Here is a 286,808-nt window from a genome sequence, read left to right on the forward strand (position 1 = left end):
CACTCCATGGCTACATCCCCTCTCCTTGGGGGCTCACCCTGTTGAGATAAAAATGGGGAACTGTATTATATTGATGTCAATCCTGCATCTTGTTTTGCATCAGAGGAGCTTTGCTAGCCCCAGTCAATTATCCATTTTAAGTCTCAACCAGAATTACTTTTAGGGGTGGGAAGGAGGGGCCTGTATCACATTCATGGTTAAACCTGGTCCTGCCTGCTGTGGGTGTTGGTGTCTCACTATGGCCCTTCAAACAGGGAAATAAAGTGGTGCCAAACCTGGAAGAGAATCCTGAGTGTCCACAGGTCTGGTTCCTCCCTGCCCAGGCCGCCACAGTCTGATTTGGGATGGAAGAAAAGTATGAATCTACACTGGGTGATAGAAAAGATGAGATTTCTCCTAAAATGAGCCTTCCCAGCTCTATGAGGTGTGGAAAAACTCGCTCTGAAGAGGAGAAAATGAAACTATCATCATTGTGAACGCTGCTCAGAGACATCTGCAAGAGCTCTGCTGAAATGTCACAGAAAACACACACAGTGATGGGATATTGATAAATGAACATGATAATGGGATATTGCTGTGCACATCGTGGGAGCAGAGACAAAGCATTTAAATGAGCAATCACTCCTGGATGTAAAACACTGCACGAGGTAGGTTTGTAGTGCCTCAGGACCCTGTGTCATCCCAGGTCACATTTCCAGGTGGGCTGGGACAGATAAATGTGTCCTCCTTGACTTGCCATGTGGTTCTGGAGACTGTTTTGGCATTTAAATAGGATGTGGGAAGCAAAATGCCCAGGGAAGGATCCCAAATGGCACCCACTCTCCCACTCCTCTTCCTCCAGCCCCACACCGAGTTCATCCAAGGTTTCCCTCCCAGCTAAACCCAACTCTGCCACCTGAGCTATGAGCATTGGGGTTTTTTCTCCCAGTCCCCCCTTTCCCACTGCTGCATATTCTCAGGAACATCAAATCCTACAAATCTTTCATAGCTAGGTTAACACACTTTTATAAAGAGAAAATCCTGCACTCACCGTATAAAGTTATTTGTGCTGAGGGGCAAATAAAAGGAATGCAGTGGGCTTCCATTACAGGGGAGTAAGGGAGAGCACAGGAATTAGTACATTGAGGGAAATTGCATCCTTTTACCCCAGAATAGCTCAGACTTTCCACAGTGTCCAAGCAGGAAAATGAAGAAACAACCCCACATCCACAACTGAGTGTCTGCAACAGCCAAATTCTGGCTGGTTTGGGCAGAAACAGTTAATTTTCCAGTTATGGTACCTGCAGGTGGCAGCCTGGATGAGGCACTGGAAACAGGAGCTGGCAGGGGGCATGTGATGACCCCAGATCACCTCTGCCAGACAAGAATAATTTGGGGTCTATTTCATCACTTGAGGGGTATTTGCTGTTTCTCCCATCCTTTAATTCCCCCTGAAAACAGTTTCCTTGCCCAGGTTTTGGGGGCTGTGACTGCTCAGAGAATTTAGAGGTTTTCATCCTATGGAGAAGGAGCATTTCTGCTCATTTAGAGCTGAAACTGGATTTTTACCCACACCTGGAACACAGAGGAGTTTTTGTTACCCCAGGTGGGATGGGGTTCCAGGGGCTTTCTTCCCACAGCCTCACCCCCCTGGCTGGTAATCAGGGACAAGCCTTGAGAACTCCCAGCTCTTTTAAAGTATCACAGCTTTTTACAGACTGCTTGGTTTATTTCTCAGGGAGACAGAAACACCAGAGTTATATTTGCTCAAATAAAAGAATGCCAGTGAAAAATAGAAAAGGACATTTACCTGCAGAGCCAGCCAGGAGACAACATTGCACCCAGGAGACAAACAAGAAAACTTTAACAAAATAATTATGATTTACATAAAATTGAAGGCAAAGAACAACCAGAGACCCTTATAAGAGTTCACCTTTCCAGGGCTGGGAGAAAGGGGAGGACTAGCTCTGTCTCTCCTTTTATTTACTCAGAACACCTGGTAGCAATTTCTTGCAGGACATAATTAGCTTTTAATTAACAGGCAGGTCATTTGTCACCTGAATCTGTTGAGCAACACCCTGGGTGCTCCAGCTATCCTGTCCTCCCTTGGTGAGGGACCTTTACTCACAGGAGCTGAGGTTATGTTTGAGGCAGTACCTACCACTAAAAAACCAGTTTATTTCTGTTATTACTGACTGTGGCATTGATAAGGCTGTGGTGGTTTTTTATCTGCTGTAATGAGCTGTATCCCGGGGGCTGCTGGTGGTGGGGAAACTCTGGAGATAATGAGTGGAGAAAGGGGCAGGGCTGCTCCGGGAGGGTTGCTCAGGAGCAGGGAGAGGGAACGTTTGGAGAGCTGTGCAGCAGCACTGTTACCTGCTTGGATGTTTTGTCACCTTATTCCAGCTGGGCCCACATGGTTTGAGCTGTGCTTTGGGGCTTGGACCAGTAATTAAAGGGATTTCTGCCCCAAACGAGTGTCAGCAGAGTGGGGGATGCTCAGATTGGCTTGTGAAAGGTTCCCGAGTGTGTCACAGGTGTGCAGGAGGCTCTTTACCTGCCCCTGCCCTACCCTGCTGCTCTGGGGGATTAGATGGAAAACCACAGCGTGGAGAGGAGCTCTGGGGAGGGATGAGGCTATTTTAAGGAAAGCCATTTGTTTATCAGGGTGGAAATCTACTGAGGAGAGGGGACCTGGGCACCAATGGCTGTGCTTTCCCAGGCACCTGCTCAGAAAATATCCTCAGAATGTGGCTTAAAAATCCTGGATTTTAACACACCTGCTCATCCATCTGATTCACCCAAACACTTGAAAGCTTTTCTCTTGACTTTCTGTGGGAGAAAAAGCTGAGTAAATATTTTATAGAATGGTTTGGAAGGGTAAATTGGATTAGGGTGAATCATATTAGGGGATTATTGCCTTTCTCTGGGGTGGCTCTGTAACAAACTGCTCCTTCCCTGCTCTCCCTGCCCCGGGCACGGGCCCCTTCACAGGTGCAGAGAGTGCAGGAGAAAAGAAAATACTAAACTTACGGGAATGCCATGGAGAACTTTCTTTGTTGATAGCTTGGGGCAGCAAATGCTTCCTGACATGTATTGATTCAGCAGAAAGTCTGTGATATATAATAATGCCACTTTGTCATTTGATATCCAATTATTTCTGCTCCACATCCTTGGGATTTCCCAGCTGAGCATTATGAAGTGGGCAGAGAGCAGCCTGCACTTTTTAGCTTGCTTAAAAACACAGAGGCTGCTGATCCTGGAGGAGCAGCTGAAATTCAGCCCCCAGAGTGGGCTGGGTAAGAAGCCTCCTCTCATGGCCAAAATGCCCTTTGCTCACATCTGGGATTCCCCTAAAAGTGTCTGCTCCCCTGATTTTCCTGGTCTTTGCTGCTTTCTCCGTGCAGGAAGCTAAGCTGTGATGTTCCCTAAATCCCTCTGTGCAGTGGTGGCACAGCAGCCCCTGTGTGAGGGCTGAGGGCTCAACCCCTCACTGAGGTCGGGAGGAGTCTGATTTTCTGCACAGATCATCACTCACCTGGAATTCAGCTGCTCTCTCCTGGAAGAGCTGCAGTGACTCCAAACACTGCCTGTGCTTGTTACACAGATAACCCATGTAATGAGCTTCAGAAATTAATTGTTATTGATGCTAAAAATCACTGCAGGAAGACCCTGTGCTCGTGACCATTGTTCTAATTAAAATTTTCTGCTCTGAAAATCTGAAACGTGAATTAAATTTAAAAAGAAAACGGCAGTGGAGAAGATTCCTGTGTGCCACTCACAGTGCCCAATGAGTTGTTCCTCATGCAGCTGGGCAGATGTGATCTGAAAATAACTTTTGGCTGAAGGAGGGCAGGTTTAGATCACATATTAGGAGGAAATTCCCTCCCTGTGAGAGTGGGGTGCCCAGAGAAGCTGTGGCTGCCCCTGGATCCCTGGAAGTGTCCAAGGCCAGGCTGGACAGGGCTTGGAGCAACTTGGGACAGTGGAAGGTGTCCTGCCCATGGCAGGGGGTGGAACTGGTGATTTCTAAGGTCCCTTCCAACCCAAACCATCCTAGGATTCTACGGAATGGCTGGAGAAGGTGTGGGGTAAGAACACCTGGAGCCACCAGGGGAAGTAGTGTGGCCCATCTGATGTTTTGCTTTGTGCCACCTTCCAAGGAAAAACCATTTCAAATACCAACAGCCAAACACCCAGAACACTGATCCTTGCAGGTGACAGACCTCCTGCACTTCCATGTCTCCCTCTCATCCCACCTTTGTCCACTTCCCAGACAAAGACCAAAGCCCTGCCGCGCAGATGAGGTGCATTTCCCGGGAGCTGATCCATTTATTTTCCCTCCGATATCACAATTATTATTTTCCATCGCACACCCGCCCCTCGCTGCCTCGGGCCCCTCATTAACATGCAGAGCACGGGCTCTTTAGGAGCTGTTAGCAATCATTAGCACGCCAGGTCCTCCCGCAGAGCCAAGCTTTCCTGCCTCATTGGCATTCTCTCCGTGCCACCGGTGGCACCGGGAGCCGCCGAATTCCGACGGTGGCTTCGTTGGGTGACATCAGAGCCTGCGTCACCCTGGTCCTTCACAGTCGTCCCCGGAGACACAGGGAGTCTGGGGTGGTATTTATTTCGATTCCTCTTGAGATCCAGAGGTTTCCGAAGGGTTTCTCGCTCGCTGTCCTGTGCAGTCCCGTTGTCATGGTGACCGGGCGGGATGCTGGGACCAGCCTGGCTCCCCTTCTCAGAGGATGGGCTGGCTCGGGACGGAGCTGGTGGTTGCCAGTGGATTTTTGCCACACCTGAGGAGAAGTGTTTTAAAAAGCCAGGGAAATCTGCTCTAAAAAAGACTTGGAATTTCTTGCTGAAGCCTGATGAGCAGGGATTCACGATTTTCATTATTTTCATAGAATCACAGAGCGGTTTGGGTTGGAAGGGACCTCAAAATCATCCAGTTCCAAGCCATGGGCAGGGACATCTTTCACTTTGTAGATTAAGTACGAGGATTAGAAGCCTAATCCTGGGACTGGGCTAAACTTCCCATGGTGAGCAGCTGTGGAGCAAACCTGAGCTGGGGCTCCTTTGTGGTGCTCTCTCACACAAATTTACCTCCCTACATAGGCGATCATCACTCCTGTGACTACACATCATCCCAGCAGGATTGAGGCTCCATAACTCAGCGCTCCATCCCCTGAGGGTGCGTGGAAAGGTCCAGAGGGGCGGAATCACCCTTCCCCCACCCGGCTCTGCCATGCGGATCCCTCTCCTTTTCAGCAGGGAAACACAATTTACCTTCCAAACAACTGCAGAACTTCCTGCTGCAATGTCAAGCCTCTCACAGGACCACGTGGTGCATGGAGAAGTGTCTTTGCAGTTTTGAGCAGGTCACCCTTTGTCACCTGGTTTTTGTCAGAGCAGCTCAGCTGACGTGTTCTCCTGGACACTGTGTCTGACACAACCTGTTTGTGGAGTCACTGCCTTCGTTGAATACAAAGAAACTGAAAGAACATAAATTTTGCATTATCTATTTACTCACATCTCCTGGAACAATTGTTTATTTTGGTGGATTCCCAATACCCTGGGCAGACAGGTCATTGGAGCCACTAATAACATTTCTTTCTCCTCTGCTCAGCCTGTAATTGTTATCTTTCTCTCCCTTTTATCTCTTCTTCTCTGTAGTAATAAAGTTCTGATTCTTCAGTAGTACCTCAGGATGTCTGGGCTACAAGAGAGATGCCCAAAGGGATGTGCTGCCACCAAAGCAGGAGACAACTCTAGCTGAATTTTAATGGGATGTTGTCAATTCAACAATAAATCTGCTTTTTCTTGCTGGTCAGATGAAAACTTCCAGGCATGGGGAAGTTGGTGACAGAGGAAAGCAGGACTGCTGCTGCCCAGGGCAGTCCTCTGTGGGCACCAGTTGCTCATGGGCGGGATGAAGTGAGAGAGATGGATCCTGCTTACAGAATTTCCCTGGATCACCCTTGCTGCAGGGTCCACGTGGCCACGGGTAGAGTGTGGTGATTATGGAAAATATCTTTATATTGTCACATTTCACTTCATGAACTGTGGAGTGTGGGACACCTGGAGAACCCTTCCCGGTGGGCAGGTTTTATCTCACTTTCACTGGGTCACCCTGGCACCAGATCACCATCATCTCCAAGCCCCTTTCCCTCTCCTCCAAGAGCTCTCCAGCTCTTGGATCTCTGTGTTGGTGCAGGATCACCCTTGGCCGAGGCACCACTCCTGGTTTGCTCCTGGTCTGTTCCACGCTCTTTGGGAACTTGCCTTGTTTCTGGGCTGTATTTGATTACCCTGAGCTTTCTGGGGAATGGTAAAAGCTCCTGCTGAGGTGATTTCAGCCCAGAAATACCCTAGGAAGAGGTCACCTTCCTTTTCTGGATCCTGGACTACCTCAGGCTGTCAATTTTAGCAGTGCCAGAGCCAAGGGTTTGTGCTTTATCACCTTTCAACCCCTGATGCTCTGCAAACACCCAGGGCTTGACCTTAGAACATCCCAATCAATATCTCATTGCATCTGTATTGCACAGAAAACAGATAAAATATCCCAAAACCCTAAAGGATGTTGATCTTAGGAAAATTAGTGAAGGCCAAGTAGCTCCTTTGTGTTTTTGTACTACCAGACAGATGTTAATCCTTAATGAATTACGTTTGCCTGAATCCAGGAGCACCATTTACCCCTTGTGACCTTCGCTGAGTTATTACGTGTTATAAATAACTACTCTTAATATGCAGGCAGTGTCCGAGTGCTTTTTATACTGATTCAGGAACAATCACAAACTAATTCCCCACAAATAATTCCTCAGATATTTGAATAAAAAGAAGAATTTATTTGCATATCTGCCCGGAAGGAACTCATCTCCCTGAAAAATATTCTGGTTTGCAAACTGCATTTGTCAATGGCTTTAGCACAGTCACTCTCACACGAAATTATGCTAATCCATGTGGGAGATTTCATTTTCCTCCAAAAAGAATGGAAGCTCAGTAAGACACAGAACAGCCCAAACGACTGCAGGGAGAGGCGCTGCCCTGAGAAATGGATTGCAGGATCTACTCAAATAAATCATGGTTTGTTAGGGGGAAATATTAGACAGGTTTGAATCAGATATAGCTCTGGACAAGTATTCAATAAACAAATGGAATTCAGGATTTAATTAGAATAGGCAGGTGTTGTGTTATACGTGTGGGACTCGCTGGCCTTGGCTACTGAAAATCAACCACTTGGAAATATCCAAGAGAGAATCACAGAATCCCAGGATGGTTTGGGTGGGAAGGGACCTTAAAGCTCATCTCATCCCACCCCCTGCCATGGGCAGGGACACCTTCCACCATGCCAGGTTGTTCCAAGCTGCATCCAACCAAAATAGCTGGAATTCAACTCTAAATCTCACAGGCCATTTGGCTGATTCATCCCACACGTCCCCAAAACCGACGGGGTGGAAAATAATGCAAAAATCTACAGACCACCCATCCCAAAGCAGTGATTTTTAAAAATTTATTTGTAAATATTTCCACATATGGGGTCCAGCTCTGGAGCCCCAACAGCAGGAGGATGTGGAGCTGCTGGACAGAGTCCAGAGGAGGCCACGGAGCTGCTCCAGGGCTGGAGCCCCTCTGGAGCCAGGCTGGGAGAGCTGGGGGTGTTCACCTGGAGAAGAGAAGGCTCCAGGGAGACCTTAGAGCCCTTTCCAGTGCCTAAAAGGGATCCAGGAGAGCTGGAGAGGGACAAGGACAAGGGGGAATGCCTTCCCACTGCCAGAGGGCAGAGTCAGATGGGATTTTGGGAAGAAATTCCCTCCCTGTGAGGGTGGGGAGGCCCTGGCACAGGCTGCCCAGAGAAGCTGTGGCTGCCCCTGGATCCCTGGCAGTGTCCAAGGCCAGGTTGGATGGGGCTTGGAGCACCCTGGGATAGTGGAAGGTGTCCTTGCCCATGGACTGGATGGGCTTTTATGTCCCTTCCCACCCAAACCATCCTGGGATTCTGTGATTTCTGGGCTGTTTAATTTTGAATTCAATGAGGAGGACATGGAGAAGCTCAGTGTGGCCCTGTCACAAGGCACCTGAGGTGACCTGCAGAGCTCAAACCCAGAGTTTCCTCCTCACCAAGTGAGACAAACCCAGTGCCAGCACCAAGCTCTGAATATTTCAGCAGTGGGGGTGTGATACCTTGGCCAAAACCCTGAGTCTTTAATTGCCAGCTTTGAATGTCATCTCTGTTTGAATAAGACCATCAAGCTGTGCTTTAAAGCAGCTTTTTAGTCAAAGGAAGATACAAATATTCTCATGTCTGTGAAGGATCCCATTAACTGAAAAAATCATGAGAAAGCCTCTCCTGAATGAAGCCTGGGCCGGGTTGTGAATCTTTAATGTGCCTTTCTGCAGGTCCTTTCAACACTCAGCAAATTCACATTCTCTTTGACAGAATAGTCATTTTCATGAAGTATTTATAGCAGCCAAGCAAAATAACCAGGTTTCCTTTTTAACAGAGGTTTTTGGGAGGCAGCTCCCAAATCCCAGTCTTCCTTATTTACACTATAAACAGCAAAGAGATCAAATAATAAAATGGAACTGCAATTACACTGGTTTTTCCACTGGAGAATACCTTCTTTTGTAAGAAGATCTGGGTAAATTCTGGCTGTTCTGTACAGCTCAATTATTTATGAGTCAGGAGGAGAAGGGAGAACTGGGAAGAGCTGAGGGAGGAGGAAAGAGCAAACCCAAACACGCTCCTGTGTCATCAAAACAGAGCCCATCCCCTGGGCACGTCCCCAGCGTGGGGAGAATGGTTTGTTCTCCCGGGAAAATGGAGATCCATCAGGTGATAAAATTCACTGCATGGCACAGCTGACAGACTTCTACTCAGAAAAGCAGGGGAGACAAAGATTCTGCATCCTATGGGTGAGTTCCTTTCACTTGCTGGAAAAAGTCCTGATGGCTGGAGACCCTTGGAGGGCAGCTCCTCAACCTTCCTTCTCCAGCGTGGTGGCTGAATCCTGAAGCTGTCCCTCCTAACACCACAAATATTCCAGGCATTGGACTGATTTTCTCTGTTTCCTACAGGCTTATGACTCACAGGGCTACGATCTGCTGCCATTAAAGTGGCTGGGTTTAACCAGTGGCAGAAAGATGAGATTCTACAAATGTGAATCCTCTGCTCCAGCTTCTGCACTTTATAACTCACTTGATATTTCCCAGTTTAAATGATTCCAATAAATGTGGCTTGCTGGTCAATTTAGCAAGATGAGTGTTTCTGGTGAGGTCAGTGCAAGACGAATAAGCAGGTTTCAGTAAAATGACTTGTAACATTTCATAGAAATTATTAAAAAATCATAAACAAGCATTGCTTCCCACTAATTGCCCGCTTACAGCCGTATTCCCATTGCTTCCTTCAGGAGTTTCACCAGTCAGACCTTTGAAAAATATACAAGGAGCTTAGAGAAGACGTTTGTTACGATTGATTGGATGCAGATGTCTATGAAAAATGGAAAATGGGAAAAGGAGAGCAATATCTCTGAGTTTTTCTGGCTTTTATGGGCAGCAGAAGACCCGGCTGCTGTCGTTCCTCTGCCTGAAGGCAAAGATTTCCATTACCAGTGAATCAGTCACATGGGCAGGCAAAGAGATAAAAATTGGTTCTTTGTACAATGTTCAGCTGAGGTAATTAATTGGGGATTGATTCAGGAGAAATCCAACTCATTTGAAGTCTGCGGCGATAAAATCACGACAGCTGGGATGGAGCAGGAGGGACTCCAGCCTGGCAGGACACGGAATGAGCTCCGGGTGTGGGAGCAGCCAGCCTGCCCCAAGGCTTTCCAAAGCTGGGAATTTTCAGTTTAACTCTCAGGAGTGGCACTTCTGTCCCCTTTTCAGCTCCATGTGGCTGCTCCCACCTGGTTCTGCTGGGATGTGATGTTTTAAAGCATGGAAACTGTAATTATTCATAAACCACTTTCACAAGCCACGTCTTTCTTTCCATCTGCACAGTTTGCCCTGCTCTGAAATATGATCCTGTTAGTGCTCTGCTGTCACTGGGCCGTGCTGTCCCCACCCTTATGGAAAAACTGGTGCCATCCACTCCTGGTTTTCCAGCCCAGCATCCCTGACTGCTGGGTTACCAGAGCATTACTGCTGAGTGCCTGCTCTGCAGTCTCAGCCTCCTCCCTCTCCTTGCCCTTCTCCACGCAGCTCTGCTGACCCTCTAATTGGGAATTCCTCAATTAACACTGTTCTTCCAAGCCACCCGGGGCCGTGGCTTCACCAGCCTGAAATATTCCCTTTAATACCCACTTTGGATCCAATTATGGATCAAGAAATCTGGCAGGCAGAGCAGCATCGCTGCTGATGGTGATGAATGGAGCAGACACCAGCAGGACCCACCCCACTCATCTCCAGGACCAGGATGGATGCTGGGATCTGCACACTCGTCTGGAACCTGGAGCTGGAAAAGAGATAAAACCCAGGCAGTAAAGTTCTGCTGCAGAATTTGATATTCCCACTGGCAGTTTTTAAGGTTTTGGTACAGAACAAGGGTTCTTAAACCTGTTATTCCATAATGAAGGGGGGTTTAAGCCTGTTGTTCTGTGTTCCACTATTTTACCAGGCACACGGAGAACTGGACTGCAGCACCAGTTTTTTGTATTTTATGTACAGCAGAGCTTGCTTGTTGTGTTTTATGTACAGCCTTGGCTGCTCAAAGCAATTTTCAGTATTTCTTGTGAGTTAAATTAAAAAAATAATGAAGCTTCATGTCGGCTCCTGGGGGAAATAGAGGTGGAAATAATGAATCCACGAATATTCCGTGTGCTCCATAAAATGGTGACACAGCACCAGAGCAGAGGAGGTGGCCAGAGAAAAACCTGGCACAAAATTTCCTGTGGAATTTCCTCCTGAATTCCCTGAGCCCTCTGGATACCCAGGAGAACACCAGCCAGAGAAATCCTGACTCTCTTATTTTATCTGTCTGTTCTTCATTCTTCACACTCAGGTGTTTGGTGCCTCTTGGTGCAACCTCAGCTCCTGGAGTTGAATGGCTCCGAGCAGGTTTTACCAGGATGCAGGAATGTGATGTGTGGATAAAGGAAAACCTTTTAAAAATTCAGTTTTTGCCAAATCTTGGGAAAACGAGGGGAGAGCTCCTGCATGCAGCAGCACTGGGGGTGATTCAGGCTGTTTCTGTGTAAGCAAAAAGAGCCTTTTTCAGGTTTGAATTTAATTTGGATGCAATTTGAATCTGTATTTTCTGCATTTTTAATTGTACAGAACATGTAAAAAATCGACCTCTCAGTTGATCACAGCCTTCCCCCAAATGCTACCAAACTAAAGTGTGGCTGTTTTTGCAAGCAAAGGAGTGGTTTTGCAGCTCTTGGTAATAAAATACCTCAGACAAAGCCAACGGCCTCTCTCCAGAGGCAACGGAGCCACTTTCCCCCTCCAACGTTATAGACCCTTATTTTCATTAGGCTTTTATTTAATGAAAGAATAAAACCCACACACTCACACAGAGTCAGCATGGAGACAAAACCCCAGGAAAGTCTATTTTAAATAAGAAATCAATGTAGTTTTGCAGCACAACCCTTCTTCCCAGTCTTCCCAAAAATCTGCTTAGAAGGGTAAGTTTCAGGTGGGCCATTGTGGCTGTGAGAAATGTGGGGTAGAAGATATTTTTATATATGAAATATTGTATTTTATTATAGATTCATGGGTGCCATGCCACTGACTCCCACAAATCTCATGTCCCATCTGAGCTCTTGTGGACACGAATCCCTGGAAGTGCTACAGCCCTGCATCCCTTGCCAGGCTCAGTTAACACCTTATCTCCTTCCATGCCAGGCAGAACACTCATTTTAATTTTAATTTTAATTTTAATTCTAATTTTAATTTTAATATTTTGTTTTCTTAGTGAGGTCCCAGGTGCTGCCAGGAGATGGGATTGTCCTGGGCATCCTGGCATTGTCCATGCATAATGTAGTTGAATATTTCCTGAATATTTGCCTGACACAGATTTGCCTGACACAGATGACCCCAGGACCTGGAATTGCTTGACAAGGGATGAATAAAATTATTTTCTCTTATTTTCCAGGCTCTCAGCAGCAAGAAGAATCATTTGTGCACTTTGAGTGGGCCTCTAATCTCCTTTAATGGGCTCCCCTAATGGGAAATAAATGGATCAGGGTCAAACCCCTTGTCTGATGCCCATGAGGAGATAACACTGATAACACTCCAACAGGAAAGAATTCCAAATCCAACAGGTTCCAGGGAGCTCCTCCCTCCCGGATACCACAGCACAAAGGTGGTTTGGGAGCTAAAAATAAGCTTTATTTGACCCACAGGTACAAAGTGATGAGGAAGCTTTAACGTACTGATCCAGGACACGGCATCATGCATGGCAATGATCCCTCTGGGAGCTCCGGGGTGGAATGTGGAATTAAAGGAGGATTTGCCACGCTCACATGGAGCCTCTGGAGCTCTCTCTGCCTTCAGACATGTTTTCCTTGGTGTCTGCATGAATTGTGCCCATTGTTTTCCCGCTAGAAAAGAGCAAAATGCATTCCAGCATGGAAATCATTTGCTGTTTTATGAATAAAATTATCCCATTGTACCAGCAAAAGGGCATTTGCTCCGGTTCTCATCACTCCCAGTTTTCCCTCTTTCAGTGCAATTTCACAGCACTATATCCAGGCTTTTTTTCCATTGTTAATGGAGAGGGAAAAACATCACACCCAGGGTAAATCCCAGCTCTGCCCTACTGCAGGAGCACAAGCACAAACCCCATCCCAGAAACAGACCTACCACCAAAAAAAATCCCATTTTTGCCCCATTTTGCTCCTGATACAAAGCTATTTTCCAAGAAAACAAGCAAATAGGAAGGAGCAGCGTCCACTACAGCTGGCCTTCCATGTTATGAAGGGTGAAAAAAACATCTACCATGAGCAAAATCAACTTTTTATTTTCCTTTTGCCCTCCTTAATGGTTCCTAAGTCACTCAAAGTTTTGAGGGTAAACATTTTTTCCTGAGCAAAGCCTTGGACCATCCCAGTTCTGAGAGATGTTTATGGCCAAGTTATGAAGTGATGGTGATGGAAATGTTCATAATCTTTAGCCACAGTGATCCCAGCTGGCCCCTCTGATAATAAATTATATAAAATGAGGATTCAAAAGGACTTGGATTCACCAGGGCTATCTGCAACCGAGTGCTGAAAGCAAGCTGGATTTTCAGCCCTGCCGCGTGTTTTGGGCTTTTTTTCCCAGTTTTTCTTTTGACCCAGTGGCTGGAATGTTTTAGACTAGTGTTGGGGATGTGTTAAGATTTTATATTGTGAATATTTCAGTGGATATGAGTCTTTAATACTCTGCTCTTCAAACCTTTTCCCTGCTTAGCTCAGGGAATTGAGAATTATGGTGCAGAAATGACACAGAAAACATTGTTCTGTGGTGCACCAGCAAAACAATCAGCTGAAATTTGTCACAGTGCTGGTTGCACTCTTGTAATCAATTAGCTTTGTACACATGCAAAAATGTTCCCTTCGGGAATGTGCTCGATATCAGATTTTCCCCGTGCCTCTGGAACGCTGAAGGGATCAATAGTGACCCAAACCAGCAAGCAGATGGATGTTTCCCTCCACAGCCTGTTAAAATGTTCCCAATTTTAAATTCTTTTGGCTAAACGAGTTAAAATGCTTCAATATGCTGGGAAAACCATGGATCATCCAGTTTTGGAGCAGGGAACTCCCAGGTTTCCTGGGCAGAGCCAGGCAGTGGAGCTCAGCCACGAGCGTCTCACTGCACAGTCTATGCTAATGAGCCTCATTATTTAATGATAAACAGCAACATTTAATTAGTGCAACCATTACTACACATCAAACCCTTTAATTAGGCCGAGGGCTGGTGGGAACGAGCCAGTCCGGGATGAGCTGAGTGGGAGGCTCCGCTCTGGAATGTGGCCACGGGCAGAGGCAGAGCCGGGGTTTGCCCGCGGTGCCCTCGCCCGCGGGTTAATTACCCACTGCCCTCCCTCTGCCTTGGGCTTCCTCGGCACAGGGGGTCGCTGCTGCTGGCTCAGGGATGGCTCCAGCCCCCTGGACACTGCCCGGGGCGGCCGTGACAGCGCTGGATGAGACAGGGATGGTGCAGCCGAATTCCAGGATTTCAGCCCGTCATTCCCTGCAAGCGGAGCCTGCAGCCTCCCTGCGAACCACCCACGGGGCCTCGGTTCCTTCCTCTCCCTGGCACTTTTCCTCCTCTAAAATGCACCGTCAGACCTGCCCAGGTCTTTCCCACCTGCAGGAGTGTCCACGGGCTCAGGGCCATGGACATCCCCGCGGCCACAGGGAACCGGGAGGAGGCTTGGCTCCAGCATCCGCCTCCCGCAGCATCCCCCGCCCGAGCAGTCGCTCCCCATCCCTCCGCTCAGGAGGTGTCTAAGCGAGGGATTTGTGGCTTTCCGGAGGGATCCATCTGCCGGGGCTGCTCCAGGAGGAGCCCGTGTGAACCCACACATAAATAATTCCTTGTGTCCTCCCCGCTGGAGACACAAATCCCTGGAACCCGCGTGGCAGATGGGCTGCTGGAGCCTCAGCAGCGTCCCTGGAGCTGCCAAGAGGCTGCTTGTGTTGCCACTACCCGGGAGAGGAGCCGGGACACGGCTGTGGCTGGCTGGAAAAACGATGAAACGATGGAAAACGATGCAAAGTGATGAAACTGCCGACCTGGAGTGGAATTACAACTCAGAGTTTATCCCTGGAAGCACAAACGGAGGCAGGATGTGAACCCTGAGGTGGAGCTCACCTGAAATCACCACTCGGGTTTTCTTTCACTCCAAAGCCTGTGCTTGTACATCTGCCTGCCCCAAAACTGGCTGTCCCCAAAGCCAGGAGGATTCACTGTCCAACAGCGAAAAGTATCTTGCAGGTTTGCCAGTGTTTAAAAAACAAATTTAATCAGTGAATCGAATGTTTCATAGTTAATTTTATTTATTACCTCACTTTTCTCAAGGTAGAGCTTTGACACTGCTGAAGACTTTTGTGGTAGCCTTTTCTAACTGAGAAATAACCCTTTTAAGAGTAAAAACAACAGGCCCAAATCACCCCAAACCACATTTAGTAATGATATAAGTGTGAAAAACAGATTGCAAAGAATTGGTGGGAAATGTCTGTGGTGGCCAGGACCCAGCAGGCCGGGTCCAAGGTGCTGGGCAGGGTCTGCACTGAGGTCTGTACCTGTTGTAACACCTCCCACCTACCTAGGCCCAGGATGTGCTGGGCTGGGTGACTTCATCCACCTTCTGCTCCTCCAGCTGGGTTATTTCCAACCTAAATGATTCCACAATAAGTTTCAAACTCACTAAAACAAATGATGAATATCTGGCTTTATAATAAATCCGTATTTTGCAAGTTTGAAAACTTCAGATTTTTTGTGGAGCACATTTTTTTCTGGAACTTTGTGCTTCTGCCTTTATTCATCAGAAATGTTTTAGTCTTAATTTACCATTATTCTGTGGCTGCTTTATGGAGGAGATCCACATTGCTTTCCCCCCTCCTTGCATCTGCCAGGAAAACAAAAAGCTGATCCTCTGCACCTGTCCCCAATTCACCACCAGCTGAAACGAAATTCAGTCACTCAACAAAGTGCCAGCAATGACTCAGTATGGAAATAAGACTTATTTCTTTTAAACTCTATTCTGAGGCAGCACAAGACAGCGGGCCTGTGTTCCACAGCAGAGCAGATCTGCTGGGTCATGTCCACAATCTTCTCCCAGAGCTTCCTTAACAGCTCAGAGACAAAAGGACAAAATACTGATTTTCTCTCTGAGACTGGGGCGCATCTGCTCCAGTATCTATTTACATTTCTGAACGTTGACAAGGCACGGTTAAAAAGCAAGAAAATGGAGCAAAATTAGAGGAAATATTGCAGGTCCCAAGTTACAGCCAACCTGCACTTCAGTTATCCCAATATCCACCAAATTTAATAGAAATTGGTTTAACAGACCCCCCCGAGGGGTGATGTCCCAGAGATTGAGGCCTCCATCCCTGAAGGTTGTTAAGACTTGGCTGAGCAAAGCCCCGGCTGACCTGGGCTTGTGGGATGCTGGACTGGATGAGCCCCATGGTCCCTCCAGTCACTCCGGCTGGGATTTGGATTTCCCACAGCTGTGATGGATAGGGCTGAATCCAAACCATTCCTACAGGTGTGGGTTAGGAATTCCATGCTCTTCCTGGATGCTGATGGTTTTCAGCTACCAAATCTTCCCTGTGAGGGTGGGGAGGCCCTGGCACAGGGTGCCCAGAGAAGCTGTGGCTGCCCCTGGATCCCTGGAAGTGTCCAAGGCCGGGTTGGGTGGGGTTTGGAGCACCCTGGGATAGTGGGAGGTGTCCCTGCCCATGGCAGGGGGTGGAATGGGATGGGCTTTAAGGTCCCTTCCAGCCCAAACCATCCTGGGACTCTATATTGAAATAGTACACCTGGAAACATTTCAACTCTGAGGATGCTGGGGTAAGAACTATGGCAACTTAAAAAAATTCCTGTAGCAAACCTGTGGATATCTGCTGTCCACCTTAACCAACCCGGCTCCCTTCCCCACTTGGATTGTACAGCCACTAACTTCCAACAAAAGTTTGGGTTTCAGGTCTTCTATCTGTTCTCTGTTTTCAGTAAAATCTGTTTTGTTATGGTGAATAAAACTCATCCATTCCTCATGGCACTGAACACGGGGAGTGTTTGCAGCCGCATAATACAGCTATTTAAAAAGTGCTAATTGCTTCTTTTGGAAGAAGTGCCTGAATGTTCCCGTTCCAGCAGGGAATGAGCTGCATTTGTACGCTGCTCTCAAGATTGTTTATCTTCCCTGCTCCTCTATTCCTAATATTCTCCACTTATTCTGAAGCCTGGCAGGCTCCATATGAAAAGAAAATGAGTAAATGATTTTAAAAGGAGCTGGTTTAGAGTTGAGCTGAGTGTAAAGTAGTGAGTAAAAGAGAGTCTTATTGCAGTTATGGCATCCTGGTGTGGAAAGCCTTTGTACCTCACCTCTGAGAGGCACTGACACGATTTTTTCTCTTCCCATTTGCATAACATCAGATTAAATGCAGAAATATTCACCCTCTGAAGGATATGGCCTGGGGACAAAAGGGCAGCAAAGGTTTCCACCATGTCACCCAGAGAGCAGGAAGGAGGATTGCTCTTGAAAACCACTCTTGGAAACCACTCTTCCAGTTTTCCCACTTCATGTTTGATTCACATTTCTGTTAAAAAATTCAAGACAAGTAAAAACTGTTCTTTGTGGCTCAAAGAATGATGTCAGTTATTAATTGTGATTTATGACATTGGCTGCTCCTGTTTGGTGCTTTCTGCCCACGATTCCATCTGGAAGTCACCACCAGAAGTTCGCTCACTGTCAGCCGATGGCTCCAAAGCTTTCTACAGGTCTCAGGTTTATTGCTGTGCTAATATTTGGGGAGTAGGATTCACTGTTGAGGAATATGAGGGAAATGATGTCACTCAGCCACCGTAATTTTGTGAAGAATAAAAAACACCAGGCTTTTCCTGGAGGACAGAGAGGCCACATCCTTTTCCCATAAAACCAAGCGCCGCAGGATCTGTCTTGGAGACAGACTCCTGCAAGCCAGACAGAACACTGGAGCTGTAAAACAGCTCCTCATCACAAATGGCTCTGTGACATTACAAACAGGAGGTAAAACCCTCTTTAAGGTGTATTTGATACAACAAAGTTCAGCTTGACCCATATGCTGGGCTTGAACAGTCAATTTTTTGCCTCTCAGCGTTAATCCAGCCTGAAAAGCTTTGTATTCCCAGTGAAAGGATTTATCTAAACCTCCACAGAAATGTTGTAGTGCACATGGATTGACAAAATCATTCAAGCAAAGCCCGTTTTTAGAGAAGGGTGGATGTGTTGTGTGAAGCCAAATTAAACACTTCCTGTGAAGTGAGGATTGCACCAGAACTCGAATTTGGGGTTATTTAAAGCCTTGGTGATCACCGTGGGTGCAAAGGTGACTCTGACCCCATTTCCAGGCAAAGCCAGGTCACTGATCCCGTGGACATCACCGCTGTCCTGTCCCGGGCGTGACTCATTCGAGAGCTTCAGCAATGCAGATTGCCAGGGACAACATGCAGCTGTCCCCTGGATCTCACTTGGAGCTTTGCAAACAGCAGTCAGGCACCAAATCATCGCTGGAGAAGCTGTTGTCTCCTTGACTCATCATCCAGTGCCAATGTGGGGTCCTGGCAGACGGTGACGTATCTGTCATTCCCACGGCGTGATGGGAACATGGTGAGGGTAAAAAATTGCCACAAATCCCTCTCCTTTCTCTCCCATCATGAGAGCTCTGCCCTCCCAGCCAGGCACAGCCCCTAAATCTGAGTCTCTGCTTGGAAAAACAAAGATCTGTGCACTCAGGGCTTCAGGTTCTGGGAAACAGGAATTTCCAGTCTGAGCTGCCTGGGAGTGCCAGGACAAGGGGAATGGCTTCCCACTGCCAGAGGGCAGGATCAGATGGAATTTTGGGAAGGAATTCCTGCCTGAGAGGGTGGGGAGGCCCTGGCACAGGGTGCCCAGAGAAGCTGTGGCTGCCCCTGGATCCCTGGAAGTGTCCAAGGCCGGGTTGGATGGGGCTTGGAGCACCCTGGGATAGGGGAAGGTGTCCCTGCCCATGGTGGGGGGTGGCTCTGGATGGGCTTTAAGGTCTTTTCCAACCCAAACCATTCTGGGATTCTGTGATCCTAAATTATTACTGGTAGGTTTTGTATGAGTTGACTGCAGGAAGAGACATGGACATAAAATTTCATCCCTGACAGGGAAATCCAACCACAATATTTTATCCCTGGAAAACACAATTTAGTTCATGCCTGTAGTGAAACACCCTTAAAAATGATCTCAAACTGAGATGTGACCTGCTCCAGGCACACAGATCAGGGACACCAAAGACATGCAGTTGAAGTAAACACCACAAATGAACTCAATTTGTTGATAAAACCCAAGGATGGGGTTTCCAAGACAAGCAGTGTCTCCCCTGAATTTCTTGGCAGGGATCCCTACTCCTGCAGAAAGGCTTGTGAGCCAGATCTCCGTATTTTCTGGAGAGGCAGCAGCAGATATTTGATGAGCTCTATGAATAGAGTTGTTGATTCACTGGAAGATACAGGAAAAACCGCGGAGAAAACAAATCAAATCAATTTAAACTGCTGACACATTCTTGGATTGGGGAGGGAAATGTAAAAAGTGTTTTGAAGCAAGGCAATCACTTGGTAGCCCCCACAGAAGAATGAATTTCTGATTTGACACTAAGTATATTCGCAATAAAATTACCAAGTGTGATTTGAGAACTAAAAACCCCCTTCTTGAAAAATTTCTGGAAAGGGAAATATTGGGTGATGGTTTTCAATGAAGAAAATGCAAACATAATCCATTCAATATCTCCTATTGAATTAAAATATCTAAATATTTTGAATGAAGAATTCATCCTTCCTCTCGTGCTGGGGAACTGGAGAACAACAAAATGAAATCACAGCTCAACTTCCCCCTCCAGTTTTGCTGATAGATGTGGATGTCCAGAGGTTTGGCCAAAGAGATGCTTCAGACACGAGAGAATTCAGGGAGCTGGGTTCCTTTTCCGTGTTCAGGAGGCTTTTAAAATGCTGCATTTACAAGAAATTATTCTGTTTGTGGGGGTTTGTTGTGACATCAAAAATCAGCAGCATCGAAGGGACCAAAGCTCAGTGTTTGAGCTGAAATTCACAACCCCCCCGGGGTCCCTGAGCAGGAGCTGGTGAGCTGTGGTAACCCACCTCACCTTAGAAACGAGTTCTGCAGGGTGATTCATTTGCTCTGGAATTATTTACTTGTCTAAACGTCAGCAAAAGATTTTGTGTTCTTAAAATAAAAATTATTTTCAGTGACACTTCTTCAACTGAAAGGCTTTGCAAGTGCTGCCAGCACAGTTACAAAAGCTTTGGGTTTTTCATCCAGCTCCTTTTTACACATTTTACCAAAAATTCCTCTTGCGGTGCCTTCCATGTGTGTGAGCACAGAGCAGAGCTGAGGGGCTTGAAATTTTAACTTTGGCTTTCTCTTATTTTTCCCCTTAAATGTGAACTTTTTACATTTCTGATGCTCACTTGGGACATCATTAAAACAGCTCTCTCATGTCTATTCTCGGAATTGTTACAGCGGGTGCTCCACCTCGGTGTCACCATCTCCAGGAACACTCCTAAATGTGCTCCAGATGACACCCCAGCCTTTCCTTGGAAGAGAAAGGAATCTTCCCCATCCTGTTGGGTGTTCATGCCCACATTACAACATCACTAATTATTTTGCTCTGCAGTAATTAGATCCTATCTGAGGCCAGTATTTAATGAATGGCCACCAGGCAGCAGGAAAAAAAATAAATTCATAAATACATAAAGTCTCATTAACCACTGAATCCATTGGTGGGAAGATCCACTCTGAGGTGTAAAGTTTCTCCTCTTTTCCTCCTCCTTTAACTCCTCACGGGTCCTTGAACACAAATCAGGGTTATTTTCCTGCTAATCCCACACACAGGAGAGCTCGTGGCTGCTGAAGGCCCACGAGCACAGGGCCATCCCCTCTGTGCCAGGCTCCGGGGGAGTTGTGCTCCATGAAATCCCCTGGGAACACGTCCTGGCTGAAAGCACTGCTGGGAACACAGCTTTTTTGCCTGTCTTTTATGGATAATGATCTCCTGAGCAGCAAAACCAGTCAGGCCAGACACTGCCCAGCCACCCGAGAGGGCTCCGGGGAGGTTATTTGCACGGAGCTGTGACAGTGGGGCGTGAAAGGAGGTTAAATATGTTTTATTTAGCTTAGATTTGCCACCTCCCAACCTCAGCAGGTTTAATTCCCTTCTCTCTGTATACTGGGAGTCTGTAAATAACTCCAGTGCTTCCCAGGTGGCTGCTCTTGCAGCCACACAGTAAATGTGGGGGTGGATGTGAGATGCAAGAGGTGTTTCCAATGGGCTGGAAGTGGTGGATTTTTTTTTTTTTTTTTAAGAAAATCAAATAAACGTGAACTTCCATTCATCAAAGTTTGAATGAAAAAGGAATATTCATTTAGAGCTCCCCAATGGAAAATAAAGAAGGAGGAAGAGGGCAGGAACAGAGACCACTCAACTTGGTTCCCAGAGCTCTCATAGGGATGGACATTCCTGGTGTGGGGGTCTTGCAGATCAACAGAAAATATGAATTTATTAGCCTGAAAATTAAGTTTTCTACATTCCTAAGAATTTAACTCAATCAACACACTGAGAAGTCATTCCATTTCTGCTCTTCCTTAGCTTTGGGCTCCCTGCTGCAAAGAAATAACTCTCCACACTCTAGAGGTTATTGAGAAATAGTTTTATTAAAGCCCAGCCAGAAGATGAAAATAAATGTAAGGGTGGCTGAGAGCACTGGGATGAGCTGCCAGGAACTGCCAGGACACAGAGGGACCTTCCACAAAGGGCCCCAAAAAGCTTAACCAAGCCCCAGGCTCTAATTTGAGAGGTTTTGGGAAATTCAGGTGGTGATATGAGGACCAGAAAAAAGGGCCACTCCAAGTTTCCAGCATTTCCAGCACATGTGGTATATTGGCTGGTTTGGCAATTTGCAGGTTGAAGTAAAAGCCTGCAGATTCCCCCAAATAATTGTGCAAACCTTCTCCTGGTGTCAGAGCATGGGATGAGCCATGTGGGACACCCAGCCCAAACCTGACCCACTGCCTGACAAACCAGCAATGGCCAAAATGCAACATGAATGCACCAAAAACCCCAAGGGAGTAGAAATTGGAGAGTGTGGGGAGAATCAGGACTGGGATGCGGTGGAGGAGCCTTCACCACATCACGCTGCTCCTTGGTGGCACCGAGCCATTGAGCCCCCTCACATGTAACCACAGACCTGCCAAAAACTTCAACAGGCTTTTTTTTTCCTCCTTGAAACAATAACAGAAAGAAGAAATGTTACAGTTCTGAGGTCAGGTTTTGGAGTGTTCAAAGTGCTTTTCTTCGCTGGGTGCTGCAATGCAGATTCACAGTCCCCACGATGCCATCAAGGCGGGCAGGGTCCCTGTGCCACCAGGAGAGGTGTGTGTGGTCCCTGTGCCATCGAGCAAGGTGTGCATGGTCCTTTCAGCATGATACAACCTGTGCATTGTCCTTACATCACCACACAAGGTGTGCCTGGTCCCCGTGCTCCGTGCAATGTGTGCAGGGTCCCTGTGCCATCAGGAAAGGTGCTGGTGGTCCTTGTCCCACCGTGCAAGAAGCTCCTGGTCCTTGTGCTGCCTGGCGAGGTCTGAATGGTCCCTGCATCACTGTCCAATCCACCTCCCTGCACCACCATGCAGCTGGTCCCTGTGCATCCAGGCGTGCATGGTCCCAGGGCCATCAGGAAAGGTGTGTGTGGTCCCCCTGCTGCCATGTGAGATGTGCATGGACCCTGCATCGCTGAGTAAGTTGTGCATGGTCTCTGTGCCATCAAGGAAGGTGTCATGGCCCTTACACCATTGTACAAGGTGTGCATGGTCCTTGCACCATCATACAAGGCGCCGCGCTGTTCAAGGAGCACAGGACAGCAGCAGCCTCCCGACACCGTTTCTTGCCCAGCACAGGGTGAATCCCCGAGCGCTGCTGGAATCCCCCTGCGCTGCCCCGGCTCAGCGCAGACCCCGGCCGGGGCACGGCAGGCAGGGGCAGCAGGAGCAGAGGCCGAGAGCCGCAGTCAGCAGGGCCGAGAGCCGCGACGGCCGCTGGTATTTGCCGGCTCTCTTCACCTCGCCGCCCGTCTGGGCCGCGTAGTCGAGGGTGCGCAGGACGTGCTGCTCCACGCTGTCGGCAGCGCCGTGCTGCTGGGCCAGCAGCCCCTCCAGCTGCAGGAACAGCCCGCGCAGCTCCAGCATCTGCGCCTCCAGCTCCAGCAGCTGCCGCTGGCGCGCCTGGGCCAGGCCGAGGTGATGCTTGGCCTTGAGCTCCTCCAGGTCGCGGCCGACGATGCGAGGCCCCTGGGGGCTCTCGGCCAGCAGATCCACGTCCTGGGCGCCCAGGTTGATGCCTGCCAGCTCCGCCTGCCTCTGGATCTGCTCCTTCAGCCGGTGTCGATAGCGGCTCTCCCGGGCGTAGTGGCGGGCGAGGACGGCACCGTAGCGGCGCAGCAGCAGCCACAGCTGGGTCTGGCGGACGCGGGGCCCCGCTCGGCCCGAGCCCCCGGCCGGGGCCGCCGGCAGCGCTCCGAGCTGGGGCTGCAGGGCTGCGGCCTGGCGGGCGAAGGCGGCCCGGGCCATGCCGAGGCCGCTCTTCTCGCGGGCGATGCTCTCCTCCGAGGTGCAGCACAGCACCGACTGCTGCGTCCTGTCGATGCTCTCCGAGAGCTGCTCCAGCCGCTCCAGCGCCCGCCACAGCTCGGCCGCCTCCCGCAGCGCCCGGCCCACGGGGCTGGCGTCGTCCCCGACGAACGCGGGGTTCTCGAAGCGCCCGGAGTCGTCGTGCGGGTCCCCCTCGGCCGCCACTCGCTGCTGCAGCTCCGCCAGCCGGTCCCTCATGCTCCGCGGGGCTCCAGCACCGTCTGCGGGGACGTGTGAGGCTGGAGCTCCTGCGGGAGCGCTGCGAGCCTTCCCTCCTGGCACCAGAGCAAATATTGGTGCAGGAGGGCAGGTCCTGCGTCAGCCCCAGGCCGGACACCGCCGGCGGAGGGAAGGGACTGTCCCGGGGCAGAGCGGGAGGAAGGCCCGGGCCGGGAGCGCTGCCAGCACCGCCCGCACCTGCGTCACCGCACGGGCTCCAGCTCCACACCTGATCCACCGAGGCTCGGCACAAAGACGCTTTTATTCACCCAGAAACAAGGACACCCAAAAGTCCCGTCAGGCGGGGCAAGGAGGGGGTCGCTCACCCGGCACCCCCCGGCCTTCGAAACGGCTCCACACAGCTCCAAAGGTGCACAAACCCAGCCAGGCACCGGCCTCACCGTGTGCCCCAAACCCGGCTCCTGGGTGTACCTAAGGAAGGGCAAATCACACAGAGTCACTGATTCTGCCGAGTGAGAAAGGACCCACAGAGATCACCGAGTCCAGCACAGCACCATCCCCCCGAATCCCCCCCTGAGCCTGAGGGCGCTGTCCAAACACTCCTGGAACCCAGATCATCCCATTCCAGCGCCTGATGTGAACTGGAAAGGTGGGATGGAGGCAAAGCTTGGCCTCTCCCTGCTGTGCAGGTCGAGAAAGCTCCAGGGGCCACCTGGTGCCCGCGACCACCGATATCACCGGCAGCACCCTGAATGCCTGGATTCAAAAAGGTGCTCTTGGGGTTTTCCAGGCTGGAAATGAGCGTTGGGATGAACAACGGGCCTGCACATCACTGCAAGGCAGTGTTGAGTCCACACGCTGCTGAAGTGCATAAAAATCACAGTTGAATTCTAAGACATCTATAAAAATTACCATTAAAAAGGTACTTCTACAAAACGCATTTCCAAAGGACAGGGGAAAAAGAATTGTTCTCTACCACTCTGGTATTTTATATCATGTATTTTATAACTTGTATTTTATATTATGTATTTTATAACATGTATTATCACATATGACCTAAACATGATGATATAAAATATTTAACAGCTATGATATAATATCAATATAATATCGATATAATATCAACACAGGGACAGCCAAAGGGGGTTTAAGAAAGGTCAAGCAGCTCTGAAGGGAGTGGAATTCCTTCCCTCCAATGCCATCTGATGGATGTACATAAAGGGGGGCTCCAGCATCTCTGCAAAACAAGTTTAATTTTGTTCTCTGTAACCATTGAGGCCAAGAAAAAAAAAAGTCCTTTTGTCCCTGGGGTTTGGAGGATGAGTGTTGTGTTAAAAAGGAGATATTCATTCCCACTGGAGAGGAAATGCCACTGGAATCAGCGCAATAAAGTGAAATGTCAAGTAAGTCAGCAGATTAATGAGGGGAAAAGTCAAAATAGAATGACAGAATCCCAGAATCATTAATGTTGGAAAGGGCCTCCCAGACCATCAAATCCAACCTGTGACCGATCCCCACCTTGTCACCAGCCCAGAGCACCGAGTGCCACCTCCAGCCCTTCCTTGGACGCCCCCAGGGATGGGCACTCCAAACCTCCCTGGGCAGCCCCTGCCAAGGCCTGACTGCCCTTTCCATGGAGAAACTCCTCCTGAGTTTATTCCATGTATTTGTCAGCACCTCCCTCCAGCTGAGCCCGAAGCCCCCCTGGCAGCTCTACACAAACCCATCCACCCCCAAAAATCCATGTTTAAACAATGTTATCTCTGCTATTTAACTAGAGGGCACAAACAGAAGTGGGAAAAGAGTAATTCCTTGTTTTCCATGAAATATCCCTTAGACAACAGGTACAACCTTCTCCTCAAGCCAAGCCACCCCCTGAACCCACCCCATGTCCCACAACGGCTGAGGGACCTCACCCAGGAGCCTCCTCCTCCTCCCCTGCTATTTCATGGCATTTTTAACCATTTCACTGCACTTTCAGGCATTTTCCCCTTCTTTTCCCAAGAAATCATTAGCTGCTCCTATCCTTTTTTCCCAGAAAAATGGTACTTCGGAGCCAGATCGAATGGTGATTGGGGTGAGGGTCTTCATCCCATCCTGCTTGAGATCTTCAGTTTATAAAGCTTTTCTGCCCACTTCATAAATAAAGTTTCTATATCCAGTTTATAAACCTTTCCATTAAAATATAAAATCATCCAGTTGAACTAAAAAACAATTTTCTTTTTACATTAAAACCTCCATTTTACCTACTTTTAAAAAATGTTTTGATGTCTCAGCTACTCAGTAAGCAACGCAAAACCAAAGTAAGAGTTTCTCTTTTTATTTTTTTTTTTTTTATTAAGACAATCCCACAGCTGGAAAATGAAACATCCTAGATTACATCAGTGACTTCAAAAAAACTCTAGAAAAAAATCTTTACAAATTTACATTTGTACAATACAAAAAACTAACAGCTCATTGCATATAAATATTACATTTGGTCTGCCAACACGTGGCATCAAAATCCCTGAAGTATTCATTAAAGGGACCTGAGATAGCAGATGTGAAGATATGGGCATAAATATCACCTGAAAAAAAATTAATATAGAAAGTAGACATAATTCTAAATAGTTTTGTGCATTTTTGGAGTATTTTAAACCCAGAACACGACCTGGAGAGCCTAAATCACGTGAATTTTGCTCCAACATCAAGTGGTATTTCTACATGAAATCTGCTCTAATGACTCATGGAGGAATGAAGAGCCTGAATTAATATTTCTACAGAAAAATAATCCTCAGACGTTGAGTTCTGAACACACCCAAGCAGCCACCACTCTGAGGAGGAATTTTAGGAAGAGAAACGGCAGATTTGGATTTTACCTGCAAATATTCCGGCAGGATTTCACCCCCCACCCCCCCAAATGGCTCCTCACAGACCCAAAACCCAGGAAGATCCACACTGCTTGCCAATGAAAACCCCCAAACCGAGGAACTGCTCCGAACTGCCCACTGGTGGAATTAGCTCCCAACTATTTACACATTTGCCAGCTCTCCAGCGCGGGTGCAGTTACTACCAGGAGTAGTAATTCCAAGTGCTTGGTTTGCCTTGGAAGTCTCACAGACTCGGATCAGGTACCCACATCCACGCACAGAAATGTATTTCAGCACCATTTTTAGAACACTAGAGTTAAGGCTGTGACAGCAATTCCCACTGGAAATAGAAATTTTTCAGGGATTCGTAGCACAGTTGTGTGAGTTCGCTGTGGGCCAAACAGGACGTAGTAAAAATGTACAAGCTTCCAACAGGTCTTTGCATTTCTAAGACTAAAAAAAGACAAGTTTTTAGGCTAAATTTTGCAGGCTGTTACTTACTGTACATAAAGGAGTTTTTTTATCATGTGTAAACCTCGGATATACTAAAGAGTTGAAAAGTCTCTGTCGCTCATGCGCAGGGATTTGCTATAATACACATTGTAAGAACACAACAACAGCTCCCTACCTACTAAATATAGAGTTAGCCTTGGAGGGTTAACTGCTCCTTCAGGAAAACATCAGCATTTTATAAAACTCTGCAGGATGGTTTTTAAATAACATAAAATTAAGACATGTAAACACACAAAGACATTTTTAACCCATGAGATCCATGACGGGACGCTCCAGATCAGGACACAACATCCTTAAACCTACAGCTGTTCACTTTTCCCTGGTGTTCACCACTCAAAGATGGAATTAATCAAGTTCTTATCAAAAATTTGTGATTCAAACTGATTTTCTCATGTTAATATTCTGTGATTTGGAGCACAGGAACATTCCCGAGATACCCAGGAGCAGCTTTTCCAAATGCTTGGCAAGGGTCATCTTGCTTTTGGGAGTCAAGAGAACCTCCATGTATTTTAATTTTTTAAATTAATTAAAAACTCTCTGCCACACCCCCAGTGCCAGCTCTTTTCCATGCTCTCTGAACTACTCAGTTCTTCTGCTTCCCCACAGGAGGAGCAGCTGATGGGCATTAAGGAAAACATTCCAGGAAAATGAAACTACGCAAACAGGACGCAGAATTTGAAGCAGCCAAAAATCCTCCATGAATTATTTCTCCACAATTCTTTATAGTTTTTTTGTCTGCAGGGTGGGGGTGGTTGGGATTAGGGGGTGGCCTCTGCTTGGCTGATGGAGAAAGGAGTGATGGAAAGGAGGAGGAGGAATAAAACTGCCCAAATCCATCCAAGTTCAAGCACCAACACAAAGGTTTGGATTTAACCTTACAGCCTGGCAGGCCAGCTGAAATAAAATTCATCATGCGATCTGAAGTTTCCAAGAGAATAAATAAATAGCCTATAAAAGGAAACTACAGGAGAAAGGTGGGGCATGGCAAAGAGAAAAATAAAAAGTGATGAAGAAAATAAAAAGCAGGTGAAGTTTGGGCTGAATCACGGAATCACTAAGGTCTGAAAAGCCTCCATGATCATCAAGTCCAACCTTCAACCAAATCCCACCATGGCCACTGAACCACCAAGGGCTACATGTTCTCAGTTCTTGGATGGTGACTCTGCCACCTCCCTGGGCAGCCTCTCCCAATGCCTGACCACTCTTTCCATGAAAAAGTTTTCCCTAGTATCCAAGTATCCAACAGCACATCACTACTGCCAAATAAGCCTTGTCATCCATGCCCTGGTCTGGAGAGAGAGGGGAGCACTACAGGGACAGTGGTTTGGGGCTGGGAGAAGCTGAGAGCAAAGACACAAGATTTCAGCCCTGTCTCTGTGGAGGATGGAGTGTGTGGGCCTGAGGCCTTTTCCAAGGTGTCCCCCAGTGCCCCGAAGTGCCCCAGCAGCTCGGGATCGGGATCCTGCCAGCAGGACATCTCGAGGGAACAGAGGCACCAATGCCCAAGTATCTACAGGAACAGAAGAGCCCCTGGCCTGCCTGCTCACCCCCAGGAATCCCACTCAAAATCAGACTTTAAATCCCATTCCTTAGGCAGAGTCTGGAGTTTTTTGTTGTGAGTGCAAGGAAATACAGCACATTCCTGATGCTGCAGCCTGCCTGGAGCTCAGCAGGGTCTGGAGCAGGGAGACTTTTGGATGGTTTAACTCACTTTAAATCCTGCTTCTGCTGCAGCTGGTGGGCTCATCCTAAGTTTACCACACTCGTAAGTGGCCCCTGATAGGATTTGGGATTCGAGAGCATCCAAGTTCCTACAAAAGTGTCATTATTCCACAGAACTATGAGAAATCAACTGCCCAACTCAGAGAAAGAATCCAGACACAAGCAAAAAGAACATCTCTAAACCCAAGTTATTTGTCATGCTTATAAAAGGTTCTCATGCACAAAAAAAAAGCTTTTTTTTTTTCAATTTTTACACTAAATTCTGCTGTCCCGGTACCCCCTGCTCTAGCTCGTAGTCATGGGACACAGTAATACTTACGCCACAGCAAAGTGATGCTTCACTGGTATCTTCACAGTACAGAGAAAAGATACAGTTAAGAACATATTTAATCTTACTCTAATTGCTGTTAAAATACACCAACTTATAAAATGATTTCTCTGGAATCCCTGTGGTTTCTCTCTCCCCGACCCCTATACAAAATAAATAAGGAATAAGTGGATTTTCGGCCAGTCAGAAATAGAGGGAAAAGCATTTCTTTTGCATTTCAAGCTTTTCAGGCTTTAGGACAGAACCCATAGTGTTTACATTAGCTCACAGGACTGATCTAAGGGATATGACTCCAACTATGGACTGATGCATACATGCTATTCCTGGTTACCATATGTAAAAAGACCAATCAGTCAAACAAATAATACGTCTCTTATAAATATAAATGTGTGTATATATATACAGATATATGAGAGAGATGATAGGACAGGATTTTATACTTTAAAGCCCGACACAGAACTAGGAGAGCCTCTGCACTTGGTTCCCCCGCCCCCCCATCAAAAACCAAATCAAGTCTAGCAATGGATTACGGCAGATTCCAAACATTCCTTACAAAATTAAAAGTGTGGGTTTTGTACTGTACCATAAACTCATATTAATGAGCAATTTAGGATATACTCTCCTCCATCACAAAACTAAACCTCTGCTTTTTTTATTTTCAAGTCATTTTTGCATCTAACTAGGATTTTTTTGGAAAGCAAGATAAAATAGCTAGTGCTTAATATAGAAAGTCAAAAATCAAATTCCTTCTGCATCTGAGAAAGTACATGGGTCACTCTTTGCTGCCTGAGGTTTTCCAGAATTATTGACCAAGCTGTGCACAGAAGAACTTCAGAATATTGGATGAAAACTTAAAAAAAACCTAAAAACCTTGAAAAACTCCACTGGAACTTTGTAGTTTGACTTGTTCTCTCTGTGACCTGACTCTGCACTGTCAGACAACGGGAGGAAATCAGAATCCCACATATATTCCAGCCAGAGCCCAGGAAGGAAGGAAGAGGCCGCTCACCTCCAGCTCAGCCCACGCCAATGCCGAGGTCACCGAGGAGCGTGAGCAGGGATCTCCTCACCAACTGCACTACCACTGCCAGAGGATTTCAAGTCAGCATTTCCCAGGACAACAAGAGCACAGTGCAACAGGAATTCTCTTCTGGAAGCTTGAGACACAAGAGTCAGTCTGGAGAGCAACAGCTCCCTCGGCACCTCCAAGGGGCTGAAGGGCCCAAACCACATTTCCACGGAGCACAGGGCAGTGGGAGCCAGCCAGCCCCTCTGCACAACCAAATCCCCACCTGCCCCAAACATCTGCTGCTGAGAACTCTCAGAACCACTGCATTTGATTTCATGGTGGCAATACAAGGAAGATACAGCTACTCACAACTTCCACCCCTCTACGCTCCTTCTCGCCTCTTCTTCACCACGCTCTGAATAACAGCATCTATTTTCTTTTCAGTTTCCAGTAGTTGTAAATAAGAGGTAGCTGAGCTACAATTAAAAATCATGCTTTGAAGAGGAGGAACCTTTCAAATGTTGAAGTCACCCCTTTAGCTGCACAATCTCAATTAATACTATAAAAATATGAGAGGACAAAAAGAAAATAGATGCAAGTAACTTTTGCATTTGGCACCTTTTGTCTAGATATTCATACTTCTCAAGTATTCTCTTTTTAATAAAGTTAATGCACACATAGGACACACCACATCAAAGGTTTGCTACATATTTACAAGGCACCAACCCTTTGTCACTTTTTTACACGAATAAAGAACCGATAGAAAGCACATCAGGACCCCCAAAACTGTAGTATGGACATACTTCAGTTCAGCACAATTCCATCAACGTTTGGCCTGGGAAGATTAAAATAATCCAGATCCTTCTTACGATATAGAAACTGTAAACATTTTATAGCTGCCTTTAGGATTGGTGTATTGTGCAAAAGTTATAATTATTACTGTGTCTAAGGATTTATGGCAGAAACCACATAAAAACTCTGTAAGAAGGTGCTATTTCTATAATACAAAAACAAAACGAGGGAGGGAAGTCATAAGCGTGACTCGAAAATGTCATGTTCTTACTGAGAAGCTGGAAGCCTCTGTAATGTGATGAACTCGTAGTGTGTGGGGAAGAATTTCTGTAATTTAAGGCCTAATGACTAAGGCTTGTTTTGACCAATGAAGTGTGGAGATCTGAAGCTTTAAAACAAACACAAACTGACAGGATGGAAAAGCACCACTGTGAAACGTGAGTGGAGTCCCCGCACAACTTGCTTGGTAGAATTTCTGGTAAAATCCCTGCAGTAGAAGGCCATTGAAGTTCTTTTAAAATTGTTCCAAAGTTTTCCATCTGTCAATAATTCCATCCCATGAGATGGCTGACCCTGGCTTTTTCTGTCATTTTCCGCACCCTGCCTGACCTGGAAGTACCAAGGTTCAAAGGATCCTCGGTGTGCACAAAATTGTCATTGTCGGAGTCGTCGTTGTACAGGACAGTTCTCCTGCCCTCGTTCCTGGTTTTGATCCGAGGGGGGCGGCTGAATCTCCCTCCGAACACGCTCTCCCCAAACTGTCCCCCAAAGAGGTTTTCAAACTCATCGTCAGCGAGCCGGGCGCGTTTCGCTCTGGTGGCTCCTCGCGAGGCCCCTCGGCCTCCTCGGCCTCTCCTTCCTCCCCGGCCGCCGCCCCTTCTCTCTGCCGCAGGCCTCTTCCACCTCTGCCCCTCTTCCCCCTCTGCTCCACCTGCCCCACCTGCCCCATCTGCCCCTCCTCCCTGTCCCTCGGCCTGCCAATTCCGTTTGCCCCCGGTGAGTTTCCGTTTGATTTTCCGTTTGGGTTTTTTGGATTGCACAACTTTGCTGTAGTCGTGGTCGCCATCGATGTAATCCTGGTCTGTTCTGGAGGTTGATTCCGAGTCAGAATCAGAGCCACTTCTGCTTTCAGAGCTGGAGCTGGATCCCGATTCCCCACTTTCTGATGAAGACAAACCAGACTTTTCCTTTACTTCTCTCTTCTTCTTTTCCTCTTCCTCCGCCTCCTCCAAGTGCTCATCCTCTTCTGAGGCGCTCAGCAGCTTCCTCTTCACTCCTGCCCGGGGTTCTCTGCCATCCCCGTTGGTGAGTGGCCCATCAGGAGAGTGATCTAGGCAAGCACAGAATAAACCCATCAGCATCACACCAGAGCCAAACAGGACACAGAAAGTGGGGTTTGCCTCAGTTGCCTTTGGGATTCTCCTCAGCTGCCTCTGAGGTGTGCTCAGGGTTGATCCAGCTTGGAGGTACTCCCCCTTTACATGCTGTGGACACAAGCAGGTGCTCTAAGGGGAAATTTTATCTAGTAAACAGTTTTTCTCTGGAAACAATGACTGCAAACTCTTCTGAGTAAGAGTTCAGTGAAGATCGAGGCAGTAACAGAAGCCCAGAGTGACCCGGTGGGACACAAACATCTAAAACTCAGTCAGGTGAATCCTACCTGAGGTGCCAAGGCAGGAGAAACTCTAAAATCCATTTCAAACCTATATATACACAAAAATAACATTCTGCAAGCAGCATTTATTCCCTATCAAATGCACGTTCTCCAAAGGCTTAGTCCAGGGAGTATTAATGGAAAGCCTAACTCAACAGAGTAAATGACCCAAGAAAGCTCACTGGGATTGCTGAACACCTTAAGTGAAAATTAAATTAAGTATCTTGCAGGCTTGGGACCCAAAATCCTCCATATTTTCGGGGTTATGAATCTGACAAGGAAGATTAAATATCTTCTTTAACATAGGACAGGAAAAGCTCACCTACAGCATCCAGCACTGCTACAGCACAGGAGTGTGGACTTGGGAAAGGCTGCAGCGTTCAGGAAATGCCCACTCAGTGCTCACCTTGGGGGAAACTGAGTAACTTGTCCCAGAGATTACCACACCTGCAGTGTTTCCCTTCTAATCACACCTACTTTGTCTTGTGTGTGAGAAAAATATTTAAATGGTTTTGTAAACTTTTTTTCATCTTTGGTTTAAGGCGAAGGTTTTGGGGTGGGGATTCTCTTGGTTTGTTTGCTTTTTGTAACTCCTGACAGAACTGTAGGAGCTTAAGAGCAATTAAGTTTTCCATCTGGAGAGATTTTAAAGGACTTCACTAAACTGCACATGGAATCATCTGCGTTCCACACCTCAGACAAGACACCACAGAACTGTAGGGTGTAAATTAAATTCAATTTTTGGGTATGGTTTGGGGATACATATAAGGCTACACTCAGGCAATAATTCCATAAACATCAGACACAAGCAAAATCTTTCATCTCTAGTGAAACCAGTCAGTCAAAGAACAGAATGTTATTATTTCTCACCTTGTTTCACTGGTGTAGATTTGCTCCTGACTGGTCTGCTTTTCCCTGGATCTATGGCATTTCCACTCCGGCTCTGTGCATTTGAGCCTGATGAAGATGGTTGACCCTCCAGCTCTTCACCAGTGGCTGAACCCAGAGGTTCTTCTGCTGTATCTGAAACTGCAGACAGGACACAAAAGGGGACAGGCTGATTTTAATGTTCTATTTACAGGGCTGTGTCTGGGGAGGTTTTGTACCCCCTGAATTAACAGCCCAAATCAGGGTAATCTCACCAAGCTGCTCTGAGCCATGGAAAGACAAATTCCTCCTGAATGTAATCCCAAGTAGGATTAATTTATCCATAACTGCTGTAGGAAAGAAGCCCATACACAGGAAGTCTGGGCTTTTGTCACTGGACTGATTCTTAACATGGCCAGACCCAGTTCCCAATTCCCTGATCCTTACCCAGAACTTTCCAACAGCCAAACTCAGCTAAAACAACCTACAAACACCACATTTCCAGGACCTTGCTCCTTCAACGGGTGGGTGTCTCATGAGGATCAGACTCAACCTGCACAGACAAGTTGCTGTAAGAGAAAGGCTGGATTTCTCCTCACCATGAGATGAGACTGAAGAGTTAGTCCTGGTCAGGGGCAGTGAGGTATTTTGGTTGGGTTTAGGTTGAATCTTCATTTGCTTCTGTTTCCCTTTTGGGCTGCAAACACAGAATACCCCGAAGAGATAAATCTGTTAGCACCAAAGACTCAAATACAAAACTGATTTCTCCTGCGAAGTGCCTTGATTTTTGCATCACACAAATGATCTCTTTTTCCCATGTGTGAGAACACTAAAAACAGTTACACCATGCTGCTGTTTGCTACAGGTACAGGAGTTTGCAGGGACAAGATTTTATCTCCCTTTTTAAAACCAACAGTCAGTTTACTTAATGTATCAGACGAACATAGGGAAGTGTTACACAACTTCTTTCAACAGTTAAAAGGTAAAGAGACAGCTGATCTTTCATTTCCTCCAGAGGGAACACTTGTAACCACATCATCTTTCACTTACCAGAATTACAAACTACAAACTGAGCATGATTTTATCTCCCAAAAGAGCAACTTCATGTGGAAATGAGCAACACTGTTGCTGGTTATTCCCAAAAGCACATCTCCCACTGTCTTCTGGAATGGCACTGCCAGCCAGGCTCACCATCCCTGTTTTACCTGGATGCTCTGCTGGTTGAAGGGGAACTGCTGCTGCTCCTCAGCCGCTTTCGGTACCGAGGCCTTTTCCTCTTCTGACATTGCACTGCTGACTTGTACTCAGAGATGATGTTTTTCATGTGATTCTCAAATAAGGCAGAGAGTCGAAGGGTCATGCTGTAAATCTGCAGTGAGGAAAAATGGTCAGGCTTATTGGAGTTGAGTAACTTGAAGAGCAACCAAAAAACCATCACAAAGATGTCCAGACTTTGTAGCACAAAGAAAAAATTCACGGTGATGTTCCACTATGAGGCTCCTTACAGATTATTTCCTTGCATGGGCTATGTGTATTCTTGCAACAGAAAGTGTTTTCATAAAAGGATTTAATAACAGTACAAAATATTTCCAGAGTTGAAGGAAAATGGCTATCTGGATTACTGGAATACTTTGTCAATCCCCATAAAGCATGGAAGCAGGCCTTAAGATAACTTGAATACCAAGGGAAAAACAACTGGATTTTATGCCTCCTCACCTTTGTTTTTGCACTAAATCCCTGGTGAACTGTCCTTACACCACCCCTACAGAGCTGTACAGAGAAGCAACCCAAAATGTCCTCGTTCCGAATTTCTGTAAACCAGATGCCAAAATCTTTAAACCACTTTCCTATCCTCTTTCTAGGCCTTGCCTCTGTGTACCCTCATCCACAATATGTGTAGTTATCAAGTTATATTCCTTGTTTCCAGGGACAAATTATTGAAAAAAGTAAAAGCAACTGGTGCCCAGTTTTCTGTTACAAACATTGCAAAGAACAGCTACAACAGTGACCATCATCCCATATGAAAATGGATGTTACAAGTGATCTGGGACAGCAGAACAAAGCAAGTTTATAACCACAGAGTTGGTGCACCCTGGTTATTTTTATTACACCAAGCAGCGCTTTGCTCTTCAGACCTCATTTCATGTGTTTTATTCATGTAGGGCCAAGGTCTTTCTAAAAAAAAGGCTTTAAAATTTATTACTTACACGAGACTTTTTATTAGGAGTGTAAGCTTTAGAGTTGCAGAATATTAAGCGAATATCTTTGTAGAATTCCAAAGGACTGGTGTAGTTTCCTGCTTCCAAGGTTTCTTTCACAGTGCTGAAGTCCATGGGAGTGTCTACAATATCTCGATAATCCTGTGAGAACACACAAGAAAAAAATCAAAGCTCTCAAATCCTACAGCACTAAAATCACCTCAGTGTTCATCCAGTGGCTCAAGTCATTATTTTACTTTGAGAGTTGTTGCAATAATTCCCTGAAAACATCAGCTCATAAAGGGATGAGGAGGAACAATTCTGGATGTGGAAGCTGCACTTACAGGGTAAGAGAAGAGATCAACAGGCTGCCTGAAAGGCTCTGAGTCCTCTCGTTCATAAATCAGGTTTAAGAGCTGCTGGCACTGCTCCTTCCAAGCATCAGCACTGGCTTTCATGGGCTGCCTCTTCACTCTTCGTCTCACCTGCAGGGAAACAGGTATTGCAGATTTTATCAGAATATTCACACTGTTCACTTGAAGTTCCTATTAATTTCCCAGTGCTCTGATTCAAAGCATTCCCCAATTAAAAACAGAAATCCAGGAAGATGAAAGCAGAGCTGATGGCACAGCAATGTGCAAATTAGACAAATTTGCCTTTTTTGGTCATATATAACACTCAGACACATGAGAAGCTGCCATATTTCAGCTCCAGCCTTGCTATTTTGATTAGCTGCATTGAAACCTGACTGCTGGAGATATTTTTTTAAAATAAGGTTTTTAAAAAAATGACCAAAGCAGAAAGTTGACTCACTCGTCTTTTCCCAGAGGAAGTGCCTGGAGCGTCTGAATCCACATCTACTTCTGCCACCTAAAGGCAAAGGGAATGATCACACACAGGCAGGTCTGGATGCACCCTCAGCCACGGAAAAAAGGGTTAAAACCCAGCCAACAACAACCACAGGGCACTTGGCAACAGGAACTACAGCACATTTCAAACTGCACTGAAGGGGAGAAGGTGTAAGGAGAGAGAAACGGCTCAAGGCAGTGATATCTAACCTGGATTCTACCTGACATTTCACTCCAGGGATCAACTGATGGGAAATGACACAGAATTACATAAGGAAACAGCTCTGCTGCCTGGCTGACAATGGAGAGCTGTTGTCCTTCCGATTGAGTAACAGCTCCACTTCCCAGTTCCCCTCATTACTCATCCTTCCAACAAAACATCATGTGCTGAGAGAAGACTAAAGACAGGCAGTTCCAAGAAGCATTTTTACTTCAGGGAGCTTATTGTCCCAGGTGAGCCTAAACAGCCTCATCTCCAAAACTCCGTGCAATTACCCATTAAATAAAGACTCGACAAAAAGCAAAATTTCTTTCATGTGCTGAATTTTAAAAGGAAAGGAAATGATCTTACCTCCTCTTCCTCATCAGTACTGCTCAGGTCTTCTGCTTTCACCTTGTTGTAGATTTCTAATATATCAGTACAGCTCTGATCTCTGCAGGACAGTGACAAAAACCAAGGTACACAATGAAGGATCTCAGGAATTGGAGCTGTGGGGTCTGTGAGGTCCAAACTCACCCAATGAAGCGGAGCAGGACGTCTGTCACAATTTTGGCTGCTTTGACTATGGGGCTGTCTGGCTCATTGAAAGTCCTGGCATTGTGTTCAATGTATCTTACCTCCCACATCAGGGCAGAGATTCTCCTGAAAAATACACAAAATGAAAGGAGTGGCATGGAGAGGAAGGTGTATGTTATTTTTCTTCCACATTCAGTAGGATTCTTTGGTAAAAAAAAGGAATTAGGAATTCAGATCAAGGAGAAACAGGTGGTCCTCAGAGGGGAAAAGAAGAGCAGGACATAATTTATTCCCAAATTAACTGGAAAAACTGAGATTTCCAGTTTTCCAGCATTATTCTGGCAACTGCAACACAAGCAAAGCCCCTGTTCAAAGGCAGGAGGGATGGAAACAAAGCAAACATGCTCTGCCTCCAACACAGAGCAAGGCTCAGGGTGTTAAACCAATACTCCAGATCCAGCTATGGCAGCTTTTGCCTTAACAACGTGGCCAGAAGAATTCATTGCTCAGGAAGACTCACTTTGCCCAAGGCCAATCTGATGTTATGCAGTTTACACAGCATTCAGCTCCACACTGTCCTCCATGAGGCTGTAATAAGTATCAGCTACAAACCCAAACTCACCTATAAAACCGGTTTTCAAGCCTCCTCCTGATCGTGGTGAGGTCAGTTGGATAAGCAACGACAGTGCAATACATGGGATAGGCACTAAGGTCCACTGGAACAGCAAAGGGATTAGAAATGTCTGCAAGACAAAAGACCACAGTAATTTAGATGCCTCCAAGGGATGTTATACCAATATTCCTTTTAATGGTTTCTGGGGTTTCTAAGAATTCAGCAAAAGCAACACAGACCTACAGCTGAGAATGTCATTACCCACAGGGCAGGGTTCTTCCTCTTGTGTCATCTATTCCTACTCTCGAAAAAGCACTTTTGGTTTAAGTATCATATCTGAGACTTGTGAGCCAGCAGCCAAATCTGACTGAAAGGAACGTGGCATATGCACTTACAACAGGAATACTACAACAGGAACCATAAAGTAAGAACACAGACATGTCCTGGGTGTGAACAGAGGCAGAATTTAAATTACAGTGTGCTCTTAAATGGCTTCAAACCAGTTACAAGGAATTTGGAGGTGAGGGTATTTAGTGAAGATTCGTTTGCTGGTTTTGAGGGGTTTAGTTCAATGTTTTGTTCTTTAACACTTAGATATGACCCACTAGGAAGCCCCATTGGAAGAAATCAGGTGAAGCTCCAGAAAAAAAGGGAATATAGCTTGGAAACTGAAATACAAAATTTAAAAGGCTCTTTTCAGTAATTTAGTTGAGCACACTTCAAATACTCCCCACCAAATCCCAGCACTCCATCCCATCTACTTTTCAATCCTGTGCTACCACCCTGATATTCTTAATCCTTCTCCCTTTTCTCTCCAGACATACCAAGGGAAAGAAGCTGCTCAATCCCTCGGATTACTCGTTCACATTCTTCATCTCTGGAATGGGCCCCCCATTCTCCTTCCTGGGGTTTGTAGAGAAGAGCTGTCAGCTCCTCTGGGGTCACAGGAACTCCAGCCCCGACCTCCTCCGGATACGCAGCTGGAGAGGAACAATTCCAGAGAGTAAATCCAGGGCCCCAAAGCTGTTTGCTTTGTACAGGGACAGGAATCCCACACACACTTACTTCCTTCTGGGATCGGTTCCATGTCCCATGGACTCATCCTCTCTCTTTCATTGTTGTCCCAGCTATTAAAAAAATACATGCAAATACACAAGTTAGAGCTGAATATAAAGATACACCTTTTCTTTACCAGATTTGACCCAAAAGGTCACTCCTGTTAGGAATAAGCCATTCCAACTCCCTATTATTCTCTTGTATCTCCTATAGAGTCACTGCACTATTGTTTACACCAGAAGTGTTGCTTTAGGAATAAATTCAAAAATTAAATAAGTAAATATTAAAATTAAGTAAATATTCTAAATATTCTAAAATAAATAGAAAGTAAGTAACAAATAAAAAGTACAATAAGTGAATATTAAATTAAATAAGTAAATAAAGTGTCTGGGTATGTATTTAAATGGAAAAAGGGATTCTAGTTCTTGAGGTTCTTGATCCTATTTTTCAAGTTCTCTGAGTTGTGTAGGAGCTCCAGGACATGGAAATACTCACTGGACACTGTAGCACTGGAAGGAACTATCAGGATATTCTGCCTGGAAAGGCTGCTGACTCTCCACAGTCCCAAACCACCAGGCATCATCAATTATACTGCGAAATCTATCCCCTGGAAGGGCAGACATTGCATTCAGCAAAAGAACAACATCAAAAATTGCTAAATATTTCCTTTTGGAGAATCAACTCCATCTTTTGTGAATGCCCTGATTCCATCCTTACATTTTGCACTACAGGAGTTGAGCCCTTCCCCTCAGGGCAGGACTTGCACATCTCTGGGAATTACTCACAGCTGCCTCATGCCTCAGATCCCAACAGATCAGGAGATTCTCCTGCTATCATAGCCCTTGCAACAGTTTCTCTCATTTCTCTTTTTGTTTTTTGCTACAGGAATTGCAGCAAACATCAAACTAAGGTTTCCAATAATCTTTACAATATCACGTGTGTATAGTCCTTTCTGTCGTGTAATAAAGACACTGTATCCCATTAAACAGCTGCAGAACTGGCGCAAAACACATGGAAATGGGGAAAAATACTCACCTATTTGCCAGTTCCTCTCTTTGGCTTCATTATAAAACTGATGCAGCACAAGGAAATCAATAACATCTGGCATATCGTGGTACCTTCAGGAAATAAGACCAAAAAAATTATTATTACCCAGAAATACAGTTCTAGATGAACTACACAGTCCTCAGATTCCAAGCATTTGGGATAATCATTACTGCCATCATCATGCCTTGCACAGGAAATAAGAAAGGAGGAGGGGGAAGCTTCTACACAGCACGGAAAGCTCTTGAAGAATGTCATCAGCATTCCAGTGACTTACTTTATGGAAAAGGATTCTCCTGTCATTTTGCCTGTGATTGGATCCAGGAATGCAAGCTTCAAGCAGCAGAGTGTGGGAGGCCCAACTTCATATTTAATTCCTACAGTCTTCACAAATTCTTGTTCCTAGTTAGCAAGAAGCATGGAACAGCATTATTTTAACTTGCCAACAACAAAAATATCCATTTTAAAGTGAAACATATTAATAAACTCCAAATATGTTTCCACTCGACAGCACAGGTAATTTCACCCATTAATTTTTCTTTTTCAAATACTAAAATCAACCACTGTCACCTCAAAAAGAAAAATGAAGAAGCTCATTCCCTTGGTAGGTATGTGAACATGATTCCCACAAATTATTTAAGAAAATTCTAAGGGAACAAACCCAGTTCTAAGCACACCAAAGGTTCTCCCTGACCTACCCCAAGACCCCTCACTCTTGCACAGGGGGAAAAAAGGAAATTCTTCCTCTGAAAACAGAAATTCCACAATAGCCTTTATGTTCATGTCCTGTCAAAGCCCATCCTCAGTGAAGAGCTATTTCCTTTTCCTCACAAACTGATGATGCCTTGGAAAATTGCAGCTGGAATCACTGAATCCCTGGGACTGGTAACTGGGTGTTTTCCCAGTAAAGTAATTATTTTCATTAATAGAACCACTGGCATGGTTCAGTGAATATGAGGACATATATGGCCTCTTCTCTTGATATGAAATCCGAGGAAAGCAGGAAAAAAATCTGTCAACCCTGTGGATTAAGTATCGGGAACTCATGCAAAGCAAGATCCAGCATTTAAGAGAACTCCTGCACACATTTAGGTGTTTACACCATGATTTCTTACTTCTTACCACAACATTAAAAACAAGAAACAGAACCCAAATGCTCAGGTCACTGTAGAGTGCTGAGAGAACCACAACCAGCTCGGCAGTGCTGGCTTCTGAATGAATTCAGTGTTTAAGAAAATAATTTGTGTTGAAAGAGACCCCTGAGAATCAAGTCCAAAACCAGGAAGTGAACAGATGTAAAGACTTTGTGCTAATAAAAACTAACTTTAATATTTAAAATTAAAACTTTGATATTAACATTTTGAAGTAATGCTTTCTTTACATTTTTCATGCTGGTTTTTCACGTCAGTTTAACATTACAGAGACATTCAGCTCTTTGAAGTATTTCTTGAACTTACCCTGAGTTCCATTTTGTTCCATGGTTGTTTTTGCATGTTAATGCTGTAAATTTTGGCTTTCCTCACTGCCCTCACATAAGCTTCATGGCCTTGCCTAAAGTAAATGATCTTAAAAGAGAAAAAAAAGAGAAAATTAAGAGAGAAGAAAAGAGAAAATGAAAAGAGAAAAATAGAGAAAACTATTTTACTGATAGTGCTCTTCCTGTTCATTCTATACCAGGTTTTATCCCTTTCAGAACACATTGCACACTGATTCATTTCATCATAAACCACTATTCCAGTTAAAAATATTTATATCAGCCCCCAAACTGGCACCTGCTCTGTGCTTTAAAACTGAGATCATTAAGATATGTGCAGGTGAAGATGCACAACCAATTCTTCCTGCTAATCCCAAGTTACCCGAGCAGAAAAAGGGACACAGGACGTGGATCTGTTAACAACAAACTGTCTGGGAATTACCAAAGTTATCAAAATTCGGCCTGTCTTGAGCACAATTCCCTGCAAATATTGCTGGGTAGAACAGTCCTAAGCAAGCTGAGCTGAGGATTCCCTGGGAACGTGGGAATTGCGGAGGGCATTACCTCATCTCCCATCTGGGGGACGAAGGGCGAGCGGCGGGGAATGGTGTCCAGGATCCACTGTGGAGCCAGCCACTCCTCACTGGGCTCCCCTTCCAGGGACAGCAGCCCACTGGCTTTCTAAACACAGCACATCAGGAGTTAATACAGGTAAGTTACATACAGAAGTTAAATATATTGCATTATATTTAGAATGCAATCAAAATCCAATATTCAGAATACAGTTAATTACTACGGCAGAACACATGGAAAACTCATCATGCAGCAGGTACTGCAGATAAGATACAAGGAAAAGCAAATTGTGGAGTGTCATCCTTCCCAAAATCTCCACTAAATAGTAAAGAATAAGACAGGTTTGTTATAAATATAATTGAAAATTAAAACCTTCATAAATCATTAAAATGCCTTAAAACATTCATAAATCATTAAAATGCCCGTGGCAGGAGGGTGGGATGAGATGATCTTTAAGAGCCCTCCAACCCAGTCCGTGGTTCTATGATAATAAAGAAATAAATTGTATTTTTATAAATATTCTAAATATCTTTAAAAAAAAAACAAACAGGAAAAAGAAATCTGACCATGCCAATAAAATGCAACAAAACCACCCTGGAGTAAACCTGACTGTAGCGAAGAACATAAATCTGGGAGGAAAAAATGGCATTTGTAATGGAGAATCACCTGTGGGAAGCATGGAAGCACAATTAAACAAACAATAAAATTTCTTGGTACCACTGGTACCACATTTACTGTGCTCCCTATAATTTTTTTTTTTTTTACTCTATACCCATTTATGAAAAATTTTACTTTGAAAACAACCACTAAATCCTAAATTCATATTCATAAAGTAAAAAAGACACTAGGAATTACACTTGCTGACCTTTTTCCTTGGCTGTTTAAGTTTCCTTCGCTTTGGCTCCAGCCCTTTTGTTCCCTTCGTATTTTCATCTTCAGAACTACTACAGATTTTCCGAGCTGCCTGCCTGGTTTGTCTCTTTGGAGGCTGCAGATTAATCCCAGCATCTGCTGTCCAGTCTGAATATTCACTTGATGAATCACTGTAGATAATAAAAATGTTGTAAGAAAGAGAACAGAAAACTTCAGTTTTCTCACAGTGGATTGGAAAATCCAAACATTCAACTTGCTCTCCTGGTTCTGCTCAGGATTAGCACAAAATTTTGTTATCGTGTGAATTTAAAGGAAACCAAGTGCTCTCTGATTGGTGATTTCAGTAAATTATTTTATCAAGTTGAAACTCACAGTAAAACTACACCTATGGCTGGTATCAATTCTCATTATCTCACTGATTCACAGACTGACTCCATAAGAACTGGCAGCAAAAAATGCATAAAACATTTGAAGAACTAGAGCACTTCCCTAGAAATCCAGTTCTGACTTCTTTAATACCAAATAACATATGTACAGGATTTATATGGCAAACTGGCATTGATTTTTTAAAGTAGCTCTTAATTAAAGACATTTTTTTATAAATGTCTTTCAAAATTGTTTTTGACTTTGAAAATAAAAAGAACAGAAAAAAAATCACAATATAAAATGGCTCATGAAGAACTGGCTAAAAATCAGTCTTCAAAATGAAGTCTGAGTATCTCAATATCAACTGTCTTACTTCAATCCCACAATAAAGCAGTGTTACCAATTCAGAGCCCAGTGGAGGTACCTGGAACTGCTTTCACTCTGCCAGGCTGCCACAGGATCATCCATGGATGCATCACTTGTGCCAACAGTCTCATCTTCCTGTAGTGAAAACACCAGGATTCACTTTGGGGCCAAGGGTAAAATGTATCAGCTTTGTTTGCAAGGGAGTTGTGTCACCTGAGGAAAGCTCTGTATTTAAGGGCTGGTTTAGCTTTAAATAAATAAGTCCACAGTTTCTTCCTTAACTAATATTATAATATATCCTCATATAGCTCCTATAGAAACAAATGTGAATTTTAATTATATCAGAACTATAGAATGAATTCTTATTTAAATGTTTGATTAGTAAGTTTAATGCTCAGGGCCCAGCTTTTTGAGCTGTTCTGTACTTCCAATGCATTTACAAAGCAACAGTGTTCAGTCTCCTCCTTAAGGAGAACAAGTTATATTTAATCTGGTATATTTTAAGTTCTTCCCTTGCCAAAATCAATGATTAATACCAATACTCAATCTCTTTCAACAGCAGTCTACAGATGTAGATGAAATCAAAGCACTGCAAAATGAAATCAAAGTGCTGACCTAGAATCCATGTGCTGTATGAAAGCCCAAAATAGCAAGTGGTTTAACACAACCCAGTTAAATTTACTTGAGAACGTTTCAGGTTTCCAAAAATACAGGAGCTGTTTTAAGCTACTTTTGAACACTGTCCTGGCATTCAGGTAAATGATCCTTCACTCTCCAAGACCAACATGCCACAGGAACACCACAAATCCCAGATCTGGACTCAATGACCTGAGTGTTTCTTCCCACATGGAGAATCACAGAATATCCTGAGTTGGAAGGGACCCACAAGGATCCGAGTCCAGCTCCTGGCCCTGCACGGACACCCCAACAACCCCACCCTGTGCACCCCTGGGAGCGGTGTCCAAGCACTCCTGGAGCTCTGGCAGCCTCGGGGCCGTGTCCATTCCCTGGGGAGCCTGGGCAGTGCCCGACATCCTCTGGGGGAAAAGAACCCTTTCCTGATCTCCAGCCTGACCCTCCCCTGGCACAGCTCCAGCTGTTCCCTGGGTCCTGTCACTGCCATGACCTCTCTGGATACCCAAGACTGATCAAAAATCATCAAGAGAGACTTCGTGATGACATCAGAAGCAATTTGAGGATTCTTGGATGAATTCTCTCAGGCCCATCAATTTGCAGGGATCCAGCTGGAGCAGCAGATCCCACACAAGTTCAGGGTTGACTGGGAGTTTATCGTTGTCAGTCACGGCCCTCCAGCTTAGAGCACTGGGACCCCCTTGCTCCATCATCTGTGTTGAAGACAGAGGCAAAGGATGAGTTAAATCCCTCTGCCCTGTCACTGTCCCTGTTTGTGAGGTGACCATCCCCATCCTGGAACTGGCCAATGTTATTTTTACCCTGCCTTTTGCCATGAATACATTTGAAAAACCTCATTTTACTGTCCCCTCCAGTCCCGGCAGCTCCAGCTCCAGCTGAGCTTCGGCTGCACGAATTTCCTCCCTACAGTGGATGCTTTGGGAACAGGGGAGCTGTTGGAGGCTGCTGGGAGCTCAGACCTCAGAGGAGCTGTCGGACTCATGGCGTGCACAGGGGTTCTGGCTGGCTCCCTGCTGGCTGTGCTCGATGGTGGAGCGGGTCTGGTACGCGTGCTGCCGCTTCCGCTGGTTCCTGCGCAGGGAGCGGCCGCCTCCCGCCTGGAATTCGCTCTGCCATGGGGACAGGAGCACAAACAGGGACAGAGCAGGGAGTTACTCATGAGTTACACAGTTAAAAGGTGCCTGGTTACAGTGACTGAGTGTGGCACCTCCGGTACAACTGAGCAGTAGGAAATCATTGTAGAATTAGATAATATCTCTGACACATTGTGGATGTTCAGGTGTGGATTTTAGGTTCAATAGAAATTCTACTTTATAAAGTAGCAGTCTTTGAAAAGGAAATGACTGAAAACACCTTTTTTTTTCTATAAAATTCCTGCAGACTCTGCATAAGATAAATCCAGCCCCTTGTAAAAGTTTGGCACCTCTACTTTCCACAAGTCAAACTGAAAACCCACTGTGGCTCTGCTCTTTTCCTTTCCCAGCATCTTCCCACCACTGAAGCCTCAAGGATAGAGATTTACCAATATTTGGATGTTATAGACAGCGAAATCACAATTACAGAAGGAAGACAGTGAGCCAGAGAAACAATTAGGACTACTGATCTTCTAAATAATTCAATAAAATTGGTTTGGGGTTTTCTGTTGGTCTTATTTTTGTTGCTCCGTGCTCAGAACTGCTTCCCACCCAGGTTTTCTCTTCCAGGGCATTAACTCACCCGTTGTAAGGTGTAAGATGGCTTTCTCTTCTTGTCAGCAGTGTATAAACTGATTTCTATTTCACCTTTGGCAGCTCGACATTCTTCCTGGACCCTAATTATACATAACAAACACACATTATGTTCATTAAATCATCATGTAACTCAACAGCCTCATTAATATAAACATTAAAATACTTGTCTTGCTCTAAGAAATCCATGCACAAATCCCCCTAGCAGCATCCATCCATTCACTCCTGGAATCACAAGCTAAGGAAGCAAACTTGTCAGCTGAGCATCCACAATTATTTTCCAATGTATTAAAATTATCGTCAAGCCTTTTTTAGACAAAGCTGGAGGGAAATGCAGTATTTGAACTACTGAAGAAAGACTGAATTGTGAAAAGAAGGAATTACCATTCTGAACGCTCCATTCTGATCCTAATATTCCAAACAACCCGACCAACCAAGCCCCAAAGCTGATGCATCACTGAAAAACCATTCCAGAAGCACGGAAGGATCAGACACATTACACTACTCAATCCCTTGTCCCACTTAGCCTCTTACTTGCTGATGCCTGGAGGAAGCTCGTTGACCACCACCCTCCTGCTCCAGGCCATGAGGTCCCTCTCGGTGGCCATCTGGCTGCGGGGCGCGTTGTGGTGCATCTGGCGCACGCCCTCGATCTGCCCGCTCCTGCGCAGCCCCACGTTGGGCGGGGAGGCAACGTCCAAGCCCGGGCTGCGCAGAGCTGGGGGAGGAAGAAAGAGAGAGAGAAAGAGCTCTTCACTTCCATGAACTATCAATAAAACCATGGAGTCACAGGATGGTTGGGTTAGGAGGGACCTTAGAGATCAAACAGTTCCACCCCCTGCCATGGGACACCTTCCACTATCCCAGGTTGCTCCAAGCCCCGTCCAACCTGGTCTTGGACACTTCCAGGGATCCAGGGGCAGCCACAGCTTCTCTGGGCACCCTGTGCCAGGGCCTCCCCACCCTCAAAGGGAACAATTCCTTTCCTGTATCCCATCCACAATTTAAAGCTTAAGGACGGCACAAAGATCGATAAACAAAGGTTGGTAATAATGGAATCACTGCAATCATTGTCCTTACTTATCGACACAATTCCCATAGGCTTAAATACAGTAAATCACATGAAAATATTGCATTTATGGTTGTGCAAAGCTATATAAAAATATCTGGCTATTTAAATACTTTATACATAGTCTAATTAACTCACTCAAATGGGCAGTTCATGCGGCAAAGTCATTGATCAATGCAAGATCTAGAAGGCAACTGCTTTAATTTCCACACTAGTCATATCTGGAAATTCCTTTACACAGCTACAGGGACACACAAATAAAACTGGGAACTGGGGCTGTACAAAACATCAACGTATCCTAAGCGGCAGGAAAGACTTTGTGTGACCTGAAGCTGCCTTTTAGGCAACCTTTTTGACATATCAACTTAGATCAAAGCAAAAATGCATTTTCCTGTACTTCCCTGATATTTTTCTTACTCCTTCTTGAATTGAAACACAAGCAATTCCAAATCCAAATCCTAATGGGCTTTGCCAGGAAATCTACTTCAAACACATGTAATCAGTCACTTAACCTACAAGTGATTTATTAGCAGCTGTGAATTCTCCCAAGGCTCCGGCTGACTTGCAGCACAGTCCTGGGCATCTGCTCCCTCCCATCAGCTGCACTCACTCAGCTGCTCACATCTGATTGAGCGTGGTTTCAATTTTTAATCACTTTGTGTATTAAATATAAAATCACAGTAGCAGAACACTTACCAGGAGAATAATCTCAAGCTTTCTAAGGAAACACTAAGACAGAGCAACATGTTTATTTTATTAGCACTGATGCTCAGCCTTGTGCTGCAGCAGGAAACCATTAGTCTGTCACAACACTGTATTCCACTGACAACCCTTAATTACACGCTTTCATTTTGGCATTTTGCAGTTATGAAGTTTCATCTCTGCATCGATATCAAGACAATACAGTGAATTTCATGCTTATTTTTCAGAAAACTGGTTTAGAACAGGAATAATTCCAGTCTAACAACTCCAGGCAATCAGAAACAGTCTGGTTAGACCATTGGGTGCCCTCAGCTGCCCCTTAAATTTGTAGTTCCTCTGTTGGAATCTACAGAACATCTCACTGCTCCACAGGGGTTAACAAGGTATACAAGAAGAGGAGAGGAAAGCATCCTCAAAGACACCGTTTTATACCTGACTTTAACACTTTGATCAGTCCTTCCTGTGATAAGGAAGAAACTGATGAAGACAAGGCTGGGACACTAACCTCCATTAACAGAGTGGGATCTATTGAGTGGAGGGTTTGGAGGAGTTTCTCCTTCATTAATTAGTCTCAGATCTTGTTCCCTCTGGAGCTCTCTGATCATTCCATCAAGGATACTCTCATCCTGGTCATTCGTTTGCTGCCCGATGACTTGTTCAACCACCTCACCATCACCTTGACAAGAACAAAGCCAAAAATACTGATAAAATGATGGATTTCTGTATTATCAAACACCATAGAAATAATCCCATTTAGAACTCTGCACCACTATTTGTCTGCTCTGCAAAACATCTGACTACCAGCTGGCTTTCTGCTCTCATGTAAGAAATGGAGGCAAAGTTTAAAAGAGAAGTTACAATAACATCCTAAAACTCCAGACCACATGTAGAACATAAACACAAACCCTTAGAAAAAGCAGAAAGAAATTATGCTTCAGTAGGTAAGAATGGAAGGTCTTTTTGGGGGATCAGCATTTTGCAGAAGTTTGTGTCTATGAGAAAAAAGAACTGTTTTAAAAAACAAAAGATGTTTTTTCCATGTCTTCCTCACCCTCCTGCTTTCTTCCTCACATCCACAGTTACAGAGGTTAATAGACAATGCTTTAAACATCTGGCATATACCAGGGAAAAATCCCCAGACTTTGGAATACTCTTGCCTCCAGTCAATCTGATTCCACACACTTCCTTTTTGCCATAACCCCACCCCATCTCCTATCTGTATACTGAATTTAAACCATTAATTTATACATCCCCACAGCACCATCCCAGGAGCTGGTGCTCAATACTGTGCCACACTTGTGTTATTCATGATGTTCAGACAGAATACCATTAGCCACATATCCCAGCTGAGGAATAAGTTGTTCATCCTTGCAATTTTCCCTCCCTGGCACCAGCCGCTGGAATCTCGTGGGATGAGGATTTCCATCAACATCCACCAGGAATGGAGGAGGCATAAGGTGTGGAGCCTGTTGAGTCTGTTCATCCAGCACATAATTATTGGCATCCCGGATCAGGGGCCGGTAATCCGTGTGGAAGAACATCTGATCAGGAATCTGAAAGAAAAGCAATTTAGGAAATAAATCAATGGCCATTTGCAGCTGTCTTGCTGCTCTGGAATGGCTCCCATAAACCACAACTCCTACACTTGGGATCAGCACAAGGAATGTTATGACAAAGAACAGATTCCTGCCACAAATGTGGTTTATTACCAAGGCCTGATGCAAAAATTCAACAGTAAAACAGGCCAAGAGAGGTGGACAGAGAAATTAATGCTTTTCTCCTCTATCTATAGAGTCTATTGCCTAAATCTTTTTGATTTAGATAAACAGATAATTTGATTTAGCTCCATGACCTAATTACTATTTTGTCTGGGGCAGGGTGAGGGAATAAATTGTAGCACAATACTTCTAAGACAAAATCAGGTCAAGACAGGGAAGAGTTTAAAATTCATTCAACCCACCTTTTCATAATATTTATTGCATCCAAAACCAAATAGTAGCAGATGTCCATGAGAGTCTGTGCAGGCAAAATGCTGCCCATCTGGTGAGAACTTGCAATCAAAAACAGCTCCATGGCCTTGGCCCTCAATCTGTACCAAGCACAGAGAATTCCTTTCACAATCATATATTCTCTATAACAGCATTTTCACAAACATTTCCCCTGTGCTCCAACACGTACTGAATCCTCATTCTGTGATTTCTCATCTCACTCAAGACTGATTTACACTTCTATTTATTGAAGTTAAACTGAAAAACGAAGTAAAACTTCACATTTTCTCCCTCTCCTGAAATTTCAGCCCAACTTTTAATGTATGTTCTGGAACAACCACCTGGAAGTCTACATTTTATGTTAATTGTAAACATAGGGCAAGATCACCAAAGATCTCAGAGCCGTACTGGCTCTAGAGGTATTTAATGAAATTTGCTTTTGTCCCAAGACCAGTTTTGTGAAAAAAGAATAAACCAAACCTTCTGTGATCCTTCTTACCATGTTAAAGTAATTGCGAATTTTTGTTCCTTTGTCTATATCCCAAACAAAAATATTCCCATCGTGTCCTGCCGAAAGCACAATCCTTTGGTCAAAGGGATGAGCCTCCAGAACAAAAACTTCGTCATCGTGACCCTGCAACGACAGCAGGGGGTAAAAAAAGAAGCTGCATTTCTCCTTGTGGTATCTCCAGATGTGCTGGGAGTTACTGAGAGGACATCCCGGAGCAGGGAGTCACCCAGGACACCTCAATTTACTGGAACTGTGCTTGGTCACCATTCCTGCCACAGGTTTGGCATTGTCACTGCTTGGCACCGCTGAGATGGGGAGGGATGGGAGGAAGGAGAAATCAGGGCATGAATGGAGCCTCCAAAGGGTTCCCTGGCAGCCAGCAATCACCAGGGTTCTGCAATCAGCTCCTTTCCCCACAGGACACCCTCCTCCTGGCAGGCAGGGGACAGCTGGATACTTCAACACCAAATCCTTGACAGGGGAATGATGCAGTTGATGCAGGTGATGCAGTTTAGCCTCAAATCAATCTCAGAGTGAACTACATCCATTTGGGATTCCCCCCTGGAATTGTACTCACGGATAAGCTATGGAGAAGCTGCCCTGTGGACGAGTTCCACACTTTGAGGAGGAAATTGTTGACTGCAGTGATGACAGTGGCATCATATCGATCCCAAGCCACCATGGTAACCTTCAGCTTGGTCACCTTGTCCTCCCCAGATGCCACATTGTTTCTAAGGAAATCAGTAATTTTAAAAGGAATAAATCAGTAATGACATATGGGAACATTTAGGAGAACTAATTCAGTATCAATTTTGGGGAAGGATGGTTCACAGCCACCTCTGTGACTCTGGCTAAGGCGGAAGAAGGAAGGATGGTTCTGCAGTGGTAAAAACCAGATACGGGAAATATTCAGTGCCACTGAGATTTATAGAGCTCTCTTTCCTTAAAAAGGACATTTCCTCCTCTATTCCACTGTCATCATCCTCCTCTACCCCAATTCTTACTTTCAGACCTATTAAGCTTTTTTCTACAAGGCATTTTTCTTATCCATCATCAGTATCAGTAAACTCCACGACGAGCAGGAACCTGCTAAATAAACCCAACTCACATTCTGACTGCAAACACTGCAAGTGTAGCCACTGAAATATGGAGAATTCTGCAAAGCAAGAACCTATGGATTTCTCCATTTCTGCTCTTTGTTGTTGGGAATATTAAATTACAATTCAATTACAGGGCACTTAAAGTAGTCACTTGAGGATCTCAGAAAAACATGAAACCCTAACTGAACCTGAGAACTAAACACTAATTTCACCTCTTACTTGGAAATCTAAGGTAGAAATACAATTTTAAGAACCATGTTGGATATATATATTAGCATATGATCACTGGGGCTCCACCAAAACCTCCTTCTGTGAGATAAACTATTTGACATTCTTATTTCATGTGTAAAATACTAAATATTCCTCAACCATTAGGATAGGGAAGTACCAACAGATTATTATTTATTTGGGGGTGAATTAACTGTGTAAGTTGACAGTGCCATGACATTTTCAATACATGCACTGAAATTAACTCAAAATGGAAGCAAATAACCAGTTTTCAACATGATGGAGGATTTAGCTTGCAGGTAAATGTGCCCATGAGGTGTGTTCTGCTTGCTTTGCTTTACCCTGTCATTTTTGTAGCCATATCCAGGATCAGACTCTTCCAGTCATGTTGATGGTAGTGCCAGATTCTTGCTGTTCCATCCCTGCTTCCACTGACAAACCTTAAGCTATGGGGCAAAGGGAAAAAAACCCCATGAAATTCTGAATAAAGATGGTTTCATCCCCACATGGACACCAATAAATGATATATATATACACTTGGAAGTGTGTACTTGTGTACCTCTACCTCTCCTGCTCACGAGGTTACAATTTTCCTATCAGATATTGTGGGGTACAAGAGAGTTTCTAGCCCACAACATTAATTACATTTGGCTCCAGCAGCAGATGGCCTTGGAATGACTTCAGTGTCGTAATTCATATGAGCTGCACATTCCCTTTTTAATGACATCAGCAAATCCCTGGAGCAGCTCAGAGTGGCAGCAAAGAAAGGGAAACTGCATGCCAGGAGTCTGGCATAAATTATAATACATTAACTTAGGGACAGGGTGAAGACAGGCAAGGGAAAGAGCCAAATGGAGCACAAGGAGGTTGTCCTGCCTGTGGAGCTGAACAGGAATATTCTAATTTTTAAACCCCTTCTTATTTAAAAATTTTAAGCATCCAGGAAATGTATTTTACCACATCATAATGCTTTGGCCATCAACGTCACAGATATCACTTTTGTTGAGAAACTGGGAAAAAAGCTCCTCAAGTAATATATTTTCACAGGATGGCCAACACCTTTGGAAGTATATTCCATTTGTATACAAAATTACACTTAAAAGGCAAATCTATTCAATTTTATGAAGTGATTGTTTCACCTTTTCAGCTTCCTTGGTCTGATTTTTTTCACTGTGATGAAAAAGAGCTTGAAAATGCTTGTGACAAATTAATTTTCTTCTTAATTTTACTTCTTTATATTAAAATAAAAAGGAAGGTGCCCCTTTTTTCCATTCAAAGCATCATTACAGAATATAGTTTTCAGTGAGTATGTGACCTCATTGCCTCTCACATGGCTTGGAAAGAACTGGTGATACAATTACACCAGCACATTCTCACATAACTTCACATGACAAAGCTCTCCAAGTACAGGTGCACAGCTACAGCTTGGCTTGGAAGGCTCATCTCTTAAAGGCACATCCCTTAAATCTCCTACCCCGCAAAATAAGGAATAGGAGCAAAAGCTGGGCTAACAACATCTCTACTAACTTTTGCTTTAGACTACATTGATTACAATGCTCTGACTCCACAAGCAACGCCTCTGTGGGGGCTACCTGGGAAGGAAGGCTGTTCTTACACAGAAAGGCTATAAAATTTGGGTTCCAATTTGCTGTTTGAAAGAAAAAACAAATTAAAAGCACAGTTACAGAACATTTGTGTTGTTACAGCAGAGGACAACGAGTTCAAGCCTGTGGACATGACACACATCTTGCAACACACTGCAATAATTTGCCCAGGATTAAGCCAAGCCCGTGGGCAATCTTCCTGTTGCGCCAAATTTTCCATGAAATGTTGTTTGGAAAACTAAATACCATCATTGTCAGGTCCAAAGCCCAGCACTCACCTGTCACCGTTGTTACAGAACTGCACTGCAACCACTTTGTCCTAAACAGGAAGGAAGGAAACACCAGAAGTGAAAAACTCAGCCTAAAAGATCTTCATGACAAGCTTTTTATTTAGCAAATAAAAAGACTGTCAAAAAAAATTTCAAGTACGGAACAGTTGTATTTGAAGTTAAAACTTCCCCAGACACATTGTGTAAAACACTGAAATAGAAAACTTCAGAGAGGTGATGGTTTCCTGCCATTTTTAGACCTAACATGAAAGTGCATAGAAAAATGTAATCCCAAAAATGCAAACCTTGGCTTTATTAACACTTACAAATCGTTGAGAAACAAATGTTACGTTTCAGACATAGCTCTGCCCTTTTTTAATTTGCCAAATACTTGTGCTGGCTCCATGCTTTGCTCTCCTTACTCCCACTGATGTCTCTAACTCCTGGTAACTGGGATTTGTTTTAGGGAGGGCTGACAGCTGTCTGCAGGATTAAGAGTGGATTTAAAGAAATTAAAGGAATTACAGCTTCTTCCAGACCTGTTCAATACAGAAAATATTCTTTTCTTTTGTGAACAAAATACTTATTTGATGTGTTGGCTTTGAGACTTAAACGTGAGAGCCATGACTCCCACTGAAGCTCAGGGAATCAATTCAGACCTTGGGCTTAATCCATAAAATGTTCCTGAGGTGGTAAGTTTGTAGTTTGAATTTTTATGGGAACCCTTCTGCATTACCTGAAAAAAAGATGCTTTAAGCTTTATTTTCGAAATGAAATTACCATCATGATCCAAACTTTGACAGCACAGACCAAAATATGAATTACTTTGTCTTGTTATGTGGATTTAACTAAACATTCAACAGCAAGTTTAATAGGGAAAAAATGACACTGTGATATGACATTGTGCATTAAAACTGTTTTAATTCCTCATTCTAACACAAACTTTTTTCAAGAATGAGGGAAAATCACCTGCTCCCTCAGTTTTCCAGGGGAATGAAATGCATTTTGCACAAACCTCTTGCCTCAGAGCGATTTAAAAATAAACATCCCACAATTTTCCAGGCATTTAAATACCACAGTGTTGAAAGCCAAACAAATTCTAGACAGTTAATAAAAAAAAATAGGATGTACAGAAACCAAGTTCCTGAAATGAGATAAAGGGGTAGCAAAATAGATTTTCTTTTGGATTTGCCTCTTACCGTGTGAGATTCCAGCTCAGCCATTTTCTCTGGAGATTCTGAGCCCAAATAATAAATTCTTATCACGTGGTCAGTACTCCCTGTTGCAATGAACATGCCACCTAAAACAGAGAATTCTCTGTGAGAAGAAGTCATCCAAGGAACAACTTAACTTCATTTATTTTAATTTGCTGCTTTCTTGTCAAAGCAGCAAACTAGTTTTAAACAGAAAATTTCAATGTCAACAGGTAAATGACAAATAAAACATTTAAGTGCAACTTCAATTATCTACTTGACACACAGCAGAGAAATTATTGCTGAATTGGGATGCAGTGATTAAGGTATTTTATTGTAATTTCTTTACAATATTGCCCAGAAATGGCACTATTGTGTGGTTTGCTGCACTGGAATGGGTTTAGTTAATTCAGGATTTCTAGCTTTAAAAAAGCAATGTGGCTCTACAAGGGCTCTCAATTTCAAAAAGCAAATTTAATGAGTAATTACATCATTTTCTTTGTAAAAATCATTTTATTTTGCTCATTCAAAGCTGCAAAGGAGGTCTGTTACGCTGAGATTTTCCAATACATTGAATTGATCCTCTTAGAATTCAGCCAGATTTGGAAGATTAGCAAAAGTGGAATCTTCGACAGAGGATTTCCAGAACTTTTCACTCAAAACCTTCACGAGGTAAAGTCTTAAAAGGATGTTACAGAGGAATATCTCTGATGCGCAAAACAAGAGATTGAAAGCCTTGGAAGTGGTCAAGATATTTTAGCTTCAATTATAGGAAAAAAGAGAAAGAGCAGCTTGAAGCAGACACTTTTCAGGGAAAATTTCCAACAATCCCAATTTGACAGTGGTAAAAATAACTGGGAAAGGGTTTAACACTCTTTGTATTTAAAGAGAAATAACAGAACTGTCACCCAAGGCCCCAAATTCATGAAACGGCTGATGCTGAACACATACCAGAACTGAAAGATGAACAGGAGATCTGAACACCAGGCCTGGACCTCTCTGCAAACTTCACAGGACGATCCCTACATGCAAAAAACAACCTTTTTATTTTTCCTTCTTTATTCAACACAAACAGTTCCCTGCAGTTCAGCAGGCTGAGGTCAACATGCTCATCTTAAATCTCTTAATTTTATAATTCTCACCTAAGTCTGCTAGAACTTATTTTTCATTTTAGGAATTTTCTTCCTCAGTTTAATAAGAAAGCCATAATTCTCTAAATTGAAGATTATTTAATTGATTTATCATGATACCAATTCAAATCTATTTAAAACAGACCCTGCCAAACCATTAATCCAATAGCATTTCCTCCCAATTAAATATGGGTTTGATGACATCTACATATGTACATTCTTCTTATTATGAGCAAATTAATTCTTCTGCCTGTACATTTTGGACAAGGATTTAATCCTGAATATAAAAGCTGGAATTTCTTCCACAATTTTGTCTTGCAAAGCACAAACCCCAGAAATAACAACCCCAATCTCTCCCTCCCCTTTGGGTTCAAATGCCACAGAATCCCAAATTGCTCCAGCCCCACACACCAGTTTATTAAGCAAGAAAACGCCCTTATTTCATTATCTCAGCATTCCTCTCTATGCCAAAATTAAAAATAAATTCATCCTTGAGTTAAAATAATTATAATTATCTAAACAGTCTTACTTGAACTTCATGGTGTTTGCATGCCACTGCCAGAAACAGATTGTTCCATCGGCACCGGTGGAAGTGAGGTATCGAGTTGTTCCTTTCCTTGCAGGAGAGAACTAAAAATAAAAGTTGTAACAATTAAACCAGCTCCTATCCTCTCTTCTATCATGCTGGAAACTTGTTGACAAGAATGTTTTTCACTAACACGAGTTTCTCCCCAAGAGTACAGAGAGCAGGGGTAAGCACAGACCTGAGTTTCCATAAAAATAAAGCTGAGGAAATGGAAAACACCTACGTTTTGGTTAGGAATTCTTTGTTTTTATCACACAAAGGAAATTGGAGAAATGAAACAAGCCCAGACCCCGTAAATGGGGCAAAAACATGAGGAAACAGTTCTTTTTAGGATAGAACTGGATCAAACATGGCAAATACAATGATTCCTGCATCCAAGCCCAATGAAGAACAGCTGCACAGCAGGATCCCCTCTCCTCTATCTTCCTAAATCTCTCCAAGGAGTGGGAAAGCTTTTTATTCTTAATTTCGTAACTGCAGCAATACCTTTAATCCTCAGGCTACCTGGTAATTTGATAAAGGAATCCAGCACTGCTTCCTCAAAAAGCCATGACTGATAATACTCTAAATTATCAGCTTTATAAAGAGCTTGAGAGAAACACATACACACACACATATATATACACATATATATGTCAACAAATAATACACCAGTTATAAAGCCAGGTGTAAAATATGTTTCCAAAACAATCACCTTAACATGGTTGAAATCAGACAAAAAGTCTAGGGAAGATGGGGAGAAATGAGACTCCTGGGGAATACTGGCATGATGGAGAAGCCTGTGCTGAATCCAAGGCAGCACCACTCCAGGAGAGAGGGATTCTGAGCCAAACAGCCCCACTCACTCTCCCCTCTATGTGCATCACCTGCCAAATTGCAGGGATTGTCTTTTTTGTCCTGGAATTTTGTTTTTTGGAGGTTTCTGCCTGGCAGTTGTGAGGATTTTTTAAAGAAAACCTGCATTTGCTACAACATCCAGAGCAGCTCCTTATGCTACAAGCTAAGATAACAAGGAAACAAGAAATGGCGAGTAAGGAATTTTAACTGATCCTTCTGAAAAACAAATGTTCACTGTAAATCTGTAAATACAAGAGCACTGGGTCAGGTGCTGTGCCAGGAGCACCACCAAAGATGCCAAACACGTCAGCGAGTTGAGCCAAGGAGAGGCTGCTGCTCTCTGAGTTACTCTAAAAGAGCATCAGATCTCCCATTTTCTAGACCTAAGGAAGCAGCAGTGGGATCACACAGCTAAGAGCATGTGGAAGCAGGAGGATGATCCCCTGGGCACTGCACGATTGATTTAACCAGGAAAAACACCCTTGAGCTGGGACAAAGCAGAGACAAAAAGATCAATTTTATCCTTGACCACCACAGCTCTTATTACCATTCCAATTCAAGGGGTTAGGAAAAACCCCATCAGTCCTTACCTGTATGGAAGTGATGGAAGCTGAGTGGCCCTGCAGGACCGCGAGGGGGGCACAGGTCCGGAGGCACCACACCCTGACCACCTTGTCACAGCTGCCCGCGGCCAGCAGCGTGTTCTCGTAGTTGACAGCCATGTCCGAGATCTCGGCCGAGTGGCCCCGCAGCGTGGACAGCAGGCGCCCATCGTCCGTGGCCCAGATCTTCACCAAACAATCATCTGACCCCTGAAATTCCCAAAGGTTACAGAAAATACGGGACACGTTCCATGCACATCACACATGGGTCACCGTGGAGGGACAGGGATCCCAAGCCCCATGAACTGACAGAACAACTTCGGTGGGATTCCACAGAGGCAGAGTTTTATGAAGGAATTCTTCCCTGTGAAGGTGGATATATGGAAGAAATTCCTCCCTGTGAGGGTGGGGAGGCCCTGGCACAGGGTGCCCAGAGAAGCTGTGGCTGCCCCTGGACCCCTGGCAGTGTCCAAGGCCAGGTTGGACGGGGCTTGGAGCAGCCTGGGATAGTGGAAGGTGTCCCTGCCTATGGCAGGGGGTGGAACCAGATGACCTTGAAATATTCCATCCCATTCAAACCACTCTTTGATTCTATGGTTCTATGAACTGCAGAGTCTGGGGATCATCTTACGGAGTCAAGGATTTCAATTTGATAAAAGAGAATCACAGAATCACAGGATGGTTTATGCTGGAAGGGATCTATTTGGAAGGCAGTGACACACATCTTCCACTATCCCAGGTTGCTCCAAGCCCTGTCCAACCTGGCTCCAGGGATGGGGCAGCCACAGCTTCTTTGGGCAACCTGTGCCAGGGCCTCACTGCCCTCACAGAGAAGGATTCCTTCCCAGCATCCCACCTAACCCTGCCCCTTGTCAGTGGGAAGTCATCCCCCCTTGCCCTGGCACTCCATGCACAGTGACAAACATTGACAGCTAAAACTGCAACGCTCATTTGAAAAATCTGTTGATTTTTAAATATGCTCAACAAAAAGCAAGGGCATCAGCACAGAAATGGATGTCACTGTATTCTGGAGAAAAACTTACAATAATTATCATGTATTCACTGACACACTACAAATCCTGGAAGGTAAATTTAGTAGAAAAACAACTTGCAGCTGAACAAAGTCATGTCTGCATCTCAATCCGTGACTAAGAGGGTGTTGAGGGACTCAAGAAAGAAAGAAATCAAACCAAACAAAGCAATCTTCCAAAAAAATGTCCAAAATTTAAACTTACTGTAAAAATTCTCCTCCCACTGCGATCAAAGGCTATGCAATAGACAGAGGAGAGGTGCCCCAAAATCCTCTTGTGCATCTTCATGTGTTGGTAGGTGGATGTTGGGAACAAGTGGCTGAAACGGCCACATCCAGTTAATTGCCTGGCAGAAAGGATATGAACTGGGAGAGAAAAACAAAGCAAAAGGAAGACTGAGACATGAATTCTGTCCAGAACGCAGAGTAAATAAATATTAAATACAATACAGTATTTATTAACAACTTTAGTATTAGAAACAGTAATAAATCTGAACCTCTTCCACCTTATCAGAACATTCTGTCCAGTGTTATAAAAAGAAATCCCACTCCTGATGGAGCCTTTCAATTCCCTCCACAGACTGCACCTGCTTCCTTACTAAAAATGAAAGCAGAATGCAAAGTTCCCACCACAACTGGGAGTTATTCCAATGCTCAGTTCATGAACAGGTAACAGATACATTTATCCTACATGGATGAGGAAAATCTTTAAGGAAAATCTTTGAAGGAAGAAAGGAAATTTAAGAAATTAAGGAAATTACATGTTACTAATATCAATTACAAGAAGAGTATAATAATAGTTTCTTTTAAGTGCTTCTTTGGTGATGAAAATCTTTCTTTGGAATGGCTTCCAGATCGTATGTGAGGGCCAAAGGACTTCCACATCCACATCACTGCATTCCTATGGCAGTGGAATCCAAGAACAAGAAATAGGTGCCCACTAACGGAAAAGTCCCAGTGGCAGAATGGCAGGTAAGAGAAAACTGCAGCAGCAACAACGAATTCCCTCCTGTTTCCATAGCCAGCAGCCCTTCCAGAAACAGCCTAAAACCTAAATGCACAAAACCATCCCGTAAAAAAGCCTTTGATTGGATGCACAATTTTGAGACCATTTGGGGGTACTTAATTTCACCAATCCTATCCTATTACTGTTTTCCCTAACCTATCCTCATTCACAGCACTTGAACTTTGGATTTGAAAGTTCTGAGAGGGTTTTTCAGTGGCACTTGAGGATCTGACGGAGCTGTGCTGGTGGGTTTGTGGAGACTCTGTGATAGCAGATTCCCTGGAGCAACTCCTTATCTTCTCCTGCACCTTGATGTGGGCTGGGCTTCACAGGAGCCCCACGAAGCTCTTTAGTGCCTTTCGCTCCTTTAGTTTAAAAGTCTAGTGAAAAACTCGAGCCATTTCTTAATTGTCTCATGATATCACTGCCAATCTACACAAAAAAAGATCATGGAATACGTTAAAAAATTAATCTACAAAGTCAAGAAGTGCCATTTCAAAGGGTTCCTAACCTGTAACTCCTTGTGTAAATTGATACCATTGAAGTATTTACACACAAGCAAGGGAAAGAAATTGTTTCCAGCTTTAAAGAAAGTATTTTTGTGTCTCAGTTTTAAGTTCCGAAATGTGGCTTATTTTTAATCCCTCAATGCAATTGAAACATGAAACATGACACATGAGGGAAAAAAGCTGCATAGAAGATCCTTGCAAAAGCCATCAGGCTCCAGCATAACCTCACCTTCAGTCAATATTTGCTTTGCAAGTAAAAACACATATTCAGCAATACTAAAAAGCAAAACACACTAAAGCAAATTAATTTACTACCTACCTACTATTCAATTGATACCTGATCTTATAGAGGGCTGTTAAACAAAACTGTCTCCCCAAGCAAAGTAAAACTGAAATTTTAAACTCTTTTTCCTACCTCTAATGCAGAGATCCTGTAGTGATAAATGCTCTACAAAGGTACCTCAGCTTTGCCTACACATTATTTTATTTACTCTTCAAGTATGACAGCTTAAAAGCTGAATTCTTAAAAATATTACACCTCCCTTTCCCCCACCCTGTGTGCCAACAGAGACATGGAGTCATTCAGCAACATGGTGATTCTGCTGTGCCTTTCAAGGCTTCAAGCATTTCAATACATCTATATTTATATATTTAAATACATAATAACAGTGTATCTGCCTGTAAGCAATTTCAAACGGCTTTGAATATTTTTTTAACCACACAAACAACTGTGTGAATCAAAAAGATACACTCTCATGTCAAAATATTCCTAATAATCACAGTATTTTCTGTGTCCCCCTGCAAACCTTCTGAACATTTACCACTGCTGTTTGCTGTAAATCCCATGAAGGAAGCACCAAAAGGCACCTAAATCCCACAGTTTTGGCACCCCACTTTTCCGGTCGATTCCCAGCCTTGCGATCAGTTCAGCTTCAGCGGATATGAAAGTCATTTGGGTTTTTTTTTTTTCTGTGTTTATTTCCCTATTTGCACAATGAGGACAAAACTCCTCCATCTCCCATGGATAATTACAAAATAAAAAGCCCTGTTTATGAAATGCTTCCATCAGAGACATCCAGAACTATTGTTGAGCCATGAGGAGCAACAACTTTATCAAGGCAACAGCATCTTTGGAAAAAAAAACCTATCACTGCTTCAAAGGAACAAACCAAATATTCTCCATTCCTGTATTTTTAGGAAGATTAATACACAATATCTAAATAGGGAATTACCCCCACATGACAAAAATCCCTGTGAAGTTTCCTTTCTACAGCACAATGAAGTTATTGTCCTCCTAAGGCCCCAAAGCATTAAAACCTAACAATTCCCACATGGAGAAATAGCAACTTAGTAACCCTAAAAAATTTTACTAACCTATCTCATTAACTGATGTATTTCATGCCACACTGGGTGTAAGAGCTGCCAAGTCCACCCCCTCACTATTCCCTGCCAGGAAAAACTTTCAAGACAGTTATTTCCCATAAAAAGGGAGGAGATCCAGCCTTCTTGATAAGAAAAGTTAATTTTGTCCCAACACTGAAGGGCCATCTCAGCTCCTCCAACTACCAACCTGTAAAATACAGGCATTTTACTCTTTCTTTCCCACAGCCCTTGGTCCTGGAAGACCACACCTTGAGGAAAATTGCAGTCCTTAATGCAAGTCACATAGGCTGACAACAGCAATTCCTAAATAACAATTTACCCCCCATTCTACTGCAGGTGACAGCACAAATGTAAAAACCCTTGCAAGAAAGCTCACCTAGGAAGGATAAACTTCAAACCCTGCAACAACAACCCACCAGTGAAAGCCAGATTTAAAAAACAATCATCAGACAGCCTCAACTTCAAAGTTTAATCACAACCTCAGAAGGAATTAAAGCATTTCAGTGAGGCAAAGTCACTGGGCAGCACCAGCTTGAATTCCTGCTCTCCCTAAAAACCCTTGTCTCGCTCCACTTTTTGCAAGGAAAACTAGAAAAGGGGAAACTGGTGCAAATGTTTGCGTTAAAATCAGTTTCTCAGGGGTGATGAGCTCTTATCAGACTGTTTTACCCTCTGCAAGAAGCACTGTAACTTTGTAACGAGGACCCAGATTTTGCCCTCATCACAAATCCAAGCAGGGATCAGGTACCACTCATGGGAGAGACACAAGTCAGGATTCATAGGAATGCCAGGAAGCAAACACAGTTGGCTTCCACATGGAAAACACCTTCTCTGAGAATGGCTGTGTGGCCACAAAGAGTCTGGGCGCAGGAGAAGCAGCAAAAGCACAGCGTGTTCCAGCTCTGGGAGCTGCTGACCTCATGGAACTCATTTCCAGCACGAACCCTCATCGATTCCTGACCTCATCCCGGCGCTGCTCTTTGGCAGGCCCAAGGTAGCTGGATCACCTTGACTGTGAATTTCCACCCAGATGAAATGCTTGTTCACTGAGACTGTGCTGAAAACTCTCTGCTTCCAAATTTTGTGTTGTTTTCACTGACAACAGCTGCCCACAGAAATATTTCCATCCTCAGGTTAGAGCAGTTCTTAAAGACTGAAAACAACCTTCTTTCTGACCTGCTTTGAGTTGCCTGCAAAAAAAAAAGCCCTGACAAAATCGAAGTAGCATCAAAGGCAGGTTTATCAAAGGGGAATCACTCCCAGTGCTGAGGCACTGCATGACCAGTCTTTCCACTTTCTGTCTGGAAGAGCACAAGCGAATTCTAGAAGTTCCACTACAGCAAAAGCTGCCCAGAAAGGCTCAACCAGACTCTCCTCCTCTGTGCTGTCCTGTTGGCAGCAGGAAGCCCAGCCAGCATTTTCCCTCCCTGTCCCCCTCCAGCAGATCACCACAGCCCCAGCACACAAACACCACATCTCTGGGAATGACTTCCACAGCTCAGCACTTTCCCAGAGATTCCCCCCCCCAGAAGATTCCCAGCTCTGCACAAACACACAAGGAAAAGGCAACACGAATTTCCCACTCCAGTTCCACAGTGCAGGACCTTTCATTTTGGAGTACAGACACAAGGTCCCATCCCAACCCAACCACATGGAAAGGCAACCGCTGCAGCTCCTGACTCTTCCAGCTGGGCCTTCCCAGTTGATCCCATTTGGACCATCACTGACCCCATTCTCACAGCATTTATGGTGGGAAGCTTAAATCCTTATCACTGGAAGGGAAACGATGTGAGAATACTCCTGGCTGCTCATTCTATACCTCGATTTACCACTTTGCACAGGTAATTACACAATCATCACACACATTAATGGGTGTCTTTTACTTCAGCCCAACTCCTTCAGCAAGTAATTCCAGAAAAGTCCATCTGCCTGAGCCAGCACAGTGTGGGAATTCACAGTTATGCCAAAACACCAAAGAGGTCGGGCACACTTCTTCATCTTGCACTTAAAACAAGACACACACACTGCAGCATCTCTGGCTGGCACCACTCACCAGGAAAAAAACACCCATTTTGCACAAACAGACGCAGAATTTTCTGACTTCCCCTTCAGGATTAACAAGGAAAATCAAATTCCTGTCTGAAGTCGAATCCTTATTTTAATATTTATACACATTTTCCTCTCTTAGTAGTAGTTTATGTAGCTACACTAAGGACTGCATTCTTCCAGGAATCAATACTTAAAAAAATTAATTCCTGGCTGTGAAAGACCCTTTTCTGTATAATACCTTTGCCTTTCTTAAAAAAAATAAACCAGTTAGGAAAACACCCAAACCAAACAGTTATCGTGTTCTTTAAGTCACTAAAGAGTTACCAAACAAGCAGCACAGCCCTTTGCCATGAAAGCATGACAAATGCTGAAGTCCAATCTGCCAGGATGCCTCATTAATAATACCACATATTCCAAAAACACCCAGTCTGATGAAAGAATTGATCCAAGAATCCGTGCAGAAATACAACCAGAGGAGTTGTGTGCAATAAATCTACAATGCAGACTATTAGTAATCCATCAGCACAACTGCTCACAGCAAAGTAACTGCAGAACCAGCCTAAAATAATAAATACACAGATAGGGTAGAAACAGAAAACTGCCAGCACCATCCCTTCTTCTGCAAAGGGAGGGAAGATCCATACGTGAAAGGACTCCCTGACAAACCAGGCAAATGTATCCACTTGCACAAACAGAGATAAAATACCCTAAAGAAGAAACAAACCAGGATTTACTTTTATGCCTGCAAGAATCAATTTTTTTGCTATAAAAACAGTTAATGAAAGTTCAAACCATACAAGGCAAACACTTGAGTTTATATAAAACAGAGCAGCTCTGTGATGAGATGTAAGCTGAGAGCCCACATATATCTGAGTTTTATACAAGTTCTTTATCTAATTGTGTGGACAACTGAGGCTGAAGGAACACAAATGTTGCTTTGGTGATTATTTCCTTTTTGGAGAGGGATGTTGCAAGCAGTCTGTTTTCTGTCATAATCCAACTAAAAGGAATTCTTGAGTCAAAAAAGTTCCCTGGGAGCCAGACACTGTTCTGGCTAAGATACCATGATGATTCCAGGATTCCATGCTCCTGTGACCATGCCCATCCAATCTTACAAGCACATGTACATATTATGGAGGCATATCACAAAAAAATACTCAAGCCTGTGGCCCTCCAAACAACCAAGCAAAGCTTTGCAAAACATGGCTACACACAATGTGGAAAATCCAAGCCTGAATAACACAAAGATTATCCTATTGTCAGGGAGAGACCTATTTTAGACTAATTCATCATGAAATGTTAAAGAAAATACTAATGCAAACTCATACTAGTGGTTTAGTCAGTGAGAGGAACTTTCTGTGGGACAGGAATAAATATAGACAGGAGAAAAAACCATTTTATGGACTTCCAAACTCACCCACGTTTGGTGGTTTCCCGTAGTTCACCGGGAGTTCGGGGGGTCGGCCCCTGTGCAGAGCTGCAAATGCAGATCCTTTCCATAGCGTGTGTCTGAAGTCTGCACCAGCAAGAGTGACAAGGGACAAAAAATAATCAATACATTAAATAACCAATGGATCAAGCACCACTCCCAGCAGCCCAGAACGAGATTTGTCTCGTTAAATAGTTTGTCAGACATTCCTCATTTAAAGATTGTGACTCTGATTTCCAGTTCCTCGCTAGCGTCACCATAAATGGTTTCAGCTTATTTTTGCCTAATTTGGGTGATTATTGACTCTAAATCCATGGAGAGAAGAAGTGAATTTAAAAAGTGGGTGCACTTTGTATGGAGGCAGGACTGAATCCTGCCATGTTTACCTTCTGCAATCTCAACAACTCTGCTTAGGAACTGCACATTTGAGAATACACATTTTGCTGCCTAAAAGTAGGAGAAGTGAGGGTTTTTTCCAATAAATCTGTTTTCCTGCAATTTGTGGCAACATGCCCTCCTTTCAGATTGTCCTCTGCACCCTCCCACCCCCCCCCCAAAAAAAAAAAAATTGTTTTAAAGTCAAGACTGTTCTCTTTAAAGACTCTCCAGCCCTCTGCTGCCAACTGGCCTCGGAGAGGCTCCTCTCTAGAACAATAGTGATTTTTCTGAGACTGTTCAAAGTGCCTCAGAAATTAGACCTGGATTTCTTCCATTTCTGGCCATCTGGAGGGAGAGAAATGAGCTTCCATGGTGAGTAAGTACTGAAACAGAAGGACAGTGCCGCAGGTTGGTGGATCTGTGTAGCACCATGTAGATCTCTGAACATAAAGTGCACAAGCTGAGGTGACTCAGAGACTCCTGAGAGCACCTTCTGATTGAACCCCAAACTGCTGCACAGAGTATTAAATGATACTCATTAAAAACAGCACTCACACTTCCTAAAATAGATCCATCCACCTAAACCCTTCTGTTCCCCTGCAGAAAAATGTTTATTTTCTCTTTACATTTTGCTGCTGTTTGCTTCTAAGCTGCAAACTGAGTATGAAATGAAGGAATGTTTCTCTGCAAACCTGAATTTCTGCACCTAATTACAGCAAAGCACAGGCAAAACAAGACTCAGCCCCAAAAGTGTGTAGGGCAACATGTTTGGGAACGGCACATCCCTCCAGGAGATATCCAATGGATCAGCAGATGCTCGTCAGCATCACAGTGTGACTTCACAGGATGCAGGGCATTAAGGGCTCAACTGCCACCAAAACAGGAAGGTCCTGCTCTGCCATCCCTCCTCCTCTCCCAGGATGATGCTCCTCCTCCTGTGTCACCTCCAGCCCTGTGATCCTTTTCCACCAGCTCATTTAACTCACTACAACAAATTTTGCAACATTTCAGCTCTCTGAATCAGCACATCACAGGATCAAGGAAGTTCTGCCTCCTACAGGGAGGAAGTGGCAGGGGCATGGAGTGAGGAGGGAAGCAGGAATCACTTCAATAGCAGATGGCTCTCAGATCTCTTTCGTTCTAACACAAAACTGCTCTCAGGATCATTCTCTCAAGCAGAGAATTTTTCAAAGGGAATAGGACTGGTGCTCTCTTCATGAAAGGATTGGGGGCTTTCAAATTAACTTGACGCAAGGACAAGCAGGAATTGTCAATGAAGAATCAGCCTGGCCTTCTTCTACTCCCTAAATGCTGCCCCAAATGCCACCACCCCATCCTGTGTCTGCACAGCTAGGGAGACAAAGAATGGAAGAAATCAGGCTGAAAAACAGCCCAGCTCAGTGATTTTAGACACAAGTGTGTGTAAATGGATATGGAAAAAATGGCCTTTTTCAACTGGATCAAACCCTTAATCCCATTCACATCATTTACACCAACACCAACACACTGGGGAAGGAGGCAGAGGAAGTAACAAGATCAGGCAACTGTAGGCAAGAATTGCTTAAAATGGCATTTCCAACCCGAGAAAACATATCCAACAGGGCCAGCAACAATTGCATTTTAGGAAGAAAAAAGCCGGGAAGCACAGGAGACAAACCAGGGCTCATGCAAACACACAGATATCCCAAAAGGAATGGAAACAAAAGGGGGGTTAATCGTTAAAATAGAATTCAAGCCAGGTAAATTGAGAAAATCTTACCTTTTGCTGCCCTCAGGAGAGACTGGCGCCCAACACCCAGCAAAGTCTGCACCCCCAGCACACTCTGGGGGATTTCCTTGTCTAAGAGGGGTCCAAGTCTCTCACAGATCCTAAGAAGATAATCTGGAGGGATGTGTGCATTGACAGCCACCTAAACACACAAACAACACAGACATTAGAAAACTGGTTTATTCTTCCTTCTACTGGTAGTACTTTGCTTCATATTCAAGTGTAAAGTTACTGCAACCAAGCCTAAACCCCCTGAAAACCCCCTCAAAATTAATTATACTGCATTTTAAAGTGATGTAGAGTGTTGCAAAAGCCACACCAGAAATTTCAGGTCATAACAGCTTAATTGTAAATTCAGGATTTCCCTCAGTAAGAAACAAAAATCCCCTGAAACTTGGAGCTCCCAGTGCAGTGCTCTGCTCAAACAGCTTTTTTTAAGCCTTTTTACCTTTCAGTTCATTCTCTTCCCATTTTTTGCTTAACTGAAACAGCCTTGCATTTACATTACTGTATGAAGCATGTGTGCAAAAGAATAAAAACCTTAAAAATTACCTAAAACCCCTAAACATTACCCTAAAATCAATACTCAGTCTCCAGTTTCCACCTCCTGGGAGTAGGTATCTTTAAGACCCACATGTGTAGGTCCAATTTTGTCATGTTGGGAAAACAGCCTTTATTTCTCCCTTTGGACAGAGACTGTTTTCTATGGAGTGACAACAGTTTTTTCTGACACTCTGTTCGAACAACAAATAAATTGTGCTGCATTATCCAGAATGTCCTGCACTGCCTGACTCCTATATTTACAAACTGGCAAGAAAAGCTGCCCATCAGAGCTCCTTTGACACAGGACACCCAGCTCCATCCACCTCTTTTCATGGATCAACAGCCTCCTGCCTACCAAGACCCCAGGGATGTGCCCAGCTCCCGCCCCAGCACACCAGAGGGAGTGCCAGGCATCAGGAAGGAGGAGAAGGTTTGTAATTCCCTCAGCCCTGCTGCCAAAACATTGTTCACTCAACTGTGTCATCAAACAGATTATTAGGACATGGCGTTGGGAATTTTTTCATTCCAGTTGGGCAACAGCAGTGGAGCTACAGGACCCAGCATAGCCAGGCAGGGCTGGATAATGTCACCACCTGCACCATGAGCAGGATCAACACTGTCCCATAATTAAGATTTTAATCCAAAGAAAAGGGAAATATATCTAATTAAATATACAACTTAACAGTTAACTAAATCTGACTAAAAACTCTTCCAATGTGAATGAAACCCTTGGAAAAGAGACAGGTTTCTCCCTCTACTCATCCCTCAGTCACTGCTTGTTAAAGAATCATCTCATCAATCATGGTAATTCTGAAGATCCAAAATCATCATTTTTTCAGTGCAGGAATGAGAAACCTGACGAGTGCATTAACATGGTCTCATTCCAAGACTTTTCATCCTGTGAGCGAGCATCAAGGAATGACCCTGGGAATGCTCTCCTGCACTGACAGGTTTCTCCAGTCATTTTAGCTTTTTTTCCCCAAAATCAGAGTTCCAAAATTATATTGACACCTTCCCAGTGACACAAGCAGTGAAGTTCAGTGTATGAGCATGAATTGTCTTTCACTGTAAATGATGGGATGTAACAGAAGTTGAAATGAGAGAAAAGGATTATCCAAACTTTGGTATTTGCCTCTGACTCATTCCTGAAACACTGTAAATGTGTTCATGCTATAAAATATTTTATGATGCTGCACCAGCCTCCCTTCAGGGTGTAAGATTTCTGAAAGTGTCTGAAAGGGAAATTCTAGAGAGAGAATCTGCAATTAAGTAAAATCTGAGTATGAAATTCTTATTTCCATCTCTGATAACCAGCAACAAGCCCCTCAGTCACCAACTGCCAACAAACAGCAATGTATCAGGCTTAAGATTAAAAGATCAAAAAGACCAACCTAAAAGCTCTGGAATTTTACTTCCAGAGTACCAAAACAATCCAAACCACACCATTCTTTCTGGAAATGTAAAAAATCCAAACCATTTTCCCAGTATAGCACAGCAAACACTCCCCTCTTCACCCCGGAGCTGGTTTGGGAGTTTCACCATATTCCATGCCTAGGAAGGTGCTGAATTAAGCCTGGCAGCAAATATCCCACTGGAAAGGCAGAGCCCAAGTTGTTCCACAAGCAGTCCTGACTGACTCCAGAATGGAAAAGGACTTGGTTGCTTGAAGATGAAGACACAATTTTATAGGGAATAGCAAAGAGCAAACACTGACACACGTGGGGCCCGACAGCATTCCCTGATCACACTTCTTTCCCTGACATTTCCATGTTTCTACAACCCACAACAGCCCCAAATAAGCAGCCCTTAATCTGAATATTATCACTGCTGTTACTAACAAACAGCTCCATAGGCAGGCAGCAAGAGCAGAAAATTCTCCTGGTGATTTTTTTCCATAATAACTTCTAGAAAAAATGCTTAAATCACAGCCCAGAGCTAAACAAGCAATTCTATTTTCAGGTTCCCAAAAGAACTTGAATCAAAAATCCTTCCTTTCACCTCTGTATGAGAGAGTTGTAAATGGATTTTAATTATTTTTCTAGAACATGAAGCTGCAAACATCCAGCTGAAAAGAACAAAGTCTCCCAGATCAGATTTTCCTTAAAAGAAGGATGGAAAAAGGCATAAGTGCAGCTACACCTCTTAGTGTGTGCTCGTCCAAATCCCACATGGCAAAATGAAACAGCAGCAAGGATATTATCAGCTCCTCAAATATATTAGAAAATATTTTAGAAGATAATTAGAAAGTACATTAGAATATAATGAGAAAATATTTTAGAAAATAATCAGAAAACTGGAAAAAAATTAGAGATGAGTAGTACGGGCCCAAACCACGCATGTTAAAATAATGCAGAGCTGAAAACATGCTAAGTGAGAACAAATGCTGCATCTTGGGATAAATCATAAAGAAAATATGTTTTGTTGCCTTAGATTGTGAAAAAAACCTATAAAAGTTAAAATATGAGAGCACAAGAATGCAATTGTATCACAGATGAGTCCTCTGACACAGTAACCACACAGGTACAACAGATCTAAAAAGTGATGGATTAAGTGAAGCGAATCCATTCTTTTTAAAAAATTCTCTTTTGAAAATACTCTCCCAGTCCTGACTGCTTGAGCCAGGCTGAGATAAGCTGTTCCAGTGATAAGCACAAGGAAAGAACTATTAGTGAAGTCACATCAGGGCTCAGAGAAATTCAACCCCTGAACCTGTCCATGGTCCCGTGGTTGGAAGCATCACCTCAGAGACCATGAGCACAGAGTCCTCCCTGGAGCTGGGAGAAGCAGCTTCTTGATCCCTGAAACAAAATCCCCTGGTGTGACTCTGATCCCTGCCTGGACAATGTTCTCAGGCACAGGGTGGGATTCTTGGGGTGCCTGTGCAGGGACAGGAGTTGGATTTGATGATCTTTGTGGGTCCCTTCCAAGTCAGGAGTCTGTGATTCTACAGCTGCTGACAACTCCTCCTCCAAGGAAGGTTTCAATAAACAGGGAACAAACAACCCAAAAAAGACTCTTTGTGATTACTACTTAAAATAAGATGTCTGTCTTCCCAGAGATGGGAACAAGGGAGCTCTGGGAACAACCTCTTTTGGGAAGCCCAGTGGAACATCTCTTCAAAGCACAGATTTGAGGCAAGAGCTGCAGACTGAAAGAGGCAGCGACACGGCCCTTCGGAGGCTGCTCCGTCCCCATTCCTGGTGGGCAGGCCCTGCTGGGCCTCAGCAGTGGATTTCTATCCTCCAGGTAGTCTTCCAACACTTCCCTCATTTGCCAAAGTAACCATCAATTAAGAATCAATTGACAACTGTATCAAAAAGTAGTGGAGGAGGCCAAGAGGCTGAGGCAGCTGAGCAAGCAGGAAATTACTCATGACCTCAAACAGGGAATCTCAGCACAAGGAAGCTCAGACACTGGACCTGCACAAGATGCAACAATATGCAAATAGACAGGAATTAAAAAAGCCTTTACCCACTGGGGTCCCCAGAAAGAACAGGTTGGAACGACCATGCTATCAGATGACATTTTCCTGAGGTGACAAAACCGTAACATCTCTGCTCTGCTAATGCTGGGATTGGCAGGATCTATAAATACCAGCACCTCGGACACAGGGCTAGTTTTAAATCAATGCAGATGGGCAAGTCAGGAACTCAGAGCCAAATCCCATAAGCTGTTCCATACCAGCACAGCCGCTCATGGATGCAAATTCCCCACTGTCCAACAACAGCTGATTTTCTGTTTTGCCTGGAATTACACGTTTTGCAACACAAAGACTAAACCAGGCCAAGCCAGAAGACTCAGCCCATCAGAAAGTTCTTAAAACCAGAGCAGAGCCAGTCACCTTTATCAGGAATAAACAAAGATAATGTGGAACAGCAGGTCACTGGAGACTGTGCTGATAATCGGAGTCATTCAGCTTGACTCATCTGTACAGCAGCTGACTCCACACCGAGCTGCTGCAGCTCATTTAAAACCAGAGCACTAATTGCCTGCAAGTTGGACACACTTCAGACCTTCATAAGGCCAGGCTGGATGGGGCTTGGAGCAACCTGATCTGGTGGAAAGTGTCCCTGCCGATAGCAGAGGGTGGAATGGGATGGGCTTGAAGATCCCTCCCAACCCAAACCAGTCTGGGATTCTGTGATTCACTGACCCTCCCCTTTACAAACACATCCCATGTCTCGAGACCACCAGCAGCCAATGACAAAGTAAAACCACTGTGGAGTACACCTGGAGAATTCAGCCTGGAGAAGAGGGGACTGAGGGGAGAGTCATGGGGGGCTGCAGCGCCTTTTGAAGGGCAGCTCCAAGCTCTGCTCTCTGTGACAGGGACAGGACCCGAGGGAACAGCTGGAGCTGTGCCAGGGGAGGGTCAGGCTGGAGATCAGGAAAGGTTCTTTTCCCCCAGAACTTGTCGCACACTGGAAGGGCTCCCCAGGGAATGGACATGGCCCTGAGGCTGCCAGAGCTCCAGGAGTGTTTGGACACCGCTCCCAGGGACAGGGTGGGATTGTTGGGGTGTCTGTGCAGGGCCAGGAGTCAGACTGATGATCCTGTGTGTCCCTTCCAACTCAGGATATTCTGTGATTCTGTGATTACCTAGACAGGCAGCCACACGCTGCACAAAAACATGGAAATAGACAGGAAAAACAAAGGGAACACAAATGCACATAAACTTGCATTCTGTGTGGTTTTGCTCCATTAGGTACAATTCTTATTAGCGTGTCTTAAACTACTCATCTGCCCTGTGATACCTGACACTTAAAGATTAAGTTTAAAAAAAAAGGAACAAAGAAATCTCACAGAGAGCTTTCAGATCTTGCCTAAAAACTCGAGTGAAGTGGGAGTAGACATTCCCTAGATAAAAACCACCCAGTAGCCACTGGGCTGTTCCATCTCTATCACTCTCAAAAGCCCAGGAGCAATAACAACGTACTGAGTGGTCACAGTATTGGCATATTTTCTGAAAAACACCACTCCGAACCTAAATAGCCACACTGAGGATGGAAAACAAAGCTGAAACACCAGAACGAGAAATACTCTGTCAGAATATTGGGCAAACAAACAAATCAGACTTCTCCAGATTGTAAACTGTCATCAGTTCAATTACCTGCCTGACCAGAGTAGCTGCACCATCCAGCTGAGATTGTAAACAATTCTGGGTTTCTGTCTGTAAAAAGCTACCAGAAATGGGTAGGTAAAAACCCCTTACCTCCAACTGCTGGCATCTCCAATTTAATTTGGGTTCATTATGTGCCTGAGATAATTAAAATGAAGGTTGGAGTGCTTTGTGTCCTTCACAACCCTGGCTCTGTTCTGAACATGGCATTCAGACATCCAGCCAGCCCTGAAGTCGAGGAGCTCAGGTTAATAAACAATCATATGCAGCCAAAAGTCCAAATTCCAAACACAGCAAACCCTAAGCAATGAGGGTAGAAAAAGCCTTCCTTCAACATTCTCAACACTCTGAGGATTCACAGAGAGAAACTCAGCTCATCCCACCTGGCATCTACCTGTCTCACTGTAAAGATTCATTTATAATCCTGGTCCTTACTGTAAACCATGAGAAACAGTTAAATAATACCAGATAAGAAGGCAAACTAAAAGCATTAGTTAGTGCTGATTAGTTTAACATACAGGAAAAAAAACCCCCTGAAATTTAATTATTATGAGTTTATACAGAAAAAAGAAATTTCTCATTAACTCCGTAACTCACTTCAAAATTGATTTCTCTCATTTCTGAAATGCTAAGAAAAGTACATGTTTCAACATGTTCACACACACATTTAAAAAAAAGGTTTTAAGGCTTTTCTGTGCCACACAGAATGAGAGGAAAAAAATTAGATGTTAATCTAAGTGATAGGCAAAACCACTTTGTCTGACACCAGACTTCACAGTGGCACTGCTAATATTCCTCTTGGATACTGGGTGCAGTCCCAAGCTAAACCTGAGACAGCACACAATTAGATTTCACCTTCTCTAGGAAGACCATAGAGCACCAAAACTTACTGAATGCAGAACTTACTCTATGTCTGTTCACTCAATTTACAGTCCCAGAATTATCCACAAGAGGTGTGAGGAAGCCCAACTTCCACCTGAAATTCTGAACAGGCTTTGGAAAGAGAAAGGCAGCGGGGTCCAAAGGTCTGCTCTGCACACAAAGAGTTCTGTCCAGACCTGAGCTTCTACACAGTCGCTAAAGTGGAAAACCACCTCCTAAGCCAGATGCAGAGGAGTCTGAGCAACAGTCATGGCAAAATCCCACGTCACCATTGCTCTCCCTGGGAGCCGGGAGAGGCCAGGACGTGCCTTCCATTCCTTCCAGGTGAGGTGCCAGTGCTGGTCACAGGTATCAATGCTATAAACGCTATTGGGAAGTTTACAGCGTTCCAGCTGCAAAGTGCTACATCAGCGCCACACGTCATTGCCCAGAGCTCCCAGAAATGAAATCAAGGCCGTCTGAACTCTTTGGGAAAGGGCTGGAAGGACTTCAGTTTTGTCGCTTTCACACAGACACATCTCGGGGGTGCGGGGCCAAGGGCCACCCCCCACTCCCGGCCCTGCAGAGGGACTGACCTTCCTCAATGACACACATTCATAAGGTTTATACCTCAGCAAAAGCAGCCACTCCGTTTATTTCACCGGCATTTAACACCCACAACATTACACTTCCTAACCCCTCCTTTCCTGCCTGACAGCAGGCCCAGACGCCGCGGTGAGGAGCGGGTTTCGCGCAGGCCGCCGCAGGCCGGGAATCCCTGACCCAGCCCGGCAGCGCCGGGCCCGGCGGCACGTCCGGCACGTCCCCCCCGCAAGGCCGCGGGAGCGCGGCCGAGCCCGGCCCGGAGCGGGGCAGCCCCGGGGCCGCGGGGGCAGCGGGCGAGGCGGCGGCGATGACGCGGGGGACCGGGGGGACCCGCGCCCCGCGCCCCCCCGGCTCCGCCGCGGCGCCGCCGCAGCCAATCAGCTGCCGCCTCACATCGCCGCGCACCGCTCTCCGCGTTGCAAGGCGCGGCGCCATTGGCCGCGGCGGGCCCCGGTGCGTGCCCTCGGATAACCCCCGGCCCCACAATAGCGCGGCGCGGCCGCTCCGCCGGTGCTACCGGGCGGCCCACGGGGGTCTCACCGGCAGCCCCCGGCCCCGCCGCGGGTCCGCTCCCTGCCCTGCCCTCCGCTCCGCACCCCGGGGCCCGCCGCGGCCTCGGCGGGGAGCAGCCCGCAGCCCTGGTGGGGGGGGGGGAACAGACAAACGGGGCGAGGTGGGGACGCGGCGGCCGGTGCGGCAGCGGCGGCGCGGGGGGCGGAGGGAAGTTGTCGGAAAAGTCAGGAGTGAAACTTGTCTTACCAGGTCCTCGAAGCTCCGGCGGTGCTCCTTGCCCTGCCAGTCCAGGCGTCGCGGGATCAGCTGCGGAAGGGACACGGGGACGGGGGCGGCCGTCAGAGCCCGAGCGACCCCTCCCCGGGAACCCCCCCCGGTGCCCGCCCGCGCCCCCCGGGATGGAGCCCCCCTGGTCGCAGCCCCCGGCCCCGCCGCGGGTCAGCCGCGCTCCTGCCCGGTGTCCCGGGCGGAGATGGGCTGGGTTAGACGGGGCAGGGCAAACGCCGACCCCGCCGTCCCGAGGGCTTCCCCCGTCCCGCCGGGGCAGGCGCCTCACCTGGTGCTCCTCCAGCTCCTCCACCAGTACCTGGGGACAGAGGGACACACAGACATACACAAAGGACGTGAGTCCGGCGCCCGCAGCGCAGCGGCTCCGCCGCCCTGTCCCGTCCAGTCCCGTCCCGTCCCGTCGCCGCCCGCCCGGCCCGGCCGGAGCGCCGGCTCCGCGCTCACCTGGGCGGATTTCTTGCAGGGTCCGGACTGCAGGAACCGTGCGATCAGGTAGTAGAGCTCTGCGGAGGGGCGGGGGAGAGCGGGTTAGACACGGTTAGAACGGGGGAGATGCGGAGCGCAGCCCCCGCCGCCAGCGATACCCACCGGCTTCCAGCTGGGTCGGGGCGGCCGCCGCCGCCATCCTCCTCAGGAGGGGGAGGGGAGGTGGCGGATGGCGCCCCGGGGGGACTCGGCTCCTAGTGCGGGCGCCGCCCCATGCCGGAGCGGTGGTGCCGGTGCGGGGCGCGGGTCCCGGTGCGGGTGCGGGCGCGGGTCCCGCCCGGGCTCATCGCGGCTCCGCGGACCGAGCGCCGCCGGCACCGCCCGCACCGCCGCCGCCCGCCGCCGGGGGGCGCGCGCGGCAGCGCCGGGCGGGCGGGCGGGGGCAGGAAGGGCGGGGCGGTGACGCGCCGCGGGGGGGCGCCCGGCACTTCCGGGCGGTGGCTGAGGGAGGAGGAGGAGGAGGAGGAAGGGGAGGAAGAGGAAGGGCAGGGCTGGGCTGGGCCGGGCCGGGCGAGCCGGGATGTGCCTGAGGGGTCTGGCTGCCGTCACGGGGCAGCGCTGAGCCGGGCTGTGCTTCAGAGGGCCCGGTAGTCGTCACAGGAGGAGCGCTAGCGGCCTCCGTCCTCTCGGCTTCGGCCCTCCGGGCCTCAGTGCTCCCGATTCTCCTCGCTTTAGCCCTCACAGCTGCGGCTCTCGCGACTCCAGCCCTTCCCAGCACTCACGGCCACAGTGTTCCCGGCCTCAGTGGCCTCCTACCTGGCAGCGCCTGGGAAATGGAGCCCCATGTGTGCCTCAAATTAAGCCGTTTTTAAGCGACTTAAGGCGTTCAGGAACCTTAGGCATCCTGTCATGGGTAGGGGGATGGATCCCACGCATATGCCGTGGAGGGGACACAGGACTGCGAGGTGGGGAAGTGTCAGCCCTCCCTGGCTCCAGGTAAACACGGCCTGGCTGCAGGGAAGGGTCTCAGATTCGGGTGGCTTTAGGAGTTAAATAAAAGTGTTTTCTCCCAGTGATCAGGAAATTAAAATATGATGGATACAGCACCTCTTCTGAAGGAACTAAGGGGTCAGGGTCAGTGTAGATAGTTTTAATGGAAATAAATATTTTTCCGTGGGAAGCATCCTGTGAGAGCTCCTGAAATCAGTGTCACTTTGGCAATAGGTTGCTAAAACACATCAAGTGAATTGTTATTTTATCACAAGTACCTGACATTGGGTGTTAGAACTCCAGAGCCTTGGCAGTGTAAAAACCACTGTCATCATGGAATAATAAAGGACAACCTCTCCTCGCACCTGGAATACTGAGAGCTGAATCATTGTGAGTCGATGTTCTGGAAATATTAAGAATAAATTCAGTTTGAGCATATATTTATAGCAGCTGCTCAGGACTGGGTTTGCTGTGAACCACTGGCTCAGAGTTTTCCTGCTGTGCAGTCAGGATGCAGTCCTTCCTGCTGGCAGCTCTATGGGGTGCCTCCAGGCACCCAGCCAATCTGGGGAGAAGGATTTGGCGATTTGGCATTAAGCTGCTCCACATAATTCACCTGTACTCACCTGCTCCTTTATCCAGCTGTGGAAGTTGTTTTGTGCCAGGAGCTTGGATTAACTGGGTGATGTGTAGACCCTGTTTCCTCTTCATCATCCTCTAAAGTTCTTGAGTTGTCAGTGACAGTTCATAGGATCATGGAATGGTTTGGTGGAAGGGACCTTAAAGCTCATCCTGTTCCACTCCCTGCTTTGGGCAGGGACACCTTTCACTCTCCCAGGGTGCTCCAAGCCCCATCCAGCCTGGCCTTGGACACTTCCAGGGATCCAGGGGCAGCCACAGCTTCTCTGAGCAACCTGTGCCAGGGCCTCAGCACCTTCACAATAAAGATTTCTTCCCAATATCCCAGTTAGCCCTGCCCTCTGGCAGTGGGAAGCCATTTCCCCTTCTCCTTGTCCCAAGTCCCTTTCCATCTTTTTTGTAGGCTCCAAACAATTACTCCCGGAATGTTTTCAGGGCAGGTTCATTGCTTAGTTCCTCAGTGGCAGAGATGCGAGGTGCCACCTCACCAAGGTGCAAATTCCAGTGGCTTCCCAATAGTAACAGCTCTCCCAGCTTCCCAGCTGGACCCTGGGGCCTTCAAAGCTGCAGAGCAGAGCTTCCTGTGAGAGACAGTGTGAAACTGCTGTTCTCAGAATAAGTTCCCAGCCAGGAAAAGCGCACACTGATCCCACTCCCCGGAGAGGTAATGTTTCTCCCACCTGTCTTCAGAGCCCAGAACTGCAAGCTCATCTTTTCATGCATGATGGGAAGGCAAAGGAGAAAACACAGATGATGTTTTATAATATGCCCTGAAAGTACAAATCCATCTTCCTGAGCTGAATAGAATTCCATGTCAGGGGAAAAACAGCCCCATAAATATTGCCCAGCGCCATGTCCTGGTGCATTCCGGTGCCAACAGCTCCTTGATATATCCGTGCTTGGGTGAGACCCCCACCTGCAGAGCTGCCTCCAGCCCTGGGATCCCCAGCACAGGAAGGACATGGAGCTGTTGGAACAATCCAGCGGAGGCACCAAGATGATCAGAGGAATAGTGCAGCTCTGCTGTGAGGAAAGGCTGGGAAAATTGGGATTATTCAGCCTGGAGAAGAGAAGCTCCAGGGTGACCTAATTGTGGCCTTGCAGTACCTGAGGGGAGCCCACAGAGAAGATGGAGAGAGACTATATGGGCCTGGAGTGCCAGGACAAGGGGGGATGGCTTCCCACTGATAGGGGGCAGGGTTAGGTGGGATTTTGGGAAGGAATTCTTCCCTGTGAGGGTGGTGAGGCCCTGGCACAGGGTGCCCAGAGAAGCTGTGGCTGCCCCTGGATCCCCGGAAGTGTCCAAGGCCAGGTTGGACGGGGCTTGGAGCAACCTGGGATAGTGGGAGGTGTCCCTGCCCATGGCAGGGAGTGGCACTGGATGGGCTTTAAGGTCCCTTTGAACCCAAACCATTCTGGGATTCCATGATTTTGTATTTCTTTAGGAATGTGACATTTCCTTGGCACCTTTTGGTGCCTTGCTGAATCTCTCCAGTCATGATTTGCTTTTATTTGAGCTTGGGGGTGCACCAGGCAGGATTGTTCTGTTTGGGCCTGTCTAGAGCCCGTGGGAATTTCTGCCATAACTACAAGGGGCTTTCAAAAGCCTGGGATAGAAAATGCTCCCAAAGTAAGCTTATCCATGCCTTGGCTGTGTCCTTCCTGCAGCATTCCAGCTGGGAGCCTGGCCACATGCTCCTTGCTTAGTGCTCAATCCATGACCTTGTGTCAGTGCTTGGCTCTGTGCAGTGTTGCTCCACATCGTAGCTTGGATGGATTCCTGCATCAGCAGGAGAGGAGAGCATTAGGAATGCCCCAGGTGTGTCCTGTGTGTGCTGCAGGGCACAGCTGTGCAGGAACTTGCACCAGGGGCAGGTACAACCAGCATTCCTCATTCCCAAACAGCTCCTGGGGAACTTCCCTCAGCCTGGCTGTGGCTGAACTGTGCTGCTGTGCAGTCACTCCCGAGCCTCTTCCCAACATTCCTGACTCCCTGGCACCTCAGCTTCCTCTCCCTAATGCTCTCCCAGTTGCTTCCTTATTCCCCAAGCCTGCTACAAGGGCTGTGATCGATACCTCTTCCCACCTCTCTCAGGTTTTCCCCTCCAGGAGTCATGTCTGGTGAGTAATGCCCATCCTCTCTTTCCCCAGGAGCTCCATTTCCACACCACACGCGGATCCTGCAGCTCCGTGACTCATCTTTTTCCAGATCCTCTGCATCCAAGCAGCAGCATGCTGGGGGTGATAGTAAATCTCGGAGTGAAAGCAGGATTTTATGGATGTGCTGATTCATCTTTCCTCAGAGCAGAGCTCTGTTATGTAAATGCCAGCAGCAGCTGGTGGCAGGAGGGAGAACAGACTAATGGGCCATAGAAGGATTCAGGAGCAGAGATGCTTTAAGGAAGAAGCTGGATTGTAGCTGTTTCTTTCCATATTGCTTTATAAATAAATAAAAACGGAAGTTTTTGAGGGATTTTAGGAGTAGGAACTGATGACATTCAAATACCCATTGCATCTCCCCGTTGGGTATTGTAGGGAGTTTTACTCTCAGTTGTAGTTGAGAGTAAAACTCAAACCCCTGTTTAATTTGTCTACAAAATTAAATGCACTTCCCCACAGTCAGCTTGTAACACCAGGTAAAGGTGTCTCTCTCATATTTTATTTATGATTATTCTGTCCTCATGAGTCAAATCCTGCTTTAGCTGTGTGTGAAAACAGGATTGTGGTTTGGCACAGCCAGAAATGTACAGTTAAAAATCAAAAAAAAAAGTTTAGAGAGGAATTGTGCAGGTGTGGTGGGTTTACCTGCATTGTACCTTTCCAGTAAATGTAGATGGGAGTGCACATGCCTGAATCCAGCTGGATTTAAACACTGGAACAAATTAAGCATTTTTAGGGTTTTTTGTTTGTTTGGTTGGTTGGTTGGTTTGGTTTGGGGTTTTTTTTGTGTATTTTCTGTGCACATTTCATAGAATACCCTGAGTTGGAAGCAACCCACAAGGATTTCTATGAACATCCTGCTCATCTTGGGCCTTTCATATGGAGCTAAATGGCAAATAAGGATAGTAGTTAAATTAAATCCAAATTTTTGTTTAACTGATTAAAAAAAAAAAAAAAGCTGTTCAGAAGGAATTTAGGAGTTGATGCCTTGTGCTACACAGTTGTGAGTAAGGGAATATTGAAAAGTCCAAGCTTATTTTAAGATCTTTAAATACAGAAACCTCAAATTTTGGTATCGTAGTTTATTTTAAAAAAATAAATGAGATGCAAAATAATTAGCATTAATTACAGTTGCTGGAATGTAGGGCTCGTGTGTGCAAACCAACATCCTGTTTTTGCAGGACAAATCTCCAAGTTCCCACTCGTTCCTGTGGTTTTCTGCCTCGACAAGAGCTTTAATAATAACTAGATAGCTGTTAGATATTACACAAGATCTGCTCTAGGATTTTTGCTATTTTTAATAATTTAATATTTAATTTCTCCGCTGCATCATTCCAGTCATTCCTCTAGATGGTGCCAGACATCCAAGAGTTGGGTGTAACATTATCCCATGGGAAGGCAATGGAGGAACAGCCAGGACGCCACTCGCCTTTGTTTCTAAATTCTATCTTGCAATAGTTCATCTTGTTGATAAATTACTTGTTCTGGGTGATGTAAATATGATGTTTTTTCCTTTTGAGAATCCTAAAATCCATTCAGCAAAGCCTAAATTCCACCTGCCTGGAGCAGTGTCATCCCTTGCTCCATGGACTGATCCATATCTCATATTCCTTATGGCAGCCATTAGCTCGTGTGAGCTGTGATCAGTGTGTGCAGCCCTGCTGCGACTGGGAGAACTTAATCTGCCTGCTTTGCAAAGAAGTGATATTTCTGCCTATTACCTAAACATTTCTCCTTATCTCTATTTTACGCAGAAATGCCAAATCCAGCTGTGGCTGAAACACCCAGGAAAATGGGGTGTCCCTGTGTGCTCTGGGCTCTGTCAGCAGAAGGACCAAGGGAATGATGTCAGTGTCAGGTCCATCCTCAGCATCTCTGAATTCCAACTTTGTACCTCAAAGTGCCTGGAATCCCCCGAGTTTTATAGCAGCAAAATCACTACTGGGTGTAAGTGACCAGGTAGGTTTTGTTACTGTTGGTGTTACTACTGCACTCAGCACCATCCCTGTCTAAGGGCCTGATTCTGTCCCCTGGTTGGGATCAAGCCTCCTGTTCCCAACTTTTTCAGCCTCTCCTGAGATGCTGAAAAAGTTGGCTGCTACCAGTCCAGGGGTCCCCTGCACAAGGATCTCACCACAAAAATACCACCTCATATCACTACTGGGCTAAATCAGGAGCTTCAAGTCATGCTAAATATTTGTAAATAATCCTTTGATGTTTGGTTTGTGATTTTTGTACGTTTTTTACGGCCAAATCTTGCATTTTTGGCTTCTCCTGGAGGCCTGGGCACACAGCATCCAACTGCAACTGGGAATTCATCACCTCTCTCCCTGGACATGCAAATTTTACTGGAAATCCCTCAGCTAAGTAAATATATTTAATAAAATTACATCCCTGTGTATCCCGTAGCCTTTTCCATTAAGTTTTGAAGATTTTTATGTTTTAATTACGTTTTTCACTTTACGAAAATACCAGAAATATTGGGAAGGAGTGCACCAGGGTTTTTTAGAGTGCTGCTTTTATTGAAATAAAAGGTTATAAAACAGTTTGATGTATTTTTTATATTTATTGATATCCCTAACATGCAGTCATTGTAAATAACCTCATTAATACTCTTTAAATACAGTCTTACAAAATTAATTCTCAATTACTGCATGAGGTGATGGATTAGAAAACTGTCCTGTGTAAGTTTGCCCACAGGAGTGTGAGTTTAGAATGAACTTTCACTAATCGTGGAATCCGAGGATGGGAGTTTGGAACATTTCTCAAAGTGCTGTCCCATACAGGAATTCTCTTCCCTTTTTTAAAATTTATTTAGTATAAAGCTTCTTCTCATGATCTTCAGTTTGAGATGACTTCTCCCTCTTATCCCTCATAAGGAAAAACTTTAACATGGAAACCTCCATAAATTCCTCTGCAGTAAAGTCAACCCATATTTCATTTAATTCTTATACTTCCATCATTTATTGGAGATTCATGTTCTCCTGTAGCCTTCCAGCTTTGTATCTCTCGGGAAAGTCTTTCCCCTGATGTCCTCAGGAGTTCAGATTTCAGAATCTCTTTTTATTTTTGGCCTCAAATTATTAGTGCTTGAGACATAACCTGCTAGGATATGTTTTGTGTGTCATCTTGATTTGGACAGGCCTTACATTCTTGGAAGATCCTTTAAAGTGTTTTTTTTAATAGAAGGACTAATTTAATTTAATTTTCAGTGAGGTGGTTTTCAACACTTGCAAGTTCTTGCCCTGTTAGCTATTTTCCTTTCATTTCCTCTTACACCAATAAAAGTGTATTTAGAGTTTGTGAAGTCCCCAAGTTCTGTGTGGTTGAGTTTCTGCTGGAAAACCACTGTAGGTGGGAGGTGAAGCTGTGAAGGCACATGGTGTCCATAAGGACATAGTTGTGCCATCAGTCCTTATTTCCCTGAGGTTTTCAGTGTTACCCCTGGATTATAATGGGATAAGTGTGGAATATGACTGTAAAGGTGGAAAAAAGCATCTCCTGTTCATTCTCCACATTGTCCTTGAAGTCTAAAGGATCTGGCATTTCCTGCTGAGAATCCTCTTCTCTTCATGTGTTTCCTGATGTTTCTGTTCACCTTTCTCTCTCCTGCTCTGTGCAGTCAGTAGACCTCAGTCTCTTCATTTTTTTTCCTCTCTTTGCTCCTTCCTCCTGCTTGGTGACTGAGGTTGTTACAGGTAACACCTTTCAGACCTTGACTTTCTTCCAAACCCATCTTCCCATCTTGGCTTTGCTGCTGCCAATGGACTCTGCCAGTTCCCCATGCCCTTGTATTTGGGGGTTTTGTCCTTACTGACTCCAGGATGCCTCTGGAATGGCCAAGGAACATTTCCATGGGAGACACGGTGTGTCCTGAAATGGGACATGGAAGAATCCCATTGAGAGTGACGCTGACCTTTTGGTGCAGGTGTCGAGCAGATATTGGAGAAATCCTGGGAGCTGAGCACTGAGGGAGGGATTTAAGGAGACAGAGGCTCGTGAGATGCATCAAGACTCTTAAAGCCTCGTTTTGTCTTTCTTGAACATGTGAAAAACAAGCCAGGCTGCAGCATTCCCTCCCTGTTGGGAGAAGAAAGCAGCAGGACAAAATCTGTTGTTGGAATTTCCCTCCAGCAGCACTTCCATCCCTCCCACCCGAGGGCAGTTGGAGTGAGCCATGGCCATGTTTGGGGGGACTTATCCCAGGGGGTCTGGGTGTCCCAGAGCTGGGGACTCTGCTTTGTTCCCTGCAGCCCCACCTACCCCCTCAGCCAAAAATGACATTTTTCACCAACTGCTAAAGTCTCCTGCTCCTGCTTTAACGTTAATTTTGGGAGTTTTCAGCTGGACTCTGAGCTACCTCATCCAAGAATCCGCGTGGCAGCCCTGAGGTCCAGCCCCATCTGGGTGACAGAGTTTGTTTCCTTTGGCAATATGGATTTAACAACCGGGCTTCCAGCCCTGGGAATCATTTCCCTCAAATATCTGCAAAATAAATGATGGGACATTTTCCAGTGCCGTGCTACAACCACCCAAAACACCACTGTAAAACTCACAGAGGCCAGGCTGAGTGAGTGCATTAAGCAAGGCTTATGGGGATTATGGAATTAAATTGGGAGTTCCTTCCACCCTTCCCCCAGTCAAAGACATTCGGAAATAAATATTAAAAAAGGGTGTTAAAACAATGGCTTTGGCTAAAACCTCTGCAAGCAAAGAACTTCGTTGTGGAAACTGTGGACTGGTGTGTCCAGGCTGTGTTCCAGAGGGTTTCCATCAGGGAGCTGGGGTAATCTCAGAACACCCAACGGCCGTGGCTGCAACGCTTCTGGAATGGCTCTGCTTCCCAAATTCCCTCTGCACTGCAGAGAAGTGCACCAGCCCCTCGTACCGCACAGGACCTTGCCTCCACACCTCTGGATCCTGCTGCTGGCTTTGGCATTCCTTATCCTCTGCCTGCAATTTCCAGCTCCGTCCTTTTCCCGGCATCAGGAGCATCCTGCTCCTTTCAGGGAGAGTTTGTGCAATGAAAGCTTTGCTTTAATCTGGGCTGGATTTAGCCAGATGCTGCAATCCCGGGAAGGCTTACGCAGCGCTCAGGTCTGCCAGGGGAACGTAGCCTTGATTTGATAATCTGGTAATGGTTTATTTAAAATTAAAATCAGAGAAAACCTTTAAAACAGCTTTTTTTTTTTAGCTCCTTTGGGCCTTGCAGTGGAACGGACACCCGGGCTCTTGGTCACATATAGGACCTGGCACCCATGAAATAGGTTTTAGGCTAATGAGGCACACTCTGCCTGCTTTAATTAGATGAATTAGAGCCAAAAAAAAAGCATTTCCCATTAAAAGTCTTTAGCATCATAATAACACAATGGATTTAAATATTTAATATAAAAATACATAAAATTAAATATTAATTTCCAATACACTTACAAAGCCCATTTGACCCAAATGACCCCACAAATATTCCCTTACCGGGGAATCCCTTTTCTTTGCATCTTCATTAACATCATTACAGACCTTTGCATTTAAAATCTTTATTTTAGTGCAGTTCTCTTGGTAATAAAATAAATCCATGAGTCACCTGTGCAGCAAGAAATAGGATTTACAGAGATTTTAAGCTTTTGGGGGCAAACATGGTTTATTCGTGCCCATGTCAGGGCCTGGGGTAGATGAGCACAATGACACCAGAGGCAGCTCAGTGTGTTAATTAGTGCTAATTAATGAAGCTACCAGGTTGTTTTTGACCTTCTCACAGCCCACTGCAAGGGGTGAGGAGGAAGGATAAGGAATGAACAGAGGAATATCCTTTTGGTCAGAGTTTTTCTGTGCCTGCCTCTCGTCTCTGACTCCCCCAGGTCCTGTGTCCCCCCCGTGCCTTAGCAGGGAGCAGTGACACCTCATCCTGCAGACTGGAGTTCCAAGGAATCCTGCAGCACTGTGGGAAGCTGCTGTCCAGGAAGGGGCTGGGGATGCTGACTGCTTGTGACAAGTCTTGCCTGGGAGAAAACCAACACGGCAGCGGTTGGAAACCTGAATGATGTCACTATGGCAACAAAATAACTCACCTTAAAATAAAATGTGCATTGGAAGCAACCTCATGTGCTCAGGGAATAGAGGGAGGAAGCTCTTATTTTTTATATGTGTATATTTTTATGTTTATGTATTTTTTAATATTTTTTCATCTTCCTAAATTCTTGCCCTGTTACCAGATGCTGATGCAGATATAAAAAATATTTTAATTTCTCTCAGCAATGAAATGAAACAGAACATGATCAGAACCTCCAGAAGAAGGAAAAATGTGTTTGCTGGAGGGCAGGAAAACCCTGGAGCTGTTGATAACTACAAGTCATTCTGATGGATGTGAGATCCAGATTATCGATATCTGCAGCTCACAGCAGTGATTCAGGACTAATTATTGCTAATATTTTTCATGGACATAATCCATCTCTTTCCAACAATCCCAAACTCCATTTCCATATTTGTTCTTTGCAGACAGGTTTGTTTTCCCATTGTTTCTGCATTAAATAACATCAACAGGTGGAAATTTAGAGATTTCTCTGGAAATTCCAGACTCTCTCTGGCTCTTTTCATCCCATGGGCATCCCAGGCAGGTTGGAACCATGGTGATTCAGCCACAGCACTGCTGGTGAGATGTTCCCAAGTTTTCTCATAATCCTGGTTGCTTTTTAGACTGGAGTGAGTGACTTTGACCACCTCTGTGTCAGGGAAGCCGGGATGGGAAGTGCGGTGGTGGGGGTGAGGCTGTGTGCTGTGCTGAGCTGCAGCAGCCCTGGCAGCTCCTCAGGGACCAAACCCTGGCAGCAAAGAGGAGTTGTCCTGTCGGGTTCTTCTCCTGCTTGTCAAAGGCAAAGAGCATTTATGGGATGAAGCATAAGGCCATGGAAAGCCCAGCACCCCTGATTTGGTCCTGCAGCGATGCTTGACTAATCCAGGGTAAAAATAGGAACACAAATTGTCCGGTGTTTCACTGGGAAGCAGAAGTCCGGCAGCGCTTGAGTTTGAATCATCCAGATGATACCCTGCAAGAGGGGGGTGTTGCTCTGGAAATCACAGTGGTGCCCAGGGACTGTGATCGTGGTTCAGGTGGAGAGATGCTCCTGATGCTCTGGCAGGCAGGGCAGGGCAGAGCTGGAGCTATTTTAAGCTGAGCAGAGGCAGCTGGCGTTGGTGTGGTACTCATCCAGTGTGTGTGTGCTGGGGACAGAGCCTCTGCCTGGGAATGGGCAAAGAAGTCTCCAGACTCCACAGAGTCACAGGTTTTCCCATGTTTTTTGCAAAGTTCAGCATATCCCAGCAGGAATCGCCAGCACCCACAGCTCCATGAGCAACTCTGGACTTCCAGTTCTTGCAGTGCAAAAATAAATATATTTACAGAATAACTATATTTTATATAATACAATACAATACTTATATAATATAATGTATAATTCTATATTATAATTATATTATATAATATTATAATTTTCCTCCCTCTATCTCATTTTCTGAGAGCGTTGCACCCAGTTCAGTGGCAGTGAAAATAATTTACTTCCAACTGCTTCTTTTATAGGAAACTAGAGAAAGTGGATTAAAAGGAATGAAGTTATGGAGCAGGAAAAGATACTCCAAAACCACTGTGGAGGAGGGAAGAGAAGGTTCTGCTCTGGCCCTGGGTGAGTTCAAGTGGGTACTTTGGATACTTGGGTGCCAAATAATGCTAATAATTGAGAATGTCACATTTTGACGTCATCAACACAGCATCCAGACACTGCCTCTCTCCTTCCCATCGGTATTTCCTTGCAATCCCACATTCTCTGCAGCCTGTGATCATTGGGAGAGCAGGGAATAGCTGCTGTGGTTCCCTGCTCTCTGGCAGCGCGGGAGGGATGAGCCGAGACTGAAATAATTTTCTACCACTGATGTGAGGATGACTCCAACACCGGCTCCGGCTCCATCCACATCACTCCTGCTCCCCATCTGTGCAAGGAAAAGTAATCACTTGCCTTACCTCCGGGTTTAATTAGTCCCTGCTCCGGGGCTAATTAGGAGCGCGGTCCGTGCGGAGGTCAGGGCCGGAGCCCTCCCTCCCTCTCCCGTTCCCGCTCCCGCTCCCACTCCCGCTCCTGCTCCCGTTCCGTGCCATCTGCCATTGCTAGACACTGGCTTTACTTTTCACGCCTGGCTGGGCGCGCTGGATGCGCGGGGTAATGGGGCTATTTTTCCCCCTTGGTCTTTGGAAAGGAAATAATAATAATAAACCCAGGAATGGCTGGAACTGCTGCACGCTACCCTTTTCCTTCCCACTTCTGAAGCTTTTTAGCATTCAGTTTTCTAGCAATTGGGAGGAAAATTGCCCTGAAAGAAAGAAACAAAAATCTGTGTTATTTTTTAAACACCCCCCGTGCCACACAGGCAGCTGCAGAGAATTTCTCTTCCAAAGGGATGATGTAATGGGCTTTGTCAGCCAATGCTGGAATGAATAAAACCGGAGACCCGAAATCCATCCAGGCTTTTGATGAAACTCCTGAGGTTCCTGAAGCAAGTGGTCGCCAAAATGGGCTGGAACTGCTGGTTTTGTCATGCAGATCTTGAGAGAAGTGAGATGGAGAGTCAAGGGCTCCAACCAGGGAGTAACCAAAACCACCAAGTTTTGTCCCTTCTGATGGAAGGGGATCTTGTGCAGAGCATCTGGGGACACTCAGAGAGGGGGTGCACAGCCCTTGGTGCCGGGATGTCAACCCAGACTTCATCATCCACCACAGAGTCACTCCTGATCTGAACATGGGACCTACAGCCACATTTTAGAGAGAGATATGTGTGTATATTTAATATTATGTATGTTATATATAATATTATTGCCCAGAGAAGCTGTGGCTTCCTCATCCCTGGAAGTGTCCAAGGACAGGTTAGATGGGGCTGGGAGCAACCCGGGATAGTGGGAGGTGTTCCTGCCTAAGGCAGGGGGTGGAACTTCATGGATTTATGGTCCCTTCCCACCCAAAGCAGTCTGGGATTCTGTGATATGTATAAAACATAAATATATAAACTATACACAGATATCACCAATTCCTGCTGCAGCAATGGGCACATTGTTGCTCTCCCAAGGATGTCATGGAATGCTGAGGCCAGGAGATTTCTCCTCTCACTCCATGACTTATCTCAAGTCTCTCTCTAGCTTTCTTGGAGCCCCTTTAGGCACTGGAAGAGGCTCTAAGGTCTCCCAGAGCCTTCTTCAGAACACCCCCAGCTCTCCCAGCCCGTCCCCATAGGACACACACCACCGTTCCTGTCACCCCAAATTTCTGCAGTGAGAAGGCTGTGGGGCAGGCAGGGAGAGCACCAAGCACTCCAGAAGGTTCCAGCTCTTGCAGGGATGTCACACTTCCAAGTGGTGGCGGAAGAAGCATGGATACATTTCGCCTTGGCTGCTCTCTGGTCCCTGCTGGCCTTGTGCATCTTCACTGGGCATTCCTGCAGCGGGAGCTGGGACAGAGCTGCTTCCACCATCCCGCAAGCCCTGTGGAGCCACTGCCACGGTGCCACATCCCTGGGAGCTGTGGTACCATCTCCTCATCACGGTGCTGTCACCCCAGGCAGCTGGATAACCCCAAATTCCCAGGGATGACCTCACTGTGTGTGCAGAGCAGCTGTGCAGGAACACCCAGCTAGGATCACCACCTAGGGGCCGCAGCACTTCACCAAGTGAAGCCGGGAAGATTTATAGCCAAGATGGGCCAAAAAGGGAGTTGGAAATAATTCCCGAGCCCAAATGGAGCAATACTGAGAGCTGGGAGTCTGGACCCCTTCTTCAGTCCAGTGGTGGCTGTCACCTCACCTTCAGCACCAGCAGCATCCAGCAAACCTGGCCCCTAGGGTGGCATTTGGGGAGGGAGTTTTGCCAAGAGCAGGAGGATGTGGTGCCCTTTTCCTCCTGGGAAAGATTCAGCTCCAATGGAGAATATTCCTGGGAGCACACCTGCACAAGGGGATGTGCACAGCCCAGGTCAGTGGCACAGGGCTTGGCAGGGACACAGGTGGTACCTTGGGTACATCCATGCCATCTGTCCCCACCAACAGCCACATCCAGTGGACAGCAGGGAAGTTTTCCTCCTTTCAAAGTGTCTGGAATGTGGCTGAAGGGGCTCAGACCAAAGTGGGGGTACAAACCTGTGTCCCCTCACCCCCCAGCTCCATCCAGAGGCAGGGACAACTCCAGGTCCTCTCCCACCACCATGGGTTGCTGGTCCTGCACTGGTGACATGTCTTTGTGTCCCACAGCCCCACCAGATCATCTTCCAAGAATTTGTGTAATCACTTCCTAAGCCATTATGATTCCTGGGCTGAATTTGGGCAATGAGTTACATGGTTTAATTACTCATTGTGTGAAATATGTTCGTTTTGCATCTGCCACTCAGTAATTTCATTTGGGGCCTCTTTGTTTGCTTTGTGTCCCCACACAAGAGCCACCGACCCCTATTCACTGTCCCTGTGCCGCTGCACCAGGGAATACAAATCCCGCCTCCTTTCCCCCCTCCGTCTGTCAATTCTTTGCGAGACAAAAAGGGTAATTTATTTAATTGCTGCTGATATAATGTCCTAAAAGTCTCCTTTTCCCTCCAACAGTTAATTACACTTGTTAATTATTTTAATTATTCCCAGGGTAATGCTGTAGGTATAGAGGAGCAGAGGAGTAAACATGGAGCAGGGAAGTCGGGGTTTACTCCAAGATCTCTGTTGATAACCAGGCTGTAACCACATGGGTGGTGAAACCAAAGCAGGGAATGTTTGGCCTGGATTTGGGACTTTCTGTTGGGAGCATGGAAGGATTTATAGGAGGGGAAGGCAGATCCTGCAGGATTTCCCTCGGATGAGGCCTGGAGAGGCAACTCTGGCCCTTCTCTCCTGGGAGAGATGGCACAAAATGGAACCATGACTTGGGGAAGCACTTCTGGTCAGCACCTCCATGATGGTGGATTTGTATGAAGGAAGAAACCAAACCAAGCAAACTTCCATCCCACTGGAAAGCTGAGGCTCAGCCTGAGGCTTAAGGACAGCGTACCTCCAACTCCAGCTGTGTTCCGAGGGGAGCGGTGGCCCCGGATCCGTGAACAGCAAAGCTCATTTGTGGTCCCGCAGAGCAGCCTCTGCCAGCGCCCCCGGAGCCAGGGTGAAACCTGAGAGCTGCCGCAATCCAAACCTTCTCCACAGCTCCTTTTATCTTCCTGGGGGGAAAACAAACAGCGCAGAAGCCGGAGCTTTGTGGCTGGGATGTCACACATCTGGTTTGAGCTGCAAGAAATGCACTTCCACCCCCTCCCCAAATTGTTCGTGTTAAACAAACAAAATCCCGGCGATTTTGCGAGATTTTGGCGCTGGATAACTTCGGAGCAGCTTTGACTGAGAATGCCAGGCTTGTGCTACACTTCATCTCCAGTGGAAGCAGCGCGCCTCGCTCGCCGGGAGGGAGGCACTTCCAAAGGGGAACAGCCGTGCCCTGGAACCCCCTTACCGGGAATGCTGCCGAGGCTGGGAGCAGGGAGTGGTCTTGACCACTCTGTGTTTAGGTTTCAATCCAGCATTTTTCCCTGTGTTATTTATGCTTCCTCCCCTCCTCCCCTTTTAAGAAAGTCTGGAATTGTTTAAGATGTGTCCAATTGTATTAAGTTGCCTTTTGAGAGCTTTATGGTGTCAATTGGATTCCCACTCTTAGGAACAGAGCTTTCCAATTTGCCATTTTCCCCTTTTCTATCACATCAGCACCAACTTCCTTTCAGTGCTTTCAGGTGTTACGTCAGCCTGAAGGTCACGCTAATCCCTGGACATCACTTGCAGATTCCCATTTGACACAGTCCCAGTGATTCCCTGGTTGGTGCTGCAGGAGGAAGGGAGTGTCATTCTTCTGGGATCTTCTCCCATGGGCCCCTCCCTGTTGTTTTCCAGCAGAGGTGGATAAATCAGGGCAGATCATGGAATCACAGAGTGGTTTGGGTTGGAAGGGACCTTATAGACATCTCATTCTATCCCCTGCCATGGGCAAGGACACCTTCCACTATCCCAGGTTGCTCCAAGCCCCATCCAGCCTGGCCTTGGACACTTCCAGGGACGGGGCAGCCACAGCTTCTCAGGGAAAAGATGAGAGGTGTGGATGAGGGGGGTGGGAGCAGCTCTGATCCTCTCCCCATCCCCTCCTTGACTCAACCTAGCCCAATCCCAATCACACCCCTTCCAAAGCAGGGGACAATGGCCACATGAGTCATCAGTGACATCTGTCCCCGTGTTCATGCTCACTTGTGACCAGCTCCAGTTCCCCCGGGCACTGGGACAGTCTCTGGAAGCTACGTTGACATTGCTCTTTCCAAGGACAGAGGCTCCTCGAAAGCCGCCCAGCGCCGGGCCCGGGGTGTTCCCGGCTCCTGGAGCCCATCCAGGGCATCAGGTTTCAGAGCGGGGGCTCCCGGCAGCTGCACGGGAAAGGAGCAGCACCACTGGGACAGTCAGAAGGAGGAGCCGTCGTTTCCATTCCAGGGATTCAATTTTCTGTCTCCCTCATCAGATTAACACCAGTGTAACTCCATTAACTGCCAGGGAGCAGCTCTTGATCTGAAAATCAGACCTGTTGGAGTGTCACAGAATCCTAGACTGGTTTGGGTTGGAAGAGACCTCAAATATCCTCTGGTTCTGCCCCCTGCTACGGGCAGGGACACCTTCCAGTAGCCCAGATTGCTGCAAGCCCCATCTAGTCCAGCCTTGGACACTTCCAGGGATGGGGCAGCCACAGCTTCTTTGGGCAACCAATGTCAGGGCCTCCCCACCCTCACAGGGAAGAATTCCTTCTCAGTATCCAACCTAAATCTACCCTCCCTCATCTTAAAGCCATTCCCTGTGCCCTGTCCCTCCATTGCTTGTCCAAAGTCCCTCTCCAGCTCTCCTAGAGCCCCTTCAGGCACTGGAAGGGGCTCTAAGTTCTCCCCAGGGTTTTTCTTCCCCAGGTGAACACCCCCGGCTCTCCCAGCCTGGCTCCAGAGCTGAGGGCTTTTCTGGCTTTTGTGTACAGTCACTTCACTCAAAGGAGCAAAGCTGGATGTGGGATGAACCTGCAAAACCCTTCCTTTTATGTGCTTGGAGGGGTTGTTTTATTTTATTTTCTCCCATTCCTCTTTTCTTTACATCCCAAGGACCTCACTGTGATTTCTATCCTGTGCTTGCTGAGGCAGCTGTGCCTTTTCCGTCCTGATCCTCCTGTGCTGCTCCAGCATGTTGCTGATGGTGGAGACCAGGATGGAGTCTGGAGGTGCCTCCTCTGATTTCCCCCTCCCTCCCCAGACAGTGACCAGTGTTTTCTAAGTGGTTTTCAGTGGGTTTATTGTTCTGAGCAAACAAAAGCAAATGCTTGCCCAGTTCTGTTGAAGATCCCATGAGGACACTGCGTGAGGACACTGCGTGAGGACACTGTGCTGCTCTGGGAGCCTGCACCAAAAGCTGTATCATGGAATTACAGGAACATTTGGGTTGGAAAAGCCCTCCAAGTCCATTGAGTCCAACTGTTCCCCCAGCACTGGCAAGGCCACCACCGGCCATGTCCCCAAGTGCCACATCCACAGTTAAATCCCCCCCGGGATGTGACTCCAGCCTGTGCCAGGGCTGGACAACCCTTTTTTCCCTAATATCCAACCTAAACCTCTTCTGATGCAACTTGAGGCTGTCTCCTCTCATCCTGACAAGCGAAGTGGACACCTCACCATGGTAGGGTATTGCCAACATCGCTCAAATCTCTTCCCATGACACCACCTCGGAGCCATGAATCTCTTCACCGTTGCATCTTCAAGGTCCCCACTTGTTATGATGAATAATGATAATCAGCAGTTCTGTGGATCTTTCCTAATCAGCATCAGACCCAGTAACACCCAGAGCCCAGGGAACAGCCAGCCAAGGACCTCAGGGAAGGCAGTTTCTCCACAAGTTCCAAATAAACCTGAAAGTAGGTTGACTCAACAGTTTGAAACCTCTCCTTTTCAGACAAAATAAGCCAAGCTTGGGAGCTCCATGGAGCTGGCCTTGGATTCAGTGTCTAGACAACAGGACAGCTGTGAGGAGGGTTTGGCATAAACCAGACAATCCATTCAGTTGTGCAACTCTCTCAATACCCCATGGCTCTGAAAAGTTACGAATTTGAGCAAAATGTTCTTGGGCAATTTTCTGCACTTATTTGAAAGAGGAATTTGATTAGAACAATAGTTATAGAATTAAGAACAACTCCCACCCTGGCACTTAAAAAAGAAATAACCAAAACCAAACACTCAGTTGTATGTTCTGTGTAACAACCTCTGGACTCAGATGGAGAGACACGACTTGGGACCAGAGTGACCTCATTCCAAACTGTGTTTGTACCTTGGCATATGGATGGATACTGTGCTGAGGAAATATCACCTATATTCAGGGTCTGCTGCTTAAATAACAGTGCTTGAGATACTCAGTGACTGGAGGCTGGAGCCAAAGAGAGATGGCCCCACGGCACCAGGGCTGGGAGAAGGGGCTTCACCTTTCTGCAGGACTGGATTCCTGTTTGAAGCCCTTTTAGAGGAACCTCTGAGGTGGGAAATACACAAATCTAAACCATTTCCAATCTGCATTTTCTCCCTGGAGCAGTACAGGCGCATTGGGATTTCTCACAGACTGCTGGCTAAACTCATAGAATCATGGAATCCTGGAATTTGGGTGGGAAAGGAACTTAAGAGATCATCTGATCCCCATTGCCGGCCACAGGCAGGGACACCTTCCGCTATCCCAGGCTGCTCCAAGCCTCGTCCAACCCTGGCCTTGGACACTTCCAGGATGGAGCAGCCACAGCCCTGTGCCAGGGCCTCCCCACCCTCACAGGGAAGCATTTTTTCCCAATATCCCATCTAACCCTGCCCTCCGTTTAAAACCATTTCCCCTTGTCCTGTCACTATGTGCCTGTATAAAAAGGTCCCTCTCCCTCCTTTTTATAGGCCCCTTCAGGCACTGGAAGGGGCTCCAAGGTCTCCCACAGCCTTCTCTTTTCCAGGTTGAACACCCCCCGCTCTCCCAGCCTGTCTTTGTAGAGAGGATATTCAGTGAAACATTTTCAGATGTGAGTCAGGCTGACATCTGACATTCCAACTGGGATGTTCAGTCTCCCTGGTTTTACCCACATCTCAGCACACTTCCACCAGGCACAGGGAATCTGGTTACTGCTCCATTAGTTTTCACTGGAGGAGAGACCAGAGCATGCCCCAAAATCTCTGCTGGATTAAGGGAATACACTGCCAAGGAAAAGGCCCCTCAGAACTCCCTCACCTTCACTGCTGAGGAAGCGGGAGCCCAGCTAACCCTGAGCATTTGTACCGAACAGGTGGGGCAGCAGGAATAAAAACCCCTGTGCCTCAGGCCAGGAAAATGAAATCCATGTTTAAACATCCTCTAGGGGTCCTGGGGGACTGATCCTGAACCCCACTGAATGCAAGACACTCTCACTGAGATGCTGTTTGGGGTTTAGACACAAAGTAAAATATTCAAGCTCTTGGAATTTCCCATTGCTGGGCTGTGGAGCAATTTAATGCGAGAGAGGTTTCTGCATTTCAGACATTTTCCTTTTTATTAAATATATCCTGTAGTTGGTTCATGGATGCGAAGAGACTTTCTATGAAATCAGGTTTGAGCAGGAGTTGATAAAGTTGCACAAAAAAGCTGTAAGAGAACTGGGACTTAACCCCAGTTCACTGGTCTGGTCCAGCTGCTATGTCGCAGAATAAGGAGGCCTGGATTAATGGGAACTCACACAACTGAGGCAGAGAGGGGCTTGAGCCCCAGCCAAAAGTCCAAAGCTCTCCAGCCCCACGGGCTCTCCCTGTCCCACTGCAGCTCTCCTGGAACTTGGGAGCTTTCCAGCAGCACAAGCAACAAACCACAATCAGCTTTTGAGGAGTCTTTTTTATTAAGATAAATCCAGCAAAATTCCTAACAGTGGGTACATACAACCAACCTGCCCTTTTTGAAAAGAAATGTTTGTATTTCATTTAAAAACAGGATTACACTTTTATTTATTTATTTTTCTTTTTTTTTTTCCAAAACTGACAAAATAAAATTACATTTGGGAAACAACAGATTTCCAGCTCTTAGGTTTTTTCATGAAAATAGCTCACCTTCTTTATAAAAGCAACCCACAGAACCACTGGAATGTTTCACACGGTTATTTGTTTTGAGACCTCCCCACTTTAAGAAACCATACAACACATACAAGGGAAAAATTAAAATCTGAAGTCTGTAAGCATGACTTACACAAAAAGGGACACACTGACAGAAGTCAAAAGCTACCACCACTTATTCTTTCCATGTACCATACAAACTATTACAATCACAAAATTTAAAAACAATGACTTTTTTTTTGTTGTTTTGTTTTGTTTGTTAGGGATTTAATTCCCAAGTAACCGAGATGAAGATGTTCCATAATTAAATTCATGCTAAAAAAACCTGCATTTATAAAATAGTTGATAAAAATATTCCTCTCTGTTAACAATACAGCATGGAGGTACGGATACCAAATGATGGAGATATAGGGCAGGGTTAACATTACTCGGACTTGGCTTCCTTATCATCAGATGCTTCAGCAGCTGGTGCCTAGAAAAGGGGTTGGGAAGAATAGAAATATTATTGGTATACTGGATAATATAATTGGATTCCAATCTAACCAGCATCAAAAAGAGACCAGTTTGTTAACACAGACATGGACAAGCCTTTGTGTGGATAGACAGGAATGCACAGAAAATATTGACACAGCAACGGGCTGATAATTCTTTAAAATGAAAACACAGGAATATTAATTAGTGAGGTAATTTTGGAATAAGTGTCTGCAGAGAGGCAGAGGTTTGGAATGTATTTTAGACTAGGATAAATGATATGTTAGGGGAAGTTCAAGCCCTCGTCACAGGGGAAGTGGAAGAATTACACATCAACCACGATCCTGCTCCGTTCAAACTTTGGGGAATCAGTTCTCACCTCTCTCTATGAAAATGTGCTTTTACTTCTCAAGTCAACACATCAAACCTGCAAAGCTCCCTCAAAGCCCCTCTGAAGCACATTAGCCATACAGTGCTTCAACTAAGCAGCTCCTGATCTTGTTTTAGAAATGAAAGAATAAAGGACCCTTGGTTGGATGGTGACACTCAACCCACAAAGAGACGCCACTGGCAGTGACAGAACACAACGGGCAAAGAGAGCCCTGAGAAAACACTGCTTCACCATCAGCAAGGAATCTGCTGGGGCAATCCATCAGCAGCTGATGGAGCTTGCAGCTGGACCTAGCAAAAGGCAGCTGAGGTAAGGAGCTGCCACAGCAAGGACCTGCGAGAAGAGGCTGCAGGTAAGAGACAAGACCGAGTTTACTTTGCAAATCTCTTGTTGAATTGTTCTGAGGCAAAGAATTGTCTTAAAGAATTGTGTAGAACTCAAAACCAGATTTCTGGCCCAGCACCAACCCGTGCTGAGCAGCAGAGGAACCCAGCAGTCCAGAGGGGATGTACAAAGTCAGCTCAGGGCTGGAGGGCGATGATTTCCCTGGGCTCCATTGTTCCCCAAATCTTGGGCATTGCTGTGAGCCAGCCCTGAGAGGAGCCCTGGGCCAGCAGACAGCACCTGTGGAAGGGCTCCAGCACAGAGCAGGAAGGAGTTGGAAGGAGAAGGCCATTTCTGCAGGCTCTCCCTGGGAGCTGCCCTGGGCAGGTACCACAGCTGCTCTGTCCTCCCAGTGTGGCAGTGACCCCCCCCACCCTGTGGAGCCCAGCAGAGCTCCTGCAGCTTCCAGGATGTACTTCCAGCACATCTGGCTCTGCTCCCAGCTCTAGTGGAGCTGAAGTACCTCATTAGTTTTGGTATCTCCATTTTCAGAGTGGTTTTCTTCTTTAGCATCCTCTTGTTTAGTTTCCTCTTTGCCTTTGGCTCCTTTCTTCCCTTTTGTTGCTGCCTTTTTGTCCTCCTTTTTATCATTTGCTGCTTTTTCTTTCTGTTAAGAAAACAGACAGTGACATATTTAATCCCAATTTCCACCTTGTACATCAGCATGTTCTCAACTCCAAAACTGTCTGCACAACCTCCTTCCACCCCCCAAACTTCCTATTGACAAAGATGAGATCAAAGTTTCACAGGAGAAGTGTTTTCCTTCTGTCTGTCCTGCATGTGCTACAGGGAAGTGCAGAATATAAAAGCAGCCACAGCTGGGGTTAAAAGAATTCTTATTTCAAATAGGCATTCAATTAAATTAGCTAAAAAATGTTGAACTGGCCTGTATTTCTGCCCTGCTGCTGAAAGGCAGCCACACAACAAAACCAACATGTGCAAACACCAGAATATTTCAGATGTGCTGTAAATGCCTATTTAGAAAACTGTAACAAAGCTGTAGGCAAAGGACTTTCCCCTTTCCCTGCCAGAAATATTCCTTGTGATAATAAAGCACTTCCGTGCCAGAAAAACTGGGGGCTTAACAGCATCACTTTGATAACCACAAGAGCGTTGCATTTATTATTTAAGTGCAGTTTCTTGTATGTGGATCAGGCTAAATCGAAACAAAACCCAAAACTTGATGCTTCTGTAGTAATAATCTTCCATAGGCAAGGTCAGATCCTGACCCAAATACCCGACCCTCATTAGTTTCACTTCCAAGGATGTGCCTCTTGCTGCCAATAAGTAAGAGCACTGGCTCAGCCCCTTGCTTGATTAACCTACTTCCCACAGAGGAACCAGAAACCCAGCAAGATCTACTCACAGCTGAGTGAGGATAAACAGAAAATTACTGGATATACATTTATCTACTCAGAAGATTTGTCTCAGTGACTGCAAATTATCAAAAGGTTACAAAAGTTTTCTTTCTGACTTCAATCTCTCAGTTATTAATGCACAAAATTAATTCACCTTAAAAACAAGCTGCTGAAGAGTGTTAAGGAGTAGAGTCACCTGATTCTTCAATGATTAAAAATTCATCAAAATTGACAGCAAATCCTCCAATAATGCAGAAAACATAAGATGGGGTCAGTACACTCGATGAGTGAGGGTTTCCTTCCTCTCTAACCTCTCATTCCTCAGTCTCAGGGATTTCATCCCACCTGCAAAACTCTCCTACAGTGTGGTGTCAGGAGTCCCTGTCTTGGGAACACCCACTATCCTGGTGCTGTTCAGCAGTGAGATTTAGAATTACAATTGTACTATGGCACTGCTTATCTGTTCCCATATCCCACTAAAAAAAACCTCAACTAAGTATTAACAGAGCTAAACCCAATTCTCTCTGCTGGGAAAGCCCCTCTTCAGAAAGCACTGGAGGAGAATCCAGGGAAACTGACTTCCATGGCTGCACTGCCTGGAGAGAAAGGGTCCCACAGGACACAACAGGACCTCAGCTACAGCATTGTGTTCATTTTCCTCAATCATTTTGCTCTAGACATAGCAACAACAGTACAATAATAAGGTCCTGTATTTTAGAAGTGACAAAGCTCCTTTCCCAGCTCCATGGTTTTCAATATGGCAAAGTTTAACAGGTGAAATCTATTCTGACACACAGGAAACCATTCCAGGATCCTGAAGCTTGAGAAGTAAAGCACTTGGGGCAGACATGAATTAAAAATGCCTCGACAATCCTTACTCCATCACCCTTTGCACAGGTGTTGATGCAGTTTGAGGAGCTCTGGAGAGCCAAAAACACAGCTCAAGTGTCCTGGCTTCAAACAGCACCTCAGGAGCAGGAGGACAAATGCTTTCCAAGTCCAGCTGGGGGCAATTCCCAAGGCACAGCTCCCAGGGGATCCCTGCATGATCCCAAAGGGAGACCACACCACCCAGTTGTGCGGTGGGGGCCCAAACTAAGCTTTGCCGGTCCCTTACAGCCCTTAACTCTTGCATCCCTGTTCCTACAACTTTTCACATTAAGTTAACACAGCTTTAGTGTTTAAACCCAGAGATGTTTCCATGAAAATAAAAAAGCAAACTTGGAAAAAACCCAAATACAATAACGTGGGTCATGCACCGCTGCCCTGTGGGCCACCAGCAGCTGGCTCTGCTCTGCCTGGGGCACCAGCCACTAGAGGGAAGTGCAATCCAGAGTGCCCAGTCCTCCATCCAACCAGAATGTGGTCTAGAATTCCAGCTGCACGGCCAAGATGGAATGGGAAAACCTTGCTCTGCACAGCACTGAGATTGCAGAGCTGAGCCCAAATGACACATGGGCTCTCTCTCTTTTCCATGGCACCATGCTGCTCCACACAGGATGTGGAGGGAAACAGTCCCCTCACCTGGAGGTCTGCTGTGCCATAGGCAAGTGCAAATTAATTCCTTTTCAATGGAAAAGGAAAAAGCTCCTGGTTCCCAGCCCGTCATCCTCCTCTGCAACCAAAGCGTCTCTCCCCGCTGTGCTCTGCCCACCTCGCCATCCCAAACCACAAGGAAAATGTGCAATGGGAACAGGTTAAAAACAATCACTGGAGTTTTGTTGCTGGGGTGCTTATTGTTTTTTTCTTTTTTTTTTAGCTGCAAAATCCTAAATATATTTACAGAAAAATCTAAAAAATTAGCACTGCAAACTGATGGCTGGGAAGGTGATAGGAAGGGGATGGAAAGAAATCCCTCATGGATTGCAGAACTGCCCCCTTTGAAATTCCAAACTGTTGCCCCAAACTAAAAAAGAGCTTTAAATAGTTTCTTTTTGAACTATACTGTCAGACATGCCAATGTTTTTGACATTTCCAAAAATATCCAGCCAAAGGGGTATCTAGAAGTCTGAGTGATTAAAATGTGATAAACTGATAACTAACTGCAGAGAGGGCCTCAGAATGGAAATATAGTAAGAAACTGTAACTAAAAGCATGATTTTCAATGCTTCCTCTGACAGAGTCTCTGATCTCTATTCCAAGCATCATTTTCCCAACAATGCATTATATGAAACTTCAGAATGGCCTTGTAAAGCAGCAGCAAAGCCCCACCACAAGGGATTACAAATCTGCTCAGTTTATCACATTCCTGCAGTAGAAATTTGATAAAATGATGTCTTTCCCATTCTTTTTGCTCACATAATTCCATCTTAAAGCTTTCAGGATGATTATGAAAAAGCAAAGTGGTTAATTGTGGGGGGTTTTATCCCTGTAAACACCTTGAGAAGGAAAATATAACTTCAGTTCAAGACCCTTACCTTAGGTGCTGCCTTTTTGGGCTTTGGCTCTGGTTTGGGTGGAGCAGGTTTCTGCAAAAAACACAAAAAACAAGTCAGGCAAATACCAGAAATAAATATTTATTTTTTTATGAGCAATACGTCTGTAACTTTTGAGAATTATTTACCTAACAGTTGGCCCTGCAAAAAATCAATGGGCAAATTACGAGGCTAAGGGAGAGAGCGGGTGATTTACAGAGCCACGAGCATTTGTATGGAGAAGTCCTACAGGGAACAAATCCATCCTGAAATCAATATTCCTTAACTCTGGATACTTGTGCCCAGATGGAATGTGCACTAACACAGACGTCGTATCTCCTGTGAGAAGCCTGCGATATGGGCATGTTCAAGGAACAGAAACATGGAATGGGAATTTTAAACTATGCATTGCTCTAAGCATGCATTTCCCAATTCTGGGGGAAAAAAACCCAATAGTTTATCTTTAACTGTCCCCATCCCAAGTGATATAATATTAAAGGATAAATAGAGATACTCACAGCAGATAGTCTGGCTGACCTTCTCTTTGGCTGCATAAGGAAAGGTAAGTCAGTAAAATTCAGAGAGCACATAAAGCACAGCCTTCTCAGAATTGCCACCCAAAATAACATGGCATTGTGAAGCCCCATAGAAATCCTAGGATATATGAAATTATGGGCATTATGGTGAAGGCCTTGATGACTCCTCATCCCTGGAAATGTCCAAGGCCAGGCTGGATGGGGCTTGGAGCAGCCTGGGCTAGTGGAAGGTGTCCCTGCCCATGGCAGGGGGTGGACTGGATGAGCTTTAGGATCCTTCCAACCCAAACCATGCTGTGATTCTACGATCCTTGTAGGTCCAACTCAGGGTATTCTGTGACTTCCTAGAAGTGCAGCTTTGCTCAGCAGTTCTCTGCTGCCACCACTTTACTCAGCTGACGCGGTAAGGGATGAAGTTTCTTTACTTGCAGGAGTTGTGAGGCTAAAAGGGACTGGAACCGATGGTCCCTGACCTCAGCCCAGGAGAGCTGCTGGACCCCCAGCACCACCTCAGGGGGGTCACCTGTCACCTCAGGGGACAGCGATGGCCCCAAGCACCCCAAAAACAGACACAGGGCCACCCCCAGGGGCTAAACACCCCTCATAAGGTGCGTGGGGTTCCTAATTTCTGCAGAACCCCACAGGAATTCTTGGGAGTGGGGACCACAAACAACTCCTACCTCCTCCTTTGCCTCGCCTTCAGCTGGAGCCTGCAAGGAAAGCGAGACATTGAAGTGAGAAGACAAGACCATCCCGTGTGACACCACCTGAGTCCTGAGGGAAGCGGGAGGGGGGCCCCCCAACACCACCCGCAGCAATGGCGGCCTCCCCCCAGCCCCGCCGCTCCACGGACTACAACTCCCACAATGCCACGCGGCCGCCCCATCTACGTCATCACGTCGAGTTCGAAAAGTTCCCGCCAATTTCCCCTCACACAACAAGGTCGCCGCGGGCCCCGCAAGGACAATGAGGGACAACCGGGAACGCAGCGATCGCGCCCGCCCGAGGGGTTTCGAGTCGGTTCAGGCGCCCCACGGCCCCGTCCGGGGCCGTGGGGCGCCTGAACCGACTCGAAACCCCTCGGGCGGGCGCCTCGGTGATTGAGGGGCGACTGCGTCCCCGCCCCGCCCCCCCCAGCCGCGCTGTGAGGAGAGGGGGGGCCGCCTCATATTCGCGCTGCCCCAAAGTTCCTGATTACGGTGATAAATCCCTTTTCCCCGCTTTCCTTGAAGGCCAGTTTCAAATTCTGCGCCGCCTAATGGCCCCAAATTACCATTGCACAACCATCTGGTATGACAAGAAGTGGGAGGCAAAAAAAAAAAAAAAAAAAAAAAAAAAAAAGGAGAACAAAGGCAAACGCAGGAGAAAGAGGCGACGTTTAAAGGCGAATCCAGCCGGGAATGGCGCGATGGGGATTAAAACGCTGGCGGAGGTGGGTGGGGGGGCCCGGGGGGGTCGTGGCGCGGGTTTTGCGGGGGTTTTGCTGCCCCGCGTTCTCCACAGGGGCAGCACAGCACTATGGCTGTTTGTAATCCAGCATGGAGACACTGCTGCTCCAGCCTTCTCCTCCTTCCCAAACAAAACAGCCCAAAAGTGAACTCGCCGCGCTGCCCTGCCCGCCCCGAGCCCTCTCCCTCCGCTCCCCGCTCCGCTCTAGGACATACATCAAAAATTAAAAATGCAAAAAAAAAAAAACCAACCAAAAAACCCAAAAAACTCCACACATACACGCGCGCGCGCGCTAAAAAAATTTTTTTTACAGCTAAATTTCCGCGATTGCCGCTTTAATCTCTCCCCCTTCGCTCCCCATCTGCCTTCCCTCGTTTTTTAATTATTTTTTTTTCGTACTTACCTTTCTTTTGGGCATAGTTGCACCTTAATAGTTGATTGCAAAACCTAATAGAGATAAGATATCGAAAAATAAATGGAAGCGGCGAAAAACTGTTCCGACCGTCCTGCAAAAAAAAAGAAAAAAAATAGACAGGAAAAAAACCCAAAAATTAAAAGGAAGATGTTTAAGGGACCAAGAGTTAATTGCGGCAGAAACTGAACAAAAAAAAAAATCCCCCCCTCTTTATTGCAAACAGTAAAATACACCAACACGCAACCAAACTGCATGAATGGGGAGCGCGAGATGGGCCCGGCCGCTGACTGACGGCCGAAACGGCCAATGGGGGCGCGGGGAGCGGCGCGGGGGCGGGGCGTGGGCGGGGCCGCCGTAGCGCGAGCGCCGCGCGCTTTCCGCGTGTGCGCGGCCCGAAGCGCGGCCCCGCCGCCGCCGCCTCCGCCCGCCCGCCGCGGGGCCCCGCGCCGCCGGCCCCCCCTGTCCCCCTGCCCCCCGCGGGCCGCCCCAGAAACTTCCCCCAAAGTTCCCGCAGGCCGCAGGACCACAACATGGCCGCCTCGGCCCCGCGGCCTGCGGGAGCGCGGCCGTCGCCGCCGCCTTTCGGCCCTGCGGTACCTGTTGGAAAGGGCCGTGGCCCGCCCGTGGCCTCGGCCGGCGGAGGGAGGGAGGGGGCTGCGGCCTTTGTCCGGCCCGGCCCCGCACGGGGTGAGCGGGTGGTTTAACTGCCCCGGGATTGTCCTGAGCAGTTCGGGCTCTGAGTGACCTCTTGGGCTGTTTCACCTCGGCTGACGCCGTTGAGGTTGGCCCCGGAGCAGGGCCTGCGAGGCTCAGGTTGTTCGTAAGGTGAATTCTCAGATTTTGGTATGGATTAAGGAAAATTAGTTCTTGTTTCCATCATAGCTGCAATGTCTGGCAGTGCCTCCACCATCTATTTTGTGTATTTCCATAGGGAAAGTACAAGGTGTATTAATACCACCTTCAGGACCAAAGCACTTAGCACTAAGGCTTAAGCGGGAGCTGCTGCTCTGAGGTGTCACTGTTCCTGCCCAAAGCCAGGACGACCCTTTCTAAAACCTACAATAAAGTAGATTCTGTAATCTTCCTAGAAAGCCTGTTCCGGTACCCAACTGCCCTTCACCCCCCCCAAGTTTTCCCTAGCATCTAAACTGTACTTTGGTTGTGAATTTCGGTTTCTTTGTGCTGTGTCCACCAGATCCAAAGAACGATTAATGAGCATCAAATTCCACTAACATTTTACAGACTGAGTCATCTCACATAATATTATCGTTTTTCTCCCTAAAACTTCATTTTTCTAGACTAAACAAATTCTCAGAGGCCTCATGATCTCATAGGCCATATTTTCTAAACCTTTTGTCATTCTTAGGCTCCCCTGGACTCAACTTTGCATTCCCTCCCAGGTCTGTATCCACTAATCAGGTTAATTAGGTAACGGATCTGAGCGTGGCATTTGCAGAGTCAGCACCAGCATCACCATGTTGGTTCAGGCTCCTCCTGATCCCCTGTAATCCTCGGATCCCTTTCAGTGCTGCTCCCTGAACAGCTGTTCCCCTGTTCTTGACAAATTCATGGTGACTTTTTGATTTGTCACTTTTTACGTCACCTCCCTCTCCAAGGGCCGAGATGTCAATAGTTTATTATCTTCCTGCACTTTGCAGTTAAGATGAGCAATTTTCTGTCCATGGAGCCACCCTTCTCCCCCTTCCTCCAGTCAATGTTGATCCATCAATGCCATGATTATTTTGTTAAAACACACCAATTATTTAAGGATGACTCTGAGTGGTCTCCTGAATCCTGGCAAAGGCACTTTCTAGCCTCAGTGTAACCACGTAACCAAATGAAATCAGGCCTCCTTCAAGTTCTCCTGCGTTAATCAAGATTTTAAATGGTGTTTCCAACAGTTTCCTCCATCTTCTGAGTGAAAAGTGGCCTGAAACACTTTTCAAGAGCTCTTGGTCTCTGAGTTCTCCATTACCATCAAGGTTTGTGCTTGAGTTGCCTCAGGAGGTTTCTCCTGTCTCCCTGCAGTTACTCTTTCATCCTTTCTATATTCTGGGAGAAGTATTTGTGGAAGAAGAACAGGAATTTGTTGAAGGGTCTGTCAATATCTTCTGAACAACTTGCACGACCAATGGTTTGGATCGAAATGCGCAAATGAAGAGCAGATTTAAAATTCACAACTGATTTTTGCAATATATAATATATATTTTTTCAAAATATGATATGATATGACACAATATTATATAGTATAATATAGTATAATATAATATAATATAATATAATATAATATAATATAAGTAATTTTTGCATTATATTTGCTCTGCCTTCTTTTTCACCTTCCCAAACACTTCTATTAAAAAAAAAAAAAAATCATTAAACCACAAACTGACCTAACTAATCATTAGTGAGAAGATCATTTCCCTCTAAAGAGACTGGGTAAGCTGCTGTGAGATGCTGTTATGCTGCAAGTGTAAATGGCTGTAACTATGCAGGAAATTACAGACCTGGTTGTAGCCAGGAGAATAAGTTTATTCTGGAGCATTAGTTTGTAACGTGTGACTTTTTGGATGTTTTTGCCAAAACTGGCATTTTTTATTCAGTACAAAATCACCTAAAACTGAATTTACAAATCATCTCAAATCAAAGCAAAAAATCAGAAATTATTTTTTTTTTGTGTGTGTCACTGTTTCCATGAGAAAATTCCATGCTAAAATTTGAATTATCTTTCTGTAAAGTTGTTGACTCCAGAGGTAAAAACATCCAGTCTGCAAGCAGAAACATGGGACTATGTCAAACCAGAAGTGACCAGCACAGGATGGTCAGTCTGAACAGCCCACACTGAACTTCCAGAGTGATGCTCAAATGCTGAGAAATGGTTTGAAAACTGGGAATGAATGTCCTGCAGAGGAGGAGGGTCTGCTTCTGATGTCAGAGACCTGTAGTACTTCAGGAATGTTTTCTTGGACCACCTTCTTGAACCGAAGTAGATCAGGACATTCCTGAATAAAGGCAAATCACACCAAAGTCCATCCTGGGTGATTGACTTCTCACCTTCCTGGAACAGGCAGTCAGATATATGTTCCTTTCTCATTCCTTTGTGCTACAATTCATGGGGGTTGGAACATTAGGAGATTCCTTTCCACATATTCTGCTCTCAGCCTGGTTCATTTAACTGTGCAACAGCCCCACAGTCACGAGTTCAGAGGAAGGGAAATTAGGACTGTGTGTTGTAGTCATGGCATATATGACCAGTAATATTAATACATATTTTTGTGGCAAAATACCACAAACCACATTTTTGTGTTCTGTATCTGGTGTTTAAAGTGTCCTTCTGCCTTATTTTATATAACTTTTGGGATGAGTGGATTATTGATCTATAGAAGAGGTTTGTGCTTGGTTAATTTTATAGTTTGTCCTGGGTGATCCTGTGGTTTGTCCTGGGTAAAAATTGATTTATGTGTCAAATTCAGTATTGATTGCAATGAAACATTTAGAGCTTATTAATTTGGGAAGATGAGGATGAGGAATTTAGGATTCTTGTTGAGTTGGTTTCATCTGTGCTTCAGTAAAACCTTTGGCATAGCTGCAGCATCTTACCTGGTCCCTGATAGTGAAGGGGGTGACTACATGCACCCAACTTGTATTAAACACAAAACACAGGTAAGAGGATACAAGAATGACTTCCAGGGAGCTTCAGGCATCTATCCCAAAGCAGGAGCTTACACTGGAATTGTCTGGACTCCCTTGGTAGTCAACAGAAAAATGCCGGGACCTTTGGGAGCTCCTTTCTAGGACATGTTCAATCAGCATTCTAAACCAGAAAATGTATTTCCTCATCTAACACAAAGGAGATTATTCACAGATTTGGTGCATAAAAATAAATGGAAATGTCTATTTGCACTTAGAACACACTGGCACAGGTTCCTCAGAGAGGTTGTGGACACCCCATCCCTGGAAGTGTCCAAGGCCAGGTTGGACAGGGTTTGGAGCAACCTGGGATCGTGGAAGGTGTCGCTGCCCATGGCAGGGGGTGGAACTGGATGGGCTTTAAGGTCCCTTTCATCCCAAACCATCCTGAGGTTCTATGAGATACCAGGTTTTAATCCCAAGTAACAGGAATGGTTGTTCTGTTAATGCTGTTTTAGGACACTTTGCTCAACTGGGCCTTCAAGGGTTGCTGCCCTGAAAGGCAGAAGACACAACCCTGAAATCTGCCGTGTCTGGTCCCTGGCTCCCTCTGACCCAGGACTGGGCTGGACAGAACACACTTTGTGCTCTGAACACTAAATCCTGCCTTTCCCAAGCCCATCCTGTGAGAAATCTGCAGTTCCCACTGGCTGTGAGCTTGGAGCAAGCTGGAAGGAGGGAAATGGAGCTGCAGATCTGTATCTGTTGCCTGCCATGAAGGTGTTGGTGGTTTTTACGTACTTGGAGATGGCCCATGCATTCCAAGTCTTGGACTTTGCGGAGGCCTTGGGGTCTCCTAGGACTGCGTCAGCTTTGGTCAAAGGGTCTGCTCACAGACTTGCTTGCCCCCAAATTCTCTGGGAATCTTCAAATGGCTTCTGGGAAGACTTCTAGTAAAATAAGTTCAAAATCAGTACTAAGGTAGCATGGTTTGTAAAACTTTGCTGGTTTTTTGGTCACAACCCTCTCAGTTGCTGAGTCTCCCTGGGAATGGACTGTAAAAGCTGGGAGCACCAGCCATGTCCTGGGGCTGTGTGTGGAAGCAGTTTTACCCACTCCAGGGCTGCAGGGAGGACCATCTGGCAATGGTTAGGTTGTTATTATTCGCTGTGTCCATTGATTCTATCCCAACCCGATGCTTCGGCGCGAGACAGATCCTCAGGCGAGCTCGTGAGTTCCTGTCTGGGAACTCCCCAGCCTCCTCCTCCTCCTCCACAAACACATGCAAAAAACTCACTGGGGTTTTCTGCCCCAATTTTGTCTTTTCTGCACGTTCCTGTTAGCCCTCCATAGCAGACTGGTTCTAGAAATCATCTTTCAGGCCTCCTGCTCCTGCCAAGACTGAAAAATGAGTTATTGTGGGTTTGAATTTTTTGTAAGTTGTGTGTCAAACTCAGGTTTTTCACAATTTTCTTTATGCTTCACTTCATAGAATCACAGAGTCCCAGGAAGGGACCTTAAAGCTCATCTCATTCCACCCCCTGCCATGGGCAGCGACACCTTCCACTATCCCATGTTGTTCCAAGCCCCGTCCAACCTGGCCTTGGACATTTCCAGGGCTGGGGCAGCCACAGCTTCTCTGTGCAGCCTGTGCCAAGGCCTCACTACCCTCACAGGGAAGCATTTTTTTCCCAGTATCCAATCTAGACCTACTCTCTGTCAGAGGGAAGCCGTTACCCCTTGAATGTATCTGTAGTCTTGTAGCTGTGGTATTCCCTTCCATGTACTTCCCTCGGGTACTCCAGGGTAACTCAATGCCCTTCAGGAACAGGCCAGAGCCTTCAGGACTTGCCAGAGCCCAGGCTGGCTGCTGGCTCGGGGCTAGGAGGATAGATGGCCAGTCCGGAGCACATGGAAAAGCAGGGATTAAATGCTAAGCGAGGAGTTGTGTGTGGCCAGCCCCACTGTGGATGGGAGATTGTCTTTGAAACAGGGAAGTGGTGGAGTCCTGAAAGGATTCAAAATTGTGTAGATGTGACACTCGGGGAAATGGGTTAGTAGTGGCCTTGGCAGTGCTGTGTGTGAATGGCTGGATCCATAGTCTCAGAGGGCTTTTCCATCCTAAATGATTCCATGGTTCTGTGAAAGCACTGCTGACCCCCCATCCCCCAAGGCACCAGTGCGGACGTCCCCAGGCCTCCAATGTGTCACAGAGCCCGCGGCAACTCCGTCCTCCTCTTCTTCCTCCTTCTCCTCTTCCTCCTTCTCCTCTTCTTCCTCCTCCTCCTCTTCCTCCTCCTCCTCTCGGGCCGAGGGGAGCGGGCCGGGCTCCGGCCGCGGTCCCGCCGAGCGCCAGCAGAGGGCGCGCCCCGGCAGCCAGCGCGGGGCCTGGGGGGGCTGAGCCGGGTCTGGGGGGCTGAACCGGGTCTGAGGGGGCTGAGCCGGGTCTGAGGAGGCTGAGCCGGGTCTGGGGGTGCTGAGCCGGGTCTGGGGAGGCTGAGCCGGGTCTAGGGGGGGCTGAGCCGGGTCTGAGGAGGCTGAGCCGGGTCTGAGGAGGCTGAGCCGGGTCTGGGGAGGCTGAGCCGGGTCTAGGGGGGCTGAGCCGGGTCTGGGGAGGCTGAACCGGGTCTGGGAGGCTGAGCCGGGTCTGGGGAGGCTGAACCGGGTCTGGGGAGGCTGAGCCGGGTCTGGGGAGGCTGAACCGGGTCTGGGGAGGCTGAGCCGGGTCTGGGGAGGCTGAGCCGGGTCTGGGGGGGCTGAGCCGGGTCTGGGGAGGCTGAACCGGGTCTAGGGGGGGCTGAGCCGGGTCTGAGGAGGCTGAGCCGGGTCTAGGGGGGGGCTGAGCCGGGTCTGGGGGGGCTGAGCCGGGTCTAGGGGGGCTGAACCGGGTCTGAGGAGGCTGAGCCGGGTCTGGGGAGGCTGAGCCGGGTCTAGGGGGGCTGAGCCGGGTCTGGGGAGGCTGAGCCGGGTCTAGGGGGGGGCTGAGCCGGGTCTAGGGGGGCTGAGCCGGGTCTGGGGGTGCTGAGCCGGGTCTGGGGAGGCTGAGCCGGGTCTAGGGGGGGGCTGAGCCGGGTCTAGGGGGCTGAGCCGGGTCTGAGGAGGCTGAGCCGGGTCTGGGGGGGCTGAGCCGGGTCTGGGGGGGCTGAGCCGGGTCTGAGCAGTTCAGCGAGGCCTGGGAGGGGGGGGGGGGCTGAGCTGGGTCTGGGGAGCTCAGCGGGACCTGGGGGGAGGCTGAGCCGGGACGGTTTTAGGGGAGCTGCACCGTAATGTAACTCATGGGTTCCACTGTAGAGGAGTGAGAGTCCCTGCTCCGTGCCCTGTGAGTGACCTCCTCCGCCGTGTGCCTGCCACAATTCCGCGTAAATCCAGGAAACCCGGCCCTGCTGAGTTTCCAGACGAGAAAGATCTCTTGTATTTCCCCACCTGTTACCAGAAAGTCTTTGGAGCAGGGGAGCAGTTTGCACCTCCCATGGCACGGGATGCAGCAGGGCACGGGCAAAGCCAGGAGACATGCTCCGAATCACAGCTTGCCCTTTGGCTCCAGTTACTGCCAGGCTGGGACTGGGAATGAAGGAGGATTTCTGATTTCCTGTTGTGAGCACTGAGCTGATGTCCCTTGCCCGTCACACCTTCTCCGTTTCACACGGATCCGGATCATCTCCTCCGCCACAAGCACAATCTGCGAGGTGACCCTGGCACAGCCTCACGTTACTCATAGGTGGATTCTGGATGAATTTCTCTCCATGGTTACAAAGCAGCTGTGGAGCATGTGGAGCATGTTCTTCCTGACCTTTTGGACAAGATGGAACTTGCAGTTGATTACTGCAGTATCTTTCATTGTGAGATTCTCCTACAGTTCTTTCTTAAAACAGCTGAATTTGACAGCATTGAGAAGGCTCCATCCTTGCCTGTGCTCTAAGGAAAAAGCGAATGGATCTTTGCCATCACTGGCAGTGTTTTAATGTGAAATCCTAGGATGACTCTGGGATGGCCAATCCCTTGGGCTTCCCTTTGGGGAGCATCTAAAATTTGGTAATTTTGTTTGAGGTTTTGGTCTACATTGAGAAAGATATTTCACAGCTTCACAAGTGTTTAACAACGAAAACAGAAACAACACTGTGGATTTTACAGGAGTAGCATGGGAATAGAAAATATCTCACTTTTCCACCAATAAAGTAGAAAATTTACTTTTATGAGTCAAGAAAACCAAGTTGTGTCAATGATACCTGATTCGTGTATTGCTCTTAACTTAATAAATCTCATTTCATGATGATAAAATGCCTCCTAGAGTGCACTTTTGAGAGTAATGATTATAGCAGCGTTTTTAGGAGGCAGGAGGATGAGGTACAGCTTGCTCCAGGTGAATCTCACCTCTGAGGAGCCCATTCCAAGTCTCCAAGGAGAGGAGAGCTTGCAGAAGGTAGTCAGGCAGCCAGGAGCACAACAGGGGAGCCCAAAGTTCAAGTGACCCTCCCTTTCCCGTTCTCCACCTGCATTTTTTCCTTCTTTCTGATAAGCTGTGGTTTCTCCCTCCTGCGTTCCTTGCCATGAATCAGGTTACACACTGGAGGCAACAGGAATTCCCAAGGTGTTTCTCAAGCAGCTGGGAAGGGGCTGCACAAACACAACTGAAGAAACATTCCTTGAAGAATTTTAATCTGGATTTAACTCGGTTTGTTTTAAACAGATTAAAAAATACGCCATTTATTTTATTAAATTTTGAAATTTCTTGAACCAGGGAATTTTTATGGCATACCATCATCTTAAATAAATTTTGGTTTATTGATTTTTCACACACTTAAAACTCATGACTGCTTCAAAGATTCAGATAAGTATCATAAGTAATATCAAATTGAGGCATGTCCTCTTCAAAAGTTTTCTTTCCTTTACTATTGGCAAATTCATAAAGCAAATACAGATGACTTAATCACTACTTTTTAATTCAATGTTTTCAGAAGGTTTTTTTTTTTTTTAGAAAAACTGCTAATGATTTGAAACAGGAAAGCTCTTTCTGAAAACTCATTTCAGAAATACCTCGCTTTTTGCCAAGAGCAGAACAAACATCTTGCTTTCATCTTAGCTTGTAGCTGTAAAATTGCAGCTTCCTGTGCTCATCACTGTACATATTTTCCATTTGTTGTGAACCTGCTATCAGCATATATAATAAAATATATATGAGGTAATATTTGGGAGTACCAAAGGCAAGTGGGAGACAGGTGCTGGATATACATTTCCTTAAAAAACGTGTCACCATGACTATAAAAATTAAAAATGTGAGGGATTTGATGCTTTATTTGTGTGGAAGATACTTTACAATAATCACAGGAATGCGAAGAACTCCACTGGATGCCACCTGTCCTTTGCCATGGGCTGGCACATCAGTACCTTCCATGTTGGAGTAAATTTTAAAAGGAAATTCTTAATTCTAAATACCACTTCCCAAAAACAACCACCCGCCCCTGACTTCTCGTGCCCCCGTTCCCGGTGAGCGGCCAAGGCACCGGGCGGGCCGGCGGCGCTGCCGCTGCCCTCGCACCACGGGCGGGGCGGGAGCGGGGCAGGGCCATGGCGGCTGCAGGACCGCCGGTACCGCCGGAGCCCAGCACGGGCCCATCGGCCCCGGGGACCGGGCCGCGAGGGCAGCGCCCGTGAGGGGACCCGCCATGAGGGGAGCTGCTGCTGCTGAGGGGAACCGGCGCTGAGCGGAACCAGCCGCTGCCATGGCGGCCCCGCACGCTTGGCTCCCTCCCTCTCTGCCAGCCCGGTGTCCCCCGGTTCCCCCCGCCGCTCTCACCCCCCGCCCCGAGGCAGGCGCCCCGCCCGAGCCCCCGCGTCCCCTCGGCGCGGCCCCGCCGCCATGGCTCCCTCGCCCCCTCCCCCGCACGTCTCGCGCGGCTCGTCGAGAACGCGCCTCCTCTCCCCTTTCTTTCTTCCTTTTTTTTTTTTTTTTTTTCCCTTTCCTTTTTTACTATTTATTTATTTAATTAATTTTTAAAAAACCATTTTCCGCCCTTCCGGGCTCGGGCGGCGGCAGCTGCGGAGCGAGGCGGGGCGAGCGCTCCCGCCGCCTCCCCGCGCCCGCCCTCCCGCCTCAGCCCCAGCTCGCAGCCGAGCCGCCCTCACACACCCACTGCCCGCCCGGCTCCGCATCCCGCCGCTCCCAGCATGGTCATCAAGGTCTACATCGCCTCTTCCTCCGGCTCCACGGCGGTAAGCGGCGCACGGGGGAAACTTGTGCCGGGCGGGGGGCGGCCGGTCAGCGTGGGGAGAGGCCGGGGCAGCCGCGGTCCCCTCACGGCGCCCGGCGCTGTGCGGGCGGTGCTGCGGCTGCCGCCGACGGAAAGCGGCATTTCCTCGGTGATCCCGCACCCCTCGCCCTGTGCTGGGAAAGCAGAGCCACCAGTATTTGGGGGGTTTTTTTGTTATTCTGGAAGTTAAATTCTAAATGTGTCTCCCGTCATTCGGTTTTGATGAGTTCATTCGTCGTTGATTGTGGCAGGCGTGTGTGGCCGCTGTCCCAGTAGCCTCCGGTTCTTGCCCTGTTGGGAATACTGGATTTCGCTTTTCGTGGCCCCAGTGTGTTGTAGGCAGAGCTCGGACTGTGTTTTTCAACGGGAAAATAAAGAGGTACACAGAAATAGCGGGATTTGTGCCTAGGTTCAGGTGTAGCTCTGTGTCCTCAGGATCGTCTGGTTTCTGTTTGATCCGTGTGAGAGATGCTCCGAGGCTGAAATCCGGGGGATTTGGTTGCACTTGGTATGGATGTGCTGGAGAACTACAAAATGCCAGAGACTCAGAAAATGTCAGCTATTGCAGTTAATGATCAGTGACTTTTACTGCGAGATAGAGAGTCTGAGCTGTGGCTGTGTGATGACCTTTTCCTGTCACTGTTCGTGCTTCAGGTCCCCAAACTTTGGGAGGACAGGGACGTACAGAAGATAAAAACAAACCCTCACTGCGTTTTCCTTCTTTGCTTGAGTGCAGCCACTGATCTGTAGGCTTCAGCAGATCAAGCGCCAGTTGGTAAGCTTGGGGTGATGGGCTGCAGATGGCACAGGAGCCTGTGCCTCAGGTGTCCCTGCTGTCCCTCCCTTCCCGAGTCATTTTTGTTAAATTTGATGCCAGCGCCGACAGTGCCGGTGCCGGTGGTGAAAAGCAGAGGATTATTTGATGCTGATCTGGGGAGGGTCTTGAAATCCTGAGTAGTTCATTCATAAAAGGGATCCAAAGGGTTCATACAGAATGATCATCTGGAAGGAAAGCAGCAGATTGGAAAAGTAATCCTTTCTTTCTAATGCAGCTGTTAATAGGTTTCAAGTTGACTGCTTCAGTTGCTATAGATTTTTATCAGTGCCCTCTTCATGGCACCTATTGATTTCTGTCTGTCTGGTGATACTGAGCTCCAGGGGTGCAACCACAGATCTCAATCCCAACTGTGTTTTTCTGGTTTTAAGTTAAGTTTTTAATCATTAGCTTAGTGTTTTTTACAGTGCTGCCTCATCCTTGTGTGGGTTGTACATGTTACAAGGCTCCAGTCTGACTAACTGCTGCCTTTCAGGCTCCTCTGTGCATCCCTGCCTGTGGAATTTGAATGTAGCGTTGGTGTAGTCTGTTTTTTGGGGAATTCGAGTGTAATGTGCACATAATTGCCAATTTTATGATGTATATATTTTTATATATATACACACATACACTCATGCCTGTGTCTAAAGCTGGAGCAGCTCAAGGGATCTTGTGGTAATGAGCAAGACTTGCACATTCTCAGATTCCTGTGTACACCGAGGGTGTTTCTGTTGGCAGGACCGGCCCAGCACCTCACTGGGTGATGTTTTCTTTCCAGTATAAGAATTTTAATCGATGTTTCAACCTAAAGTAAGACAGAGAGGCACCTCTTTGGAGGGAATTGGAACGAGTTGTTTCTGTGGCTCTTAAAACCGTTGGTGAGACAGGCTTTGCTTGGAGGACCAGAGGAGCCTTTCCGGGTGCTGAATTTGAAATAACCCACTCCAGGAATGGAAAATCCACATCAGAGAAGATTGCTACAGAGAGATGGAACAGAGACAAGGCTGTTTGCAGCAAAGTGACTGAACTGGGTAACATCAGCCTGGGAAGGGCTCTCGCTCCTGCTAAGTCATTTTTGTACTCTAGTGACACCCAGCTCTGTGTTATTTTGGGTTTTAAAAGGCTAATTTGCCTGAGTAGAAGCAAACCAGAAATAAGTATCAAATCTCCTCCTTCCTGCCCCATTTCTGTAAGCTGAAGAAGCTTTTGTGAGACTGGAAAGTGTCTCCCACTGAATGGAAAAGGGTTGAGGTTGCTTCACCTCATGCCCTGGGGCTGTGAGTCTTGGAGGGTGCCCAAATTTTGTGGTCTATTATTGGCAAAGTCCTGCTTTGTTATATGGTATAATTTGCCACATCACAGTATATAAAATGTTTCCCCGAGGCACTTTTCTCCATAATGTTTTTATTCAGTATGATGTATCTGTGAGGAAAAAACACTGTGTGAAGCTCATGTCTAAGCAAAAACATTTTATGAGTGTGTTTCAAGGGATTTCTGGAAATTATGATGATTGACATCTCGTCTGGCCTCCTATTTGAATTTCACCCCATAATATGATAGTTACAGCACCGGTTTCCTGCTGTGTTTGAAGGGCTTGCTTGCGAAGTGGCCCCTTGTCTTTAATCTTCCTCAGCATGGATGCTGTGCTGGGCAGGGATGCACGGGGACTGTAATTACGAAGATGAAGTGAGGACACCCAACGTGGGAATGTGCACGTGGAGTTGCTGTCCAGGAGTTTTCCTGCCTGGCGTACAGTCAGAGTGAGCAGTGTTCCTTAGCCTGGGACAGTGGTGGAGGCTACGGACAGAAATGACAGACACAAATGCCGCGTTTGGGAAGTGCAGGAGCGTTGCGGGAACAGAGGCTGTGCCGGCTAGGAGAGGGGTTTCACTGTGACTTCCCATTCAAATCCTTCAGGAGGTTGAGGAAGAAGGAAGAGAGGCCAAAGAGTCATTAGACTCTTGCTCCTGGTAGAAAAGGATACAAGGAGGGAAAAAGCTGAATGCCACAAACCCAGTGTGTGATTTTCTCCACAGGATTTTGGTATTTTGTTGATTTTGGGGCAAGAGATTGCCCAGCACCAGAATCCCTTTCTTCCTGAAGGCAGCTGGATTGCCCATTTTATTGATCTCATGTGGAAGGGAACCAGCTGTTTAAATTCTTCTCGGTCTTAAGAGTGTGCATTTGTTGCCAACAACTGCACAGGTCTTGAGTACGGACTTTGAGAGAATTGTATTTGTTCATCCAACATCCCCCTGCAGTTCCAGGGCTGTGGGTGAAACTGGAGGCTGTGGCTGTGGAACTGAAGTGCCAGCACTGGATGTGGTGGGCTGAGCTCTACTCTGTGCCACTGCCAGTGCTGTGGGCTCTGGAAACTGCCACATCAAATGTCTGGTGTCCAGCTGCTCCTTGGAGCCAGGCACTTCATCTTTGTGGTCTACATCCCATATTTCCATCTCTCCCAGCTCTCCCCCTGCCTTGTTTTGATGGCTGTGTGGGTGGTTTTCTTTCCTTGCCTCCTACTGCGACTGCAGACATGGCAGAAAGAAGAGATGACCCCAGAGTCAGACTCAGGGTCCTGTATTACACAGACCTGCTGCTGTTTAGGGAGGGTTTTAGAGAGGAAAGGAAATTTTAATTTATTTTTCATCCACAAAGTTAAGGATGTGGGGGGGGTTCTATTTTTCTTGTATTGTCTTCTTGCTTGGGAAGGGATCTAGGTCTTCTCCCCACCCACCAGGAAATGAAGAAGAAAGTGGCCTATGGTCTGGAGAGTGAACATTTGTTCACAATTACTCTTCTCTTTTCCCAGTAAGGCGCCAGAGAACTTGCTGGTGCCACTGGGGACATGTAACAAGTGTCAAGTACTTCCTAGAGCATTCCAGGGGAGAACCAGCTCTGGAGAAGAGCTGTTGGAAATGATGAGTGTGTGTAACCACCAGCTCTTGTTCAACAGCTCAGGGCTTTGGGAGGGCTGGTGAGGCTCCTTCATCCTTCTGAAGTTTGAATCCCAGGGAAGTAATACATGGAGAGATGGAGATTGTATAAAAAATTATATTTTGCATTTAAATACCTCAAGGGCCTTTTTTCTCAGATTGTCACAATAAATGCAAATAATACCACCCTAAGAGAGAATGAGCAAGTCTGTGTGCTTTGTGTTTGTGTTGTTTGGCTGCTGTGAGGTTTCATGGAATCAGAATTGTTCAGGTTGGGAAAGGCCTCACAGCTCATTGAGTCCAACGGCTTTGCTGTGGTGCCGGGCCGTGGCAGGAGGTGGCTCTGAGGGGAAATGCAGCCACAGCAGCGTGGCTCTGTGCATCCAGTCCTTATCAGTGTGGATCACAAGTGTCCCTTGTTCCGCTGCCACGTTCAAGATTCCCAGCGTGCTGTCCCAGCCCGGATGTCTGTGGTCACGTTGGTCGCTGTGGAAGCCCCGAGCCGTGGCAGCAGACTGTCAGGAGCAGCTCGTGAACTTCCTTCAGCTGCCTGGCAGGGCAGTTCATGTGGGAAGAAAACACCGATACAAATCTTTGGTAAATAGTCTTGTAATATGACGCAAGTTTAGCTAAACTCACATACTGTGGGGAAATAAGCTGCATCTGTAGTTACAAAAACAATCTTACCGTGTATCTATGTTTTTGTGATGCTTAGCTCAGGCAGTATATACACCATGGGTGAAAAGTGACTTGTTAGGCTGCGTATTGATCTTTAAACCCCTCTCTTATGGAAACATAATATGTGTAAAGGACTTTTTTGGATACCCAGTGTTCACCAAACTGAGTTTCTCTCAATAAAATGGTAGGAGTTGTTCTGAGTTAGAGCTCTTGGGATAGAAGACAAAATCCGTAATGTGGCTCAAGCTCGGATGTGTTCCATCTGCCTCCTGGGTTGTTTTTTGTAAAGTCATTGTTCCAAACTCGAGATAAGTCAAATATTTTTCTTAAAATACTGCATTCAAATTTTTAATGGAGCCAGAGATTAAATTGGCTGCAGTTGTTGCAATAGTTTTAATATATCAAAATAAAAAACACTCTACTGTGCTTAAATAAAACCAGTTTCTGACAGCAGGAGAAAGACGGAAAATTCTACTCCACAGTCAAAGCCAGAAACGGCTTTTTGCTGAGAATTTCTCTAGGTTGTATATGCAGGTAGGACAGTGTTTATTCTGAGGTGGTGCTCAGGATTATGTCTCTGCTTGGGGAGAAGAGGCAGATTTTGGTAGAGGCTGGATGCTGTCAGCTTGTGCCGGCTTTCCCTTGAACTCTGAACCGCAGCACGTTCTGAGACAGGATCCACACAGCGTCATGTCAGGGCTAAGCACTTGTGGGTTTTAAATAAATATTTATAGAGTTGAGCATGAAACTTTCCTTGCCCTGGGGCATTAAAGTTACACTCAGAAAATTCCTGTAGAAGTCAGTGAATTGGCATCTGCGTCAACGAGCAGAGGGTGCCAAGACTTGAGTCTCTGCAAGGTTATTCTTGCTCCTTCCAGGAAAGGAGGAACTGGGGAGAGAGGAGAACAAAGGGAGCTACACCAACATTGACAGAATTCAGCTGTTCAAGCTCAAAACAGAATAGAAATATTCCCCTCTATGACAAAAAGAAGAGCTAAGGGTGCATCGTTGCCATAGCCAAAGGGAGGTGAGCTCTGCCTGTTCTTTGTGTTCCTCAGCCTTGGAAGCACCAATCTCAGTTCCTGGCACTGACTGGAGAGCTGGAAACCTGAACCAAATCCACATCTTATATCAATATTCTGCTATTCAGGAATGTTTTTGCTCACACATGAAAATTCGGTGTTCAGGCCATTTGTTTAACCCTGGCCATATGCAGGGGAGACTTTCAGTTTCTGATTAAATTTAAATGCTTTTGTTGGCCAGATATTTAATCAAGCCTGAAAGAGCTTTAATTGTAATGCTTATCTACTGTTGTTTGTCCCAGAAAAAAAGGCCTCAGTCCAGGAGCACGTCCTTCCTGGGACAGCACCTCCAGCTCAGTGTTAAGGCCATTTTCTAACACTGAAAAGGCAGCAGAGTGAGACTGAGCTTTAAAGCACCAGAAAGAATGTGAAGGGTCAGCATCCAACTGGCCTGACTGAGGTTCGTGCTGTCCGGATACAGCTGAAGTTGTTTTCACATCCTGACTTACAGCTCCTTCCTGGACTTCGTTTCCCCTGTGAGAAGTGGATGTGGTGATTTATTTCTTTAATTAATGATCTGAAGTTCAGTTTTACTGGGGCTGTTTCCGTGCATGAATCAGCCTCTCTGGAAATCTAAAGGCGCTAGAGTGTAAAATTTTAACTATTACCTGTTGTTTGATTGCTGGGGTGTTGGAGTGAAGAGAGGAGCCAAAGGCAGCTGTGGTTTGAAAAAAGGATCTCAGGGAAATCTGAGAGCTGCGAGCCATCTTCCGGTGCTGCACAAATGGATGTTAATCTTCACTCCCAGAGAATGTGTGGACAGAGACAGGGCAGGGAGGAGAATCAGTGCAGTGTCAGAGGAGAAAGCTGTGCCTCATGCCTGAGCTACTTGGAGCATAGGAGGGAGGGTGATCCATAATATTGAATCCCTGGACTTCTAGAAAGTTTTGGACAAGCATTGGCCAGGTTTACAATCTTCTTTTTCAGAAAGAAACTAAGCTTCTGTGGGATAAGAGAAAAGGATTATTTACTTTCTTTTTGGCTTACGTAACTGATTGCACATCAGTTACAAAAAGCTGATAACAATCAAGATTTGGGAATATACAGACAGCTTTTACAATCTGCAGAAATTACCAGGAGATTCCCACAGAGATCTGTGCTGGACTGTAAGGAAACAGTGCAAGAACAGCCTGCTGTTGCTGTCCCAGCTGGAAAACTGGGAAGAAACAATCATTGTCCTATGCAAGAACGAGGTTTAAACTCTGCTAAAACTAGCAGAGAGGTCTTGGAGCTATACTAGGTAATTCTACAAAAATACCATATTCATGGCCATGAAAAGCAAGGAGAATGTCAGGAATGTTTAGAATGGGAGAAGGCTAAACCCCACTGTATAAATGTGTGGTGAGTCTGTCTTTAGTAGACTGGAATTGTTGTCTTTAAATTATATAAAACAGTGAGAAAAGGGAAGAAAGTAGGGTGAAGTGATCACTTTGGGAGGAACAACCAAGTAAGGCAGAACTTGTGGGTAATAAGGTAGAAGCTCTGGCTGCCCCATCCCAGGAAGTGTTTCAGGCCAGGTCAGACAGGACTTGGAGAAACCTGGTCTAGTGGAAGGTGTCCCTGCCCATGGCAGGGAGTGTGACTGGATGGTCTATAAGGTTCCTTCCAACCCAAACCATTCCATGATTCTGTGAATTCTGCAGTTGAGGAAGAAAGAGCTGAAAAAGTCTGAAATGTGGTAACATCATGTCAGGCATGGGAGAGCAAACAGGAGGGCATTATTAATAACTTTTCATAATGGAACAACTGGGGGAGAGCTAGTGAAAGTGGCAGGTGGCAGGTTCAGAATAAATGAAATGCTTTGTTCGACTACACAGATTTCAGGGAGGAACTCCTGGCCAGAGGATGTGGTATACAGCAGGAAGTTCATGGGCTCGGGAAGCAGTGAGACAAAGTAAGGGGGAAAGTCTATTAACGTATGAAACGTTATTACTACACCTGTGACTCAAAACTGTGAATGACTGGCATCTGGGAAGAAAGCTGGATGTAGTGTAGCAGCTCTCTGTGCTCAGTCTGTTGGCATGCTCTTCCTTGGGATCTGTGACCAGTGGAGACAGGAGACTGGGCTAGACAAGTGTTGGATCCAACCCAGTAAAGCTTTCTTCTCTTCTTGAATGAAATTGGCTCTGCTTCCAAAATTATGTTAACAGTTTGCATTAAAAAAAATAAGACCATGTTGTCCAGGAAAATGTTTGGTGGAAAAGAATATATGTGTGTGTTTGGGATATGTTGGGTTGGTGTCTCAGCATTTCTTACATATGAAGCAAGCATTTGGTGATTCGAAGACCATCATTGTGCAGATGCTGACATGCTGCATGTTTAGACCATGTTTAGGGTAGATGATCAGACACCTCTCCTGCCTTAGGCATAGATCAAAGTCAACTGGAAAAGCCTGATGGGAACAGCAAGCACAAAGCCTCTGGGAAAAATAATCACAGTTTTCACATAAACCCATGTTTTTATGGGAGTACTCATTGCCAGGCAGGTTTAAACAGCACATCTGTATTCACCTCATGGGATCAACCTCTGGCTGTGCTTATATCGCTGGGAGTTTTGCCATGGACTACAGCAGGACAAGATTTTATTCCTTAGGAAACATTTAATACTGCTTATCCAAGGCATTCCTGTGCACATGTTGCAAATGTATTTGGCCAGAGCAGCAGCTGCAGAACAACTGGCAGAGCAGGAGAGGAGCAGAATAACTCTGTGAATGAAATTAAAAATAAAAATTAAAAATATCCTAAAACATTCTCACTGGATATGGATAGAAATGCAGTTCAAGTGAAGCTGATTTATGGCTAGTAGATGTTTGGTGATTTTTTTTTCCCCTTGGCAGGAAATACAATATAAGTGAATAGAAATATAAAGGGGCAGGTTTGCAGATTTCCTTGTTAGTGCCCCGGTAATCCTGATTAAGAACTGGAAATTCCACCCTGTAATGCAGATAAACAAGTCCCTTGGTTCTGGTAGCTCAGTCCATGGAACCTTTTTGCCTGAGCAGTCTTTTTTCAAATTTCTGTTCCCTTCCATCACATTAAAATGTACCAGGAGGTCCCTGTGAGAGCTTCCCTTCACCTGCAGAGAACTGGGGTTTGTTGTGCATGCTGTGGGAAGATCAAAGTAAATCCATAATGCTGACTTGGGAAATGTTCCCCCCCACGAATTTACACCTGGATGAACTGAGGAGCAGCTGGACAGACAGCACTGGCTTCCACAGAATGATTTGGGACCCAAGCTGGCAGCTTGGAAGGCGTTGGGAGAGCCATCACCTCCCACTGCCAGCCATCAGCATTAGGCTGAGACTGAGGAACAGCAGGGGAATGAAGCCATTTTGGCTGCTTGCCCAGGCCTGGAGAACTCCATCTCACAGCAAATAAACAGCTGGGGACTTAAACTTTGAAAAAATAAAATGCAGTGTGTATTTTTCTTAGTTTCTGATTGGGGTAAGCAGATGCTGGCTTGCACTGAGGCAGAAGGAAGCTTGTGGTTTAGAAAAAAAAAAAGGCAGATACCATGGTGACAAGAGGGATCTATAAAACTTTAAAAAGACAGTGGGGAGTTGCAAAGTGGCTCCAGGTTAGTGAGACATGGGCAGCATCCAGATTAGTGCTCCTGCTCTGGGGTGAAGGTGCCACTTCCCTTTGGGCTGCAGGGATGCAGTGGATGATAGCAGCCTGGTGATGGGAACAACCTGACTGTGTTGGAAAATGCTCCATTTTATTAATTCCTGAAAGAGTCACTTCAGGATATCTCCTGAGCAGTCCTGAGAGCAAACCCCAGGCACTGGCCTTCCTGGCTATGGCAAGCAGAGCTTGGCCAACTCCTGTGTTGTTTCAGCTGCCCAAAGTGTTAGAAACTGCAGTGTGGCCAGATCTTGTGAGAAGAATTTATCTCTCCGTCTTAAAGACACAGTTTTTAGACAATATTTTGTCGCAGTAACATAAAGAAGGATCTGAGGCGTCCAGGATGATTCACACTTGAAATATTACCCAGGGCAATCAATTACTGGGTCAGAAAACTGCTGCCCATGTGAGCTGTGGTCTGCTGAATCTTTCCTCTCCAGGATGCTTTTGGGTTGCTGTTCTATGTCAAGACAGCCTGGCTCTTCTTGGAAAGAGGAGGAAAACTTGCATTTAATCCATAGTTTTTTCTCTTCCTTTGTATTATGATATTTAGGTATTTTAGTTGAAGAAAAAAGCTTTGTTCTCTTAAAAGAATTACGTGGTTTAGTTTTAGCAGTCAGCAAAAAGACTCTTCGTTAAATAACATCTGTGGTATATGAATTCTTCAAAGATAAAAAGTAATACACATCAGAAGCACCTGGATCCCTGAGGTCATGTATTTCTTCTTAAAGTAGTTTTTCATTTAAAGAATAAATGCCTGGCAATATAAAGGCAGTGAAACAGCAATTAATGCTGTAAACTTTTAGTCCTGTCAGTTAATTTAGCCTCTGTGTGCTAAACCATACAGGAAATAAACTTTGCTTTTATTGTAAACCACAGGGGCCTCGTGCAGAACTCTCTGTGCTTTTAATTCCTCTCCTAACCAGAGTTGAGCTTGTCACACAAGCACAACCAAACCTGTTTTCCCTCTGCTCTGCAGGGCTCCCCATTGCCAGCAGAAATCCACAGCCTCTGAAAAATAATTACAGGAGCAGCTGTTTCAATAAACCCCTCAAACTGCAGCCCTGTGTGTGTTATCTCAGGCTGCCTCCCTGGAAAGATTATTGGAGTGCTGGGCTGATGCAGAGGGTGAAATCTCAGGGGCACTGAGGTGGGACCTATGCTGTTTGTGTCAGTTCTTACAGCGTGGAGTTGCTGCCAGCATTGCACAGAGTTGTCCTGGGATCTCCACAAGGCTGAAGATAAAGGAGAAATAATTCTTCTGGCTTTCAGAAAGAGGAACCAGATTCAGAACTTGACAAGAGGGGTGAGCTCCAGACTATCAGGCCTTTTTAAAGCTTCCAGAGCAAGCAGTCAGGTGACCAGTAGCACCTTCAGGGCCTTTCCCCTGCTCTTCTAAGCACATGGTCAATTTTTGAGTATTTAGGAATATATCATATGTCAGAGAGTTTTCTGCATCTTGTGATACTGAGCCTCACTGTCTTATTGGAGACCAGTCTTCTGTGTGGTAAATTGCTTTACAGCCAGTGTGCAAAGCCTGTCTGTGGGGCTGGGCTGTGGTGTGTTGGTACTGTTTGTAGAATCAGCCAGAAATGATCCCTGAAAAAGTAAATAAGCAGTGATTTGAAGAAATAATTATTCCTGCTGACTAACAGCTCAGGAAAAGGAGCTCTGAGAGGTGAAGAGCAAATTGTTCAAGGAGTCTGTGACAGAGGTAGCTTGGACTTAGGGACTTTTTTTTTCTTCCACATAGTAAAGATTCCCCTTTCCCTGTTTATAACTCAGGTAAGCACCAGTGAGGTGCTGAGGCTGTGGAGACACCAGGAATACACAGAAGAGCTGGCTGATGGGTGGGAATGCTCCAGCTCCTGCCACTCTCATCCCTGTGCTGTTCAGGAGTTGTTAGTTTGGTACTGGGATTTGGGAGGACTGGATCTGTTTGTTTTTATTTAACCCAGCATGGAGTTTGGATGCTGTGACAAGGCACATGGAGACTTCCAGGGAAACTCAGCCTGCCAAGCTCCACGTCTGCTGCAGAAAACAACTGTGTGTAATAAATGAAGAGCTCATATTCTGCTGCTGCTTATGCTTTGTTAGTGCGTAACTGAGATAATGGAGCCTGTATTCCACAGTAGGAAGCTCGCTCTCTGTTGGTTTTGGACCAGATGAGCAGTTTTCAGGCTTATAAAAGTCAAATGCCACAAGACTGACTTAGAAAATTGCCAAGGGTCAATTTATTTAGTATTGTAATGGTGGTGTTTTCCTTTGGATGATGACAATTCCGGGTGCTGCAGAGGTTCGTGGACAGTGTCAGTGCGTGTGGTTAATGCTATGGTTTGCCATACATCAGGGTTTCTTTACATCCTCGCCTAAAAGAAGATAAGAGGAAGCCTAGGTCTGGAAGCTTGATTTTGCAAGATATGTTTATCCTGGATAACTTCAGTAGTCATTTAAAAAAAGACAAAAAATCATCCTGATATGTGAATATTTGCATTTGCAGGTCTTTCCTGTTGCTGACTGAAGCAAAAGCCTGCTGCAAGAATGGCCCAAGGCCATGGTTTGATCCCTGCTTTCAGTCCTTATTGCTGCTGGGAGAGGCAGTCCTGCCTCCCCTGGCTCATTTCTTCCCATTCCTTGTGATGGCACAAGAACCCCTGTGTCATCTGTGAGCTGAGTTGGGGTTCCCAAAGCAGCACTGCTGTGTGACTGGAGGAGATTCCCTGCTCAGAGCTCCATGGAGCCCAGCCAAGGCATAGCCTGGCTCCGACCTCTGCTCTCTGACCAGGGACAGGACCCCAGGGAACGGCTGGAGCTGTGTCAGGGAAGGTTCACTGGATGTTATAAAAAGATTCCTCATCCAGAGGGTGGTCAGGGACTAGAACAGCTCCGCAGGGAATGGTCACGGCCCCAGAGCTCCAGGACTGTTTGGACAGCAGGCACAGTGTGGGATTGTTGGTATGTCCTGTGCAGGGCCAGGAGCTGGACTCAATGATCCTTGAGGGTCCCTTCCAACTCAGGATATTCTGTGAGTCTGTGGTTCTCAGAAGTGGTGAATCCTTGCTCAGGAACAGGCCTTCGGAGTTGGTGGAGAAGGTCTCTTTCCAAATAACCTGATTGATGCAGGTTGAGTGTATACGGTCCCAGTAAGGAGCTGTGCTTCCCTGACCGTCTCTCCTGGATAAACCTGCCCAGCCCCGGCGCTGGAGGAGGTGAGGTTTGGGAGTAGCCTATGCAGAGCCCCTGCATGAGGGTGGGCAGGCTTTGGATGTTGGAGGGGTCAGTCTGTAGGAGTTTGGAGCTGCTGCCAGGCAGTGCCCAGAAACTCTCCAGAGACTCAGGCTGCTTCCTGTGCAAAGTTCATCCCTAATCAAACACAGCTCCTGGTGGGGTTGTTTGCAGAGATCACGTGAAGGGAGAGGAGATTCTTGCTGTCCCTGCCTCTGGGGCTGCTGTCCCTGCTCCCAGCGTGAGCAGAGTGAAGAGGAGTCAGGCACCCCCCATGTCTCCAATCAAACCTTCCTTGTGTGAGGGGCCAAGTGTCAGTCTGACACCTCTCCAGATCTGGGACACCTCCCAGCATTCAGCAGTTGGAAGCTTCAGTCACAGTCACTGTTTTTCTGTGTTCAGGCTCTGGGGTTGTCTACAAAAAGTAGGTAGGCAGGTTTGGTGCCTCTGCTTGTGCCAGCTCCAGTGCTGCCAGAACTTCCTGGGACTTTTGGGTTTTAACTTCTCCCTTGCCCAGCTGCTGGGGATCTTGTGTTCCATGTGCATGGAAGTACAGTGTAAAAAGGTTCCCTGCCATCCCATGAGCAAACGTCTCTGTTCTTTGGCTGATGATGGAATGAGATTTTAAATGTTAAAGTCTTGCATTAAAATCCCTGCAAATTGAAGTTTTGGCTGTGTGGGCTTTGTTTGGTTTTAAAATCCAGGCAAATAATCCCATTGGGCATTGCTGTCACTTTCCACAGAACTTTAAAAAAAGGAAAAAAGGAAGGAAAATCCCAAAGAAACAGAAAGTCAGTCTCTGGATGCAGAGTCTGTGTTTGGGGAGGCAGTCTTTGAGCAGGCCATGATTGCTGTGGGGAAGAGCTTTGGCGTATCCTGACTTGTGAGTGACTTTGACTTGGCAATAGTGACCCTCTTTAAGCCTTTTACAGAATGAACAGAAGCATCTAAGCAGAGAGTAGAGGGATGTGTCATTTCTGGCTGTGGTGAGGACACAGATATCCTGGCTAAAGGAGGGTGCATCTGATCTGATCTGCTCTGGTGGCCCCCCAGAATATTCCCAGGAGTTTGTGCATCTCTGGTAGGCTTGAGACAGAGCTGGGCTCTTGGGCAAAAGAACTGGATGCAGTCAGGAGCCTGGACAGGCCAGGAAATGCTGAATGAGCAACTGAAAGTGTTGGGGAGCAGCTGGGAAGGAGGAAAGTTAAAGGAGAATGCTCTGTGTCACCCTTCTTTTCAGGGAATCATGGAATATCCTGAGTTGGAAGGGACCCACAAGGATCAAGTCCAACTCCTGGCCCTGCACAGACCCCCCAACAATCCCACCCTGTGCCTGGGAGCGTTGTCCAAATGCTCCTGGAGCTCTGGCAGCCTTGGGGCTGTGACCATTCCCTGAGGAGCTCTTTCAGTGCCTGACCACCTTTTCCTTGCAGCCAAAAAAAAGAAAGATGTACTTCTGAATTCAGTGCTTCAGTAGGAAAAGAGGTGGGGTTTCAGCTGACAGAACCATTTTCATGTACTGGAACAAAACGGGAAGTTTATTAAATGGCACTTTTAAACACAGGCTTCAGGTGTTGCTGATAAGATGTTCTCTGTTAGAATCCTGGTAACACCACAATAGTCCCTGACACGCAGGTGTTAAAGGATGAATGGATTCACCCCCACACACTTCCCCAGTGCTTGGATATCATTTGTTAAGAGCGGAATTTGCCTTAAGCTGTGATAATAACATTGATCCTTAAGGTGCCTTCATAGAAAGTAAACCTAAAACACATTAAAAAGTCATCAGGGCTTTGTTAGGCAGTGCTGCTGCTGCTGTGGGCCAGAATCTGTGGAGATATAAATAAGGAAATGTTACTTGTCCTCCTACTTGACTAATGGATAAAGGAATCTGCTTTTGGCCACTGCAGGGGGAAAGTAGCTAAACAGACACTGGATGTGGTGCAGCAAGACAGTTCTGACTTATTTGTGGCCTTTTAGTATCTTGTTAGAATTTGACTGTAGTCGAGGTGTGGTGGAATTGGCTGTACTGCGTGTCTGACACCAAATTAGTGACACTGAAAAACTTTGCTGGAACACTGAACTCAAACCCTCCTTGCTGCAGCAAGAGAGAAAAGGTTTCTTTTTTTTCCTTAACTAATTCCTTGAACTCCAACAGCAAGTTGGCAGTGTGGCAATTAGGAACCTGCGCAGCTGTGCTGGGCTGTGCCAGTCAGAAAGGCCAGGCCGGTGTTGCTGGCTGAACTTCCCAAAGTAGCCCAAGGGAACTAAATGCCAAATCCCCCTGGGATTTTATTCTCTTTGCAGTCTGTGTCAGAGTAAATAAAACTGAGTGAGAGTTGGGTCTCTAAGCGTCCTTGGCTCCATTGAGAATCCTGATCCCCAGGACTTCAGTACATGGAGGTGACGTTAACTTTCCTGTTCCGTTCTTCGGGTAGGAAAAAACTTGTTGAACGCACAAGGATCTTTGGACTTGGGTGTTGTTGGTGTGGGATTTAACAAGTATTTAGGCTTTGGGTTATTGAATGAATGCAATTACAATGGCATTATAATCCATGAGAGAAGCTTTTATTTTTGTTCTCATGAATCAGCTTTTTCATTTATGTAACTTTCTATGGTTTCTGGAGCAAGTCATGGTCTTGTTTTGGGAAGTGCAGACTTTGTCCTTTGTTCCAGCTATAGTTTTGGCTTGTGTTCCAAAATCTGGTGTGTGGGGTGGTACCTTATGCCTGGCTAAAGCCCTGTTGGAGACAGGCCATGTGCTGCCAGACGTGACGTAACCTCCAGGTTAAATTGCAAAAACCTTTTGGTAGCCTGGATTTTCCCCCAGCTTCGCTCTTGAGTGGGGGTCCCTTTTCACCTTTTCTTGCTTTTATAAAGGGTCTTCTAAACCCACATGTGAACAGCAGGAATGTGGTTGTTGCTCTCAGTGGGAGCCGGAGCCTGTTCCCTCCTGCCCCAGGTGTTGGGCTGTGATGCTGACACAGCCCAGGGTTGGTGGGTGCCTGGTGGTAAAAACCATTTCCAAATAAACCAATTTTAAGCTTTTGGGGTCTAACCACATCAAACCAGCGCTGCTGTGCAGTAATCATGTGGATATCCCATGGACTTCCCCAAAGGACCCTGCAGGGAGAGAGTCAGTACATATGGAGTCCATCTGGACACTGCTGAACTTCTGAAAAAAAAAAAAAGGAGCAGCACAAGTCCAGCGTGAGCTTTTCCAGCCTCCTGTGTTTGATTTAGGTCCCGTAAGTTCATGGTGGTTTTGCTGTGTTTGTCCTCAATCTTATTCCCTCCAGACCAGGAACCATCAGGAGAGACAATGATGGCACCACTACATGTAAAGCTCTGCTTAAAATAACCAGAAGAAAGAAGTGCTTTGAGTTCTGTGATGATAATTACCCAGACCTAAAAATAGGCAGATGTTCTACTAGGCAGGGAGAAGTAACAGTGAGACAGGAATTGCTGGGAAACACCTGGCAAAGCTCTGATCAAGCCAGGTCATTGTTGGAGTTGCCTGCAGGTTTCCCACCCTCTGACCACCATTTACAGTGGCACCACCAGAACTATAGGGGGGAAAAAATTGGCTTATTCATACAAATAAAACCAACAAAACCACTCTAGACAAAAAACCAGCTTCTGGAATATTAGAGTAAAAGCAAGGAAAACTGTGATGGAGGCCAGGACTGAGGCTGCTCGGAAGGGAGCCCTTCTGCTGTGTGCTGGGGTGGAGAATGAGCTTAGGGGGCCATCAGGAATCTGTGACATTTAAATCCATGGCTGAGCTGCTGGGCTGTTCAATTCCTACAAATTAGGTTGTAGTGGGAGGAGAAATTCTAAGCATTTTGCAGTTCATTTGCAAGGATGAGCTTCTGCATTAGGGACTCAGGTGAGGAAGGCAAGGCCATTTGAGAAATTAGGTGAGACATATGAAAACCAAACCAAAACCCCCAATAGCTGGTACTCTAATTCTGAAAAGTGGCAGTGAAGTGTGGCAGTGTGGCCACAGCTCAGTCCACAGGACACCCTGTAACAAGTCAATTTGTCTTGGCAGCACTTGGCATTCCTTGTGCTGCCCATTCCTCCAAGGAAAATCACTTCCTGGGGGTTTCCACCTTGCTGCTGGTGGCTGCCACTGGAATTTGCTGAACATTTCTTGCACTGCACTTTTCCCATTCACTGCTTACATTTCAGCTTATCCGTCTTCAGAAGACTCTAAAGCTTCTGGAGAACTGCTGGGTGCAAGTCTGGCCACAACCAGTAGCATCCCCTGGAGTTTGGACTTCACCTTCCTGCACAAAGCAGCTGCTTCTGGGATTTAAAGATATGCTCCCACTAAGTATGAAGCAGCGTCTTTAAAATCATCATTGGCATACAATACAACTGCTTTAATGCTGTAGTTGCTTTTGCTTATCTAGAACCCAGAAGGCTGGAATTGGAAATGGAAAAAAAAATCCCCTTTTAAATGTGGTGTTGTCTTGAAACTTCATTGAGAAATGTGTAAGATCAAATGTGTAAGATTTGCTGTAAGGTGTTGCTTCTCTGTTGTCCTGGTGCTGGATCCCAGCTGTGAGGTTGGGAGAGGCAGTTCAGGACACACCTTCAGCAGGAGCTGGAGAGAATCGCAGAACCATGGAATTGTTAAGGTTGAAAAGACCTTTGAAATCATCAAGTCCAACCATCAACTGAGCCCCAGCCCCATGTTCAGCACTAAACCGTGTCCTCAATGCCACATCCACTTGTTTCTTGAACACTTCCAGGGAATGGTGACTCCACCACTTCTCTGGGCAGCCTGTTCTAATGCTTCATAACCATTTCCATGAAAAACTTCTTCCTAATTCCTAATCTGAACCTTCCCTGGTGCAATTTGAGGCCATTTCCTTTTGTCCTGATGCTATAACTGATGATATAATGATGGCTGAAAACATCATAAGAAATCTCTTTATAATTCTTTTAAATCCTCACAATAAAGCATGAGCCATTTAATCCCATGATTGGGAAAGCAATTAATAAAATCTGTGTTTTTCCCCTGCATGGAAGTTGGGACACAGGACCCACAGAAGTGGTGGAGAAGCCCCGTGCCAAGGGCCAGGACGGCAGAGCCGCGGTCAGCAAGTTTGTTGTTGGATCAAAACAGCAGCACTCAGACTGTAAACTTACTTTGGGTTCCAATGGTCCATAAATAGGTTTCCAAAACATGTCTATTGTCCAACAAGGGATTTATTTATAAACTGAAAAAATAACAAGACTGAAAGAAAACCAACCCAAGCCCTTTCTTGGCCAGCAGCGTGGACTGGACTGTGCTCTGTGTGTGTGCCTGAGATAGAACCTTCTGTGATGTTCCAAAAAGTGTTTAAAATAAGTGTTTCCCTGCAGTGGGGTGGTGCTGGGAGAAGTTGGCTCTTGAACAGCCAGCACAGTCCTGGCTGGAGCTAAGGCTGGAATGCTGCCTGCTCGCTGGACCAAGGTCCCACAGCATCATCCCTTCCTCCTTTTCTGCTTATTATCTTTTTGCCGAGTTCTTTTTTTAATTTTTTTTTTTTTTTCAATGAGTAAAGATTTGGAAGAGAATCTAAAATGTTGCAGCATTTTCTGGAAAGTTTATTCCCACTTTGGGGTTAAAACTTTATTTTTGATGGGCTGATTTGTTGGCAAACATCACCTGTTTGTACTCTTGGCAGCTTTGACGTGGTTTCTCTTGTGTTACTGGTATCACTGATGGGAGCTAGATCTAAGAACAGTAAATTGAATTTCTGATGTGTACTGAAGTGAGGGGCAGTACTTGTTCACAATTCTACACTCATTTTTATGTTAATTTGTGCCCATGCTCTGTTGAAAGCTTAATGTTCCATGATTGGCTCGTAACTGGAAAAGAAGGGAATCTTGATACCCAGTGGATTTTCTAGCACAGGATCACAGTGTGTGGTGAGACTTTGCTTAACCACCAATAACTTGCCATAAAGCTGTTTCTGTCTTGGGAACAGACCCTGAAAGCCAAAACAAAGAGAAAATAGATTTATTTCATTAAATGTTCCTTTCAGTAGTATCTTGGGAACATCAGCAAGAAACAGAATATCTCCACTCACCTTAGGAGTTGTTTTTCTCCCAAGCGTGTGTTGAGGCAGAGAAACCAGGATGTGTTTCTGTTCCTGGGGTGGGGATAAAGGCACCTGTGAGCAAGACAGGCTGTTTGAGGGCATCCTTGTTCCAAGGCAGGGCAGTGGGGAGCTCCAGAGGATGCAGCCCTTCCTCCCAGCAGTACTGACTTCACCTGCTCCCACCCCTTCTCCTTCCATCCCTCTGTCTCCATCCCACTGGGATTTTCCCCTGCTCCATTTTGCTCATTCCCTCTGCTCCTTCCCCCAGCCTCTTCCCATCCTTACAGCTGTCTGTCCATCCCTGTCTTTCATTTCTCTGTTCTTGTGCTTTTGTGTCTCCATAAATCCTCCTGCCCCACCCAATACTGGTCCCAAGCCTCAGGGCCCTGCTTGGCTCCTCGGCTCCTGTGCTGACTCTGGGTGCATTCCCGGCTCTCGGCTGCTGCTCTGGGCCTTGCACAGTGTGTCAGGAGCATTTGGAATAAACAAGGATTTTCGTGTTTGCCAACTGCAGTGAGCTGCACTTCAGAGGCCAGAGCGGCTTCAGACATGACAGTTGTTTACGTAGGCCGAGGTGCGGGCTCTGGGAAGGCGCTGGCCGCTGTCCATGCCTGCTTCGGCAACTGGGAGAGGTTTTCTGGGAAGCGAGCGCTGCGTGTTGACAGGCGCATCCTGAAGAAAGGATCCTCACTCCTTCCCAAACATGGGCAGCAGGAACCATCTTCCAGGCTCTGTCCCGAGGAGAACGTGTGCCCTTTCAAGTAAGACAAAACACCCTGAAGCAGCAGCAGACGTCTCTTGCTCTATTTTCGGCCCTTCCCTCCCAGTGCTATTCCACTGCCTGAGATTAATGGAAGTTTTCTAAATAAAATCCCATAAAATAACAGGATCTGGCAGCTCGGTGTCCCTTCTGCATGCCCCGTTTCTCTGGAGCATTTGCTGCTCTTTTGTAAGTGCTCATCACTGTGGCCGGAAGACTTGTCTGAGGAGCTGGGAGAAAACATTGCTGCTTAATTTTCCAACTTCTTTTTTGTCTGGCCAGAAAACAAGGGTTCCAGACTAATATCCCTCATGCATCAACACCATCCTTGCTTTTCTGTAGAGTTCTCTAGAGAATTACCTCCCTTGACTACAGATGGCCTGAGAGCAACACAGAAACCAGACTTCATGCTTGCCTTACAATAGTGCTTTTTCTGGCAGAAAAAAATACATTTCCAGCTTTTCCAGCTCTTTAAAAACAAGCAGAGAGGGTTGTGATTACCCTTCAGAGCCACAGTCGTCAGTTTGGGATGTGGTTGTACCTCCTGGAGCTGAAAAAACAACCCAGAGACTGTCCCACTGAGATGCTGGGAGGGTGTGAGGATTTGTGTGTGGCTGAGACAATCTAATAGTCAAAATGATTAAAAAAATAAAGTGACTTCTCAGGGGATCAAAATGCTGATTCCTGTCCAACTCAGAGCTCTTCTTTTACATGGCAGAGTGTACAGGTTAATGGTAGTGTTGGTAAAAGCTTGGTTTTCTCTAATTCCTTAATAATTCTGGGGCATCTCAAAGTGCGTTGTCACTGAGCAATGGATTTTGGACAAGTTAAGGACCTGAGCGTAATAAAAACTACTTGGATCTGAAATTACATTTACTACTAGGTTGTACTGACAGAGGAGTTTACAATTCCAAAGACTTTTCCCTTATCTTAGCCCTACAGAACAGTTCATGAAGGAAGTGCTCCCTTTTTTTTCCTTCTCTGAGCTGTAGAACAACGGAGAAAAGCTTCCCCTGCTCCTTCCTGCTGCTGTTAGAGGCAGGCAAGGAAACCTCTTATCCAGAGCTTTGAGTCTGCTGAGAATGTTTTTATACAGCCTCTACACGAATTATTTCCTCGGGGCGGTATTAACTCCTCCAGTTTGATTTATTTTTAGCCATGATGAAAATTAGCAATATCCTTGTGTTTCGGGGTGCTCACACAGCGAGTCCAGCGGCTCCTGTGGTCGGAGGAATTACGTTGGCTTCGCAGCCCGGGGCAGGCAGCTTCCCTGCTGGAGCTGGGAGCACATTTCCCTCTGTCGGGAGAGCAGGATCAGTCGCTTTGTGCTGCACTGGGCTGGGTCCACCCCTCCTGAGGTCTGCTTGAACCTGCCATGGATAGAGCAGCTCCAGACCGAGTCAGGGGGCGCTTGAAGATTCCCTCCTTGGATTTGCCGGGCTGTGTTCCGCAGCCCACATAATTCAGGGCAGCGCTGTCCACACACTCCCTGCTGCTCCTGGCGGTCCCAGCGCGGCTGGGTGCCCGTGGGTGCGGGGCTGTGCGAGCCGGGGCAGGGCTGGGGCAGGGCCGGGTGCCCGTGGGTGCGGGGCTGTGCGAGCCGGGACAGGGCTGGGGCAGGGCCGGGTGCCCGTGGGTGCGGGGCTGTGCGGGCCGGGGCAGGGCTGGGGCAGGGCCGGGTGCCCGTGGGTGCGGGGCTGTGCGGGCCGGGGCAGGGCTGGGGCAGGGCTGGGTGCCCGTGGGTGCGGGGCTGTGCGGGCCGGGGCAGGGCTGGGGCAGGGCCGGGTGCCCGTGGGTGCGGGGCTGTGCGGCCCGGGGGACGGGCTCCATATTTGGCTCCAGGCTGGCTGTCCCTGACCCCGGCAGCTCCGGGTTTGCCTGTGGCCGTATATGGAGCGGCTGCTCCGGGAGCTGCGGCTGACCTGAGTTAGCACCAGTGCAACATCTGTGTGAATCGCTGCTCCTGGGGCACCCAGCTCATTAGGGTAAAGCCAGGCCTTGGACTGGCTTTGCAGTGAAGGGGGTAATTTGAAGAAAACAAATTTCCCGTTAAATTCCATTTTTTTATTGTTTGCCAGGATGTGCATGGTTGTAGTCTCCTTTGTGGTGGTAAAGTCATGCAAAGGGACAGCAGAGCATAAGCAGAACATCTCTGTGTTGAGAAGTCAGTCATTCATAATGACAGTAATAAAAACCACCTTCCATGTGCAGAGCCAGCACCGTGCTTGCCTCACAGATCCTGCTTTTCCCTTGGATGCTGTGTGAGTGCACAAGGATGGGTGGCATCAGGTGTGGGACCTCAGCCAGCCTCCCTGACACGAGTGAGGATGGGGATGTGGGGTCACAGCCCTCCAGGGACTGTACCTGCCCTGCTGACACACCCAGGACACAGCAGGGGAGGGGTTTTTGTGCAAACAAGCATGAACCAAAAATGCTTGGTGAGGTCTCTTTTGGCACCGAGGTGGACAAAAACTTGGACTCTAGAAGGAAGGGGGGTTTAGCCTGTGGTTCCAAGGGCACAGGGGAGCAGTGTGTACCTCAAATGTGCCTCCAGCAAACTCTAGTGCACCTGAAAAAACAACGTTCCCCTGAGTTAACTGTAAAACCTGGCCAGCACAAGGGCCCTGCTCACACTTCTGCTTTTGGGTGGGCACCTTTAAGGTTCACAACACGCACATGTGTGTAGGGACAGCATCTTTCGGCTTCAGCCTGTTCCGTTTTGTAGGAGCCAAGTCAAGGCTCAGCTCTGACTCTTCAGAAAATACTTTTTGATTCTAAGAATTTTCTTACCGCTCCCATTTTCAGCCTGGTTTGCACCCCCTGATTTCTGCAGCGAACCCCGGAACCGCATTAAAATTATTTCGCTGATTTTGTTTGCCATCTCTCTTTTGTGACAGATTAAAAAGCAGCAACAAGATGTGTTAGGCTTCTTGGAAGCCAACAAAATTGAATTTGAGGAGAAGGATATCGCGGCCAATGAGGAGAACCGGAAATGGATGCGGGAGAACGTCCCTGAGGACAGTCGGCCAGCGAGCGGGAACCCCCTGCCCCCCCGGCTCTTCAACGACAGCCGCTACCTCGGGGTAAGGGCTGCTGCAGCTCTCCCTGTGCTCATCCCACTCACCTCCAGCTCTCCCTGTGCTCATCCCACTCCTCTGCCTCGCTGCAACAGCCTGTGCTTCACTGCGGTGAGCAGCAAGGCAGGGCTTGCCCAGCTGCAGTTGTCCAAACTGGGAAGGCTGTGGGAGGTGTTAGACATTTCCCCCATCTTGGGCTTTTAGTAATAATTGATTTTTGAATATTCCAGTCACACCATAGGAGAGATTGAAATGTGGACCTCTTGATTCGGATCCTACCTTACAGTGCATATGTAATTTTCTTTTCCTATGAGTTTTTTCCCATCTTACGGCTCTGAAAGTTCCCAGGTTTTTTTAAATCCTCATTTTCCCCATGATTGTGAACTAACACCTCACAGAAATCTGGCCCTGTTACACCAACCTTATGTTCTGTCACAAGTTCTGCCCATGTGGGGTTTGCCGGTAGGTGTGAATCTCCAGATGATATGAAATGATGTCTGCCATGATCATAAATCAGTTTTGTGATCCTTCTTGGGACCAGCTCTGTGTGCTGCTTGCACAGGGAAGGCTGCTGTGGTTCACTTACTCCAGTGCCTTGGACAGATTAAAACTCATGTTGCAAACACAAATCCTACTGTAATTACTTTAATGCTTGATGAAAAGTAAGTTGCCCTGCAGTACTTGTACCCAGCAGGCCATGCTTGAATGATTATTAGATTAACTGTTAGTTTTATTTTTAAAACTTAGTATCTTCTGAACAGAGCTCACAGTGTGCATTCCTCTGGTCCTTTTGAAGTCTGGTTGTGTCCTGCACAGTCTGTAAGTCAGGACCTGCCAGTTTTGGACCTTTGTGAGACAAATCTGTGCCTACAGAAAGAAATTATTCTCAATGTGCCAAGAATTTTTCTTGCTTGTAATAGAAGCAGAACTTGAAATAATATCCACAGTGAGCTGTTGTGCCACTTGGCTCTCAAAATTTTACTGACTGGTTGTGACATGGAAAAAGGTTGTTTTGGAGTGACAGATAAGTAGTTGTCTGAGCAGGGTCTGGTCACAAGGTTCTTGCTATGGGTTTATATCATCCCCAGAATTTTGGTTGATGTAACATTGAACTTTTGAAATTCGGTCAGTTTAATGTTGCTGGGTTTGAGTGGCTACACTTCAGCTTTCAGGAAGGTAAAATTTAATTCTGTGCCCAGAATTTGAACCTCTTTCTGTCTTTATCTGATGCCTCTCAAGCATGAAGTTCCCTGTTTGTTCCATCTGATGCAGCACAACTGGCAGAGCAAAGAGCAAATTGGCTTTCCTGGCCCGTGCACAGCAGAGAGGCTGAACTGGAGATGCTGTGTGGGCTGGCATGAGCCCTGCTCCTCAGGCCCAGGAATTCCTGTCCTGGGAGACACTGTGGAGCAGGCTCATGGACTATGCACCAGCAAGATAAACAATCCCTTTGTTATCAAGCAGCCCCAGTCCTGTCAACAGAAGGGCTTCAGGGAGGATTTACCATAATCATACACATTTTTATCAAACCAGCATGCAAATGCTGCATGTGCAAATGAAACAATAATTTGATATCCCTGAAGTCCAGGCAGCTGGAATCTTCTGGTCCCTGTACTTTGTTCTGTTCCAGCTGCAGCAGCTTCTCCTTAGAGCTGCCCCTCTCTGCTGTTTTCAAACAGCAGTTGCTGTTCCTTAAGCTTTTACCTCCCAGTCAGTCAGGAATCTGGAGCAGCGTGCCCTAAACAGCTCTCCCTGACTCCAGGCTGAGACTGAGCTACTGCCTGCCTTGGGCTTCCCAGCCAGGACTGCTGCATCCAAATGTTACCCAGGAAAGCTAGAAGAGGCTGGTAATGTGCATCAGTTAAAAACAGAGAGCAGGAAAATCACAGGACTGTTCCCTGCTGAGTTGAGAAGTCGGAGTGAGGGAATTGTGTAGTAACTTGAACAACAGTGAGATTGCACAATACTTCTGAGTTCCTTTAGTTGGGGTTTGACAACTGGTATTTCTTTTTATTTATTTATTACCTTAATTTTCCTGGGAAGTGGCTGTGTGTGTTTAGGGCATTTGTAATACACTGTGAGTGAACAGTGCCGCCCCGTTGCCTTCACTTGCACAGACTAATCCTTAGTGGGAAATGTGGTGGGAAAGGTGCACTTTCAGTGTAAAAGTTCCAGTTGAACTTCTGACAGATTTAAGAGCTGGAGTCCACAGTTGCACAGCTGTCATCATTATCAGGAATTACAATGACATCTGGGAACATCAGGGTTTCTGAGGACAAGGTCCAGTCTCAGTTGCTTCTGCAGGAGGAATGTCCATACCAGATCAGTGACAATACCTGCCTTGTGTGGAGTCTGTCCCTCTGGGAAAGGCTGGAGCACCTCACAGCAACATCTCGTTGGGATATAGAATGAATTCCCAGCTTGTCCCTTTCCAGCCAGACCAGTTTGTGTGCTGTTAGTGCTAATGCCACGTACTTGAGGTGATGCTGGATTTTGCATTTGGCCACAGCAAGCAGTTTGCTTGGTGTGGGTTGGGTGACACCCCAAACTGAGCTGAGATTACTTCTGATAATTCACTCCTCTGTCTTTTGTTCCCTCTCCCTTCTGCCATGATGAAGGACTACAATGCTTTCTTTGAGGCGCGGGAGAACAACGCCGTGTATGCGTTTCTGGGCTTGACTGCACCTCCTGGGTCAAAGGTAGGTGAGCACCTCCTCACAGTGAGTCCCAGCCTGTGGCTTACACCACCTCCTCCTCTGCTCAGAATAGGATCTGGCACATGTGGTGTCATTGCCCCCATCAATCTCCCTGGGAGATACTCAGTCTCCAGAGGCTCCCAGGCTTCAGCTTCAAAAGAGTAGTTAATATTTGCACTGAAGAACACTTAAGAAATCTAGATGAAAAAAAGTATCCCAAAATAAAAGAATGTTTTCAATTCAGTAAAAGAAATTAATTCATGTGAAATTTTGATGAGATTTTTCTACTAGAAAATCCCTTGAAACCAGAGCCACTGTTTCTGAAATAACATGGTCTTGCTTCAGAGTAATTTCTTCCTCCAGCTTGTTATCCAAAGCTTATTTTCCTTTGCCAATTACAAACTGGGCTGCTGCTTTGTGGATGCAATGGGCTGGAATTCTCCTTTTGATTTTGATAGGATAAGACAAGCCTGCTTTATACGTTTCACTTGACAGCAGCAGGATCCTCCAGGTCACTTCCAGCTTTCTTGTTCCAGTGGGTAAACACGCCGCTCCCTTTCAGCTTTACTCATGTACGAGTCGAAGGTCATGCTGTGCACATCACTAAGAGACCTAATTTTAAAGGTGGATGGCGACCCATGAGCAGTGAGCACTGCAGGTTGTGGGGCAGACTGAAGTGGTTTTGGGAGCCAGATTTCCAGTAGTAGCTCCACTGATGGGAATGATGTGATGAGGAAAGAGTTCCACAGAGCAGAGCCCAGGATCTGCACCCCAGCATCACCCACCAGCAGCGTCAGACCAGCTGCGCCCAGGGCCTGGTGAGGTTCCTTGGAACATCTGCAGTGCACTGCTCCGCAGAGTATGCAGGATGGAGCCAAGCAACCAGGAAGCTATCCTGACACTGTGGGATGCAGGGAAGCTCCTGCCTTTCCCCTGGGAAGTGCAGGGGTAGCAGAGAGCAGCTGCTGCCATAACAAATCAGGTCACCTGTCTCAGTAACGCTGGGAACGTTGCTGCTTCCCAGACCTGCCAGCTGGCAGGAGCAGCCAGCATGGCTGTCAGGAACTCTGCTTCTGCCCTAAGGGATGCTCCCATTCTGTCCTCACCTAAGGAAAAGGTGAATTTTAAACAGGAGGGTTAGAACACAGTTGTACTCTGCTGAATTTCCATGTTGTGTTGGGCTGCTGACGGTAAATAACCTTTGCAGAAGTGACGTTGTATCCCTTGCATCCTGCTCTGGGGCTGATTTTGGGAGTCCCTCCCACAATTAGGATGTCCAGTCAAGTTGACTGCCTGCTGCTGAGGAGGGTACACGGATTTGTAGGTGCTGAAATCGGCATTTCCAGCATAGCTGTGTGCAGCTTGGATATGATGCTGTAGGGAATGACATGGCATCTGCAGAAAATGGCAGGAGGCTGGGAGAAGCCTTGGCAGGAAACTTTCATTCAAATCATCAGGAGAGATTTGGGAAGTTATTTGACCCTGAACACAAAGCTTTAATATTAATGCTAAACAGGACTGGCTTAGAAGTGAGCGTGGAAAATGGAAGTAACTATTTTCTGAGCCCCAGTGGTTTAGTTTGTCCTTTGGATCTACAGACTCTGGGAAAGGCTGGCCTTCAGTTTACCTTAAATATCTCTACTTCAAGCAGTATGGGTGGATTTTAAAGGGAGAGGATTTTGTGAGTTAAAAGCTATGTTTAGTTATTTCTTTATTATGGATTTAAGGACTGAGAAGATGCTCAGTGAGGGGCCTTGATGGAGAAATAAGGAAAACTATGGAAGAGGGACAGTGTCAAGCTTGGAAAGCTGAGCCTCTCCCAGATAACTTGCAGGACTTTGCCCAAGGAATTAGAGTTTGACCTCCAAGAAGAATAGGTTAGCAGGTTACTTGTATCAGCCTTCCTGGGTGTGAGGGAAATACCAGGAATCCTCTCCAGCTTTCCACTGTCTGTTCTAAAGAGAAGTTCTTTGTCTTGCAAAAAGAAAGCCAGTGAGGTGTCACCACTGCAGTGCCCTGGGCTGGTTAAGGGAGTTGTTACAAAGCCAAGGGAACCTTCTCCTCTTTCTTACCATTCAAAGAACCGCTTGTCTTTTAGAGAATATCAACCATGCTGCTTTTTTCCAGGCTTTGTAGCTCTTTTTTGATCTTCCTTTCATTGTTCACCTGCCTTTTGTGCCGTGGATGGCTGGGATGTCCTCGCACGAGGCCTGTGGGTGCACAGTACCATCATAGCCCCGCTCTCTGACCCATGACAGGCCAGCAGAGCAGAGCAGGGGCCAGGAGCACAGCAGCTCCAAGCCAGGCTCTTCCCACGCCCTGAGTTCAAAGGCAGAATGAGGGCAGTTAGCCAGGAAAACCAGAGTGATCCACCACGTCCAGGATACGGGAGATACGCGTGGGACTTCCTGCCCTGCAGGCTGGGGTCGCCCACTGTGTCTCCTCTCTTAAAAAAATCTTACAGACTTCTTGGAAATTCCCCTCTTAGTCCTTTTTCCTCATGTGTTTTGTTTGTTCAGCAATGCTGGTTCATGGTAACAATGATACTGAATCTGTTATCTTGAGTATTTCTGTGCAGTCACAAAAGCAAACGGCTCCAACACATCTTAGCAGATGTTGAACTTTGTCCTTTCGAATGAGCCAGGCTGTCCCCACTGAGGTGCTGCACTGAGGGCAATGGGAATTCGTCTCTCATTTGTCTCCTTGTAGGTCATGGTGCTGCTAGCAGGTAGTTGAATTATTCTGCAGTCAAAAGTACACTCGGAGAAACCAAAAGGAAATTCCTTGTGCATTTCTTCTGTTGTCATTCTGTTCCCATTTGTGATCACCTTACAAAGGCTGAAAGAAGACTGAAAAATGCAGGTTATTGTTTTACAGTGTTTGTTTCTGAAACATACTGAGAAACTACTAACATGCAATTCTCTTCTGCTGTTTCAGGAAGCTGAAGCACTGGCCAAGCAGCAAGCGTGAATTTCAACTGCCTTAAATGTCTGTAAAGGGAATTTCCACAGCTTTTTATAAAATAGTCCAACTGTCTCTGCTTCAAGAAATGTAGATGTGATTTCTAACATTTGATTGGTGCTTGCAGCATTCACTGTCAGTAACACAAATTGAACACAGGATGGAAATGGGAATTTCAGGGTAGGGAGCAGGAGCGGGTTCTGATGGAAGCCGAAGCAATCAGACATGAATGAGTTACATTTAGTTTAAACTGTCCTGGCAATTCATCCATTTTGTGTAAACTTAAAGAAACTATTTTAGTACTAAAAATGCAGATGGGTTTTACTTAGAGATCTGGCTATTTAAACTATGGAAAACAGCATCTAAAACCTCGTCAGATACTAATTTAGTGCCTGAGCTGCCTCAAAAATGTTACTGAGTTACACAGTAATTTTTCAGTGTCTTTCCTGGTTTCAGATGAATTTGTAGGTGGTACCGTGTAGTTTGACCATTGTAGTCACTTTGGAAAGTTGTGTTTGTCTTCTGTAGAATGGATATTTAAGGTTTGTATTGTTACACACTGTACAGATGATAAAAACCCCAACAAACCCCATGTATTTCTCATTTAAGTGATCTGTGTGGGCTCTTTGGACAAAAAGGGATGTGGGCAATGGACACAGGTTCCTCACAGCTGCCTAAGCACGAGCGATGACACATCTGGGGCAAGATTCAATGTTGCAAACAAGCCAAAACGCCAGAAATGGCATTTCCTTACCTGTGTAAGGGTGAAAGCCTTTAATGTATTTCTCTACAAAAATACCAGTTCACACTGCTTAGAGCATTAAACATCTCACTGCATGTGCAAGTAGCCATTAGGTTCATATAGTATTTTTCCAAATGAGGAAATAAATGTTTGAATAGCAAAAGTTATTGTAATTAAGCAAGACTTCTCTTTTTTTAAGGTTTAAAAACTTCATTTCCATTCTTATTGCCATATCATAAAGCTATCACAGGAATTGCAAATCTCTCAGTGTCTTGTGTGGGTGAATTTACCACGTGCAATATTAACCTGTGTGTTCTCCCAGTGCTCATGAGGGAGCCTGTAATTCCTGGCCATATTTTAATTCCTGATTTATCATTTTGGGAGCCTGGGAAGCAGTTTGAAGCTTCTGCTTACAAAAGCAGCACAGTATCACAAGGCAGAGAGGGGAGGATGGATGCTGCCTTGCCTTAAAGATTAACACACACAACTGTACTTTTTTATTAACAGCTTTCGTCAGGAATTACTGCAGTTCTGTGAAATTTAAGATCTTTTGGGGATGGAAGTTCGGTTGTTTTAAATCCAGCATCAGATTTTTGTTGTTCACTATGATTTCATCTTTCTGTACGAGGTGATTTTTCTTTCTTAATATTGGCTGAATCTTCCTCTGTGTCTAAATTCCTGCTCAAGTGTTTGGGAACTGTGGAATACTACATGAAGTCTGGTGAGGAAAGTGGGATTTGACACACAAGTCTCTATACCCACCCCAATTTACTGTGTTTCCTGTGCAAGTTTGGTGAATTACAGCCATTATTTTGGAGAAGCTGTAATTAAAAGTTGCTGCCAAATTCTGTCAGTTCAGCGACCCAAAACATTCTGGAACTAGGTCAATCCCTGTCTCAACAGTCAAGAAAATGGCCAAGTTTAAGAAAGCAAAGTCACTGCCCTCATCTGTCCCCCCCTTGCCATATGGGAGTGTTCAAACTGTATCAGCATTCCTAAGGCAGCTCTGGTGAGCCAGGCTGAATTATTCCTTTGTCTGGGGAACAAGGCACCGACACAAACTGAAAATACCGAAAATCTCTTTGTTGTGTGTGTAAAACTTGAGTTTTTTGATGCAGATCTCTTGCATGACTTTAGGAGTGCCAGGAATCTGTTACCTCTGTGCTGGTTTTCTGTTTCCATGGGTGCAAGAACTGAATTTTTTCTTTTCTTTCTTATTTTTTTCCTCTGTAGAAAGCAGTCATTGAGGATTTAACCTGTATATTAACCATTCCTTTATCATTCCAATAAAGTTGTTTTAGGACACTTTCTCACACCATGACTTGTTTGCATGTTTTGTTCACAGTTTGAAGTTTGAAGCTGAAAAAAAGTGGAGTTTTCAGATGAAAATACTGCTTTTTAAAAGTTCAGGATTTATACAAGGTGAACGTCAGGGATTCGCTGCTGCTGTGGGTGAAGTCTACTGGGCTGGATCCCTCACCTGTTGCAGCTAATGGGATTTAATTACTAAATGGGATTTAATTTAGGATACACCTACCCAAACCAGTGTGTCAAGGTTTGGGTTATTTCCCACATTATCCTGCCTTCCCACTCATTCCCCAGGGTAGGGACCGGTTGGAAGTGGCCGGGACACAGCAGCTGCTCCCACACTCACAGAGCTTGCCCACTCCTCCTCTGCTTGTTTACAAACTGTAATTAATTAGCTTTATGCTGCTTACAGCAGGGTGCTGTGGTATTTCATATTTGTGTTGCCACAGGGCAGGGCAGGATAAATTTTAAACTGAAACTTCACTTTTACCTTCCCTGTTTCCCTGGTACATCAGCAGGTACCTCCCTCTGGCTTCACATGCTGGAAGTTCTGCACCCCCTGGAAGATCTGAAGAGTTACAGAAATGGCATTCTCTGCCTCTGACCTGCCCTGGGATTTGCCCAAATTCCAGACTTCAGTTCACATCCTCTGGAGGAAACCAATAACCTGATCTTTTAAAGAGTGGTTTGTAATTTTTACAGGATCAGCTGCTGTGTGAGCAGCTAAAGCACAGCCGAGCACCATCAGTCACAGGATGCCTTCTCAAGGGGATTATTGCTTGTCCCTCACACTTGTCCCTCTGTAGTGTCTTAGAACTGGCCCATGAGATGGGAAGAGGGCCATGAATGCCATTTCTAAATTGTAATGAATACCATTTACTTCCCCTGTGTATCCACTCCACTTGTTCAACTCAGAAAAATCGCTGCTTTTCTTGCTTTTTTTTTATTAAAAAATCTGAAAACCCCAGTTGTTATTCATTAATGTAAAGCTCAATAAAAATAGTTTCCCAAAATCTTTAAAAACCAAGCTACATGTGTGCACACAATGTGTGACAACTTTCCCTACACCAGGTTGCTCAGATCCTAATCCCATGGCACAAATCAATAATTCCCAAATCTTTACCTTTTATTTAGTTTCCTGCAGAAGTATTCTGTGACTTACCCATATTCTGTGATCTTGGTAGGATGTTTTAGATTGAAAGGTTCATGATGACAATTTTGAAGTTTTTTATTAAAAATTTTGGTCTGTCTTGGTAAAGTTTTGGAAATGAAAAAGGATTGTAAAAATCGAGGTGATGAAGTAGAAATTGCTGGTTTACTACAGGTGAGCACAGTAGTGAGTACTGAGTATGCAAAATAAATTTATTTAGTACAAAATACATGTGTTGTATTCATGAAGTATCAGACTTGGCTCTGTATATATTGTAGCAGTAATATAATTATATTGTTGTATATATCTATTTATACACATACACAATATATGTTATTCCTATATACTATAATTCCTTACAGTAATTCCTTCTCTCACAGGTTAGTTTATTGATATCATCAGGAACCTGGCCATTTCTTCGTTTTAATTTGCTCAGTATTTCAAAACCCTTAAATAAAAGGAAACCAGCACATCATTAATACAATGCCAGCAGCACTATAATTCCCATGTGGCCTCAGTTCTTTCCTGAGCCCTTTCGCAGCACGCAGGGGAGGCTATTTTGTGTTTACACGAAGCGAAGTGGATCAGAGCCAGGACGGAGCCCACGTCCCGCCCAGCCCCGCTGTGAGGGCCCGCAATGGCGCCCGGGCCCCGCTGCGCCGCCGCCACGCGCCGTTGCTGTGGCAACCAGCAGCCACTCAGCGGCCGAGGCGGGCCCTCCTCGCTTTTCTATTGGGCGATGCCGCTGTCAGTCAGCGCTAAGCCCCGCCCCGCACCGGCCTAAGCCGTGCCGGCTGAGGGCGGCCGACTGAGTTCAGTGTGGCGGTCCTGTGGAGCGGGGGTGGTGTTGGGCTGTTCGGGTGAAATTCCCTTTGGAATGGAGAATAAAGGGCTCGCAACAGCTGTGCTTAGGGAAAAATCCCCAACATAAAACGTTTCGAATCAGCTAATATCTATTTCATGTTTACGTGCATGCAATACTCAGCCTGTGCTGAAAGAAGGGTCTCTACGTGCAGTCACAGTTCCTATAACATCATTTAGTGTGGTAGCATTTATTTTTTCCATATACGAATGGTACTGTGAGAGTAATTTTTAATTCTTTTTCAATATATATTCGTCTCTAAATTCTGACATCCTTGCCTTGCTGTTTGTCCTCACTGCAGACTGTGCTCAGCTTCTGAAATAACTTTGGTTCTATCTCATTCTGACTTTTATTTTTGTAAATAAAAGGGAATTTCTTTTTGGTAAGATCTTATTGAGAGAATACATTGATTTCCATGGGTATTGATACATTTAACACCTGAATCCCAGATTGGTTTGTCACCATGGGCAGGGACATCTTCCACAGATCAGCTTGCTGGGTATGCAATGGAAATTGACTTGGTTTTAATCACTCCACACAAATTACCTGACTTGATTTTTTCCTCTCTCTCTCTGTTACTTTTGTGTTTTGTTGAAACAGCTGCACAAGAATTCCAGCTGCAGCTGGCACTAATTACAAGCCTGGCGAGGTTTAAAACTACTTGGAATTTGATCCATCCTGGTTCCTGCCCGCCAGGACTGTGGGCAGTGATTCTGCTGGAGTCCCAGCCACACTTTCTGTACAGAAATTGCTCATATAAGTTTACTAAAAATCAGATAATTTTGAACAGCTTTTAAACATTAAATGAGTTTTATATAAATTTGGTGGGAGTAAAAATAGCTTTCATTTTGCCTCCATTAAAACTGAAGTCTTCTGTGAAGTACGGGTGAAAAGAAGGGAAGAGGGGTAATTTTACAGACTTCATTGAACCTGTATGGCCAGAATTACTCCAAACCTACTTTCTAAGGCACAGCATGAGTTCCCTCTGGCAGGGGGCAGGGTCAGATTAGATATTAGGAAGAAATTCTTCCCTGCGAGGGTGGGGAGGCCCTGGCACAGGGTGCCCAGAGAAGCTGTAGCTGCCCCTGGATCCCTGGCAGTGTCCAAGGCCAGGCTGGACAGGGCTTGGAGCAACCTGGGCTAGTGGGAGGCATCCCTGCCCATGGCAGGGGGTGGCACTGGATGAACATTTGTGTCTTGCTCCTGTCATTAAACAGTGTCTTTTTAGAATCCTTTATCTAGTACTTAGATGAGATTCAGCTTCTTATGTATTGGGGGTTTTTATCTTCTGGGAAAAGGAAAGTTAGAAAAGGCTTCAACAGAAGACTCCTCAGACTGTCTGTGGTTTGGACCCTGTGCTGAGGGGTGGGGTGGCTCAGTGCATAAACTTGGCTTCAGCTAGAAGAGGACACCTAAAACCACCATGGGAACACCTGGGACGTGCCAGAGGTAATTTCTGAGCCCCAAAAAAGTGGTTTTGGTCAACGAGCAACACGATTGCGCAGAGCTGTCCATTGGCTGCTGCTTTCAGATTGGCACATTGTCATGTTTGCATTTTATAGACACAGGGTATTTAATCAAAAAACGGATGGAAGGAAGTTGCCAACTTCTTTCCTATCAGTGGCACATCACAAGACTCTAAATTTAGCTGTGTGTTTCCAGAGGGGAAGTGGTGTAAGTCCACAAGTCAGCTGAGCAGCACCGAGCTCCTGCCGATGGAAGTGGAATTTGGTTCTGATTTTGTTCCGCCCAGCACAGCCCTGACCCTCTGCTCCTCCCCGTGCCCTGCTCTGGCAGTCAGCAGCTCCTCGGCACCGTACTGTGGTCAGAAACATCTCAATTCATTTTCAGACATCCTCTTTTAGACTTAGCCCTTGCTTTGTGTTCAAAAACCGCACCCTTTCCCAGTGGGGTCACTTCTGTTTTATGAGGAAAAAGAGCCGGGGAACTACATCATGAGTGCGTCAGACTTTTTCTGCAAGGACAGCAGTGAGGAAAGAGTGTGTAAGTATCTGCCCTCTCCCAGCAGCTGTAGCAGGAGAGCTCTGGGCTCGGGGAAATCCTCCTCGGACCCGACTGGGCTTGGTAAGTTGGGCTTTTTGTGCCTTTCTCTTTTCCTTATACTTTGTTCCAGAACGCGGGAACCACTTACTTTATTTGGAGGGGATCCGTTTTTCCAAGATTACCATATTTTAGCTCTTCACAAGCACTTTCAAAGCAATAAACCAAAATTTATCAGCAGGGAAGGAGCTGGGTACCTTGAGCTCCTACAGACCAGGATAAGGACCTGGTTACCCACATCCTACAAGGCACACAGCATTCCAAGTTCCATCGACCTTTAGCAAGATTTGGACTGCCAAGTATTCGTCTTTTTTTGGAGATTGGTTTATCAAGTCCCTGAAGTGCTGAAGAAAGTGTTGCCCTGCTTTTTGCATATGTAAATAACTCTGTAGATAACCAGGTCTCCTGCCTTTCCTGCCTGTTTTGGCCTCAAAATTCCAATATTACTTTCAGCTTCAGGGAGGGAACAATAAAAAACCCCAAAATAAAGAACCCCACAAAAATAAAAAATCAAACAGTTGTGCTGTACTAACGTGTAAATTTCAGGGGGAAGGTGAAAATTTCTGTCTCGCAAATAACTGAAGTTTTAGAATATCTCCTGGAAGGAGCACTGGGATTGAAAAGTGACCCAGTGTAGCGAGTTTCAAACATACCAGGGTGTACAGGCATGGTGAAAAGTGTTGAGCCACAAGCACCCTTTGGGTATGTGGATACTTTGATTATGAGAGATTAAAAGGATATTTGAAGAACTGAATGATTTTCTTAGGTTCATGTTTCCCATTCCTCCATAAAAGCAGCGGTGATGATCTCTTCAGGGAGTTCAGGTCGGACGCTCAGTGTGAAGATTCCCATTGATTTTAACAGTCAATGAATTGGAAAGGAATGATAAGGAATCATTAAATGTAGTAAATTATTTTGAGCCACTTATCTCTTCACTATTATCACTGTTGGGGAAGGCAAATTAACTATTTATGTCTTTTAAGTTCATCATTAAGAGGGACTCCAAATACATTTGATCTGCATTTTGAATACAGTTTTATTATACTTGCAGAACTCTCAGTATCTTTTGAAGCTCCTTGGCACCTCACAGGAGGGCTCAAGTCAGAAACAACCTCTAAATATGAATTTAATCTTTATTTCTTTTCTATGTCACCTCTTTAGCTCTTGGAAATTGTTGTCTTCTAATGGAAAACATTGATTGATTACTGATGGTATTGATACTGACAAGTAAAATGATTTTGCTGATTTTTACAGCTTATAAAGTACAATCTGTCCCAAGTAGCCATGATGCAGAAGAGACCTGGGATGTTACAGATGAAGCAGCTGATTAATGCCCTCCCTGTATCTTCAGAATGATTTTTGTGGACATGGTAAAGAGGAAAAGCATGCAGTTTACTGTTTGCTAAAAATAAATGCTTGAGAGGGAAAGAAAAATCACTGTCTTTGTGAGAAGTGCATTGTTCATTGATAATAATAATAGTAATAAGAATATAATTATTATATAATAGTTGTTGTTGTATTGTGCCTGTCTTTCAGTCCTGGGGCTCCATGGAACTCTGGTGATCCCTGTTGCTCACACTTGTCACCATGCTGGCAGAAGGCATCCTAACGAGGCTCATCTATAAAGAAAGCTGTCATCCAGATAAGCCTTGCAAATCTCCTGCATCCCAAAAGGCTAAAGAGGGAATCTGGAGACAGAAACTCGTAGACATCCCAAAAATTAAAGGCTTTGCTGATGGATGTGAGAAGCAGGGGGAGCTCTCTGCCAGAAGCAGCAAAGTGGAAGCCGGGAATGGCCCTCGATGGGGATCCATAGAAAAGGAGCCCTCAAAAGGTCAGGAAATGCTGGCTAAAGGAACTGCATCCCCAGCTTTACATATCCCCAAGAGAGGAGGAAGCCTAGACCGGGTGGATTTGTACAGATCCTGGCCATGCAACAGCATTTACCAGAACTATCCTGACCTGCAGATCGGGGGGGATTGTGTGGGGGGCCACACGTGTGACTCCGGCTGTGTCCTGGACCATGTGTGGGATGAACTTCCCGACGGCCCCGTCCTGCTCTCCATAGATATTCCCCTAGGTCAGTCCCCCATTCCGTGTGAGCATCCCAAAAATCCCAGTGTGATGTCCCTGCCTGGAGATGAAGCTGGAGAAAGGAGCATTGTGCTCAGTGAGGAGCCTCTTTCCAACTCCACACTCAACAAGTACATGGAAGCCAAAGTGGCAGAGCTCTACAAACAGTTTTTTGAAGAAAGCCTGGCCAGATGTGGTTCCATAACAAACCTCCTCGCTGGCAGCTGGATAAGGAACAGCGTGGACCAGATAAGTGTTCAGATCTCCCAGGAGCCGAACATAGAAACATCCAAAGCCAGAGGAGCCCTCTTGCACTCGTTGGCTTTGTTCAGCTCCCTCAACGCTCCCAACAGGAACAGCTCTGAGTTCAGCACGCCAAACCTCCAAATCTCCAACATAGTGGGTGCAAAATGGAGCTGCAGGATGGAATTCACATCCTGACTGAGCTGCTGAGCTCAGGAGAGGGATGGGATTCGGGTGTGAATGTTTCACTCCAAGGATTAGGTTGGGAAATGGGAACATTTACACACTACACTTGTTGTAATTAATATTTTAAGGCTTAAACCCCTTTGGTAGCAAGGGAAGTAAAGGTCACTGTTTTCCATTTTCTAATGGAGAATTTGAAATTAATTTCTCTCCAAAATACTGGTTAATTGTGTTTCTATAATATATATATAATCATAGAACTGTTGGAAATGAGCACTGAGATCATCAAGTCCAACCATTAGCCCAGCGCCACTAAACCAAGTGCCACATCCACATGTGAAAGCATTTAATTTTCTGCAAAATCAGCAAGCAAAGATGACTGCAGCATTCCTGAAAAAGTAGTGCAAGATTCCTGCATCTGCATTTGGAAATTTAAGTGCAGATTTTGGTATGGAAATACTGTTGTTTAGCTTTCAAACACATTTTCTCCCCTTGCTCTTGCTTCTCAGAAAATATTTCAGCTGGAAATTACTCATTATGTCATCACTGTAAAATGATAGATGAATTGGACTGTTACCTGCTCTGCAGAAGTTTTTTCTAATAAAGTTTTTTTGTTGGGTGTTCTTGCTTGTGGTTGGTTTTTTGGGGTTTTTTTTTTTTTTGTTTTAATCCAGTACCTTTATTTCTTGGACATTTCTTAAAATCATCTCTGAGCTGAAAGGAAGTATCAGTAGGATTGAGAAGAAGCTGCTCCTGAGGGAGAAGTGATCTGAGTGGGCAAAGTAAAGACTTCTCTGTCCTGATTAAAATGACGGTAAGATAATTCCTGATAAGGAAATAAATTAATAAAATCAGACTTATACACATCCAAGACCTAACTGGTCATTGCCTGATCCATAATTCCCACTGACCTTGGTGCAAGGAATATAAGCAATACTGAATCCTGTCCTTGCTTTCTAGGAGCATGAGAGGAAAAGGAGGATTTGCTTCCCTATGCATTGCCCTGATTCCATGTGTGTCTCATTAATCCCCTTCTCAGCGGTCAAAATCAAGCCAGGAGTCCTTTGGAAGAAGCCAAATGACTTCATTAAATTCCAGAGGAGTCCAGGGTGGGCAGAGCTCTCCAGATTTCCTTGGTGGAGGTGCAGAGAATGAGTTAACAGAGGGTGAGAGGGAAATATTCCAGAGGGCATCAATAGCCAAAGGGTTTGCAATTAATCCATGGCAAGAAGTGCTCTGTGGCATTTGTGCTGCCATGCCCCAGCCCTTGGTTCCCCCTGGGATCTATTTATAGTTCAGGCCGAAATCTGGAAAGAAGTTAATTGCACACGGTTCTTCCTCAGGAAATGAGGAAGTCGGAGGTTAAATCTGAGCTCCAGACTCCGGTGGTTTTCAGTCCTTCCCAGCGCTGAGGAATGCGTTGGAGGAGCCCCTCTCTGCTGTGCTGCTCACCTCAGTCCCAGCCCCAGGGATTGGAGTCAGCGGATCAGCAGCAGCTGCTGCCGTGGGAGAATCCCTGATGGATCTGCTTCTCTATCCCCATGACAGAAATGGAGTGGCAGAGGAGAAAACACATAAATAATGGGAGTTTGGCACAACCTGAGGTTATTGGCAAGTTGTGTTCATCCCATCCCTTCTCAGGCCTGGTTTCAGAGCTCATTTTTTAATTAGTTTTTTTACATATGTGGATAATTTTAGCTGGAATGAAAATAAAACCACGCAACAGCAGTGTTTTGAGGAAAATGGGTAATTTGAACCACCCCAATGACATGTGTTTTTGCAGCACAAATGAAGGTGCAGATAAATGCACGTGGTTAATGGAAAGTAGAGTGTGTTTTGTTATTGATTTTATGTAGTTTTGCCCATGGAAAAATATTGTCCATGTTCTGCCCCCCCCAGCATTTGTTATTCAGGTTTAATCCAGAATTTAGGTAACTTCTCAAAATTAATTTCTCTCTGTAGGAAGAAAGATGTTGCTGCAGAATACATTTTAGGGGCAAAATCTGGGAATTTCTAAAAAGATGAGACAAACACATTTATTACTCACTTAAATACTATTTTAATTTCAATTCTATTTTAATTGACATGTTGCAATCCATGACCTGCTTTGGATCTATTTATATTTGGAAGATGCTGAGTCCCATTTTGTGTTTGAGTAAAGCTCCATCAGCTGCACTGGACCTGTGCCAGTTTTCCCTAGCAGGAAAAATGCCTCGGTGAACCCAAATTCCGTGGGGAAAATCCCTGGAAAGGTGCTTTTCCAGCCCGCTGAAGGGCAGCAGCTGGATTTCATTACAAAGGAAAGCAGTGCCATATTTTACAGGGCAGACATCCACGGCCAGATTCTGCCTGGAGTTGATTTTTATCCACATGCCAGAAAATCGATGTTGGAGGAGAAATGCTGGCAGGGAGTTTTTACCTTCATATCCAACTCTCATTCTGTGTTCCCACAGAGGAATAGTCACCAGGTCCTGGGACCCAGACCCTGTAGAAAGCTGAACTCTAGTTAAATTCCCCCAATCCTTTGGTCAGGATGTTCCCCAGTCTGCCTCAGCTGTGGGAATTAAGCCCCTCTAGAAGGTGACTTCATCTGCCTAGAGGATAATTGGGATTTTTACACATTAACAATCTTTCTGAGATTTATTAAATAGTCAGATGGTGATATCTAGTGGTGGTTTCGTTTAGTACCTTCCAGGTCAGGATTTCCAGAGCTTTACAACCATTTTGCAATGAAATCTTAAAGTCTGTCTTTCTCTGGAGGGAGGATTATTTCCCGTGAAAAGGATGCCCAGGTGTGCAGAACGACCACTTCCATCAATTAATGTTCTATTCAAGTTAAAATATAGAAGGTTTTAAAACCTGGAAGGCCAAACCCTTCCCTTTGGGACTGAAAAATCTGACAATCAGAAAAATCTCTAACACTAAATACCTGTATTTTTCATTCATCTCTCTTTTAAACAGGAAAATGCCATTTGCTTGTTGAGCAAATGAGACTAAATCTGAGTGGCTTATTTTTTCACCCAAAATGTAAAATACTAATCTGCTTTTCATGGGCTGAAATCTACTTTTTAGCAGTGTTCTTTCTTTCTCTCCGCTAATTTATACATGGCATAGAAAAACTGATTTTTTCTCTCTGTTTTGCCCGTTTTACATAGAGATTTCAAAAATCCAGACACTCGATTGTAATTAACCTAATTTTCTTTTTCTTTACCAGAAGATCCTCACCACTTAATCCTTGCCTGCTTTTCCTTTGAATTCATTTATTTGTGGTAATCCCATCAATCTGTTGGGAATATAAATCACTTGTGAGGGTCAGTGGTTGTTTGGTAAATGAGTGCCCAGGTGCTAATGAACCTTCCACTCCCACGTCCACCATCCTGGCTGCCTTCTGTGGGGAAATAAAAGGGTTTAGTATGGCGCTGTGACCCCCAGGAGGTTGAAGACCTTCCTTTTCCCATCCTGATCCTTGTAGGGGTTGTGGATATTCCCCCTTACTTGTGGGCCGTGCTCTTGGGAAGGCAGGAAATCTGGAGGAATATTTGCTACACTGGAGCAAAGCAGGGGCAGATTTGTCTCTGGAGCTGAATTACTGAAACTTGCACAGAATGTGTGGGGAGTCCCGTGTGGTCTGTGTCCATCAGGGCTTTGTTTTCCTTGGGATGTGTGTTTGGGGCTCTCTTTGGAGGAGAAAGTTTGTTGCTATTTTTGCAACCTTTAAACTGCAGTGCCTTGGGAGCAACGTGGCATCTCACCACTTTTCCTGGGGCTTTATTTGGTGGTGTTTTCAAAAGAAACGTGAGCAAGGAGCTGAGGAGCTTCCCCTGGAGAAGGGAAACTGTGGGATCCTGCGGAGCTAGAACTAAAACCAGCCCCAGAAGAAGAGCTGAGACTTGCAGGGGTTTTCTGTGTCCCACCACTGCTGCTCCTCCTTGAGAGTAAGTGGGAACAGCATCTTTCCTAAATACAGCTTTAGTTGGGTAAAGCTGAAATACAGGCTCTGGACTCTGTGAAACTCTTTGGGAATATCAACTCTATTATGGAGCCAGGCTGGGAGAGCTGGGGGGGCTCTGGAGATGAGAAGGCTCTGGGGAGGGTTTAGAGCCCCTTCCAGCCCCTGAAGGGGCTCCAGGAGAGCTGGAGAGAAATTTGGGACAAGAGATGGAGGGACAGAACAAGGGGGAATGGCTTCCCACTGCCAGAGGGCAGGGAGAGATGGGATATTGGGAAGGAATTCCTGGCTGTGAGGGTGGGGAGGCCCTGGCACAGGGTGCCCAGAGAGGATGTGGCTGCCCCATCCCTGGAAGTGTCCAAGGGCAGGCTTGGAGCAACCTGGGCTAGTGGAAGGTGTCCCTGACAATGGCAGGGCGTGGCACTGGATGATTTTTTTAAGGTCTCTTCCAACCCAAACCAGTCTGTCATCCCATGATTTTTTTAGCCTTTCTCCCCATGCTGGTACAAGGAGGGTTTTCCTGCCTCTCACTCCTGTGTTGGGAGACAGAGGCTTTGCTTTCCTGGGCTCTCATTTGCTATTTAGGGATCCTTGTTCCCCTCAAGTATGTTTCTACTTTTGTGCAATCATACAATTTCTTAATCTGCTGTGTTGCTGTTTTTTGTTCTCATTCCCCATCTGTAGTGATTACACACTTCTGCTTTCTGTTGCCAAATTTGTAATGCCCACAGACCATTTATTCCCTTGCTCTATTGCTGAGGTGTACGATGTTGATATTTCAATAATCAATTACTAATCTGAGAGGTAACAAAAGTTAACAAGGATGAGTGAGAGAACACCCAGACCTGCTCTCACTTTTTTTTTTTTTTTTTATTTTAAGCTGAGTTGGCTCTTTGTTTCAAATGAGTGGGATTTGTGAACGTAATGGAATAGGGAAGAGAACTACACACTAATTGCCTGAAATTCTTGCCTTGAAGTTTTAAATGAACAAATTTTGTTCCTCTCTCCTGGTAGTTGAATTACAAGACGACGCTTTCCTGGAATAGAAAGCAGAAATCATCATGTTGCACATGTTAAATTTGTACAAATCAGAGTGTGAAATGCTGTGTGTGGATATTGGTGCTGGTGGTGTTTGCATTCTGGGAAAGGCCACGGGCACAGCTCCCTTTCCCTTTGCTCTCCAGGCTCTGCTCCAGCCATCCAACAGCAAGGACAGGTCACTGATCCCAGGCAAATGGCTTGGGGGCAGCTTTATTGAATATTTTATATAACAAAGACATCCTTGGGAATAGCCACCTGCTGATGTTTATTCCATGGAGAGAAACCAAAGGGTGCATCCAGCAGGTAAAAATCTTCAGGGAAAGCGTGGATTTCTCCTGACAATGTGTGGGACCAGGATGTGGTGCCCTGAGGGCAGCCAATAAATGGGAACTGATCTGCACACTGAGATGAAATCCATGCATTAAATATCCAAGATATCACTAGTTAGGAGGCAGAATGTGCTCACACCTCTGCTGAGATGTATCCTTTTAACTTGTTCCTTATCAATATTCCAGCTGCTTAATGTACTTGTGTTGGAATTCTCCTTAAACCCAGATTTTTGACTGGAATCACTGATGTTATATCAATCCTCAGCCTGCCTGGGCTCTGGGTGCCCACGAGGCTCCCCAGTTCCCTGCAGCACCAGGTTATTTCTGTGTCCCCGTGGCCTGTGATGTGCTGACAAACCCCGCGTGATGGCTTGGGGTTTTCCAGGGTTTCCTGTTCCTGCTGCCCGCAATAGCTGCGGGTGGGATCCTTCCCAGAAGGGGAAGTGGGATGAGTGGTTTGGAGGTTTTCAGGGTAAGCTGAAAACAAAAGGTTTACTTCTAAAAAGGGACCAAGAAAAAGAAAAAGCGGTAACACTAAAACATCACCTGGGTGCTCCCAAATATTGTCTGGCTGATCTCTGTCCCAGAGTTCAGCATGGAGCACTGAAGGCTTTCCCTAGGGAAAGCCAAGAGCTCCCTCACGGATAATCCACCATGGTACTTGTGGGGCTGCCTGTGGTCAGGAGGTGAGTGTTCCCTGGGGAAAAAGGTGCGGAAATGTCACATTTTTATTGCAGGAGCCTGAATTTTGGTCACTGGTATCACATCCCACAATAACTGTTCTTCTCCCAGTCTTCCTCATCCTACCAGGAGCAAGGTGCCTGTCAGCACAATTGTGGAGATCAAAATCCAGCCTGGAGACCAAAAAATGTGGGCAAGAGCATTACATTAGGGAAAAAATGAAAGCCTGTCCATAGACATCAGATCAAATGGTGCTCACATGAAAAAGTGGATCAATAATATCAATAGCCATTACCAGAGGAACAGCACGAATCCTGTTGTAATAGAACTTTGGGAAAACATTTTGTCTTTGGCTTTTGGCTTATTCATAGCTACTATATAATGAACTTGATGATCTTAGAGGTCTTTTCCAACCTTAATGATTCTCTGATTTTATAAGGCTTTTTCTTTGAAAAACAGCATATTTTAAAATTATCTTCCCTGCTGACCTTCCTCTAATTCTGTCTCAGCTCTGTTGTTTTTTTTTTTTTTTCTGGTTTCATTATTAAATAAATATAGATTCTACACACAAAACCAGTTTCCAGGATGCTGCTGAGCTCCCTAATGCAAGGCTTTTTTTCCCCTTCCAATATGCAAATATTTCATTTTTGACTTAAGGAAAATGTAGGTGAGCATTAACTTTCTTGCTTTTTTTTCCTGAGAATAGCAAAAGACAAAATAGATCATTTGGGGATGGAGGGGAATGGGGGGTTGGCAGAACTCCTTTTCCATGCTGCCAAATGGAACAAGTCCTCAAACTCTTAACATCAAATATTTCAACAGAAAGAGGAAATAGGATGGCTTGGGATGTGAGCCCAGGCTCAGAGCTGCTTCCATTGCTCTTCCTCTGGCTAAATAATTTCTTAATTATTTCTTAATTGCTGTTAAGAGTACTGTTCTCCCGTCTTGAGAGTAATGAGTGATTTCTTGTTAGATACTAGGAAGAAATTCTTCCCTGTGAGTGTGGGGAGGCCCTGGCACAGGTTTTCCGGAGAAGCTGTGGCTGCCCCATCCCTGGAAGTGTCCAAGGCCAAGGCTGGATGGAGCTTGGAGCAACCTGGGATCGTTGGATGTGTCCCATGGAGAGTGGGTTGGAATGAGATGAGTTTTAAGGTCTCTTCCAATCCAAACCATTGCATTATTCCATGAAATTCAAATGAACCCTGGTAAAGCAGAAAGCAGTCGCTCCTCGAGTGTATTGCTGCATCCCTCCTGTCTTCCAAAATTTATGCCCCTCTTGCCTTACAAATGGGATGAGGAAGAGGGAACTCATGTGGTACTGAGGCCCAGGATCTGTGTCCTGGGCCTCCACAGCTCGGAAGTGGGTCACCAGCCTGTCACTGGCACTTGATTTTGGTGTCACTTAGGCGGCTGAAGGGAACAAATAGGCCATCGATCCGTCTGGCAGTAGCCCTGGGCCTCAGATTTTAATTACCAGTGTTCTTTGGGCTAAATATGTGTCTCTTGAAACATCATCAACCTAAATGAAGCTTCACAATGGAGGAATTTGACCCAATACATTTTTTTTTCTGTGTTATTAAAATCGGTTAAACACTGTTGCAGCTACCTTTATTTTTCAATTTTTCCAACTATTCTGAGCAACTCGGGTTTTGATGCTGTTTTCAAGAAAGATGAAGAGAACTTTTCCTGTAAGTCTTTTTTATAGGAAGCTTTAAGCAATTGTAGAGCCTTATTTGTCCCACATGGGTGCCCTCCATTCCTGCAGGTCTGTATTTAGCCCAACAAACCGTGTGATCTGCTTGTTTTACCAAATGAAAACTGATTTCCAGTAATGTTTGTGTTGTGTTCTCCATGTGGGCACTGCAGAAATCCAGGGAAGTCCTCTGTGGGATGGAGCTGTTTTGGGATGGGGTTTTTATGGGACCTGTTCTGTCAAGTCTGTCTGTTCTAACAGCAGTGAAGGTTATTTTTTTCCCCTCCAAGAAGGCTTTATGAGGGACTGGGACCCAAAATACATCAAGAGTTGGGATTAAATGTGAGTTGTGCCATTGGTCTGAGGGCACATGATGCGTTTCCTCAAGGAAGCATCCACAGGAGGAGCCCCTATTTGGGCAGGTGGCACCAAAACCCACCAGTCTCCAGTGGGATCTCCAAACTGGAAACTGATGGACCGGGGAGGGAAACCAGCCTGAGGTGGAGCATTTGCTCCTCCCTTTGCAGCCGCCCCCACCAGTGCCGGTATCTCCAGCAGCGCTTCCAACCTTCCAACCGCTCACCCACCGCAGCGGGAGCAGCCAGCGGCTTCCAGGGACATGGAGAGCCAAGGACACAGAGCTGCATCTGTCCTGGCTGGCTCCTGGCTCTCCTGCATCCTCCAAGCCCCCAGGGTGGGAGCCCTGCAGGAGCCAGACATGATCCTGGAGAACATCAGCTGGGCTGCCGAGGAAGCCCAGGGCAACGACTCCTCGGAGCACGCGTTCTTCTCTCTGGATTACCAGCACGTCCAGGTGCCCTTTGAAATCACGCTCTGGATCATGCTGGCATCCTTGGCTAAGATAGGTAAGGCCTCCTGAGAGGATGAGGTGGGATGGGAATCTCTGTGGGGGTGGTGTGGGCAGGGGTGGCCTTTGCTTCACCTCCTCTCCAGTCTTGGAGCCTGAGGTTACACGCCAAACCCTCAGGATTCACACACTGTGTGCCAGACACGCTGCACAGGTGGAAAACAAGTAGCATTTTAGGCTGGAAATGGTGTTTTTCCATCTAGAAATTCACACCTGGGAATGCTGTTGCTGTTAGGAGGAAAAATACCAGGTTTCCAGGAGGAGGAATTTGATTTAACTGCAGGACACACCAAGGTGTGTGTTCAGCTTGATTTTCTTGCCAGCCACGCTCTGTGCATGTTGTCCACTGACATCTTTATCTTAAAATGAGGATTCCTTATTCTTCTAAAAGTGCCCAGTGTCTGGCCAAGGAATAATTCCATCCGTGTTCAGTTACACAGCCTCAAATAAAATCTCTTTGCACAAATTGTCTGTGCAATGACATCTAAGAAAAGTTTAAGCGATGCAAAATACCTGATCTTTTCTTTGTTTCCCTGCAAAACTGGGCACAGGAAAGTGAAAATATTTTTCTCCAGGAATTGTCTTCAATTCTGTTAAATTACTGCTATAAAAGTTATCTTACAGCATTTTTTTAAAATTTCTTTTTCTCAGAATAGAGAAGTCTCTAAGATTGAGTTAGATGAGAATTTTTCAGATAGAAATGGTCTTTTTGTCTCATTTGTGTTACATAATGAGACTCCAATTCTAGTCATATGCATGAAGACATAATAATGATCAGAGACTTTTAAAAAATTATTTCTATTCAAATTAGCTTTGTTTCAATGACTTGTTCTTTTAATAACTCACTTTGTACTTGTGGTGGTTGTTCTGATGTTGGGCATTGCACAAGACTGGCTTGATTGGGCATTTTTTAGCTTTTTAGCTTTAAATGCTAATGATTAAATAATATTAAAAGTGGACCTATGTGTAATTATTGGGAAGGCTTTTTGTGATTTTTTTTTTTAGTGTATAGAATCTGTATTGTGTTTAAAATTAGCAGTTGCTATTTCTGTTAGTGCTGAAGATGGGCTGCTGACAAGTTTACATAATTAATAATCCCAAACACTGTTTTATTTATGCAGATTATTACTTTTTGTTTATTACCTCAATATGTCTCTCTAACCTTATGCAATGATGAAATCAGGTCTGAACTGACATTAATTTGAGAAATTTTGGTATTTTCCGTAATTTTTAGATTTTCTATCCTATTCCTGAGCGACTTCACCCTCACTGTGTGAATTTATTTGTGCTACTCTGAGGTGTAACCTGCTGTCAGTGGGAGCGTGGGCACCTTCTGAGGGTTTGGGCTGGCGAGATAACACCAGTTTTATCTGTCCATGCCCTCCAGGGTTCCATCTCTACAACAAGCTGCCTTCTGTCGTTCCTGAAAGCTGTTTGTTGATATTTGTGGGACTCATCATGGGGGGAATCATCTATGGATTAAATGATAGATCACCACCAGTGATGGACAGCGACATCTTTTTCCTCTACCTCCTGCCCCCCATCGTGCTGGACGCCGGCTACTTCATGCCCAGCCGCCCCTTTTTCGAGAACATCGGCACCATCCTGCTCTACGCGGTGGTGGGCACCATCTGGAACGTGTTTGGGATTGGCTTTTCCCTGTATGGGATCTGCCAGGTGAAAGCCTTCCAGCTGCAGGACGTGTCCCTGCTGCACAACCTCCTGTTCGGCAGCCTCATCGCCGCCGTGGACCCCGTGGCCGTGCTGGCCGTCTTTGAGGAGATTCACGTCAACGAGAAGCTGCACATCCTGGTTTTTGGGGAATCGCTCCTCAACGACGCTGTGACCGTGGTAAGGACCAGCCTGAATTGGGGTATTTAACCTGCAGAGGATGCTGCTGAGGAGGTTCAGAGAATGGTGGGATGGGAGATCTCAGCCTGCAGGTAAGGAGGCTCAGGAAAGACTTGATTTCCCTCTACATCTCCTTGATATGAGGTTGTAGCTGGGGGAGGTTGGTCTTTTCTCCCAGGGAGCGAGTAACACGATGAGAGGAAATGGCCTCAAGTTTCACCAGGGGAGGTTTAGATTGCAGACGGGGGGAAAATTTCTTCATGGAAAGGGCGGTCAAGCACTGGAGTCACCACACCTAGAAGTGATTAAAAACCATGTGGATGTGGCACCTGGGGACATGGTTTAGTGGTGAACATGGCAGTGCTGGATTAATGGTTGGACTTGATGATTTTGGAGGGCTTTTCCAACCTCAGTGATTCTGTGATTTGTTGAGGGAAAAGGCATCAACAACCCCTTTTGGCAGAGGATTCCTTGTTCAATTCTCTGGCCTGAGGTCCTGGGCAGCACTCATGTGAACTTAGAAGTTTTCAGGTTTCTCTTTGACTCCATGTCTGGGGACAGAAGGGTCCATGGGGACCACCGCAGTGCCCTGGTGGGAGCCAGACCTCCAGGGCAGGAGGTGACGCTGCACTGGCAGAAATCCCAGCAGTGGATTTAGTGTCATGACCACATCTGGTGGACATCCTGTTAATAGCTGTTTCCCTCTTTCCTTTCCACCCCAAGGTGCTCTACAAGCTCTTCCGCTCTTTCTGTGAGATGCCGACCATCAAAAGTGTGGATGTTTTTGCCGGGGTTGGAAAATTCTTTGTGGTTGGGCTGGGAGGAGTTTTAGTGGGGCTGAGTTTTGGGTTCACCGCCGCCTTCACCACGCGCTTCACCAAGGACATCCGCGTCATCGAGCCCCTCTTCGTGTTCCTGTACAGCTACCTGTCCTACCTCACTGCAGAGATGTTCCACCTCTCTGGGATCGTGGCGTAAGTGTGGCCCAGTGGCTCCTCTCTGCAGGAGAACTTCCTGCCTATATTCACTGAAAAACACCCAGAATGTTTTTAAGTTTGTAAATCTGTGTATGACAAGAAGCAGGGCTCTCTCCAAGTGTAACTGTTTCCTAAATTGCACACTGATGGCTGCTGATGGATTTATGTGGGTTTTTGAGGAATGTTTGTTTGAGCTCCATGGTTTTTGTTTGGAAAGGCTGAATGTTCCAACAGTGGGATGTCTGGTAGGTTTGGCAGAGCCAGAAGAAGTTTCTTGGCTTATTTTGTTATTTTCCGTGTGGCCTAGTCAAAACCAACATGAGAAGAGTTACAAGGAGGATTTAGTCAGCTCCTTGGAATGGTTTGATCTTGGTTTGCAGCAGGTCTGTTCTCACATCCCCTTCCCCATCTGCGTGTCCTGCCTGGCAGCCCTTGGTGTGACAGAGCAGAGAGTGATGGGATGGGAACTGAAGCCTGAAAGATTCCTGCTTTTTGGGAGCAGAGGATTCGAATGGAAACCTCTGCTTAGGAGATTCTGACTTGGCTCCAGAAGCTCGGACACAGCTCATGGGCTCAGGTGCCACACAATGTCTCTGTCTCTGGTACCACTGGAAATCTGCTGGTGAATTTCAGCCAAAGCTGCCAGAGATCATTCAGTTCATTTATTTTTCTTTTAACTGGGTAGGTCTTTCAATAAAATGAATAGTTTTGGGCCAGATCCTTCAGTTTTAAGAGACTGATTAAGCTCTGTGCTTACCTTGTTGGGAATCTCACTGGCAGAGCAGATGCTGAGACAAAAACAGCCAGAATGACCCCAATGTTCACCAAAATCCCACCTTGGAAAGCAGAGAGAGAGGAAAACCAGAGCAATCCAGCCCTTCTGGATTCTGTGGGCTGGTGTTTGTTGAGTGTGGTTCTCCTACCCAAACTGAGTCAGCTGGTGCTGAGGATCACAACCACTTAACTTTCCCCAAGGACTCCAGAGTGCACCTACCCTGCATCCGTGGCTGCAGTGTAAACAACTGTGCAGTTGATGAGAAGAAAAATAAAAAGAAAATAAAAAAATGAAGTGGGCTCCCAGCTCGGCACAGGAGTATCTGGGAGATCTATTTTAAAACTAATGATGTTGCTTTGGATATAAACCATTCCTGCATCTTGCAGATTTTGTTTCCTCGGCTGGTTAATAGGAGCAATATTTGAGTGTTACTGAAAACAATTCCAGCTCTGGGAATAGGTAGGAAAAGCCTATTTATAGGAGTGCAAGGCAGAACAGTGAAATAAATATGCTGCATAATCATCGTGGAGCAGAAAACATTCAATCCTAATGGTGTCTCCTTCTATCAATCACAATCTGCTGTACCCATTATGGAACCCATTTGCTGTTCTTTTGAATAATGCATTTTTTTCTAAAGCAAAACAATGGCAAAGGCAGCTGATTCCTGCACTGTGCCCTCCTAATTGCCAAATTATAAATGCTTCTCTTATAGATCTGGAGTTCAAACAATTCATTCTGCTGTGGCCAGGGAATACTGTATTATAAGGAGCAGCTTTTGGCAGTTTTTTTTCTTTGAAAAATAATTTGATTGCCAAAAAAATCAATTCTGCATAGTCCAGAAAAATATTAAAAATCTGCATACAGCTCAGTCTGTGAAACTGTTCTGCAAATGGATTTTAGTTTGATTTTTTCCTTTCTTTTTCTCTTTTTTTTTTTTTTTTTTCCCTGCTCCTTGCCTTGGTGGCAATGTCCGTCTTTAGCCAGGACAAGACACGTTTATTCCCTTTCCGTGACCCTGCTGTGATCCCATGTCCATTCTGCAATAAGCATTCCCAAACCACAGCTCTGGAAGTTACTTGCCCATAAATACTTGATTTCTTAGTTTTTAACTGGAGCTGTATTCCTCACTATTTATTGAGGCAGACACAGTAATCAAAGAAATTTTTTTTTTTTTTGGCTTGTGGTTCAATCCCTGTTGCTCTTTCTGGCAAAGCAGGTCAGACCTAAAAAGGATAAATCAAACCAGACCACTTTTAAAATATTTTTATGTATTGGTAGATTTTCTTAGGAGATGAAATAAGTGAACTCAAACATTTGGTGAAAAAAGGATTTGAATCTTGGTCTCCTGCTGCTGGATAACAGAGGATCCCATTCCTCAGCAAAAGCATGGCAGCTTTCCCAATTCTGACCTTTCCTATCCTCTGCTTTTGCCACAAATCCTCTCCCTAAAGCCCAGTTTTAAATTCGGACAGACCCAAATGTTTGTGTCTTCAAAATAATATGAAGAGTTTGTGAAATTCTGGGGTTAAATGGGGTATTTTCAGTGTAAAGCAGTAATTGCCTGGCAGTTCTCTGAGCAGCTCTTGGTTGATAGTTCTGGGTGCTACCACCTCTCTCGACACCTTTGTTTGGGCCACTTACCTGTCCTGGTCACAGCAGGTGTGACCAGATCTCAACCAGAGCCAGGGACAAGCCAAGGATCTGCTTCTCTCTTGGCTTTTCTGTGATCCAACATCGTGATGTTCCCCGTGGAAGCCATTTTCAATGCAATAAAAATATGGATGGCCTTACCAAGCAGCAATGGAAGTCAGATCTTGGAAATCTAAAGCCCTTTGTCTATTGCTGCTGCAATATTTAGAACAAAATGTTTTGGTCCAGATTAAAATATAAAAAATGGAGCTTCAGCACTTCGAGCACTCAATTGTTTTGACCTTCTAGGATTGCTGGCCTGAAAATGTATTGATTTGAAAAGGTGATGAATTAGGCTAACTCCATGTTCCCTGCAACTTGAAAAACCAATTATCCATGAAACATTGCCAGGCAATTGCAAGGTCAGAGTTTGGTGAAGTAAAGAACTGGAAACTCTGTGTTGGGATGGGAGGAGTTGGGTGTTAGTTGGAGGTGTTGCTTTGTGCTCTGATAGAATGCAACGGGTGATGAATTGTTTATCTGTTAAAAACCAGATTTGGACAGTTTGGGCAACCTATAAAGTATTTTATTGCCCTGGTGGTCCTGATACTCTTGGCCTGATGGAGGAAACGAATCACCCCTCAGTGAAATGTCTGCAAACATCCAAGACTTGATGAAACCCGCTTTTTTCAAAACTGATGTGTTGATTTTTCTGTTTTAAAGCAGAAAAACATATTGTTTCTTTTCCACTGTTTGTTTTTCACTTCCTCAGCATCATTTCCTGTGCCATGGGCATGAAGCGTTACGTGGAGGCCAACATCTCCCTCAAATCCCACACCACAGTTAAGTACTTCATGAAGATGTGGAGCAGCGTGAGCGACACCCTCATCTTCATCTTCCTTGGAGTTTCCACCATCGGAGAAAACCACGAGTGGAACTGGCCCTACATTTGCTTCACGGTCATTTTCTGTCTCATTTGGAGAGCACTTGGTAGGGGAAATTGTAGATACTGATTTTTCATGTATAGTATTGTTTATGGGAGTGAGGAATGGGATTCCATTCGATGAGAGGATGCTCTGCCCCTCCATCATCCTTTCCTGCTTGCTCTGCATGTGTGATTATTCCAGAGGGGAATGCTAGGACTGATCTGAGACATCTCAGCTAGTGCTTCCCTACTCCTCCTCTTACTCAATTCCAGGTCTTGCATCTTGCTGCAGTTCCCTGCTCTGGGGACTCACTGGTGGTAGCTAGAAGCTCTCATGAGATCTATTTTATCAATGCCTCTGTCTTTTTGACCTCTTTTCCATTGCCATGATCTCTTCCATTGCCACGACCTCCTCTTCCATTTCAGTGTCTCTTAGTCCCTTGATATTCTCCCAACAGGAGGGAATTTGTAGGCACATACCTTGGGATCAGAGATCTGTGAAAAAGCACGGAGCCTCTGACCCATATTCTGAATTGTGGCAGTTTAAGGGATTTAATTCATAACAAGCTCGTGTACTGCAGCATCCTTCACTGGGAAACTGGAGGAACATTCCAATAGCTGTCCTGAGTAGATGAGGTTTGGGACCTCAACTGTGAGGATACTTCTGCTCCTACTCAAGAATTTCAGGTCGGGGCTGAAAGTGACAGAATTGGGGAATTGTTGAAGTTGGCAGGAGTCTGTGGAGATCATCTGGTCCAACCCTCTGCCTGAGCAGGGTCAGGCAGGCAGGACTGTGTCCGGATGGCTTTTGATTACCTCCATGGATGGGGACTCTACAGCATCCCTGGAAAACCTGTCAGGGTGTTTGACCAACCTCACAGCAAAAAAGTGACCAAAAGTTGGTGATAATGAGGAGCAAGGCATGAAAACACTCTCTTGATAACTGATCTCTGCAGTTTCTTTAGCCACAATTACGATGAAAACCCAAGTCCTGGTCCCAGAATTCCCTGGGATCCCATTTTCATGCATTGTAAATGACCAGAAAAAATAGATGTGCTGTTTTTCCGTTCTCCTCAGTTGCCTCTTGTGCTGATTCCGTGTTGGGAGAAGCTGGACCTCCATTCCTCCCTCAGTGTTTGGCACCTAATGAGTGCAGAGTGCCTCAGTTATGGGTATTTTTATATATTAACAATATTTGTGAGTATAACAGCACAAATTTTTGGCAAGAATTTGAGAGCTAAAAGACGTAGAACAGGATTTATGTTTACAAACCAGTGAGTCAAGCAGTGAACTCGAATTTGACAGACACATCAAGAAATTGTTTAAATAGGTTGGGCCATGATTAGCAAGGCAGAGCAGAACGGGGTTTATTAGCTGTTAGGACATGCCAAAGTTTGTTTTAATAACTGTGCACCATACTTGGAAATGTGCTCATTAGTCAGTTTTTTTGTACATTCAAGTGTTTTATTACCATTAAGTGGTTTCTCTTAAATTATTTGCCCAGATAAAAGGAGTTCTGAGTGAATTTGGCTTTTCTTAGTTCAAAAATTCTTCATTGCAAGATATAAGAACATAACAATGCTACAAAAGCACCCCAAAAATCCTCCCTAAGCACAGCCCTTCTGAGAGCAGCTCAAATTATGCAGCACATTATTAGGGAAGGGCTCGGGCTGCAGCTAGCAGAGAAAACCCTTTTCCACTCAAAATCCCCCTGGAATTAAATAAGAGCACACAAACCAGGGCTGGAAGTTGCCTGAGTGGTCCTGAACAGGGTGTTCCTGTCCTGCAGCACCTTCCTGGGAAGCTGTCAGGGAGCTGGGATGGGGAGAACTGGGAAGGGGCTGCACCAAGCCGGGCTGGGAAGCTCCTGCCTTGGAGATGGTGGTTGAAATTAGACTTTGGCCTGCTCAGAGCCATCCAGCAGCACGGGATTAATTGATAATCAATTAATAATTGGATAGTAGGGAATATTTCTTCAGGGAAAGGGTTGCCAAGCATTGGAACGGGCTGCCCAGGGCGGTGGTGGAGATGCCAGCACTGGAAATGTTCAAAAAACGTGTGGGTGTGGCACTTGGGGACATGGGTTAGTGGTGGCCTTGGCAGTGCTGGAGGAATGGTTGGGCTTGATTATCTTGGAGGGCTTTTCCAATCGTAACAATTCTGGGATTCTAGGATTCTGGAGGTGCTTGAGGCACTGATCCAGAAATGGGAGGTACCCCTGCATTTCCTTGCAGGAATTGGGGATTTTTGGGTGGGCAGTGGTGTGTAAACTGTACCCCAGTCCTTCATAGAACACTCCCAGTGCTTTAAATATTTGAGAAATGATTCTGCTGAAATCTGGGGAATTCTTTTCATATGAGGAAGATCATCTAAAAGGAAAACAGAGCCCTTGCATGGAAGCACTGGGGCTCTGCTGACATCCAAGCCCTGGGGAGATTTCCTCCTGCTCTTTCCCAAGGTATCTCCAGGAGAAAATACATTCTGCTCAGAGTGATTAATTGCATGTCGTCTCTCGGAGCAAACTGGCCTTGAATTAGTTTAGGGAATGCTAATAATAATTTATGAGGAAGGATTAAATTAAGACAAAGGCCGGGATATCAGCTCAAGTAAATTTTGTTCCTTTAAATCATTGGCACTGCCTGAGCTGTAGAGTAGGGGTGGATGTGATTCGAGGCAGGCTTTGTTTATTTATTTTTTAAGTTACAAAGAGCCTTGACACCCAAGTGCTTCCCATCTGCTGGTCTGGGCACCAGTTCTGCAGAGCTCCAGAGATGGGGAAGGTGTCACAAGGTTCAGTTTATTGAGTTCCTTATTCCCAAACATCCCCAGCTTTTTGTTTTCTTCAAACCCTCCAATGTACAGTCAAAATTCAGATATTTTTAGCTGGAGGTGTGTGGGAAGATATTTGATATGTACATATTAAATGCACTGTTTTTATTTCTTTTACAAACACCCTCTAGAAAAGCAACAATGCTGTGGCTCCAAATAATTCCTACCAAAAGTCAGTGGCAGGCACTGCCATCAATTCTCACAATGGCCATTAATCTTTGGGAAATAAGATGTTTATCACATCCATTGGTATTAAAATCACGGCCCACTGATTTAAGGCCTGACTTTTTGCACCTTTCTGCGTCTGTTTGTGCATTTGCAAATGGCTGTAAATCACAGCAATTGGTGTGTCACCTCACGTGGCCTTCAATGTGTACAGTATAAATCTGAGGGAAAGAAATAACATTAACACAGGTGGAATATGGCTACTTATCCAAGCTACTGCTTGGAAACTTTGGGAAATAGGAGGGTAATTTGTGGCTAAGTTGTTGCTGATGATTTGCCTCAAAAGCATTTGTAATCTGAGCAATTCAGTCGTTTGTTATCACCAATTAGAATGAATCAATTAATCAATATTTCGGGACTGTGGCCAGTCAATATTCGTAATCCCCCAAATCAGAAATATGCTGAGGATTAAGTTTTGTCTGGACAAAGCAAATTTCAACCTGTTGGATCAGACTGGAAAAAAAAATTCTCCAGTGGCATATTGGGAATGTACCCCCTTGTGCCATGGCCAGTTCCTCGTGGTTGATGTTTACCAATTCCATGATGTTTCACTGGGAAATGCAAGATTATGAGTTTTCTCTAACTGTTCTATTTGATTGATGTGCCTCAATCTTCTTTCCTGCTTTTTCAGGGGTTCTGGTGCTGACTTTCTTTGTGAACAGATTTCACGTGAACACCATCACCAGTAAGGACCAGTTCATCATTGCCTACGGGGGGCTCCGAGGGGCCATTTGCTTCTCTTTGGTTTTCCTGCTGCCTGACTTCCACAGGAAAAAGCTCTTCATTGCAGCAACAACTGTTGTCATCCTCTTCACCGTGTTCATACAGGTAAAACCAGTACTGGGCACAGATTCGGGATTAGGTCCCCTCCAGGAGTCTGATGGAGAAGGTTCCTCTCCTTCACGCTGGGGCTGTAAGTTCTGGTGCTCCAGCACTGAGTTTTAAGGAATTCTGGTGCTCCAGGGCTCGGGAGGAGCGGCAGCTCTCGGCATTGCTGTGACATCTAGTGGTAAAACCATTCCTGCAGCTTCCTGTGGGATGAGGGTCTTGGATGTCTCCTTGCTCTTCTCTGACCAGCTGCGAGTCTCGAAGGGCTTCTCTAAAATACAGCTTTTAGTTCATCTGGCAAACACAGCCACATTTGAAGGAGAATGTGGTGGGTAAATTGGGTTTGTCTGGTGCTGAAGTAAGCAAGGCTGATGTCCACCTGGTGTTTATCCCAAAAAGTGAAGAGTGGGTCTCCACAGGACTGAAGTGAGTGGAATGTGGAGGTTTGGGAAAGATCTCACGTAGAAAAACTCCCTGGGAGCTCCTGGTGAAGGACATGAGGTCCGTGTGGAGCTGCTGACCAGGAGCCACCCCCCTCCTGCCCTCGGATGGAGGGAGCTGAGATGTTTCTGGGCCTTTGGGAGATGGTGGCAAGTGGTGGCAGCTGCCAAGTGGCACTGAGGCTGAGCATCACCCCCAGAGAAAATTCCTTCTGCTTTTCCTGACTGAACCCCTCAGGCTGGTGTCGAGCACTTGGACAATGTGGAGGGTTGGGGTTGATTTTGTTTCCCCACATCCACCTAAATGCTCATCGTGAGCTGGAAAAGTGGTGGAGGAGGAATCAGAGTGTGTTGTGCCGATGGGATCGGAGCTGGGAGCCGCAGGGCAGTGGGACTGGGCACAGCCTCAGCCTGAAAGGAGAGAGCAGGGGCCAGGGTGGGGGGGGATGTGCTTAGGTGGAGCTTGACAAGTTTTAAGATGCAAATGTGGGTGAGAAATTGAAAAGCCCCGGTCCACAGGCACGTCCGCTCATGCAGAGCAGCTCTTGAGCCTCACACAAAGGTTGTTCTAAGGCGGCAGCTCCAGGCTCCGGGAAACCCTTCCCTGGGCCGGGAAAAGGGCTTTTGTGTACCCTCAAAGCTCAGCTGGTGATGTCATCCCCGTGCAAAAGGGTGAGAGTTAAACAGGATCCCCGTGTCGCCGGGGAGAGCCCCTGACCTTCAGCCATTCACGGGAACGTCGTGTCTGCAAAGAGGGGCTGTGCTGGGGCTCCGGGGACCTGCAGTGCCGGGGCCACCACGAGAACAGCAGGAGGAAAAAACCAGGAAGCTTGCTTAAAACCTGAGGCAGAAAGATATTGCTGGAGCTCAGCACAGAAAAGGTGGGTAAATGTAACAGAAGCAGGGATTAAGGTGAACCTTCAAAAACCTGGGTTTGCAAATCAAGTTTGTGGTGCTGCTGCCAGACACATGGATGGATGCATTATTGGGGAGGGAAAATTTTTACCATCCCAGCCTCTTTCATGGTCACTGTGTGTGGAAAGGGCAAGAAAAATATTTGCTGTGAAACAACTTCTTTGCATAGTGAACATTTCTGTTGTTGTTTTGTGCAAAATGTTTTCTTTACATTCACAGTGATCTCTATAATGACTGGATGGGGAGTGTCTGTGTTAAAATAGGACTGAAACCAAGGCAGAGATCCTTTGGGACCTTTTAGGGTGGTTTTGGCCAGCAAAGCATCTCGTCAGAGCTCAAACCCACTTCATCCTATGATTCCCTTGGAAATCCTGCTCCTGCTGGCTGGAAACTCTTGTGCTACAGAGGAATGGCCAACCCGTGAGCAGTTGGGCTTGGCTGCCCATGGCTCTATCAGTGCATTCCACAAGCCAGGAAACTCCTCTCCTTTGGCCTTCCTAACCCAGTTGCATAAGGCTCTTCCCACAACAAGCCTGGGTAATCATTTTGAGGAGGTTCACTGAGCAATTCTCAAGTCCTCAGTGCTTCCAGGCAGGCTGGATATGTGCCATGTAGACCAGGAAGTCCTCTGGGGAGCTCTCTGGGCTTGTCTGGAATGTCACAAACCCACTCATTGTTCTGCCTCTTGGTGTGGTTTTATGATCAAATACTGTTGGAAGTTCGCTCTCCCAACTTACTGGCCCCTGACCTCTGCCATGAAATTCTGAGCAAATATAATAATTGTGAAGGGGGGAGGTTGTTTGATGCCTGCACTGTCCCATTGGATTGCTGGAGGTGGAAAACGTGTGAGCTGTGATGGAGCTGTTAGACACTCCCTGGGATGAGTTATCCCTGGTGGGTGGAGGAGCATCACGGGGGACCTGCAGGTGTGCTGTGAAATGATGTGTGGCCTGAATGACACATGGGATTCCCATAACAGTCCCAAACGCTGCTTTAAAATGGAAACAACTGTGCCTGATTATCCAGGAAGGCAAGAGGCCAAATTGCACAGTGTCTACTTAATTTTTGTAATATCTGTTATTTCAGAATTTGTGAGTTCTGTGTTATTGACTCTGAATAGCGACGCATTTTTTATTGCTATTAGCTATTAAAATGACACATTAATTGTTTCTCCAATTAAAAATGTGTTCAACTGTCCTCCGTGCCAGCATTTGTGACATTCAGAACTCATAAACATCAACTATTCCATCATTTTTGCTGTAAACATGTCCTGGAAAAGTCATTTCATATGGAAGCCAGACTAAGAAACACACCACAGCAGCATTTTAGTTCTCTCACGAGGCTTAAAGGATATTAAAACTTTTCCCTTGACCCTTCCCACCAGGTGGATGCTTTGATTAGGAAACTTAGCCACTGGCTGGCCATCAAAGATCGCTGGAGTAATGGTGTGTGACACACAGTGCTCAAGGAGTGAGCAGACAATTGCTGGCGGAGGCTCCATGCTGAGAAATCTCAAGGATTATCCTCACTTCAGGCATTTGAACTTGGATTGTTTCAAGCCCCTTTCCGTCTGGGAGGCCACAAGCAACAGCAAACCACAGGCTTGACCTTGGAATTATTGGTTGGCTTTTTGTGGTCTTGGAGAGGCCGGAGGAGGCGAGCAGAGGTTTCCCCTCGGTGCCTCCCCCCATCCTGAAGCCTCTTCGGGAGCTCCCGTTGGCAAGTTCCTATGAGGCACAAACAAAGTGTTTGGGGTACACCTGGGAGAACAGTTTTTAGTCCTGTTGAAGCTTCGGAGGTTTTATCCTGCCAGGAAAGCAGGGCAGGTGAGAGAGGCTGCTTGAACCCCAGAACAAGGTTGCTGTGGCTCAGCCCCATGCCCGTGGCTTTTGTTCCAGTGTAGGAAAACCAGATGTGAGGAAAGGCTGATTTTAGTGTCGTGGTTACTTTGCAGGGAATGACCATCCGTCCCCTTGTTGACCTGTTGGCTGTCAAGAGGAAAAGGGAGAGTGCTCCCACCGTGGGAGAGCAGATCCACATTCGGGTAAGTGGAGCGTCCATCAATACATGGCCAGAGCTTTCTGATACCTTCTGGAATGTGTGTGTCTCCAGGGACCCTGCAGATCTGCAGTTTTACCCAAATCCTCTGCAAGTCAGCCCCTTTCCATGTTGGAAGTCCCTATTCAGCTTCCTAACCATGGGTTATTTTAGCATTGGAAGAGCAGCCACCAACTCAATCAGGCTGAGGTAGCATCAGGTAGTGCACAAACATGAGAGAAGATGATTTCTTACCCAAAACTTTAAGCTCTGGCCTAACTCCTGTGGATACAAAAATGCTGCTAGCAAGGATTTTCTTGCTGTTTTCTAAGTCTGTGAGAGACTTTTCTCTCTCACAGAAGAGGTAGCAGAGTTATGTAAACAATCAAACACCTGCAACCTTGAAAAGTCTTGTTTATGGTACAGTAGAAAAATATTTTGACAATGGATGTTTTAGGATTTTAGCCAATCACCCCAAGGGGTGGCTGATCCTTGTCCAATTAGACTATGAAGAAAATGTCTATAAAAGAGTTTGTAAAATAATTAAAGAAATCAATCTTGCTGCACGATTCCTGCCTGCTGGATCTTCTCTCCTCCTCCTCCCTATGGCTGCAGGACACAGTGATATACCCTAGGGCATTTTAATAAACTCCAATTTCTCTGGTCTCTGGAATGAGAGAAAGAAAGAAAATGAGGCTTGGTTCTTTCACGATTAGGAACCTCCATGTGTTCTCCAGTCCCATCACCACCATTGGTTCAGATATTTTTGCAAAAAAATGAGGAAAGGGAGGATAAAGGTTGGTGCTGTATTGGAGGGAACCTCTGAAGTGCTCCATCCCTGGAATTATTCAAGGCCACGTTGGATGGAGTTTGGAGCAACCTGGGATAGTGGAAGGTGTCCCTGCCCATGGCAGGGGGTGGAATGAGATGAGCTTCCAACCCAAACCATTCCATGATTCTACATCCATAACCCAAAGGTGGGATTTCATTCCCTTCATTCTCACCATCCAACCATTGGTATTTGTAGTCATAGAAGACTTCAGGGAGAGGCTCAGCTCCATGAGATCAGCTACTCTCCCACTCAGGTGAGCCTTTGCATTTGTGTCTGTGTCCAATGGAAAATTAACATATTTCTGAACCTAATTGTTGAATCCCAGCCACATTTCTGTGGGTATGGCTCCTTCAGGAATATTCTTGTCGTTGTCTTCTTTAGCAATAAAGCCATTGGGGCTGAGGACATTTGTAAAACCTGTTTGGCACCCTCACAATGGGGTTGGACTGCAGGGCTTTGTCTGAGGTTAACACAACAGCTCAGGAGGCTGAAGAGCCTTTTCCCCGTCGTGAACAGAGAAGATTTTGTTCTTTTGTTAGGTTGTGAATGGTAAATCATCTCAGAAATGTGTTTATTAGGAGGTGTGAGCTGAAAATGGCCATGCACCAATTAAGTTGAGAAGGTAACAATGCAGATAGTTGGAAATCAAAGATGTAGAAGCCAAAACCAGCTTTCTTCCTCAAATTTATTTTGCCATCTGGATAGTTGGGGTATTCTGGCTCACAGGGGTGATGATCAAAGTGTGTGAGTGTAATTTCATGAAATCAGAGTAATTTGGGTTGGAAGGGACCTCAAATCTCATCTCATTCCACCTCCTGCCATGGGCAAGGACACCTTCCCCTATCCCAAGTTGCTCCAAGCCCTGTCCAAGCTGGCCCTGGACACTCCCAGGGATGGGACGCTTCAGTGCTTCCCTCCAATGTCGTGTTTGTGAAACACACAGCTGCCAACAGCCATGTGAGGGCACTAAACCCACACCAGGCTGCAGGGCTGAGCCAGTTGCTCTGAAACTTTTCTGTCTCTGACCCCCCCAAAAAGATAGTTTTACAAAAATTTAGAGCTGTAGGAAGTTCCAGGGTCATCAGTACCTGAGTGTGGAGGGGGCAGAGCAGAGCCCTCTCCCAGTTTAGAGATGCCATTAGGAGGGAAAGCAGTTTGGGAAATTACAGAGATTTAACTTTTAGGTGGAAAGCCCAACTGGTCTGGGATTTTTAATATAATTTTAAACAATGATAATGTATTTATATAAAATATGATATGCTGATTTCATTTAGTAGGAATTGTTTGGGGGAAGGCAGTGTTTATTATTTGAGTCAAAACTTCATTGTGAGTTACCTGTATTTGTATCCTAAAGATACTGATTTCCTGAGACAAATTTCCTCAAAAAGCCCAAAATGAGCCTTTGCTGCTTGTCAAGGCCCAGAAGGCAGGACATGGGAGCCATCAGCCACCCTTTACGTATCACAGAGAGCAGATTCATGGCCCTCAGCATTTATTCTCTGCTTGCCCGCACCTGAGAGCAAACCACTCCTTGTACTCCAGCACCAATGGATGAGTGAATGGAGAATTATCCCAGTGTCTCTTCTTGTTTCCCAGCTCCATATCCCGAGCTGGAAGCATCCCCTGCTGTGTGTGTGGCTTTTGCTGTTTGCTGGCTGGGTTCATCACGTATGCAACCGGCGTAGAGTGAAATCCTCTCTCCTCTTTAGTTCTTGGATCATTTGCTGGCTGGCATTGAAGATATATCTGGACACTGGGGACAGTATTACTGGAAAGACAAGTAAGGATTTGCCAAAATACAACTGTGTACATGTGTAGGGAAAAAAGGAGGTTGGTTTCTATTCCCAAAGTTTCCGCTGTGGGCAGCTGGGCCTTGCTCATCCTTGTGGCATGAGGGAGGTGATGGAGGAGCAGCTTCTCCTTGTCCAAGCGGACACCAGGTTTTCAGGGCGCTTCCATGCTTGCAGACTCTCCTTGTGCATCACCCTAAAAAGATCCTTTCTCCTCTCCTGTTGTGTTTGTCCCTTCTTGCCCAAAGAAATCTGCTGGAAGTGCCATGGCCATGACACACAGCCTGTCCCAGACTGTGCACAATTACCATTAAAGAGCTGAGTTTGCAGCACTGCTTGTTGTGGACTGAAATTACAGAGGATCTCTACAGATTTCTGTAGTAAAGTGTTCAATTTTCATCAAATTCTGGGAATGTGTACATTTTAAAATTTTAAAAAATGCAGCTAGATTTAAAAAAAAAAAATCACAAATACCATAAAATATACTAAAAACAATCTACCAGGTTTAATTCCTTGCTGGTCTAGACATAGATGTAGGGGGGTAGAGATGTTTTTAGGAATGCCCATGCTTGGAAGTACCACTAGAGGGTATGGGAGTCACTGCTGTTGAGGAGCATCCTGGCTCCTTGTGAGCAGATCTTAGAGAGATTGATGATCTCAGAGGTCTTTTCCAACCTAAATTATTCAACAATTTGAGCAGAAAGGAAGAGGAAATGGCTCAAGAGGGAATCTGGGAGTGTTTAAATCTGTGGCTGCTGCTTGTGCCTGTAGCACTTCTAGAAGAGTTCGTGATATATCTGGCACTTCCAGGGAGTTTTTATTGTATTTAGTGAAGTTTTAATATTTTGACTCATGTACTGTAGTGCAGAAATAATTAGGGACTGACCTCTTGGACCATCGATTCCTGAGGAGGAGTTAATGGGATATAATGGGATATAATGGAATTTAATGGAATTTAATGGAATACGGGGCAGTGGTGGGCTATGACCCTGCTGCTCTGCTCAGGTCTGTTGGTGCTGGGGAGTCGGGGGGAAGCTAAGCCCATCTCGTTTTGTTCTCCAACAGATTGGAGTATTTCAACAGCAAATACCTGCAGAAGATCCTGCTCAGGGAGTACGACCAGCCCAAGTCCAGCATCGTGCTGCTCTACGAGAAGCTGGAGCGCAAACACGCCATCGAGCTGGCCCAGGCCGGGCAGCTGGGCCACGGCCCAGCCCACCCCTCCTTTCTGTGAGCAAACACCAGTTAAAAGTCAGCAGCTGGGGGCTAAAAGTGATGGGATGGATGAGCATCACTCGGCACTGATGGTGGTACATGGAGGGTCACTTGTTTCCCCATGAGTTACAGGGAAATGGTGCTCTGAGGAAGAGGCTCCTGCCCAGTTTTGGATGGGTTTGCACTGTTAAATGTTCTGAATGGCCACTTCAGACCTCACAGATGGTTCTGCTCTGCTGCAGCTCCCCGTGGCTCTTTTATCCACCAGGGAGCACATGGACAGCCCAGCTCTGTTGCAAATGCCAAATTCCCGCTTTGCCATGAGCTCCATCTGCAAGGATGAGCTGTTGGCCCTGTTGGCTGTGGTGGGATCCCAAAGGGGCACTGAGATTTGGGGATGCGCTTCTTGTTCATCTTCCAAAATAAGGTGTTCTGCTTTCCTTTGCAGCAGCAGCGACAGGACTGTCATAACAGACCAAAAATTGGATGACACTCCAAATCCCAATGTCCTGGACAACATACAGGAAATATTGGCGAGGAACCTGTACCGGATCAGGAGGATGGTATAACTTTTCCCTCAATCCATATTTTAAGTGTCCAATAACGCAAATTTCCTCGGTTATCCGAACAGCCCGAGCAGATGTTATGAATATTTCCATAATTACCCAGGATGTCTCTTTGTGAGCAGAGAATAGTTGGCTGTGTGGAGCCAGATCCAGTTTCCAAGTCAGTGGCACATTTCTGTTTGCTGCCTGACAGCTTTTGAAAGGTTCACCCAGTCAGCCTATAATTTCATGGAATATTTTCGGCATCGGTACCCGGCAGCGAAAAGGAGAAAGGAGGAGCACGTGGAACTTCAGGCGTTGGGTTAGCAGATCCAGCAGCAGCTCCTGGGGCAGAGCAGGGATGGGGTTATCCTCATGGTACATTTTTTCCCATGGAAGAGATCTGTGAGTGAGAATTAATCTGCAGAGGTTTTAAATCCACCCAGCAGTTTTGCCATGGAACAGGTACAAGTGGTTAAAGGGCGTAAACCCCACTTGCTGTTTACAGAATCATGGATCATGTCTGGGGTTTCACACAGCGCCTGGGGCTGTACAGTGGAATTGCTGTTCATAGGGAGATTTAGCCTTAAAATCCACCTAAGCCTTTGCTTTAAGGATTGCACACAAAATATGGAGTCTGTAGGAGTGGGGCTGGTGTGGGCAGCTCAGCACAGAGGGATCAGCCTCCCCCTCCTGTCCCTTTGCTGAGCTGAGGGAAGCAATGGGATAAGGCTGGGAAGAAACCTACGGACATGGTGAAGGGATGAAGGCACAGCTCCTGTTTGCACTTACTCCTGTGTTAATCCAGCCTAACCCCTTGTAGTGACAGAGTTATCCCAGCTCCCACTGGTGTTAGTGGGAGACTTCAACTTGGGAGCTTTCAGCCTGGGTGGTGGCTTTTGAAGGAGGATTTATGGCTCCCACTGTTTGCATGATTTATATGGGAAGGTGGGGTTGATATAAAACATTAGAGGGGCTGAAGCTGTGAAGGCGCCTCGAGCAGAGTCATTGCACTCATTCTGTCATCTGCACTATCAGCTGTAACTCAGTCTTGTCATTCAGTGATTTCTTGGCTGACTTCATGTAAAAAACCACAGTTTGGAGTCCCATCTCCCTTCTGTGGCTCTTTCCAGCCCCATCTCTCCTAAATCAGTGTGTCCCCATAACTGGGCGGGATGGCTGCAGTGGGGGAAGGATCCTGGAGGCTCTCCTGAACGGAGGGCAGGGATGGTCCCGTGTCCAGCAGCCTGTGTGGTGTCCCTGCAGGGCCCGGCGTACAACAGGCACACCCTGCCTGGGGACAGCGAGCCCACGGAGCAGGCCAAGGAGATCCTGATCCTGCGGCACAAGAGCCTGCTGGTGGAAGTGAGCGGGAGCGACACCTGCAGCTCCAGGAAGGAGGTAAGAGGGAGCACAGGTGAGCAGGACCATGCACAGGCTGCTTTCCCTACAGCCTGGTTATTGCTGGTGGTGTTTCCTTTGAAAGACAAATCTTGTTACTTTAAGTTAAAACGAAAAAGGGGTCTCAATCCCAAATCGTGTTCCAGTGAATAGGAAATACCAAGGGAAAAACTCCCCAACCCAGCTCCTGGCAAACCAAGCAGCCATCCTGAGCACCCCTTTCAGAGCTTTGTGAACACAGATTTCCACCCTGGGAAAAGTGCTGGGAAAGCTCTTTACTGAGCAAATGTTACTGATTGGGCTGCCCTCTGTAGATCCTGAGGTCTGGTTTCCCGTGTTTTCTTTTCTGGGAGATTTCATCAAAGACAGGATTTTTGTCTCCCTCATTGTCAGTGATCCAGAGGGACTGTAAATATTTGAAACTGCTCAGTGTTTTTTTCCCCCCAACTCTTTTGAAAGGACAGAAGCATTTTTGTGATCTTTCTTATTCATTCTGGAGGTGAGGTTTTTATGTGTTTTTAAATACATCTACAGTTCTGGGCAGGCTTGAAAGAAGTAAAATAGAGGGAAGTTTTGCTTACCAGATTCCTGGGAGAACGAAATTTTTTTCCAATTTACTACATGGCATAGGTCCGTGTTGGTTCATGTTCTGAATCAGAGGAGAAACAGGGTTAATACAGTGTCTGTGCCTGGTGAAGACTTCTGCTCTTTTGAAATTGGTGAGAGAAGCTGGGCCAACATTTACCTGTGGGGAAAAAAAAATATTCTCAGGAATGATGCACAAGGAGCAGGCTTGGTCTTTTCAGTTCCTCCCATCCTCCATAACTCTTTAGAGGAAAAGCATTTAACCCTTGTCATATTTTGCTCCCAAATGCTCAGGTCAGCAGCAGTGCAGAATCACAGAATATCCTGAGTTAGAAGGGATCCATGAGGATCATTAAGCCAGCTCCTGGCCCTGCACAGGACAACCCCAAGAATCCCACAATGCCTGAAAGCGTTGTCCAAACACTCTGAGCTCTGGCAGGGTTGGTGCTTGCAGTAAGTTCTGAGCCATCCCTAAATTTCACTCACTTCTCCCAGTTTTAGGTTTTGATGGCTTGAGCTGGAGCACTGTCCCAAGCTCCGAGCTGTGATCTCTAATTTGGGCAGCTGAGCTCCATCACTGAGGAGAACAAAATGACCTTTCAGAAAGAAATAAATCACCTGTCCCTATTTAGACAGTCATTTTCCATGACAGCACAAGAACTCTGGAGTGCTGTGGACTTTTTTCCACTCCAATTTCCTTGTGGAAGTGCCAATCATGGAGGAGCCCACCGAGAACGGCAGCAGCACACCAAATGCTGCTGCTGCTCAGCCCTTCCTTCCCAGAAAGGTGTTCTGGCTCTTGCAAACAACTTAAAAGATTTAATTTGATCATTTACATGCTGATTGGTACTTACAATTCAGAATAGATAGGCAAGAACATGGCATGTTCCTGTAGAACATTTGGTATAATTAAACTTCAAAAGAGCAACATCAAACTCCGGCTGATTTTGAGCACGACGTTCCCTACTTTAAGGATATTTGACTGTTAACCCTTGTGCTCCTGCATTCCCCTTCTCTGCTGCATTTGGTAGGAAATTCAGGAGCTTTGGGAAAGCTGTTTCTCCTGTTCCTTTGAGTGCTTGCAGCTGGGTTTTGGGGGAACAGAACATTTACAGGGGAATTGCAAAAGCAGTAGGATTCACTCTGTCTGTACTGACTTGTGGATGGTGAAAAATGCCCTCTGAGGGTGGGAAATGCCCTGGGGATTGTGGAAAATGCCAATTAGATGCTGAACACTGACTGTTGGGTCACTGGAGTCACTTGCTGGTGCTGCTCACACCCCTTCACTGCAGCCACCTTGGCTTTGTGCCAGGCAAAGGGAAGCAGATGGAAATCCCAGAATGGTTTGGGTTGGAAGGGACCTTAAAGACCATCCACTTCCAGCCCCTTGCCATAACAGGGACACCTTCCACTAGATCAGGTTGTCCTGTCCAACCTGGGAGATGATCCCAGTGACACTGGTAAGGGTGGCTCTAACCCAAGAACCATCCCTCAGTGCCCCAAAGGAGAAGCCAGACCTGTTTTGTGTCACCAGCAGCTTTTCTGCTAATTTTTAAGAATAGCTGCCTCATTTACTGTGAATAGAAATAAAATGAAGCCCCAAAGTGAAGGGATAATGCTCTAACAGAGCCCTGAAATATTAACACTGTATTAATTTTATATATATAATATTATATAATATTAAGGAGGGTGGGTGAATGCTGTTACTTTGTGCTGTAGGAGGACAGATTGCAGAATTTGTCAGCAGAAAGAAGGAACACTGTGCTAAAAAGTAGATTTTAGCCTATTCTAAGCTCAATACTTACAAGTTTTTGGGGAAAAAGCAGCTACTCATGTTTCTTTGATGCCAAGTTGAAAAGAAAATGGTGTTTTCCTGATTAAAAAAAGATATTAATGGAAAGTGTCTATAGTTGGTGTTAGGGTTTTTCCTGATTGCCAGATATTCCATCCTTTGTAGTCCCAAAGGAAAGGCTTGGCCTTCCAGGTTTTCAGTCAGCAAGAAAAACTTGGATGCTGTCGCTCCCCACGTTTTTCTATTCTACATCTCACCACGAGATGGAGGCATTACAACTGTGTTTGCAAATCCAACTGGAAATCCAGGGACGGGAAACAAACTTCCAGCAAAGGGCCCCTGAAACCCATCTGGTGCTGGTGAAACTCCTGCAATTCCATTGCCAGTCTTGGAAAAAGCTTTGGTGATACCTGCAGCGTTAGGAGCTGAGGGAATAATTAAAAAATCCCTTTGGTTCAGTAGAAATCCCATTTTTTCTGCTCGGTGAGTGTCTGTTTATCTTTTTTAGTGATGCTGGTGAGAGCTTTGCTGTTAAATATGAAGCTGTTGTTGCTCAGCTAAACTCATATTTTATTAGGGGCTGGTTGGTCTTTTGCCCCCAAACAAAATCAGGGATGTGTGGGAGAACATCCTTGTGTGGGTTGGTGGCTTCACCAGGCTGGGGAGGAGCCAAGTTCCTCTTGGCTGCTGGATGATCCATCTCCTTCCACAGGAGAAAGCAGTCCCCTCACCAGGATGGACACAGGTCTGTGGCCAACACCAGGCTTCAGCCAGGGGGATTGGGTTTGGAGCTGGATGATCTTTGAAGTCCCTTCCACCCCAGACCATTCTGTGACTCTGAATCACCTCTCCTGGGTGGCTTTAGGTGCCTTAGGGGTCTCCTGCACTTTAGGTGCTTTTCCAGCACTGAGAGGGGGCTCTTGGGCTGTGTTAGGAGCCTCCACCAAGGAGAGTTTGGAGAGCAAACGGGGAAAAAGCAGGGAGAAGCGGCAAGAAAAGAACAATCCTCCTCCCTCCGGAGCAGGTTAAATGATTTACACCAGGCAGAAGGACCTTGGCAGGAGAATGAGGTGACTTCAGCTCTGAACCACAGCCCAGAGGATTAACTCCAAGACTATCTATTTCCAGCAGAAAGTTTGCCTTCCTCTGCCTAAGGACAAAATTCCTGCTGAAGGCTGCTGCTTCCTGGAGCTGTGCATCATTGCTGGCTCCGAGCACCGGCTGCATTTGGGGCTTGTCTTATTTTAGGCAGGGATCCAGCCTAGCCTGCACTGGCAGGGTGGATTCTGAGACCCAGGACAGCTTTTATTTACCACGGAGCACCCAGAAAATCCTTGCACCTGTAGCCAGGCAACTTGGTCCTCTTTTCTCCTGCCAAAACACGAGTGCACTCCCCCAGAAGGAGCTTATTTGGAGCTGCCTGTGAGCCATGTGCGTAAATGACACAGTGCCTTTGGTAATTATGCCGGAGCCCTTTCATGGAGCATGCTCTGAGAATCGTTAAATGCCCCTGGGAATGGCTTTCCAGGGAGCCGGGCGCTGCTGCCGGAGCCGGGAAGGCATTGTTATTAAAATGGTCAATAAAAGTGAGAACAAGGGATGGAGGGCAGCGGTCCTCGTTAGGGGAGGGAGGAGAACGAACCAAAACAAAACAGAAAACCAGGCTGGGAGGTGTCCAGAGTTATTTTGGCAGTCTGGGTTTCTGGACCGAGGTGCCAAATCACAGCTGCGTGAGAGACTTATTCCCAGTTTGCAGAGGCACCGAACAATCCAGGCAGCATTGTGCTACCTGATTTTTATTTTTTTCATTCCTATTTTTTTGTCCTGGAGGGTGGAGATTAGCACTGGAGTGAAAGGACAGGGAGCTCGTTAGTGCCAGCTCGTTACCTGCCTCCTTGGCCTGCAGCCAGCGAGGGGAACAGCCAAGGTGAGAAACATCCATGTCCTGGGGACAGCTTTGCCTTTCGAACTCCCTGCCCCATTCTCCCAGCTCCAGGGCTGCTCCTTCCCATCCTCTTTGCTGAACCATTCCTGGGGAGCTCAGACCTCTTCCAGAATTCAAAACATAATTGCTGTATTGTGCAATTTTAATTCTTTAAGCCTCTGACAGTGGCTCAGTTTTACTTCTAAATTTCTGACGGTCCATAAAGAACTTCCAGTGTTGTTCAGAGGAGCTGTGGATGCCCCATCCCTGAAAGGGTTTTAGGCCAGTTTGGATGGAGCAACTTGGTCCTGTGAGAGGTGTCCCACCCACAGCAGAGGGATTGGAGTGAGATGATCTTTAAGGTCCCTTCCAATCCGGGCCATTCCATGATTCTATGTCGTAGCAAATCAGCGTCTGCAAATACTTCCTGCCATCTCTTCAGTCTATTTTTAGCAATCCTTCTTTTTTTGTTGTTTGTTTTTACATGGCAAAAGTTAAACAAATGGGAGTGGAATCCTGAGGGATTGCAGAGGGTTGGCTTATGAGGCAGGCGTGTGGTTAACAGATTTCACAAAGCACTGAAGTCCTTCTCTCCCTCAGTCCCAGAAGGAGGACTCATGTTCGGCGCAGGGCGAGGCCACCCCGCAGCCCAAGCTCTGCCGCTCCTTCACTGGTAAGTTGGGGAGCTGGGGGTGATTCCCTGCCCTCCCCTGCTCACCCTCATCCCTTTGGGATGGCCCAGCAGGTGACAGGAAGGATGTGGGATGGAAGTGGGGCTCCTTAAATGAGCCTCATGAGTGAGCAAGGAGAGCCAAGGGCCTTCTCAGCCCGACCCGAGATTGGTGTGAATGGTTTGGGTGGGAAGGGCCCTTTCAAAGCCATCTCATCCAACCCCTCTGCTACAAACAGGGACATCTCCAACTAGGTCAGGTTGCCTCATCCAGCCTGGGATGTAGCTGTTTTAATCCACAGTTTACCAGGAATATTTCATTTATGTTCTTCCTGAAGAAAAGCACGAGTGTAAGCAGAGAGAAGTGATAAAAACCACTGCTTCTGGGTAAGTTTTTTCCATCCCAAGGAACACACGAGCACCGTGGCCCCTGAGATACAGCGGTGACAGAGAAGGAGATTGTAACCCTTCTGTTATGGTTGCATGGTCATCCCCCCAAAAAGTCCCTTAATGTGACAACATGACATTCCAGGTGCTCCAGCAGGACACCTGCATTTTCCAGAGCTGGTTTAAGGTAGCCACTGATGGGAATTTTTGTTCTGCAAAGTTGCAGGTGAGAACTGACAAAAGAATGATGATATTGATCCAAATTCTTTACGTATTTCAAAGTATAAAACTGGGCTTAAATTGCCTTTGGGCTTTTTCTTCCATGGAAACACTGACCTTCGTCTCCTGTTTTAAAACTGGGAAGTGATCCTTGGAGCGGAACAGCTCATCCCCAATGAGCACATGGACACCTTGGTGTTTCTTCATTCCTGCTGACCCACAAAGAGGGATGTTTCTCATGGTTTTTCTCTTCCCACAGTGGGGAACACAGAGAAGGCTCGGGAAGTGAGGGAGAGCCGATCCAAGTCCGTGTGTGCCATCCCACCGCCCCAGCCCACCAGCGTGACCGTGGGGAGGAAAGACGTGAGGAAAGAGCTGACTCTGGAGATGTACAAACACAAGGGATGCTCTGGCTCCCCATGAGGGGTCTGGCTCCTTCATGGAGGGCTGCTCGATGTGTAGATAATGTAAATAAGATGCATGTTGGAAAGGACAGCATGAACAGGGTGGAATATTCAGAGTGGTTTGCATGGAAAATTGCTCTTATTGCCCAGGGCTGGGTTTTTAGTGGGAACTGAGGGAAAAGATGTCCAGCTGAGCACCAGCAATGCCAGGGAATGGCTGAGGGAGCATTTCTAAAGAATTTCTAGGAAAAATTAGCCTGTTCAGTCTGGGAGAATTGCTGAAACTGCCTACAACTGCAAGGAAGGATGTTTTAATAAGGTGAGATACGGGATCTTCTCGTTAGTTTTCAGGGACAGGCTAAACAGCAGGGAGCATTTGGATTATAGGTTGGGAAGAACTTGATAATCTCAAATGAGGTTTTATTAGGGGATGGAGGAAAGAGCAGAAACAGCAACAGATCTTTTCTGTTCCTGGGGAACGGATGGATCCTGGTTATGAACTTTAATCTCATGAAGCCCAAAATTAAATGGTGTGGTTAAATAAGGGGTTGTGTCTTACCTGAGGGATTGTCCCACACCCAGCCACAGTTCTGCTAATGAAAAATTATTGCAGCTGAGCTCAAAGGGAGAAATATGTTCTTACTGATTTTTAAAAATTTATGGAAGGAATGGTTCACCTCAAAGTTAAAATGAAGAAGCTCCAAATCCAGTGGTGATACCAGGAGATGAGGGTGACAGCCCTTAAATAGATGGGAAAGTTTTCTGATGTGATTGGTTGGTTGCATCAATGCTGTAAAGATGTTTTGGGGTGATCTGTGCTGCCATAGCTGGGAGCTGTGGGATCAAAGGGGTTTGAAAGTGCCAAGAGGGTGACCCAAACCCTGGCTGCTTCTCCCAGGAAAGGTGTGAGCCCTTTGCACAGCAGATGCAGGTAAACTCCAGGGATAGGACCTGAGGAAGACACATAATCCCAGCTTTGGGTAATTTTCTTTGAAACTCCTGCTACGTTCAAGCCTTTGAATTCTTGTCCTTAGTGAACCTGACAGGACAAGTTTTAGTTTTGCATTGACATTTTTCTTTCTCTCCTTCCTCTGATCCAAGAGTGTTTAATCTGGACGAGTGGCTCTTTTTGAAATGGCATTAAAAGAAGCTGTAGGAATTCACAGGTTCCCCTCCATGATATTTTTGGGCTCACAGAACCAGTCTCCTGTGTGCAGAAATACTCCCTTAGGAGGCTCTTACATGGTACATTGGGGCTTCCATTTTAAATTAAAGGCACAAATTTGTGTGTATTTGCTTTGCAATGATCCGAGGTCTCATTTTCTTCTGAACAAACACCTTTACAGTGTCCTGGCATAGGCTGAGGTGGTTCATGTTGACTTGAAGGTCACTCTGTCACTGGAAATTCACCTCATTGCAAAGGAAAATTGGAGCTTTTAGCAATAGATGTGGGTTTTATGTGTTTATATACATATATGTACATATGTATTGATTTTAATATAGGCTTGTTGTCTTCTTCAGTTAATTGATTACAATTTTGGTTTGTTTCCTAGTTGAATCCATCATGCATGGGAGCCATGTGGATTTGGCTGTACTTGGTTTAGAACACAGCCCATCTTCGAGTATCCTGTAATACATGAAATAATCTATGACATTTATGAATATGTTGAAGTGTTCTACGTTTCTATTTCAATTAAACGGGGATCATCTCTGAGTTATTCCCTTCTTGCATCTCCAGTATGTTCCTGGTGACATCATCAGGAGCTGGGGACACTCAGGGGTGTCTCTGGGTGTCATTCCAGGCAGATCTTCTTGGAACAGCAGCTCCTTCAACCCTTGGCCAGTGATCCCAAGATCATGAGTGAGGAAAACGATTGTATCGAGGGAATAAAATGGGCAGTTCATTGGTAAAAGCCACTGCATACAAGGGAGAGAAAAAAATACTGAGCCTGAAAGTCCTCAGCTCTTTGGGGCTGGAATGTCCCTGTTCACCTGCAGTTTAATGTCCTCAATGGTTTAAATTTCTCCTTAAATTCTGCACAGTAAACATTCGTAGGAGGATTTAACTAAGGTGGGTAATTTTTATTCTGTAGTGGGAGAGCAAAAAGGAAATTAAATCAACTTGCTTGTCGAGGAGTTTTTAATCAAGGATAGAAACTGTGATTGGCTAATTCTTGCTTGGGTTTTGTTTGGTGTTTTTTTGGCTGTTTTGTTTTGGTTTTATGCTTTTGCATCTGAACTGTGGTTTTTTTTGTCCAAAATACCTGGATGTCTGTACCATCTTTGTCTTGCTTCCATCCTTGTCATCTTTGTACAGCAGCCATCATTTTTCTGGGCATCAGGCACTTAAATAAGGAGCTTTTTCCAATTGAGATTCCCATTAGTTCTCTGCAATATCATTATGGGTTATCAAGGACCTTATAAAATGGTGGCTTTTTTGGCAGGGGTAGATTTCTTTGTAATACTGTTGCAGACAACAGAAGTGGCTGGAAAAATGCCAGAAAACGGAATGGAAATTTTATCTGATGTGGAAAAAAAGGTAAAAAAAATTCCTTGCATTTTTTTGAAATGGTACATTTTCATCTCACTTCAGCACGAGGGATGTTTCCATGCCAGGATCTCCCAGCTTCTGGCAATTCCAAAGGCTGCTGGCTCCAGGTGTGCAGTGGCTGCAGAGGCTGCTCCTGCCAGCCCCACATTCCCATGCACAGGCACTGGCTGGATCCTTCATGGATCCCAGTCCATCATTCCCTTCCAGCCCCACTTTGAGTGCTGGACCCATCAATACCTCCCTGCTTCATGAATAATTTGCTTGATCTGCAGAGAGTACAATATTCCCTGCAGGACATTTTTTCCCAATGAGTCACTCTGCCCTAAATTTAACCTTCTGGATACTGTGGATTTTTTCTTAAAATTTCTTTACAAAATATAATAGCCCAGCTAAAGCTTTTATGAAGTATTTTCCAGTCACTTAGTGGCCAAGCCCTCTGACTAGTTTGTATTTCAGCCCAGAGTACCTTTGATAATCTTTGCCAGTATCCAGTGTTGGTGGTCTTAAAATTCTACAACCGAGTGGAAAACTGTTAAGTGCTCAGGCTTCAGAGCGTGCCTAATTAATTCTTTCCAGGGTTTTAGTCCTTTAAAAAGTGTTAAAAACATGGATTCAGTGTATCATTGAATATTGCATGGTTCTGTGGAAATAAATTGCATCAGTTTGATTCCTTTAGGAGTTCAGAGAGTTTTTGCTCTGTGCTTACTCTGGAAGTTTACAGGAGTATGTGGAAAGTTCAGGTTAAAATGGGCAAAAGTTGTTAATGAGGGGGAGTAGCTCAATGGCAAAGTTAGAGCCCAAAAACCACATCAGAGAACTCTGTGCAAAGACATCAATCAGCTGCATTTGAAAATCAGGCAAAATCTCCCTTGTACCCACAACTCCAAAAGCACTTCCTTATGTGAACTTTAATATTTTTATTTTGAGCAGAAAACCACACTTGTGTTTATTTTATTTCATGACTGCTTAAGGAGATTATAATGACTTAATCCTGGAAAGAGCTGGTAGAGCTTGAGAAGCAGGTGAGGCAAATTTGAGCTTTTTTCTCTCCTGACATCAAGTCCTGGAGGGGATTCAGCCTCAGAAGAACCATTAAGGGTCTTTCAACATCCAGGCTTATGTGCTTCTTCCAAGAGACGTGGAGACGGGAGAGATGAAAAGAGAGCATGTGATGGAGATGAACTGGAGATTTTCATTTTAATGCAGAATTAAAGGGGCAAATGTCAACATGGGTATCTATTGCTCCCCCTTCCAGCACAGCTCAGACTGGGGGATTGCTCTTGGCGAAACCATCGGGGACGTTGGTGGCTTTTCCAAGGTAAAGCTGGCAGTGCTTGGGTGCTCTTGTTGTGATCTGGTTTGCTTTGCTGTCCTTGGGTGTCTTGTGCTGAGGTTTGGGGAGAAAACAGTAAAAGAAGAGACTCGAAAGAGATTCACTCGCCTACCTCAGGAAACGCCATGTGGAAGGAATATCTTTTGGAGCAGGACAGATCATAGAACCATGGAATCGTTTAGTTTGGAAAAGCCCTTTAAAAACACGGAGCCCAACCATTCCCCCAGCACTGCCAAGGCCACCACTGCCCCATGTTCCCAAGTGCCACACCCACACAGCTTTTAAATCCCTCCAGGAATGGGGACTCCACCACTGCCCTGAACAGCCTGTTCCAGGATTTCACCACCCAGGGTCATCAGGCCAAGCTCCAATGAAGAAAGGTCTGGAAATCTCCAAAGGGACTCAGGGAAGTCTCCAAAGGCAGCCCTGAAAACTCCTATCTTTATCAAATTCCAAGAAATCCTCTGCTTTCCACATGAGAGAGTGAAAATATGTTCATCTATCTACATAAAATGTAAATTTTTCTGGGAGCATGGATCAAACCACAGGAAATAATAACACAGACTGTGCTGATGGAGTCTTTGATCAATCCAAAGGTAAAACACCCAATTCTGTGAAAAATCTGAGTTGACTTGCCTCAGCTCTTTGCTGGAATATGTATGTTTGGGAGAGTCACAATTTAGGTTTAAAAGCTTAAGGGAAAAAAATTCTTCAGGGTCAATTAGGAATTAAAAAAATTGCTCAGGATACAACTTTCCCTTCCATCCACTACAGTCCTGGAGCTGCCCATGGTGGCACTATCATTTGACCTCTGTGGATAAGAGGATGCTGAATGAAGGTCCCTGCTGGCACCAGGAGAGGCAAGGGAGGAAAGGGAGGGTTGTTTTCCTTGGAAATTAAATGGTATTTGTGTCTGCCTTTGCATGGAATGTGGTACTGGTCTGTTAATTCACCCCCTGGCTCTGGTGTGGCATTCCAGAGATCCCAACACAGGCTCCACAGGACAACCAACATCATTACCACTTTCTACAGCTGTGGGAGAGGCCACATGGTCTCATTGCCCAGGAATTTTTTGGACCCTGAAGGTGATGAGCACATGCTTGGGGCTGCAACAAGGAATCACAGAATCATCCTGGAATCACAGGATGGTTGGGGTTGGAAGGGACCTTAAAGTTGATCCAGTTCCAAACCCTGCCATGGGCAGGGACACCTTCCACTGGACCAGGTTGCTCCAATCCCTGTCCAACCTGTCTTTGAAAAGAAACACCTGTCAGGAGTGGGATTTCAGTGCATGGAGAGACATTTCAACTTTGGGAACTCAATTCCTGTTCCACAGCCTAGGAATTTGGAGGATGTTTGGCTGGGCACCAGCTGTCCTGTGAAGAGCCAAGGCTGGGCACCAGCAATGCTCTGCTTCAGCCATGCAAGGTTTTTCTGCCAGTGGGACCCAGAATTCCTGAGGACACTTCCAAATGGCAAACAGCACTAACTCGGGATGTGCAGTAGCACAAAAGCAGCAGCGCCAAACACAGCTGGCTCAAAACACACCCAGAAATGGGGAAGTGTGCATTAATCCCTTTTTTAAAACAAAAATACACAAGTACCCACTTTGCATTTTAATTTTATGTAATTGCAGTGTGAGCTACAAAAAAAATCCTCACTCCTGGTGTGCAAATCCTTGTTTTCACCCAGCTCCTCTGAGCGTTGCCAAAGCTCCTGTCAGTCGTGTCCAGCTTTGAGGAGATCACAAGAAGAGATGGCAACCAACTGTCCTTGTCACTTGAGACAAATTTAACCAGGACTGTGTGGTAGTTAAATGGCAACTGGTTGGAATCCCACTAATGGATTATTTAGGTGATAGATAAGTTATACTTTGTATTTAATCAACCATTTTATGTTCAATACAAAGAGCTCGCCTTTGGTGTAGTGGAGCACCAGTGACTGTGAGATGGGTGTGTTATTGCTGTTCAAAACTATGGGAAAAGAGTGGATATGCTGGGATGAGGTGGGAAAGGGTAATTTGTGTAGGAATGGGATGAGTGCAGGTTCAGGGAGAGTTGATCCCAAGAACCTACATGGAGACCCATTGCAGCAGCTGGGAGTGTTTCCAGTGGAATGGCAGGACAATGGGATGGACAGAATGTGTTTATTCCTGCAGAATCCCAGCTCTGTGGCTGAGTTTTGACCCTGCATGATGGTAAGTCTGCACCCTGTCCCAGCTCTCCTTTCTCCCTGCGTTGGTGAAGAGAATTCTCTGGATCCTGGATCATGTGGAATTCCTCACGTGCTCACTGTCAGGTTAAACCAGGAGCAACTCTGCCCCTGGGACAGTGAGGGGAAGAGGTCTAACGTGTTACTTAACAGCTACCCCTGTGATATTTAAGAAAGACAGTGCAGAGGATAAAATAAATTATTATAATTTAAATTTTTTTGTGCTTATAGAAGATTGAGTACTTTCATCACTCTGTATGCCTCAATAAGAAATGTAGTCAAAATTTTTGTCAATCCTCTCCAGGTTCCCCAGCCAGTGTGCAGTTGCTTTGAGATGCTCATATGTTCACAGGTAACTTTAAATATTAAAATTAATTTGACAACACAATTTCCCATAGGATAGGGAAGTCAGCATCATTTCTTCCCCCTGTTTAGAGCAGGTCATGACTAAGGCTAAGATTAGAAAACCAGAACTTGATTTTTGACTATAATTTAAATTTCTTCTCCCAGCCTCCTGGCATGTCACAGGAATATAGTTATTGCACTACAGAAATTATAATTTTCCTAGTCTGGCATCCCATTCCTGGCAGTGATCTGCAGCAGATGCTCCAGTAGAAGCCAAAAACATTAGGAAGTAAATGGCAGTGAAATTCCATGCAGGAATGTTCCCAGGAGACACTTCTCCCATGGCAGGCTGGGTGGGTGTGAGGGGTATGGATCCATATAATCCACTTTTCTGTGGCAGGAGGGAGAACATCATTTACAACTGCAGGACACCCCCGGTGTGTCCGTGTGTGCACCTGGTTGGATGCTCCTTGTCCAGCTCCATGTGGACCTGCCTGGTGCAAAGGTGGTGATTGCATCACTTCCAAGAGGGCTGGGATATTTAAGATCTCCCACTGTTTTAATGTTTTTCTTGGATCCCTGAGGTTGCTTTCTGTAAAAGCTGCATCAGAGTTTTGCTCAGAGGAAGAAGGAGACGCAAATTCCAGAAGTGCCACCTGTGGGACACAGTGAGAGGTATCACTGCAGTGCTTGAGGACACCACGGGCTCCATGGTGTGGGGAAAACCTTTGAGTCCACCCCTGCTCATCCGTGCAGAGAGGGATGGGAAAAGCTCCCCGGTGGCCTGGGAATTCTGCACTCGTGACCCAGAGCCGTGTCCTGAGGGCTCCCGGCTCCACTCCTCCGGCAGGAGCAGCCATGTGTCGCCTTGGATGGCTCCCTGCTCTGCCTCAATAGCTGTTTGTCATGATCCTTAATGCCACAGCTGCTTGCTTGTGCCAGGTCATCTGCTTTTATTAGTCCTGCTCCACCACCCACTGAAACTCACACCAGCCAGGAGATCGTTATCCACATCCAAAAATAGCAATCCTCTGGCCCTGCTCTTCCAGAGACCTGGGAAACTTGGGGGTTTTCCTCCTTTTCTCATTTCCAGTTGTGCTGGTTTCCCCCCTGCTGCCCCATGAAGGCCGGAGCAGCCGCCCTGGCAGCCGGGATCCTCGGAGGCACTGGGGTGTTGCTCTTCCTCATTGCCTTTGGGACGGATTATTGGCTTCTGGCCACGGACACCTGCGCAGTCTTCGAGCATGGGAACAGCACTCTGAGCACCGGAGTGGTGAGCTCTGAAACCTTGTACTTTGAAAGAACTTACCTAAATAATTTCAAATCGAAAATTTTGAAACCTGTGATAATATTTATGCTCAATGAATGTGACCTGTTAACGTAAAACATCAGCCTGAGGTAAAACTTTAAATTCTTTAAAATCCACACCAGCTTTTCCATAATATTGATTATTTTGACTTGAGTAAAGTGTGTCTAGGAAACATTAAGACGGCACCTCTGTAATCTGGCAGATAGGAATATTAGAGAATGAAAGGCAAAAATGTAAGAGCTTTAGTTGTTGACAGCATTTCCCTCTAAAGACAAAAGATATCTCCTGATATTTGCCATTAAAAGATTTCTCCCTCTCTAGGTTCTTCATTTAAAACTAGTTCATGTTTAAAAGTGTGGGGCTTGGCAATCACTTCCATCTGAAGTGATACAGCTGCAGCACAGACACCAAGCAAAAGTGAACATCAGACACAGAGCAGAGCAGATGAGTTCCTGCCCATCCAACCAGTGGCCTGGATATCCTCAGAGTAAGATTTGTATAGGATTTTAGTTAGCAGGAAATGTAATTTTCAAGGGACGGTTTGATATTTTAGTGCTAAGGGCTGGTGTCGCTCGTTTATAGATCCCTCAAGCTGGGTTTTTGCTGCGCTTGCTGTTGTCTAACTCTTCAATGAAATAACAACCAGATCAGTTCCTCGAGCCACCCACTCCCCCGAAATGTTTTTGTGCCAATCAATGTGTGGTTTCCATTACAAAATGACAGGAAGATCCTTGTTGTGTGCAGACTTTTTGTTACTTCAAAGTTCAATCCAATTAGGTTTGATTTTTTTCCTGGTGTGGTGAGTCACCCTGGGTAAGCATCATGATGCCAGCAAGAAATATTTTTCTTTCATTTCAGAATCCCATAATCAAATGTAGGGCACTGTTTGCTTGAGTCATGGTTCCAAGCGACTTTCCCTACTGAAAAGAAAAAAATTATGATGGAAAAAATGCTTGGAGAAGTGAAACAGAAGACGGGGTCTTCAGTTTTGAGCAGCTCAGTAAAGCTCAGGGATGGCAGAGACAGAGAAGTGCCACTTGTTTTTCGTGCTCTTGGGAAGTGACAGTGTTAATTGTTTCACATTTTAGTTGTTTTTTAAAGTGGAGAGAGCAGAGATTGTGCACTGCACGACATGAATAAGCATCTCAAACATTTCAGAGATGCTCTTGCCCAAGTGTTGGGGAGCCTGACACTGAGGCGGTGACTTCAAAAGCACCAGGCAGAAATAGGAACTGCTCTTACTCTTCCCTCTGAGCTATTTTATTTCTATTTCAGACACTGTTTCTATTATTTCTATTTCTGTTACTGGTTGTGGATAACAGGCTCTGTTTTTACCTTCTCTGCCCTTGCTTAAACTGTCAAATCTTGTCCCTTACAGATAAGGATGGGCTGAGTATCTGGCAAACTCAGTGAAATGTGCCTTGGATGCACCAAGTCAGAGCCACCAGCTGAGGAAGTTTCAGGGCTGAATGCTCCCCTTGCCATAGTCAGGATTTTATCCTGAAAGTAAAAGGAGAATCAGGTCAGAGCTCTGGAAGCTGCCACAACGTGATGCATAAAAACATCGAGGCGAGGGAAGTGTGAGATCTCTGGGGAGAAACCAGAGCCCCTTCCAGTGCCTAAAGGGGCTTCAGGAGAGCTGGAAGGTGACTTGGGACAAGGGATGGAGGGACAGGACAAGGCGGCATGGCTTCCCCCTGCCAGAGGGATACTGGGGAGAAATTCTTCCCTGTGAGGCCCTGGCACAGGGTGCCCAGAGAAGCTGTGGCTGCCCCTGGATCCCTGGAAGTGTCCAAGGCCAGGTTGGATGGGGCTTGGAGCAACCTGGGATAGGGGAAGGTGTCCCTGCCCATGGCAGGGGGTGGGACTGGATGGGCTTTAAGGTCCCTTCAACCCAAACCAGTCCGTGAGAGGCGTAAGTACCTTTGGCACCTCCCATCTCCTTTCTCTGGTTCACAGGGCCCATTCCTCTACGGACATTCCCCATGCATCATGAAACATAATTTTGTCACAGTCCTGTCTGAGGCAGATAAAACTGGTTTTGAGGATAATTTTAATAAGTTCTTTGGTAAATCTTCCATGACTAAACTTTGCAATATCCTTCCTCCAGGAAAGACCAAAACCTTGTGCTGGCAGGTCTGGTCTGGGGGTTGGAGGAAGGTGTTTGAGTAGAATACACCCAGAAGGCCCAGCTCCCTGACATTCCCATCCAGCTCAGTCCAGCTGGGGTTTAAGGACAGCAGAGAAAGAGGCAAATGGTTTGTGCAGGTCTGCAGGACAACTTGTTATCACAACATTTCGTAGCTGTGACATGGCAGAAAGTCAAGGACAGCAGCTCCTCCATGTTCTGCAACCCCTGCAAAACTGACTCAAAAAACAAATGAAAACCCAATAAAAACTAAATCAATGTCTGTCTAAGCAAAATATACACTGATTGCACCATGATCTTCCCTGTTTCAGCCTGGACTTTCATTCCTCCCCAGGCTGAAACTCCAACAGAGGTTGGGAAGGAGATCCTCACTTTCCACCACGAGGGTTTCTTCTGGCGGTGCTGGTTCTTTGGCGAGGGCCACCCTGAGACCATCTGGACCTTCTGGTACAGTGAGTACAACACCACCACTCTGTATCCACAGCACTCCCTCACAGTTTAATGGGAAACAAACATAGGAAGTGCTCCCAGGGATGCAGAGACAGTTTTTATTTCATTTTTGTCATTCTCATCGTCTCTCAAAAGCAAACCTGGGTCACTCTCTTTGTGCCCTTTCTGTGTTGTTTTTTTCTTTTTTTTGACTTGGATTTTGCTCTCAGAGGGTTGTTCACAGAAATGTTGCAGCCTCTTGATGCCATTTAATTTATTGCCTACAAAGCTGTGTGAAGTGGTGGCTTCCACCAGCAAGGAGAGCCCTTCCTTCCTCCCCCTCCCTCCCAATACCTCTTGATGTTTGTGTTCAGCAAAGTTCTGTAAATCCGAGCCCATGCCCTTCCTGGCATTGCTCTTCTGTCCCTGTTTTCTGCCTTCCAGGTGCTCAGCATTCCCAGCTCCCACTGATTTCAGCACTGGGAAGGCTGGAAGTGCACGTGTGGTGTCCCTGGGTGCTCAGGACCAGTGGTGCACCATGGAAGGCCATAAACACATCTCTTTATACTCTTTAAGATCCTGCTGGTTTTAAGGTCATTGAAATTACACTTGAGAATAATCAGAGAGGGATGTAAAATCCTTTATTTTTTGGAAAAAACATTCACTTTTCAAAAACAAATTGAAGGGGAAGGTGAAACCTGTTCTGTGACACCAGTGGGTGCCAGCCTGGTGGCCTTTGTGCAGTGAAGGGTTGGCCCAGTGAACCAGGTGCTCCCACAAGGAATAGGAAAGGAGTGAGACCACCCCAGGACATGGCTGGCACCAGCCCTGCTGGCAGCCACAACTCTACAGTAGGATTTGGGATAAAACCCCCCAAATTTTAAATAAGTTCTGCAAAGGCTTTAAACACCACAAAAACCTTGGGCCTGTGCCCACCGAGGCCTCGGTGGAGGATGTTCCTGTGGTTGTGGAGCAGCACAATCACCTCAGAGGGCACTTCTCTGCAAATAATGCAGGTTCCCACACTAAATTTACTCTGCAGTGATTAAAATTTCAAATGACTTCGCTGTCCCCCAGTCCCTGACCTGTTTCCTGTAAAATCTTGCAGGAATAGTTCCCGCCACCGTTCAACTGAACAATGGGAGGTTTTTCACACAGAAAGTTTGTGATAAAAAAGGACAGGCTTGAGACAGGGAGTTTGCTGCTGAATTACATTATACGGAAATACATAATATAATTTTACCTGAAGTAAAATGAGTCACTCTGATAACTGGCAATTTTTTTTGCTACTTCTTTAGGTATTTATTATAATAGGATTGATCATGGCAAATTAATTTGCTGCTCTTGTGGATGTAATAATTAATTCAATAGGTATTCCATAGTCAATTTAGCATGAACTAATGTCCACCTATTATAAAGTGCTCCTTTGAGCTGGGGAACATATTTAAATAAGTGGCCAACCATTAATTAATTCATTTAACATTCATTCTATTACTGTTAATCATGATAAGCCTCAGTGGTATTAATATTGATGGGGCACTTCCATTCTAATTGTGCTTTTCCTTCTCACCAGCTGGAGGTCTTGGAAGTACCTTGTTCTGGTACCCAAACACTTTGACCCTTCCAGGTGGTCAGGCACATTCTCTGGAGGAAAACAGCAACGAGAATATTGACACTGACTTCAGTTGTTCCATCTTTCATGATTTTTGTCCACCTCAGACTCAGGTTATGAAGATGAGAGGATGTGCAAGGAACAGTGTCAGATCTTTCGTAACTCTTATTTCTATTTTTATTTTCCTCTCTAACCAAGATTCATTATCTTTTTTGCCTCCCCAGCATTCTGATGTCACTGAGGGTTTTGCAGGTTTTGCACAACAGCACATCACCATCTCAATCCTGTAACTGTGATTCTGCTGGAAATAAAAGCAAACAGGGATTTAATTCTTCTTCTTTTTTTCATCTTTTCCAGCCAGCCAAGCACACCCCAAGTTCTGCATGCATGGCTACCTCTTCCCCATGCCCATTGCTCTCGGACCTTTTCCCCATCCCTCCTATGACACAACTGCAGGTGAGTTTCTTTCCTTCTCCCCCAGCAGCTCCTTTTCCAAGGAATCAGGCAGAGATTTGGGGTGCGTGTCAGTGCTGTGGTTCTCCTGTTGTAAATGCACATGGCCAAGCATGGCCAAGACCTTTGGAAAGCTCCTTTACAAACAAGTCCTGCTTGGTTGGCTGCCCCAAGCACACATTGAGATGTTCTCCCACGTTTTCTCTCCTCCAGCCCAGCTGTGCTGGGATGGGCTCTGCTGCCTCCCGCTGGGTGCTCAGCACCTACTCCTATGAGTAAGGCAGGAGGATAAATCCGCTCTCTCCCACCTCCTCACTCACTGGGAAGAGCTGGAGCCAGAAGACCCAAACCCAGTCTAGTGCTGACTTGGTCCCAGAGTCTGGTTTCCTGGGATAGCTCAGGTGTTGAATTGTTGCAAGACAAAATAAACAAGCCCTGGAAAATCAGTTAAAGACCAAATTGTTAGAAAACCCTCGTGACTGACTTATTTTTAATGCACCGAACACTACGCAGTTGGAGAGCTCCCTTTCAACTGGGTCCCTTTTTATTTATGTTTCTCTATATTTTCTGAGTTCTTTAATGAATCAGCTGCTGTTAGGAATTTTAATTTGCTAAATTGGTGGCAGCAGTTAGAATTAATTAAATGATCTTTTTTGAAATGAATTGATTTCTTTAAATAGTGTGCATCAGTCTGCCTTGCCTCCGGGGAAGCAGGGCAGACGTTCTGCACAAACAAACATCTTGACCTTTTCCTTAGCCTTTAGAAGTACCTTTTTTTAGTTTTATTTCATTTTTTTTTCCTCTATGAGAAATTAATTAAAAAAAAAAAAAAACACCATTGTCAGTAGGAGCATGTGAGGGAGAGCAGCTCGTTTCTTTGGCTGTGCTGTGCAGGATTCCCACCCCGAGGAACGCTCCGCGGTGTCAAATGGATACGAGGGACCTGTGGAGGGAGGAGGAGGAGGAGCTGGTGCAGGATATGCGGCAAACACGCGGGATAAGCTGTGGGATTGTTTCTGCTTGGGAGAGACGGGCACAGCGTCCAGGTCCTGCATGATCCCGCTGATCAACACACACTATTTTTTCCGTCCTAAATAAAGGGCGCTGGAGGCATCTGTCCCTGCCTGTCAGCCCGGCTATGGAACCCTCCCCAGCTGCCTCCCAGGCGTGTCCCCTGGGACAGTCCCGGCTCGATCTCGATGTTCACAGAGGTCTTTTCTGACCGTAAGGGTTCTGTGAAGATGCCGGGAAGGGGGGGCTGCGCCCGGGGTGCTGCGGGCTCTGCCTGTCCCTGTCACCCCTGGGGACGTGGGGCGGCTCAGCCTCCACATTTTGGGCAGGGCTCCTCCCCTGCCCCAATCCTGTGCAAAGCCCTCGGGGGGAGCAGCCGCTTCTGTCGTGAACACCCTTTTCTTTCTAACCAGCCCATCTTCATCTGCAAACGCTGACAAAACAGGAGGCTGTCCAAGGAGAGGGGTCCTCCAGCTATTACCTGCTCCAGAGATAATTCTGCCTTATCTGCATCCTCTTAGGCTCCCTGAGAGAAACGGGTGACGGGAGGTTAAACATGAAAATGAATTCTGTGGTTTTGGAGAGTTCAAGATACTTATCTCTCCCTAAGTGGCTCTCCTGACAAAATGGTTTCAAATGAGGAAAACGCATCTTCTCTGTATCATTTTTCTTTCAAGTGTGAATCATTTCAGCATTACCCACTTGCTCGTGCTCGGCTTAAATCGAACTGGAGCTTCTGGAAAACAACAGGCAGGGCGAGATGTGGTGGTCCAAGGGGTCAGATTAATCAGGGGGTGGGGAACAGGGTATCAGAGGGTCTCTGCTGCAAGACCACCACCTTTGGATAAGGTTTATGGCAGTGTCTAGAAGACACTTGGCTACTGGGAGACTTATATTTGTGGGCTACATCCCATCCTGTCCCATCTGGTGGGATGCGATGGACCAAGCTTGCTCGGCTCCGCCTGGGATGGTTGTACACAACAAAACCCCCAAATTCCTTGGATGGAGAGGCAGCTGCTCCCCGGCCCCGTTCTCTTTCCCGGAGTCAAACAAGGCCACTAATGGGGGAGCTCATGAGCTCCTGTTTTCCCTGCAGTCCTGCCAACAAACACCGCCTTTATTTTAAACCAGGAGCCTGGCACCTTCCCGAAGTGTTAATTAAAGTGGAACAAAGCTGTGGTCTGATTGCACCTCTCCAAATTTTGCTATTTTCTTTCCTTTCTTGCCAAGGTTTTCCACACCCCCTGGCACAGCTAAGAACGGTGTCCTTTCCTCCCACCCCCTTTCGTGGTGTGCTTCCTTGGCAAGCCTTCCCAACCCTTTGGCCTCATTCCAGTTCCATTCTGTAGGGCATGACATTCCCCCTGAACCCGTGGCTGTTCCAGGTGCCCTGGCAAAGCCGGAGCCTCAGCTCTGCCTGTCACAGCAGCGTCACAGGTTGTTGTTTTTACTGTTGCTAAAGCGGGAGTTAAACACGGAATCATTAAGAAAAAGACTTCTGAGGTTGTACAAAGCCTCTTTCCATCTCCTTTCTCTGACTTTGCTCCCGTTGCAGTGTACAGAGGCTTTTGGACGGCGTTCATCCTGCTGGCCGTGGCTGCTGGGCTCGTGGGGGGGCTCCTGCTGGTGTGTGGGGTCCCCTTCTCCAGTCCCCGCTCCTACAAAGTCGGGGGAGGATTCCTGCTGCTCTCAGGTGAGGCGATACAGCCGGCGCAGGGTGGCTTTGGAATGGGAGGCAGGTGGGGATGAGGTGCTGCTGTGGGAGATGGGGCTCTGATGGGAGCAGCAAAAGATTTCCCTCTTCCCCAGTGGAATTAAACCCCTGTGAGCTCTGACTAACCTGGTCCAGTGGAAGGTGTCCCTGTCCGTGGCCTTTATGGTCTTTAAGGCCCCTTCCAAACCAAACCATTCTGTGATTCCATGATTCTATGCTCAGCCAGGCTTTAGCAAGATAATCCTTAATCCTGACAAGGCTGAGATTTTTGAAAATCACTATTTTTTTACTATTCCTCTATGCAACCCTTTTATTTCAGTAAAGGCTGCAGGTGTGTTAAGGCTGGGCAGCATCAGCCCCGCTCAGTTCCCCAAAGTCAGGCTTTGCATTTGGGCTGCTCCTGCCTCTGCTGCTAGCTTTGATAGAGCTGGAAGCCCACAGAGTGATGAAAGGCAAACCCCGTGATCCAAAATGAGAGGGCTGGCTTAAGGAGACCTGAAAAGATGAAACGATGGCACTGCAGGAAAATGAATTAAAAATAGGCATTTATTCATTTTTCCCACTGCTGTTACCAATGATTCTACTGAATTATCACTTGGGCTTTTTCCTTTTCTGTATTTGAGAGGAACAACTGGCTTCAATAGTAGAAATACTTGATTTATACCAGTGACTCAAACTCAGAAAAAAGCTCTTTTATGACTCAAGCAGCCACAGGCTGGAGCTTAGTTGAGCTGCGCCAAGTGAAGAACTTCGTAATGAAATCAGGCTTTTCTCTGAAAAAACACTGCTTAATTGCAGATCCTTCACCAGCTCCTGCTTCCTCATATCTGGCATTAATCAAACATGAGACACTGTCTTTGCTCTCACTTTGGGCTTTGAGTGTGCCCAGATTTGGGAGGCCTGAAAACATTAATGAAAATATCTAACAAGAAAGGTCCTGACATTGACCCATGCCCCCAGGTGCTACATCTACACAACTTTTAAATTCCTCCAGGGATGGTTGTTCTACCACTGCCCTGGTTAGTCTGTGACAGAGATGGACAATGCTTTCCATGAAGAAATTCCTGCTGCTGTCCAACCTGACCCTCCCCTGGCCCAGCCTGAGGCCGTTCCCTCTCATCCTGTCCCTGTTCCCTGGGAGCAGAGCCCGACCCCCCCGGCTGCCCCCTCCTGTCAGGGAGTTGTGCAGAGCCACAAGGTCCCCCCTGAGCCTCCTTTGCTCCAGGCTGAGCCCCTTTCCCAGCTCCCTCAGCCTCTCCTGGTGCTCCAGACCCTTCCCCAGCTCTGTTCCCTTCCCTGGACACGCTCCAGCCCCTCAATGTCTCTCTTGTCTTGAGGGTCCCAGGGCTGTCCCCAGCACTGGAGGTGCCCCAGCAGTGCCAGCACAGGGCACAGGTAATGCCCTGGGCCTGCTGGACGCACCTCGGCTGGGACAGCCCAGGAGCCATTGGCCTCTTGCCCACCTGGGCACCTCTGGGCTCGTGTCCAGCTGCTGGCACCAGCATCCCCAGGGCCTTTTCCACAAACAGATTCCCAGCCACTCTGCCCCAAGCCTGTAGTTTTCCGTGGGGTTGTTGTGATCCCATAATGGATAATAATCCAAGGGCTGTACCACGGCAGGGAGCTTTCTCTTCCCATCTGTAGTCCAGGCTCCCAGAAGGCAGCAGATGTCCCTGAGGAGTGGGTCCAGCCTGCACGTTAGGCAGAAATATCACAGAAAAGGATGCTAAGTAATACTCAACATCTTCTTTTTTTTTTTTTTTTTTTCCATTGTTTTTCCACTTTATTTGACTATTCCTTGATTAAAAGGCTGGGGCTTAGAATGTGACACTTTTTAGAAGAGCTGATTATGCATCACATAAACCTCTTGGCATCAGACAAAGATGCTGCTGTTAAAATTGAAGTTTGTATTAATGCAGCTTCAATCTGAACAGCAATCATTGTTATTAACAGTCATTCGGGGGAACGAGTTCAGCTGGAAGACACTTCCTACTATATTTTCCATTCAAATGATAGCAGAAGGATTCAGTGTTTTTTTCAGCAAAGTTTCCTTAGTGTTTCAACTGATCCTTTTTTTTGGGGGGGCTTATCCTGATCTCAGACCTCTGGATCCTGCTTGACCCCGGCTTCTGGATGGATTTGGGTTGCATCCCTCCATGATTATTTTCTTGTTATCCCTTCTAAAAATATTTTGCATAATTGCGCTAAGCAGTAGGAACAATGGATTTAACACAGCCTCAAGTCTCCAGCCATCCCTTTCCTTCGGATAGCGGGATGTGGAGGGATGATGCAGGAGAAAGCACCTCTTCTCTTCTAATCATGGCCTGCGGGTCAGTGTTAATTAACCTCCCTTGAAGAAATGATCTCTCCTTGAGGAAGTGTGAAAAAGCTGGCAATCTGCAGGGTGGGAATGTGGTCTGGCAGTCGATGGGGAGATGGAGCACCAGGACTGCGGGATGTCCCGGACTCGAAGGGAACCCTTCACCGACAGCTTTGTTCTGCCCACGAACGCCCTACTTTGGGACAGGTCATGGTTATTCATTGCAAAATGATGTCACTTTTTCTACCAAAAGGCTTTAAAGGCACTATTGGTGCAAATGCATTCCCAGACATTTATGGGTGACCAGCCTGGCATGGTCCTGAGGAGGGTTGTGTGTCCCTCTGTCTCAGGGGGAATCTGGCACCGAAGGGCAAGAATTGTTATGGCTCAAGTGGATCCCTTTGGATTTCCCTCTGAGATGCCTTTTATTTACTGTACATTCCAGAGGGCAAATCTGGCTGTGCCAGCTCCCATAACCAATGGACTGCTCCTTGGGAGGCGTTGCTGAGAGCCCTTCCAAAGCACTGGAGGCATTTCTCTGGATTTCCTCCACTGGGTGACTGGAAAGAGCTGGAGCCCATCTGACGTTTGCTGGTGCTGCCTTTGCACATCCACAGCCCCAGCTGAGCAGTTTTCCCTGCCAGCCTGCTCCCAAAAGCACCTGGAATACACAAGCCAAGAGCCAGCATGCTGCTTTCCTTCCAGCATTTGCCATCTCAGAATGAGCTTCAGTGCTTCCAAGGGGTGGCAGATCCTGCCCAGTGCCTGATTGTCCCCTTGTTTCAGTAGTCAGAGGTTGGTTAATTGTCACTACAATGTCACCAAGAGGGCTGGATGAGCTCTCTGCTGCAACTTCTGGAAGCTCTTTGAGTTGCTGAGACAACTTTCCTCGTGCTCCTTCATTTTTCCTACCTTGTGCTCCTCAGTTTTCTTTTCCTTTGGGCATTTTAGAGACCAGACTTAGAAGTGCAGCACTGGCACGGGTTACCCAAAGAGGCTGTGGATGCCCCATCCCTGGAAGTGTTCCAGGCCAGGTTGGATGGGGCTTGAAGCAACCTGGGATGATGGGTCTTGTCCCTGCCCATGGTGGGACCAACCTGTTCTTCAGTGTGACCCGACAGCATGGAAAAAAAGGCAGATTTCCCAGTCCTGTCAGTTAAAGGGCTGAATTTTTTGCTCAAATTCTGCTTCCCAAATGGAGCTGCTCCACTTTGGCAGTCTCAGGCTCCCCACGTGCAGTGAAGGCTGACAGTTATGGAAGGGCAGCTGAAGGTCATCCCTCCATTTCCTCGTTATTAACATCCTTTAAGAGGAAACGAGTGAGAGAGGAGAACGAGTCAAAGTTCATTATTCTCCTAATTAGCAGATTACACAAAAGTTCAGTAGCTTCCCCAGAATAAGAGTTAAAGATTGAGTTCACTCACCTGTCCCCACAATTAGCAGCTATAAAGGCGTCACAAGGAAAAAAAGTGAGAGAAGGGAAAAGCTCCACTTCAATTTACCCACACGGAAAACGCAGGTCCGCTGGGAGAGGGGGATGGAGCTCCGGGCTCCCGGATCTGCAGCTCACAAAGGAGACAGATTTAATACCCCACTGCAATTTTCTGGCAATTAGCCCCTCCCCAGAAGATGCCGTTGACCTCATCAGCCTGGAGATGGAGTTTCACAGTTAATTTTTCCTAGTTCCATCCTAATGAACAGAGGCAAAAGGAGGAGAGGGAGAAGGAGACAAGGGAAGGGATTACTTGGGTAATTTTCCAGTGGAGAAAGCACAGGGATGCTGAGATGGGCATGGGGAGGAGGTTTGGTGAGGTCTTCACTTACCCAAACCCAACACACACCCTGTGTCTCAGGTGTGGGTGCCAATGACGGTCTCATTTTTAGGGCAGAAAACAACATTTTTTTAGTTTTTCATCTTGCTGCCCAAAGCAGGAAGGAATTGGTTTCTACATCCAAAGCTGGCAGGAAACAAAGATGATTTTCTGCTTTCCACTAAAAGCCCCAGAAAGGAGGGAGTAAAGTGAAACCTGTTCAACAGATGAAAAATCCCAAATACAACAGCAAAAAACCAAAAATGCCAAACACTTTGGTAATATGGGAGTGAAACTTCCTGATTTTCTCATGATGAAGACTCTGCTCATGGCTGTAAGTGTGACAAATTCTAGACAGGTTCAGGGATACTTGTGATTGCTCCAAACAAGGATTTCTGGCTGAGCAGATTTCAGTAAGCTGCCCTTTTTGAGCTCCCACCATCCTTTGGCTGCACCTGCCCTTCTGATTTTCCTTTCCCACCGAGGACATGGTGTAAATCCCAGGGATTCTTCATTGCTCAGCTGTAATTATTCCAGGGAAGAAGGCTGCTTGCTTTACATATTCTTGTCATTTGCCCAGAGTGTGAAAACATTCTTAATTTAGATGCCATGGCCATGCCATCACCTCCAGTACCTGTTTAATAATAAATCCTTCCATACAAGACCTGGAGCTTCTCCTGAGGACAGAGCAGGGGCCAATTCCCATTCCTTATCTCATGAAGAGGTTGGGGATGGCACCACCCACACGTGGGACTTCCCACACCCTTCTCAGTAAGAACTGGAAGGTTTTCATCTGATTACTTCAAAAAATGAGACTTAGGCCATCTAAATTGTCCTGGGAGAAATCAGCACAGAATTCCTGGTTATTTAAAGCAAAATTCCAAAGTACTTTTCCATACGCACGTTCTCTGTCCCACTGGGGCTGCGCTTTCATTTGCGTCTCTTACGGTAGGTATTATAAGTTAATGAAATAGAAATTGATCTTTAAAGGAGCACTTTTCAAGGTTCAGTTGCTATCTAATTAATTTAATTTTAAATTACATCAGTAATAAAGACTTAATTGCCTTCTTATCAATACATTGTATTTTGTAAGGGACATGCGACTATTTGAACACGCCATCGTTTTCTTATAGTAGAATAATTGGTATTTTAAGCATACAACTATCATAGTAAGTGTAAAATATTTATTTGTGCACTTAATTTCAAGTGGTATCAAAACCTCAATGAACATGCAAATGTTCCAGCAGCTGCTGTTTAACTCCTCGCCTGCCTCTCCAGGAAAAACAAGGACTCCTCCACGTCAAGGAGAATGGCTGGAATATCAGCATGGGGAGATGTAAAGAGTATTCGTATGGCTACACCAATTTTTGATTGATAGGGTTGCACTTTTTTAGAGCATGGGAAGCAGTTTAGCAAATGTGACAGCTTAGGGTGGGGAACTGCAATTTCTCTCATTCTTAGTGAGGACTTTGAAGCCTCTTACCTTCTTGCGAGTCTTATTTTTGTCTCTGAGATGTTTTTATAACCATTATAAACAGAATCACAGTAAAACACAGACGTGTTTTCTCTGACTGAAGATTCAGTAACCTCCCTAAGCAGATAAATCAATGTCAAGCTTTACTCCTTTCCTTTCCTTTCCTTAGTACAAGAGCTGGATTTTGGAGTGTATAAGCTGCCAGCAAGAATAATTAAATACACCACAACTACCTTTGATTTAAAAATGGCAAGGGGAGAAATTAAATCCTGCAGAAGCCACAACACAGCCACAGAACTGTGTGGTAACTTGTCAACTAAATTAATTTCGAGCTGTTCACTTCAACCATAAAAATAATATAAGCTGTAATGTATTTCTTTCATATGTGTGTGTGTGTATCTATATGTTATACAGCGCCATTTAAAAATAGCAGCTTCTACCTGTGAAGTAGGAAGATCAGATATTTCTGAACTGCTTTCAGACCTGTCATCACACCATCACTGTTCAGCTTTAATGGATGTTGAGTTTAAAATGCGCCACAGATATATATTTTTAATGATACACAGTAAATGAGATTTGTGCCACTCTAATTTTTGTCACCTGCTTTGAGCCCTGTGGTATAAGCTGCTTATTATTCTTGTTGTTATTCTGGTATTTAGTAGCCCACCTGAGATTAATATCTCATGGCTGTGTCCCTTTCCCACTCCATAACGTGTTGGCCCTGCAGGCTCTGCTGGCCCTGGGGGTGGCAGGTTCAGTGGCAGAATTTGGCCATCATCAGGATTGATTCCTGGTAGGAATTGGCTATGACACTGCTTGGAAGGGCAGATACAAAAAAGGAAGAAGTCTTGGTGTCTCCTCATTCATGTCTGAGTGGAAAAGGTGTAGCATTCCACCTCTGAGAGAGGAGCGCAGGTCCCTGCTGGGAACATCAGCCCTGCTCCGCTGGTTTCTCCATGGCCATATCCCGTTGGAGCAGAGCCTTCAGAAGTGCTGGTGATCAAAGCACAAGGTGTCAGAGGGCAGGAACTGATCACTGTGGTGTGGGGCTCTCCCATGGCAAGTGGCCTCGGCTTCCACAGGAACCTGCAGAGCAACATCAGGAGCAACAATTCTGCAACACAAAGTTTTGGTGGAGAGCATGGATGAGAAGCTGCTGTGATCTTTTCTCACCTTTATTCCTGTATTTCCTGCACAGAGAATAACTCAGTTTTCTCTCTCTTCCCAGGAGGTTTGTTTCTCCTGCTCGTGTTTCTCTTTGTGATGTGGAAGGAGTTTGCAGCTGACTTCCAGAAGTACATCCTCCTGGAGAGGAGCGAGAAGTGCCTGGATGATGTCCCTGTGCACGTCTACTATGGGTGGTCCTTCATGTTTGCTGCTGCTGGGGTGCCCCTGGTGTTACTCTCTGGACTCCTCTTCTTCCTGGTGGGCAGAGACATTATGGATTCCCTGCAGTAAGACAAATGTGGAGAAGGCTTTGAGAAAATTGGTGATGCTCCTTGTAAAGAAACATGCCCAAATTCTGAGGACTTGATAATTTTTGTAGCTACAATTATCAGGGTAGGTTACATTCACTCTTATGGGGAGGCAGGGATGGAGAACTGAGCATCCATAGAATCCCAGGATGGTTTGGGTTCAAAGGGACCTTAAAGCCCCTCCCATTCCACCCTCTGCCATGGGTAGGGACACCTTCCCCTATCCCAGGTTGCTCCAAGCCCCTTCCAAACTGGCCTTGGACACTTCTAGGTTTGGGGCAGCCACATCCTCTCTGGGCACCCTGTGCCAGGGCCTCCCCACCCTCACAGCCAGGAATTCCTTCCCAATATCCCATCTCTCCCTGCCCTCTGGCAGTGGGAAGCCATTCCCCCTTGTCCTGTCCCTCCATCTCTTGTCCCAAGTCCCTCTCCCGCTCTCCTGGAGCCCCTTCAGGCACTGGAAGGCTCTCCCCAGAGCCTTCTCCAGATGAGCACCCCCAGCTCTCCCAGCCTGGCTCCAGAGCAGAGGTGTCCAGAGCACTGCCCATCCCAAACCAGCCTCAGCTGAACATCCAGCTCCAGCCTTTTTCCACTTTGGAGATATTTCAAGCACGTTTGTCAGGTTTGCACCAGTTTTCTCTGCAGTCCAAGGGAAAGCAGCTCTCTGTCAGCAGAGCTCCACATCCATATTCAGCAGAGCTGGAGCTTTACAGCATTCCCAGCATCCTGGTTTCTTGTAAAAGGAAATCGAATCTGGCTGTGATGGTGCAAGCAATAATGTCTATTTCTAAAAAGCAATTAAGGATGATTTTTTTTTTTCTTAGCTGGCTCTAATTGACATCAAAGGACAACCATTTTAATGGGATGTCGGGAAACATGAGAAACTTTTTTCGTCCTTAAAAGCCCTGATTCCGAAGATACAAGTATACCTGGACCTAAGCTAACTTTCATTAAGGGAATAAACCAATTTCTGTGGCTTGAAACATAACATGAATTAATTAGTATTTCTTTACAGCAATGCTTTACTCTGCATTTAATATTTTCCCTGGATGCAGTTTTGTGGGGACTCCCAACCCAAAAACTGAAAAATGATCCCGGTTGAGGGAAAAGGAGGGGGACAAGGGCATGATACTGTGATATCACCTTGGGTTGTGCCTGTGCCCCATCAGTTCTTCAAGTGGAAATTTCTCACTATAAATTTATTTTGAATAATTTTTGTCATTACTCTGAATTGAATATTTTCCCTAGACACAGTTTTGGGAAGTTTTTCCACCGAAAAACTGAATGATGGTGGCAGCTGGGGGAATGGGAGTGGGGACAATAGCATTGGTATTTTTTTGGCTTTGTTTTGGTCAATGCTGTCAGGCAGCTCAGCTGGGACCTTGTTGTATTCTACGGACACCTCACAAGAGTCCGATCCAAAAAGACAGATTCTATAACATTTATATACATTTAAATTCTTGCAGTGGCTCAGGTGATTGGCTGACGTGGCAGTGACCCTACGAAGAGCAATCCCCTCCTAATTCTCCACCAAACTATCCGGGTACTGGGGCTGAAATAATTTATCCTGAATGTGCAGAGCTTTGTAAAGACACTTGAGGAATGACAGAGATTTGATCTCGTCATGTTTTTCGGGCTGGAGCGTGGTGCTTTGAAGTAGTTTGTTGGGTCCTTGCTTGCTGAAATCATTTGCATAAATTTTAAATCAAACTTCTCAGATGCGCCGTTCTCGTGGATGTCAGAGTTTGTGCTCAACTCACATCTCCTGAGCTTTATGTCACACTATTGACTCAGTGCAGTTAATTAATAATGGAATGTAAATCTCTGCTAGGAAGCGCTGAAGATTGTTGGCAGTGTAAAAATGTTTGTTAATGCTCTTCCTAAAATATTATTCAAGTCTGGCGTTTCTTTCCTTTCGGAGCAAGTTCTAATTATTCTTTTACAAGATTCATGGCATACACAGAGTGAGAAATTGTAATTCCCCCATGTAAAGATTAGTTCTTTCATATGAATAACAGGCTTGGCCTACAGTTCTTAAGCAATATCCACACTGTTTTCCCTTAATAGAAATTTTGTTTGAATAGAATTGGGATATGCAGGTAAAAATCGTGGTTTTTTCCCAGTGAATGGATGTTTCATGACTTTCCCAAATACACAGAAATTTTAGTGTTTTATTTGGCCATTCTAAACTGGGTTTTTTTCCTGATTCTCCTTGGGTTATGCCTCAGTTCTTCAAGGGATAATTTCTCACTATAAATTCCCTTTGAATAATTTTTGTCATTTAATTATCTATTCAATGTGGAGATGAACACTTATGGTCACAGAGAATAAAAGTATATAATCCAGGAGCAGAAGAGGTCAAGATTTACAGTCACTTGCCTTTCACTGATCCCATAAAACAATCCAAGCATGCAGAAATGATGATCCCATAAGAGACACCAAGGCAGAAGAATGAGAATGCAGCAAGAAATCCATCAGACTTATTGATATCTGTGAAGCTGAGGATCCCTGAAGTTGTGAATATAGAAGTGAGTTTTATATTATGGAATGAAATATTTATTAACTTTCTCCATCTGTTCTTTAAAAAATTTAGTTTGATGTCATCAAGGCATTTATGGAATACATTTACCTTAATCATGCATTCGTGCCTTAGAGAGTAAAGCATCCCTGGAGACTTGCTCTTTCTGGATCAGCTCTAGAACAAGCAATAGTTTAAAATTCCATCATTCTTTGGAAGGAAACCACATGGCTTTGAATCATTCTTGAACAGAAGGTGTTCTATCTTGAATGGTATTGAGCACACTCCACTTGTTGTCTGGTATTGAGCTTTTTGGGTAACCTCATCAAATCTCTGGATCTTCTGCAGGTTTGGAAAATCTCTCAATATTAGATATATATCTAATAGTCACAACAATAAGAAAGAATCAGATTGTAGAGTTGCATAATCAAAGCAATTAATTCCTCCATTAAAATTCTGTGTTTATTGCCAGCACAAGGCCAAACACACCATTTTGGTGGATTAAAGAGTCCAATTCCTTTGCTCTCAAGTTTCTTGTGGCAAGCATAACTCAAGCAGACAAAATTTGCTGTGAGAGTCATCATTTCTGTAGGAGAAATTTCAAAAAAGAAACTCATTGGCTCAGTGGTGGAGATGGAAATTGCAGAAACCACGGTTGCTTTCATCTGTTGAATGTGAAGTTTGATGAAAGGATATTATAGAGTAGTGACAAGGACCTAATTCTGATCCAAGTTTTGTCATTATAAATCATGAGTAATTCCAAAGGCTGCAGCAGACCCTTATCGCTGCTAAACATCTGTAAGTCAGATCAGAACCGGGACTAATAAATACATTCAAAATGCATAATTAAAACAGTGATTTCACATCACTCTGATGAATTTTAGTCAAGGATTTCTTCAAGGATGCTTTTCTCACATTAGCATTTGATGTTAGTAAGCAATGAATAATTCCATTTTTTCTTTCCAACATCTGGGACACTTCCTGCTTTATTTGCTACTTACTGAGCACTCTGCAGGAAATATTAATGAATCCTGGGTGTTGAAACGTGGGCCCTGTGGATCGTGCTCAGGAGGCAGCCTTACGTAGGAGAGGAGAGGTGTCTTGAGATTAAGAGCTTGATTTTGGTGAAAGATATTGGGAGATTTGCCAAACCTGAGTGAGACACAGGGATTTGGGGACGTTACCCACAAGTCCCTATACCACCTTTTTTCATGCCATGGAGCTCTTCCCTGAGCTCTTCCCTCATTCCTAAGAGACAACAAATAATAATAAAAGTCTTTCCCCTTGGTCAGATCAGCTCTTTCTCCAGTGATTCTGAAAGCCAACACCCAAGGATGCCCCAAGGCTGGGAAGGTGCTGGTGCTTGGGTCCACCTCACCCAAGGAGACATTACCCAGGAGCCCAGCACACCCTGAGAGCATCACAGCCTTGCCCAGCTGCTTTCTCACACCTCCAGAGGATGGGAGGTTTCTGTCTTTCTTGGGAAAGGATGAAGTTCTGTGTTTGGAGAGCTCTACTGGCCCTTCAGAGCAACCTGCGGAGGAGATCTGAGCTCCTGAGCACCAGGAGAGCTTCCAAAGGAGGAATTGAACATTCTTCTGTATTAATGTGGAGTGACTTTGGAGGTTCAGCGTCTGACCAGGGGGTGAAAGCACCCTCTGCCATGGAGAACAGGTAAATTGGAACTTACCTGCCTTCATTCCAGCTGGGTGTGGAACATCCCCTCTGGGATTTATTACAGACCTTTCCAATGTTTCTTTTTTGTCGAGAAATATCCATCTTATCTGGGCAGGTGGTTTTTTGACCTTGGTCAGACACGTTCCTGCTGCCTTGGTGGCTCCTGTAACAAAATGTGAGTGTGCAGAGCCAGGATCCCACCTGAGCTGCTCCCCAAAGGTCCCTGCATGATGCAGGCATTGCTGGGGATCCTTGTCCCCACACTGCCCCCAAAACACGCCGGAAAAGGGAAGTGCTGGGGTGTTACAGCCCTGTGGAAGATGCCCACGGCCCCTTCCTGCACCAGTCCCCCTCTTGCTGGCTCAGCACCTCCTGAAGTGCCCCTTGTCCCTCAGACAGTGCTGGGGGAAGGCTGGGGGGAGAGGGCACAGATGTGGTGCAGCAAATGAAGGCACAAACCAAATTAAAATAAATGGGGAAAGGGGAGCAGGCTCCATGCTCAGAGCACGGGGCTGTGCATTACGGCAGGATTAAGCCATATCATGCAGAGTCCCTTTTACAAGAGTGCACAGCACCTCAATCCCAGAATCAATAAGCTGTACATGCTGCAGCACAAAGAGCTCTTATCTGCAATACCACTTTGAATTTAGTGAATTTATTTAATCCCTGATGCCTGCAGAGTATCAGTCCTGTCTTCTGGGTTAATTTATTTATTCCGGTGGTGTATTTTTAGTCTTTCAAGTCCTTGACATTTGAGAAACAGATTTTTTTTCCCCCCTCGTTTCCTAAAAACATCTGAATTGGAAAAAAATTATTTACAGAAATGTATTTTTTTTCCTAATTCATTTACCACTTTTCCTTTTGGGAGCCAAGAGAAATACGGTATCAATACTAATAACCATAAAAGGAATGGATTGGGAAAGGTTCCTTTTCCCCCTGCTTGGCAGGGCCTGTTTCTAAATCAATGCTGGACATTCACTGATCTTCTCTCTTCCTTCTCATCTGTTCTTTTTTCCTACAAGTATTCTCTCCTCCTCTCAAAATTAAAAAAAAAAAAAACAACCTTTTTTTGAGATAAAGCCAAGATTCTGTGCTGCATTCAGTTTGGGAATTGTCAGGAGGGCAGGTGATGCTCTTATCTCCTGGAACTTGATATTTCCAGGTGGTAGATGAACCCTTGGCTCAACCCAAAAGAACCAGTGGGTTAAAGAGCAGGACTACTGTTAAAAAGAAATACCAAAGGAAAAAATGGTCTGGCAGGTACTAAACATTGGGTTATGGAAGAGTAGATTGAAGCTTTATAAACTTCAGGTCTGCAAAGAAGGAAGAAGTCTCACCTGACCTTGGCTGAGTCAAGGATAACTCCAGGAAATCTGGAAAAATTAAAAATAAAGTAGCATGAAGGGTGATTGTTTGAAAAAACAGAGGGTTTATTTTATATTCCTTACCTATTTATTCTCCCTATCCATTACCCAGTATTTGCTTGTGTTTACATCAAGAGAAGCAACAAACACTGAGCAGGAGAAGCCTCTCCTAGAACAGGGACTCTGCAAAAATATATTACATGTCCTTAAAAATAACTCTGTAGTCACAGGAAATAATTGTTTTTCCATTTCAGATGTTGTAGGAATTTTTTTGTATTTTCTTCTATTTAAAAAGCAGTCCATGGGAGAAGATGTTCAGCAAACTATCAGTGCTCGAATAACACTGGCTGAACTGGCTGATTTAAGCTTTTAATATTAATTAAACCTCAGTGGTTACAAGCTGGAATAATTTCAGTGCATGGTGAATAAATGCGGCTTGTTCTGAAACAGAGGCATCAACTTTTGGGCATCCCTGCCCCTCAAAATAAGGGAAATGTAACAATTTAAGCAAATCAGCTTCAAAATTGGTCCTGCTGGGTGTTAAGGTGGAGATTTTGAAATGCAGGCAGAGGTGCTGCCTCTCAAATGACAAGCAAGGTCGTTACATGAGCCAAATAATTAGCTCCAAAATCCAACCAGTAATCAAATGTAATCAAATTTAGTGCAGGGCTCTTGCATCACATCCCCCAGATAAACTCGGGGGGTTGTACCAGCTGCCCTGTGGGGATGGGCATCCTCAGCCCCTTGGCTCCTGGTGCTCCCATGCTTTTTTGGTGGCATTATTTCCTCTAAGGGAATCCTGGTGCTGAGAGAGTGAATGAATCCTATTGGCACTAAAAAAAAGGTTTTGGTCCTTCTGAAGGTCAAATCATTTCATCTGCACCTTCAGGATGGTGCTGATGAAGGCTGGGAAGCATCTTAGAGGCGCTCTCAAGGTGATTTTTCCTTCAATTTTGTTCTGCAAGTCAAGATCCCGTCCCTGTTCTCCCACCTGCCTTGTGAAACCCCCGTTATCCGAGCCCAAACACAGGCAGACACTCTTTGCACATTAAATATCTGTAAAATAACTGGTTCTCTCTGAGGAGAGACTCTTCCTGTGCCACAAACACTTCAAAGGCTTCAAAGCAGAGGTGCCTGCAGCGAGGGCTGAAGCTGAGAGCACAAGTGCCCGTTTCAGCTGACACCAGAGGTTTCAGGCTCTTAGGGCATAAAGCACTTTTCACTCAGTTTAAATTAATTTAATTGGAAAAAAAAATTGAAGGAGAAATAACTCAAGACATTTTTGAAGGTGGGGGGTTTTTTGTGTGCGTGTGATTTTTGTTTTTAAAGCAGAAAATGCTGTTTTGAGATTAAACTTGTTTTTAAGCAGATATTTTTAAATGAAAATATCTTCAGTGATTAAGAAAGGACTGCAGAGACCTTCCCTTTGCAGCCATCTTAGAGGAGTGTCTCTGCTTTCTCTTGCTTTGCTGTTGCTCAAAGGATGTTCCAGCTCCAGGGCGAGCAGCAGCTCCAGGCTTTCGTTCTGCTGCCCCTTCTCTCAGTTAATGCATTGGTTCTGCAGGCAAAAAAAGACATTTTTAGTATTCCAGAAGCCAAAAGGCTGTCTGCTGGATGGAAGGATTTGCTGCACATCCCAGGCAGGAGATGCAAATCCAGTTTTATACTGGGAATGCAGCACCCTGTGCCCGGCACCCTCCTGCACTCCTGCCCAGGGGAGGCTGACACAGAGAGAGGACATTCTGCTTTTATGTTTTTACAATTTGTTTTTTGTGGAAATACCTTGGTTTTGATATTCTTGGCATGGGAATCTTCTTACATTTTTAAATGTATTTATTTATCTGCTCACTCAGAGGTAGCCCTTACACGATCCATACTTCAGCAAAGAACACACGAGGTTTGGGAGCATTTTCTGGTGCTTGCTGGTGTTTTCAGGTTGTTGCAAGAATGTGAGTGGGGTTTGGATGCTTTGTGGTGGAACAGATAAAGATCTCCTTGGGATATGTGGCTGCTCAGAGCTCAGGCAGGGCAGAGGATTCCCTGAACTAGCCAAACATAACTCTTAGAAGATGGAGAGGGTCTCTGGCATCTTAATAATTTAAAATAAAAATGTATTAAATACATATATATTTAATATAAATAAACATGTAGGTGTCTCTAGAGATTAAAAAGTATTGATTTAAATAAAAATATAGTCATTAATACAATAAGGAGAATAATTAAAAGGTTGTGGGAACGAGTGTGTGAGTGTAAGTACCTCCCTGACCCAGTCCGGGGCTGCATTCCATGATATCCGTCACAGGGAAACAGGGACCCTCAGCCCAGCTCTCCTGCTTTTCTCCACCTGCCCAGCAGCCACATTCCCTGTGATTCCCTGTGTCCTCCTTTTAGGCCCAAACCTTGGTTAGGAAAAGTCACTGGAGCGTCACGGCCGCATTGATTTAATTGATTGAGAGCGCCGGGCTCTGCCCAGCACCTCAGCTCCACTCCCAGGCAATGCTAATCAGAGCAAAAGATAACAGCAGAAGGAATGAAAAGATTTCTTCCCTAGGACTGACTCCAAAGTGCCTTTGGAGAAGAGGAAATTACGACAGGGTGTTTTGTCTCTGTAGCCCTGGGTTTGCCAGCAGGTGCCCAGCGCAGCCTCTGAAGGTCCCTCCGGATCAGCTCGGCTGCGAGGAGGCTGCTGGAGCTCCAGTAGGAGCAGCCAGGCTGCCACGGGCTTGGGAGTTTATCCACCAAATTTTATTATTTTTATCCAGCTCTACTGTGGAAAATCACAGCTGGGTCTCCAGCCAAGGAAGTGACTGAAATTAGCAGCAAAGACATAAAACCTCATGGTTTAGGGGATTTTGTTCTTTACTTTAGCAAAACTTGAGCATTTCCCAGTGTGTGATGATGACATTATCCATTACAAACGGATATCCAGGATAAATGGACCCATAAAATTAGGGGAAAGCAGGGCTGCTGCAGCAAGCCTTGATAACGACGTGAATAATTCACCCTCTTGCAGCAGCTCCTCAGCCCAGAGCCACCAACCTCCCCAAAGGGTCCCTGTTTCCACCCCATTAATGAGCGAGGCACAGATGGGTTTGGTCTTCTAAAATCAAATCAGAATAAAGAATGTCCTATTGCTCCCTCCTTGCTGAGGTGTCCTGAAGGGTAGTCTGAGTTTGTGCCAAAAATAAATCATTGCCTTGGAGCTGCCTAATGCTGGCTCATCCTGGCTTGAGCCAGGAGGGCATGGCCTCTGCTCAGCCTTGTGCAGTCGCTGTTTTGGGGTGAGGAAATACACAAGGAGTTTTCAGAGAATACAGAATTCCATACAGCCCTGGAATCATTTAGGTTGGAAAAACCCTCTCAGACCATTGTGACCAACCACCCCCCAGCTGCCAAGGTCACCACTACCCAGTGTCCCCAAAAGTCACACCCACATGGATTTTGAACCCCTCCAGGGATGGTGGAGTCCAGCACTCCCCCAGACAGTTCCAAAGCTTCTCCCTACGTCTTTTAGACACAACTAAAGCAGAGCTGAGGATGGTCAAGGGAAATTTGGCCTTTGCCTCTCCATGGGCATGGAAGGGATGGGGAGCTGCCCTTGGGATGGAGAGTTTGGGAGCAGCCTGAGTGGAAACAGATCCCGTGCCTTTCTTTACCTGAATGTGCTTCTGCCCTAAATGAAATGCAGAAGTAAAACTCAGGGCAAAAGCTGAATCACTCTCACTTAATTTAGCAGTGAAATCACAGGCAAGGCACTACAGTACCTGCTGAAGGGTGCAGTGATTTCTAATTATGGATTATACAGCTAATCAGTACCAATCAACATTTTATGATCTTGACTTAATATTTAATATAATGTTAATTATAATTGCTTTTGCCACAAACTGTGTCAAATCCTAGGCATGATTTCCCCTCCCGGCGTTCCTGGCGGTGCTGGGTGGGCTCTGGGATGGGGGCTGAGCATCCCTTCCCAAAATCCCACCCAGCAGCACAGACCCACCTCCCTGCTCGCCTTCCTGCTGCCTCTGCCTTGAGTTGTGATGCTAATTAAGCGCTGGTGAGTCACAGCGTTATTAGAATGGAGTTTTTATCTCACACAAGTACCTTCCAGCTACAAACAGGGGAAGTCCATTTAATTAAAAATAATTTTAGTGTAAGTTAATGTGAACACAGTTCAATTGCTCTGAAATATGTTTAGTTTTTTTCTTCCTTTTCTTCTTTCAAAGTCTACCAAGAGGCTGCAGAAAAAAACCCCAAAACTCGAACATCAGATAATCCAGATGCTGCATTCAGGCCATTTCTGTGTATTTAGACAGTGGCCAAAGCGGTCACTACAAGCAGGAGCAGAAATGTGTAACAATGGCAAAGTCACATTCACAGCTCCGTTCCTGTGATTGTTTATTGAGCATCCTCAGGGTTTCTGTCCTTAAGTGCCTTTGTGCCTTTTCGAAGTGCTTTTACCAGCTCTCACCTGATGTCTGTGCATGACAATTCCAAAGTCCTCAGCTCTGCTGTGCACAAACCACCCGGGACCATCTTCACAGGCCTGGTGGTTTTTGATGTAATTTAAACTTTATTTAAAAGAAGAAACCTAAAAAAAACTAAAACTAAAGGAAATCCAGAAAGTTTAAGGACATAATTACCACTCAGGCATTTTTTAAATATCCTAAATGCTCTGTGTGAATACCAGCAGGATGCTGCTGGCCCACACACCTAATTTAATTCACATGCATTCCCAAAATCCATTTCCAGCTGGGCTTGGGATCTGGTCCCCCACCTCATCTTGTCCTGGGGTCTCCCCTGGGCATGAGCTGGGCCTTCCTCTTGCAATTAATAATTTATCGACTTCTACTAAAACCCAGGCAAGTTTGATGCCTGTTTCGGCTTTTACGGCTTCCAGTGGAGTTACAGCCCAGTGTCAGCAGCTGGAGCTGCTGGTTTTGCCCCTCCAGCACTACCAGGAGCTGCACAGGGAAAGGAAGGAGTCTGGGGAATTAACAGGAATGGGGACAAAAGGGGACATGAGCACAGGAGCTGTTTTGGGGCTGCAGCCCCCAAAAACCAGCTGCTGGGATGTTTCACCCAAACCCCCTGAGCCGGCACCTCTCAGCACTGACCAAGTAAAGAAGCTCTTGAAAGTTTTGGTTGAATCTTTATGGCATAAAAGCCCCTGAAAGAAAATCTGTCTTTAAAAAAATAAAATAAAATAAGGAAAAGCAGTAAGCCCAGGCTGGTTCCTGCAGAGACAGACACTCCTCGGGCACCAGCTGCAGCCCAACGGCTCTGGTGGGTGAAATCCTTCCCCTCCATCCATCCCAAAGCCTTTCACATGGGTTTGACCTCCCTGATTTGGGAAAACACAGCTCCAGATAGGAGAGAAAGTCCTTACAGTTAATAACAAAGCCCATTGACTTTCAAATGCAATCTTGTTGTGTTTTTTAATACAAATCTGTTGTGTTGCATCTTGTTTCCTTTCTCTCAGCCCCCATTACCTTCAGGGAATATTACCATAAAGGAAATGAATTTCACCCCCACAAACACATGGAAACTCCTCCCATCAAGCTAATTTAACATCACTCAGGTGCTGAGGGGAAATTATTATCCCACCATAACCCCTCTGGTGCCACTACAGCAGGTGAAGTCCTTCCATCCATTAAAGATCCTATAACCTCTCATTACATGTGAAGTTACATAGGAAGTCCTATTCCCAGAAAAGGTTAATTAAAACCTGTAATTCCAGTATGAGCAGAATGAGGGGGAGGTCAGGCAGGAATTTCTCCCGTGCACAGCCCCTTACTCTTTACTTAGATAAGAATTAAGTTCCCAGAAGGACTCGGAAACACAGCCCAACCTCTCCTTTGGCAAAGGGATATTTATCAAACCCCCATCCTTCTCTCTGCACGGCAGAGACTTAAAATATCCTTGTAAAACCCTGTTCAAGAGCTGGAGCCCAGCGTGGTGACCTGCTGGGACAGATCAAGGGGCTGGCATGTTTGCAATGCCATGAGACTGAGTGGAGAATTTAGGGAGAGGGGATCTTTCCTTCCTTAAGGAGTATAACCAGAGTACCCAAATCTGGCCTTCCCTGCTCATTGAGAGGGGTTGGACTGGATGACCTTCAAAGAGTCCCTTCCAACTCCAACTATTCCACGATTCTACATTCCCACACTGAATTTTTTAGGGCAAATGGAGTGGTTGTCCAACCCCCCCACCTTTCCAACCTCAGCAAGAGAAGCCCTGGGCAGCAAAAGCTGGAGAAAGGGGCTTTATCTGAGCATCTCTAAGGGGTTCATCTATTTGCTGGAATTGGGCAATTAGCAGAGAGGGCTAATGAACCTCAGAGACAAACAGCTGAGTGTCCCTTCTAACACCTTCTCCCTCAAACAGCTGCTGTGAGGAAGGTGGGCTCCGAGACCACCACCACGTGGGAACTGTTTCACTGGGAAGGATCACATTTTTTATTTATTTCTGGAGCATGAGAAACGGAGGGGAAGGTTATAACCAACTCCTCAGAAATATCTCCACACACAGCCCCCTGTGCATGTATTTAACAGAAAATAGAGGTGTTGGAGGAGACCACCAAGCTCCAAGCTCAGTTTTTGCCACCTTCCCTGTGTGCTGGTGGTGAGGGAATGTGCAGTGCCTGTGATAAAGGCGGCGGCAGAGTAGAACCATCAGTGCTACCTAAAAGCAAATGAAACTGGCATAAATAATTGTGCTGTAGAAAGCCTTTCTGTTGCACCTTGCCTATCACTGACAATTTACATATCTTAGGAAAACCTTTGTCAGCTTCTGTCATTTCTGCACTATTATGTGCCTTTCTGGATAATTACCAGTTAATGTGAAAAAGCAGATGGAAAAAACCTTGAAATTTCTGATAGAGAATCCTCAAACCTCTCCCCTTATCTGTGCACAGCAGCTTCCTGATTTCAAAAGAAGTTTGAAAACCTTTGTTAAAAATGTCCCTGATTCCCAGTTTGAATGAACCAAATGACATTCAGCTAAAATTATTCAGCTTTTTCCACAATTAAATTCCATTATCGTGAACTGCCAAAGTAAAATGGAAGGTCTCTTAACTAATGTGTCGGTTGTTTGCTTGTATTTTTCGTGGTGTGTATTGTATAAAGCTGTGTGAAGTAGAAGGAGGATAAACAATAACTGTAATTTTGCATCAATGAGTGGGGCATTTTTAGACCCTTTATTATGGGAACACACCAGGGTTTGTGGGCTTTCTCTCTTCTTTATTTCCCCCCCTTTTTTTTTTTTTTTTCCCCTCCTGTTATTTTATTTGTTCCTTTTCCTGAAAAACCCACTGAGACTGATTGGATAATTCACCAAACTTAAGGAGCAGTGTCAGGTTGGTTTTTAGCACCAGGAATGATTTTTTTTATGCAGCCCCTGCATACCATGAGAGCTCAACACTGAGCAAGCACACACTTCTCCCGTCCCTCTAATGAAGAGGCAGCGCAGCAGTACACAGGGGAAATAATTTCATTAAAAAAAAACATTTCCACAAGCAGGGGAATTGTCCTCGTGTTGTCTCTGTTGGTTTTCCCCTTGTTCTTCTGCAAGACTTCAAATTAAGCTGCCCATGAGAAAGGCAGCACAGTTAATCACAGAATCCTAGAGTGGGTCGGGTTGGGAGGGACTAAAATATCATCTTATTCCAGTCCCTGCCATGGGCAGAGACACCTTGCACTAGACCAGGTTGCTCCAAGCCTGGTTTACTCCTGTGCAGGATGGGATAAAGCAAAAATAACCTCTAAAGCCAAGGAGCAGCTGAGCCCGCTGTGCTGCCCAGCTCTGAACTCCACAGGGAAGTTATTTCTGTGAGCTTCCAGTCAAAAAAAAGAGAGAAACTTTCTGAACACTGATGACAGGGATTTATGGGGGAATTTTCTGTACAAAATGCTTATAACAGGTTTAATTTTGCTCTGCAAAGCCAAGCCTCATTCAAGGTCTGTAGGTAACATCCCCTTGCAGATGTGCTCTGCAATCACAGAATCACCATTTAAGTTGGATAAGACCCTTAAAATCCTCGATTCTACCCAGCAGGATATTTCTAAGCACTGAAAGCTTCAGGCCCTTTGGGCAAATGCACCTTTGCTGAGCCATCCCTGCCCTGGAGCTCAAACCCAGCTGGAGGATGAGGAGGAGGCTTGGGAGTGGACAGAGGAGAGCGAGGAGAAGTCAACCTGGCACTGCAAGGGCAATGGGCAGGGTAAGAGCAGTGGACAGTGAGGAGCTGTAAGGATAGTTGTGTTCCAGCTGGGACACCTCCTCTCCCAGGAGCACCCAGGAGCAGCTCCCTGCAGCACAGGCAGGTTTGCAGTCACACCAACCCCGCTGCAGAGGGGTCACTCCTTTGCTTTAATGGACAGAAAAACACCCAAATACCCTCACGTAAATGCCATTTCCCTTCAGCTGCTTAAACAAAACCAGCGAAAGCTCAGTCCATCCTGAGTGATCTGGGCAAAAACTATTCTCAAAATAGAGAGGTACCAGTGGATACCTTGTGGCTCCTCGCTGGAGTCTGAGATTTGCTCAGTTGAAGCTGTGAGTGTGCATGTTACAAAAAAGAAGAATTCCTTTAGATATAGAGAGAATGAGAGCAAGGTTGTGTTGGTGAGGATCACTGTGCTGGGAGCTGTAGGATCTTGATATCAGGATGTTGTATCAGAGCTCCACACACCGAGGCCGCTTCACTCCATGGTTGCCCCGCTGGTTTGTGTTGATGGTGCTTCTCTTCCTCTCTGGCATTTAACATCCACATCCCCAGAGAATGACATTTCAGAGCCTGATTAAAATCATTGTCTTTCATGGCAGAGGAAGTTTGTTCTTCAAAGTAAAGAAGATAAAAAAAAAAAATGCTGTTGCAAACAGTGCTGAAAACCAGATGAATAAAAACAAGCAAAAAAGGGTTTAATTCCATTATTTTCAATTAGCTCTTTAATTTGATTTAAGTCATTTGCACTTGTTGCTTGTTTTACATCTCTTATTGTCCAGCATTTTATTTCACACATCTAACAGTATTAAATCAAACTGTTTTCTAGTCTTTGCCTTCTTTTGAAGCCTCTTGAAAGTTGAAGGCAGAATTAAAAAAACAGATCTTTAAAACGAACTTTCATCTCTCTGCAGGTTATTTGTAATCAGACCTTTCTCATCAAGGGCTCGTTTCATATGTGTTTGGGATCTGGGAATTATTAAAACTGCCAATCCATCTTGTGAAAAATATTGCCCAGGCTTCAGTGTTTTGAAACTTCAGCATCATGTGTGAATTCATCAGCGGCGGTGGAGACTTGGTGCTTCTGGTTGTAGACACACATAGTAATGGCTCAGTAAGTCTACACAGGATCTTACTTCATGTTGCAAACTCCTGTTTATTCACCCTTGGTTCTGAATGGCTGGTGGTTTCAATAATAAATTATAAAATAATTTATTATTAAAGGGACAGTGTTGCTTCCCCGTTGCAAATTAACAATCTCAATGTGTATTTTGGAGAAGCCCATCACAGTCCCATGGCTGAGTTACTTTCTCATCTCAACTTGCTGGTAACCAGCAAGTTCTACCCAGGAAGAGCTTGGTAAATATCCAGGCCAGCATCTCAGCAGCTTCTTAAAAAATAAGTAGTTAGGTCTGATGCCATTTACGACTTAGAGCTTTTATTTTCTTCCGATCCTTTTTTGCCATGAATTTTTGCCATCTTTCCCCGTATATCCTACTCACTTTCCTTTTATTTCCTCATGTCTACATGAAAATACTCATTTTGTAGGTTGTAGAAAGGATGTTCCTTCTAAAGAAGTGAATGTAAGAGAGTTAAGCCAAGCTGAGAATTTCCTGAAAGAAAGTTTATAAAATTCAATTATAAAGGTCCCTTTTCCAGAAACCCCTTCTTACCTTTTCTCTCCACTTCAATACACCAAGAGAAAGTCTCAGCAGCCAGATCAGGTCACATGTTGGTTGTCCTATGGGACCCAAGGCATTTCTACTACTATATTGATTATTTCTACTACTACTACTCTCAGCAGCCAGATCAGGTCACATGTTGGTTGTCCTGGGACCCAAGGCATTTCTACTACTATTAGGATTGATTTTGAAAGCATTAAATAATGTAGATGGAGAGCACTGATGGAGGACCTGCACCTGCAGGAGTCATACCACCTTTTATGCCATCAGATTTTACCAAAATGCCCACAAAAATATTTAAATTCTTCAAGTTTTCACCACATTGACATATCCATAGTGGAAGGTAGAGTGAGGAAAACTGGTTATGAACTGCCCCTGGGCAAGCATAGTAGATTGCTGGGTGGAAAATGTCAACTCCTCTTCCTTGCAAATCAATACTGGGATTCACGTCTTGCAAATAAGAAAGTTTCCAGTGGGTGTTAAAATTTTCCAGCTTCAAAAGTTGCATTGAATCAATTCTCTGTCACAAGATGGAGGCCTATCCCTGTTGTGCTGCCCTGCTCGAAGGCAGGCTGGGGCTGGTGAAGGTCAGGTATGAAGTCTCTCTTTGATGGAAACATCCAAGAATTGGAGGTTAAGCTCCCCGGGAGCAGGCAGAGGAGGTGCTTTTCTCCTTGTGTGTGTCTCGGGAGGAGGTGTCCCACACTGTGGGTGGACATCCCCGAACAAAGGAGAAACCTTTCAAAGCAGAGCCATCTTTATCTCAAAGGCAGCATTCCCTCTTTGATCTCCCAATGAATCAGGCCAGCTTTGTGCTCCTCAACTCCTCCTTAAATAGCACCTTTCCCCAAATAGGAAAAGCCTGAATAGATGTAAGGCTTGGGTGTTTTAAGAATCACTTTTCCCTTCTGAGAGCAAAATTGGGTGTTTCACGTGGTGGGAAGGAACCCTCACATGCCCACCTCCAGGCCTTGTAGTTCTCCCAGGTCATGCAACTGAATTTTTGCAGGTGTTTTGTCCATGATGGGAGGAACTGCTTGCACCCTTAAGAGGATGAGGAGACTTCCTGTGCTCTTGCAGTGGATTTGCCAAAGCTCATTCCACCATGAGAAATACATCAGCGTCACCTTCTTCCAAGACATCCCTGGTCCTTCTGTTTCATTACTGCTCCATCCATAAAAAGGCCCTCATTAAAAGTGTGGCCTGTTGTTTGATGAACCAGGAATCCACACATCCTGTAATTTTCCTTCCTTCATCCTCTCTCCCTGAGTTTCTCTGTCATATTCAGTAAAGCCTCTTTTATTGAACATCTGTTTGGTGCATAGCAAGCTTATCCAAACTCGGCAGGAAAGCACCTTTACTCCAAAATAAATTAAAACAATGTATGTGCCTCTGGCCAATAGATCATTGGATGGGAGTCATGAATGTACATTTGTGGATATTTGATGGGAAGTTTATCATTTAAACGATGAAAATACAGTACTTCAACATATGGATCATTCTGAGCTACTCTCTTTCCTTTCCAGTTGAAGAATCATTGTGCATTTAGAGGAATTAGACAAAATTAAGAATTTAAACTGGTCTGCTTGTAAAAGCTATTACCAAAGAGTGGAAACGCAAAAACAAATGCAGGGTGAAGTCTGACTTTGAGATATATGTGGATTAAACTGGTTTAGTTTTAGGTGGTGCAAACAAAGAGCAAAACATAATAAATTAGCAAAGACGGAATTAAAAAGTGAATTAAAGACTTAAAGTAGAAATTAAAGTACACAGAACCCCTCTGCAAGGATGCTAGTGACCAAATAAAGGTGGGAACTTAACATTTTGTGTCTTCTCTGCCATTTTATCCTGATTAACAAGATGGGTCCAACATGATGGTCTGCAGTAGACCTTTCCCACAGCTCTGAAATTATTTTTTCCACTTTTCATACGGTATCTATGATAATTTCCATAATGAGAAATGTTTTCTGCTCTGGAGAGTTGTGCTAGCAGGGGAGTCCTTCCCCTGCTCTCAAAACCATATCCTAATTCCTGAGGCAATTGAGCAGCAGAAAACTCTTAACGCAATTATCAGGAAATAAACTCAGGAATGTTGAACTCCAAAAGGAGCCTTGGAGTAATCAAGGGATTCAAGATGATGCTGCAGTTTGATTTCCAGTTATTAAGACACCTTTTGGTATTTGACAGTGTGAAAAAGATCTTCCACTCCACATCTGACCAGTTCGTGCCACTGTCTGCATTGTGACCTTGACACACCAAACCCATACTACAAAAAGGGTTTGAAAGCAGAAACAACTAAAATTCCCCTGAGATTAAAATATATTTTCTGGCCTGAATTTTCTGCTGTCCACACTGTATGGACATTGAATCCAGACTGATTGAAACTGTTCAATAAAACATATTTTCTTTTCAGAGTTAGTTTGCCAACATTTCTCACAAAAAACTTTGAGATTTCTGGATGACGTTTTGCAGCTACTTTTAAATGAGGAATTATCACCTTGTGTTCAATTAGTGAACTTAGTCCATTAAAGAAGCAAGAGCACGTGTAGTAAAGTATAAATATATGCTTATATATAAAAGTGTAAGTTCAACTGCTGCCACGGAAAGAGAGGTCACAGTACAACAGGTTGAGAAAATCAGATCAGACGGGAATGGAGCTGCTAATGACAAAACCCAGTATCAGAAATAGAAGTGAAAGACAGACTATTGCATTTCTCTCCTTAATGTGCAATAATGTCTCAAAGACAGTATGTAAAGTAAGATTTTTGCTCTTTTTATACACCTACTTCAGCCCAGTTCCCCCTCTCCATGGGTTTTCCAGCCCAGCAGGACGGGGTGCTCATGGCTGTGGGAAGATGAGCTGGGAAGGCCCAGCACTTCCATCCCACTCCCAGGTGGAGATTTCAATGACTCCCATTGTTTTTTTGCAGTAAAACAAGTTTTTACTGCCAAAGCAGTACAACCTCAGGCCACATTTCATTAATATTTCACTGCAGATTTGTGTTTGGCCCTGGGACCACGGAAAGGTGCCTCTCTGGCAGGGCCTTTCCATAGGATTTGTTGTCAGAGGCATGGAAAAGCTACTACCAGTCTTTTAAAGAGGACCTTGCCTGATAGTCTGTAATCACTAGCCAGAGCAATCTCACCTCTGAGGGGAAGACACTTAACGATCTATTATGTCCTAATTAAGTTTGGCCATGTTTACACTGCTTGATGATGATGCATAAAGATTAATTTACCTTTCCAGCCCTGACGCCAGAACGTATTGCCACGGAACTCCATTAGAAATAGAAATAGCAGTAAAGTCTCCAATTATTTTATATCACCTTAAGTCTACCAGAATTCAACATTTTATGTGCTGTCACTTTAATTTATTGGTTTATCATCTATTGAGCTAGTAGCAGTTATCACAAGTTATTCTTTAGATGTTTTAAATGTGGTGATATCATTTCTTGTGGAGAAACAACCCAGCAGAACACCTTCCCTACAGTTTGTCAATTGAAGGAGGCCAAAGAAAGCCGTTTAATTGCTTTTGACTGAAAAATCTCACAGAGCCATAGCTAACATTGGGTTCCTCTGACTGTCACTGGAGTTTAGAATTAAACAAGCCTGAGCTCTTCAGTGTGACTCTGACGAAATCAAGTGCAATCAGGATGAAGGCAGAACCACGATTATACAGGTTGAGCTTTACACTTTGATTTTCTTGAAATATTGATTAGGGATCTGAATATGAATTAAAGATCTTGGCTCTGTTTCAGCAGAAGACTGGAATTTCGACGAGATCTTGAGCACATTCATTTTCTCTTCAATTTGAGAGGTTCTGGAGTTTGCAAGTTGTGCATTGGGTCGCTTGTTCACCCAGGAGCCGTGGCCAGAAAAGGCAATGGTCACATCCTGCTCCTGGGGGCTCCTGATGGAAGAAGTGCTGCTCCAGAGGAATCCTTCAGCCTGGAGCACAAAAGGTTCACCTTGATGCAATGACACAGCTGGGAAGATGTTATTTGTGTTTGAGTTTTCTGAATAGCAAAAGAAACTTCTCATGGCAGAGGCTGTCCCTTCCTCCCATGGGGTCTGGAGCTCTTTTTGTTTCTGGTCTGGGGCATGTCATCAGGATCTGGCAGGGCTTGGCTTGAAAGCCCTGGAAACCAGGGAAGGATGGAGGCTGAGCACCTTTTTCACCATCCCAACAGGAGCAGGATTTTCCCCCTTATATCCAGTTGCCTAAAGTTGCCTGAGGCACCTTCAAAATTCCTTGAGATAAAGAGGCGCTGCCGAGTCCAGTACCACGGTCCTGTCACCTAAATGATGGCGATGAACATTCCCAGGAGTCATGGTCACCACAGCTGTGCCAAACCTTCAGAGGGATTAATCAAGGACAAAAATCCTTAGGAAAGACGAGCATAATTATCTCATAAATTTTATTTCTCGGTGGTCATTCCCTTCCACTCTCATCCCCCACGTGATAGCACTTGTGCTTCCTCCTCCTGTGATTTCCTACACATCATTCATGGGCTGCTTTACTTATTTTTACTGAATTGCCCCCCCTTTTTAGCCCGGCGATGCCAGCAGGAGATCTCAGAGCAGGTCAGGTTATTTAACAAGCAAACATCCTAACAAACGGCCCGTGTTTCCACACATCCTTGCTGGTTTATGGGGTCATGAGCAGCAGTACATGGCCAATAAACCTTTTGACCATTTGTCACAGGTTTTATGAGCCGGTGCTTGGCTGGCTCAGATGCACCTTCCCAGGGCCAGTGGCTCTGGAGAGCCACAGGCATCATTTATCCCAACATGGGCAGCACCCAGCACCTCATTGCAAGCTGGAAACCATGGAAGGCACCTCTTTTTACCCAATCCTTGTTTTTTTTCCCAATAAGGCAAAGTCTTGGCTGCCCGTTGAGTGTGAGAAGGCACCCAGAGCTTGGGGGCCACAGGATGGAAACCTTCCTGATCCCACGCTCCCATAGCACCACTGGGCAAATATTGGTGGTCTGATCCCAGCCCTTCTCTGTTTGCACCCTCCTCCAAGGGGTGGGCTCGTGGTGGCACATCCCTGCACAGTGGTTATAACTGGGACCTGTCACTGCGTAATGAGTGGGGCAATGGAGGAAATATAAAATACCATCCATGCTATGCACAGTGGGAAATAAATCCAAGGTGAAATAGTAAATCTCCAAGGAGTTACAGAAATCCAGATAGATACCCTGGTGGAGGTGCATTTATTGTGGAGCACTACAAGGTTTTTCTCTTATCTCTAATTTTATAGATCTGTGCAGCTGCAGCAGTCCTTGGATAGGGCACATATTTGAAAATACTATAAATTTCACCTCCTGTTTATTTCAGATTCATTGGCACTCTCTGTCTTTACTATCTCCTGGTATTTTATGCCTCAGTACTTGGAGAAAAAATGCTTTGTTTGCACTAGATGTAATATGAAAACTCTCTCTGACATTTAAACTTTAGTATCAGTTTGCCTACAGTGTTAATATCACTGAAACTGCTTATATGGATTAAATTGCCTACAGTATATAATGCCAAAATATGAACACAGCACATTTACTGATTCAAGCCCTTGAAAGAATTATTACCATTAAAATATTTAAGGTCACCTTTACAAATGCAATAAATCAGGAGGATGTCAAACAGAGAGTGTTTAAAGCTCCCAGTCTGGAGTAGCCCAGTGGGAAAATGATGGTTGATTCATTGTCGTGTGCAGACGGGGGTTTGGGTTTTGTCACACAGATTTAGGGGACAACCTTGGGGCTCACATGTTTTTGGGGTACAACCTGGGGGCTCACACCCCTCTGGGTGTGGAGAACCAAGGGGGCAAAGCTGTTCACACCCAAATTCTGCCACTGTTGCACCAACTCCCGGCCTGGTTCTACCAGCTCCGAAGGTCTCACAGGAGGAAAGAGCAGCAAAACCTCATTTCTGTCATTAAAGCCAGACACAGCAGCTCGTGTGCCCTCGGGAAGCAGAACTGATGAGTAAGAAGATGCCATTTTCATGCAGTCACTTTTCTGCACAGAACAGCCTATTCATGCTACGGGTCCAGTTCTGCAAAAACCCTTATTGAGGTCAACCCAATTTACTGATAATTGAAGTCAGAGGAAAGTTTTGCTTCAGTGGGAACTGGCAAATCAAGCCTATCAGACAATTCTTTTTAAAAAAAATCATCCTTCATTATGCTTTCATCTTAAATATTAGGATTCAGCAAATTTCCCCAGAACAACCACTGTGTAAAACTTTAATCTTTTGAGAATGGATTGGGACTGTAATTGCAAAACCCAACATCCTCATCCTGCACCACATTCCCTGTCTCTGAATGTCAGCATTTACTAGCACGTTATAAATGGGGGATAAATTTGCATGTGGTTATTACTCATACTTTTATTTGTTTCCAGGTGACTGTTTCTAACGTTTAGCACAAACCCCTTATCTACAGTCGCCCATCATAATTTACAGCATGAGGAGACAGACTAATGCTCATCACCACTGCCTGAGGCAAACGAGTGTGCTTAAAGATACAACTTTCTTCTAAAATTCCACACAAGCAATTAAATGCAATGATTGATCAGTGCCTCATCTATAAAATTACCTCACCAACATGAATTGGTGGGAGGTGTTTCAGAGCCTTCTAAACCAGTGGTCAACTTTTATTTAACCAGGGGTTTTATTTTAGGATTCACAGGTAGCCACAGGAATACATACGGATTTTTGAGAGAAGCCTTGTAACTTAAATTCAATGGATTCAATCCATTATTGTCAGTAAAATAATCCTAAAGTTCATATTTTTGGGTGGGAGGGGGAGAATGGAAAATTCACCTTTAGTGCACTGTGGATTTCTTTCCAACTTTAGAGACTGTTCCCTGTCTCTGAGGGATGGAACCAGTAACCAGTGGCCACTTCCCAGCATCCCTGTGTCCTTTCCCTCCTGCAAACCTGCACTCCCACAGCTCTCCTGGATACACCATTGGCTCCTGCTTTCCTAAGAAAAAAGCTTTCTGCTCTCTGCTCTGCACATATAAACTTTGGAGAAACCTGGGCCTCAGCTCCTTGAGCTCTTTGCCATCTCCCAGACTGGTTCAGGTTCAAATCACAGCACCAGGGCACAGACCAGATGGGGAAAAGTACAGGAGGATGGATAAAATCCCACTGAAGTGGGATGGTTTTCTCAAAGGGTCTTTCAGAGGAAGATGAGATTTTTGTTCTGGTGATTAGGAGACACCTGATTTTCTAGTTAAAAAATGCTCTTAAATGAAGGCAACCTGGTGTTTCCTCCCAAACTTCGGGCTTTTTTAAAGCACGTAATTTGTTTTCTGCATCTTCAGATGCTGATTTGGGGAGCACTGAGCCCATCCTCTTCCCACTCCCTGTTCCCAGGAACTCCAACTGCACCCAGAGCACCCAAACAACACCACTTGTGCCTTTCTTTCCAGTTTTCTCATAGAGAGAGCCTGAATTTCCTAAAAAAATACTCCTAACCCTAAAGAAACGCTGCTGTCACGGGCCAAGAACGAGCAGCTCCCGAGCCTGAGCAGATGCTTTGCCGCAGGAAGAGAAACGGAGCCTGACCCTGGACTTTGGACTGCTCTATCCGTGAGATTTAACAGTTGGGTAACACATTTGATAATTGAGCGTGTTAATATTTTGCAGGAGAGACTGACAAGCAGATTGTTGTCAAATCAAGGCTCCGTCAGGCTGCGGATATTGAAGCTGGCAGAGCCCAATAATTTACGGCTTTCTCCTTCAGCTTCTCATAATTTACTTTCCAGCCACTGAAGGGAAACCTGCAGCCAAAGAAAATTGATGGACTCATCATGCAGACACGACACTCCTGAAACCTCAAATTGCTATTTTATACACATGGTGCAAAGAGGAATGATCAATGGGAACTTGGAAACTCCTCGTTTACAGGAATCCTGGAGAAGCTGCGCCGAACATTTCTGCTCTCCCACTCTCCTGGGACTTGCTGGTATATTCCAAATAATTTCCATTTAGTATTTTCTCTACCCAGTGACCTAGAAATAGTGCAACTACTGACTCTGAGCTATTAGTTTATATTGGTACAGGGTCTTAGGCCCAAGTGGGTGATATTTTGCTAAAACAAGACCCAAAGTCACTCCAAGTCAGCCCAACTCTTGTTGACTGTGTGGTCTCACCAAATGGAACAACCCAGCTGCTCATTTTCAGGGCTCAGATTTATGTTTGTTACTAAAGTCATGCCTTTAAAAGGTTTTTGGGAGTTTTTCATTGCACATCATGAGCCCTGAATGGTCTCCATCAGCCGTATATACATGGCAGTAATTTCCTTTCAAGTTCCATAATACACACCTGCAATCATGGGAGCACAGTGTTTAAAAATTTCTCCAGTCCTTCCTGAGAACATAAAAAATCAAGAATTGTTTGTATAAATAAAAACCCCAGAGGTTTCCAGATATAAAATGGGATAACTGGGGCATAACACCAGTTACTGAAAACAGGACAGGGCAGGGGGGTGATGTTTCCCAACTGAGTAAAGTCAATTTTTAAAGGCATTATGTGCACGCTGGTTTTAGAATCTGTGTGCCCAAATTCATCATTATTGTCTGCCAATTTATCTGAGTAGAAACCTACCTCAGGCTCCAAAGCGGAACTTGGTGTTGTCACTGGGAAGGAATTGAGGCTGGTGCAAAGGCAGCCAAGCTCTTCCCAAAGCCTCCGTCAGCTGCTTGGAGAGACGCTCAGGCAGCACTGCCATGGGGAAGGGTGGGGGAACTTGCTGAAATTCCAGAAACACATCCAGAACCTACAGAAAAATACCACTGAATGTATTTTCCTAAGAAAGGAAGTCCAGAGAGAGGCAGAAAATTTGCTTCAGCAGGGAGATAAAGAGAAGGGAATAAAGGCTTGGCTTTGCTCGCTGAGACAAGGGGTTTGTACACCCATAACTGTGCATGGATGTGAATGAGCCTAGGGATTCAGGAGGGCTACAGCACATCTCAACAACCCCAGGCTGAGGTGCTTGGCTGAACTGAGCTTTAATGTGTGTTTAGGTTTGTTTGTGTTACTTGGGGCGTGTGTCAAGGTATTTGTATTTGTGCTTGTCAGAAACTTGTTGAAATAGGGTGTTTTACGAGCTTGCTATATTTTAGCTGTGCTGTTCACTCATTGGATATGTGGTAAAATGATCTCTTTTCTTGGGCCTTTTCATCCCTAGTAAAGGTGCTGTAGGATAAAAAGCACAGCTCATGCCACAGAAGAGAAAAAAGATTCTTATAGTCCAAACACGTAAGACAGCAGAAAAAAGAAATCAAAACCCATTTTTCTGAAAATGCAGAATCACTCCCAGTCTGACCTCACAACCTTGTACCCACTGTGTGTTGTAAAAACAAAAGGAGGAGTTTGGAAATAACAGAAGCACACTTGGAAATGACAGATATTAACCTCTATTTCGCCAAAAAATTTTCATTTTACTGCATTGGTCCACACCAAGAGCCAAACTGAATCTGGCCAACTCAAATCCATAACAATGTACATTTAAAACATATTTTTAACAGTCACAGAATCCCAGACTGTCCTGAATTGTAAGGGATCATCGAGCCCATCTCCTGGCTTTGCACAACCCCTAGAATCACACCATGTTAATAAACACTCTCCTGTATTTTTGCAGTATTTCAAATGGAATAAAATATACTTCTTCTTTTTTTTTTTAAGTTTTCAGAGATCAGCTGAGGTGAACCTGCTTGAAAAACATGGTAAGCTTCAAATCAAATACCACAGTTCTAAGAAATCCATTAACTGCTCACATCTAAACCTCAGCCTTCCACGCTTCACCCTATAATGCACATTGTTGTCAATTTTTGTCTTATTTACCCCCTGCTAATAGCTGGGCTCAATTCCAAGAAACTTAAGACAATTGTGGAGAGATGCAGATCTAACATTCTTCAAGTTGACAGCCAATAGTTCTGAGCATTTAATTCCCGAGACGGAAGAATCTCCAAATCCTGCTTTTGTAATTCACCCGGGAAAACACATCAGAGCCAAACTGTGTCTGTGCAGCCTGAGTAAAAATGCTATTGTTTGATCCAAGTTGTATCTTTCCTGGCAGATTTGTAGGGATTGATCCTGGCTGACTGGGTTATTTTAATAGGAAGCTGAGCACTAAATTCCTGATGAATTAACATCGTATTGTAACCATCGGCATCTGTCCTCAGCACAGCTTAGGTAAAGGTTCATCTCTTTACCCTTGTTAAAGTTTAAGCAGCTCTGCCAAATTCCACCAGACTTGGCATGTGTGACGTGACTAATGACTCCTCTAAACTTGGAGTCAAAACTTCCAGTGGGAAATGCTCCATCTTCATGTATTTGCCCCCGAGCATTAGCACAGGGAGAAATAAATAAATAACATTATTCCATTTGCTCACGTTGGAAATTTAAGCAGCTAAACACAACTCTGAAAGTTGTACAATGTTTCTGCGTGGATTTGATAAGCGGTTTATGCTTAAAGCAGAAAACATGAAGGGTCAAGGACCTCCCTCCTCCCTTTAAGGAGAAAACTCCAATGAACAGCCCCAAAACACTTGCTCAGATCCTCAGTGCTGTGGTGCAAAACAAGTCCTGGGGATGAGCTTCAGCCAGTGGGGATCAGGTGGGTTTGCCTGGACCTCACATGGTTCTGCTCATCTTGAATCTCTCCTGATCTAACTAGTCCTCATGTAGCTCTTGAGCCACCTATTCTGGTCCAATGTGATTTAAATGGAATTATTCATCTTTCTTCCCCAGGCTGATTACACCTCTGAGTACCCAAACATTGTGGAAAATACCACCACACTATCTATGAAAACACCACCCCACTATTTGCCTTTTCATTCTTTGTCCTGTTTTTAAGCAATGCTGACTTTATATCCACTTGAAAATCTCTCTGTGTTTATGCCTCCAGGCTATGCTGAAGTCCCAGATTTTTTTTCCCTCTGTGATACGACTAAAACGTGCCCTTCTCTGTTCATCCATCAGCAAACCATCAGCATTTTGTGTCTCCATAGGATCTCTCTGGACCCCCAGATGCCACTCAGGCCCATCTGCTGCTTGCAGGCAGAGCAGGTTGCTGAGGATCTGGTCCAGTCAAACTCTGAACTTTTCTACCTCACCCAGTGCAGTGTTGGGATGCCAATAGCTTCCAAAAACCTATTTTCTCCATTCATCCAAGTAACCCTACATGTGTAGGAAAAGTGACTGGATTCTTCTTTAAATCCACCTGAAAAATTTTCCTTCCTTGGCAGGGCCACAGAGTGATTTGACGTGGGTCAAATTTATGACGTGTAGGCAATTAATATTTGGCTTGGTATTTTCCCATACAATGCTAATTACATCCCAGTCTTTCATCCTGGACTGGAGTTTGCTGTCATGCAACACTAACACAGATCCATCCCAGGCTACAGCTAAAGCATCCACGGGTGGTCATACAGAAAAATAATTAATCACCCCATTTTGCAAGTGAGTCATTAACTGCTGACACAGGTTTTCATCCAAATCCTGGGATTCTGGGACATTCCATATCAGCAGCTGGAGACTTTGACTGGCATTTTCCTTATTTCAGTATCATGAGCTGTATTAATTTTGTGTGCTTTGCTTCTTGTACAATTCAGTATCCAGAGAGACTGGACAGGGATTTTTTCTGTGTTTATGCAGGTCCACCCTTGTCTGGAACATCCGTGCAGTGCAGCTCTCATGTTTGCCAGCGCAGAGGTTTAGTGTCTCCTGGAGGAGCCTCAAACTCCAGCTTCCATTCCTATCCTACTGCAAAAATAAACTATTCGGAAAATTTACCTAAATTAGGGAAAGATTCTCTAATGAAATATTCACGAGCCTACAAAATGCTTTCCTTTTACTGGAAACAAATGTTTTGCTTTGCCTTATAATGAAATCAAACTTTTGGTCTGGGGGAGAAGAAAACTGGGATAAATCCTTTCTAGAGCAGAATATGCCCCATCGTGTTATCCATGAGAAACTTGCCCTTTGCAGCTGTTGAGACCTTGTCTTCAACAGCTCCTAACTCCTGCTGACTGCACAGCTTGGAAAAGGGTGTACAAAAAGTTAATATATTGTTGAAAAGCCGCCAGCTGGATGCCTTGCCCACCTCTGGGAATCCCTTCCTTTGATGAAAAATAAATATTTACAGTTAAATAAAACCTTGAATGATTTTGGAATAGTTTTTTCAAACAGCAGTGCTACTGTACAGAGTGAAAGGATTCAAAAAACCCCAGTTGGTTCATTTTTTAACTTCAAAGTTTGATGGATACACTCTAAATCCAAGATAAAGTACATTTAGGCCAAAAGGTTTGAAAGGTGATCTCTGGTTCTCCATCATCAGTTCATAAAAATTGGCAAGGTTTTCAGCATCTGTGGGTCTGTTCTTTTCTGGGTAACTTCATGGAGCTGATCCAGTTCCCTGTAAAATCATAAGGGAATTGGGCACCGCCTTCACTGCAAATTTTGAGAGAGAAAGGGCTGAAAGTTTCAACCAGTGGAAATCAGCGCTGTCCTGTTAAAGTCAGCATTTGGAGTCTGTTCATGGCTATTTGGGATTTACCAAATAAACTCTTCATTTCCTTGAGAAATGCCAGGGCTTCAGAACTAAAAGAAAATAAATCTGATTTCTGCTGAAAACCAGCATTTGCCAAATTAATTTTTCAAATCCAGTATTGCAAGGTGCAAAGATATTGAAGCACCATCAATTATGCCTTGACTTACATTATACCACGGAAAATATCAGCCATCCAACTGATATTAGTATCTCAATTTAACAGAATACACTGTTGAAAGAGTGGTTAAAGTCGCCCTTCAGCTCTAGGTATGCTGGCGCAAAAATCAAGAACATTAACTTCTCTATAAACCTCTCATTTAAGATCTTAAACCCCTCAATAAACCTGACAATAATGAATAGCTTTTCATGGCTTTCAGTAGCTCATGGGACACAAGAGCCAACATGTCCCAAGCTCACTGTGCTGAGTGAACGAGCAGGATGTCCCCTGGCATCGGTGACAAACAGTGTGAGAGACTTTCTACCACCATGGTGAGATGTCTCAAGGAATCAGGGGCCCCATAAGAACTGCCATATGTTCTATTTTCCCCCAAATCAACTGTATCGGGAGTATATTTTTACAGATTTTGTGACCACAGCACGTTTGTGGTGGTTGGGCATCTGTTCCCATCAAAAAACCTTTGGTCCTACCAGGTCTTGACTAAAATTGAGACAGTTTTTCTCTCTCAGCACAAACTTGGAAATATTTCTTACTGTAATAGCCAGGCTGCCCCTCCTCATTTCAGGGAAGTGTATTCCCCTAGCAGAATCATCATTAAATGAAGTTTGGAGATGAACCATGAGGAAAAGGTCAAATTTCAGTTCCTGGAGATTTGGAGGACTTACCCATTTCTTACTCTTGGGTTAAGTGGTGGAGATTTTATAGAGGTGGCTCCCGAAGAGCATTTATGGATCTCTGAAAGGTCAGCAGACTCACAGCTTGGTGGGTGTATGGATTGTGAATTAATTGCCAGTTTGAAGAATTTACTGATCTCCTGCCCCAGAGGAGAACCAGGCTGTGGGTGATGATGGGTATTTATGGCTGTAGGGAGCGCCAGCAGGACTGGATCTACCAGGAATGCTGACCAAAGGGGTGAGGTCCTGGTTTGGGTCCCACTCCACTCCCAACATCAGGGATTTTGCACCTCTCTGTTGGACACTGGAGTCCATCACCCCAAACACAATGTCCATCATCCCAGTGACAGCACCCAGATAGTTCTTGTTACCATGGAATATCTCCTTATTTAATGACATTTGTTAAATACTTTCCATGGAATGTGAAAACAACGCTGTCAACGCTTGATCTGGGATGAGGACAGCACAGCAATCTTGGATCAGCTCTGATGTTCTACTGTGTGCCCATGGCAGGGAACAATGTAGGTGGGCATGTCTTTGTCCTCACCATGACACCTGTCACACCTTGGTGTCATCCTCAGGCTGCACAAGGGACAGAGATCAGCTCACCCCAACAACACCTGGCAGCAAAATAACAAATATTAAGTGGTTTCAGCTGATATTTTTCAGCTAAAGGAGTGAAAGGAGAGAGCTGACCACTGACTTGTTATGTCAACATGGCATGACAGCAGTGTCTGTCCAGGACAGAGCCCTGCAGGTGACAAACAGCTTCCCTGGTAAACGCCAGCTGGGAATCTCATCCACAACGCTCACAGTTTAGCTTTCTTTACATCCATCCTTACGTGCTGGCAGTTTAAGCCCACAGGGTTTTGCTCCTCAGGTTTGAGCAACTAGATTAAACACATGTAAACTAATTTAGAATTCCCATTCAGGTTAGTATGTATTGCACGTGTATGCATGTATGTACAATGTATAATATAAATGTGTGTGCACTGGAGACAAAAGCCGCTTGCAAAATCAGCGTGGAGTTCAATGGTCTCTTGCACACAAAAAAAGAAATTTCCTGAAACAACACATCTGAAATACCCTTACAGATGTTTCTCTGCATTACCAAAAAAAACCCGTCCCCTGAGCTAAAATGAAAATTGATTTTGAAAAAAAAAAAGCTGAAGGATATGAGTGGATCATCATAATTGGATCAACATGCTCCAAAAGCTTCAGGCTACTTCATTTCTTAGCTGACAGCTTTCTTTTGGAATTCTTCAAACCAAACACAAATGGTTTGATTGCAATATGTGAAACATTTGACCATCATATCCTTGACAGTCAATCCGCTGCAGGGGAGATTTGATAACTGTTGTCAAATTCATAACAGCCAGTCTAATCCAGAGAACCAACAAAAAAACACAGGAGCTGCTTCCACAAAACCAGAGACGATATTAATGTAAAATGACACCATTTACAGGGAAAATATAGAAAAAGGCTGTGTTGGGTCTTTTCCAAATAATGTTGCAACCACAAGAACTGATCTTACTGGTTCTTAACTGGTAAATACAAATTAGAGCTGTTTAAAATCCACTTGGTTTTCTGTTCAAGCGTCACGTGAGAAATGAAAGCAGCAAGATCAAGTCCCTCAAGCTGAGCCTGTGCTAATTTACGGACAGCACCGTCTGGGGAGAGTAGAGCTGAATTTTTCCTCCCCAGAAAAGAGGCATTGCAGGGTAGATGTTGGGGCAATTGGCAAATTTCCACATCTTCCACCATTAAATGGATGAAAAAGAAATGGGAAAACCACCATAAAAAGAAAAGGTAATAGAATAAAATCGAAGGGTACCTTCTATGTTTATTTCTGTGCCAGGCAAAAGTGAAAACTGCAGCACTAATTGGCAGAAAAGAATTGAAGGATATCATGGATAAACTAATTTCTGGATGTCAATCTTGTATTAAACATCAAGTCAGAGGAGTTTTAATAAGTACATGCTTTCTAAAGTTGAAGCTGCAAGATCTTTATCAAAATTTTATGGGGGATTTAATTCACAGTCCTGGATTTTAGGAGAAAATATCCTTGATTCTCACTGTAGCTACGCAGGGTTAGGGAGGATGACGAGTCAGGAGCTCATCTTCAGCAAGTAAAGATTAATTTTAACAGCAAACCCCTTTTTCCTGACAGATCTCAAGCTCTCAGTCTCCACCAGAGCCAGTTTTAGGGAGGTGATAACTGTCAAACAAATCCCTCTCTGCAGGGAGGTTTCCAGCACTTGACTTTCCCAACACCACCAAGATGTGGGATTGATCCCGTTCTCCAGGACAGTGATTGAGCTCCCAGCCTCACCCTTGCACTTTGCTCCTTTTCTCCTTTCCACACCCCCAATAAACACATTTACTCCAGAGCTTTCCTTTGCACAATTATCCCTCAGAAGCGGTTTGGTTTTTTTTTCCCATTCTTTTATCTGTTTCTGTCTTGGAAAACTCAGGAAGCAAAAGGGATAAAGTTTAAAGATTGTTCACAGTTCAGTGTCCTGCAAAATTAGAGAAACATCTGGAAGTTGTTTTTGCTTCAGGATGACTTTTAACTGACTAAATGATCTCATCTGCAGAGCTGGGCAGGCTGGTGGAGGATGGAGAGCAGGAGCTGCCCCCTCCTACCTGAAATGCACCACAAATCACATTCCAAGAGATTTTCTAGCTCCTTGAATCCTCTGGATTCTTTTCTACCATTTAGGAAGAGCCTTCATTAAACAGCTATAAAACTAAATTAAGAGAAAGCAATAACATCTGATTAGAGCCAAGAAAAAAACTCAGTTGCTCAGCATGAACAACTGAGCAATAGCAAAATATTCCAGACACTTCCAAAAGAGGAGTTTTAGCATAAAAAAACTTTGCTCATGGGAAAAGAGATGTTATGTGAGCTGGAATTTGAACAACAGGATTAATAAATCGGCATTTTTTAATTCCTTCTCTAGCTCTAAGAGCCAAGAATTTTCATTTCTAGTAGGAGGGTGCTGTGGTGCAGCATTTCCCAGTTTGTTTCTCCTTATTCCATTTTTGGGATGTCACCAGTGAGGAAAGGATGTGTTTCCTGTTGGAGTTGTGCAGGTGTTGGGCAGACCCAGCAGGACAAACCTGTGGAGGGTCTGGCATCATGGCCTGACTCTTATGGGTGGAAGTTTGGGAATGACAAATGTAGATATAATTAAATTGTGACATTCTTTGGGAATTTCAGCCAAGAATACCACCCAGGATGAAGGATGGTAAGGAAAGAGGGCTATAAAAATCGTTTCTATTGAGAAGGCTGCCAATAATTTATTTTAGAAAGTAGCATTTATATACTATTTATGTATATAAATATATAAAATATTTATATTTCACTTTTTCCCCCTTCAAATAGCATTTAAAAGCACAAAAATTGGGACTGGAATATTAAGCATTTGTGGATGGGTTTATCATATTTTTGACATGATGCTACTGAGTTGTAATTTTATTTAGGGAGTAAAAATATTTGTAGGAGGAGACAATTCTTTTCTTATACCACCAAGCCAGAGGGAGATCCAAGCCTAGCGTTTTCATAATCCATCTTCATCTGCTCTCCTGGATGTATTTTCCCTGTTTTCCAGCACTCCTCTTAGCAAGACAACCTTCCCTCTCTGTCGGACTCCCTCACTCTTTGCTCAAGTTACCATGGAACCAAACCAGCACTTCCAGCCTTGTCTGCACGTGTTGAAAATTGACTTGATGGCCATTGCAGGAGACACGTTTTCAGGTGGAATAACTTGGGAATTCTGCCTGGATGCATAGAGACAACAGAATTACTCTGCTGCACCAGTTATTCTTCCCAGATGGCACTGGAAAGGATGCTGGGGTATTTCTGCTGGGGAAAGGAACTTTCTTCTTAAGCAAATGTGATGGCTGTGTGAAAAGCCCCAATTTGGGCCATGTGCAGCACACATTGTCCAGCACCTGGAAGCTGTTAGTGCTCAGGAGCGCGGTGTGGAGGGAGACTCCAGGGAGCAGCTGCGGCACGGCTGGGATTGCCCACGGAACGTGGATCAGTTTCCTGATAAACAGAGAGCACCACAGGGTACCTGGAGGAAACCTCAAACTTCAGGAGAGCAGATGAAAAGCAGAGATTGTTTTCCCCTGGAAAACTTGTGAAGGAAAGTGCTGTAGCTGGGTAAGTTGGCCTTTGGAACAACAGGAATGGTGCGGTTGGGTGGGTTCAGCCTTGGCAGGCTTGGGCTGTAGATGAAGCAGCTCATTTGCATTTCAAAGCTGGCCTATATTCTGCTGATTGAGAGTAAATAATGCACCATAAATATGTATTCCCTGCTCCGAGGTAACAGCACATCACAGCAGAGAGGTTTTCTGTGAGGACTTCAACTGCTCTGGGTGGTTTTCCCCCAGTTTATCAGGAGATATCCCAGTGTCCAGCCGGGTGTGAGAGCACCTGCCTGCAGCAGCCAGATGTGTCAGGTGGCAGCAGGGATGGCTGCTGGGCACCACCAACATCTGCATGCTGGAAGAATGTAGAATTATTAAGGTTGAAAACACCTCCAAAGTCATCAAATCCAGCCTCCAAGGAATCCCACCATGGCCACTAAACCTCATCAGGAAGTTGTGCCACATGAAGTGTCCACTTGTTTTTTGAGCACCTCCAGGGGTGGGGACTCCACCACTGCCCTGGACAGCCCCTTCCAATGCCTGACCATTCTTTCAGTGAAAAACTTTTTCCTAGTATCCAACCTGAAGCTGCCCTGGCCGTTTTTCCTTGTCCTGTCCCTGTTCCCTGGGAGCAGAGCCTGACCCCCACCTGGCTGCATCCTCCTGTCAGGGAGTTATGCAGAGCCACAAGGTCCCCCCTGAGCCTCCTTTGCTCCAGAGCAAACACTTCCAGTTCCCTCAGCTGCTCCTCATAGGACTGATGTTCCAGACCCTTTGCCAGCTCCGTTCCCTTCTCTGGACAGAAGATTCCTAACTCCTCAAAGCCCAACTTAGGACTGTTTTCTCAACAATGGCATAGATGGATGATTATTTATCCAGAACAATTTATCACTTGCATTCTGATGAAAATTAATGAATTTGATGATAAACTCTGCTATGAAATTAATTATGCTAAATCCCAGATATTAAATACAGACCTTGAGAATCCATGATTAAAAAGCTGTGAGATCTCTATTTTTGGGGCCTAACAAAGACACACAGTTATCTATATTTCTCCCAGCTTTAGTTATTTCTCCTCCTACTCAAAATGTAAAATTGATTTGTTGCATTGGGAAATAAACAACAAAAAATGATGCTTATCTTAGTTCGGTTATATGGCCATGATAAAAATTAATTGGTCACCAAAAATTAGTATTCAAAGCATGGAACACTCAGTATGAAAAGGAAAAGACTGCTAAAACATCCACCAAGAATGTGGATTTGGAAGTCTTGTTCTAGAAATGCAATTCACATTCTCCAAGGTATCACTGAGGTGATGGAGATGGAGGGGAGCTCAGGAATCACAAACATTGGGCATTAACAGAAGGACTTCAGCTATGAAGAGAACATGGTGGGTTTTTTTGCTTAACCTGTTTTTTCTCATATCAGAAAGAGCTTTGGGCCATTAGGATGTTTCAGAACATGGCACAGACTCCTCCTCCCTTCTGTTCCCAACCCTCAGAAGAAACTTGGTCCCTGCAGCTCCCCCGCTCAGTGTATATATTTAAATATATAAATATATATATATATATGAAATATCCAGAAGAAAGAGTCAGAAAACCCATCATGATAAAATGAGGGAAGTGAAGGCAAATAAAAGAATTCCTCTGAAATATTAATACAGAATATTATTATACCCATGTAGACTTTTTTTTCCCAAACTAAACCAATATTTAAATCTTATATAAAACATCCACATTTTTGGATTTTATGAACTAAAAACCAGACATTTTTTGAGGGGTAAAAAAAAAAGACGTATCCAGAGACTGATGTAGACTTTGACCAATCCTGCAACCCTTGGGGGAAATTATTACAATAGACATCAAAGATCTTTCCCTCCAATTACACTTAAAGCGTGTTACATTGTATTCTGTAAACATGGGGGGAACATCCCGTGTTCTTAAATAACAAATAGACTTTTGAAGTCATGAAAATTTAAGATCTCCAGAGAAAGCCGTGGTGGCTCCAGAGGAGTTCATGCCTTGCAGAAGGACTCAAGGACATTCCATGGGGGAATACCACAAGAATAGCTCAGTTTTGGAAGAGGGGCGGGACTAACTAAAAACCATCTCAGTGGAAAACGATGGACAATTGTGTATTAGCCTGAAGTAGGTTTTACAATCCAGCATCACTTGTTATGGAATGTGAACAAAAACAAAGGCACAGAAAATAAGGACAGGATAATCCCAGCTGGGTCTCTTGAAAGGGCAAGAAAAAGAAATGCTAGACGCTGGGGGGAAAAGAAAAAATTCTGTGAAATGTTCAGGCACACGAATAATTGCAGTTAAAGCCAGAAAAGACATCAATCACACTGATCTCTGAGACCCAGCTCCACTGGGACAGACTGGTGTGGACTCAGCAGCCAGCATGAGAATTATTTCCCTATCCATAGGTGCTGTGGGGTTTTATTCCTAAAAGTCAGAGGAAGTTAGGAATAACAGATTTCAGGGGAAAACCCCCTATAAATCAAGAACCCCCCTCTGTACTTTCTCTCTGTTAAACTGATTAATTATTCTTCTTTATGCCTGTGTCTCACTCATCCACACTGCACCCAGCTCGCCCGTCCCACCACCGGGGGCATTCCCACAGGGAGACACCAGGGCTGCATTTCAGGGGAGGAAGGACCTTATCCACAAGGAAAGAAGCACATAAGGGTGCTAAAGCCGTGGAAAGCAGTGGAAGACCTGCCTGTGTCATCTGGGAAGGCTGGAGGAGCTGGAAGCTGCTCCCAAATGGGAATAGTTGAAAGAGCTGATGCATCTGAATAGATTTGCCTGAAGGAGCAGCCATGAATAAACTGGAGTCAATTCAGAGGTGTGCCAATGTCTATGAGCCTGACAAGGTGACTGTGGCCAATAGTCACCCCTTGCCACCAGCCCAGGGCCCTCGGGCTGAATTTCGGTCCTTTGCAATGAATTCAGTGCTGGACTTTAAATGGACTTTAAAAATTTGGAGTACAGTATTTGAATCCAGCATTGTTGCCCTCCAACAGCAGTTCAGCAACCCCAGTTTTATTTATTAACCTTTTCCAATTACTAATTTTTCAAGCTTGTGGCAACATAGCTGAGGTTGTAATTACTCTTCTAGGGTATTAAGGAAAGATTATCCAAAATTTGGTCTCATTCTAAAATATGCCCATTAAAAATTAATATAACAGATCATTAATTAATATGTATTACTAATACAACGCAAACAAGTTAATCCTTCCAACTTGAACTTTTCATCCACCTATACATTCCATAATAACTATTTTTTCATTTGAATCTTGTCATTTAAACCTTTAAACCCTCTTGCTGATCCACAAACCACACAGCAAAACATTGCTGAGAGTTGCAATGACCCAGCATGAGGGACAGCAGATTCTTGATCCAAGAACACTGCAAAAAACATACACACATATATAGATACACACATGCAAAAATAGGAAAATGGAAGGAAAAAAGCAGAGGAAAGAAGAAAAATTATGGATTGGAATAAAGCCACCAGTGCTGGGACGCATCAGAATTCACTGCCTCTGCCTTGTTCCATTCCTCAGTGTCCCTGCTCTCCTCCTGCCACACAGCTGGGAATAAAAATTTTGACCAAGAGATACTTTTTAAATGCTGAGAAGGGTCATGGTGAGAATGGAATTCAGAAATCTGTAAATGTGGAGGATGCAGAGCTTTTTATGTATTTCTGTTTCGCCCACCCCTTTCCTTTCCATCCAGGAGATTTAATTGGGTGAGAAGATTCATGATTGCAAAGATAGACACACACAATATATAATATATTATAGTTTTACAGATGTGATCCTTTGGCACTTATTTTACTAAGAATTTCCAAATCCACTTTAACCCAAATTAAGAATTCCCTAATCCAGATTAGTGCTGAAAAGCAAACGTAACCTCGAGCTGTTTTTTGAGAGGTAATTTGCCAAAGTGAAGGCCCCATTGCACTGAGAGAGCAAAGTAAAGGGCTTCCCTAGAAATGAGAAAGGATTAGGCCCACTGAAAAGTATTGCTATAGCAACAAAATAATTCATGGGAATATGGATAACAAAGCTAGAGCCCCGGAGATGGGAGGGAAGAGGCTTTAATCACATCCCGCTCCCCTTGGCCGTAACCAACGCACAGCAAGAAACGAGCGCCCGTTCTGTTTGTGGGGTTGGTTTTGAACTCCTTTCATCGACACCAACGTCAGCTCAGCCCCTGACAGAACATCCTGGCTGAAGGGAAGATGAGCAGCCACAGCATCCCCGCTCCCATGGGAACTGTGGCTGGGCCAGGTTGGCGTGGACATCTCACAACCAGCCCTTCTCATTCCCCGTGCAGGCCTGTGAGTGTGGGGTGCCCAAGCCTCCATCCCATCCAGCAGAAACCCTCTCATCCTGGCAGGCAGCTCTTTCCCGGTATGTTTTGCTAACTGGGAGTTCCAACACGGGTCTGCAGTCCCAGCTGAACAGCTCTTCCCCCTCCACAACTGCACAGGAAAAGCTTTCTGCATCTTCCTCTGGAAGATGGCTTTAGAAGTTAGCAAAATTTATTATCATCACCATTTATCCTTTCAGGCTGTAAAAAGCTGCCAGTGAAACCCCCCCAAAAGGCTTAATGCATTACCAAAGCACTAATTTTATTCTTCATTATTCCCCCAAACCTGCATTCGGAGCCGGAGCTCCTGCTCTGCGGAGAGCTCCTGGTTAATGTATTTCTGTGTGTAGATCCTTGACAGAGACCATTTTTCTTGCCTCTCAGGTGGCTCGTAGAGCGAGATTTATGTCCATTATGCATAAATTCCTTGCAATATTGCTCCAGCATAATCAGCAGAAAATCTGAGCCAGCACCCACAGCAGCCACAAAACACCGCCAGAGACAGCTGAACTTGGGCCACCTTCCTCCAGTCCCAGGGACTCTGTTCCCTTTGAAATCAGAGGCTGGTTTTGTCCCTGATGGGTCTAAGGGACCACAAGGGTCCCCTTGCCATGCTGAGACACAGCGTTGGCCTTGTGTGGCCTCAGTGCAAATGCCACCATCAGGTGGGACAGCCCAGTGTAGATATTAAACCTTTCATTAGCTCTGACCCTGAATTTCTGTAACTAAACATAAGAATTTAAAACCATTTCAAATCACTTTCCATCCCTAAAGCAGTGTCAGCATCCTTCTCTCTGGCTTATATTTATCATCTCTTTTTGCACATCCCCAAATCTGACCACATGAATATCCTGGAGCCCCCCAAATCACCCAAGTCCTTCAGTTTCATTTTAAGTTTGGGTAGGAAGGGACCTTACAGATCATCTAGTTCCTACCCCTAATTAGGGTTAATATAAACCAACAACTACTAATTATATGTGTCTGTCTGAACATCCTGGGTTCATCAGTGATTTCATCCTGCCAGAGCCAAAGGCTTGTCAGTGTTACACAAACTGCAGCCAAGCCTTTGGTACCCAAGCTGGGGGGTCAGGACCTATTCCTGATCTACACTGCAGTGGAACAAAGAAGAATTGCATTCAAATTGGTTTGGGCTCTTTGAGAAATTTTTTAGATTGTTTCTCAGCAACACTGCCATGACATCTTTATAGAGATCCTTGGTTTTTCTGAGTGAAGAGCCATAATTTAAAAGAGACTAATTAGTTTTGGGCAATGGGAAATCATGACAATGTAAATAATTGCTGGGGTAAAGAGGATTCTTCGTTAGCCCTTGGGGAGAGGCTGCAACAGCCCACGAAAGAATTGTTGAGAGGGATGAGATAAATTGCACCTAACTTGGGCCAGCTAAAAATTGGGCACTGACATCCCATGCGATGATGTAGTGCCGCTAATGAACACCCTCCCCCAGAACATGACTCATCCCAGCTCTCAGCTGACTGTGAGGAAGCCTCAGCCTAAAGTTTGGATTATTAAAATTGGTGAAATGAATCTCTGTGTCCCCGAAGTAAAACGAGATCTTTAAGAGCTGTACCTGACTTCTCACACAAAACCAGCCAAGTCATTCAAATTACGTGGGCTGCCTTTCAATTCCTGCAATTCCCACCCCTGCCTCTTGGAAGACCATCCTTTATATTTTGATTGAATTTATTGATTTATATATATTTATTAGACTTCTTTACTTCCCAGACCCTCAGATCAATATCAGGTCAACAGTGGCACAGGATGATTATCATGGCTGCCTGGCCACTAAACAGGGGGAAATTCCCACTCCTCTTGTTACTGGAAAAACAGACCACACAAACTACCCCAAAAGTCCACAAAGGCATCAAATTAAACTGGGAACTCAAAATTCATCTTGATGAGTTATGTTTAAATGCTGTATCATGGCAATTAAACGCTTCTGGTTTCCCCTTTCAGCAAACATTGAAATAAAAGCCTGAAGTTCCACTTGATTTTCTTCTTTGCTCTCAGCTGTGGGGACCATGTCGGTGTCCCCGTCCCTGCCCTTGCTCTAAGGTTGCATCAGCGACCAGCAGAGCACCCAGCAGCACCTCTGGAAGAGCATCTCTGCCCAGCAGGCAGCAGCAGCCACCTCCAAAATGCCTGAGGATGCTGCAGAGGAGGGGGACAGACACCCCGCGAGGGTCTGGGGGTGCAGGAGCAGCGTCAGCACTGCCAGGCTAGGGACAAAGACAAAACCACCTTCATCCTTCATCCATACAGCAAAACCACACCGACTTAGAGTGCAGCCTCCTCCTAGCCCAGAGAGGAGGCAGGAAGTTAATTTCTTCCAGAAAATGTTATTAAAATACAACTTTTAAGCTGCATTTTCCACAGGCGCAGGAAAATGCGTCGTGTCCCAGCCCCTACAAGCTGGAACACCTTAATTCAGCGCATTGGAAGCCTCCTCTGGCAGGGGAAGGGGGGGTTTCATCCTCGTCGCGAGCCCCTAGAGGGAGACATGACCCCGATTTTGGGAGGAGACTCGCTCGGGATCCAGGCAGCGGCTCCCACATCCCGGCTCCCAGGAGCGGCCGGCCACGGAAAAGGGATGTTCCGGGTCTCAGCCCCGCCGCCAGCGCTGCTCGCCCTGCGAGGGATGCGGGGTGCTGGGGGAGCTCCTGGAGAAACCATGGGAAGCACTGCCTGGCCCACGGATGCAGGAGCAGCCCCTGGGATAGCGCATCCCCCTTGGTGCTGGAGGGGATGGATGCTGGGAAGAGCAGTTCCCAGCCGACCTGGGGACGTGGCAGCTCCAGCTTCTCCCTCCAGGAAAACCGTGGCTGCAGGAGCCTTCAGCGTCCCTGTGTTTTAGCTCAGAGCATGATGGGCCTCTTCATCTCCTTGTTCACGGCCACAGTCATACCCCAATTTCGATATAGAAAAATGGCTTTCAAACGGCACAAGAAGAGCGGGACTGGATTATCAGCACATTTGCATGGACAGTAAAATATCACCAATTCGCCAAGATAAACTATATGGAAGATTAGTCTGAACTGCCAATTTCTTAAAATGTTTCTCATTTCTTGGTTATGGCTATTTTTTGCAAATTTCCCTTTCAGAAATCACATTTCTTTCAAATCAGCTCGTTGCCCTAGGGTTGTTGACCTTTATTTCGCCCATCTGGAAAACAAATGAAGCAGGAAGGATAACAATATGAGATCCTAATCACAAGTGCTGGTGGGTTTTTTTTGGAAGCTCGAATTCGAACTTATGTATTTCCCCCTAAAGGCACTGCCAGCAATACTCTGGATAACCCTGCTGCAAGGAAAAACCAGCAGCTTGGCCAAAAGTCTTTGTGGGCATCTTATCAGTGGTGAAATGAAGACAAAAAGAAGCCAAATTATCAGTAAAAATGAACACAGATGTAGCTGCAAGAGCAGCGCTCAAGGGCCAGGTGAGGAACCTTGGTGCTGTATCTAAAGCCTTGCCAGCCCAGATTTGACCTAAAAAGTTTAACTTGAGGTTAGCTGGAGTGACAAGGCAAGGATAAAACAAATTATTATTGCTAATTTTGGTCAAAAAATATTTATAAATTGATTTATGAAAACTAAGTATTAATAGGGAGGGGTTCATTGAGGTGGCTGAGGCAGAGGGAAGAGGAAAAGCAGCCGAACACCAACCAAGACAAACCAGTTTTGGGTTTTCTCACCAAGCAGTGCCAGCTCCCAGGATGAGGATGCAGATGAACACAACAATTTGTCAGACTGGAAGAGGAATTTGTTTATTTGGAGGATCCAATTCCCATCGTTCTAACTGGAGAATTTCTGAGTTCACTAGTGCTGGAAATAAACCTGATTTGGGGGAATGATAGCAAGGCTTTAAATTTTTTATTATTAGAAATCTGTGGGCAGCAAAATCAATAGTTTTTAGGCAGCTCTGTTAAAAAGGGAATAATACATTTCAGTGCTCATTTAATGCTATTCTTTTCTCAACAATCTCATTGTTTTTCTCACCACTACCTGTCACCCAGGTATTGAATTAGCCTTGAAATCAGCCAGGTGTTGGACTCCCTGGTCCCTGAGGGTCTCAACTCAGGATATTCTCTGATTCTGTGATTCTAAAACTCTGCAAGGCTTTGTAGAAAAACATCACAAAAAGCCAGTTGATCTTTAAGGTGCCTTCCAACCCAAACCAGCCTGGGATTCCATGATTCCATGAAAACCCCTTGCTGCAGACTCACGGAAGAGCCATGGCTGAGCGAGCGCTGCCTGACCACGGATGGAGAAAGGTGGGATGTTTAAAGAGAATAATACTGAACCAAGGAAAAGAATTTGGGGAGAGCAGCACCAGCTGCCAGCTGGGGCAGAGCCAACTTGGTGGCACCGATGGAGACCTGCCCTGAGTCCAACCCCTGCATCTCCCGGGCTGCAGCTCCAGGAGTGGAGCCATTCCAGGTGCAGCTCCAGTGCCTGCTCCCAGCTTTGAACAGAGAACCTTCGTGGATGATAAATTGTATAAATGGTGGTTGTGACCCCCAAATTCCAGGGGATCATCAGTGTCCCCCTCTCCATGCCACCGGCAATGAGCACAAGGGCTGTTGGAGCAGATTCTCCTCCGAAGGACAGACTCCTCGCATCCCATAATAGCAGATTCCATTTAAAAATAGCAAATGATAGTCAGAGGAATAATAAAAACTAGAAAATCATCCAAAACTCCATCAATACATCAAAGCCAGTTTAATAGCCCTTAATACTGTCACTGACACAGCTCCTGTACTTGCAGGGCTGGATGATGGAACGGGCAGAGGTTCCCAGGTTTGGAGCCATTTCACCCTAAAACTTTGTTGCTTCCTGCATGTAAATTATAGATAATGGTTCTGCTGACAAGAAGTTGCACTTAGCTGACTGTACTACGAGGTAAAATTGGAAGAAAATACCTGGTTAAAGAACTTTTCTCATTCTTTCCCCTTGGAAAAAAGAAAAAAAAAAAATCTAAGATGCAAAGAGTTAATTGCACAGGGCTTCTTCTGTCTCCTGGCTGGCTACCGAGCCAGAGCCATAACTCAGGGCTTCGGGATACTCAGAGAGGAACTGTGATTTGATGTAGTAGGGGCAATCCCATGCTTATCAAATCATCTTGCTTGCCTGTAAAGCTAAGCTCCAATTTATGATGTTTTATGAAGCCTCAGATCGAGCTAAGGCTATAAAAATTGGGACTTAACATTCAGGAATAAAAATGCAGAGAGTACCACTGAAGTGACTTTTTTTTTTTTTAAAGTACTTATATCGTCCCCACATCAAACGTAACCAGGGAGTGTGACAATGTGGGATGCTGTGCACCAGAGAGAACAAGACAAGCAGCCCAGGTTTGTGATTCCTGAGCCACAGGAACTTGCTGCCGTGCCTGGATTAAGGCAGAATGCTGGCTCATACACCAGAACAATGGCTGATAAACTACCACACATCATAGAGCCCTTAGCAGGCTTATTCTTATTTTTAAACTTTTTCCCTCTGAGAAAGCTTAGAAAAGTCTCTCAAACGTCTGCCCACCAGGTAAGTTTTTCATCAAGTGACCAAATGCCCAGAAAGAAGCTGAACGTTTGTGCGCAGCTGTTTGGAGAGGAGCCCTTTCATTTACTCACCTGAGGAAAAGGATGAGATTCCCTTTTTATGTGCTTGAAAAAAGAAAATAAGAGAGATGGGGAATTTCTAATCCATCCCTGCACTCTGCAGAGTCACCACTGCATCTGACACACTTTCTCACCACCTTCCCCCACTGATCTTATCACAGTCATTAGGGGGAACACCCATCCACTTAAATTACATTTTAAGGCTTATGATACCTGTTTAATGTTGGATCTCTATTGAGCAAACGTTTGAACACTCACCTCACTTCCAAAGGTGTTCCTATGACTTAACAGCTGCCTAAATTATTGCTGTGCAGAGATAAGGTTATTTATTCATTTATTTTAAGTGCACAGCTGATTGAATCTCCTAAATCCAGGTTGAAAATCCTCCGGAAAAAAATAAAAAAATTAACCAAGACAGCAATTGTACAAGAATTGGTTAAAGCATCACTTGATTTTTACTTGGAGATTTTGGGATCTAATTAAGCAGCAGGACTGATGTGTTCAGCTCTGTCCTGCTGGCTTCCCAAAGGGATCCAAACGCTCCCTCGTTTGAACGGTCCAGCCTTGATCATTAAAGGATGTGCTAATGACGGGCGTGGGCACCACGCAGGCTGAAGGAACCGAGTCAATTCAAGCACCGCAACACCTGAAGTCACTTTTCCTGTGATTTAAAGATAGAAAAATGCACAGTCTCTTCAAATGTCTTAAGGATATGCATGGATAGGCTCTTTAGGAGCAGCCTGTGCCGGGAAGAAGTCGCTCCCCCAGCTGCTCATTAAAAGCCGCTTGCTGCAGGTTTTGAACAGATCTGTTGGCAAAGCAGTTCAAATGAGCACTCTAATTCTCTCCAGGCAGGAAAAAAATAAAAATAATTAAAAAAAATCAGCTGGGGTAGCTGGGACCAGTAATTCAAACAGTTTAAACCAGCCTGGCTGAGAGGAATCAGGAGCATGAGCACACAGCCCTGGACCAGCAGGCTGGCAGGGGGGGGGATGCCATCGGCTCATCCCACTGGATTTTCCCTCAGCTGGCACACAAACGGTGTTCCCGTTCCTGCCCCACATGAATCAATCATTTGTGTACTTAAATAAAAATACTTGCTACAACAAAGGTCCTGCAAACAGTCACTGCATTATTTTAAATATTTTTTTCCTCGTTAATATGGAATTCTGAATTTCTTTTTCTGCATTTTTTTTTCTGAACGATGGATTTCTGCAATTTCTGCATTGCACCTGACTCAGAGGACACGGCTCAGGAGACAAGATCCTTTAGATCCAGCCTGTCTGCCCATGACTATTTATGTGATCCCAGCAAAACTGAACAGATTCCTTGAATTCAACATTATGAATCTGCAACCAAATTCCCAGGTAACACTCCAGGGTACTAAACCTGTCTGGCACTGCCATTCCCTGGATGAATCCCTGGCTCAGCTCATGAGTTCCTTAGCACCAGGTTGGAATTCCACCTGTGGACGCAGGATCTGGGCATGGCAAGAGCTGTTTTTGGGGCCCAAGGTTATTTCTGACCACAGACAGAGGGCATTAAGCAGATGTCAAAGGTGCGTTTTAGGTATTATTTTTGTTTCCTACAGTTTAAAATTCACCATACAGCTGTGTAGTCAGCATTTACAATCCAGGATTTTCTTCTCACTCTCTCCATGTGCTGGGGGGGAAAAAGAGTCTAATCCATGCTGAGGCAGAAAAACAACACACTAAAACACCATCTAAAACAGGAGGTTTGAACTCATTGAAACTCTATTATATGCTTGAGTAACTCCTGGAACAATAGAAAGCTGTGCGTGTTTATGCAGGCAGGCAGGAATATTCCAGGCAGATGTTGTCCTTACTGCCACTCCTGGAGTCTCATCCCTGCCCTGGACACCATTGTCCCCACAATTGTCCCTTTGAGGAGGTCTCAGCATGAGAAGATGGTAGTAGTGATGCATCTCTAAGCTTCTTTATGTTATCTATATGACCTCCATTCATCTCAGCTCTCTTTTAAAAAATTATAAAATGTGGCTGTCAGGTTTTCAGGGAAAAGGTTTAAAATAAGGACCTTTAAGGACGTGCCATAAGAGACAAGTAATTGGCTTTTTGTTTTCCTCTGGGGACACCTGACTAATCATTTCTAAGCACTTGGTGTGTTGGAGTGAAAGCTCCTCTGGATTCAGGCCCAGAGGGAAGCCAAAGCACAGGGGTTGAATTAAAACCTTTGGACAAGCTGAGATATATGAAGCCACACCAAAGTGAAACAGAAATACAGATTTTTAACTTTTAGTAGAAATATATGCTGAGTGCCTTAAACATTGAAAAGCTGCAGCAGAGGCCTTAAACACAGTTCTTACAGCAGCAGTGTTACCTTTTCACAGAATTCTTTACTTTAGACAAAATAGAGATAGAATTACACTGTTCACATTTTTTAGATGGAGTGTTCACATAAACAATAAGAGCTGATAGAAACTGTATACACAAATCTGTGTAATACCTGTGTAACACTGGTGTAAGGCTTATGACTGTTGGAATTAGACCAGGATAGGTTAAGAAAAGGAAAACTAAAATCGTGTGTTAATCTTACTGGTCAATTAACAAATATAATCCACACTTCAGTAAGAAAATATTGAGCATATTAGAATTATTAGAATAATTAGAAGAAGCTGTTTTCTGCCTGCTGATTGCTGCTTGGCTTTATCATGTAACCCCCTTCGAACTCTGCCTTCAAGAAAGCTGTGAGACTATGAAATAAAGAACTCAGCAGAACAGCAGCCTCCTCTGCTCTCTTACCCTGGTCTGATAAAGAAGGGTATCCCATCAAAAGCTCAACACTGGTGATGGGGAATTCTCACAAGTGCAGCATTGGAAAGGCAAATGGGCAAAGGAAAAACCATCAGTAACAATGTCCATAAATTCCCAAGCAAATTTTCATGGGTGGTGTTGGAGAGGCCACAACTCTGTCATAACTCAGTTTATAGTTAGTTCACACATTTACACCTACAGGCCACACAAATCCCTGCCTAACCTCTCCACCTGGGCATGGAAGTGCCAATGGCACAAGCACACAAACTCTGTAAGGAATCAGACTTACCAACTCTCTCTGCTCTCCTGTCACCCCATAAAGAGGGTGACTGATGGTCACACCAGCAGCATCACCCCCTGGAGTGACAGCTGTGGGTGTGTTGCTTTGCCTGGGTGCTTTCACCCTATGGAAAAGGACCTATGGAAACCCTGAGCATGGCACAGTGCTGGGACACCTTGCTGTGGTTGCACCCTCCAAGAGAAAAAGCAGGACCCGCAAAGAGCAAAGCTGAGCACAGATCCTGCCCAGGCTCTTCCCCCGCCTCCTTCAGCTCAGGTTGTTCTTCCCTTGGGTAGAAAATTCTGAGCAAGGAGAAGGTCCTGGTGTGTTTTTTGTTTTAGTCTCATGTTTTATTTCAACAAAGGGATGAAGTGCAAGGCATGAGGTTCATAACCACCCCTGGTTCCACAAACACCCACCTGCAGTTACTCACTAAACCAGGCAAGCACCACCTCCATTCAGGTAGTCCATCACGTGAGAAACCCAAAGAGTTTATAGAAATGATTGTCAAAGACCCCATCATTTTGCAGTTAGGATAATTAATAAGGTGTGCACAAAATCCAGGAGTGTTTTACCACACGTTTGCAGCTGAATTGCATTATTGTTATGTCATAATAAAAGAGAGCCACATGGTAACAGAGCACGAGGGGCCCAGCCTGATGCAACTGCTAAACATTAATAGGAAAATCAGAGAGGAAACATCAAGTTTTCCTTTAAAATCAGTTTGGTTTTCAAGAGCTGTGACTTAGCAGATTTTGTGAAAGAGCTTCTGTTTATAAAAATTATTGGGTAGTGTTGGCTGTCAGAAAACATAAACAGGCAATTAGTGCAATAAGTAGAATGATGGAATGAACTCCTCTGGCAGCCTCCTATCTGGAGGCAAGCAAGGCCCCAATTCCATGAAAAATTAGGCATGTGTTTAAGTCCACAAGATCATCTGAGGAGTCTACAGGGACTTCTCACACATTCAAGTGTGTATGAGGGGCTTGTAAAAGCTCAGAGATACCTTGGGGAAACTGGATTGCAGGGACAGTCAATGATTCTGCTGGGATGTGTCCCTACCTAAAAGCCATTTCAAAAGGTCTCCTGGAAGTGTTAAACCTCCTGCACATCATTTGGATCACATTTAATGGATATAACCTCTCTGGTGGCCACAGAAGGACTGTTTAATTCTCCATCTCTCTGTTCCACACCCAAATTCTACACTGTGTTTTCCTGCTGAGTCTCGGTGGTGGAAATAGCTGGATCTGCCATGAAATAATAACGAGTTTCGGCCTTTGTGGTGACTATGAGCTTGTGAACTGTGGAAGTGTGTGAAGGACAGAATAGCCCTGACTAGAGAAATGTGATTAACTGCACAATGTACCCAATTATCCTTATTTCTTCCACTCTATAAAAATCCATGGACCCAATTTCCTGCATGAAAACCTGACCATTGGTGTGCCTGAAACTGTGCTCAGTAGCTTTGCTCCAGACCTGCACATTGTCTCCTGCACGTGTTCAATCCTTAAAGTTACTCTGATGGACCCAAGGGAAGCAAAAAACCTGCTAAAATGAACTGCTGTGATGCTTTAACATGTTTTTGGAATAGTTTTGGGGGTGACTGGGCAGGACCAACGCATGCGGCACTCTGGATGCCACCACCAAGATTGTTTCCAAGGGACGCTTTTCCTGAGCTTGTTCTCAGACACAGGGTTTGTTGTAGGGATGCTGAACAGGGGAGCTGAGCGAGATTTTGGGATGGATTATTCTGAAACAGCTGTTCCTGGAGAGTTCTCACAATGGGGATATGCTCCAGAGGAAACTTCTCATCAGTTGCTGAAAAAGTGGGAAAAATTGATCTACAGCTGTCAAGAAGGATGTCCTTTCTTCCCCCCTCTCCAAAAAATGCATAAAGCCAGATCAGATCTTCTCCTACCACAATTCCCCCAGAGCCAGGGCAATTATCCTTACTGGCACCTTGTGTCGTGGGTTTTGTCTGAGGGAGGGGCAGCACTGGCACTGAGATCTGACAACAGCCACTCTTTGCTTCAGTGACTTCTTAGTAACTTGAAGTACTGGAAAACCATCTTCTCCTGAGACAGCTGGCCCTCCTAGGGAGGTAAATCCGTGGGGAAGGACTCTGCATGACCTTTGCCAGCCAGGAGGCAGAAGTGGGCTGACTCCTGCCACCCTGCTCCCTCCCATCCCTCTGTATTGTTTTGTTCATACCCAAACTTGACTTAAACTGGTTCATCCCAATTCTAATGGGAGCCTTTCTGTTAAACTCAGCAGGGCTTACAACCTACACTTAGGAAGGGTGCAAGTCAGGCAGTGAGGCACAACACTTAAACTCTGCTCATCCCTTATCTCCCTTCCCAAGCACAGAGAGCACGGACAGTGTCAGCTGAAACACGCAATTAGTCCCCCTCTAGCACGAGCAGCTCAAACTGTAACATCATGCCAGCCGTGATTAAGAGTGATACAGCACATCATCATTGTCAACACTATTCAACCAATGTAAACCTTAGTTAGAAATGTACTTGTCAGAGAAAAATGCGCCTTTGATTTCTCTTACACTTTCCCCAGTAATTGCTGTCATCAGTGGCAGGTTATTATTACAGTTGAATAGAGTTTCAGTAATTACTTTTGCACAGATTCTAACAGCTTTTAGATTGAATGATATTCTGACAGTTTGAATACTCTTGACAACAATTACCTTTTTCCTGGTTAACACTGATTCAGGAAAATTAAAAATTAAATCTGTTCAGAGGAAACACTTATGTATGGCACTAGTAAGTGGGCTGATACAAAAATGTGTAAATTACAGAATGACTTAGAATAAAAAGTTCTTTTGCTCTTCCTCTTATGCTTTTTAAAAAATCAGCACTTAGGGTACATGCAGTTCATGCTGGTTAGATTACCAGTAAATGATGTGAAATGATTTAAAGCACTTCTAAATCCACTTCCTACTGATCAGCTTGAAATGAAGAAAACACTATTATGGAGGATGCCTTGTTGCTCCCACCCTAATTTTTGTCTTTGGTAACAGTCAGATAATGGTTTTTGGCTTTCAGACCATTATTGTTAATCTCACATCACCAGATTATTTAAAAAAACAACAAACAAGCAAACTGCCTTACAGTGGTAGCCTAGAAAAAAACCCAGCATGTTTGTTATTCCTGAAAAATTTATCTAATATTGCAGGGGTCATAACTCAAATGGCTTGGTTAAAAAAAAGTCTCCTGCACAGAGCCCTCCAATTTAATTTTGACAGGATAACTGGCCTTGTGGATAAGGGAGACAGAGTTGATGTGATACATCTTCTTATTAATAAGCTTTCTGATATTGTTCCACATGACATTCTTATAAAAAAACCAAGAAAATATGGTCTAGAACTAGATAAAATTACCATGAGGTGGAGGGAACAATTGGCTGAAAAACTGCTTTCAAGGAGCAGCTATCAATGGTTCACTGTCAAAGTGGGAGGAAGTTTCAGATGAGATTCCTCAGGGATCTGTCCTTGCTCCAGCTCTGTTCAATATTTTCATAATGACTCAGTTAAAGGGAAAAGAGATTACATTTATAAAATTTGCAATGTTGAGGAGCTGGGATGGTGGGAACCCTTGGGAGGTCTGGATCAAAATCTGAAAAGATATTAACAGTTTGGAGTGATGGCCTGAAATTAAGATGAAATTCAATAAAGCCAAGTGTAAAATGTTACACTTAGAGAGGAGAAATCAGATGCAAATGGGAAATTGCCAGTAAGGGAACTCCATTACACATTCATATGGATAGTGGCCTATGAGCTCCATATCAAACAGAGGAGTAAAACTGCTCCAGAAAAGGTTATTTCAGGGATTTGTTAACAAGAGCATCCTACATGAGACCACTGTGGTAATTCTCCCACCTTCATTGAGCTGGGATGTTGTGTCCTGTCCTGAGCTCATGGTTTCAAAAAGGGTGCAAAGAAACTGGAAAGAATTAAACAAAGTCCAGCTGGGAGCAGCAAAAATGGTCAGGGCTGAAGTAAGATCAGTAGTAAGGTCATGGAAACACAGAATCATAGAACGGTTTGGGTTGAGAGGGATGATAAAGCCCATCCCATTCCACCCCCTGCCGTGGGCAGGGACACCTTTCCCTATCCCAGGGTCCTCCAAGCCCCGTCCAACCTGGCCTTGGACACTTCCAGGGATCCAGGGGCAGCCACAGCTTCTCTGGGCACCCTGTGCTGGGGCCTCCCCACCCTCACAGGGAAGAATTCCTTCCCAATATCCCATTTAAACCTCCCCTCATCTTAAAGCCTTTCCCTCCATTATGCTGCCCTGCCTATGGAGTCTGTTGCAAAGCTGTGATTGAGCCTTTATTTTTTGACACCACTTCCCACCTCTGATCTACTTGTGTATTAAAATATCATCGTCTTTTTTTTCCCCTGCACATTAGAATTATAGATATAGTTTATTGTTATACTTTCCATAGAGCCTTCTCTTTTTATTAGCATTGTACAATCTGTACAAAAGCAAAATTTAGTCCTTTCAGGGAGCTGAAAGGAAGCAATCGTTTACATGACAAATCCAACATTATCATATGTAAACCTCATTTACTATGTAATGTCTTCCTGTTTCCAGTTCATTAATTGAATGAAACCTATTTTCACATTCTGGTAGGCAGCAGAATTCTCCAACTAACAGAAATAGTGTTTTTAGGGAAAAAAAAGTAAAGGTAATGCTAGAAAATATTACACTTACTGCCTGGTCCAGAGCTATATGGATTTCTGAAAAATGAAATTCTTTTCTATATATTTCTCAAAAATAAAAATAATTTATAGTTTATCCAGGCCAGGTTTGTGCAACAAATTTGGATGGAAACCTGGTAAAGTACCACTCTTTGATCTTCATTGTGTATTAAGATGTCACTTGTGACATCCAGCCACACTCCTATAAATACAATCAGATAAACACAACCAAATTAAGCCCGATTTATGAAAAACAACACTTCGGAGATTCAAGACTGATGGTTGTAACGGAAAGATGCTGACAAACATTTTGCATTTCCTCCCAAGAAAATCTATAGCCCTGACAGAGCAACAGCAATGAAGTTCCTCACAGGTTCCAGACCTTTAAAAAAGTAATTATTTTTGGAGTTCTACTTAGATCCAAGTTAAAAAAAACCCAAAAAAATACCCAGCTGGAAGGGGACTTGCTAAAACCAACTCTTGCTCGGTATTTGCATTAATCTGGAATGAAAACTAAGAAAACACTCATGGTATTTTCTATGGCACAAAATAAAGAAGCATCACCAGCGCATCACACTCAGGCAAACCAGAGAAGCAGAAAAGGAATAAAATTATGAAGAACAAAGTCCAAGGTCTTTCCCTCAGCCCAGAAGAGAAAGCCCTGGGCTGGATCCTGGGATTTTGGACACCCCCAAGGTTTTGGGCTCTGGTACCACAGCTTCATCTGCATAACATGAACAAGCCAAACAAATCTGATATTAAAATGAGAAAAATTGGCAATTTAAAATTGCCTACTCTATTCCTTTTCTTTTTGACCTCAATCCAAAGCCTTTCTAAGCCAAAGAAAAGACAAGCTCACAATTAGTGACTATGACCAGTTAATGGGTCTGTTCTGAACAAGCTTTTAAATAAAACAATAAGCAAGCCTGGGAAAAAGCAACTTACTGGGCTATCTGAGGCCAATTTCTTTTAAGCACAGGTCACATTACTTTAAAATAAATTCCTTTTAGCAATTGTTCCATCAGGATTATGCCAGTCCAAAGGGAATGGACCCAAAATCTCTTGTTGCCAAATAACTTCATCTTGGTGCATCTGTAACTCTATTTTCTCCAAATAAAACTAGTTCATAATACGGGTGGATTTGTTGTTTTTTCTGAACAAAACTGTTCCCTGGCAACTTCAAAAGCAAATTACATATAGGAAAAAAAAAACAAAAGCAAAAAACCCCCAATGTTCAGTTACAAAGCTTAGTAAAAAATCCATGGAGCCATAACAGAACTGAGTGATTTGGTAAGAAAACCACAGTGCAGCTGACTGGAAGGAAAAGAAAAGAGAAATAGACAACTCCAAAATGTTTCTGAATAGCCAGGTTGCCAAACATTGGAAACTGGAAGAGATGGCAGCATAACAAAGTAAGATATTCCCCAAAAAGTAGCTCCTGGTGCCCCTCTCTCTGCCTCCTTGCCTCATCAGAATTCAAATCACAGCTACAATCCAATTCCAGAAGTATTTTCAGTTCCATGCCTACCAAACAAAATTCCAAGCTGAGGAACAGGGATGACGGGAGCATCCTTAGCTCAGCTTTACTGTCCTCCCAAACCCCAGGTAAGGACCAGTACAGCCCAGTAGCCCCACACTCACCCAGCTGTGCCCAGCAGAGCTCCCTGCATCCCTCTCCCCCTGCTCCCATCCACAGGCACTTCCCTCTCCCCCTTCCCACAGGACCACAGCCAAAACAAGGATTCTCCCAGGTGTTTGCTGTGGGGTTGAATAAACAGGTTGCATTTGTTACCCTCTAACAGGCACTAGTAGTGAGCAGTGAGAATCCTAACAGCCACCAGCCATCTTCCTGGATTCCTGAGTGGTAAAATCATCCCTTTGCCCATGGCAAGGTTGAAGAGAAGGCAGGACGTGTGCTGATGGTTTTGTTTTACCATCCAGCGTGCCAGGAGCGTCTGATTAACAGTTTTCCATCCCTATTCAGGCATCTTTGTTAGGAGTAAGTCTTTGCTCTTTTAGATCCTGGTCCAAAGCCTTTCAAGGCAATTGAAAAGTCTCCCATTGATGAGAAGGGGGTGCGCCCTTGCTAATCGTTCCTTTCACACCAGAGTGAAAACAAATTCTTCAGCTTCCATTTGAAACCCATGAAGTTCAATCCCTTGATATATTGGACCCTTATTTTAAGGAGGTTGGTGAGAAGAGGGGAAGGGAGGACAAAGCCCAGGACTGAGGGTTGTATGTAGGCTCCAAGTATGTGTGTTACACAGCCCACGTGGTGACACATCACAGGCCTTGGAGTCTGCTTTGCAGAAAGGCTCCAAATCTTTTAGAGCTCACAAGTTCATAAAATGCTGCATTTAAAGTACTCATTGCTCTCCAGCAAACTTCAGCTCAGAAACTCCAATGCTCCCCAGCTCCTGCTCACTGGGAATAATTTCTCCCCAGGAAGTAATTTTTAGTTTGTTCTTCTCCCAGAATGAGGTGTCCTCTCTGTTTAAGGTACAGGTGTGGATGGAGAAAAGTGGGAGGTCTACAGAGCATGGAACATTTGGTTTGGGCCACCTCAGTGCCAAGAAGATATTGAGAAATCAGATATTTGAGAAATCAAATTGAGAAATTTCTTGTTCCAGACCAAGAAATGTGTCTGGTGAATGGAAATGAAAATTCTGAGGGAAATGAAAATTAAGCAAACATGTGTTAGTGATAATGGAATTTTACAAACACCTTAAGCACAAACCAACAAACCATAATTAAGGTAATTATTTAGAAAGCTGAGATTAACTGGGTACATAGGTGATGTCATCTCCCAGGATGGGAAAACTAGAAGAGCTCCATGATGGGATAACTAAAGGTTGCTTTTAAAACAACCTTTTGCCTCCTGAAGAAGACAAACTGGATGGAATTTTCCATCTATAGGTTAAAAAGACCCCCTGTAAACACAGTGGAATAAATAAATACAGATCTATAAAAAGAGGGAAGCAGCAGTAGCACATAGCTGAGGATTTGGGAATCCAGGAAAGAGCCTGGTCAGCCAAAGGAGTCCCCAACCTGTGTGGTGGCAGACAACAGACTTATCTGGAGAAACCACCCATCCCATCAGTGCTGCTATTTCAGCAGAAGAAAGAGAATTTTTAAAGAGAGAAATGCAGAAAGTGCAATATAACCTGGAAAACACCTTTCAAAAACTGTCTTCTTACAATGAAATAATTTTTCTTCTCTCTACAAAGAGGGATTTCACCCTGGAGTTGTTTCTAAAAGACAGTAAAACATAACAGATGAATGTTGCCTTGCATAAGGAACACACACATGCATTTAAATCACTTATATTTTACTTTTTTATGATGCAATTGCGAATTGTGTTATTTTGCATTTGTAATTAGAGGTTGAAACAGATGGCAGAGGCTTGGTTTAAAGGGACATGCTGGATGGATCAGGTCTCCTGCTCCACTGAGGGCTGAGCATGGAAACTCTTCCACGAGCTGGTCAAACAGCAAAGTGCCTCCTGCACATCAAAGAACATTGGAAAGGACCAAACTGGAGTTTCTCAAAGGTGAATAAGGACTGGTGAAAATTTTTTTCTTTTTTCCCCAAAGAAGTGCTTGCTCCTAGAGCATTCTCGGTACCGTGCTCTGATTTTGGCTGGTGGGGTAGGTGACATTTGACCCCTGCACCAAAGCAGCAGGATTTTGGTGCAGCCTCCAAAGGAGAAGAAGACCCAAAGGTCTTTTCCAAAGATCTTTTCTCTAAAGGAAAAAAGCTGGGCCAAGAAGTCTTCAAGAAAACCCCCAAGGAGCCGTGACCCTGGGAACATTGGAACATGTGGGTGTGCAACACCAACCATGCAAGAATGGCAGGTGGCTTTTCCAGCTCTCCTTCCTCAAGGAACAAAACTGTGGGTACAAGGAGGTTTATCATTCCTTTCCCATCATATGCAATCTGAGAGACAACCACCTTATTCCATAAATATTCCAGCCTGGGTGAATCTTGGAGCTGGAACTCACAGTTACTCCTCAAAGCAGAGACCTTTTACCAACAACACATCTTTGGATGAGTCCAACTCCTTAAAGTACTACTGGACTGCACACCAGTGACTCTCCCCTTGGGCAGGGTTTCCCAAGATTTGAGATTCCTTGCTTGAGGTTAAGACAATCTTCCCTGCCCAAGGAAGAGAGACCCTTTCCCCACAAGACATCCTCAGTGACTGAAACCTGCTAAATTAACACCAATATTCAATACTCATTTATAAATTTGAATAGATGCTTCCACTAGGCATAAACCATTGTCCAGGTCTGAGACTAAGGTTAGGCCTAGCTGCACCTAAGTCCCACCAACTTCCTGATGCTCATTTTCTACCAAAAATGGAGCAAACCCTTTAAGTGCACATATACCCTACCAAAAATAAATATCATGGACTTTTAAGCATCAGGGTATTCATAAAGCAGCCCCAAAAATCATACCTAGAGCTACGACCCTCAGGGATCCAGCCAAGGATCCATTCACCCACAAAAATCCAAATCCATAAGCTCCAAGTCAGCATTTTAAACCACTGCAGAGCCTGGATCACTATGGGATTATGGAAAAGTGTCATATGGTTTATATGTGTTATTAGAAACATTCATTGAAACAGCTTTGACAATAACTACCAATATTATCTACCCCACCAGGCTGTTACCAGAATGATTTTTAATATTTTAATGATTTAAAAATATTTTTTAATTTGACTTTTTTTTCTTACTAGAGGGGCAATATTTACCGAATGCCCAGAATGAAAAAGGCACCTCTATCTGCTGCTTTGTCACTTAGTTTGGTTTCTCTGCATTTTTTAGATATACAAAAAGGATCTGAAGTAAACAGATCGTAAAATCTCCCTATAAATATTATCTGTTTACTATCTTTGGGGATGGGCATGGACAAAGAAATTGAACCAGAATGCCGTAAGAACAAATTTTCTTTGGGGAATTCATTCACATCTGTTCCTGTACGACAACAGGAGGAACAGAAATTATTAAGAAACAAAGACAGAAAAGAAAGGAAATGTAACTTTCAAAAGGAAAAGTGGCTTCCTCTGATCTTTAGCTGGTGGTTCTGATGAGTTTTTATTCTGCCTGACCTGATTAGCCCAATGCTAATAAAGAGCTAATGAAGAAGAAAAGACTCATCCTGAAAGTTAACTCCTTTCTGGAAGGGAGATGGATGGGGTTTTGAAAACAGGGATAGCTGGAAAACACACTTGTGTGATCCTTTGTTTCCAAATTTTAATGCATCCCCTTTCAGAAGGGCTTCTAGTCATGAAATTCAGTAAATCTTTAATTTAATTTATTTAAGTGTTAACAAATTACTCTACTGTGGATGTGCTATCATCATTAATCTGTAAATTAAGTATCAAATAGAAGAAATACCCTTTTCCCTTTATCTCAGTGGGGACCTGGCATTGCCCTCACTGCTGTGGGGGAAAGGGGCACTGGAGCCCTGCAGGAGCCCATCCCAACACTTCCTCCCCATCCCTCGTGGGACCTGGGCCTGGAGAAGAATGACATGGGCTGGATTATTCTGTTTGCAGACCCTCTTTGCACCCCAGGTACCCCTTCAACTCTCCCTTTGGAATTTCCATCAATGTTGCCAATATTGGATCCGTCTTCCCAAGCAATGGACAAAGATTGGACTCTGCAGCTGTGCCTTCAACACAATGCACTGTAAATACAGTATAAATACAGTACTTTAGTGGTAAAAAATCAAGGAGACTCCTTGGATTGATAAGCAAATTCACCAAGCTATGAAATGCAAATTAATACTATCATGCCTTTTATAATTTATAATTAATCTATCCTGCATCAACCTAAATATTTTTCCTGTTTGTGCAAGAACTGGCCTGACGCAGAACCAAAGGAAATGACTGGGGGCTGGTTTTGACCAATGTTTAACTCCTATCATAGCATTTAGTAAGCAAACATATATATATACAGGCACTCAGAAATTATATAAGGTTTTTTATAATAAAATGGTTTTATTAATTGATCAGATTTTTTTATTTCTGGTCTTCCCACAGGGGAAAATGGTGATGTAATTCTGTGATGAAGGAAAAACAACTTCTATTAAATAGACAAAGATCAAAAACTATTTTGCTTGAATTTCTGTGGCTTCAGTGCACACAACTGAAGGCCTGGCAAGTACTGAATGCTTTCAAGAACTATTTACTTCAAAGTTACAAGGCTGATGAAGGTTTTAGAGTTACAAATTCCTGTTTTTCTTGGAGCAACATCTTTAAAGATATGCAAAGAGGGATTTCTCAGCACTATTCAGAAACGAGTCTCGAGTGATTTGCCACTTTGGAGTACAGAGATTGTTTTCTAATTCAAGCAAACATTTGGAAAAAAAACCCAGAAAAGGCTGTGAGAAAATTCTCATTAGGAAAACAACACTGAGAATCTCAGCAGATATATTCAACCAACTTACCTGATTACACAGTTGTGGGTTTAGTTCCTGGAGCAGGAGCAATGCACAGTTTTTTTATATAAGGAGAAATGCAAAAGCCACCAATGAAAAAACGAGGTTTTCAAGGGTTTGGGACAGGTTTGGAAGAAAACCCCAACCAAAGGTCCACTAAGACCATAGTCCCAACCTGAATTTACTGCTGGTTCTTAAATTGCTATGTGTTTTCTTTTTGAGGTGCTATTTTGGGTGCAGCAGGCTATGAAAATATGTAGGTTATCCTCACACAAACAGATATTTAGAACAGAACTATTTACATAATAGATGGACATTTTCAAGGGAAACATTTGATAGATGGATGCAGAGATCAGATTTCTCTGGTTTGCTGATAGAAGAGCTCTGCACTGTGCATAGAAAATTCCCTCTGTTTGGATAATGTCTATTTGACTTCACCTTTTGCATATTGATCACTCCCTGACTTGCAAATCCTGAACCATGTTGCAAGCGTGCGTAATATGAATAACTTTATTCCAAACTTGCATGTCTTAAGCCATATGTTCACTGAAATCTGAGCATAAATCTACTAAAATTTACTGTCCTATACTGCAGATCAATAAACCCTACAGTATTTCAGGAGTGCTGGATGTATATTATGTTCGATGGCTTTGAAGATGCATATTTCCAGCTAGAATTATTTACATAGAGGGTCCAGGACCAGGAGATAACCTTCAGCTTTGGTAACATTAACACTTGCAAATAATCATCACTGCTCTATCACTCTCACACCCCATAATCTGCTAACATATGTCTACATTTTCTATGTGTTTATGTAGTACTTTATATGGAAATGTTTCATTACTGCCCGCAGCAACATGTGGCATTTCTTCAAGAACATTTCAGCACCTTTTAACATGGTTTCTTCAAACGTCTTCCTAATTGTGAGGATTTCATTCTGCAAATGTTATCACTGCTCAAGCAGATCAATTTTCTTAACTGCTTAATATGCATGCTCCAGGCATTTCCACAAAAATGCAAAATATACAGTACGGAATTAATATAAATAAACTACTACCAGGCTATTATGGAGCAGATTTAAGGCAGCAGGGTTGGAGATAACTCCATTTCCAGACTTGCAAGTCTTCTTATTGTGGCAACATGTCATCTAAGATTTGAAATATAAAACAATATTTTTCAATTAATTATTATTGTACCATTTTCTCTAAACCAAATTATGATATTCTTACTTAGCAGCATAGCGACTGCTGGTGCAGAGAGGGTTTACAGTGGGGATTTCTGTCACAATTCTGGATTTTCTGAATTTTGGTTGACTGTGCTCATATTTCTGGCTGACCAAGCATCTTCTAAAGCTGCACAAAACCGCGCTGGGTGGAGAGACCTCCAGGCAGGTACAGATGTGCAGAAGAAAGTGGCATCTCACTAATACAAAGACTGGTGACTGCCACTGATGCTTTTATGTTTCATTCAGGCAATATTTCAGCCTTCTGAAAATAAGGGACCTGAAGCTGTCCAGGATAAAGGGCTCCCAGGCCAAGCTTCTCTCTGTCAAGAGCAGGTCTAGGCTAAATTTGAAAGAATTAAAAGCAGGTGAGAGCAATCCAAGCCCCATTATTTGATTGGAGACACTGTGAATCTCAGGAAATCATTGCTGGAACGTGTACTTCCAGCATCCTGTTCACATTCCATCCAGGCCTTAACAGTCTGGCTTGATATTGCGGAATGTTGGCAAGGGAGGATTTATGGTTTACTCTTGATTTTTACGTCACCACCCTCACCCTGGCTGTGCAGAGGTTCATCATTTGCTGATGTTCCTGTGGGTGATGTAACAATTAATTTAATTACATAAACAACTTTAAGAAGAAAAGCCTGGCAGAAGAGCACAGCGGAGTCCTCCAGACCCGAGCTGTCCATCCCAACCCTTTCCCCTGCACTGCCTCCTCTTGCCTTGGGTATGTTCATCCAGCCCTTGGCAAACACCACAGAAATTTCCTCTTTCAATAAGGAAATAGAACACAGCAATCCCTTGGAGTGGAACAAGCTGATTTCTTCAGGAAGGTCCATGGAATTTCTTTTTCGAAGCTGGAAGAAATGCAGTTTCCCTGCTGTGAGGTTTGGTGCTGATGCTGCTGGAGGGATGAGTCATTGTTTCTTTCATATATATCATCCGAGTACCTATAACTGTCTCTCATCTAAATGTTAATTGTATCCAACAGAATGACTTTAAATGAATACTCTGTCAATAACACTGTTATTAATGTTCCTTGATAGGCATGGTTGGAATATTTTGTAAGATTAGTCTAATATTTCCTACAGAATCTGCTTCACGTGTTGTGTTATTGCGTCTACTTTGGATCAAAACCTGCTTGTAAAGCCTTGGGTGGCTTTTTTTACTCTCCTCTCAAGAATTCCCATATCACTAAGTTTTGATAGGAACTATTTTACTACAGGCATAGCAGTGATCTTCATTTCTTTGAACCACAAGCATAAGTTTAGCTGTTAAATTGATATTTTCTGATTGCTCAGCAGGGCGTTTTATTGCCCTCACCCAGTGCAGCTGGTACTGTAGGAGCTGATGGCGTTAGAGGGGACAGAGTCAAGCTTGGTTTAGCCATGAGAATGTTTTGATTTATGCCAACTCCACCTCTGCCTCTCCAAGCGACTATGACAGGAATCATTTGGCAGCGATTCCTCGTTGTTGGCCACTCACCTGCCTGAGACAAACCGGGGCAGAGAGAAGAACCCAGGTGTTTGACTGGAAAAGGAGACAGAACATCTTTTCCGTGGTGCCCCGGGTGTATCCCTGGCTGGATCCAGAGGAGCAGCAGCAGTGCCAGGAACACCTGAGCCTTTGATGGAGCTGCTTTGCCGGCAAACCCTCGGCAAGTTTAAAGCACTCCCAGCCCACTTTGTTTGCAAAGAGCAAACAACCGATCCAAAGGCTGAAAGCCTCTGGTATTTTTTTCTTCTTCCAGCCCCCTCTCATCTCCTTTTTCTCTTCTCCCGCTGTTCCTTCAGATTTAGGCCTTTTGTTTCTTCTCCTCCAGACATCTGTCCTCTGCCTGGGCTGCTGTTCCAAGAACAGATATCCCACCTCAGGTCCAGCCCACTTTGATAGTTCACAATGAGACACCAAAGCTGGAATAAACACATAACTGGTGGGGGGGGGGAAGAAAAAGTTAAATCCCTACTTGAAAACCTGTTTTGTGTTTTCTTATTTCTTAAAGTTATTTTTAAGTGTTTAAACCAGACCAATTATAGTCAGAAACTACTTCACTTAATCCATTCCTTTATCTCCTGGGAAAAATCACCAAAGCAATTCTCAAAATGTTTAAATCCCACAGTGTGCATAAAAGCAGCAAGTAAATCTGCTCCTTCCCAGGCAAACCTTAAGGATTTCTCTGACATCTTTAATTAAACCAGCAAATAGGTCGGTTTCTCTTGTATTCTGACCAACACACTGTCAACAAGGAGGAGGAAAAAATTGAAAAGGAGGATTTGTACTGAAAAATAGCACCAGAAACATTTGTATAATCATGATCATGGACTGGAACAGGAATGTAATCAGGAATTATTAAACATTATCAACTACTTCCTGGCAACATATTGCTTGGATAACACTCCTGCAACTACAGGAGAGTTAGTTATGAAATAATTAAACTCCAGAATTGGAAATAGAACAAAAAAAAGCGAACTTGAAATGCATGAAGCTATGCAGAAGAAAAGTATGTTTATGTCTGTGAATTTATAAGGACGGATTTAATTCCAAAAGGGAGAATTGTGCAGTTGTTATTAGATCAGTAATAAGCACAGATGGCTGCAAAGGAACCATTCCCCAACCCATCCTGCCATCTCTACCCTGCAGCACTCGTGGAGGAGAAGGAAATACAAGAGTAGGGAGCAGCAGAACTGGGAATTAAATGCTTTTAAATTTCGAAGACTGAGTTTACATCCTCGTGTGTTATTCATTATCAGTAACATTCCTGGCAAGTTCACCCAACACAGATTTTAAGACATGATTGTCTAAGCTCCTTTCAGAAGTTAGACCCAATGCCACCGGGCAGCTCGTCACAATCTTCTGTCGATATCAGCCCCTTACAGATTTTTTTCTTTTCCTGCAGGAGGAAACTGATGTTCCCAGGGATGAAAAGGTTGCACGCAAAAGCAGGATCCAAAAATCCTGCTCTCAGCTCTGTGGAAGAAGGATTTATGATGCTCAACTAGCAAAGATAGCAATTAGCTGGAATACTCAAGAGCAGAGAGCTTGACAATCTGATGAGTTATTCTTTTGAACTGGGGCAGCAACTCATGCATAAATTTCCTTGTAAACAATTATTACAGAAATGCACTGTAAACACAATTAATCATCTCAAGGTGTTATCTCTAGGTATTTTCCCCACAGATTATGTGCCACTTGCTCAATAAATCAAATTTTAACATAAAGACATCAATAGCTGGTATTATTAATATTCCCATTCAGCCAAACATGGTTGGGTAGAAGCTAACAAGCTTTGATTACATTTTGAAAACACAGAAAGTATTACAGAAAATGGGAAAAAGATGTGAATTGCGAAACTTTGAATGAAAATAGGATTAAAGAGGAGACATATGAATCAGAACATTGGCTCAGATAAAATATGAGTACTTTGTAATTTAAAATGCATTTTCACTGATATGAACTGGAAGTAGTACAGTACGTCTTGTTAATAGGAATATTAAGTTTTACATCATCTTAGATAGGTTCTTCTTAGGAAACAGTATTTACAAGAGCCTTACAATAATAGGCTGCCTAATGTTTCCATAAGATTTCTTCTTATGATACATCCCAAGCACATTTTCATCCATTGTTCATAATTATCAGCTGGGGATTGGAGTAGCCAGCAAAGGGAACAAACACATCTCGCTCCGTTTCATCTCCCACGTTCACAGAGCATTAAACCACCTCCACTCCAGATTTATTTGAAACCCACCCTTTCAGACCAAGCTCCCTTTGGAGATCATGCTATGGACTTTGAAAGGAGTTGAGGGGAAAGAGTGGTTCAGAAGAGTGGGGCAACCAGGGCTGGGGGAGAGCCTGATGGAGTGGTGGGGAAAGGAAAGAGGAGTTGTTGGAGCAGGGAAGAGGGGAGAAGGAATACAAGAGGAAGAAGATTCTGGAGAGGACCAAGAAGCATCTCTCCAGCCTGTCAGCTTGGAATAGTTTGCAGCATGGGGAAGATAGAAGAGATGCAGAAATACAAGAGGCACAGAAAATAGACACTGGAGGGGCTCACAAAAGTGCCCACAGGAATTTACCACCAGGAAAGGGGACAGGAGCAGCGCAGAGGAGTTACCAAAAGAGTTTGAAAGACAGAGGGAAGAGAAAGCATCAACATCTGCAGTTTCTTCTCAGTTATTCCTACTTATCTTCCAGTCAACATAATCATTCCTGTTTACGAAAGAACGACACATTTCCTTAGGCTTCTGCTGCTCTGCCCAATGGCTTGTGCAGCTTGTGAGACGAACATGTCAGCCCAGTCAAACAGGTGACACTGGGAGAAGGGCACTTGTGCTCCTAGGTTCCCATGGATGGGAATGAGTTCTGAACTATCCCCTGGAGAAGGCCACAGGTGATACCTGAGAGCAGAGCCCCTGGGAGAGGAGATCAGAGATCGTGGCCTTGACCTTGTCTTCATGTGTGAAACCAAAGACACTGAGGGAAGAGGGAAAGCAGAACTTGCATCTCCTCAGGTTCCTTGGCTGATGGTCCCCAGTTGTCTGTGGTTCTGCAATGATCACATCCACCAAAAGTGGGGAATCAGGACAGTAGGAACCTGGGGGAGCAATTCTCTTTTTCCACTTCTCTGCAATTAGTCCAATGTAATCTTTTCTACATTTGGAATCAAGACCACAGGAGATGGATACAGAACTTTCAAAGCCTTTTCATACCAGTCTGCTTTATCTCTTCATTCATCTAATTTGGCAGCATCCTGCCTGTCTGGGGTGATGATCTGCAAGATCTTAAGAAGTTTGGTCACCTCTTCTCTTCAAGAAGCCACCTGTTTTATGATCATGATGCAAGGTACTCATTTTCTATTCACTTCCTGAGCAGGATGATGGAAAGTGGCCAACAGACAAATCACACTAAAATATTGACCTAATGCTCCCTGAGATTTTTAAACTGACACTATTCAACGAGGGTAGGAATAATGAATGTATTGCATGTAGAGAGATTTATTGATTGATATGGACAGCAAAATAGCACTGCTCGATAATTATTTCAAAGATCAGGAAGTCACCTTGGTATATTATTTCTGGGTTGTTGCCAATTTTTGTTACTGTCCACTCCTGGTGTCCTGTACAACCCTGAAGATAATTTGGTGTCTGCAAAGCTCTGGCTTGCAAATGCAAGTGAAAATCAATTAAAAGCACGAGCACATCTGTGCATGTGCAGAAAAGGGCCATGTTTGGAGACATTTGTCCCTTTATGTCAGGGATAGTCCTTACACAGCAAACTTTATCTCACCCAGCACTGGAGAGTGGAAGGGAGGCAGCTGAGAGCCCATAAAACACGAACAAAGGGGAGCAAAATCTACTTGATGAGCCACCTCAATTCACCTTAATAAGTTCTCATCGTGGCGCTCTCTGGCATTGCTGATGTGCTGCACACCATCAGCACCGAGTGGCTCAGATGAGTTTTCTGCTTATCAATGGCTTCTTTTTCTTTCCGTGTCTGGCAAATTTCTAATAGTGGCTGATTTCCTGTATGCAGATCCCATTTATGGTTTGTAGCACTGTATTATGATGAATTTACACTATCAATGAACATTGCTGAAGGGCCTCATTAACTTGTGCAGGCGGTGAATTTGTATTTTTCAAAATGCCACTCTTTCTCTAAAGAAATCTCGCTGACAGTGGCAGTCAAGTACTTGACTGGTTAATAAGGCAGCTCAAAGGAAACAGCTTCACTTCACTGCGAGTTTTTGTCCTTGTTTAATTTCTCCTCCTTTCTCGACAGGTTTGGAGGATGTGCGAAGATAATATATTTCAGTTTTTAATCTCGCAGTCCTGCTGACTACGATGATATAAACAAAAGCAGAAACACAGAAAATTATAGAGATACACTTAAAACAGAACCGGTAATAAAAAACCTGGGGTTCTGGCGGAGATTTCGCTCAGGCACTTCTCTACTTGGCATAATTAGGAAGTTTCTTCAAATCCTGCTAAATCCCAGCTCCGTTTTTCTATGCCTGCAAAGTGAACAAGATAATCATGCCCATAATGCGGGGCCTAAAAACCTGAAGGCATCAGCACCCAGCCCTCCAGACAGACTGCAACCTGCAAACAGTTCAAAAGCAAGCTTGTCAGACTGGCTGCGACATATGGAGCTCCAACGAGAGTATTTCCAGATATAGGAAATACCAAGCATTCTGTAAACAGAGTCGTTGGGAGTAGTTTTTTTGCAGGGATATTTTTACGACTGGTAAGTTGCAAGAATCTGTTCACAATATCTGCGCTCTCTGTTACCACCTGTGTTTTTCTCAGCAGAACGTGGGTAACATGCAGGCTTTATGATAATATTTTTTTTTTTTTAATCCAGCACTGTGTCTTCCAATACAGCCTCAAAGCTTTGTGGAACCTTCAGGGAGTACGTGGAAATCTTGTTCTTCGACTATGACAATATTTAGCTCTCAGAGATCTTTAAATGTAGCTAAACGTTCACAAAGGCCATTGCGGGAGGGGGGGTTCCTGGGGCCAGGGCTTTAGGAGGAGTTTTGGGTACTAAGGTTGGCAGAGCTTGGCCAGGGCAGCCTAGGGGAAAAAGTTTTTACAATGAGGGTGGTAAAACACTGGCACATATTGTCTGGAGAGGTGGTGGATGCTCCATCCCTGAGAACATCCAAGGTCAGGTTTGACGAAGCTCAAAGTAATTTGATCTGGTTGAAGATGTCCCTGCTCATGGCACGGGGTGGGACCAGATGATCTCTAAAGCTCCCTTTAAAGGTCCCTTCCAGCTCAAACCATTTGATTCTACAATCTCTCCTGCAGGACCCCAATGGCTCAAGAACCACTCCTGCATCATCCTGCTCATCTGACTCACTGTGGTTTGTGCTGTAGGAGGGTGGAAATGGGATATCCCAAATATTTTAGGTGTGGCTAGAAGGGCTGGGCTGGGTCAAAAAGACGTGCAGGAACCAGGGCTGACCCTGCAGAAGAGACGTGCCCAGTGTTGCCTCTGCCATATGGGCAGCAGGAACCACAAACTGTGAGGTCAAGCCTGGGAAATGGCAGCAACAGGCAAGACAAAAACGCATTTTCATTCAGTCTTAGGATCCAAATCTTAACACAGAGCGACTATTTTCACTCTTTCTTTTAAACATACATGAACACATATATAACAAATATGTCTCTCTCCATACACACATTCCCATATAGATGGAGGTGAAATAAATCTGTAAAACATGAGAAATGACATCCACAAAGGTACATTTTTAGTAACATAGAAGAGAAGTGATTGACAGAACAAAGCATATGGAAACGAAGAAGAATCTAACCCACATTTAGATCTAAGAAAAAAATATTTGCCTGAAGGGAAAATATTAATTAGTTTGTCTACATGCAAGATAAAAGTCTGGAAGACATATCCATCAAAAGGCAGCAGAATAAACAGCAAAATGGAAATTATTTGTAAATTGACAGTAAACTTGGCAAACATTGAGGGGGTAAACAAGTTATTTGGCATGCAAAGCACTCAGAAATCACAGCCTCTGTCAGGAGGCATCTGTGCATATATTCACTTATTTGACAGAAATTAACATTTTGCAGAAATCTTTGTTGCATGCTAAAGATTTCTTCACCCTCCTTAATTATTTTAATTGCTGCTTCAAAAATGTTCCATATAAACATGAAAAAAGACATTAAAATCCACCAAGTCCAGTCCCACATTATCAATAACACACAGTCCCTCTGTACAGGAGCTTAACACAAAATACACGGAGAGAAAATATTGACAGAAAAGAGCCACATTTGTTTTTTCTCGATTGAAACTCAAGAATCATGCGAAGACTTTCTCGGCGTCCTTTCAGCATCGTGAAAGGCTTCAAAAACAAAACATTGTCTCACAAACAAATTAATCCAACTGCTGAGAGGCCCAGGGTTATGGAGATCCTTGTTTTCCCACTATTTGGGGGAAAATGCGCCTTTGTGCACCCATAATTCAGGTGGAAGTTGGCAATGACCGTGCCATAACAAACTCTAATGGTCGTCGCTTTTGTTCAAGACTAATCCAAATTAATCTACACTTCAGATATTCCCTTTCTCCCCTGCATGGTGGGTGATGCTGAAGTCATCATCAGCCCAACCAATAACTGGATTCTGGTTGGTTGGGGAAAAGATGGATAATCTGAAGGTGTCAGGCTCAGAGGAGTCCTGGCACTACCCCTGAGGTCAACAGAGCCACAGGAGACCAATAGTTGCACCAAGAAGGCATCAAAAGAAGGACAAGATCTTTGACTTCGGGTTGTCCTATAGGAATGGGGACTTGAGCCAAGTTTCATTGGCCTCCTGCAGCAAAATCAGGCTCTGCTGTGTATACACAGACTTTGCCACAGGTGTTTTGGTGGCAGGACAAGGAGTTTTAGCTGGTTTTGTACCGAAGAAAGAGCTGATTCCCCAAATTACACCAGATTTCCTCAGTATGGCGGTGGTACTACACTGCTAATTATAGCCATGGATTTATGCAAGAAGCTACATTACAGATTCGATGTAAAAATAGGTTTTTCAAATAAAATCTGAATAAGGTTTTCGGCAAAATGTAGACCCACATATCGCACTTGACCCTCCCCAAGTGTAAATTCACATAGGTCCAGCAGCAGTTTGGTATCAGGTGAAGGTGTAACTCTTAAAACACAAAAAAATCTTCCTTATCACACTGGAACCATAACAGAATCCACCAACAGTTTGCAAAGCTGAACAGGTCCAAAGAAAAATCACAACTTGATAACAAGAGCTGGCCCTTGATGCACTGGCTCCTTCTCCCACTGTCGCTGATTTTTAGCCATGCCAGCCCAGTTTGATTAAAACAGCAAAAGCAGGAAGAGTTCATTCAAACAAATCCAAGCACTGAAGGAAATCTCATGCGAGCCCAGATTAAAACCCAAAACAAACAAACAAAAAAAAAAAAAAAAACAAAAACAAAAACAAAAAAGAAAGAGTTCAACTTTGCCAAATCTGAAACTGTTTGTTCCTTTTCACTAAAATGAAAAGCAAGTCAAATACTCCACTTCCTCCAGGAATCCATTTCCAGGTCAGCCTCCAAAGCCAAAACGTCTTGTTTCCTGCATTATTTTTACATTGTATTGTAACATCAGAGCAATTTGAGCAGTTGTCAGGCTGGATGCTGGTGATTCCAGGCATTCACAGCTATGCCAGGGCTGTGGTTGCTGCAACTGGAACAACAGCAAACCCTTGGAAAGCTCTCAAAAATGTCTATGCAACTTTTGATATCTATTTGTGATATTTGGAGACACAAAATTTGTGGGAAGAAGCCCAGAAATACAACACAACAAAATGAAATCAGTGGGAAATAAATAATAAGCCAAAAATTATTTGTATTTCCATGACAACTCTGTAAATAGTGAGTTGTAACATGTTTCCACAGAGGCTCTGGGTTCTGAACAGAAAATTTCTGGAGGTTTAGTGACTTTAACAGGCAGGAATTTATACTGGCACTTTGGGAAGGAGTTTAGCAGGCTTTTGGGTCTGAATGTGCAGGCAGCTGTAGGACACCCCTTCCTACTCCTGGGAAGATCACTGACAGCAAACACTCGCCCCAGATATTCTTAGCTCAAAAAAAGTCCGGTGTTAATCCGTGGAATCACAAAGGTTGGAAAAGCCCTTTAGGATCTTGGAGTGCAGCCACTGACCAGCACTGCCAAATCCACCACTAACCCATGTCCCTAAACACCACATCCTTGTGGGTTTTGAACACTTCCAGGGATGGGGACTCCGCCACTGCGCTGGGCAGCTGTGCCAGGGTTTGAGAAACCTTTCAGTGAAGAAATTTTCCTTCATATCCAACCTCAACCTCCCCTGGCACACCTTGAGGCCATTTCCTCTCATCCTGTCCCTGTTCCCTGGGAACAGAGTCCAACCCCTCCAGCTGCCCCTTCTGTCAGGGAGCAGAGCCAGAAGATCTCCCCTTTTCTCCTTTTCTCCAGGCTGAGCCCCCCCAGCTCCCTCAGCCACTCCTGGAGTTCCAGACCCTGCCCCAGCAATGCTGCCTTTCTCTGGACACACTCCAGCAAAATTATCCTTTCTATCCAAGAAGATCCTTTCTACAGCGCCAGACCATGAGCCATTGCTGCTTTCATAGCAAAACATCACAATTTCCTCACCTTCAGAGACTCAAATTGTAGATCAGAGATATGTCCAGTGAGGAAATCCAGCCTTATATCTCTGCTGGGAGATGAGCAAAGCAGGAGCAATTCCCTATGTGGATTTCCTGAAACAAAACAATACTTAGGTTTATTAAATAGCTGAAAACAACAGTAGGAAAGGCAAGCTCAGTCCTCCAGGCACAAAGTCCATCACACACAGCTCCCAAAACTGAGAATATCCCTCAGTTGTCCCAGGCTCCCAGCAGCAGAGAAAATCCTGCCCACCTGAAGGAGCACCCATCCTTACTCTGGCAGGTCTAGGTCTCCTTTTAACCATTCACAATTATATCTCCTGCTACAAACAACCATCCCAGCTTCCCAGGGGGTGGATTAGGACCCTCTGCCCTCACACTGCTGAGGTTCCACAGCACCACCACAAAGCAAAGCCCAGGGATGTCACCAGGCTTAGGAATTGTTTAGGATCCTTTTTACTACTGAGTTTTAATGCATAATGAAAGTTGGGCGTGATTTTGCTGCATTTAGAAGAAAAAGGATCTAAACTGTTCTCCAGATTTTCCTTTTGTTGCAGGAAAGAAATCTGAATAATTAATTAATTAATTAGATAGACATGAGAATGTCGTTTACCCTACAAATTTTGCCCTAGTTGTTATCTTGGCTCTCTGCTACTGCCTGGGGCCGCTGCTTCTCTCCCAGCACTGTGTGGCTGTAACTCCACATATCCAATTCCAACCATTTTAGAGGAAAGGAGGAACTTTTATTATCTCATGCAACACCAGCAGTTACCACATTTTTGGAAAATTCTGAGCTGACAGCTCTTTGCCCCAGTTGTTTAACTCTAGGAAGTGTATAACACCCCTGGTAATCCAAGCTCCTGCCTAAGGTGAAAGTATAGGCATAAAATAATTAAATCCTCTCTTTCCAAACCTTTATTTAATACAAGTTATAGTGGTGCTCTCCTTTCTGTGATGGTCTAAGGGCAGAGAGGTGAGGTTTGCAGGGAGTGTTATGACTTTTACAAGCTCGAGCAGCCTGGCTGGAAGGAGGGGGACAAGCTCCCAGGCACACAAGGACACACATGCTCTAAATAATTTATAAGTCTGTTGACAACTCCAAGTCGTGCCATGTGTTATTTTGGTACCTTACTCTTCAGATGTATAATACCCCCTCTGTCAACTCTCGAGTTCTCCTGTGCCCCAAAGCTTGTTCATTTTTTCCATCCCTAGCAGCCAGCCTAAGAAAAGATCTCCCCTCACCCTGCAGATTTGGCCTCTTGAGAACAATGTGGGCTTCTAAATGTCACCTGCCCTGGTCACATTTAGACCTCGGCTGCTTTACAAGGCCAGCCCGAGTAGTAAAGAATATCCACTGCTAAGGGACTGCTGTAAATGCTCTGTGCATAAAATAAATGCATGAAATACAGGAATACTATCAAATATATAATGGTTTATAACAGATTATGGTTTTCTTTTCCTTAGCAAATATATCTTCAATTCATAAGGGAAATATTTCTATTAGTGTTTATCCTTTAACACGGCAAAGGAAAATATTTGGAGAGAAAAATCTCTTGAACACACCACAGTTCTTTTGTATCTTTAGTTTTCAGCCCGTCACTCACATTGTTTCTCCTCAGTCAGCTCAACAGACTAATTCTATTTAATCCTCTTCTTTTTATATGTAAAATGATACAGTTTAATGCTCCACAGTTTAATATCTGTGAAGTTTTATCTTTATTTGTTTGGGAAATTTGAGTCAGATACTCACCTACTGTAATTTCCCAAGAACAAACAAATGAAAAAGGGCAGTCCATTTTCATGCAAATCCAGCCAGCTGTTTAGCTCGGCCTGCCCTTGCCTTCTGATGTGAGGATCTGCATAAAAACCAAAGTGGAGATATGATAAAATATAAAAGGCTGACAATAACATGCAAATCGAAACCAGTCATTGGAAAACTGTGGACTCATTGTCATCAAAAGAATTAGGTGGCAGAACAAAACAAAAGAGCCCGGCTGATAAAAGTAACTATGGCATGATGGCTTTAAAATCTACAGATTTCTTATACCACAAAGAAAATTGAAATTAAACACCTCTCTAGACTGCCTGCTTTTAATCTTTTCCTTCTGAGCTGCTTCCTGACTTATTCTCTGTTAACTTTTTATCAAAGGTCATTTATAATCATATTTCAGAGATAAAATAAAAATAAAATTGCATTTATTTCCAAAGTTTTAATCAAGTGGCCAGGAAAAATAATAAGCAACAAACCTCAACCAAAAAAAATGAGCTGAACTCTAAGAATTGTAGTCCAGACACACTAAAATATTTACAGAAAATATTAGTGGCCCCTTATGTTTCAAATCTAGAATTTTTGGGCATAATTTTGCTGTAATTTAGGTTTAGAGTTAAATCTGATGATGAATTTAAGTGTTTTTGAGGCCACAAAAAACAACAGTAAATCCCTGGGTTCTTAGATCCCATGAGGCAAAGATGGTGCCAGAGGGTCTCCTGCAAGGATTAGTTTTTATATATGAGAATATCCCCATTTAGGAAGCTCAGAGAGTATTTCAGTGATTTCTTAGAAGAATTTTCTGAAAATCTTCAACAAAATATTCAACTTGGTTTAAAGTTTTCTTACTAAATTTGTTCCTGCCTCATAGAAAAAACCATGGATTTCCAACGTATTTTTCATTCCATGGGAAGAAAAACAGTTCCCTAAAAATTCCAAAATATTTTCATAACTAGGCCACCCTAAGAACAGAAATTTAAGAATTTCACTCTGAAGCTGAACAGGAAATAAATTTAGTTTTTGGGGTTTTTTGTATGGATATTTCATTTATATTGATGGGGTTGGGGTTTTCTTTTAGAGACAACATCAAGAATTTGGTCGTAAAAAGAGAACCAAAAATAAGAAATTTAAAAGAGTGTTAAAAGGCAGTTTTTCAGTTCATGTGGATACATGCTTAGCTTAAACACTGGGCTAAAAATTGCTAATTCCACATGCTGAAGTGCTCCATAGCTGGGAAATGCTGGAACTAAAGGTCCCTCTGCAACTCTAATTTGGCCCTTGCCTGTCTTCACCATGATGTGGTTGTTAATTACTTGCTCACACATGGCTATTCTATTTTTTTTCCCAGAGAAACCCAGGCTCATAAGTGCCCAAGAACGACTGTGCATGGAAATAAATCAGGATTTTTATTTTGCTGCAGTCTGTAGTTGGTGAATACAGAGTAAATCATGGAGTTGTAGAATGGGTTGGGTTGGAAGAGACCTTAAAGCCCATCCCAGTTCCACCCCCTGCCATGGGCAGGGACACCTTCCACTATCCCAAGTTGCTCCAAGCCCCATCCAGCCTGGCCTTGGACACTTCCAGTGACCTCACAGTCAAGATTTCCTTTCTACGAATGAATGAGGTGAATGAAGCCAGAAAGATAGAAACCAATTTATTGGTGCTTTGGAAATATCTTTTATTTCAGTGACTGATTATGAACTTGTAAAATGGAGCCAACCCTCTCTGAAAGGAGGAGATTCCTCTCTACTCATACAAAAACAATTAGCAAAGATTAGTTCATCGTAAAAAGCCCTGGTGAGAGGGTCAGAGGAAAATCCATGAGGAACAGTCCAAAGTTTGGACAGTGTTTGGGAAATAACAGATGATGAGCATGAGAAAACCACACTTGCTGAAAGAGAAGGAGACACCATTCCATAGGATCATGGAGTCAAAAAGGTTGGAAAAGACCTTTGAGATCATCAAGTTCGACCATCAACTCAGCAGCCCCACCATGGTCACCACTAACCCATGTCCTCAAGTGCCACACCCCCAGTATTTGAATGCTTCCATGTAATGGTGACTCCATCTCTTCCCTGGCTCCCTGTTCTAGTGCTTTACCACAAAGAAATTTTCCCTAATATCTAATCTAAGCTTCTCCTGGTGACATTTGAGGCCATTTCCTCTCATCCTGTCAATTGTCACCTGGGAGCAGAGCTGAAAATCCCCTGGCTTCACTCTCCTGTCAGGGAGTTACAGATCAATAAGGTCTCCCCTGCACCTCCTTTTCTCCAGGCTGAACAACCCCACAGCGCATTTTAGTGCACAGCACAGAACAAAAGTCATATAAATATATAAAAATACACGTGTCTGCAATAGCATTTTCTGACTTTTCAGTCCTTAACTTGCCAACCTTTGCATTCCATTGCTCCCTTTCAAATGCAATTCCCCAAACGGCAAACAAGCCAAGCCTGAAAAGTGTTCAGCCTGCAGGACCAGATGACCTTCCTTCACTTCATCAGCAAAACTGGGACCTCTAGACTTGTTCTGCCACCTCCTGTGCCTGAGTTCCCCATGCACTCTGTGACAGCAAACAGCTTTTTGTCCATCCCCCACCGCTCCAGTCACGGAAAACCACACAATTTGCCAGCGTTTGCACAAACATTCAGCACCGAGAAAATAATGCTCAGATGGGTGGGGTTTGTGCTGTCTCTGAATCAGCAGGAGGTGACCCCAGAGCAGAGGGAGAAGTGTTCTTTCCTCGGCTCCTCCGGTGTGGCTGCACCAGGGATGCTTCGTATGGGCGCCGCATCCGCACTCGGAACTGCGAGGAGACGGTTCAGCCTCGGTGCAGATGGACTCAGCAAGTGCAAACAGATTTTGAACATGCCTATAAACTGGGGCACAGGAGGGTTTTTTGACAAGAACAAAAAAAAAAAGTGTCAAGTAATGAAGTACCTGCTCCAAGCCTGGAGGAACTGCTTGGGAAAATTATTATAATTTTGAAGACTGTGAAAGAACACGCATTCCCAGAATCTCTTAAAAAAAAAAAAAGGGAAAAAATCTTACTCGTTTTAGCAAAAGATTCTAAAAAACTGTTTAACTCACAGCTGGCACAGAAAATATCACCTCCAACATTTGAAGTCTGCCAAAACTCCAGGCGGATTCCAGCAGGGAGTTAAACATGGAGCGCTGGGCAGCTGACCCAGCACGGAGCCTGTCACTGCTGCAGAGGAGATGCTTCGGGGGCAGGGAGATAAGAGGGACTGGGAATTTATGAAGGTGAATTGTTCCCAGCCCTGGTGTGATATCTCTGGCCAACTAATTTTGATTAGCACTGTGAATGCCTTGATCCTCATCCCTCAGGGAGGAGAATCCCCCTGCTGAGGGTTATCCCAGGAGGTGATGGAGAAGGGTGATTACGGTGCCCATGGAAGCAAAGCCCTCAGGCAGGGTGGGAGTCAGCTCAGAGGACCAAGAAGGGGCTCTGAGCTCTCCCTGGAGCCTTCTCTTCTTTAGGTGAACACTCCCAGCTCTCCCAGCCCAGCTCCAGAGGGGGTCCAACCCTTGGAGAGTCTCTGTGGCCTCCTCTGGATGCTCTCCAGCAGCTCCAGGTCCTTCTGCTGTTGGCCCCGGGGCTGGAAGCAGCTCTGCAGGTGGGGTCTCACCTAATCAGGGCCAGGGAAGCAGAATCCCCCCCTTCCTGCTGCCCACACTGAGGAGGAACCCAGGACAGAGGGGTTTTCTGGGATCCAGTGCCCATGGCTAGGACTTGTTGAACTTCACATCCACCAACACCCCCAAGTCCTTCTCAGGGCTGCTCTCCATCCATTCCCCATCCAGCCTGGATTTGTGCTTGGGATTGCCCTGACCCAGGGCAGCATCTTGCACTTGTTGAGCTCCATGAAGTTTGCATGGCGTGGTGCTTTGGAAATAACAGTCATGGTGCAGGGAAGGGTGTCCTCCTTTCCTGAGGATCCTAGAGAATCATCTCAGACCTGAGCAACCCCCTCTCCTCTTGTCTGACTGGTTTATCTTTGTCAGGTTTGTGGAAGATTCCCTGTTATTTCAGCCAGCCATTAATTTTGCTGGAATAAGAGCAAACATCACTTTAATTGAGCACAATTACCATTGAAATCTGTTACCTAAATCAGGATTTCAGGAATCATGACTCAAGCCTCAGGAAATAATGAAATTAGCTTCAAACTCAGAGATTTAAACAAAAATAAGTGATAAAGTTTTTTTTTTTTTTTTTTTGTTTTTTTTTTTTTTTTTGGTTCTTAGTTTATAAAACACAAGGTAATTTGAAACCAGTGGACTAGCAACATAATTTTTTTTTTTTTTTTTAATGGAAAGCAGGAATTCCCAGCCCACTGTTGCAGCTCAGTAAAGAGAGTTTTAAACAGCCAGCGGGTGTGGGTGGTTGTAATGTCCCCAAATCTGAGCCCTGAACTTGGTGCAAACCAGTTCTCATGTCCTTGTGCATTTATCCAAACCAAGCCAGGCACCCAAACCCTCTCCAATTATCCCCAATACCTTTGGTGGCACACAGAGGTTCATCAGTGTCACAGGAGCATTGCGAGGACTCGAGCAGACCAAAATACTTCAAAAACAGCACAAGATGACACGAATGCTCAGCCCTGAAAATAAGTCATTTAGCAATAAGTGCATTTTTCTTGTCGTTGAAGCACAACATGAAAGTTTTGTGTCAGTTTTTATCCTCCAGATGTGTTCCTAATGTTGTCATCGATAGCAGCACTTAGTATTATACCATTTTAATAGAAAAAAGTATTCAGCTCCCATTTTGAACTTTTTAATCTTTCCCTATGTACCAGAAAGTAGAATAACTAAAGCTTATCTATTTATGCCTGTGCCTAAATCTTCAATGCATATATAAATTTAAATCTCATTACACTATAACACACTGCTTTAAAAATACAGATACATTTTAAGAGTCTGCTACACATTTTTATCAAACAGAGGGACTTAATTTTTATTTTTCTTCCACATAAAGCCAGCGAAATCCAGCATGTTAATACTTCAAGAAAATAAACTTGTGTAAAGATTTGCCTATCCAAAGTACAGTATAATTTAAATTTAAATCCCTCAGAAACCCAAAGCACTGTGTTTATAATATGAGAACAGCGGGCAGTCATGCCCTTGACTGGAGGGCATGTCAGCCAGTCCTCTCCTTCCCTGCAAAACCATCAGGCTGGCAGTAGTGACAGATGAACAGCTTACCATTAATTTCTCCTCTTTCATGCCTTCAATCCAAATGGTGCATATTCTCCACAGGGAGGCATCAAGGTCTTTGCCTTTATTTCTCTTGCATACTCGCACTGACTTATAAATCAAGTGCAGATAAGAAGAGAGGGCAAATATCAATCTTTTTTTTTTTTCCTGGCCAGTGCCCACTGGCACAAAACTGAGCTTTGACTGAAAGGTTCTTCAAATCTTTCTGTGATTCATAGGCAAGGGAGTGCTCGGCGAGGACAAAACAACAAAGGAAATTTGAGAGAGAGGATTTGTATATCTTGGCTTATAAATTAGAAGGCTCCTATCCGTGATGTTTAAATATGGTTTCCCCCCCCAAAAAAAAAGAATCTAAGTTGTTATTACTTTATTGAAAAAAGTCTTTGTGGAATATAAAGCAGGCAGTCGCTGGAGCAGCTCTAATCAGCATGTGGTGTTTTCCCCAAACAGGCTGACTTTTGGGGGGGGCATGTCTTTGCCACTGAAGCAATTCGATCCTTCAAAACAGAGTGTCTTTTGCTGTTGCTTTGCAGCATTAATGATTAGGTTTTGTCTCTCTGGAAAAAAAAAAGTAAGAAATCTTATTTCAATTTAAAATACAAAGAGCCAGATCTACATCCCATGCAAACCAGTGGAGCTCCACGGGCTCTTGTGCAGCTCTGCTGATTGACAGTCAGGGGAAAATTGTCCCCCCATGTTTTTTAAGTTCAGTGGTTTATTAATTATATTTTCTTTGAAGCTGCTGCTGCATCTTTCAAAGTTCAAGGAGAAAGTATTTTTATATATGTTTTAAACCAAGTTTCACAAACTGTCTTCGTTTGCCGTGATTTGGGGGGTTTATTATAAACTTAGATGCTGATTCTGGAACCAACCTGCCAATGCAATGAGGGATGTGGGTCTTCCTCCTCTGGGTCTCTTATTTTCTTTTGGTGCATTACTAGAAGAATTTGCTATTCAGTTGCAATAAATTGATCTTGCATTTAAAATATATATTAAATCATTGGTGTGAGTGATGCAACATTATTACATGTCAGGAAAAAAATCTATATTATGATAGTTGTTGACAAATGATAATATTATTTTCCGGCTAAGCATGAGGTGTTAATGCTGCTAAATGGCTGCAAATGTTGACGTTAAAGGCTGCCTGCTGGCCATTTCCAGGTGACATATCTGGGGATTTGGGGCTATTTCATTTTCCAGCCTTTTTTAAGGCTTCAGGCCGCATCCATAAATTACAGCTGATGACAAAAGTGGAAGCTAACAGTGGCAAAATTAGGCCCACAGGCAAAATAATTATATATACAGCCTTTAGCAGTGAGGGAGAAAGCCATCAATCAGCCCCCAATTATTCACTAGTTAATCAGCTCTGCCCTTCCTTTATTGAAGGGTTACAGTGTAATTAAGTTGGCAGCATCCTTTTAATTCATCAAACATACAACACATGGCGGTGTTTGCTGCAATCAGGGGACAGCACCTTTGTGTGCCTGACCTCGCACTGCTGTAGGAGAGGGGGAAAACTTCAGAGGGAAGAGAGACTATTTCTGGGAGAGCAGCACAGCCCCCGGCCCTGCAGGGCGGGCAGGGCTTTACCAGCACGTGAGGAACACGTGCCTGCACCCAGGAGGAAACCCAATGGGTGCAACCCTTGCAGAAAACTTGCGGGTTCTTCACTCCTCACCCAGGGCAGGTGGTTGTAGACCATGGCTCTTATGGCTATAACACCCTCGTTCCTCTTCCTAGCAATCCTGCTCTGATAACGAGAGCCAAGCATCCCTCTGGGATCCCTGGATCAATGGTGAACTGACCACCAGAGGCAGGTTGGCCCCTTCCAGACCAGCAGAGCAAGCAGCCAATGGATTCATTTCTCCATGAAATATTTTTGTGGAAACCACATTTCAGCGAACAACAAAAGCAGTTATTTGAAGGCAGCATGGAGTTTCTATCCTCTCTCAAATTAGTGATACTGGATTTTTATATTGTACAGCAGATTGGTGTTTTCAGTGGCTTTTTGCCAGCAAGGAAGTATTTGGACATTGATTTTTATCTCACCAGTAATGGAAATGACTCAAGATCCTGCACTTTTCTATCACTACTAAATTTTAACCTGTGGATGCCCTCAATGGCTCTAACTTCTGCCTTTTTATGTAAACCCCTGTAATGCCATTTATTGTGTGTGTCATTTTCTTCCTATATTTACCTGACCATAAATCTGTTTTCCTGCCACATATACTTCCTGCTCACGGCATCCTTGGAGAGGTTGAATGTCCTAAGTGTCCTTCCTACCTTGCAGAATAGACACAGAATTATTTATTCATAAACAAGCTCCGTGTTTCTAACCTGCTTGTAATAATGAAGTTTTATACAATCATCAGCTCTACCGATGATTCAGGCAAACAAATCCAAACCCTTCAACATCTGCACGTGCTGGGAGTCTCAATGTTCAGAAGCTTTGGCTTTTAGACAAAAACCTTTCTTGTTCTCACATGAAAAGTTAAAGACCATTGTCCTTCTGGACACTTTTGAACGGTTGCTTTACCTCATTCAAAGAGATTGAAGACTTTGGGATTTTTTCACTATTTAGCAAAGTAGCTTTCCTGAAGACAGGAATTATAATGATATTTCATTCTGGTTTTGTGGGTTTGGGGTGTTTTTCTTTGGAGGAGAAACACACACACTGAGGAATTATACTTCTACCCACTATTCTCCAAGATACCAAGAGCAAAGTCTTGGCCAGATCTGGCCAACAACCTCCAGCAGCTCCAGCAGTGATCCCACCCTGACCTTGCCCTATCCGTTTGTCCATTATCTGGAGCCTCACCAAAGACTCACCAGGATGTTTGACGTCACCTGTGCTATTCTTGCTTTCAGCACTTTTGCCCCACCAGACATCCCACGGTCCAGCAACTTCACAGTGTTCCACGTTCTCTGGAATGGGGAGCTCAGACCAAGCGAGGGAGGACAGAAGGTGGAAACGTTGGCCCTTCTGGCCAGGAGCTGTTGTCATCTTGTTAACAACACACGTTCCCCCAACACCTTAAGGAACCTGATGTTCTGAAATCACTTTGGCTTTTTCAACCACTAAATATCCATTTGGACAACTGTCCTCGCCTAGGAATGAGCTTGGTTTGCCAGATCCTATGAGAGAAGACCTCTCGCTGACAGCCACAAGCAGAGATTTCTGATGCCAATCTCCCCTGCCATGGCCCCTTTTCCTCCCAGTACTGGAACCTGAACTGAGCCACCCAACATCAACATGAGCTACCAAAGAACCTGCCCCAGCAAAGAAATTTGTGTTAAGTAACTGTTCCATTCTTGCTAACCCCACCAGTATTTGACTATTTATCTGTCTCCTGATTGTGCTCACACATCTCTTTACTCTTGGGGGATTTTTTTTCATGACAGAAGCTCAGGCTGCACAATTTAGATCCTGCATTATCTCAATGTCAATAAGTATCATCTTCTCCTAAAGAAAACACGTGCCATATTGCAAGCCAACCTCAGTCATAACTCAACACAATCATGTCATAATATAATTTTATACAATGAGATTGTATCTGTTGTTATTGAGGGTCATTGAATTCCGTCTGTCAGGGTGATGTTATTGAATAGGTTCAAGTAATAGTTTGTGCTGATTATCAGAAAATATGTTTAAAAACTGTCACTCTGTTTATATCTTTCAGGGTTGCATTTGAATTATGCAGATAAATGGGATCAAGAGGTGTAATGCAGCAAAGAACAATTCTTGATAGGAGCTGCAGAATTAAGTTTATATCAAATTTTCTGAGAAAAAAAGGAGCTTCACACATGCTGGTTCTGTTTAAAATGTAAAAGACTGAATATACAACAAGCATGTTTAGATTTCTTGGTGTTAAGCCTAAAGTGCATTCCCAGATGACAAACAATAACCAAAAAAAAATGTTCGGTATCACTGTGAAAAGTTGCACATCAGCAAGAATAGTATTTTACAGATGTATTAATTTCATTTTTAAAAAATTATCCCAACACATCAGGTCAAGATGGTCAGGGAAAACACTTTTTATGGACAAGATTCCTATTAAAATCTGCCTGCTACAATTTTAAGTCCTATCATAAAAAAAATTTCTAGCAGTGAGTAAGAATGCAAACCACATCATATTTTTTTCCTAACTACCTAATTTTGCCATTTTAATATACAATTTAAAATTCATTGCATCTTGGCTAATTACATAAATTATCCACTTGAAAAAAAAAAAGACAATCCAGTGTGCCTACTGGAGCTGAACACGACAGCCCTGGTTGCAACTGTATATTTTTGAAATTTGAATAATCTGAATAATATTTTGTTCTCACGTATTTTCCATTGCAAATATTTTAGTCGTTCCTATGAATGTGTTCATTTTTTTCATGGACAATTTTTAAGTAAGAAGATAACGAACGCTAAGAAAACACAGATTATGTGGGAATTTCTTCTCTTGGTGGTTTGTCTTAGATTACAGTGAGGTATAACCAGAGGAAGCACCAGCACTGCCACTGGGGTTTTAGTAAAGACTGAACTTCGGTTAAACTCACAACTTTTCTGTAGCTGGTAAGAATAACACCCTCTTGCCCAGAAGAATTTAGAAGAGTCCTCTGTAACTGTTATTTTTTAGCAATAACTCTTCCTAAAAATAAAAAAAAGTTATGTATTACATTGCTTAGAGAAATTAAAAATAAAATATGAAAGTTCAGTCATCTTCAGGTTTTATATAATCAAGAATAGATCTTGTTTAAGGTCTCTGTCTAGATATTCATATTTTCTTATGCAGAACATCAAAGGAATTCAACTGCACTTACTCGTAGTTCCCAAGATAACTTTGGAACTAAATACTTTTTCTATGGTAGAGATATTGAGGGGTAGAGTAGAATCAGAGGACAAGATTCCTCAGAGCCAAACTCGCATGACTCCTCTTTCCTCCTCACAAAAGCACATTTCCCCCACTTATCAATAGCCTAGAACAGAGATTTTTTTGGAATAATTGTGAAAACAAAACCTTTGATCAATCTGGAAATTGAGTATTTGGTATAACCTCCGAGCAGAAACAAGCACCAAAATTCATGCTTTTGCATACACAAGAAAATCTGCTTTAGACTTGACTTTCTAAGCAACACAACTTGAAATCATTAAGGAAAAAAATCAACTTCCTTACAGAGAAGTGAGAAAGGGGAAAACCAGACTTAGATGTGGAAGGGGATTCTCTGCCTTGATCGGCACATGAGGTGGAAGATGATCCTCATGGCATGAAGGGGTTTTTTACCCAGCAAAGTTTCCTACTTGTCCCATTGGGAAAATACTCCTTTTCTGTGATCTGTACCAAAAGCCAGACTCCAGGAAATGCATCTGTAAAAGGATAAGAGCTACAAAAACTGTGTGGAGTGGGCACCTCAATGGCCCAAAATTACACCACACTACCCCAGTGTGGCATGATCCATATCTGGGAATAACAGACATCAGCAGAGCAAGAGGAGACAATGAAAGGAGGCAGAAAATTTTGCATTCTTACCACATAAACTCCAAGGGGAATATTAAGCTGAAAAACTACACTTCATATAAAATGTTTGCACGGCTCTTGAGCGAGGATTTTTCTTTGCATTCACCCTGCAAGAATGTAGCTCAGCCTAATGCATTAGATTCATTTATTTTGTTGTGGAGCTAATGGGATGAAGATAAAGTGACTTCCAGGCAGAAAACCTTGTTAATCAAAACCAATTTGGGCCACTTGTACATGTTGTTCTGACTTCCTGAGTTGGAACATCCATTTTTTACCAGAAGTGCACATGCCTGCAATGAAAAAACGACTGGAGTTTGTGTTTCAGTTTTGGACAGCTAC

The 286,808-nt window shown here is 45.1% G+C and overlaps 7 protein-coding genes and 1 long non-coding RNA gene across 15 annotated transcripts; 5 read left to right on the forward strand and 3 right to left on the reverse strand.

The window, feature by feature from the left end:
• Positions 1-22,663: 22,663 nt before the first annotated feature.
• Positions 22,664-23,545, reverse strand: LOC120412040 (syntaxin-1B-like). Its single transcript, XM_039572225.1, has one exon. The coding sequence runs from the start codon at positions 23,543-23,545 to the stop codon at positions 22,664-22,666; it is 882 nt and encodes a 293-aa protein (XP_039428159.1).
• A 2,286-nt stretch (positions 23,546-25,831) lies between these two features.
• Positions 25,832-75,869, reverse strand: BRWD3 (bromodomain and WD repeat domain containing 3). The gene is given in 43 exon segments (XM_039572278.1): positions 25,832-31,620; positions 31,623-31,653; positions 31,656-31,714; positions 31,717-32,070; positions 33,265-33,423; positions 33,861-33,958; positions 34,467-34,630; positions 35,469-35,621; positions 35,804-35,944; positions 36,273-36,329; positions 36,879-36,960; positions 37,044-37,169; positions 37,666-37,786; positions 38,481-38,636; positions 38,722-38,783; positions 39,208-39,319; positions 39,748-39,830; positions 40,034-40,158; positions 41,214-41,321; positions 41,795-41,911; positions 42,669-42,846; positions 43,467-43,543; positions 45,022-45,171; positions 45,779-45,872; positions 46,324-46,507; positions 48,066-48,236; positions 48,888-49,113; positions 49,521-49,649; positions 50,048-50,182; positions 50,637-50,790; positions 51,729-51,833; positions 53,270-53,310; positions 54,460-54,560; positions 55,405-55,475; positions 56,113-56,213; positions 57,597-57,818; positions 58,844-59,004; positions 65,003-65,101; positions 67,152-67,302; positions 75,049-75,108; positions 75,359-75,388; positions 75,535-75,593; positions 75,679-75,869. Coding segments are annotated over 43 exon segments (5,382 nt in total). The 5' UTR covers positions 75,716-75,869; the 3' UTR covers positions 25,832-31,282.
• LOC104691298 lies at positions 75,471-97,181 on the forward strand. Its single transcript, XR_005604709.1, has 4 exons — positions 75,471-75,582; positions 81,060-81,264; positions 86,876-86,978; positions 96,450-97,181. It is a non-coding gene; the product is annotated as an uncharacterized LOC104691298 (long non-coding RNA).
• Positions 95,237-103,198, reverse strand: HMGN5 (high mobility group nucleosome binding domain 5). Of its 2 annotated transcripts, XM_039572279.1 has the most exons (7): positions 103,127-103,198; positions 102,878-102,980; positions 101,706-101,735; positions 101,008-101,037; positions 100,493-100,543; positions 97,181-97,324; positions 95,237-95,943 (listed from the first exon to the last, which is right to left on the reverse strand). In XM_039572279.1, exons 2-7 carry the CDS (start codon positions 102,890-102,892, stop codon positions 95,896-95,898), a joined length of 318 nt encoding a protein of 105 aa, XP_039428213.1. In that variant the 5' UTR covers positions 102,893-102,980; positions 103,127-103,198; the 3' UTR covers positions 95,237-95,895. The 2 variants fall into 2 exon arrangements, with proteins under 2 accessions (XP_039428213.1, XP_010401041.1); XM_010402739.2 differs by lacking the exons at positions 102,878-102,980; positions 103,127-103,198 and having other exon boundaries at positions 101,706-101,792.
• A 9,389-nt stretch (positions 103,199-112,587) lies between these two features.
• SH3BGRL (SH3 domain binding glutamate rich protein like) lies at positions 112,588-142,774 on the forward strand. The gene is made up of 4 exons (XM_039572112.1): positions 112,588-112,726; positions 134,878-135,063; positions 137,676-137,756; positions 140,691-142,774. Exons 1-4 carry the CDS (start codon positions 112,682-112,684, stop codon positions 140,721-140,723), a joined length of 345 nt encoding a protein of 114 aa, XP_039428046.1. The 5' UTR covers positions 112,588-112,681; the 3' UTR covers positions 140,724-142,774.
• Positions 142,775-145,914: 3,140 nt separating this feature from the next.
• Positions 145,915-149,962, forward strand: LOC104691299 (TLR adapter interacting with SLC15A4 on the lysosome-like). Of its 5 annotated transcripts, none has more exons than XM_019287711.3 (3): positions 145,915-146,861; positions 148,092-148,207; positions 148,374-149,962. In XM_019287711.3, the coding sequence occupies exon 3, from the start codon at positions 148,425-148,427 to the stop codon at positions 149,349-149,351; it is 927 nt and encodes a 308-aa protein (XP_019143256.1). In that variant the 5' UTR covers positions 145,915-146,861; positions 148,092-148,207; positions 148,374-148,424; the 3' UTR covers positions 149,352-149,962. The 5 variants fall into 5 exon arrangements, with proteins under 5 accessions (XP_019143256.1, XP_019143258.1, XP_010401043.1 ...); XM_019287713.3 differs by having other exon boundaries at positions 145,915-146,780; XM_010402741.4 differs by having other exon boundaries at positions 145,915-148,207.
• Positions 149,963-157,612: 7,650 nt separating this feature from the next.
• LOC104691352 (sodium/hydrogen exchanger 2-like) lies at positions 157,613-184,806 on the forward strand. 2 transcript variants are annotated; one of them, XM_010402813.4, is made up of 12 exons: positions 157,613-157,895; positions 159,285-159,748; positions 160,472-160,722; positions 163,902-164,119; positions 167,740-167,936; positions 171,246-171,335; positions 173,870-173,940; positions 175,016-175,180; positions 175,614-175,728; positions 176,977-177,111; positions 182,013-182,085; positions 182,948-184,806. In XM_010402813.4, exons 1-12 carry the CDS (start codon positions 157,649-157,651, stop codon positions 183,109-183,111), a joined length of 2,190 nt encoding a protein of 729 aa, XP_010401115.2. In that variant the 5' UTR covers positions 157,613-157,648; the 3' UTR covers positions 183,112-184,806. The 2 variants fall into 2 exon arrangements, with proteins under 2 accessions (XP_010401115.2, XP_039428274.1); XM_039572340.1 differs by having other exon boundaries at positions 175,617-175,728.
• Positions 184,807-189,864: 5,058 nt separating this feature from the next.
• On the forward strand, positions 189,865-207,319 carry LOC104691300 (transmembrane protein 182-like). 2 transcript variants are annotated; one of them, XR_002046134.3, is made up of 6 exons: positions 189,865-190,805; positions 193,325-193,442; positions 195,389-195,487; positions 198,051-198,188; positions 205,043-205,374; positions 206,114-207,319. XR_002046134.3 is itself a non-coding variant. In XM_010402744.4 (5 exons), the coding sequence occupies exons 1-5, from the start codon at positions 190,653-190,655 to the stop codon at positions 205,270-205,272; spliced, it is 738 nt and encodes a 245-aa protein (XP_010401046.3). In that variant the 5' UTR covers positions 189,865-190,652; the 3' UTR covers positions 205,273-205,466. The 2 variants fall into 2 exon arrangements, 1 of the variants encoding a protein (XP_010401046.3); XM_010402744.4 differs by lacking the exon at positions 206,114-207,319 and having other exon boundaries at positions 205,043-205,466.
• The last annotated feature ends 79,489 nt before the right edge of the window (positions 207,320-286,808 follow it).

The sequence above is a fragment of the Corvus cornix genome, chromosome 4A, assembly GCF_000738735.6.
Source record: "Corvus cornix cornix isolate S_Up_H32 chromosome 4A, ASM73873v5, whole genome shotgun sequence".
Taxonomy (NCBI): domain Eukaryota; kingdom Metazoa; phylum Chordata; class Aves; order Passeriformes; family Corvidae; genus Corvus; species Corvus cornix.

Bases quoted from the DNA above. Each gene is read 5' to 3' on its own strand.
- SH3BGRL (XM_039572112.1), top strand. From the start codon at position 112,682: ATGGTCATCAAGGTCTACATCGCCTCTTCCTCCGGCTCCACGGCG. The intron at 135,064-137,675 runs GTAAGGGCTGCT...GCCATGATGAAG, and splicing joins ACGACAGCCGCTACCTCGGG to GACTACAATGCTTTCTTTGA. The intron at 137,757-140,690 runs GTAGGTGAGCAC...CTGCTGTTTCAG, and splicing joins CTGCACCTCCTGGGTCAAAG to GAAGCTGAAGCACTGGCCAA.
- HMGN5 (XM_010402739.2), bottom strand. From the start codon at position 101,777: ATGGTCTTGTCTTCTCACTTCAATGTCTCGCTTTCCTTGCAGGCTCCA. The intron at 97,325-100,492 runs GTAAGGGTCTTG...TTTTCTTAACAG, and splicing joins CCAAAAAGGCAGCACCTAAG to AAAGAAAAAGCAGCAAATGA. The intron at 95,944-97,180 runs GTACTTCAGCTC...CCCCTTTTCTAG, and splicing joins GAGATACCAAAACTAATGAG to GCACCAGCTGCTGAAGCATC.
- LOC104691299 (XM_010402741.4), top strand. From the start codon at position 148,425: ATGCTGGCAGAAGGCATCCTAACGAGGCTCATCTATAAAGAAAGCTGT.
- LOC120412040 (XM_039572225.1), bottom strand. From the start codon at position 23,545: ATGAGGGACCGGCTGGCGGAGCTGCAGCAGCGAGTGGCGGCCGAGGGG.
- LOC104691300 (XM_010402744.4), top strand. From the start codon at position 190,653: ATGAAGGCCGGAGCAGCCGCCCTGGCAGCCGGGATCCTCGGAGGCACT. The intron at 193,443-195,388 runs GTGAGTACAACA...CATCTTTTCCAG, and splicing joins CATCTGGACCTTCTGGTACA to CCAGCCAAGCACACCCCAAG. The intron at 198,189-205,042 runs GTGAGGCGATAC...CTCTCTTCCCAG, and splicing joins AGGATTCCTGCTGCTCTCAG to GAGGTTTGTTTCTCCTGCTC.
- LOC104691352 (XM_010402813.4), top strand. From the start codon at position 157,649: ATGGAGAGCCAAGGACACAGAGCTGCATCTGTCCTGGCTGGCTCCTGG. The intron at 160,723-163,901 runs GTAAGTGTGGCC...TCACTTCCTCAG, and splicing joins CACCTCTCTGGGATCGTGGC to CATCATTTCCTGTGCCATGG. The intron at 173,941-175,015 runs GTAAGGATTTGC...GTTCTCCAACAG, and splicing joins CAGTATTACTGGAAAGACAA to ATTGGAGTATTTCAACAGCA.